Source organism: Erythranthe guttata, chromosome 14 (genome assembly GCF_056151865.1).
Source record: "Erythranthe guttata isolate IM_541 chromosome 14, IM_541, whole genome shotgun sequence".
Classification (NCBI taxonomy): domain Eukaryota; kingdom Viridiplantae; phylum Streptophyta; class Magnoliopsida; order Lamiales; family Phrymaceae; genus Erythranthe; species Erythranthe guttata.
In genome coordinates, this window is record NC_142546.1 from 9,282,200 (window position 1) to 9,564,596 (window position 282,397).

At 35.3% G+C, this 282,397-nt stretch overlaps 39 protein-coding genes, 3 long non-coding RNA genes, 1 other non-coding gene and 1 pseudogene across 51 annotated transcripts in view; 15 read left to right on the forward strand and 29 right to left on the reverse strand.

Annotated features, from left to right (window-relative positions):
- Positions 1-6,270: 6,270 nt before the first annotated feature.
- LOC105954649 (24-methylenesterol C-methyltransferase 2) lies at positions 6,271-7,650 on the reverse strand. The gene has a single exon (XM_012978317.2). The coding sequence runs from the start codon at positions 7,550-7,552 to the stop codon at positions 6,479-6,481; it is 1,074 nt and encodes a 357-aa protein (XP_012833771.1). The 5' UTR covers positions 7,553-7,650; the 3' UTR covers positions 6,271-6,478.
- A 5,967-nt stretch (positions 7,651-13,617) lies between these two features.
- On the forward strand, positions 13,618-17,564 carry LOC105954529 (uncharacterized). The gene is made up of 14 exons (XM_088813529.1): positions 13,618-13,797; positions 14,867-14,978; positions 15,088-15,200; positions 15,278-15,400; positions 15,497-15,687; positions 15,798-15,873; positions 15,989-16,075; positions 16,182-16,262; positions 16,354-16,386; positions 16,500-16,553; positions 16,653-16,694; positions 16,897-16,975; positions 17,060-17,130; positions 17,203-17,564. Exons 1-14 carry the CDS (start codon positions 13,633-13,635, stop codon positions 17,290-17,292), a joined length of 1,317 nt encoding a protein of 438 aa, XP_088669655.1. The 5' UTR covers positions 13,618-13,632; the 3' UTR covers positions 17,293-17,564.
- Positions 17,565-17,582: 18 nt separating this feature from the next.
- LOC105954650 (serine/threonine-protein kinase STY46) lies at positions 17,583-23,141 on the reverse strand. Its single transcript, XM_012978321.2, has 16 exons — positions 22,375-23,141; positions 21,823-21,937; positions 21,305-21,360; positions 21,077-21,196; positions 20,684-20,738; positions 20,333-20,443; positions 20,160-20,210; positions 19,869-20,044; positions 19,677-19,784; positions 19,480-19,553; positions 19,203-19,378; positions 18,706-18,801; positions 18,443-18,523; positions 18,298-18,351; positions 18,028-18,162; positions 17,583-17,920 (listed from the first exon to the last, which is right to left on the reverse strand). Exons 1-16 carry the CDS (start codon positions 22,578-22,580, stop codon positions 17,846-17,848), a joined length of 1,689 nt encoding a protein of 562 aa, XP_012833775.1. The 5' UTR covers positions 22,581-23,141; the 3' UTR covers positions 17,583-17,845.
- A 9,733-nt stretch (positions 23,142-32,874) lies between these two features.
- Positions 32,875-34,333, forward strand: LOC105971129 (uncharacterized). The gene is made up of 2 exons (XR_016029913.1): positions 32,875-33,130; positions 34,044-34,333. It is a non-coding gene; the product is annotated as an uncharacterized LOC105971129 (long non-coding RNA).
- A 2,465-nt stretch (positions 34,334-36,798) lies between these two features.
- Positions 36,799-39,139, reverse strand: GGR (geranylgeranyl reductase). The gene is made up of 2 exons (XM_012978322.2): positions 38,609-39,139; positions 36,799-37,613 (listed from the first exon to the last, which is right to left on the reverse strand). Exons 1-2 carry the CDS (start codon positions 38,939-38,941, stop codon positions 36,957-36,959), a joined length of 990 nt encoding a protein of 329 aa, XP_012833776.2. The 5' UTR covers positions 38,942-39,139; the 3' UTR covers positions 36,799-36,956.
- A 1,198-nt stretch (positions 39,140-40,337) lies between these two features.
- Positions 40,338-45,456, forward strand: LOC105954531 (acetylserotonin O-methyltransferase). Its single transcript, XM_012978202.2, has 4 exons — positions 40,338-40,399; positions 40,769-41,073; positions 44,265-44,743; positions 44,861-45,456. The coding sequence occupies exons 1-4, from the start codon at positions 40,338-40,340 to the stop codon at positions 45,161-45,163; spliced, it is 1,149 nt and encodes a 382-aa protein (XP_012833656.2). The 3' UTR covers positions 45,164-45,456.
- Positions 45,457-45,516: 60 nt separating this feature from the next.
- Positions 45,517-46,880, forward strand: LOC105954652 (putative glycosyltransferase At5g25310). The gene has a single exon (XM_012978323.2). It carries the CDS (start codon positions 45,664-45,666, stop codon positions 46,729-46,731), a length of 1,068 nt encoding a protein of 355 aa, XP_012833777.2. The 5' UTR covers positions 45,517-45,663; the 3' UTR covers positions 46,732-46,880.
- Positions 46,881-46,938: 58 nt separating this feature from the next.
- Positions 46,939-48,792, reverse strand: LOC105954532 (GDSL esterase/lipase At5g55050). The gene is made up of 5 exons (XM_012978203.2): positions 48,358-48,792; positions 48,124-48,266; positions 47,816-48,037; positions 47,454-47,715; positions 46,939-47,336 (listed from the first exon to the last, which is right to left on the reverse strand). Exons 1-5 carry the CDS (start codon positions 48,623-48,625, stop codon positions 47,113-47,115), a joined length of 1,119 nt encoding a protein of 372 aa, XP_012833657.2. The 5' UTR covers positions 48,626-48,792; the 3' UTR covers positions 46,939-47,112.
- Positions 48,793-49,259: 467 nt separating this feature from the next.
- Positions 49,260-49,948, reverse strand: LOC148765138 (auxin-responsive protein SAUR68-like). The gene has a single exon (XM_088813530.1). It carries the CDS (start codon positions 49,802-49,804, stop codon positions 49,373-49,375), a length of 432 nt encoding a protein of 143 aa, XP_088669656.1. The 5' UTR covers positions 49,805-49,948; the 3' UTR covers positions 49,260-49,372.
- Positions 49,949-50,633: 685 nt separating this feature from the next.
- On the reverse strand, positions 50,634-51,417 carry LOC105954590 (auxin-responsive protein SAUR68). The gene has a single exon (XM_012978255.2). The coding sequence runs from the start codon at positions 51,219-51,221 to the stop codon at positions 50,847-50,849; it is 375 nt and encodes a 124-aa protein (XP_012833709.2). The 5' UTR covers positions 51,222-51,417; the 3' UTR covers positions 50,634-50,846.
- Positions 51,418-55,426: 4,009 nt separating this feature from the next.
- LOC105954657 (NAC domain-containing protein 6) lies at positions 55,427-56,649 on the forward strand. 2 transcript variants are annotated; one of them, XM_088813065.1, is made up of 3 exons: positions 55,427-55,673; positions 55,760-56,037; positions 56,136-56,649. In XM_088813065.1, the coding sequence occupies exons 1-3, from the start codon at positions 55,481-55,483 to the stop codon at positions 56,451-56,453; spliced, it is 789 nt and encodes a 262-aa protein (XP_088669191.1). In that variant the 5' UTR covers positions 55,427-55,480; the 3' UTR covers positions 56,454-56,649. The 2 variants fall into 2 exon arrangements, with proteins under 2 accessions (XP_088669191.1, XP_088669192.1); XM_088813066.1 differs by having other exon boundaries at positions 55,427-55,604.
- LOC105954655 (uncharacterized) lies at positions 56,540-57,572 on the reverse strand. Its single transcript, XM_012978326.2, has one exon. The coding sequence runs from the start codon at positions 57,504-57,506 to the stop codon at positions 56,670-56,672; it is 837 nt and encodes a 278-aa protein (XP_012833780.2). The 5' UTR covers positions 57,507-57,572; the 3' UTR covers positions 56,540-56,669.
- An 821-nt stretch (positions 57,573-58,393) lies between these two features.
- Positions 58,394-59,503, reverse strand: LOC105954654 (uncharacterized). Its single transcript, XM_012978325.2, has one exon. It carries the CDS (start codon positions 59,386-59,388, stop codon positions 58,498-58,500), a length of 891 nt encoding a protein of 296 aa, XP_012833779.2. The 5' UTR covers positions 59,389-59,503; the 3' UTR covers positions 58,394-58,497.
- Positions 59,504-59,747: 244 nt separating this feature from the next.
- On the reverse strand, positions 59,748-63,536 carry LOC105954653 (uncharacterized). The gene is made up of 4 exons (XM_012978324.2): positions 61,951-63,536; positions 61,586-61,749; positions 60,778-61,001; positions 59,748-60,691 (listed from the first exon to the last, which is right to left on the reverse strand). Exons 1-4 carry the CDS (start codon positions 63,140-63,142, stop codon positions 59,965-59,967), a joined length of 2,307 nt encoding a protein of 768 aa, XP_012833778.2. The 5' UTR covers positions 63,143-63,536; the 3' UTR covers positions 59,748-59,964.
- Positions 63,537-65,448: 1,912 nt separating this feature from the next.
- LOC105952485 (mitochondrial import inner membrane translocase subunit TIM44-2) lies at positions 65,449-70,945 on the reverse strand. The gene is made up of 14 exons (XM_012976048.2): positions 70,596-70,945; positions 70,391-70,503; positions 69,687-69,770; positions 69,480-69,555; positions 69,098-69,142; positions 68,557-68,994; positions 68,395-68,463; positions 67,792-67,856; positions 67,632-67,700; positions 67,471-67,543; positions 67,080-67,184; positions 66,291-66,362; positions 65,959-66,021; positions 65,449-65,820 (listed from the first exon to the last, which is right to left on the reverse strand). The coding sequence occupies exons 1-14, from the start codon at positions 70,677-70,679 to the stop codon at positions 65,686-65,688; spliced, it is 1,491 nt and encodes a 496-aa protein (XP_012831502.2). The 5' UTR covers positions 70,680-70,945; the 3' UTR covers positions 65,449-65,685.
- An 810-nt stretch (positions 70,946-71,755) lies between these two features.
- On the reverse strand, positions 71,756-74,760 carry LOC105952484 (O-fucosyltransferase 16). The gene is made up of 8 exons (XM_088814049.1): positions 74,319-74,760; positions 73,954-74,030; positions 73,782-73,870; positions 73,492-73,666; positions 73,191-73,372; positions 72,992-73,094; positions 72,553-72,884; positions 71,756-72,452 (listed from the first exon to the last, which is right to left on the reverse strand). Exons 1-8 carry the CDS (start codon positions 74,647-74,649, stop codon positions 72,083-72,085), a joined length of 1,659 nt encoding a protein of 552 aa, XP_088670175.1. The 5' UTR covers positions 74,650-74,760; the 3' UTR covers positions 71,756-72,082.
- Positions 74,761-77,396: 2,636 nt separating this feature from the next.
- Positions 77,397-79,483, forward strand: LOC105951175 (uncharacterized). Its single transcript, XM_088812671.1, has 3 exons — positions 77,397-78,282; positions 78,368-79,391; positions 79,477-79,483. Exons 1-3 carry the CDS (start codon positions 77,397-77,399, stop codon positions 79,481-79,483), a joined length of 1,917 nt encoding a protein of 638 aa, XP_088668797.1.
- Positions 79,484-92,680: 13,197 nt separating this feature from the next.
- GPAT9 (glycerol-3-phosphate acyltransferase 9) lies at positions 92,681-97,588 on the forward strand. Of its 2 annotated transcripts, XM_012978329.2 has the most exons (12): positions 92,681-93,093; positions 93,184-93,241; positions 93,737-93,855; positions 94,528-94,627; positions 95,045-95,140; positions 95,249-95,345; positions 95,781-95,868; positions 95,949-96,045; positions 96,401-96,486; positions 96,745-96,864; positions 96,984-97,082; positions 97,373-97,588. In XM_012978329.2, exons 1-12 carry the CDS (start codon positions 92,987-92,989, stop codon positions 97,416-97,418), a joined length of 1,113 nt encoding a protein of 370 aa, XP_012833783.1. In that variant the 5' UTR covers positions 92,681-92,986; the 3' UTR covers positions 97,419-97,588. The 2 variants fall into 2 exon arrangements, with proteins under 2 accessions (XP_012833783.1, XP_088670775.1); XM_088814649.1 differs by lacking the exon at positions 97,373-97,588 and having other exon boundaries at positions 96,984-97,088.
- Positions 97,589-97,912: 324 nt separating this feature from the next.
- LOC105954660 (isocitrate dehydrogenase [NAD] regulatory subunit 1, mitochondrial) lies at positions 97,913-100,952 on the reverse strand. Its single transcript, XM_012978331.2, has 4 exons — positions 100,255-100,952; positions 99,456-99,695; positions 98,674-98,752; positions 97,913-98,512 (listed from the first exon to the last, which is right to left on the reverse strand). Exons 1-4 carry the CDS (start codon positions 100,759-100,761, stop codon positions 98,238-98,240), a joined length of 1,101 nt encoding a protein of 366 aa, XP_012833785.2. The 5' UTR covers positions 100,762-100,952; the 3' UTR covers positions 97,913-98,237.
- Positions 100,953-102,308: 1,356 nt separating this feature from the next.
- LOC105954661 (ubiquitin domain-containing protein DSK2b) lies at positions 102,309-108,046 on the forward strand. Of its 2 annotated transcripts, none has more exons than XM_012978332.2 (8): positions 102,309-102,944; positions 104,551-105,309; positions 105,770-105,975; positions 106,058-106,171; positions 106,912-106,967; positions 107,229-107,257; positions 107,400-107,492; positions 107,612-108,046. In XM_012978332.2, the coding sequence occupies exons 1-8, from the start codon at positions 102,719-102,721 to the stop codon at positions 107,755-107,757; spliced, it is 1,629 nt and encodes a 542-aa protein (XP_012833786.2). In that variant the 5' UTR covers positions 102,309-102,718; the 3' UTR covers positions 107,758-108,046. The 2 variants fall into 2 exon arrangements, with proteins under 2 accessions (XP_012833786.2, XP_012833787.2); XM_012978333.2 differs by having other exon boundaries at positions 102,483-102,944; positions 104,551-105,300.
- A 702-nt stretch (positions 108,047-108,748) lies between these two features.
- On the forward strand, positions 108,749-109,812 carry LOC105954591 (zinc finger protein ZAT3). Its single transcript, XM_012978256.2, has one exon. The coding sequence runs from the start codon at positions 108,820-108,822 to the stop codon at positions 109,810-109,812; it is 993 nt and encodes a 330-aa protein (XP_012833710.2). The 5' UTR covers positions 108,749-108,819.
- Positions 109,813-113,440: 3,628 nt separating this feature from the next.
- LOC105954662 (protein NLP2) lies at positions 113,441-116,674 on the forward strand. The gene is made up of 4 exons (XM_012978334.2): positions 113,441-113,888; positions 114,191-115,209; positions 115,298-115,628; positions 115,711-116,674. The coding sequence occupies exons 2-4, from the start codon at positions 114,382-114,384 to the stop codon at positions 116,496-116,498; spliced, it is 1,947 nt and encodes a 648-aa protein (XP_012833788.2). The 5' UTR covers positions 113,441-113,888; positions 114,191-114,381; the 3' UTR covers positions 116,499-116,674.
- On the reverse strand, positions 116,649-119,047 carry LOC105954534 (putative serine/threonine-protein kinase PIX13). Its single transcript, XM_012978205.2, has 6 exons — positions 118,618-119,047; positions 118,150-118,517; positions 117,916-118,051; positions 117,676-117,818; positions 117,378-117,501; positions 116,649-117,301 (listed from the first exon to the last, which is right to left on the reverse strand). Exons 1-6 carry the CDS (start codon positions 118,691-118,693, stop codon positions 116,829-116,831), a joined length of 1,320 nt encoding a protein of 439 aa, XP_012833659.2. The 5' UTR covers positions 118,694-119,047; the 3' UTR covers positions 116,649-116,828.
- A 219-nt stretch (positions 119,048-119,266) lies between these two features.
- On the forward strand, positions 119,267-122,255 carry LOC105954667 (transport/golgi organization-like protein (DUF833)). Of its 2 annotated transcripts, none has more exons than XM_088812940.1 (6): positions 119,267-119,648; positions 119,724-119,910; positions 120,112-120,318; positions 120,679-120,873; positions 120,998-121,148; positions 121,746-122,255. In XM_088812940.1, exons 1-5 carry the CDS (start codon positions 119,566-119,568, stop codon positions 121,145-121,147), a joined length of 822 nt encoding a protein of 273 aa, XP_088669066.1. In that variant the 5' UTR covers positions 119,267-119,565; the 3' UTR covers position 121,148; positions 121,746-122,255. The 2 variants fall into 2 exon arrangements, with proteins under 2 accessions (XP_088669066.1, XP_088669065.1); XM_088812939.1 differs by having other exon boundaries at positions 119,483-119,648; positions 121,678-122,255.
- LOC105954665 (uncharacterized) lies at positions 121,628-122,215 on the reverse strand. Its single transcript, XM_012978337.2, has one exon. It carries the CDS (start codon positions 122,213-122,215, stop codon positions 121,811-121,813), a length of 405 nt encoding a protein of 134 aa, XP_012833791.2. The 3' UTR covers positions 121,628-121,810.
- A 530-nt stretch (positions 122,256-122,785) lies between the features above and the next one.
- Positions 122,786-124,308, reverse strand: EXL5 (EXORDIUM like 5). The gene has a single exon (XM_012978336.2). The coding sequence runs from the start codon at positions 124,098-124,100 to the stop codon at positions 123,087-123,089; it is 1,014 nt and encodes a 337-aa protein (XP_012833790.2). The 5' UTR covers positions 124,101-124,308; the 3' UTR covers positions 122,786-123,086.
- Positions 124,309-125,445: 1,137 nt separating this feature from the next.
- Positions 125,446-127,375, reverse strand: LOC105954663 (Transmembrane amino acid transporter family protein). The gene has a single exon (XM_012978335.2). It carries the CDS (start codon positions 126,971-126,973, stop codon positions 125,654-125,656), a length of 1,320 nt encoding a protein of 439 aa, XP_012833789.2. The 5' UTR covers positions 126,974-127,375; the 3' UTR covers positions 125,446-125,653.
- Positions 127,376-127,862: 487 nt separating this feature from the next.
- LOC105954536 (monosaccharide-sensing protein 2) lies at positions 127,863-131,177 on the reverse strand. 2 transcript variants are annotated; one of them, XM_088814563.1, is made up of 6 exons: positions 130,967-131,177; positions 130,665-130,810; positions 129,988-130,554; positions 128,881-129,779; positions 128,558-128,745; positions 127,863-128,480 (listed from the first exon to the last, which is right to left on the reverse strand). In XM_088814563.1, exons 2-6 carry the CDS (start codon positions 130,741-130,743, stop codon positions 127,991-127,993), a joined length of 2,223 nt encoding a protein of 740 aa, XP_088670689.1. In that variant the 5' UTR covers positions 130,744-130,810; positions 130,967-131,177; the 3' UTR covers positions 127,863-127,990. The 2 variants fall into 2 exon arrangements, with proteins under 2 accessions (XP_088670689.1, XP_088670690.1); XM_088814564.1 differs by lacking the exon at positions 130,967-131,177 and having other exon boundaries at positions 130,665-130,854.
- Positions 131,178-133,207: 2,030 nt separating this feature from the next.
- On the forward strand, positions 133,208-135,967 carry PHT3;3 (phosphate transporter 3;3). Of its 2 annotated transcripts, XM_088813913.1 has the most exons (7): positions 133,432-133,624; positions 133,714-133,831; positions 133,988-134,078; positions 134,168-134,211; positions 134,909-135,123; positions 135,224-135,348; positions 135,481-135,967. In XM_088813913.1, the coding sequence occupies exons 1-7, from the start codon at positions 133,493-133,495 to the stop codon at positions 135,542-135,544; spliced, it is 789 nt and encodes a 262-aa protein (XP_088670039.1). In that variant the 5' UTR covers positions 133,432-133,492; the 3' UTR covers positions 135,545-135,967. The 2 variants fall into 2 exon arrangements, with proteins under 2 accessions (XP_012833793.2, XP_088670039.1); XM_012978339.2 differs by having other exon boundaries at positions 133,208-133,624; positions 133,714-134,078.
- A 616-nt stretch (positions 135,968-136,583) lies between these two features.
- Positions 136,584-141,420, forward strand: CPK6 (Calcium-dependent protein kinase family protein). Of its 2 annotated transcripts, none has more exons than XM_012978341.2 (9): positions 136,584-137,143; positions 137,524-138,405; positions 138,524-138,667; positions 138,748-138,900; positions 139,130-139,245; positions 139,402-139,569; positions 139,971-140,195; positions 140,789-140,933; positions 141,063-141,420. In XM_012978341.2, the coding sequence occupies exons 2-8, from the start codon at positions 137,658-137,660 to the stop codon at positions 140,909-140,911; spliced, it is 1,677 nt and encodes a 558-aa protein (XP_012833795.1). In that variant the 5' UTR covers positions 136,584-137,143; positions 137,524-137,657; the 3' UTR covers positions 140,912-140,933; positions 141,063-141,420. The 2 variants fall into 2 exon arrangements, with proteins under 2 accessions (XP_012833795.1, XP_012833794.1); XM_012978340.2 differs by having other exon boundaries at positions 136,722-137,247.
- Positions 141,421-141,452: 32 nt separating this feature from the next.
- LOC105954670 (glycerol kinase) lies at positions 141,453-143,412 on the reverse strand. 2 transcript variants are annotated; one of them, XM_012978343.2, is made up of 4 exons: positions 142,806-143,412; positions 142,040-142,704; positions 141,730-141,939; positions 141,453-141,626 (listed from the first exon to the last, which is right to left on the reverse strand). In XM_012978343.2, exons 1-4 carry the CDS (start codon positions 143,059-143,061, stop codon positions 141,588-141,590), a joined length of 1,170 nt encoding a protein of 389 aa, XP_012833797.2. In that variant the 5' UTR covers positions 143,062-143,412; the 3' UTR covers positions 141,453-141,587. The 2 variants fall into 2 exon arrangements, with proteins under 2 accessions (XP_012833797.2, XP_012833798.2); XM_012978344.2 differs by having other exon boundaries at positions 142,040-142,698; positions 142,806-143,317.
- A 5,055-nt stretch (positions 143,413-148,467) lies between these two features.
- Positions 148,468-148,574, forward strand: LOC148765139 (small nucleolar RNA R71). The gene has a single exon (XR_016029969.1). It is a non-coding gene; the product is annotated as a small nucleolar RNA R71 (small nucleolar RNA).
- Positions 148,575-150,976: 2,402 nt separating this feature from the next.
- LOC105954671 (uncharacterized) lies at positions 150,977-151,913 on the reverse strand. Its single transcript, XM_012978345.2, has one exon. It carries the CDS (start codon positions 151,813-151,815, stop codon positions 151,315-151,317), a length of 501 nt encoding a protein of 166 aa, XP_012833799.2. The 5' UTR covers positions 151,816-151,913; the 3' UTR covers positions 150,977-151,314.
- Positions 151,914-155,582: 3,669 nt separating this feature from the next.
- HMG2 (3-hydroxy-3-methylglutaryl-CoA reductase 2) lies at positions 155,583-157,942 on the reverse strand. The gene has a single exon (XM_012978346.2). It carries the CDS (start codon positions 157,539-157,541, stop codon positions 155,814-155,816), a length of 1,728 nt encoding a protein of 575 aa, XP_012833800.1. The 5' UTR covers positions 157,542-157,942; the 3' UTR covers positions 155,583-155,813.
- A 961-nt stretch (positions 157,943-158,903) lies between these two features.
- On the reverse strand, positions 158,904-169,171 carry LOC105954673 (SEC7-like guanine nucleotide exchange family protein). Its single transcript, XM_088814565.1, has 11 exons — positions 167,739-169,171; positions 167,019-167,336; positions 166,509-166,836; positions 165,866-166,288; positions 164,038-164,327; positions 163,374-163,647; positions 162,696-163,198; positions 162,269-162,590; positions 161,330-161,690; positions 160,322-161,007; positions 158,904-159,640 (listed from the first exon to the last, which is right to left on the reverse strand). The coding sequence occupies exons 1-11, from the start codon at positions 168,764-168,766 to the stop codon at positions 159,047-159,049; spliced, it is 5,127 nt and encodes a 1,708-aa protein (XP_088670691.1). The 5' UTR covers positions 168,767-169,171; the 3' UTR covers positions 158,904-159,046.
- An 8,050-nt stretch (positions 169,172-177,221) lies between these two features.
- On the forward strand, positions 177,222-180,552 carry AQI (Peptidase M20/M25/M40 family protein). The gene is made up of 4 exons (XM_012978348.2): positions 177,222-178,397; positions 178,935-179,072; positions 179,648-179,887; positions 180,163-180,552. The coding sequence occupies exons 1-4, from the start codon at positions 177,498-177,500 to the stop codon at positions 180,274-180,276; spliced, it is 1,392 nt and encodes a 463-aa protein (XP_012833802.2). The 5' UTR covers positions 177,222-177,497; the 3' UTR covers positions 180,277-180,552.
- Positions 180,553-193,097: 12,545 nt separating this feature from the next.
- On the reverse strand, positions 193,098-194,201 carry LOC105954537 (F-box protein CPR1-like). The gene has a single exon (XM_012978207.2). It carries the CDS (start codon positions 194,199-194,201, stop codon positions 193,098-193,100), a length of 1,104 nt encoding a protein of 367 aa, XP_012833661.2.
- An 11,399-nt stretch (positions 194,202-205,600) lies between these two features.
- On the reverse strand, positions 205,601-208,104 carry LOC148765140 (uncharacterized; annotated as a pseudogene).
- Positions 208,105-208,677: 573 nt separating this feature from the next.
- On the reverse strand, positions 208,678-209,629 carry LOC148765141 (uncharacterized). The gene is made up of 3 exons (XR_016029823.1): positions 209,420-209,629; positions 209,302-209,332; positions 208,678-208,796 (listed from the first exon to the last, which is right to left on the reverse strand). It is a non-coding gene; the product is annotated as an uncharacterized LOC148765141 (long non-coding RNA).
- A 1,488-nt stretch (positions 209,630-211,117) lies between these two features.
- Positions 211,118-213,249, reverse strand: LOC148765142 (uncharacterized). Its single transcript, XR_016029719.1, has 2 exons — positions 212,838-213,249; positions 211,118-211,319 (listed from the first exon to the last, which is right to left on the reverse strand). It is a non-coding gene; the product is annotated as an uncharacterized LOC148765142 (long non-coding RNA).
- A 6,435-nt stretch (positions 213,250-219,684) lies between these two features.
- LOC105954538 (KDEL-tailed cysteine endopeptidase CEP1) lies at positions 219,685-221,348 on the reverse strand. Its single transcript, XM_088813715.1, has 4 exons — positions 220,787-221,348; positions 220,372-220,604; positions 220,115-220,255; positions 219,685-220,021 (listed from the first exon to the last, which is right to left on the reverse strand). The coding sequence occupies exons 1-4, from the start codon at positions 221,229-221,231 to the stop codon at positions 219,770-219,772; spliced, it is 1,071 nt and encodes a 356-aa protein (XP_088669841.1). The 5' UTR covers positions 221,232-221,348; the 3' UTR covers positions 219,685-219,769.
- Positions 221,349-238,441: 17,093 nt separating this feature from the next.
- On the reverse strand, positions 238,442-239,665 carry LOC148765143 (multicystatin-like). Its single transcript, XM_088812673.1, has 2 exons — positions 239,335-239,665; positions 238,442-238,743 (listed from the first exon to the last, which is right to left on the reverse strand). The coding sequence occupies exons 1-2, from the start codon at positions 239,663-239,665 to the stop codon at positions 238,442-238,444; spliced, it is 633 nt and encodes a 210-aa protein (XP_088668799.1).
- Positions 239,666-246,319: 6,654 nt separating this feature from the next.
- Positions 246,320-248,102, reverse strand: LOC148765144 (multicystatin-like). Its single transcript, XM_088813109.1, has 2 exons — positions 247,743-248,102; positions 246,320-246,813 (listed from the first exon to the last, which is right to left on the reverse strand). The coding sequence occupies exons 1-2, from the start codon at positions 248,086-248,088 to the stop codon at positions 246,494-246,496; spliced, it is 666 nt and encodes a 221-aa protein (XP_088669235.1). The 5' UTR covers positions 248,089-248,102; the 3' UTR covers positions 246,320-246,493.
- Positions 248,103-279,604: 31,502 nt separating this feature from the next.
- LOC148765145 (uncharacterized) overlaps positions 279,605-282,397 on the reverse strand; it is a 9,384-nt gene continuing 6,591 nt past the window's right edge. Inside the window, exon 12 of the mRNA XM_088812677.1 lies at positions 279,605-279,664. Within this exon, the coding sequence (XP_088668803.1) occupies positions 279,605-279,664 (60 nt within the window). The remainder of the gene's footprint in view (positions 279,665-282,397) is intronic.

The following is a 282,397-nucleotide window of genomic DNA, read 5'->3' on the forward strand; positions in this document are numbered from 1 at the left end:
TAGAATGATTTATTAAGATCTAATTAATTGGCAAGTTCCCGTATTTAGTGGATTGTAATAACAACTAAATATATAATTTGCAAGATATGTAAGGCATGAAATCAATTAGTTAATAATATATCTTATTTATATAAGAATATATTAGGAGTAAATATATTCCTAAATTAGATTTTTAGTGGGACCCATCTTTAAAAGATTGAATACTCCTAAATTAGGAGTATTCATCGTAAATTTTAAATTAGATTTCACATTGTTACTACATCCATAATTTACGTTTGTTCCATTAATACTAAACCATGATTAATTTACTATTCTTAATGTAGACAGTAGTCAGATCACATTAGAATTCCTACTCGTACTTTATGATATGTTAACTATTTTTTATTGCTGATTTTTATTTAGGGTAATAAATTTAGGATTTAAGTATTAAGATATAATTAATTTATTTTTGTTATTAAATTTCAATTCGGACTTATTTTCCGGTTTAATTTTGCTATTATCTTTTTTTCTTATTTTTGTTTTAATTTATTTTTATTATCTTTGCTTTAATTTAATTTTGTTATTAAATTAATGGTAATACATATATTTGCCATTAAATTTTTAGTAGCGTAAATAAAACTGAATTGGGTTAAATAATTAAAAAAAAATATATTGTTTTAGTTTTTTTTAGTAAATTTATTTAACTAAATGTATGCTATTTTATTTGGTTGTTTTCTCTTAAATTATTTGTTTCGAGCACTTCTTTTGATTAATTGTTTAACAGAATTATCCAATTAAAAAAAATATTATTTTATACTATTTAGAATATAATAGTATTTATTATTTTGATAGAACTTTTTATATAAACAACATATAACAGTAGGTAAAAAAACAATTTTTTTACGAAAAAAAAAGGGGAAAAAATTAGAGAGGAGAGATAGCACTTGTATTTTAACGGATTAAATGGAGTAAAAGACACATTAGTGATTTGAGATAAAAACATTCTACGAATTATATAAAAGAAATCTAACAAATAGAATTATTGATTATAATATTAAATGTTAATTCAAATAAATAAATAGTGCAAAATACCCAAAAAAACAAAAAAATAAAAGGTCTTAGTGAATAAAACCACGGACTAAGTTCCACAGAAAAAAAAGTATGTCAAAGGAAACAATAAGTAATGCTTAAAACCAAGGTTGTTATTCCACTTTTTCCTGTTTGATCTTCTTCAAGAGAACAATGGTCGAATGCATTGGGGTATTCTCATCCTCTTGCGAATCAAGACTGAAATCCAAACTTCTCTTTATTGGAGTGATTTCAACTGCCGATGAATCGAAAATTGAATCCTTCGAAACAGTTAAGGACTCGTTTTCCTATATTGAAATGTTACATAATCCATTAATAAAATACAATTGAATGAACTGTAATTAATTAATACTAATGTTTTAGTAAATTGGAATACTACCAACCTTTGATGACAACATACAGACTGAAGAACTATCATCGACACTTGCATGGGGTGAAGTAGTATTAACTTGCTGCATATACACATTAAAATTAAAAATATATTTTAATAGGATATAAGAAATTAAAAATATGTTGGAGAAAACAATATTAAATTTAATACCTCATCCAACTGGTACTTTTTGATGAATGAATCAGTAATAGCACTGTCGTTGCAGACTGTTAGAATACTATAAGTAGAATTTTCAGGGTCATCAATGTTATTGTGCTTGACATTGACTTTGAACAGAAACTTCTTATCAATCAATCCATCGAGTTCAGCAGGATATTCATTAGGATCTTCACCCTAAATAATGGGGCCGAAAAAGTAATACACATCTTAAGAATATATATTTATGGTTCTTTATATATCTCATTAATAGACATGTAAAAATGTGTTATAATTTTTTAGATAGATTTAATTACTTACTCTTTCTTCCATGATACGGATTAAAGCTCCAACATCAACACTGACTAATTTTTCCGCTTGTTTGCCAAAGGCGATGAATGATGCAACATTTGTGTCATCCATCACGATCATCTCGATTTTGTAACTGAATTAAAACTGGTTAATGTACTAATAACCAACAATGTAAAAAACATGTATAAAGAAATGATTTATGAATAAACACATCGACTTGTTAACTTAGTTAAATATGCACTTACGTTTTTTCCGGTATGAATAAACACGTCGACTTGTTAACTTAGTTAAAAAGTGCGGCATTATTTCGATATCAGACTTTTTCATGTCTCCTTGTAGTACCACATCTTGCATTCCTTCATAAATTTCGGAAGATAAATCTTTCCGCAAACGACCTAATTCGAACATCTAATAAAAAATAAAATTAACAATTAAGTATGAAAGATAAAGGAAATTGGTAACTATTAAACGAAAAACCATACAAAATATATATATAGGGTATAAACAATCGAAAATTACGGTATAAACTAATCGAATATTAACTAAAATAATGAAAGAATGGAATTAGAGTATACAACCTTTTTTCTTACCGTGTGCTTTGTTATATGAATGAGAAATAATGGATGTGGAGTGAGGTATTTATACTTACTTTTCTATCAAAAAAAAAAAGAGGTATTTATACTTATGTTTTACGTAATAAAAGGTAAATAGTATACATATTTAAGGAAATCAATTGTATGCATTAAATTGATACAATTAAAATTATTTCATTTTAGAATGTAATAATAATAATTGAATATATTATGGATTGAGAAATATATTGTTACTAAAATAGTGTGATGTTTACAAATTAACCATAGTTAAAGAAATGTCATTTAATGATTATCATAATATATATATATATATATATATATATATATATATATATATATATATATATATATATATAATTACGGAATATGTCATTTATTATAATATATAATTACATATATATTACGGATTTTAATTGGTATTAGATGACAAAATTAATGATTACCATAATAACCTATATAATATTAAGGAAATATGTAATTGTCATAAAAAATGTCATTTATGTATTATATATTTATGGAAATATATACATATATTTTTAATATATTCTTATATCTGATTATGGAAAGTTATAATTAAATGGACATTATATATGTAATATGTAGTGACACATGGAGCATGATTAGGATGCCTACGTGGATGGTGACATGGATGACACATGTCGTAATTCTAGGCTATGAGGGTTTCAATTTATATATTATATAGATTGGTGTAAAGGATTATATAATTCATTGACATTTTGTTTTTGTATTCATGACTGAGATATATATATCATCCAGCTGGCCGGGTGTTGTTACTTAATTATACGTGTGCTGTTGATAAGCTTTCAAACTCATGACCTAGTTTATTATATATATAGCAATATTATTATTATTATTATTATTGCAATAATTAATTGATGTAGTAATACCAATCGTCGTCATGTATGAAAATTTAATCTGCAGATATATATTTCTGATCTTACATTTACAGTACTCATCAGAACACACACAAACTAAACATGGTACAACATTAATTAATTAATTAATGGGGGGTAAGAATGTAATTTAGTAAGATAAATTTTGTAATTTTTATCACACATGCATAAGAATGAGTTAAAATAAATAAATAAATAAATAAATAAATACAATAAATTAGTAGAGAGTAATAATGAAGTTATAGTTGTTCTTCTGGTATGCTTTGAAGAACGGGTCTCCATGAACCCAGTCGGCTTTTACCGGCGGCCTTCATTTGTCTCATAATCTGCCTCCGCCGCATCCAATTCAGCCGCTGCTCCAACGACCCCGCCCCCCCAGACGGCGGCGGCCGTCGGACAACGCCGCACCCGTCTCTAATGGCATCCATCACTTGCTTCAAATCCTCCTTCTTCACCAAAATCTTCATCCGCGTACGCGGCTGCTGCCCACCGCCGCCCTCAGCCGCGCCGCCGCTGAGCTGCGCAATCGCCTCCAAGATGTTGGCGGTTTGATTTCTCCCGCCGCCTCTCAAGTGTCTGGAATATTCCCTTCTACGGTTTAACTTTTCTTCTGCCATCTTCACTTAATTCCGATTTGGTGGTTCCCGATTTTCTAGTTAATTTCTTTCTCTTTTTTTTAATGTACGGTAGGGAGAAGAGAACTGAGAAGTATTTATTTATAGGGAATAAAATGCCAAAAAGAAATAAATAAATTAAGCGAGTTTCACTTAATTAATTACGACTTATAGTTATCAATTAGTATGATTGCAAGCTGATAGTTTACTTAACTAGAGTATTAACATGTACTAATATACAATGAAATTAAAAAGAAGAAAAAAAGGGGTACACACCTGAACTATAAAAGAAAGCATATAAAATGTTAAAGTCGTGACAATGACATTCAGAGCACCCCTTGATTAATCTAATTAAGCAATTAGTAGTTGATTAAATTTTATATATAGATTATTCATTTCATTTTATGAAGTTTTCCGAGGGCTCACATGCTAATGCACAATTTGCGGTGACTGCTGTAACGAACAACGCGTATAACTCTAACTATATTATGTACGAGTACTAAGTCGGTGAGAGGGTTATATATGCGGAAGGTTTTAACTACGAAGTTTGACTCGAGCTCGAGTTTTTTTTTTGTTTTTTTTTTTGTTTTCATAAAGTATGTAAGAAGAATCGAGCCACTCTCGCTCGATTCGTATTAGGTCCAATTAAAACTTGTTGGAGTTCGACTCCATTGTTTATCAAACTAAACGAAATGCAAACAACTTTGAAGAACAAGAGGCATTTAAAACTGCTTGATTGGTTTGCACTCATATTTGGTGGACCAAATATATAGATAGCATTTTGTGAATTGGTGAATATGTATGACTTAATGATATATGCTTACAGCCTGTTCCAATCATTAATTAGTTATAAACAGAGTCATTCTATTTGTTGGTAGATTGAGTAATATATTTTGATTAGCAACCCATAATTAATTAATTAATTGCAATCTTGAAATGAATTTGATAATCATTATTAGGTGCTCAAGATTTGATTCCTCAAAACTCGAGTTACCTGATGACAAGTTCTATTAAGAAATGTTTTCTGTTTTGTTAAATACTAGTATAAATATAAAAATTAAGTTTAAAAGAATAATGTAATATGCTCAGAAAATATGTTAATAGTTTTCCTTGTGAATAAGTACGTCTTATTTTAGTTTAAGAAATCGAATAATGTTGTAAGAATTAGCAGATTGTTATTTCTGTTCATAGGCTCTCTCTCGTCTATGAGATGCTGCTACACATGGTGAAAAGTATCGGGTGATTTTGCACCATAAATTTTATAAAAATAGCTATCCAGTAATTACACATACACATTTGATATGTGTGTTATTTATTATTATCTGTCGTGTCGATTATTGGTGCATGATCACCTAATGTATTTCACCGGGTGTAGTATCTACAAAACCCAATTGGACAAAGCTAAGTTGTAAGTGGGGCGATAGGTATAATAAGCATAGGGCTGAAAGCATTAACAGGCTCATAATTTTCTTCAATGGATCCTCCTAGATTTTATGGATCCAGTAAAGTTAAAAAAAAAAAAAAGAAAAATGGGGGAAAGAATGAAAGTAATTAAGAGAGGAATTAATTAGAAAAGGAAATTCAGAAGAGTAGTGAGACAGGGGTGAATGATGATTAATTAATGTATCAATCATTATTGTAGTGTGAAGGTTAATAAAGACAGATAGATACAAGTAGTGACAAGTACAGAGTTGATAATAATAATAGTGTAGAGTACTAGAAAAACATGTTTTGATGAGAATATATATGATCTGTCACGACACATGAAAATATACTATTATATATAATATACAAACAGTACAACAACGTGAAATTCAGCTTTACCAGCTCACACAATTTACCACTTTACTGATGGATCAAATTTATAATAAAAAAAAAAAATGCACACTGGCCGGTGAGATGGATCTGCTAATACTAAGTAGTTAAATTAAACTGTACAATCTCACAAAAGTAAAGAGCACATGCCATTGCCATTTGCCACCACATATTTATTTCATAAATAATAAAACTATACACTATAGTATATTCAGAAATCTTCCTTAATATTTAGTAGGTTTGAATGAAGTATAAATTTTTAGTGTCACCTACACTACTTCATCATCATCTTAAATGCCAACCCCTCAAATATCACACCAAAACCAAAAGCATCAACAAACATCCTATTTTTCTCATCTTCTTTTTTTAAGGTTAGGCTGTCCTATTCTCCCATTCATCAACTTGTAAAATCAACAACAAAAGACAAGTTCACAAAATTAAATTAATTGATGAAACTTTCTTCCATGATACAGACCAATCTAGCTACTCCAATAAATTAGACAAAAACACAAGTCCACATTTTCGAAAAGCAACCATGCATAAAACACTCTTAACTAAATTAAGTACGAAAAAACAAAAACATAATAACAACCACCAAGGCAACACCAAACTAACCATCTTCAATACTACTATCAATTAATTAGTCTCAGGTTTTCTGCAGAGAATCATATGCATCGGACTGAATATTCCGGTTTCGCCCCCCTTCGAGAGGTGATCCGCCGTCACAAATAGCATCTCGTGCACGTCCACAACACCCTTTGGAGCAATTCCTAGCCACGCGAGTACTGTAACCACAATGTGGTTCCTCCAGTACGCGATCCGACCCATTTTCAGCCGGGTCCACCACGGGTTGGCCGGTGGCTTCGCCAAATCCTTCTCCATAACCACTTCGAACCCGACCCTTTTCGCCACGTCAGCTATGTCGCTGTAGCTCCGGAGCCCCGGCAGTGCGTCCCCCCTCTCGATACCCTGTATGGCCTCCACGTGTTCCGGGTTATTTTCGTCGTACAGTTCGGTTGTGACCCACTCGTAGGACACGTACATGGATCCGGGTTTCATGACCCGGTAGATCTCGCCGTACACGTCCTCCAGTTTGGGGGCGTGACACGTGGCCTCGATCGAGTACGCACCGTCGAATGTGTTGTCCCCGAACGGCATCTCGAGGAAGTTGCCGCACACGACCTCGCAGAGCGCGTCGAGCCCTGCCTTTTTGTTGTGCGCCCGCGCACGCCCCACCTGGTACTCGTTGATTGTGATTCCGACGACGTTGGCCCCCGAGTGGGCGGCGATCGCGCGCATCGGGCCGCCGACGCCGCAGCCGGCGTCGAGGATTTTGGATCCCGGCTTGACATTGAGTAGATCGACGGCCATCTCCTCGTGGAGGCGCGTGGCTTGGTGGTGCGATTTGCCCGGAATCGAGGGGGAGAAGTGGAAGGACTGGCCCCAGCCCCACTCGTAAATGTCGGTGACGAGATTGTAGAATGTGTCGACGAAATCGGGCACCTTTTCCGCCGTTTCGATCTCTTTAGGGCGGCGGAAGAAAGACCAGTACTGATCGTACTTGTCCTGGACGTTGTCTTTTGATATGGAGCCGCCGGATAAGTTGACGGCGCGCTTTCCTTTCTGTTCGGCTGAGCCGAGAATACAGATGAACCAGAACAAGCCGCCGGCTAATAGAGAGCCGGTGCAGAAGAGAGTGAGAGAATCCATTAATGTGGACAGAGAGAGAGAGAGAAGTGAGTAGTGAAAAAGGACTGAGAAGTGAGAGAAGCTTATGAGGGTTTTATTCTTCTGTTGCACCCTTCAACTATACCATATGTATCAAACACCCCCTAAACTTTAAAAAATATCAAATACCCCCTAAAGTATACTCATTGTACCAAATACCCCTCTAAACTATTGAAACCATCAAATACCCCCTTGACTGCAATAAATTCAGTTTTGAAATGAGAAAAAATAATAATTTGGAAACGATTATCTCTTTATAACGTCACGAATTCAAGTAAAACAAAATGAAAGGAAATAAAAAAAAAAATTTAAACTTTATCTCTTAATTCAAAGTTGTAACATATGAAATTCAATTAAATATACAAAGAAAAAAACGCGAAGAGCGCAAAACACGATATAAAGATTAAGTGAAATCATTTAAAACATATGGTATAACTCTATTTCGTGGAATGCAAACTACTACACCATGTCAATCTTCTGCAAAGTAACTAACTTAACAACCAATACGGTAGCAGAGAAGTAACACAATAGATATTCAAATAACCTGCAAGTTTATCACTAACGGCGTTCAATTAGTGATGTACATTACTCAAACAACAATACAACTTATAAATATTGCAAAAGAGATAAGATGCATACGCCATTATTGATAACAATGATGATACCAATATTGATACCTATATTAATACTAATATCAATACTAATACTAATACTAATATTGATACTAATATCGATATTAATATTGATACTCATACTCATACTAATATTAATACTAATACTAATACTAATACTAATACAAATACTATTACTATTACTATTACTAATTGTAATCCCACATATGCTAATACTATTACTAATTGTAATCCTACAAATACTAATATTAATACTGATATTAATACTAATATCAATACTAATACCAATACTAATGTTAATACTGATACAAATACTAATATTAATACTAATGCTAATACTAATACTAATACTAATAGTGATATTAATTCTAATATTGATATTCGTACTGATATTGATACTAATAATAATACAATATTAATACTAATACTAATACTAATATTAATACTAATACTAATACTAATACTAATACTAATACTAATACTAATACTAATACTAATGCTAATACTAATGCTAATGCTAATACTAATACTAATACTAATATTAATAGTAATACTAATACAAATATTAATTATAATAGTAATACTAATATGTTAATATTGGTAATGTTAATGCTAATTTACATGTACTAATGTTAATACTAATTTTATGTTAATGCTAATCTGGATATACTAATGCTAATTATAATTGTAATCCTAATATTATCCAAATCCTTGTCCTATTCATAACACTAATCATGATTCCAATCCTAATCATATTCCTAACACTAATCATAAGTCTAATCCTAACCCTAATAATTCTAATACTAATAATGCTAATGTTTATGAGAATACTAATGCTAATGTTAATTAATCTAATTATAACTCTAATCTTAATTCTAATTATAATCCTAATCCTAATGCTAATCATAATCATAATACTAATACATGTCACTAATTGTAGTACTAATCATAATCATAATCTTAATTGTAAATCCAATACTACTATTAATCATAATCCTTATCCTAATTCTAATACTATATTAATCCGAATCATAATCCTAGTTTTAACTAATTCAAAGAATATTAATTATAATCATAATTCTAATGCTAATACTAATTACAATCCTAATTCTAAGATTTATTATTTTGTATAAAAAATATTGATATTCAATCTGGCAACCTTTATATCAACTTCCTTATGTGTAGCAGCTGAAGCATCCAAAAATACATATTAAATATATTAGAAATTAATATTTAATTATATTATCAAACTGACATTAAAACTATTTAAATTATAAGGGTATAAGCAAACGTTAAGACGTAAAAAGAACAATAATCGTTGTTAATAGGATAAATTGTGAAAATCCTCATGAACTTTGGCTAAATTACGGAAACACCCCCATTTATCGGTAATTACCAAAATTCCCTCATGTTTGTTTCTATCTTACACGACCCCCTTAAGGTGTGATTTTTTACGGAATCTTTTTTATTCCATGTAATATCCAAAAAAAAATGTGGATTCTATCCTTGTAGACGTGACATTTCTTTTATCCTACTTTTTAAATACAAAAATTACCCTAGGGGAGGTAGTTGTAATATTAAAAAGTTGTGAAAGTGTTATTTAAGAAGAATAAATTAAGATTCCGTGTAAAGTCTCCCTTATGGTAATTTTTGTCGCGTGTGCAAGGTAGAATCAACATTTTTCGGGGAATATTTCAGGTAATAATTTTTTTTTTGTGAAAAGTCATACTGTAAGGGGGTTGATGTAAGACGAAAACAAACATCAGGGAAATTTTGGTAATTACGAATATGTGGGTAGTGCTTTTCTTAAATTAGCCTAAGTTCAGGGGGTTTTCGTAATTTATCCACGTTAATATACAACTTAAATTGATTTACACGTATGATCATATGTTAGAAACTAACATAAAGGCTGATGCTAATCAAAATAGATCAAATTTCAAGTAAACAAAAGTTATTACAAAATGCTTATTAAATAATAAATGGAAAAATAAAAATAATTGATTTTTTGTTTAAATCAGTCGAATGTATTGTGATTTCAAAAAAAATAGAGATATAGAATCGATATTAGATTCTTATAAACATTATAAAATAAATAATTTTATTTTATAAATATTTTTAAAATGTAAATTAAAAAAAAAATATATCTTATTATATATGATGGGGAAATAGAAAACTTAAGTATATTTCACTAATTTACATACATAACTTGTAAGTTAGACAAAAAAAATCAATGTATTCCAATATAAAAATATAGTGAGACATATACGGTGTTAAAATATTTTATAATCAATTATTTACGCTATAATACCCTACATTAATATTTTTATTTTCCTATGATTTAAAATTTTAATTTTAGAAATTAGTCAGAATTTTGTAGCTAAACATTTTTTTTACGTGATAGTATGTCTATATCTTTATCCACACTATAATGGATTGTAGTAAATCTCGTATAATTTCAATATGGTACCAATATCCTACCAAATGAAATGATAACCACTAATTTGATATTTGTTAGATAATTTTTTATTGGTGTACTATGATACTTGAAATTTGATAACTTTTTCCATCCATAGCAACAATATTGCATCAAACTTTCTCGATTTGGAAAGACTCAATGACTCACACATAATTATGCAATTACTTCTTATATAATTGTATTCATTCATATAATATATAAATATCTTATTGAGTTTGTAACTAAAAATGGATCGTAGAACTACTGATTTGCCGATTGATATTGTATTTGTTAATGTAAACTATTAAAAGTAACAACACTTCGAGTGGGGTTATTAAATGGGCTATCAAACCCTTTAACCACAATTTTCATACTTAAAAAATAGTAATTTTAAATCCAATAGAGTTATAAACTAAGGAATGTATTTTGATGGAATTTAAAAATACTTTATGCGGAATAAAATATCAAACATGAGTTATGAATTTAACCACCTCAGTGTCCATTTAGATTATGACATGTGCCAGTTAGATATATAAATCAATTTAATTATTATTAATTAACAACCATTTAATACCTATGGTTAGAGCATATTAAATATCACATAAATATTTGCAAAATCATTTTGATACTTTTGAGTTGGAGTTGCTCTAGATATGTACTTAATTATATATATCAAAGTTATAGAGAAATACTTATTAGTAGAATATGGTATATATTTTAAACAAAACAATTGATATTCTTAATGTTTGGTATTAAATAAAGTGAATAAACGAATTTAATACTGAAGATTTAGAATAGTATTGTCATATTTTGAAATATATAAAATAAATTTTTTTTATCAATTGATTAAATTTAACTTATGTTCCTTAATTTATTAGTATAATCATGAGAAAGTTTATATTACAATTAATATATAATTTAAAAAATTAAATAAATTATAAAAATTATTGTCACTGGATCCGGTGAAGAAAAAAGAAAAGTTAAAACAATAACATGAAATTCATGTAGTATAATTTTCAATATGGTAAATAATTGGATAATATTATTATATTACTACACAATGTTAGGAAAAAAAATAGTGTCATTTTCCGTAATATTGTAAATTCGAACATGTATCTTTCTTTTATACATACTAGCATTTTTCCCGGTGCGATGCACCGGGATATTATCTAAATAGTAAAAAAAACAATTTAATACATAATAAGAAAATATAGTACACTAATATAGTAAAGTTTAATAATGTAGTATTATTCATATTTTATATAACATTAGTTTTTTTAAATCTTACATATTAAGATTTATAATCCAAATAAATAGACTAAGATTTAAAAAATCGAATTTCTAGCTTTATCTCTTAAGATTTGAGATATATTGATGAAAAATAGGAGATTAATAATTGTTGAAAATTATAGTTAAAAAATTAGTAGAGAAAAAATATTAAAAATAAATAATTACATAAGTACCAATAAGGTAGGATTCGGGTTAGTTTTAATTTTGATAATTGTTAAAAATTATAGTTAGAAATTAGTAGAGAAAAAATATTAAAAATAAATAATTACAGAAATACCATTAGGGTTTTTTAGGGTTGCCCAGCGTTTCTTTCTTTTATATATAAGATAATATTAATATATATTTTAAATTAGTTAAAAAAATATATTCTCTGGTTATGTTCATGTAAAATGTATAATATATTAATATCAAATGATTTATTCTTCATATTTTTTTAATATAAATCCAAATTTATTAATTAAAATACAAAATTTCAGTAACATCACCAATCATGCAATAATAATAAGAGAAGCCTTTAAATTGAATTTAACTAAATTTAAATAAAATTAATTACTATTAAAATTATATTCAAAAATATATCTATTTTATAGTTTCCAAGAAAGTTGATATATTTAGAGATTTTATAAATGGTAGGATATAAATATATTAATAAAATAATAAAATATATTTAATTACCATTAATTTTGAAAATGATGATATGTTTTTTGATGATTTATTTGCACCAATCAATTTGCCACATGTGATGAAATTAAATACATGTCATCAATTAAAATTGACAAATGTCAATTAATTAGGTGTGGAATTCAATTTTTATATATTATATAGATTTTTAAGGGTGATGAAAGAGAATCAATGGCCCATAATTCGTAGTACATAAAATTGAGACAAAGACACTTCAACAGTAGCTATATATTAATATATGTTTCTCAATGCGTTAAATAATGAAATTATATTGTGGAATCTAATCATTATTAGTAGTTTAATTAGCAAACAAATATATAGTAACTTGCTAATTTATAGAATGTGTTTTATTAATGACAAGATTATTGTCAAATAATGCTGACTAGCTAGTATTCATCATTCATTAAGTGCTTCCTATGAACATTTGTCAAAATTTTCAAAGAATATACACTTAATCGAGACATGTACATTGGATATATCTATACATATAGTCAATTATTAATTAAAAAAAATGGCAAATAATTTGGGAGAAAAGAGTATTAATCTAAATATATGCATTACCTATATATATATATATATATATATATATATATATATATATATATATATATATATATATATATATATATATATATATATATATATATAATTTGCTCTCACCTACCATCACAATTAATCAATTGAAATTTATTTGGTATCAAACACATCATAAATATGTCAACCAAGGTGATCAGTATATATTAACTAATAATTAGTATAATTTCAAAGACTTTGTTTTCCTAAGAAAATGAATGCTAACCCTCTCAATTAATTAATTAAGTGTATAGTAGACGTGAGAAAAAGTACATATGTTGATATTATTAATTAATTTCTGCCTGTGAATGCTATTATCCATAAATCTAACAGAGAGAGATCGAGAGAGAGAGAGAGAGAGAGAGAGAGAGAGAGAGAGAGAGAGAGAGAGAGAGAGAGAGAGAGAGAGAGAGAGAGAGAGAGAGAGAGAGATGGAAAACTGGAATAATTTGATGCACCTGTTTGTGACGGTATTTCTATCGTATTTCGCGTCGTTGTTGGTAAATCCGACGATTGCTGATGTGACAATGGAGTGTGTTTGCCCCGGAAAAGACGAGTGCTCCCTCGCCATTTATCTCACCGGCTTTCAGCAGGCGGTACGTCTACTGTTTGTCTCTGTGTGTGTAAATCTGCACGTACGAGGCGGTGCATGCATTATATATTGAGTTTCATATACTAACTGGTTTGAGTTTAATTTGTTTTTGTTCTTATAAGTTTTGTTTAATTAGACCACCTTGAATATATATTATCGAAATCTAGCTACCTTCATCGATCAAGCTACCTTCATCGATCTTTTTCTCATGTAATTTTCTTTACTATATATAATCTTAAAATTCCTATTTCATAAATTACTCAATATATATATATATGAACAATCATATGTGTTTACAATGCAATTCAAGCTTGCAAGGAGAATCGAACTCCATTATTTGCAAACTATATATTAGGTTAAACAATTATATGCTCAAGTATTTAAAAATAATAACTAAAGCTTTACTTAAGAGCTTAATTAGAAGGTATTATTAAACATCTCATAAGATGTTTGTTGAAGAGCTTATAAGTTATAATATATATAAGATTAAGAAGATGTTTAGCCACCAATTAGATAAAAGTCAATGGGAATATATGTGTGTTGAATTTAATTTCGGATCAGCTTATGTTATTATAATTATCATTATATTTAGCTTTCAACTTCAATGATCTTAGGAAATTAATTATAAAATAAAAAATAGGAGGGATCTAATTAAATTATAAATTTGGTTTAGTTATGCTTACCATGTCCTATTAATAAACAATTATTCTTTCTACCTAAATATTTTGTACAAGTACACACGCCTCCATTAAAACCCCATTTTCTAATCAATGAATCAAATTAATTTGTACACTCAAATGAGACAATTTCATTTATTTATTCCTGAAATATCAACTTTTACAAGTAATTAATAATCAAATTTTAGTTAGTACTTAAAAAAAAAAAAAAAAAAAGTGGATAAATCCGTGAAATTAAAACCAAAATGTAATTGTAAAAGAGCCCAGCCCATATATTTATGGACCTAAGCCCAGACTATAAGGCCCAACTTGATCTAATTATTTGAAGAGCTAAAATTGGCGCCAACTCAACCGTTTTTTGAGTTTCTTAAAACGTTTGTCTGAAAATCATGGCAGGTTGGAGGGTTAGGAGCTGTGGTTATAATGCCACTGATTGGTAATTTATCGGATTCGTATGGTCGAAAAGTTTTGCTCACAATCCCCCTGACATTGTCAATCATTCCATTTGGTATATACGTTTTCAATTTGTTATGTATTTTACTTCACAGTTTAGAAAACAACAAAATGGAATTTCAATTCAAAATATATAAATAAATAAGACTATGGAAATTATGCAGCAATATTGGCGTTGAAGAGGACGACACAATCCTTTTACGTGTACTATGTTTTGAAGACTTTGACTTCAATGGTTAGCGAAGGCGGTGTCATGTGCCTATCCCTCAGTTATCTGGTAATTCGATCAACACTTATTTTTCTCCATTTTATAATGATTTTTCAATAATTCATGATTTTTTATTGTTTGCTTAGGCTGACAATGTATCTGAGGGAAAACGAGTTTCTGCGTTTGGACTGTTGGCCGGTGTAGTATCTGTGGCCACTGTTTGTGGCACAATAGCTGCTCGTTTACTTCCCACTCCGCAAATTTTTCAGGTCTTTTTTTTTTTTTTTTTTTCTCGCAACACTTCGTCTATACATATATACTTTTTTTTTTATTATTTTTGTAATAATTTTGATTTATATTTTTAGGTGGCAGCAGTTGCATCTATAGTTGCAACAGTATACATGAGAGCCTTTCTTGAGGACACAATTCGACACGTTGATGCTTTAGAGCAGCCGATCCTTAAACCAGATATTGGAACCACTGAACAATTGGACAAAACAAATGTCATTAAGAAAATTCCATTACCCAAAGATATAATTCGATTTCTTAAGAGCAGGTAACTGAAATTTCAACGAATCTAATTTTAATTAGTTATTTATATTCCATGATGGAACATATTATGTTTTACTAGTCATTTATAAAATCTACGATTTTTTTTTATTGCAGCGTTACTGTGTCACTAGCATCGTTTGTTGCTTTTTTCAATAGTCTTGCCGAGGCAGGAGTTCAGTCTTTCTTAATGGTATATACTTTCTCTCTCTTTTCTAAGGCGGCTTTAATTTGTCGGAAATACATATATAGGAGTCTAATTTGATCTGTCTGATGTTTGGCATTTCAATAAAAAATAAAAAATGCAGTATTACTTAAAGGCGCGATTTCACTACCAGAAGGACCAATTTGCAGATATATGGCTCATTACCTACATTGGAGCAACCGTATCAAACGTATGCCATAACAACACATTTTCTAATTTTCATCGTTTTTCTTTTGTCACATGTATCGTTTATTTGTTTTCAATTTAATTAATGGAAGTGTTATGAAAATGTGTAGATGGTCCTAATGCCTACATTGGGTCCTCTTCTTGGGGAGGAGACATTGCTTTGTATTGGACTCGTTGCTGGATTCTTGAATGTATGCATCTCTAAAATATTTAAAATCGTCTTCTATGTATATAGCGATGAATTCATTAAACTAACTAATTTTTTTGTTGTTGTTAATGTAGATGCTACTTTACAGCATAGCCTGGACATCTTGGGTGAATCTCTTTAGCCCTTCTCATACAATTATATTTCGCAAAGTGTGTCAGAATTTATTTAATAGTAAAATGTAATTTGCTGTCAATTTTTTTTTTCTTCGTATATTCTGCAGGTGCCTTATGCCTCTGCATCGTTGGCTATCTTTCTTTCACTAGCAAGTCCCAGTGTGAGTTCCACATAATAGTATAATATATTGACTGATCGCGTCCTTACCCCGACCTTAACATTGCTATAGTTATTGACATAAAATTTTCATTGCATATAGATAAGATGCATTATTTCAAAACAAGCCGGCCCCTACGAACAGGTACTCATCATCTGTCATCTCTCTCTCTCTCTCTCTCTCTCTCTCTCTCTCTCTCTCTCTCTCTCTCTCTCTCTCTCTCTCTCTCTCTCTCTCTCTCTCTCTCTCTCTCTCTCTCTCTCTCTCTCTCTCTCTCTCTCTCTCTCTCTCTCTCTCTCTCTCTCTCTCTCTCTCTCTCTCTCTGATGTTTGTTGAGATGTGATAGGGGATTGCTCAAGGATGCATAATGGGAGTATCGTCGTTTGCTAATGTCATCTCTCCATTGATTTATAGTCCTCTCTCAGGTGGGGTGCCCTAAAGCTATTTTTCATTTTAAATATCAACTATATATATTTCAATCTCAAATTTAAAATAATATATTGTTGCAGCTTTATTTTTGTCGGAGGCAGCTCCGTTTAACTTCCCAGGATTCAGTATTCTGTGCGTTGGTCTCGCTTGGGTAAGTTAGACGTATACATTCATAGATATATCAATATAATTGAGAATACTAATACAATGTTGTTAAGTGCAGCTTGCGGGTTTCGTTCTGAGTGCAATGATCAAAATAGTTCCCCTTTTGTCTAGACGCAGACCCAGCGACCACATCTCCACGTTGGCCTAATTCCATGTTAATAATAACTTGTACATACATAATACAGAATATATATGGTCTTTATGTTTTTTTTTTTCTTTTAAAAATTCCTAAGGAGGAAGCATTCAGGCGTTTTATCAATGCTTCTGACCTTCTGGAGAGAAGTGAGATACCTGAAAGTTGTAAATTATGATTCCACTTCTACTTATTGATTGTAAAAAAAAAAAAAAACATGTAATATATGATGCATTTCTTACCAACTCCATTGTTCTATAAGATTTTTTCCGGTTTCAATCGCAAAATGTAACGCACAATTTAAGTATCAGAAGGCAAAAAAAAAAACATTTTATAAACGTTACACTGTTCAGAGAAAGACTGTTTACAAGAAACATTTGACAAAGAAAAGGAGAAAAACAGATGAAGAAATGTTGGAAAAGTAGGCAAAATCTAAAAGTAGACATTAACTCAAATAAAATACAGGAGACAGGTAATGTACAATGCAAACAGCAAAAGGGGGATAAACGAAACAAAATTGGAGCGGAATAAATATGCATGTCGATTTATCGAACAAGTTTTTCTGTCCTTAGTGATGTCCACGTCTCAAGGCAGAAAAAAATCCCCCAGATTTCTCCTTTCTTCCTTCTCCATCATCTCCAACCTTTTAGGAGAGACAAGTTTAATGTAAGCCAAATTACGTCTATGTCTCCCTAAGTCTCAAGTGTAAGAATGAATAAGAAAGAGCAATCTAATTATGAAACCATATACCTCCTTGGATATTTTCTGTAAGATTTCTGTAACTTGAGAAAAGTCGGGTCTCAAAGATGGATCTTTCTGCCAGCATTTCTCAAGCAGATCAGAAAGCTTTGGATGCGTGTTTTTTGGAATAGTTGGCCGGAGACCCTAAAAAATAGTAGACAATGGAAGTGGCTTTAGCACATAAATTCGGAAAATTTGCCCAAATAACTTTCGACAATTGCAAATGAAATAACCAACTACAAAAACGTAGATGATTTTTTTTTTCTTTTCTTTTTTTACCTTTTGGACCACTCCAACAGCTGCTTGTAAAGGGGTCAAGTAGTCGTATGGAAGCTGGCGATCAAGAAATGAAAATGATTTATGGGATATCGAATAATCAGAAGAGTGGCGATTGTAAAATTTTGAGAGATAAAAAAGATAATACCTTTCCCGTCAGTAATTCCCATAAAACCACCCCAAAACTAAAAATGTCAGCCTTGTGATCATAGGGTTTATGCTCTATAACCTTCAAATTAGAGAACAAATACGTGAGTTATTATGTGCTCTTTATCTCACATTGTGCGAACTGCAACAAGCAAGCAAGCATAAGAATGTTCAAGTTGGTTGTGTGGAAGACAGATTACAAGAATGATATAAGTGATTAGTGAATTAGTTAACACTCTTCTAAAAAAGGAAAAAAGAATATACCTCGGGCGCCATCCATCTATATGTTCCAGTTTCGGCTGTCATCACACCTGTTTGTGCTTTCACTCTGGCCACTCCGAAATCACCTACCTTAACAACCTGAATATAAAGTTTTTTTTTTAACCAAATGTGCCGAACTTCTCAAAGCTAAATCGAGAATCCATAGAAGGCATATGTACAAGTGGAGCTGTTATAGCTGTTAAGTTTCGTAGAAGATGGAATATCTAATTGTGCGCAAACTTAGATTACGTGAGGTTCCAGCCTAACAACATCATCTAATTGTTCCTATCAGTGTTAAAATGGTTCTGTCATCACGTCTAGACACAAGAATAATATGCAGTTAGAATTTAGATTGATTTTTCTTCTAAAAAATAAAGTTTCATTTTTACATAGTTAAATCTGCAATGTGAAAATTTGGAAATCCGATAAGTCATGGTCAACAAACTAACAACATTAATTTTAACATGATAATTGACGTACTTGAAGAGGATTAGGCTTACCTCATTTTCATCCATCAAAAGATTTGCAGCCTTCAAGTCTCGGTGAATTATATTATTCTGGTGCAAATAGTTCATTCCCTTTGATATATCAATTGCTACTTTAAGTAAACCCGGAAGCTTAAAACTACCCTTTTGCTTGTGTAAATAGTCGTAAACACTCCCTCCAGACATGAATTCTGCAATTACAGAAACATGCAGAAACCGAGGATTGTTCAAATGTCAAAAGTCAAAACCGTGTCTAATTTTTTTTTTTTTTAAATAAGTTGTATAAGCAAACCTGTCACTATGCACAAGTTTGGAGGTTTGGTGCATGCTCCAATGAATTGGATGACATTTTTGTGCCTGATTTTTCTACATGTAACAAATAAACCCAAGAAGGAAGAAAACAATGCGTTAAATTCAAAATAATACCAACCAAGTATGAACTTGGGTTTACAAAAAAAATCATGGAAAAGCAAATTAATGAAGACGAACCTCATTATATATACTTCTTGGGCAAACTCCTTCTGAAGTTCAGTATTCAAGCGCTCCGTCTTGAGAATTTTAATTGCTACGTCCTGACTACAGTAAGTACCTTTGTACCTAGGTATAAAATAAGTTTGTTAAGTAAAACGAACACTCATCTACAAGAATTAAGCTCCAGAAATAACATCAAGTGATACTCACAAATCACCATATGATCCCGATGCTACTTTGGACTCAAATTTCAAAGATTGAGGATCAATTTCCCAAACATCAGTACCATCATTGGGTATTGCCAAATGATCAAATTCACACTTAATCTCTATTTTCTCTTTTTCACTCAGACGAGGCATGGAATGTTGACTTGGCCATGATTTTTTCTGCACGAGACAAAAATATCATTCATAATTGTTGCTTTAGTGAAAACTGACAGTTGGAAAATCACAGGCATCTCACAATTGAAGAATGGAAAGAAAAAACATCATAAAATAGTACCTCAGCCTTCAAAACTTGTCGTTCAAGTTCAGTCCGAAGTTGGTCAACCTCCTGGAAAATTTTAAAATTTGAGATATTTCTAAAATTCAGTGCATTCCAACAGAACCGTTTCTATAGACAAAAATAATGAATAATTCTACCACAGAGCAACCACAGAAATGAAGAGAAAATACCTCATGTGGCCAACCATCAACAACAAAGACATCAAGGGAATAGCCATCCACAGTGGAAAAGGCGTGTGCTTCTTGGATGTTCAGTCCAACTTCCGATAATAAAGAAGTCAGCTGCAAGTTTCACCGTTGTATAGTTCAGTCAGGGGCTACAACATGTTCCTTTATGGTATATTTAATGATTCCATGCAGTTCATTAATGCACATGCAAACACGCTACAAAAACTTAAGTTAGCATGCAACGAATATTTTCATTAATGGATGAAGAGAAGTATAAGCATTTTTTTGTGCTAGCTAATAACCATTTAATGATCATGACAGACTGATGCATTACAATTAAGCAACACGAGTTACCTGGCTGAGGAGCTTTGGCTTGTCAATTGTTGAGAAAGTAATCTCATGCATTGGCCTGCAATATCGATTAATTAGAGAAGACATTAGGTACGATAGTTATAAAATAAATAGTTCAATATATATGACTGAATATTTTTATGAAACGGTACAACTGTTTCAGGCAAATTACTGACAAGTTAAGAATATTAAGCAACTATCAACCACAAGATTTGCAATTTGTTAGAGATTGACTTCTATATAGTGTAAGTTACATATCAAAACGAAAAGGATAGAAATATTACTAGACCAAACACGAGTATACTGTTACGCCAAAGAGCACAAGTGACAGAATGTATGAACGTAGTAGTCTAGACTTTATCTTACAGCAGTGAATAAGATCTCAATGAAGTCTACCTTGGAAACCTGACACCATCATTTAAATCAATGTCCCCGTCTTCTGCTTCAGACTTGATTGCATTAAGTGCAAGGGCTTCAAGATTAGGAGAAGAACCAAATGCAGGTGGTGGATGGGTGCTGAAAAGAAAATGGTTGTAAAGATTAATGAACTGCCAATAAAGATAAATCAAAACATAATAATGCAATAAATAAAACAATATTCATTAAAAATAATTTTATCAATACCTTCCTCTTCTTGGAGAATACGAATGAACTGAATCTCCATCTGAGATAGGTACAACCTGAACAAACACGTAACTACATCAATTATCTAACATAAGACAACCTCAACCAAGAATGAAGTATAATTTTCACGCATAGGCACAAGTTTGTTGATTCTATTTCCATTTAACTCCATCTCCGGTCATCATATTACCAATATAAGATCCCTCAATATGCATAGCTGAAGACAATACACAAACATTTAATTTTACGATAACTAAAAACTTGGATACAAGCGATATGAATTACTTTGTACTTGAGGTACATGTTATCAATTCAAGATCACAAGTAAAACGCTAAACAATTGATGCATAGAAGGCGTAAATCTCAACGACTAAATAAAAAACCATGCATCGGAATAGAACTTTATGTTAAAAAAGGGACGACTAAACATCAACATCTCACACAAATTTTAAGGAGAAAAGGCACAGACTATCAAATGAAACAGTCCATTTGGCCATACTAAATAACAAGTTAATTACCTGCACAAGCCTGACATCCAATGCCGGCCTATTAGCCGGATCGCACGCCAGATGAAGTAGTCTCTTGTGCTTCAGAACATCTTCTGCCCTCTCCAAGTTCACATCCATCGCATACCTAGATTTTATAAAACCTCAAATTGTTGAGCATAATGTTATTACAAACTGTGAGTTTGTTACTGAAATAAGAAGAATCATAGACATGCAACACATCTATAAACGAGACACCATTGATTTTATGATCTACCCCAATACTCCATTGTGATGTGATTAGATCCATACATGTACATTTACATTGTAATAGCCAAAACAATTAAGGAACGAATAAACATTTTAAAGAAAAAAACAAAAGAAATTAGTAAAAAGGGCATCCAAATCAATCCATTAATCCACAGGATAGGAAATAGAAACCCTATGTTAATTATAAAAAAAAAAAAAAGTAATCAGAGGTTAAAACGGTAGCAAAAACTTTTCCTTTTTCCTTTTTTTATTTTTATTTTGGGGGTTTGGTTAACATAAGATATCAGCATTTATGGGGAAGGTAAAAAAGGTGACCTGGAAGGAAGGCGATTGAAATGCGCCCAAAGCTGATCGTCGAAATCCGCCTCCCGAGCTTCGGCGTGGTCGGCTTCCTTGAGCCGCCGCAAAACCTCATTGTAAACCTCGACTTTCTTCCGCTGCCGCAGGCTCTTCGTCGCCGCCGCCGCCGACGGCGAATCCACTCGTCTACTTCCACAGCTCTCGTTATCTTCCATCGCCATTGAAATTGACGCAGAATTTCCAAAAAAAAATAAAACAATCAGGAGGCGTTTGGGTTGTTCCCAAATTGGACGCAGCGGCTTATTCAGTTTACGTGGAGTGAAACTTTTTCAACTTCAGCGGGCGCGGATTTATACGAAGTAGATGCAGATTTAAGAAGAGTCTGAAACGAAATATTTTATTCTTCATAGTATTACCAATTCCAGAAAATGATACTGGTGGTAGATATACATATATATTTTTATATATATATATACGGATTTCATTGAGGAGCCATGGGGGGTTTATTCCTTCGTATCCTCTTTTCTTTCGCCTCACTCCTCTCTTTCTCTCTCTCTCTCTCTCTCTCTAAAAGTGTTTCTCTCTCTTCACGAAAAAAATAAATAAAAATAATACAGAGTGTTGACCCGTATCCCTAATCAGTGTAATTCTAATTGGCCCCCTTTTTTTATTAATCTTCCATTTTAATTGTTTTTCACCGTCGAGATTCGGTAAATCGGAATTGGGGAAATTGTTTGATTAATGGGGAATTGCGAAATGGGAAAAAGTTTAACAGTAATTATGATTTTTAGTGATTGTTAAACGGATATAATACAATATGAGATGACTGGTGTCCACGTGGAAAACACTCTATCGTGGCAGTGTCTTATCCATTGCATGTGATTCATTTTTTTTGCTTTTATGGCTCTGACTATAAATATGCCACACCCGATTCTGGCGTTTCCCCCGATTTTACCCTACCAAACTATAGTAAGTATATATTTTCAAAATTTTAAATATATTTAAGTCCTAAAATATAGTTTTTGAAGAGGATCATACGGTGCATATATATATGCATGCTAGTATCATTTAGGATAGTATGTAGGAATTGAAAATAAAGAGACATATTTAATTTGTTGGGACATATATATATATATGTATGTATATAGGAAATGAATAAAATAGTGGGCAGGAGTAGTTGGCTGGCTGCAGCGCATGCGGCGCCTTGACGTAGAGAATAGTCCCAGGAATATTCCGTTGTGGCCTTGTATATATTTTAATATATATATATATATACTTTCTGGCCGCGCGCAGTTTACCATAGAGTATGTACTGCTACTACACATCGTTTTATATGGGCCATTTTTTTTTTACAATATTTCGGGATTTTTTTTTGAAAATTGGGGTGATTTTATAAATACAGTAAAGCGTCACTTAAAATGACGTTATTTAAGAACCGCTGGATTGTGTTTGGATCAATGGCCATCTCTTCAATTCTGTCTCCTTAATCTGACGGTCCGAGATTGATCTGGACGATCGGACGGCCCTTAAAAGACGTCATTCAAAACGACGCCCTTTGACATGCCAACAGCATCATTCACATGTACCCCTTTTAACAGCCGTTGGATTGTGTTTATATCAACGGCTGGATTTGAGCTGAGATTTTTTAAATTTTACTTAATTCATTTTATTGTTAAATTCTAATACTTAGTTGAATTTTAGTTTTAAATTAATTATATGTTGTATTTTAAAAAAAAATTCTTCATTTATTTATGCAATTTATTTTATAATTCACTATAAAATAATACAAAGTTAATTAATTATAACCTAACAAAAATTATTATTATTAATAATAATAATAATAATAATAATAATAATAATAATAATAATAATAATAATAATAATAATAATAATAATAATAATAATAATAATAATAATAATAATAATAATAATAATAATAATAATAATAATAATAATAATAATAATAATAATAATAATAATAATAATAATAATAATAATAATAATAATAATAATAATAATAATAATAATAATAATAATAATAATAATAATAATAATAATAATAATAATAATAATAATAATAATAATAATAATAATAATAATAATAATAATAATAATAATAATAATAATAATAATAATAATAATAATAATAATAATAATAATAATAATAATAATAATAATAATAATAATAATAATAATAATAATAATAATAATAATAATAATAATAATAATAATAATAATAATAATAATAATAATAATAATAATAATAATAATAATAATAATAATAATAATAATAATAATAATAATAATAATAATAATAATAATAATAATAATAATAATAATAATAATAATAATAATAATAATAATAATAATAATAATAATAATAATAATAATAATAATAATAATAATAATAATAATAATAATAATAATAATAATAATAATAATAATAATAATAATAATAATAATAATAATAATAATAATAATAATAATAATAATAATAATAATAATAATAATAATAATAATAATAATAATAATAATAATAATAATAATAATAATAATAATAATAATAATAATAATAATAATAATAATAATAATAATAATAATAATAATAATAATAATAATAATAATAATAATAATAATAATAATAATAATAATAATAATAATAATAATAATAATAATAATAATAATAATAATAATAATAATAATAATAAGAAGAAGAAGAAGAAGAAGAAGAAGAAGAAGAACAACAACAACAACAACAACAACAACAATAATAATAATAACAATAAGCTAATATAATTGACAAAATATTTCTTTATTTATAATTTATGCAAAAAAACTTTTTATTTCACAAAAAAGTAATATAATTGATAAAAGAGTTCTTTATTTCTTAATTTTTGTTAGGTTATAATTAATTAACTTTGTATTATTTTATAGTGAATTATAAAATAAATTGCATAAATAAATGAAGAATTTTTTTTTTAAATACAACATATAATCAATTTAAAACTAAAATTCAACTAAGTATTAGAATTTAACAATAAAATGAATTAAGTAAAATTTAAAAAATCTCAGCTCAAATCCAGCCGTTGATATAAATACAATCCAACGGCTGTTAAAAGGGGTACATGTGAATGATGCTGTAATCCAGTGTGGCATGTCAAAGGGCGTCGTTTTGAATGACGCCTTTTAAGGGCCGTCTGATCGTCCAGATCAATCTCGGACCGTCAGATTAAGGAGACAGAAATGAAGAGATGGCCATTGATCCAGACACAATCCAACGGTTCTTAAAGAGCGTCGTTTTAAATGACGCTTTATTGTATTTATGAATCACCCCAGTTTTCAAAAAAAAATCCCAAAATATTGTAAAATAAAAAATGGCCCCGTTTTATATATCACTGGTATGGTATAAATATAATATAATATATTCATACTGCTCAAACTCCATCATTCGACTATTTTATTTTATTATATTATATATGCCTTCATTTACTTTTTCGGTGTTAAATTCATCAAAAATTAAAGTTTACTGTTGAAAAATTCACAAGAATTTGAGTTAGACCAACTCATGATCAATTGTTGGTAGGAGTAGTATTATTATATTATAATCCGACTTATTAGCTAGCGATTAATTTTGACGATATCATAAAATTAGTACTACTAGTATTAATTTAAAAGTAGATCTAAATTAGCATATACTTATATATGACATAGGATATCCTTTGCTAGTAATTTTGATGCTACAGGAAAAATAAAAAAAATATTGATTGTAGGTCGCAGCACGAAATCATGTATGTTTTATTACCAGTTGATGATAGTAATTATTTAATTCATTAAATACAGTCAATATATATATATATATATATATATATATATATATATATATATATATGGATTATTTTGTAGAACCCCTCATTTCCAAATTATATAGAACTAACTAGTAAGTGGATTACACTCTAGTGGTAATCCCCTAATTTCGAAAATATTTTGACATACCCCCTGGGCCCACCCTGAAGTACCTATAATACCCTTTTAAAATTAGTTTTAAACCCTAGCCACTCACATTTCGGTCTCTCTTATTCTCTCAGAATTCAAAATTCCGCCTCCACAAACCTCCCACCAGCGAAATTGCTTCCCGGAGCCATAACTCTCTCTCCGGTGGTCGGAATTCGATGGTTTAGTTACCGTTGGATTCCTCTCGTCGAGCTCTTTCTTTTGGTGGTGATTTCATTCAGTTTGGAGTGCAGATCGATCTGTTTCTGCAATTTTTTTTCATTCGACGACGGTGGTCTTGCCGGAGGTGTATTTTGTGTTCCACCAGTCGTAATTTGACGGGCTACCCACCGTTGGATTCCTCTCGTCGAGATCTATATTTTTATGGTAATTTCGTTGTTTTTATGTTTTCAGATTTGTTTCTATATTTTTTTGCATTTGTGGGCGCGCAAAAATGAGGGTGGTTATTAGCGGCGCCTAGGGTTTTGGTAGGAGGCGAGGGGGTGAGGAGTCACTGTCTGTTTGATTTAAAATATGTAGCATTTTCCAGCAATAACCTCTCTCTCTATTTCTCGATCTCTTAGTGTTTGTTGATTTTTGAGTGTTTTGATGTTTCTTCAATTTTTGTTGATTTGCACTAAAGTAATTTTTTTTTTGTTTTTTATTTTGTAATTGCAGCTTAATGAAAGTCATTGATCCTCTCCTTGAAGGTGTCAAACATTTGGTTGAAGTTGCATGTGAAGCAGTGTTCAACAAACTGTATATACATTACTATACATATAGTAACATGTAGTTACATATGCATATATGTGTGTATTTTCGATTTTGTATTTTTATTGGTTCTGAGGTGATTTATAATAAAAATATTAAAATTTGTAAATTTTTGTTGGGGTTTATGAATTTCTTTTGTATAAACCAGTATTCGTGTGTATATACAATTGATCGACTAAAAATATGGGGAAAAAAAGAACATAACTACGAATTACTATAGGTACTATAGTTATATGTAGTTAATTTCGGTACAGTAAACATACTATTTTGAAAATTAAAAAAATAAAAAAAAAAATTATTTTTTTTAAATAAAAAAATAAATATATATAAATTTAACAAACAGGTTTATTATTATTTATTAAAAAAAATATAATAATAATAAATAAATCAGCGAAAATGATAAATGCAGTACCAGAAATGTTGAATGCAGTTTGGCCGAAAATTGCATGTAAGGGTAGGATAGTACTTTCGTTTCTCCAGGGGAGTATGTCAAATGATAATTTGGGCTTGGGTTTATCCCTAGTTTATTTGATGGCTATGGGTATGTAAAATAACCCCATATATATATATATATATATATATAGTGTTCTAAAAATTGGCCGAGGCGGCCGATTAATCGGTCGCCGAAGCGGAGGCTGTCGAAAACCTTTACGATTTTAGTGTAAAGGTTTGAAAAATCGGTTTTTTGCCTGTGAGGCGGTTTGAGGCGGTCTGAGGCGGTCCGAGGCGGTCAAACCTTTAAGGCGGGTCAAACTTTGTTGGCAAAAATCGCGGTCAAAAATCGTTTTTATTTATTTTTATTTTTTATTTTATTTATATAAATCAAAATAAAAGTTGGGATTTAATTAAAAAAAATATGAGTTTATGCTTTATTTTGTTTATGTTAATTATTATTGTTAAAAAACTAATGATGTATGCCAAGAATGTATGTAAATTCAAAAAAGTTGCCTTTTATTTATATTTAATAAGGATATTTATGTATTATGATCTTATTATTATTAAACTTTTATTATATTATTAGAATATATACATGATAGAGATATAACTATGTTTAAATATTTTTTATCTATGTTTTGAGTATTTATAAATAATATATACAAATATATTATATTAAATTTTAAAAACCGCTTTATTTCCGATTAATCACCGACGCACCGATTAATCGTGAGTCGGTCCTTGACCGCCTCTGACCCGATTACCTTTTTACAACCTTGATATATATATATATATATATATATATATATATATATATATATGTATATATATATATATATATGTATATATGTATATATATATATATATATATATGTATATATATATATATATATATATATATATATATATATATATATATATATATGTATATATATATATATATATATGTATATATATATATATATATATATATATATATTAATCCAATCACAGATGATAGAGTATTAATTGTGAAGCATGAAAAATGTATATGATGCTCCGAGATATACCTATATATATATTATATTAATAATACGCTAGCTATATATAATTATTCAACGACTTCTTCTTTTTTTTTTTTTTTTTTTTTTTTTTTTGTTTGAGTAAATCAACGACTTAATTCACGCACTAAACATGATGTGAAATGCTTATACTTTAATTTATTTGTTTATGTTATCCTTAGCCTTGTGGAGTTATTTAATTGATTAGGGTACCCAATTGGTGGGGAATAAATTATGAATTGAAAATACTCTACATATATATTGGATATAAAATAATTTAGGTTATATACGTACGTACGTAAAACTTCAAAATGAGGTGGCGTCTGTACGTAGGTAGGGTTGTCACTTGTCTGTCTGAACTGAAGTATTATAAATTAGGGTTTCCGACTGCAGAGCTAAATTAAACTTCCTTAAACAATATTCATGTAATGAAAAAAAATAATATATATTATAAAGCTAAAAATGAAAAACAGCTGTCAATTGTGGTGGCTAATTAAAAGGCAAAACGTAAAACATGGAGAGCACCACGTATATGTATACAGTACAGTGTGTATGTATATATATGACAATAATTAATTAGTAAATGGTAGACCAAAATGAAATGAGAGAGAAAGTAAAAAATCCTCCTAGTTTGGAAGAGATCATTGTTATTAATAATTAATTAATTAGGTACAGGTAATTGAGGATTATTAGCAAGAAGATTGGGGTTGATGCATACCGCATACATATATATGGGCAAAAAAGAAAGTGCATGATGCCCTTTGGAGTTGTCCAAGAGCCAGTTTAATACAAATAAAATAAAAAACAATTTACTGTATTAGTAATATATATTTTTAGTTATCTTCTAGGTAAAAGTAACGTCTGATGATCAGCATTTCAAATTAACATACGCATGTGGATAATATATATATATATGGACAAATTAAATATTTTAGCTAGGTATAGAGCATAGAGTGAGAAAAACGTACTAAGTAGTAAGTAGATAGGGCCATATATTATCCAAGGAATTGAGGAAAATTTTAGATAACAAGTGGTTGAAAGGTCATTGTCACAAAGGGCAGTAGTACAAGTACTTCAATCATATAATGGTGAATGAAACCTTATCATTTTGCACTACATACTACTTCTCGTACGTTTAATTTGTTTGTTACAAGATATATATTCACTAATTCATTGCTGTATTTTTAGTACATAATATCATATATAATATTAATTAGTTTGACCTTAGCTTCATCACGGATCGGAATACATTATATTCACTGATCGATGTGCTTCATCAACAATATACTCAAGGAGAAAGATCGATCAGTACATTATATATATTCACTGAACTTAGACATATTCTGACCCAGAGGTTCATTGAATCTGGACACATCAATCTCTAACATTTATTAGTACACCTATATATCAAGTGTGATCTCGTCCTACTCATCAATTTTTTTAAGCTACCTTGGAAGTTAATAGAATACTTAATTAATAAACCAAAATATATATATTATTCTACGTATGTATGTTGTGTTCCTCAAATAAAAAAACATATTGTCCTAATACACAAGTAATAATTCTATATCCCAATCCTTTAGATGAAGAAGGAATTGAATCCATGCATTATTCAGTCTAAGTTCATTAATATTTGGTTTTGAATTAGCAATTTAAACACATACACTACAAGTTGGAAACTAATTGCTAATGCTGAAGTGATGATAATGTCAACCTTTTACTATGATAATTAATCAAGATTATCAGAAATAATAATACATGGCGTTTACATTAATTGAGGGACACAAATATTTAAATGTTTAACTATTAATAGTTGATACTATTGTATGAAATGGTTTGGACTAAGAAATCAAATATATAATACAGGTTCAGTGAGCTTGTTGTGAAATCAATTAAGAGTAGTACAACGTAAGCTGAATATTTTTGCAAGATAATATGGGCTTAAAATAGCAACCCAACTAATTATTCATTAAAGTGGACTTATAATGGCTATATATATGGGCCCAAAAAAGACGGAGGCTCAAAATAATTTTCATCCTACTCCAATATATATATATTATATTTCCAGAAAGAAAACTGGCAGCAAATACATAATAGTCTTATATAAAACCTAAGGGCAATTTTGTCACTTACTGTTTAGGTAGTTTTTATTTTTTTTTGTTTTATTAGATTTTTAGTTAGGCAGTTTTATTTATATTTTTTTTCCTTTTTATTGAAATATTTTTGGGTGCTTTTTCTAAATTTCAAGATTAATAAGCACAAAACAAAAACTTCCCACAATAACGTAACCCACCACTCTCAAATTAACTTCCCACAAATAAACCACCCACTATCATCCCAACTCCGTCATTCCTCATTCTTCCTACTTTTTTGCTCTCATTTTTTCCCCCAATTCATTAATAGTTTTCTTACCATCTTCTGCATTATTTTATTCGACTTAATTTCCCCCCAAAAAAGACTATCTCCCATATACAGTTTTGCTTCAAGACTTTGCATGGAGTTTTGATCTCGACTTTCCTGATTTTCGTCATGGCGTTATATATACATCAAGATTAGGGGGTGTTTGCTATTCGTAGTGGATAAATTCATTTTCTTCTTCTTCATATTGCGATGCAGTTTACAATCAGCAATGACCAATGTGTTTAAACTAAACTTGAAAATGAGTGCGTCATTTCAGTTATATATCTCATTCGTGTTAATGTCGAGAAAATGTTTATCCATATATATATATATTTTCCAAATAATTTTAAATTCCATAGCAATTATTTTTTTACATAATTTATCTTCAATGTTTGCTGTTATTTTTTCAGCAATACCCCCGAAGTTCTAGCAAAAAACTTTAATATACGAGGAGAAGGTATTTTAATCCTAAGGTTATATATTTTTAAGTTAATTATCATTATTTAAGTTATCAATCGTATGAATACATGTTTCGTTAATAGTAGATTTTATTCCAAGATTTTTTTTAAGATTAAGTTTTACGTTGAATGTCGACCATTAACTATATGACATGGGTTATTTTGATTACAAGTGTTTGATGCCATGATTTATCGAACACCTTTAGTATCGGTGTTGATGTACAACCGCAGGTGATGGGCTATGGAAGCCTTGATCTTCGAAGTGATCACTACCAAAAAACAAGGCTTTTGTGACAGAAATTTAGTGACAAACCTAATCCGTCATGATGAGTGACCAAATTAGTGACCAATTTGTGACTGATTTGAAACCAAAAATAATACAATTTATTGTGACGGGTATGTGATGAATTATGTGACTAATTGCGTGACGACGAATATTCGATCACAGATTTTGAGATGGATTTACACTTTAATAAGTATCAGTCTCAGATCGGTCACCAAGTTCTTCTCGTCACAAATGCGTCATATATAATTTGATCACAGATCCGTCATAATTGAAGTCTAGTCACAAATCCATCACAGTATACTTTTCGTCGCTGACGCGTCACATATAATTCAGTCGCAAATTCGTGACATTCTAAATCCCGCCACTAACCCGTCATAAAGTCCATTTTGTCACAAATGCATCACATATAATTCGATCACAAATCGGTCATTTCTAAGTTCCACCATTAATCTGTCACAATATACTTTTCGTCACATATGCGTCATGTATTATTCGGTCGCAAGTCCGTTACATTTTAAAGTTCCGCCATTAATCCGGCACAATATCAGATTCGTCACAATTGTGAATTACACTAATTTATTAAACTCTCTTGTATTAGTGCATAAAAAATATATTGTTTAAATCAATATATATATATATATATATATATATATATATATATATATATATATATATATATATATATATATATATATATATATATATATATATATATATATATATTAGAATACACTCGTACATCAGACTCAAAATCTATTACTTTTTGAACTCTAATTCGTATTAACTAATGTTTAACTTTTTCTTGTATTTAATTTTATAACTTATTAGTTCAAAGATATTAACCAGTAAAAGATATAATTATAACTTTGTTATTTGATTTCTATACAAATACAAATTACTTGGTGTTTTGATTGATTTAACAAAAACAAATTAATAATATATATATATCCTTAATTTGAATCAACTTAAAATAATATATATGTAAATAATAAATATAAACTTACCATAACTTAAAATAGTTGGTACCTAGCCTTTACCAATAGGGTAACGGTCTAGGGTTCGAGTCCCCCCTCCCCTACTTTCCCTTGTAATTGACTTGAATTTTCTCAAAAAAAAAAAAAAAAAAAAAAAATCAAAATAATAACCTATCAAATACACAAACAAACGGAGGTTTCATTATTTTCCCCCAAAACCGCCGCTCACATCTTACGACCTCAATCCCCGGCGAGCAGCTTAACCCCATGGGTAAGAGAGTTTCACTTCACCGGAGAGAGAATCTAATCCACCGAAGATGGAGAAACCACGGCGATAGAGAAGCAGGGACGAAGAAAAGGGGATAGATCTACCCTCTCCTTCAGCGATGACGGTCGTTTTCTTACCCAAAGTTGCAGGTGTAGTTTACCTCTTTATCTTTTTAATCCAATTTCAGAATCAGGTTTGTAGCTGAGATTGATTTCAATGTGCAATTTCTAGTTGAATGGGTTTTATTTTTTATGTACATATTAACCCCTCTAGATGGTTGATTATTAGCCATATCTATTAAATAAGTAGCAATATTATTCTAGATTTTGACTCGCAATTTGGAATCTTATAATTGCTCCCCAAAGTAATGAAGTTCAAACAAGAATTGATCCAAGTTCTCATTATGGGACTTGTAGATGCTGTAGTAATATAGAGACAATAAATAAGAAGATTTGCAGAACAAATTCTCTATTCGTGTAACCTGTGTCCTAATAAATTAATGCATAAATCCTAAATTAAGTGTTGTTCTTGGCAGGAAAAAAAATGTAATAGAGAGGCCTCAGATGATCATCTTCCATTAATAGAAGAAGCCAGCAGGTATATATGCTTATTGTTCCGTTGCACTTCTCACTTTTTAATTTCTTTCTTTCTATTTTGTATCGAAAATTGTGGGACTGCTGTGCAATTCCTTACTGCTAGTAAACTGAAAATTATTATCATGTCGGTGGTTTGAGCATATATATTACCGGACTTTGTATATGATGAGAAATATAGGTTGTGTTCTGTCAAGTGTTCATGTCAAGTGTTCTTCATTTTATTTGTTTTTTATGGTCCGAAAGAATTTAGAATTCAGATTGTTTAGTTTATTATTCTGAAATGGTGGTTTTCACTTCGATCTATGGCTTGTTGAATAGGAGTTGAAATTTCATTTTGTTTTGATTAGAAGTTGTAAATCTGTAATGTCTCTTGAAATCCTTTCTATAATTCTTGTCTAATTTGGTTTCTTCTTTCGCTGATACCTAAAATTCTTAATCGTGATTATTTTTCATGTGGTTATCACAGGATGTCAGCTGTTAGGGGAGCGGTGTACAACGAAAGGTCTAGAGCGATGTGATATGTATGAAGCTACAAATACTTCATTGAAATAAGATCTGTGTCGTTGGTTGTGATGTATTGTGCGTTTTTGGGAGTTATTAAGGTTTATCTGCGTTATGTTTGCAATGACTGTAGATGTGAACATTGAAATATATCTCAAGGGATGTAATGTTGATATTAAGACATATTTATGTGTAATTATTTTTGTTGATATTGTTATGAATGATTTATTTTGGAGATTTATAGAATTTTTGGAATATTTTAATAGCAGGTTAAGAAATTCATATATAAAATTGAATAAAATATAATTTTTACATAATAACTTCTTACGAATTGTTTGTGACAGAGGGTTAGTGACGAAATGCGGACAACAACGATTGTTTGTGACGACATCCGTCACATATATTAGGGAGAATATTTTGTTGATTAATGACGAATTACTGATAAAAAAATATTGTCTGACAGAATCTGTCACATATTTAAGCGACAAATTATTGACATAAAATATTGTTTTGCGACGGAATCCGTCACAAATTTTATGGGAATATTTAGTTCATTAGTGGCGAACTATTGACAAACAAAAAATGTTTTTGACAGAATCCGTCATAGATTTTAGGGACCTTGGATATGGTATTTGTGACGGAATTATTTTTGTTTGTGACCAACTATTCCGTGATAAACAATGTGACGGAATTAAAATATTCGTCACAATTTCAGTTTGTGACGAGGGTTTTTCTGACAGACGTATTTTGTCATGACTCTGTCACTAAAGCTTATTTGTGACAGATTTTGATCAATTTTTTGACCAAATTGGCTGTCACTTAAGCCTTGTTTTTTGGTAGTGGATTTTGGGTAAAGTGATTTTCATTTATCATATTCCAATTTTCAATTATTATGTTAGAATTTTGTTGAAGGACCATTGTTTTCAAAATTAAAATAAGGTGTGAAAGTGGATGTATAGATTGTATGTTTGGTAGTCTTCGTCATTAATATTATTTTTATTTTGAACAATCAAATCTCTGTATTTCAACTGAAATGGACGGGATTTTTGCAACTGCTCAAGAGTTATCCATTCGAGAACTAATCAAACTCATCAATCACTCTTTCCACCAGTGTGAAGAGAAGATGAAAATTGAGTAGAAAAATCTCGACGAGATGGAACTAAAAAACTTGAAACTCGAGAAGAAGTTGCAGCCTGAATGGAACCACATTGTTATGCTTAACTATATATAGTTTACGACTGAGACATTGTGCATAAAGAGTGAAACCACTACAACAAAATTCTATTTGCTTGTGTGGTTTAATGTAATCTTTTGTTTGGTGGAGTTGATTGTGATACTTTTATTTTCGTGGTTCGGAATATCACATAACATGTTCGTCGTATTAGCAGAAGAAACTGAAGTTGAGAATCCCACTACGGTATTAATCTTCTTTTGCGATAAATCTAATTTATGCCCATTATTTTGCTATAGTTCTTCTTAGAACGTGAATATTGTTTGGTGAAATACCAGCAGTAACGTCGTTACATCATGCAAATAGTTGTTTACTACTATTGGATTTTTGTTTCTTGCATACTCTAATATCCATACTTGATGCTCATGAAATAACTTTTCAAAGGTAACATTTATGTCTTACTTTCAGTTTTCAAATTATCTATATGAATTCTCTAAGATTAAATTTTTCAAAGACAATGGAAGGAAAATATTTGAAATATAATGGATTTGATGAAGTTTGCCTATTTGTTTTGTTTTATGTTTTTCTTTTTCTTTTATTTTTGATTTTTTTCAATTTGATTAGAATTGCATATCAAAATGTGCATATTTGTACAGAAGTTGTGGATAATGAAATACATCTCCCTACCGGCCAAATCTTTCGAAGTTGTGTCGTTCTTCTTTTGTTCATTGTGTTTATATACATGATTGACTACCCTTCAACCTTCTACGATTATTGAAAAGTGTTTTGGGATCATCATTTGAGTCTTTTTTTAGGGTTTCACCACCCCTGAAAAAATATTGTAATCCTCACTTTTGTTTTTTTATTTGAAGTATTATTGTGTGTAGATTTATCGGATATTTGAATAAAAGAAGTACAGTTTGTTATAAATTCATTCAATTCAATGGTTTTTTTGTTGATATTGTAATGTATATTTTCGTCTTACATCCTTAGAATAGCAACTTAGCGGAGGTTTAGCTGCCGTATTATTGTAGCATGTAATTGTCTTATTCTTCTTCTTATATATTCTCCTATTTTGCTGCTTCATCTTGACTATTTTATTTTATCTTTATTTTTGTGTTCGTTTCATAATGTTTGTTGCTTATTTGAGATCTATTATTGTCTGCTATGCAACATAATATATGTTGATACTATAAATTATTATTGTATTGACAGATGTACAATACTCTTCTTTCAATCTCTAATATTTTCAATTTATTTTTTGATAACGTTGTTGTACATTTATTTCGCGATTATTAGTTTGTGCTTTGTTAAATGTTTTATTTCTTTATGGAATAAGTGAAATAAGGTAACATAATAGTTTGAATTTTACAACTAAATATTTTAATATTAATCAATAACTTTTTTATTATAATTTTTATTGTCATGTATTTAAATAATTATTTTCTTCCATTTTGCAATGCCACCCGTGCAACGCACGGGTATGGTTACTAGTAATAATAACAATAACACAGAGACAACTCCAGAAAAGAGTTGCAAGTCAGGCTGCTCTATTAAACCTTTCTTCATGGTTTCATTTCATGCTTAAATCAGTGTGTGTGCATATAAAAAGTACAACAATACAAACATGTTTTACTTACTTTTATTTTTACTACAGACATCAATATATAGTACTTGCTCTATAATTAATAGGTGTAACCAAAACCATCATTTAAAGCTAAAACCTCTATCAGCAGCATAATCAACAAAGCTGTACAACGGTAAAACCTTCTCACCGTATTTCTCCAAGCAATCCAGCTCTTTCTTAGCCTCCGCTCTCAATTCCTCAGCCACTTCCATTGCTTTCTCCACTCCATAAATCGATACGTAACTTTTTTTACCCTTTTTATTTTCTCCCTCTTTTTCCTCCGTCTCCAATTTCGCTTCCAAAATATCATCCACCACTTGATACAAAATACCCACTGCCCGCCCGTATTTTCTCAGCCGTTCGATCTCATCATCTGATGCACCTGCAAGTAGGGCCCCACATACAGCAGAGCATTGCCCCATTTCTCCAAACTTTTTTTCTTGGACGAAATCGACCCCATTGGGCCCACCCTCCAGGTCGAGGAACTGGCCGGCCGCCATGCCGGTGGACCCCACTGCCCGTGCGATCTCCGCCACAACGCGGAGGAGTTGGGTTTCTGGGACGAGATTTGTTGGGGTGTGGGAGACTATGTGGCGGAACCCTAGTGGAAATAGTGCGTCTCCGGCTAAGATTGCCATGTCAACACCGAATTTCGTGTGGTTTGAGGGCTGGCCCCTTCTAGAAGGGTCGTCGTCCATGCATGGTAAATCGTCGTGGATTAGTGAAGCCGCGTGGACCTATTTAAAGGGAAACAATGATTATAAAGAATATGAAAAAGTTGGAGTTTCTGAAAATGTGACTACGTGTAAACAAACGACAAGATTTCAGACATGAAAGTCGAAATTGACAAAAGTGCAAAACATGATAGACTTTATGTAGTCTGTCATTCACATGATTTACAGATGCAAATGTTTCTAGTTCAGAGAAATCCCATGTTTGGTTTGTATGAGATCTCGCTTCTTCACTGTAATGTATGAACTTCTTGTCAGTGGAGGTATTGTTCGAATATTTTGTATCATTAAAGTGAATACTTGTTTTTTTTCCAAAGTTACTGATAGAAGACAAACGTATACAAGATCAGTTCACGAGTCTAAAAATCTCTAAAAGATGGACTAGTTTTTCTAAAACTGATTCGGAGAACACTTGAATTGAATATAAGAATCTCAACTAAAACTGGAAAAATTCCATCATATAAAAAAACATTCGGTCCCAATTGATGTTTATGTAATAATTCAAATCCTCCCCATCAAGCACGCCTTCCCCCTTGTCTATACAAATGTGTATTTGCTTTAAATTTGTGCGGCTCAAGACTAGTTTACTGCTACATTTGAAATCTAGAGACTAAACCACATAAGTCAAAGGGAAGCATCCGATTTAACAATGGCAATTAGGCAATAACCATGCCTACACAAGTTGTGTAGCAAGCAATCCTAATAGGTGATTTAAGTCAATGAGCAGATAGATATATTGATATCAACAGCAATTCATCTGAATAGAATTCTGTACTCTGGTCAAGCCTAATTCAAAATTATATACTAATACTTGAGCAATGTTGAGATTCTTTCAAACAGCATAAATATAATCTAAAATTTCTGCAAAATCAAGGTTACCAAAAGCAAAATTATTAAGATTTAGTACTAACGTTAGTAACAAGACAGACGATTAATTCAATGTGGCTTCGAGATTGAGAAGATAAAAAATCCAGAAAACTTAAAAAGGATGGAAAGCGAACCATTTCAAGAGCGCAGGCGGTGGGGTAGGCGGCGAGGCGGTGGCCGCCAAAGAGCTCACAGGCGGCGACGCACATGACAGGCGGGGCTCTCTTAGCGCCTTTGGCGAGAACTGAATAGCGCATGGCTTCATAGATCTGCTGGGGGTACTGCACCGTTATCGCCTCGTCGAGTTTCTGATCGATTTCTCTAATTAGAGTCGTCCAATAAGTTTTGAGATCAAATTTAGACGAAACAGAAGCGGCGGAGCACCGGATTGAGCGTCGAGTGATAGGGCGGTTGGCTTTGGGTAAGCAAATATAGGAGGAGGATGTAATTAATGTCGAGAAAACCATAGCTGGAAAATTCAAGGTTTTTTACCAGTAAATTTTAATTTCTGTAGAGTTGTAATCGAAGAAGATGGGGTTTAGTTAAAGAGTTTTTAGAGTGAGAAGAGCAGAAATGATGGTGGTGATGGGCAAAAGGGATGAGGTGGGTGGGTTGACGAAAGCGGAGAAATAAAGAATCAAATTTTTATTTATGCATATGCGTGTGGCTACGTGGCGATTGATGATTGGTTATTTACCCACAAACAGTGGGATAATTATTTTATATTTTTGTAGGCAATTATCAGGGAATTGCGTTTTGCGGTTTGAAAATTGCTATTTGCGATTTATAACAAAACTCCCAAAAAAACACTTTATTTCATTAAAATCCTAAAATTTTTCAAAAAAATCTAAAAACCCCCCCAAAACGTGTAAAAGTCCAATTTGAATGCTCATTCATGCAGTGCACGCCCAAGATGGGCGTGCAAGCTGCATTTGGGCGCCCGAGTTGGACGTCCAGTGCAATTTTTTTTTTTTTCCTTTAAATGTTTGAACAACCAAGATGGGCGCCCAAGGAGTGTACGAACGCCCCCATCTTGGGTGTTCGAACATTTTTTTGCGAAAAAAAAAGCCCTACAAATCAATTTGTAGGGCTTTTTAACATGAAATTGGTTCCGTGCGTAATCGACCTATCCATTGCATATTACACATAAAATAGTCAAAATTACATCAAGAAAACGAAGCCCAACCCTTCTTCAAGCTTGATTTCGAATTTTTGAATTTTTGTTTTTTTTTTTGCTATTTGCAGTTTTGGGGGGTTTTTAGATATTTATAAAAGTTTTGGGGGTTTTGTTATAAACCGCGTATAGCAATTTTGTGACCGCAAATAACATTTCATATTAAGAATTAGCAATTAGTATGAATGTGTATGATTAAATATAATTTTATAGCTAATGAAGAAAGAATTAAAGTGAGAATTGTAGGTTTAAAACCTAATTAGAGGTTGATGATGCTAGAAATATATCACCTCAGAAAAATTGAGATATGATGAACTAGGAGAGCAAAGTGGATCACTAGCTCACGAGTTAGATGGTCATGAGATACCTGCGAACAGAGAACACGTACTCTAGATCGGGTTGATCCGGCGGAAACCCTCAAACCTTATTTGAAGGTGATTGGACTTTTGAAATATTGAGCTCGTGGCCCAGTAGATAAAGAAATTGTATGCTTATTGGGTGGTCCAATTAGACATATTACAGAAATTGTGGTGGGCACGAGTAAACCCCAGTTCTCGTAGTCAATATTTTCATATTGGGCTGCCCAATATTAAAACCACTGAATATTTCTTATATGGGCTTCCAACTAGCTAATTGTCTCTTTGTGCATCAGCACTTTCGGTTGTCATGTTCGACTCACCAAAAATGATATGAGTGGGAGATTAGGTTTAGGCAGGCTGGTGCATTCTGTATGTACTGACCTTGTGTGCTTGTTTGTCTCTGATTGATTAATTATACATACATGCATGAGGGAATAATTATCTACAATTAATTAATGGTATGGTTGCACAATTAAGAAACACATGCATATTAAAACATCATGCTACTTAGCAATATAATGAGATTAACGTGTTATTAGTTGCCATCATGCAATGAATTAAATTAATTTCAGATACAATACATATATATATATAAATACAAATTAGTTGGTGACATTAATTTACTCTTACTCATTCATCCATATCATCACAGAATCTTCCTTCACCTAATTATATATTCAATTATTCTTTGTTTCCTATAAGTTTGAGTCCAGTGGAGCAAGTCTATATAGACTTCTTAGTTTTTTTATCCATATATCAAGAATTAATAAAAATGGAAGCAAAATCAATGAAGAAGAAGAAGAAGCACAGGCACAAGTGGATATATGGGAGTACGTGTTTGGATTCACTCCAATGGCGGTAGTCAAATGTGCAGTCGAACTCAAAATAGCCGATATTTTGGAAATCAATGGCGGATCAATGACTCATACCGACCTATCAACCGCTCTCAACTGCTCCCCTTCCATCCTCCACCGCATAATGAGGTATTTGATCCACCGTGGCTTTTTCAAGCAAAACCAAGAATCATCGCAAATTTGCTACATCCAAACAGAACGTATATTACGAGGTTCTCGGGGGATATTAACGGAGAGAACGGAAGACAGAAGGGCATATTTTGGATTGGGTTTTAGGATTCCACTTTGTGATCGGGTGATAATGGTTCGTATGGGTGGGAGTGCTGGTTCAGGTGCTAGGTTCTGCTCGGGTTCGTGTTCAGGTGGTGGCGGCAATATGACCTCATCAAGTGGAGGATGAAGTGGAGTTTCTAGCACTGTTGGAGGGTTGCCGAGTGAAAGTGGCAGTGGTACTGTGGGGAGAGAGCTGGAGCACGGCGGCGAGTCTGTTGGTGCAACTGTTTCGACAGTTGGCACAGTTGTTGCCGCAGTTGGTACAACTGTTGCGACAGTTGGTGCAACGGATCCGACAGCAACTGTTCCAACAGTGTGGGTTCCTGCACTAGATGAAGCAGAAGAAATCTTAGAGTCAGATAGCCATGAATCAAAAATACTAACAGTATGCGGTGGAGGTGGTGCAGATTTTGAGGTATCTTTGTAAGGAAAAAATAATTCATCGAACACAACATGACGAGAAATAAGAAATTTGCGACTAGGAGGATGAAAACATTTGTAGCCTTTGTATTTATCGCTGTAACCAACAAAAATGCAAGGGATTGTTTTCGCATCAAATTTACTTTTTCGCGTATCCCAAGTGTAAGGAAAACATTTAGAGCCAAAAACACGAAGGGAGGTGTAGTCAGGGTGGGTATTATGCAATTGAAAGTATGGTGTTTCATTGTTAAGGGAAGACGTAGGTAGGCGATTAATTAGATAAACAGCCGTAGCAAAGGCCTCGACCCATAAAAAAAGAGGGGTACCACTATGAAACAACATGGTCATCCCAAGTTCTCTTATAATTCTATGACGACGTTCAACCATACCTGTTTGTTCTGGAGTATATGGACATGATACCTGATGGATTATTCCAGTGGAGAGAAAGTGGGTAGATAACCTTGTGTTGATAAATTCGCCTCCACCGTCGGAGTGAAAAACCTTGATTTTTTTATTAAACTGACGATAGACATATTGTTCAAAAACAAGAAATGCATCAACAAAATCAGATTTAAATTGCAAGGGAATAAGCCAAGTATATTTGGAATAATCATCGACTAAGCAAGCATAATATTTAAATTTGCCAATGGATAAAATAGGAGCAGGTCCCCATAAATCGCAATGATTTTTTTCAAAACTAGACGAACTTGAATGCTGAGAACTAGAAAAAGGAAATTTACTTAGTTTTCCTAATTGACAACTATCACAGATATGCTTAGGTTTAGTGCTGCCAATTACATCAATGAAACCTTTATTTTTCAAATATTGTAAACTCGAAAATTGAGGATGTCCTAATCGTTGATGCCAAATTTCCGTTGAACCGGATTTGAAACGATGAGAGAAATGAAGTTCTGGAGAGCTACGAATGACATAAAGATCACCCTTGCGCGTCCCTGTGATCATCGCTTGCCCTGATTGTCGGTCCTTAACACAAAAATCTTTGTTAGTAAACTCAAAATTAATCGGATATTGCGACGTTAACTGACTGACCTTAAGTAAATTTTTCTGTAAGTGAGGAACTAACAGAACATTTTTAAGTGGTAAAATTGTACGCTCTTGCTTAATGCTTGAGTCTCCAACACCAATAATTGGTAGGGAAGACCCATCACCGATGAGAACCGAGTCAGCACCAGAGTATTGTCGAATATTAGAGATCATACCTGATTTACCTGTCATGTGATTCGATGCGCCTGTATCCGAAGTCCATTCAGTGTCCGTGACGGTGTTGTCGAGGGTGAGTGCTGCAAGTGCATGGGGTATATCTGCATGTTGAGTTGGTTTTTGTGGCACCCACCAACATATTTTAGCAATATGTCCGACCCCGTCACAATATTGACATTTGTCATCTCGATATCGATCTCTCTCAGCAGGCGTCATACGGCGTTGTCCAGGTGGCGGAGGCCGCTTTTGTTGAGTATTCGAGGTATGGCCGGAGTAGTTGCGATTCCGATCTCTGGGTTGTTGTGCTTGAAATCCTCTTCCATTTGAACTAAACTTTGGTTTCTGATTTTGAAATCCTGAGGACGATTGATGAGACATGCGCTGTTGTTGGCTATAGAATGCCATTTGGGAAGCGAACGGCGTAGTATTTGTTTGGTTGGAAAAACCAACTACGTCACTGATCGAAACTTTGAAGTTGTGAGACTAGCTCAGAGTATGTTGGCCTCGGTGGTTTGAGCATGGTAGTTGTGAAAGTCTCGTATTGAGAACCGAGGCTGGTGAGAAGACAAAACACTTTTTCCTTGTCTGGAATGGCCTTGCCAATTGCAGCGAGGCTATCACATAGGCCTTTGAAGGTTCGAATGTGCTCTCCAATTGTTTTGTCGTCGTCCTTACGGAGGTACGTGATTTGTTGTCGCAATGTGAATTCACGTTCCTGTGAATCTTCGGCGTAGGCATTCTTTAATGCTTCCCAAACCGAATTTGATGTATCAAGGCCAATAACGAGACCAAGTGCTTCTTCAGAGAGCGTACCGATGATCCATCCTCGGAGAAGACGATCGGCCTTTCGCCATGTGACGTAGGCGTCGGATAGTTTTGGTGCAGTAGTTGCTGAACTAGCAGCGGTGGGAGGTTCCGGTGTAGTGTATTGGGGTGGAGCTGGATCGTCGTTGGTAAGATGACCAAGTAGGTCTTGGCTTTCTGCAAGAGACAGGGCTTGTTCGCGCCATAGCGGATAGTTGGTGGGGCTGAGTTTAAGAGTAATGAAATTTCCAACATTGAGGGATAAAGAATTCATGATAGCAGAAGATGGACTGCTACTGTGAATTGCCGAAATCTTTTCCCTTTTTTTTTTTTTTTTTTTTTTTTGTGTGTGTATGTGTGTGTGCTCACTCTGGCTCTGATACCAAGATAAAAACGAGGAGAGAAACTATTTTATTGAATTAAACGTGAGCACAAGATTGTGTTTTTCATATGTTGAGAATGAGACGATACATCTCTATTTAAAGGAGAAGAGTTTGTATCGTAAATTACATAAGATTACTCCAAATCCTAGATAAACTCTATCTTATTGAACTACCATGTTGGGGTTGAACTCGTTGCTACAGGACTCCAAATCACTTGGGATTTCTCGGTCAAGATTTACATGATTTGTAGGACTCTTCATCCTTATCTCTCCAGATATTGTGAGACACCTTATCACTCCAAGAGTCCTCCAAATCACGAACTGTTGGCACAGTTGTTGCCACAGTTGGGGTTCTGCCAATAGAAAGCAGCCATGTGATGCTCTCTCCTTGGCTCAAACTCAGCTCGCGCGTTTCAGGAAACGGAGATTATAACTCTCCGTTCGAGGCAGCGCACGGAAAAGACGTGTGGGCTTATGCGTCTTCGAATCCTGGCCACAGCAGTCTGATCAACGGTGCGATGGCTTCACATGCTAGGATTGCCATGTCAGCGATTGTTGATCGTTGTCCAGAGGCGTTTGAGGGTGTTGGTTGTTTGGTGGATGTTGGTGGAGGTGATGGAACGGCTCTTCGGACTTTGATGAAATCGTGTCCGTCGATTAGTCATGGGATTAACTTTGATCTCCCTCATGTTGCTTCGGTTGCACCGGAGTTTGATGGTGTTGAGAATGTTGGTGGGGATATGTTTGAGGTTGTTCCAAAGGCTGATGCTGCTTTTCTCATGGTATATATGTTTTCTTTTCTTTTCTTTTTTTGGAGTTTGTTGCATTTAATTAGTATACTGTATGATATCGAAATGCTAAAAGAACTCCTTATCTATCTATATATGTGGTACCTGTAGTGGGTGTTGCATGATTGGAGCGATGAGGAGTGCATCGTAATACTGAGGAAATGCCGAGAAGCAATCCCGGAGGGATGGGGGAAAGTGATAATAGCAGAGGCGGTGATTGGAGAAAAGGACGAGGTCGATAAGTATAACGATGTTCGGTTGGCGTTGGATATGGTGATGTTGGCACACACGGAGAAAGGGAAAGAGAGGAGTATTGAAGAATGGGAGTATGTGGTGAAATCTGCTGGTTTTAGCAGCTTCACTGTCAAACATATTCACTCCTCCATTGTTTCTGTTATCCAGGCTTATCCATGAAGGCCCCGTTTGGTTGGCAAGATAAGATTAGCTAAGATAAGACTAAATAATCTAATGAAACTCAATTGTTTTATTGGACCTTGGAAGGTCCAACAAAAAACATGCTTAAAAGGCAAGATAAGCCATGATAACATAATATTTGCGGGTCGACCCGGTAAGTTATTGGGGATACCAAACATCAAACAAAGTCCAACTATTTAGTTAATCATGGCTAATCTCCCCAACCAAACGAGGCCGAAATGTATTCATCTTTTTTTTTTTATTTTTAGTTGTGCTGTGTTTGGTTTGTGAGATATCTTGTGCCAAGTAGTGATGCTATGATTAAATAGTGGAGTAAGAAAGTGACAGAAGTTTGAATTATTGTTGCAACTAACTAAAAGTTATTATTATTGCCAAGTCACACACTTTTTTATAAAACCCAGAAAAGGAAAAAAAGAAAAAAAAAAAAAAAAAAAAAAAAGAAAATTCTTTGATTGACCAACCACCCACCACCACCACCTATGGCGGCAACGACCACCGCTGTATTCTCCATCTTCTTCGTCCTCCTCCCATCTCTCTCCGCCGCCTCATCGTCACCTTACCACTCCGCCGCCACACTTTTCCAGAACTACCACACCATGCTCACGACTTTCAAGATTTTCATTTACACCCCTTCTAAACCCTTTGATTTTCCCAACGCAGCCACCGCTTCTCTCTTCTACACCTCCCTCCGCCGCAGCCCATTTCTCACCCACGACCCCACCGAAGCCCACCTCTTCTTCGTCCCCTTTTCCCCTGACACCTCCACGCGCTCTTTATCGCGCGTTGTTCGAGAACTCAGAAATGACCTCCCCTACTGGAATCGCAGCCTCGGCGCCGATCATTTCTTTCTCTCCCCCGCCGGTATTGACTTTTCCTCCGACAGGAATGTTCTAGAACTCAAGAAAAATTCCGTTCAGATTTCCGTTTTCCCCGTTGTCTCCGGTTATTTCATCCCGCATAAAGACGTCACCTTACCTCCCCTCAGCAAATCCACTCTCACGCTTCTCCACGCGCCGGTGGAAAAGTCAACGGCGACTTCGTTTCTGGGTTACCTGAGATGGGACGGGGAGACGGAGTCACAATTGGTCAACGAGTTGAAATCGGACGCCGATTTCTTCATCGAGGAAAAATCGGAGCCGCCGCCGCCGTTGAATCGCATGCGGGGTTTTACAGAGAGTAAGTTCTGCTTGTTTCTTTACCATGGCGACGTGGCTTCTATGGTGGAGGCGATGGCGTGGGGCTGCGTGCCGGTGGTGATTGTCGACCGTCCGATTCAGGACTTGCCGTTGATGGATATTTTGAGATGGTCTGACCTAGCTTTGCTGGTTGCCACCCCTCCTCACGGCGGCGCCGCCGCGCGGCTGAAGCAGGTGGTGAATGGGCTGAGTGAGGAGAAGTACGGTGAGATGAAGGAATTGGGTGTGGCGGCGAGTAAGCATCTGGTGTGGAACGATGAAGCTCAGCCGTTTGATGCGTTTCATATGGTGATGTATCAGCTCTGGCTGAGAAGGCACGTCATTAGATACTCACGCAGTGAGATTGTTTAGAGAGATAAACAATAAAGAGTTTTAATTTATGTTTGTACTTGTTGTTAATAATCATGTTTGATAATCACACTTTAAACAAAATGTTTTATGTTGTAAAGATTTTACTTTTTTCATGTATGAATAAACTAAGATTACTGAGGTTGTCTGAACTTAGTTCTGTATTGCTTTATCTGTTCTTGATAGAAACCGATTAACGACACGTGAGAATGATTTAAAGAAACTCGAAAGATTATTATTGCATTTGCAGGAATATAAAAACACAGCAACTTATCCACTATTCTCATCTCGGTAGATAATTATGAATCTTGCTAGAGTTTCGCTTATTTTTCGATACAGGACGTGCTTAAGTAGTAAAAGCAGAGTTGTTTCATCGCGAGATTGCTAGTTGTCCTTTGCGAGTTGCGAAAAATTAATCGGTGAAACGTAATATAGAGGACCGGTGTAGAGTGTTAGAGCTGCTAATTCGGAGGCTTTCTGTGTTGGATGGAACATGTCCCAGAATAAATACTTGTCCCGTTTAGGACAAAGTGTTGCTGTTTTATTACAAGGGCCCGCTGCGTTTAAGTATCCGAATCCACAGCAAGCTGAATCCACCTTCTCGAATTCTAAGACAATTCAGACAGAACAAGAAGATGGGTAAAATTTTAGTGCTTCAGTATTTTTTTTTTGTTTGAACATATAATTCAGTTATTTCAATTATAATGTTGAATATATTTTCTTACGGAAGAATTTTGGGTTTTTAATGACATCGAATGTCATTTTGTATGTGTTTCCGAGGGAGTAGTTTATTTCGGGAAGGTGTGAGTCGATTTGAGATAAGAGGGTGTCGAGTGCTGAGTGGAAAGCCAGAGCAAAATCATTCATGGGATTGAAGCAGCCTTCTTTACCGTTAACGACCTTTTGGACAAGTCGCTGACGTGGACAGCAACCGACAGGTGGCACGCTTATGAATCCAAATTTTCTTGCTCCAAGTCTGTACAGTGTCTGATATAACGCCAACATGAAAAGGTATGTAACTGATTAGCTATCTCGGTTTTATTGAAAGTTAAATTCGTAAAAAGAAAAAAGAAAAGATAGCCCTTACTGTAATGTGCTTGGAATATGTTGATATGAGAATGGAAATATACTCGTCTTGAGGCATTCGATTTTTTGTTGAAAAATATTCGAGTATGTCGTTACTTCCGATGCTGATGAAGAATAAAGACTTGCAGAGGAGTTTTCGTGTTGCAGATGGACCTATCATGGCTGTGAAGTTATTACGAACTGATCGGAACTGAGCGATCTGCTCTGATAACGGCACAACTGTCTGTTCAGCAAATACAATACAAATGGACAAGTCATGTAATGAAATATTTATGTATGTATGATTCGGCATTATAAAGAGGTCCTTACTAAGTTTTTGCCAGTTATATCTAAAAGGCCAGCGCCACCTGAGGCGAAATTAACACCTCTGTAGAGATTATCTTGGAAACGGGATCCGAGTGTAAGCAGGTACAGAAACGGCGGTGGGCTTTTTTCTAGCCCGAAAAGTTTGGCTGGATCATCATTTGAGCATTAAAAAAGAAGATATGGTTAATTACATTGGTTAAGAAGTAATCAAGAGTGATTAGAGTAGTAATTAATTACCAAGAGAATCAGCACTGTTGAAGCCATTACTGAACCTCCCAGTCGGCTGAGAGTTGGGGAAATCGATTCCGTTATGTGGAAAATTGGCTATTGCTTTGCTTAGGTTTAAATGATTATTAGTGCCAACATCTGCTGTCGAATCACCGAGAATGAATACGAGTTTAGGTGTATTATTATTATTATTATTAGCAGCAGCAGCTGTACTAGGGATGAAATTGGCAAATATAATTAGTAGGGAAATAATTGAAGGAATGTGTTTTGTAGCCATAATATTGGTCTGTAGCTGTTTTTATTGATTTTCAGGTTTGAAGAAATAATTGATTAGAATTTATAGGACTTTTTGTGGTTTCATTGATCGGTAAAGTTTAAGGAGGTAATGCCAAGAGGGAAATTTTCAGACAGGGATATTTTTTATGAAAACTATGAATTTGTCTTATTAACTAAGATTTCTTGAGATTTATGGTTTCATTGTCGTACGTGTCTTTTCGTGAGTCGTTGGATTATGGAATACCATGTAGTTTTTCTAATGATAGTTTATCGTTGATTATGTGGGAATAAGATGATGCTGCAGCCACCGGAAACAGAAGACAAAATGGACAGTTTGAGAACTTAGTAACAAGACCGCCGAATAAAAGTAAAACTCAGTAGCAGAAGACAAAATGAAAGACACGAGGTAATTGCCATATATCCAAGGACAAAACTATTGAGGCGAGTTTGAAACGACTACAAAGATGTCGAAGATGTAATAAAACAACAACGTTATGCTAAAGATCAGTAGTAAAACAGAATATGAATAACTAACTTGAAACAAATATGGTTCAAGTTGTGCATGTGTTGTTAATTAACCCTTTTGTAATTCTTTTCATGTAATTATGTTTCTTGAGTTTCAAAAAGAAAAAGAATTCCAAAAAATAATCTCTCAGATTCAGATAGGATTTAATTATTTCAATAAAAAAAATTACTTCATTTTTTGATTCAAATTGTATATTTACAAAATTGTATGACCAAAAAAATGTCAGCAGCCACAGAGTGGATTATACTGACTTGTTTGGTGGTGATCTAAATAGTAGTAAGACGAAGAACATCGAAAAGCAGCCATTGACAAAAGCAGAGCTTTCTCGACTTCTTTAGCTGCATTCCTTTCCATCAGGGAGCTGATATACACCATCAGCTGTGAATCACAGGCCAATATGATTGGTCCATCGCTCATCAGTCCAAATTCTTCTTCCGATATTCTCAACAGCTCCCGGAAAATCAAACTGTCGAGATAAGCTATCGGGAATGAGAATCGCACTTTATCGGCCGTGTACACGATGAAATGCCCTTTCTCCGCCACTACTTCGGAGGTGCTGATTTCACCCATTACACGCTTTCTTCCTAAGGCTGCAACACTCTGCCATTTTCTTGCCATGTTCATCATTTTTCTTGCACTAATCATCATCACCATATCGTGGATATTTCTTGAAAGAATTTTTGTTTTGGAGGGTTGTTGATTGTTGTTGTTTGTGTTTTGATGTAATGAAGAAAATGGTGAATGGGGTATCGGTTTATATCTATATATACATATATATATTGGAAGGTGATATAGAATAGACAATGCATTAAAGATTGCTTTTTTATTGTAGGGTTTTTGGGATTGCAAGTCATGTGAGTGTTTGGGGGAAAACAGGGGAATTTGAAATTGCCGAGGTGTCGATTTTTGAGGTGGTTCATTTTAGTTTCTTTTTTTCTTTTTTGCTTGTGCTGAGTTGGTGGATGACAAATCGGGTCCAATTTTCTTAAAATGATCGTTAAGCTAGAAGGGTTAAACTCCTCCAGAGCCACAAGAACAAAAAGGTGACATTATATGATGATTATAGTAATTGTCGGCCTAATTTCCGTAAAAGTTCGTTTCCGAATAGAATGAGAAATGGAAATTTGGCCGGTGCAAGATGAGGCATTTTGGACCCAATCACCAAACAAGGCATAACTTGTGGATGAAAAGCAGCCAGAGTTCCATTGGTAGAGTTATTATTCCCAAGTGCTCAAACATGATCATTACACCTTTTATTCCGTCGTTCGTACATATCTGTCGATTCTTAAATTAATCTTGATAATTACTTAGGAACACAACGGTTACTTAAGTTAAAACGTTGTATGCATAACCTGTCAATACATTAGAAACTGAAATGGAGACATTTGTTAAGTATCCACGTTTCGTTTATCTTTCTGCCCCTGTTTTGTGAGTAGATGTACAAGTTTTTGTACATATTATGCAAGAAATAATTAGTCTGACATGCAGAATAATATTATTTAGTACACCGATAAATATTGAAACATTTCTGCAACTCAATTACTATTTGTATGTATGAATTTCATCAAATTACAAATATAGATTCAAAGCCAGGGGTTAACAGTACTATATTCACCACTCATAGACTTTCGAAATGTTTTTTTTTTTTTTTTTGACTAATTATATATTTTATTGTGTTATTCTATTATAGCAGTGCTCAATGTATAAGCAACTGGTGATTCATCTGCCCTTCGTATAAGCGTGACAAGGAGCATGGGCTTCTAGAAGCTTCTTGGAAATGATCCAGACCTCGGCCTTGTCTGATCAAGCAAATGGCGTAGTCCATGAAGAGTGAATCGCACGGTAATACTATAGGCCCGTCACTTGGAAGCCCGTATTCCTCTTCGGACATCTTCAGAAGCTGTCTGAATATTGAATTTTCAAGATAAGCTAACGGAACCACAAATCTCCTCTGATCAACGGTGTAGATTGCAAAACTACCGTTTCTTGGAAACGGGATTCTCTTGCTTTGGAGGGCCGCAATTTTCCGCCATTTCTTGGCCATATGAACGATTTTTTTCGCGGTGATCATTTTATAAGGTTAAGCGGGGACGGAAAACTGAAATCTTTAAAGATTCGATATTCGGGGTGCGATTTATAGTGAAGGGAGGTGGAGACAAGAAGTTCTGAGTTGTTGATGGAAATATAAGGGATTGAATTACAGCATGTGGGAGTGGGATACATTGGTACCTTAAATTAATTTGATGGGAAAATGTATTTAGGTGTGGTGTGGCATATGTTATTAAAGATAAACCTTACAGTTTGCTAACTGGATTGAGAACAAGATGGTCCCAGTTACTTAGGCTGTCTTATATTACAACCACAGGATAATACATTTATACATTTGTACTGCAGTTTGTCCATCAAACACATATTTTGCATCTACTTGCTGTCCAAAATTAGACCATACATGCATGCATGCACAATAGTACAGATGCATGTACAAGCAAGCACTCCCATTTTTTTTATTTTTTTTTATATAAATAAAACTGAAATGAATTTAATTTAATTAATTAAGAAATAAGAATAACTGACGCAAATTGTCTAAGATGGTCTTAATTGGTTACACTTAAAAAAAAATAGGCTGGCTGGGTCAATTGTTTATTGATTGGGTCTGGGAACATTTCATTAGGGCCCAACCCAAACTACTTTGGTTAAAGCTCGGTCCATATTTCCCAGCAATTGTTAACTACTTTGGTTAATTAATTTACTTTAATACTTTTTTCATACATATAATATAAATATAATTGAACTGCTAATAATTTTGAATTGTAATTATGTGAAGAAAAATTAGTCGCGCCTACATTTGTCCTTGGACTCATTCAAGCCGACAAATTTTATATAGTATTTTGAAATTGAAATAAGATTTACTCACTCCGTTCCTTTATAGTTGTTGTTTTTAGCTTGTGCACAAGGATCAAGGATCTCAATAAATGTTGTTTAATTTTAGAAAAATATATGTTCTTATACTAAAATGCCCTTGCCAATAATTAATGTGAGAGAGTGTTGGAGATAGTTAATAAGGATAAAATTGATAATTACACAATTAATGCAATATTGAAAATATAAAGTGACAGATAATATGGAACAAAAATAATTTAAAAAAGAGACGATTATTGTGGAACAGAGGGAGAACTATTTTTTAATTGTGAAAATATTAATTCATTTATTTTTTAAATGCTACTTTGGATTAAGAAGGTGTTTGGATAAGCTTATAAGATGTTAAAGTAAGCTTATAAGATGTTTTAGAGCTTATAAGCTCTTCCAAAGTGTTTGGTAATTTTTTTTAAAAATCTTAATTTTTTTAAAAAAAATCTTAATTTTTTTTAAATAAGTTGTTTGAGAGCAAATAAGATCTTTAAAAAAAAATACATTTATCCCACATTTTTATTTAAGATTTTATAATGAGTAAAAATAGGAAATAAACTTGATGATGCTAATTACTTAGATCACCTGGGGTAGTATCAAAAAGGAACTGGGAGAGCAAAGCAGATCAGTAGCTTGACAACTTGATGATCCTGAGGTACCTGCGATCATAGAACACATGAACTAAGCCGGGGGTTGATCCGGGGGAAACCCCTCCGACGCTCAAGTCAGACGTGCTGATCATAGAAATAGTCCAGAGAATACGTATTGTAGTATTGCTCAGTTAATAGGACGTACCTTAAGGAATGAGTTCAAACCTTTATTTATAGCTTAGTTGAGATTGTCGGGCCCAAACCTTACTTGAAGGTGATTGGGCCTTGGTGATAATGGTCTTCGATATTGGGCTCGTGGCCCAGTAGGTAAATAATTTGTAGGCCCATTGGGTTGGGCCAATTAGGCATATCATTAAGCCCCCCACTCTCGAGTCGATGTGGGGGTCATGTTGAAATGGGCGACATATCGTGTCGATAGTAAAAATTGTAGTAGTCGATGGTGTGTGATAACGCGTTGGAGCGTGTGTCGGAGGGGCGTGAATGCGCGTTGGCGCGTAGCGCGACCAAGTTGTCGCGATGTAAGTTAATTGAGTCGTCGGTTTTGTCCCGCGACGATGTAGTAGCGAATTATCTCCTCGTGGGAGTTGTCTCGTCGCGGGATAATAGTTTTGATCGAGTTATCTTCTCGTGGGAGTTGTCTCGCGATAATGTAGTAGGCCCCCTGAGAGTCGATGACCCATGGCGAACAAAATATTTTGGGGGCACTATAAACCCCAGGGAGTCGATACCCTTGGCGAACGAAATATTTTGGGGGCAGATGTAAGCTCCCAGGGAGTCGATAACCCTTGGCGAGCGAAATATTTTGGGGGCACTGTATACCCCCAGGGAGTCGATAACCCTTGGCGAGCGAGATATTTTGGGGGCAGATGTAAGCCCCCAGGGAGTCGATAACCCTTGGCGAACGAAATATTTTGGGGGCAGATGTAAGCCCCCAGGGAGTCGATAACCCTTGGCGAGTGAAATATTTTGGGGGCAGATGTAAGCCCCCAGGGAGTCGATGGCGGTGGTGCCATAGGTGGCTCCACATGTGGAGCAGGTGTTGGTATCGCGTTGGGAGCATTTGCTCCCATCGTGGCGATATATTGGGTCACGGCCTCTGTGGCAGCGCGAGTTGAAGCTTCTGCTATCATGCGTTGGAACGCATCCTCGGTTATTTGAACCATTCGAGGAGCAGGGAGTGGTGGATCGGCGAGTGGTGGGTCCCGAGGAGGGATCACCTGAACCTCGCGAGGTGGATCTGCAGCATGTGGAGGAGCTGGCTCCGCGGCACGTGGAGGAAGTGGCTCCGCGGCACGTGGAGGAGGTGGCATGCCAGATCCTCCACGGACTGGGAGGTTATTAGCTGTGTCATTTTCTCTCCGAGCTGACGCCTCAGGAGGATCTTGATTAGCTGTGTCATTTTCTCTCCGAGCTGACGCCTCAGGAGGATCTTGATTAGCTGTGTCATTTTCTCTTCGAGCTGACGCCTCAGGAGGATCTTGATTAGCTGTGTCATTTTCTCTCCGAGCTGACGCCTCAGGAGGATCTTGATTAGATGTGTCATTTTTTCTCCGAGCTGACGCCTCAGAAGGATCTTGATTAGCTGTGTCATTTTCTCTCCGAGCTGACCGAGCTGACGCCTCAGGAGGATCTTGATTAGCTGTGTCATTTTTTCTCCGAGCTGACGCCTCAGAAGGATCTTGATTAGCTGCATGATCTGGTTTGCATCGTTCCCACAGACGGCGCCAAACTGATGATGCTAATTACTTAGATCACATGGGGTAATGTAGAAAAGAAACTGGGAGAGCAAAGCAGATCAGTAGCTTGACAACTTGATGATCCTGAGGTACCTGCGATCATAGAACATATGAACTAAGCCGGGGGTTGATCCGGCGGAAACCCCTCCGACGGTCAAGTCAGACGTGCTGATCATAGAAATAGTCCAGAGAATACGTATTGTAGTATTGCTCAGTTAATAGGACGTACCTTAAGAAATGAGTTCAAACATTTATTTATAGCTTAGTTGAGATTGTCGGGCCCAAACCTTACTTGAAGGTGATTGGGCCTTGGTGATAATGGTCTTCGATATTGGGCTCGTGGCCCAGTAGGTAAATAATTTGTAGGCCCATTGGATTGGGTCAATTAGGCATATCAAAACTCATTATCCAAATACTCTTAAAATTAATCTTAAAAATAAGATGTAACCGTAAAACATCTTATCTATCAGTTTAAAATAAATTTAACCAAACACAGCCTAAATTCTGTGAAATTTTCTACTCATAAAATGGTACTTAGCGCACCTTAATTTCCATTAAGACACATAATCATGCATCATCCGTGATGATCAGTCATGATATGTCTTTATGCGACCAATTCAACCTGTTCATTATTAGAATATATATATATATATATATATATATATATATATATATATTCATGGAAACTCAATGGAAGGGAATATTTGATTCCCTTGGATTGAAAGTTTAGTAAAAGCCAAGAGAAATAAATTAAATGAACCAAAGAAAAAGCGCGTTAACAATAATCTTGGTCTTTGTCCACCATTCACATTTCATAAGACTCTATAGACTTGAGAGTCTAACACTTTCCACTCATTCTTCTTCTTCTCATTACAAATTAAATATATAAATAATAAATAAAGTGTTATGTACTATGTTGCATATATATATATATATATATATACATATATATATATATATTTATATATATATATATATATATATATATATATATATATATATATATATATATATATATATATATATATATATATATATATTGAACTTGCATATATGTTTTCACGTACGCACTTGACATGAAATACAAACGAGCCATGGATCATGAATCAACAACAACATATGATCTTCAATTGCCTGGTTTTCGATTTCACCCCACCGAAGAAGAGCTTCTCAACTTCTACCTCCATGCCTTTGTTTTCGGTAAGAAACTTCGTGGCGATATTATCGGCTTTCTCGATGTTTACAAGCATCACCCTACTCACTTACCAGGTATATACATACATACATTAACAATAACTTCATTATAATTTAGAACCGTAGTTTGGTTATTGATGAATGAATCTTTAATGAAACAGGTATGGCTAAAATTGGAGAGAGAGAATGGTACTTTTTCGTACCTAGAGAGAGAAAACGTGGCAGTGGAGGAAGGCCAAACCGGACTACAGAAAACGGATTCTGGAAGGCGACCGGTTCCGATCGGAAAATACTAAGTTTATCGGATCCGAAAAAGATGTTATTAGGCCTGAGGAAAACACTTGTCTTCTATGAAGGCAGAGCGCCATGTGGAAGAAAAACCGATTGGATCATGAACGAATATCGTTTACCCGACGATACATCCTCCCGATTAGCCAAGGTAATTAATTAATAATCGTAATTATTCATATTTTTTCTTCTTTCCTTACATTATTTTAGCTAATATTGTTATTGCATGTAATTATATTAATAATGCAGGAGATAGTGTTGTGTAAAATATACAGAAAGGCGACGTCGTTGAAGGTTTTGGAGCAGAAGAGGGAGGTACAAATGGAAGATGAAATAAATACGTATCCGATAATCACCCCATCAATGGACTCGATGATCCCGTTTTGCAATCAATTTGAAGAAGATGTGGGGCTGTTGATTAGTAGTAATAATAATAACGGGATAACGCTGCCTAATGAGAGAGAAGGTTTAACAGAGCTACACGTGCCTAAGTTAAGTACGGAGTATTGGGATCAAGAATCTTTCTGGACGTTGGAGAATCTCACCCCTTTCTTGCCGATGTGCTAATCCGATTTTTCTTACTTGTAGTTTTTTTAAGATGTATCTAATTAATAATGAGCATTTCATTGACGATTTTGTTGATGGTGTTAAGATTTTTCTTTTATCAACTGATGTACATTAAATCAGACGAATCATGTAGATGAAACAAACCTCTGTATTATGTTTTCTAGTTAACCATGAATGGAAATTTAATTTACAAGTATATTTTCATTTTAAATATGGCTAGTGATTGAGAATATTGAGGAGGGAAACTCTGCTTCGAATCAACTGTCTGAATAAGGAATCAAGTTCTTGTTCGAGACTTTGAATGCTCGAATCCATCCCTTTTAAGTGAGTCGTAATCTCCTCAACTTGTTCGCTTTCTACGCTCGTTTGCAGTAAGCCATCAATCTTCACAAATTCATTCATATTTGCTACTTCGTCTTCGCTCACGACTTTCTTGGATTGCATCATCTTCGATACAATTGACCAGCCACTGCGTTTTGCTTGAATCTTCGCCCCGTTCAAATAAGACAACAAAGATTCAAACACAGTAACAGCGGCTAACTCTGTCTCTTTTAAGGTACACGCAACACCCGTTGTCTCCGAGGATGCATTAATAATACTTGTGAAATTACTCCTCAAATCTTTCAAACACTTTTGGATAATCTTCTTCGACTTCCTTCTTGAGCTGAGATAACAGCGAACTCCATTAGCTGAATCATTTGATCTCCTTAGAGAAGAAAGTAGCTCTTGCAGATCTTCCTTCGTGTTTGAGACGAGATCTTTAACCGTTGTGCACGCATCCAAGAGGCTAATATAGCCATCCAATATTTGGTCAACCCATTTCTCCTCACATTCTTGTTGAATGTGAGGCAACATAAGCAAATCGTCGGTTTCGGTATACAAGTTTTTGAGGTTGTTTAGTCTGTTGTTGAGTGAAGAAAACGAGGCCTCGGAATCTCTTACTAGAGTGGATAATTTTTCGTTGAAATGAGATATGGATGGATCTGATTTACAAGGCAAGCTAAGAGAGCGGTTATGGTGAAGGGTTTTTGATTGCAAAGGAGAGAATGCCATTTTTTTTTTCCTTAGTTTTCGAAAAAACCGAAGAAGTATGTGATTTGAGAAAGTTTTTTGTTTGTGATGTCTAAGATTATGAATTAGGCAAGTATGTATTTATACAAGGGTGAAGGAGACAAAGGGAATCTTGATTAGTGTAGGAGTGATGTGATATTGATCTGGATTTACGATTATAATGGCGGTGTTTGTGCAATGTCTCCCACCGTTTGGACCGATGGAGCTGTGTCTAACCACATTATTAGTTTGTGCACGAGTCATTTATTATCTGTCTTGCCTAACAAGATTTATCGAGCCATCGTGTAATATTTAAACATGCTAAATATTATTGGCATAACTGCACATGGTAATGTATTATTTAAACTGTAATGCACGAGGCGGGGGTGGGGGGATTTTAATTAGTGTATTTATTATATATAACAGAGGAAGACAAATTATGTTCTTTCGTGGCATTATAGAGTCGGGTAGGATTTGCGAATCTTGTACAGCCGTGCACACGAGTGGATTTTTCAAATTGTTTACAAGCACAAACGACAAAAACGAAGAGCTCTTTTTATTATTGAAAGCGTGTGAGATTTAGGATTAATAATTAGTTTCGAATCTGGTTAACGATTTGGTCAGTCATTGTGCTCTTTTTAACAGGCAAACGGAATCTGGACAGCTCTGTTATATCATTAAACCTCGCAAAAAATGCCCTCGTGTGGCCTTAATTGTTGTCATTACCTGAAAATCATTGTTTAAGTTGGATCAAGGGCCCCTTAATGAAACTGAAAGGAAACAAGCTGTCTTGTAGATGAGTTTAAGCTGTTTCATTATGTCTTAATTTGAGTTTATGTAACTTGTTGATAAAATTAAGGATCTTTAGGCAATAAACAGTAAAACAAGGGTGTATGAACTGATATATATATACATGAATATTTTACAGCATATCTGAATAAAAGTGTACAAGATATTATGTACATTACTTTTGTTCCTATTATTACAAACTACTCTAGTGCTGACTGTGCATGTTGAGCAGTGAAACTCTTGTTCTGATCAAACGTTTGAACAAGCGTTCGAGCGTTTCTTCAACGACTCGTACGCTAGCATCAATATCTCTCAGCTGCTGCTGTAGCTCATCGATCTTCCCGCCATTGTCACATTTTGATGATGTCATAAAACCAGCAGTAACAACCTTGTACAAATTAGCATCCATCTCTGCAAATTCAACGCCCTGCCGTGCCTCCTTGTCCGAAAATTTGATCAGCCTGGAAACAAGGGACCACCTGCTGCCACGTGTCATTGAAGAATGCCCACAAATACTCAACAGCAAAGCCTCGAACACGTCCAGAGTAGCCATCTCAGCCTCCTTGAGCATGCTTATAATAGCAATGGTTTCTTGATCTTTTTCCAAAGCCAAAACAGAGGGCTTGTTTTTCAAACCGCTGATATTTTTCAACGACTTGTTAATCATCTTCTTCGCCGACTTTCTCGAAATCAAGAACCCGGAAAGATTTTCTGAACTCATATCTCGTCTTCGCCTGAGAAACGAGAGAAGATCTAATACATACTCCTTTGCTTGAAAGACGGAATCTTTGGCCGTGGAGCAAGCATCCACGAGGCAGAGATATCCGTCCAATATTTCTTCGACCCATTTTTCGCCGCATTCTTCGGCGAAAACTTTGTGGGTGTGCGGCAAAAGCAGCAAATCGTCGATACAATTATAGAGATGTTCGAGAATGTGTAGTTTTTCGGTGATGGATGATAAGGAAGAAGTGGTGGAAGTGGAATTTCCATTTTTGAGCCTATGTAAATGGTGGTTGAATAGGGGTGTAAGGGGGTGTGATAATCTTGAAGGCAAGCTTGAAGAGCGAGTGTGGCTTAGGATTTTAGCAGAAATCATATTTGTTTTTTAGTGGTGTGTTTGTTTAGGACAAGGGCTTTGGCAATTAGTCCTATTTATATATGATGAAGTTAGAGAGGAGACAAAGAGAATCACAGATGAGTTTAATTAATGTTGATTTGGGTGTACGATGCTGTCTGATGCATGTTTCTCCCACCACATCGATCTCCAAACTCACCTGCAAAATATTATAATTGATGCACGAGTGTCACCGACTGTCTCTCGTTCCAAGAAAGGGCGACTCCGTTGTTTTTCTAGTGTCTTGGTGTTCTCAATTGTCAATGCTCCAATCTCAAATATATCTTTTTTAATTCATTCTACTCGTATTTCCAGCGAACATACGAGCGACACTCAAGTCCTAAAAATAACAGCCGAAAAGCTCGTATACAAAAATGTCAATGTAACAAAGTACATAAAAACTAGTGCACTAGTAACTTTACATGGCCTAACATTACTCTCAAAACTTACATGACTTGTGTCATAAAGCAGCATCCTTTATTTTATTATTCTCTATTCATATATCATCACCAAAAAAGAAAAAAGAAAAATTAATGGTACGTAAAACAAAATCGAAAACTAAGAAACTTTGTCATTCTCGTGTCTAATATGATGATCCTCTTCAATAACTTGCAATAACTCCTCGTAAACTTTCAGCGAATTAGCAGTAAATTTCCCCATTTCTTCAAGAACACGTTGAAGACTACCCTGTAAACTCCCTCCTTTAGTTGTTGTTGTCTCGCTCTGGTACACAACCGAAGAAGACATTGTTACCATTCTCTTGTCTAATGTCTGAATCTCCTTTTGCATCTTGTGGTCGTCCTTATCCAAACTCTTTATTTTTCTCTCGTCTTTATTCGACAACATTCTCTGACGCATCTCCGCCTTATCCCGGTCCCACAGCTGAAGCACATTCGAAGCAAAGTCTCTCATGGAATCGACCGCCTCCTTTTCAGACATTCTGTCCAATGATTGTGACCAATGATTACAGACAACAAACACTTGAGGAGCACCGATTCTACTAGGAGAGAATGGAACTATCCCGTCTGATGTTTCTTCCGGAACATAGAGAAGACACTTCATAAGCCAGTTGTTCAATGCTCGTACGTAACTCTTTTGTGCGGAAATCCAATACGAGAATTTTAGTGTCCAATTAACGAGATCATGTTCCAGCTGGCGTGTGGCTTCGAAATGGGAATCACTAAAATGCTTTCGGAATGCTATTGTGTCTAAAAGTTTGGCTTCTCCGATTGCTTGGCATTGATTGTGATGGCACTCGAGCATCGATTTCCACATTCTAGTTAACCTTGAATGAAACCAAAAAAAAATATGAAGAAATGTATGTAATATTAACAATCGTAAGAGACAATATGGTATTGAGTATTAACATACCCTTGAATGAATTCGTTTAGCTGTGGCCATAATTCGTCATCCCTCAAGTTATTTATCTTGACTGAGATCTTATCGACTACTTGAATTGCGATATTCATTTTCGTGGAAAGACTTCTGACTAATGTTCTGGTTGCATTGACTTTGTTAGCCTCGGCGCCCCTTTCATCCATATTCTTGATTTTTTTGGACTTCCTTTCATGGAGAACTCTCATTTTCTCCTCTGCCTGCAAATGGGAAGAGCATAAGAAGACTTTAACTAAAGACGATAATTAAAGCTTAACTGTAGTGCGATAAAAAGTTTACATTACGTAAATGTGGACATTTGTGGATTCCTTCTTTTTAGTATCAAGAATACTTTACACTTGGATTGAGAAACGAGAAATTTCGAGTGAAATCCAATAAAACACAATCGAAGCTCTAACAATTTCGACAGAGTTGCAAATTTATGGAAAGTATGAAAAAAAAACTCCCGCAAAATACAATTTTGATGACAAAATTTTGAGGTTAATATACCCTACTTCATGCAAGGCAGTTGAAACATACTGCAAAGAAATACATCCATCATCAATATTCCATCTGAAAATATGGGTGAGGAATTAAATGTGAAGGTTGTGTAGGACCGAACGAAGCTTCAAATTTAATTCTTGAATACGGGACCACATAAATAAAGTAGACAAAATGAATCAACTACACTTTTCCAATAGGTTTAGAAACAGGGTATATTGAAACAGGGGAAGAAAAAGATAGACAGAAAGGAAAAAAAAAAACATGGGATGGTGAAGTTAATGTAGGGAATTATCAGTTGTACCTTAACTTCTTCGTACAGTTTTTTCTCCCAGAGATAGAGCTTATGTAGAGTGGACGAAAGATTTTTAGACCGCAGCTCAACATCGTAATCGACATCTAAGATGACATGATCACCATTACCGGAGCTTTTAGATAAAGAAGGCAAATGGAATATCTTTGAAGGAACTGCCACAAGATACCATAAAGTTAAAATCATTAAAAAAGAAAAGAACTCTTAATCTTACAGAACAATCATTTAAAACATCCGAAAAGATGGGACCATGAATTAATTAATTCTTACAGACAAATAGGTGGCAAACTACAACATAAAAAACAAATCTTGATGGTAATGACTAATGTTTAAAAAAATAAAAATCAAATCTTTACCATGATGGCTGCTGTGTTTCCATTTATATGGAAGTTTCCCAACTTCAAGAAACTTAGCAAGCTCGGTTCCAGATTCCGAAGCGCGGTCGAATTGAACTTGAATCTCTTTCACAACTTCAATATCTCCCTTTAATCCACCACGGGCCTTAAATCCACGCTCTTTCGGCCTCTCCTCAACATCCACCACATTATTATACACCATGTGCTGCAATTCAGAATCATTTTTTGCCACCTCAGCAACCTCTTCCGATGCTGCGGCCTTTGGGTGACTGCTTCTTCCACCCGCACCATCGGTAAACTTCCGATCGCCGTGAACTTCTTTTTTCACCACCTCGTTGCCGCCGTCATCCTCCAAATCGGGTATACCTTCTTCCTCTCTCACCTCCCTCGAGTCTTGGGTTGGAGTGTAAGCAGGGTAATACTTCTCAAAGGTCTCGAATGGGTTCAGAAACTCCCACGTGGAGCTTCTTGGCGGAGAGGGCGGAGCTGGAGGCAGTTTCGAACTTGACACGACCGCCGGTGGTGGTGGATAAGAAGAACCATATCCACCTCCGGCACCGTAGCTTTGATAACCGTTATTCTGATTAGTGTTAGTGAGGTAATTGGGATAATTAGGATAATAGGAAGAAGAGGAAGCGGAAGATTCACCCATATGCATAGTTTCTTGACTCATCGGCCGTTGTGTGTACACTACAGACGCCGTCGTTTGTTTCTTCATATAACTCATATTCATAAACCCCCCTCCTCCGCCGCCGCCGCCAGGGAAATTGAGATTGGGATTCCCGTAATCAGGCATGTAGCCGCCGCCGTAGGGGTGCTGGTGATGAACCGGCGAGCTGTCGTGATGATGATGATGCAAGGAATCAGAACCGGAGTCGTCGTCGTCGGAGCCGGAATGAAAGTGGAGATGAGAACCGGAGTTGGAGTGGGAGTGGAGATGGTGCTGAATTTTGGGCGGAGACGAAGCCCCCTTCCCCTGCGGCGGGGGGAGGTTGAGGGATGAAGAAGGGTCGAGATCTTGGTTGAAAAAGCGGTCCAAGGAAACGCCGACGGACTTGAGAGAGAGAAGATAAGCAGCATGGGCTTCGGCGAAGGCGAAACGGTGCCGTACGGCTTCATCGAGAAAAGAGCAGCGGTCGCGGCAGAGAGCGACGGCGGGTAAGTCATCGAGCTTGGAGGTGGCGCAACCCATCGGAAATTGATATGGGTTAAGGCATGGTGGAGGTGGAAAAAAGGAATATGAGGGTTTGGGGAAAAGGGCGAAAAGGAAGATGGTGGAGAAGAGGGAATCTTCTCTTTTCTTTATTTTTTTGTTTTTATGTTATGGGTTTTTGACAGCAGGCGCACAGTCGTCGTCGGATAGTAGCAGAGAGAGAGAGAGAGAGAGAGAGGAGAGAGAAAGAGTGGTGTTATTACATATCAAATGTATGTGTTGTTGGAAAAAAGGAAGATCATTCTTTTCGTAAAACAAAGAAACAGTAAACTGTAATAATACTAAAAATGAGGGTAGTGGTAGGGTTTGACTCTTGTATAGCACCATATTGCTTTCTCTGATTTTTCCTTCGCAACTAAATTATGATGTTTGACCTTGACCTTTTTCTTACTATTTTTTTTTATTTCTGCGGAACCACTAATACTATTAATATATACTATGATTTCACTAATTTTGATTTACAACTCTACTGTGTTTGACTTTATATATATATATATATATATATATATGCTATTTCATTTTATATTCGATATCAATCAAACTATGTTTAAAATTATATTTCAAGTGATTAATAATACAGGTGGAAGGTTGGTGGCAAGAAAAATTGATGCAGTAATAATAGGTGAAATTTGATAATTTTTTTAAAAAGAAAGGAGTATTCAGCATTAATAAGACGAAGATTTGGCAATCAAATACACCATAAATAGTATTCATGCCTCAATTACTCACCTACACATAAATCAATTCAAATTTGCAAAACTCATTTTATTTTAATTTGGTCGTAAAGTGGAAATTATATGGGAAGAAAGACTGTATGTAATCAAAGTCGAGAATATATGAATAATAATAATATAGTAATACAAAAAGTATTACTTGAAGTCAAATTAAAGGATCAATGAGAATATCCATATCTTACCAATTTTTAAATGAATATTCTTTTTTTTTTAAATTAATTTTGCAAACTTTAAGACCAAAAAGAGTAATATAATGTGAAGCTTTAGGGGAGGGATCTTCTGCTTTACTTGTCAATCCAATTCTCACAACTTTTAATCATAATGTTCATTTAGGAATATGGGAAAGTTGAATAAATTAAAGTAGCTAGCTAGCATTACATTTTTTTATATTATTTATTTATATTTTCTTTAGATAAAGAATGATGAGATATTTTCATGCAAGTTCGATCAGTAGCAAATTAAAAGGGCAAAGGGTCATTGATTGATTCCCATGCAAACATACCACAATTTTTAGTTTTATTCTCATTCACAGTTTATACTTTATTCAAGTGTGCAATATAATATATTATATTATATTCCTGGTGTAGAAAAACAATGCATATATGCAGTGTGTCCCGGTTTGCCCTTTTTTACGCAATAATATCATATTTATAAATATTATCAAATTCAGCACACACACTTGGCTAATTAATGGTACTTAAAAAATGCATGTGAATATTGTGTACATACAAGTACATATAATTTACATATCTGCCAAAAATAAAGGGGATCCCAATTATATTATTTAATTTGGGACTTCTTAATTGGTCAATTTTCTTTTTTTCTTTAAAAAAATAGATCATTTTTAATCTTTAATTATTTATTTGAGTACTGTTTCTCATAATTGATAACAGTACAATGATGTTGTTGGTTGAGGGTACGTACCCTACGATGGTAAATGAATCTCCAAATTGTAAGAAAATTCATGACAAATTATATATAACTATTCAAATATAGTATAATTAGGTAATTTCTCCAATATATTAATTAATCACTTGCACCAATTTTAACATACTCTAAAAAAAACAATGGATGGTGTAGATGAGTGTGATGAGGTAATAATTGAAATGAAAGTGGAGAGTGATGAGGCAATGAGTGTAAAAGGATACAAATCCAAAATGGACGGCCCGTTTCAGGTAGGCCCGCCCGCCCGCCCACTGCATGTATCCAGATTTATAACCCGATTTGCGGATCCAGTACAAACATTTGTCCTTGTCTTCTTTATCATCTTAATTATATACAAACATTTACAATTTCGTCAATTTCTTTATTCATTTACCTATCATCATGCCTTCCATCACTTCAATTTCTTTGCACATGAATTTTCACCTCCGCCCGGCCTAGTTTCCATACAAATTTGATCAAATAAGTAAACACAACAATCAAATAATGTCATCAGAATTTTTTTTTTTCCATTGTTTCGTTCATAATTTTGAATTAAATAATATTTTTTACAGTACTCAATAAAAATTATTTTCTGCTCAAAAAAATAAAAAAAAAACGGAAATCTCATTGAAACATTACCTTGGAATCATTCCAATAGATATTCTGAGATCCATACATGTTTATTAATAATTGTTAATTACCCTGCATTCCAGGCCACAATGCAAAATTGTACCAATTTGTTTGACACAAATTGCGCTCGAAATTTCCTCAGTTGCCAGATATTAGACAGAACAAAATCCTCATCTGGTAAAACATTTTATCATAGATTGAACATATTGGGTAAAAAAACAAAAAAAAAAAAAATCAAATCAAGGCCCGAACACCGAGTTGCTGCATTTCTCTAAGCTTCCATATGGAGTGAGTAGGAGCACCCTCTCCGAGTTCTTCTGGATCTAACTGTTGCATTGCCCATGCATAATACACTGTATGGATAGTATCCTGCTCACCCACAAGTTTTTAATTAGACCAACGTAACAGAAGATTGCAAAACGTAATACGAGATGAACAATTCAGAATATGTCCTCTTCTTTTTTTAAACAGAAATCTCAAAAGTATGGAAAAGCAGTGGTAGCTCACCTGGCCACCTTCTGTTATTGAGCCGAGTTTATCGCGTATGCAATATATTTGCTGTGTCTGGAACTGTGATAAATTTCGAGGAAGATGGTGTCAATTAACGACATTGTTGTGTGAGAGCTTGTTCGTACATGAGGTTTTGTTGTTTCTATAATTATTTTATACAAACATTGAATACTTGATAGGGAAGATGCGCAAACTGATTTTTACAAGGGTTTAAAGATAAATAAATACTAAAACAAATCCGAGGATTAAATAAAATTATCCGTGTTTTACTTTTACTTTATTTGGTGGGGGAAAGGGAGTATAAAGATAGCAAAAAGGCGAGTCCTTACATTAACAATGATTATGGGAGTTTCTCCCATCATTTTGGTCTCTTTGACTTCGGCTTCTGATATATGTAAAATCTGCACCAAGGACAAAAAAAAATATTTCACTACAGTCGAGTAAATTTAGTAACGAGTATACACCAAACAAGCACTACCTCAAATGAAACTGACTGTTAGGTTAAAGAACAAACTTTGTGAAAGCCGCCACCGAAATAAATCAGTTACGCAACTGAATAGAAACCTTATGGATCTTAAGTAATTCCAATCAATTCAAGCCATCTTAATGATTTGGTAGTTGGAAAAGCGCTTAGCTACTCACTAGGGGAGCAAACCAGTCATATACTGAATTACATAAACCTTCCTCACAGTTACATACAGAACAACTCACGTACAACCATTTGGGAATGTTCTCTACTCTTCGTAAGCCAAAATAATCTAAGAACTGAAAACACCAGCCCAGAAGGAGAGTGTGCCATACACAAAACAACCAAAAACATAAATGTGGAAAAGCAAAAAGGACCGCACATAATAAAGGCTGTCTAAGCTTGTGAGCTAAATAGAATCCAAGCAGTCTAATCACTTGAATTGAACGGATTAATGCATATTTTGAATTATGGTTTCCCTCGACCTTAAAACATTATGGCTTATATTTCTTCAAAGAAAGTCTATTACAAGGACCGTGCAAGTAAAAAGTGATAAATGCACAGTTTTTGAGCTACCGGAAGTCAACAAAATGTGAAAGAAGATTACAGTGCCTGCACATGAAAAGAAAGCAATATAATTATGAAAACTTACCTTGTTATCAAAGAAGATCCCTTGGGTTTCATAAGCATTACGCTCTGCTTTACATCGCTCAATTACATTAGGGCTACAGTACTTCTCTAGAACTGCAGTATCTCCCTGAAGACAGAAGACACATAAAATGCATCATGGTACAGAAGAAAAAATATCTGATGGCATGATACCCTCTAATAGCGGCAACAAAAAACTATACTCAAGTAGACACTTTCTGGAAATAAAAAAATCTAAAAATATAATTTTGTTTGTTAAAGACTCCAGGAGCCCAGAAAGAAGAATGACAAAAGGACATCCACGGAATAACTACAAGTTTCACAACATCTGACCCATTGACCAGCTAATTATGCATCAAGTTTTCCACCGTAGTACAATAAAGTTGAAGACTTACTTTGAAATAAGCATTGAGAACTGGTTTAACCACCTCTTGAACCTCAGATAGAAATTCTGGTAAAGAGAAGGTCCTACACAAGCCAAATTTTATATCAAATATGTAATACTTTGGAAGCATCGCTGTTTTACAAGGATGAAATTAGGACATGTAATTCTTACGGATCTCTGCGACGAATTTCTTTAAATGACATGGCAGCATCTGATTCTCCAAGGACAGTTTCACTGATACTGTAACATAGTAAATGAGGATTATTACTTTTGCAGTCTCCATTTATTAGCATTGTAATATCGATTAGACAGAGAGAGGAAACCAACGTACTCTTGAATTTTGTGAACAACTGGATGATCACTGGTCTCCCATCTCTCCCGCATATCTTCTGCAATCTGCAGACCAGGCAAAAAGATAAAACCTATGACAAAATTATCTTATCTTCACATGGACTAGACAATTCAAGCAATAATGTCTCTCTTACAAAATAGCATACATAATATATGAGAAAGGACATATCAGGATCCTCCTAACCTAACTAAGCCTTGAGAGCTAACAGCAAGTACAGGTATAAAAGTCTAATAGACAGAGATGTCATGGAAGTACAATAACAAAAAGTATGCCTAGGAAGATGGAGCTGACATCGTCTAATTGCAAGTATTAGCATTGTAGCATATTCATGTATCAGCAACCCAGAATTGGTTTACAAGAAAGATGAAATCACCCTGAGATGCTCGTAACCTAAATAAGTAAGTCATGGCTATTCAATATCAAGGAGAAGAATCATTGTTCATTCATAACATATTATACCTGCAATACGGGATGAATAACATAAAGTGCATCGAGCTGTTTAAGTTAGAACAAATGTGCAGCAACATATATTTTTAAAGCAGCAATATGTAAATTACGAGATAGAATTTATATTCCAAATACCTCTTGGCTCTTCTCAATGACAGGCTCACTAAAGCCACTAACACGCTTGAATATAGGATTTCCTTGCATCTGAGGCACAAGACAATAATATCAGGTACAAGGGTGGGAAGAAAATCTACAATTAGCTAGGAGAAGAAAGATTGGATGCAAAGAGCATATTACCTTACTCTTCAAAGCCTCCCATTTCTTACTCCATCGGGACTGCTTTGTAGGTAAAATAACGATATCAGTGCGCGTACTTCTTTCAATGTTTGGCGAGGGAGCAGCCGAAGAATTATCATACTCAAGGTGTTTTTTCCTGTTTGGATTACCTTTTAATTCATCTTTCACAATGTCATAGCCCTTCTTCACCAAGTCAATGGGTTTTGCTTCCTTCAATTTCTGGAATGCTAACGAGACCTTCGGAGAGATGTAAGAAACACCAAACTTGAGCTTGTCAAATGGTGTTTGGGCATGATCACTAGATTCAGATTGCTGCTTCCCCTGCTTCTTTTCTTCATCAAATGCAGTCTTGCTTTCATTTTTGTCATTTGTGCCATGACTATCTGAAGTTCCATTGCTTCCAGTAGACTCTTGCTTAATACCAAAACTTTCTTTGACCTGAATCAAATTGATGAGTTCTTAACATCCATCAGTCAACAATGTTGCAGTAGAAATGATAGAGCACATTATTCTTATTTCTTGGAAAAGAACTTTTACGAACCTCCTCTTTAGCAGCCGAAATTTTTTCTTCCACACCAGCATAAACCTTCAGGAAAGAAAACAAAACCCAAGATTCACCTTCAGTAATATAGAAAACCGAACCTACAACAGTTACTTGCTCATACTCTTAGTTTATTTGCATTGTACATTCAAATACCCAACTTTGCAGCCACCCTCTCATCACCAAGAAGAGTAACTAACTATCCAATCCCTGCATCTTTCTTGAGCACAAGAACTCTACCAGTGTATATAGAAATATCTAGATTTCTCAAGTCCAAGCCCCAAGGAAATTGGGACAAACACTATTTGCCAGGAAATAGTTAACAGAAATTATTACATGTTTTTAAACCATCTATGCATTGCAGACCAATAGAGGATTATACCTTCTTCGCCTGGGCCTCAGCCTCTGTCCACACACCATCTACATGCTTGTACAGCTTCTCAGTTGTCTGCTTCGTTCTGCATTTCGCGATTTCAGCATCTCAGAGTCCCCAATGGAAGTGTCTGCCAGCTTTGACATACAACAGTATGTCTCAGCCTCTCCATAATTAAGTAAGTGCTCTACAAATGAAATATTGAGAAAATAATACCTAATCTTAAGATCCTCTTTTACTCCTTTCAATTCCTCTGCTTTCTCCTTGATTTGCTTAATGGATTGTTTAAGTTCCTCGTTACTGCATATAAAGTAGTCAGGATGTTGTCTTGAAAATACATTGAAAATAAATGTATTTGAAAGATTATCCACCACAAAGAAGTTTGCATATAAGAATCAAGGATAGAAAAGAGATAACTTCAACATGAAGAATAACTTCCGATTTTTAGCTACTGTTCAGTACTTAAGCATTACCACAATTAACACCACTTTTCAGAACATTAAAATTCTCAGCTCAAAGAAAGCTTTAAGGCGATCATACCAGAAAAAAATGTGCACTGCATTCAATTGAAAAGATCGACCACGATTCACTATGATAGAGCTAGTCATAAGTCCACAACGGGAACAGCATTTATAAACACACAGAGCGAAAAAAATATAACCACTTAACTATTGATAAATCAAACATAAGAAAGAAGAATGTCTTCATTATTTTATTTTTTCTTATCCCTTTTTTGGGGAGTCAGGCTTCAAGTAACTGACCACGAAGAGTTATCTTCGCAAATCCATCATGGTGACTGAATGTAAGGAAAACCAACATAAAGTCATAACATTCACACGAGGAAATCACAAACTAATCCTAGCACCAAGCGAAAGCAAACGGAACCAAAAAAATCCCGAGTTGAACATACAAAAGAATACCTGTCGACTTCACCTTTCATCTTCTTGGAGAACTCATTGAACACACTGAATTCACGTCTAAACAATTGACTGTTGGGCGAAACTAATTGCGGCATCGGCCATCTACCCGTGACCTAAACAGAAACAATCAACACATGAAAGAATATTCAAAAAAATATTCAAAAACACAAAAAAGTAACATGAAAAAAATTGAGGAAACACAGACCTGTTGAGATGCTAACAATTGCTGATGGCGAAGAAAAAGGTGTTTAGATTGATATAAATTTCTGGCGAGCATTCTGCTGGCCATGACAAATTACAGAAATTGTAGTTTTAAATAAATTCCAAGAAAATGATTGAAGAATTTAGGGTTTAGGGTTTTATAACGCTCGATAGTGTGATAGCTTTCTGGTGGAGCAGAAGGAAAAACAGAGTGTGGGGGAAACTTGGGAAAAGGGACTCGCTTTTTTTGCCCTAGTGCAAATTATCAGATTTGTTAAGGTCTGTTTGGGTCGCACGTCGCAGGGCCTCATTTTTTCACAAAATTATATAAAATATTTAAATGGAAATTCTTGTAACTTTTAAATTGAATAAACAATCATACAAATAACAAAATAGATTTGCATGGTTTTACTTTATCATAATGTGTCATGAATTAAATCACATTTGTTTCAAATAGTTTCTCATTGAATTCTCAATAATATAAATATACAAAATGGTAAATATTTTTTTGGTTTCAAACATAATCAAACGAACAAATGGAATCGAGTCAAACGAATGTTTTTCAAACTTATTGGAATTTTTATCGATCTTTCAAAGTTGTATTTAACTTAGATTTGATAATCAATCAAGCCAAACATGAATCAAGCTCGACTAACTTGATTTAAATGTACATGCTTCATCATTTTTTCTTTTTTGTAATTGAGTTCGAGTTCGAGCCGAGTTTCATTGTTTACCGGATGAAAATATATCACCAAATTTGGTTTATTACCGATCACGCAAGATTCTCCGCGGTCAAATTTTTCTCGACGACAGACTGTCTCTTTTTACACCGGAGATAAATCTTCGACTATTCGTATGGGCTTTAGACTGGGCCTTGATCCTTCAAGGATCCAGTCCAACTCATTGGATTTGGCCCATTATGCCAAATTCACCCCATTAATTATGTTACATACAACCTTTTAACGAACAATCCCAAAATGAATATCCAATAGTTAAATTTGATTTTCAGTCCAGTAAATCTACCAATGAATAATTTCCTAATAACGCATTAAAATACGAAAAAACCTTTTATTCAATTGTCAATAGTCTGTAATCTAACAAGAAACAAATTTCGGACTACATTTTTTCTCATATGTATGTATGTTATGTTATCATCAATTGACATTTCAATAACAAAATGAAAATAGCAATTGAGAAACATTCAAACAATTCAAGAATATTAGTGGCACTTACAAACTCTTTGACAAGTTGAATTATACAGAAGCAAACAAAAATCTTAGGGGTACAAAAATATTGAACCCCTTAAAGAATCAACTCTCATTTGGCAACAACAATTGAGGGCGTATTCGGGAAGAAAAAAAGAAAAAAAAAAAACAAAGGAACAACCATACAAAAAACCGACCAAATTGTTAAGCAGATCGATGATGAAGAATATGTTAGTCGTTTGAGCAGATTGTAGACCAATCATGTATATGTATGTACGTATATACACTAGAATCTCCCCTGCAGAATTCCATTTTCATCATCTGGATATTCTGTTTCTGATAAATCTGTCTCGTATTCAGACAACACCTCATCGTTACTTATATCTACATCTTCTTTACTACTACTACGACTACTACTACTACTTCTACTTGTTCTTTTTTCAGAATTTTCACATATGCAAGACCAAGGATTTTCGTGAAACTCACCCTTCCTCGTATTATTTACCTCGTTTATTATTGGTTCTCCCATGAACCCCGTTTGGAATTTCCGTACATTTGATGAAAACTCTTCCCATGTCGTATTGTCTCGATTAAGGAACAACTTTTGTAGTTTCTTTGTGTTCGGTCGGATTGTTGGTTTGTGACCAAAGTATCTCCTGTAATATATTAATAACAACAAGCACAACTACTACTCAATATCAACATTTTAAATCTTCCCAATTTAGTATTTAAACATGCATGTATTAATATATATACCTTCTTCCAGAGAGTATCTTGGCCATATTCCCGTTGTTATTGGTGACAAAAACGTCACTTTCATCGCAAACGATGAAGTCCAATGCAGCCATACGAGATGAATATGGCGAAAATTGTGCTAGCTCTTCTTTAATGGCAATACTCTCTTTAGTATGGATATTTGGGAAAAGGGATTTAAGTGGTGCAAGTGCTTCTTCACCTCCATATATTTCACCCGATGCTACATATATATGAATTTCTTCCCCAAATCCCAATGCTCTCAGCATTATCCCAACTTCTTCGGGGCTCAGCGGGCATTTCCCATGCCTTCTTTCCCTCTCTGGATCCTTTGTCTGAAAAAACAAAAATACCATGCCAATTCAGACAAATATATTATATATGTTAATCAAGAAATTGGGATTTCATGCTACTTTTTTGTATGTAACTATGTAGGACTCACGTGTAACGTTTTCCACCTCCTACGTATTGCACTTAGTTCTTTCGTTTCTTTCTCTCCTCCACCATAGTAGCATCCAGAGAAGGCCAGCATATCCGGTTCGTATCTGTTTTTTTTTTCAATAAAACTATTTTTCTCAGAAACAAGAATCCCCTTTTACATGAATCACTTATCAATACAAGCAAGTTTCAAGAAGATTAACCTCAAATGCAGTGCAATAAAATGCTTGCTTTTGATTCTCATTCTCTCGACTAATTTCCGGCCCATATCCCGAATCGGATCATTAAACCTCAACCCATGGTAGTTAACTCTGCATCGCAGTTTCTGCAAATCGTCTTCGAGCAAATTAGACAGCCTGTAATCGAACTTTGTAAGCTCAACAGCCTGCGCATAACGAAAAAAGTACAGTTCATTTAATGTATTTCAAATTATCCTACAACATGATATTTGTACAGCTTAATTCTCTCGTTAGAAAGAATATAATAAAAAAACATAACACATACATGTTTCTTATTAAAGATGGGAAGAATACGAGTCTCGTAGCATTTCGGATTGCATTTCCTTGGTACACGAGTGCTTAATACTTTCGTTGCGTTTTGAGGGAGCTCTTTTACAATCTTCACATCTTTCGACATGAACGTCATAAACCAGTCCACATCAAATATCTCTGAGAAATTACTGCAAATTAATTCAAATGAGTTGAATGAAATTTAGGAATTTTAATAACATGATATGATCTTGATCTTGATTAAGGTTTGTATACATATACACTAATGATGATTAGCAAATAAACCTGGGATCCTTCCAGAAAGATTCTTGGTCAAGCTTGGGCACGACTAACGTAGCTTTCAAGATATAGGCAGCAACAACGGCATCTACTATCTGTGTTAATCGAACAATTACTCTAAAGAAGATGATCGACGAATTTAATTTAATTTAATTACGGTGGGTTAATTAGTAATTACCCCTGTTCTTTGTTGATTTAAGCCTCCACTAGCTGCTATCAACAAGTATCTATTTGGTTCTGTATTTATTTCTGCAGCTGCAATATATATGTGATTCATAACACGTGTCAGAACAATCATGTACCTGATATACATATCCAATTAACACGAGAAAAGAGTAGTGATTTTTCGATCTTCCTATATTATTTAAGTGGTTTTGTTTGTGTGCATTGTTATCTATATATATATATATATATATATATATATATATATATATATATATATATATATATATATATATATATATATATATATATATATATATATATATATATATATATATATGATTTAATGACAGAAGGAATGGGAGATAATGGAGTAGTTACTTGTAAAGGTGTCGCTTGGTTTGCTGCAGCCGTGAAATAAATTGGATTGATTTGAAGTCCAGAGTTGACGGCGGCGTGATATTGATCTTTCTCCGATCATCACTTGTTGGTGGTTGGCGGTGGTGATGGGCGGAGGAGAGAGAAATGAAAGAGCTGCGAAGAGGAGAAGCAAACAACCGCAGACGGCGGAGAGGAGATGGAGGAGGTGGTGGTGGTGGTGGTGGCGGTGACTCTGGCGGCGGTGGCGGCGGGGGCGGAAGATAAGACCCTCTAAAATCTGCAGACCGATCAGTTCATCCATGTGTTTGTTCTTCTTATTCTTCGACGTCATTTCTTTTTAGAGAGAGAAACTAGTATGATGGACGATGGGAATCAGAGAGAGAAACTCCGGCGAACATGTCGACAACGTACGATACACAACTATATATATATATATATATATATATATATATATATATAAATATATATAAATAAATATAGAGAGAGACACAGCAACAGCACAACAACTAGTTCTCAAAACACACCTACATACAGTAGTACTGCTTAATTCACCTGGAATTAAGATCTTCAATTGTACTTAATCGTGTCTGTTTAATGACAGTGACAGTGTTTATTTCCCTAATTACATTTGATTTATTCTTCCGATTTGAAACAATTAAACGCCACTCTCTCTTTCTCATTAATTTTATTCATAATCCCCCACTAACCCTCGGGATTTAATTTTCATCTCATCTCAATATTATATTCAAACTAATTTACTTTTTACTTTTTATATTATTTTGGCAAAATATCTCTTACATTTTTACTTTTTTTTTTTAAATAGTAATTACTACTCCACTAACTAAATAATTAATATAGAAAGCATTAACTAGAAAATCCGTTTCCGGGGATATGTTATTGGATTAAAATTAAGTTTAAACTTTTATAACTTTGACGTTGAATTTAAAGGTTATTTCACTTTAAGACATACTACTAATTAATTATCAAAATATATAACTGATCGTACCCAGAGGTTTTATCAAAAATAAACTACGGTAAAATAAATTATTATTATTAAAATTTTGTGCGGGTTTGCTTTTACAGCAGATTGGGTTTTTCCGTACGATCTTTTTCATTGTGTGCATGATAATTAATTAATTATGTTTGATTAATGAGAGTCAAACATATATATATTATTAATGACATTTTGAATTATTGTTCAAGTAGGAGAAAAAAGACGTGCATGCCAATAAGCTAACAAGATAAATAAAAGTGTTGATTTGAATTGTCTTGGTATGTATGTATATGTATGTTTATTAAAGGGAAGGTGGTATCGCACTCCCAGAAAAATGCAGCTTAATCATGGTTAGTTGGTTGATTGGAATCAAAGTTTGGAACTCGTTTGTTAATTCATTATTGATAATAATATTATTTTGGTCAAATCATCATCCGAATAAATTGCTCTTAAGACCGGTTCAATAGACATTGTACATCTACTCAAATTCAACTCCTTACTTCTTCTTCACTATTATTAATTTACACCTGGTTATTGTATGTAAGGATATATGTTTTCTTTTTTTGGAGAATGAATATATGTATATTGTACCATTTAAATAGATTTAGACATTTAGTTCACTAAACTGGTTCAATGTATCCAATTATTTGATTTCATGTAGTATTATCTCACAATCACCAAATTAAAGAGATAGACTAAATATGTTATTTTAGAACAAAAAATTAATAAAAGTTTAGCAAGAACCAACATTACTAATTGATGGTTATTAATTCTTATGGGCCAAACCCCACCATGAATGTCTTTATTATTTCTGGGCTCCGGACAAGGCCCAACTGTGGGCCCATTTGATTGTAGCCTTCTTTTTAATATTTTGATTCCTTTTTATGCTATTGGATCCAATTTTATTATGAAAAAACTTTCTTTTTGAAGGAATTATGAAAGGGGAAATGTGGGATAACCCCCTACTTTTGAAAATATATATGAGAAGGCTCAATGTTTTTTTCTCTCTAAGGCAAAAGCCCATATTCTGAACTTAATTAGGTAGACCCCCCTGAGGAGATAGGATATGACTATTTTACCCTTATTTTATGTTTTATTGGGCAAGGAAATTTCCTAACGGTATAGAAGGAAGCAGCTTATTTTTCTCCCTCTCTCTCGGCCCAGTTTCTCACGGTGAATTCTCTCTCTCGCTTTCTCCATCTCAATGGCTTCCTTATACGATTAGGTAGGGTTTCAGATTTTTGGGTGTTTTAGCATGATGTGCGATCGAGGTTCAGCTTTCTCCATCTCAATCGCTTCCTTAAGGTTCGTTTTTTTTAATTTTTTTTACAGAGATTTCATGGCTCGTTTTTGTTTATGATCATGATGCGCGACTGGGTGTTCGTTGATTTTTCAATTGTGATTTTGCGTTTTCCTGTGTTTTTGTACAGTTTGGGGTTTTTATTGGTCAATTGTATTTGTGTTGATGCATTTCGATATTATATTGTTTTTTGATTTTTTTAGAGATTTGTAATTATATATACCATAGTAGTCATGTTTAGCATCGTAGACCTGTTGCATATACAGAATTGTGTCGTTTTGATTTTTTCAGAAATTTGTATTTGATATATACCAGAGTAGTCATGTTTAGCATCATACACCTGTTTTATACCAGAGTAGTCATGTTTAGCATCATACACCTGTTTTATATCAGAGTAGTCATATACAGAATTGCTTTTTTGAATTTGTTTGTGTATATTTTTTTGTTTGTATTGGTATACACAAGAGTAGTCATGTTTAGCATCATAGATCTGTTGCATGTCAGGGTAGTTAAATATATGTTACAGTAGTCATATACAGTACTTTTTGTTTACTGGTCCAGAATGTCTACAAATATTATAGTAATAATGAGGTTTGGAGAATTATTTGGTGTGAGAAAATATATTACTTCCTTTGGATTTCAAGAGTAGGTTGGATACGTAAGGGCCAAATGGGGCTTGTTGCACCAGAACACCATGTATGTCACGTATATGGTTGTTGGTCATAGGGAGGGTGTGTTGTGTGATGATGACGATGTGTTTTAGATGCTGTCGTTAGCGCGCGAGATGTCTCTTGATCGTGTTGAAGTGAGTGTTAAACAAAGAGAGGGAGTTGTTCCTGATGTGGTATCAAGTGTATCATGTTTGTCTAATCGGGCACAGCTGCTTGATGAGGTTGCGTTCGAATTTGGTCAAGGTAGTGGAATCAATCACTTGCAAAATGCTGGAATGTGTGGTCAAACTCAGTTGATGAGTGCTAACTGGGTTGATTTGATCAAGGATGTTGGTCAAGTTTTTCGTGGAGGTGCTGTGGAGTTTAGGAAAGCTTTATGCATGTATTCGGTGGAAACTGGATTTGAGTTTACATACGTTAAGAATGAGCGTGTACGTGTCACATCTGAATGCAGACACATGACAATAAAGAACTGTATGTGGAGGATACACGCATCAGTTGAGAAGGCCAATGGTTATTTTTATATAAAGAAATTTGAGAAGCATCACACTTGTGGATCTTCTTTTGGGTCGTCAAGGCAGAATCGAATGACGTCTGACATTATTGCTAGTATGATAGTTAATTTGGTACGAGTGAAGCCAGACATGGTTGCTAATGATGTTGTTGTGGAAATGAAGCTGAATTATGGAGTCGACATTAGCTATTATGTGGCTTGGAGGTCTGTCACGGCAGGGAAGCAACATGTTTTTGGTGATGATACTAGTTCATACTCACACTTACCGTCGTACTTCGAAGAACTTGGTCGTACCAATCCGGATAGCGTTTATAATCTTGACATCGATGCAGATACGATGAAGTTTCGACGTTGTTTTTTTGCTTTTGGTGCATGCTTGTCGGGTTTTAAGTCATGTCGACCAACACTCTCCCTGGATGGAACATTTCTGCACAACAAACACAAGGGCATTTTGTTAACTGCAATTGGGCAAGATGGTCATAATAGTAAGTTTCTGTATCTTTTAATGTGATTTATGACTATATATGGCAATATGTTACTAAGGCTGTTGTTGTTTCTTTTTGTACACAGAATTGTACCCAGTTGCATTTGGCATAGTTAGTGAAGAATCTGATAGCAATTGGGCTTACTTTCTTACTCATTTGAGGGTTTGCATTGGCACGGATCGTGTGGTGACGTTTTTCTCGGATTGCAATCACGGTATTTTGGATGGGGTGAAAAATATATTCGCTGATTGTCTTTATATATATTGCTTGTATCACTTGCATTTAAATTTGTCAAGTAAATGTAGAGGTTGTCCATCTGGTTTTCGAAAGAAGATGGCTCATTTGTTTAATGCTTGTGCCTACGCTCCAACGAAATCTGAGTTTGATGTGCATATAAAGGAGTTTATAGAAACTGGAGGTACAAGGATTAGAAATTTTCTAGCAGACCTTCCGTATACCAACTGGACTTGTGCACATTTTGAGGGGAATAGATATGGGCAGATGGCATCTAGTGTTGCAGAATCGTGGAATATGAAGATTGGCGGCATTCGTGGCCTGCCTGTAACAAATGTGGTTGATGGTCTTAGGAGTATTATGATGGTGGAAATGTGTGTAAGGGCAGAGGAGGCTGCGGTTATGTCAGTTGTACTTTGCACTCCCATTCAGGGTGCTGTTGATAAACTAGTACATGACAGTAGATTTTTGATAGCAAAGAGGGCATCGGAGTACATTTACGAGGTGCTTAGTACTCCAACAGCTGTTGTTGACATTCGCAACAGGTCGTGCACGTGTAGAGTGTGGCAAGTCAACGGTCTGCCGTGTATACATGTTGCGTGTGTTCTGTTCCATAACAATAATGATGGTTATGCATATGTTGACTATTATTACACTGTTGAGTGTTATAAAACCACGTATTCGCACAGTATTTATCCATTTGTCAAGCCAAATTTTGATGGTGATTTGCCTTTGGTTGGACCTCCAGATTATCATATTCGGCGTGGCAGGCCGAAGGTGAAGATAATTCCTTCGAGAGGTGAGAAGGTTAAGAGGAAGATAAAATGCAGCTCATGCAACCGTATGGGCAATCACAACAAGAAAACGTGCAGGAGGTATGTATGAGACTTGAGTGGAACAAAAATGTATTTCAATTTCTTTTTTTCTTTTTCTACCGCATTGAATTTGTGTGGAACATAGGTTGTGAATTTTTTTCTTGAGTTTCCAAGTACATGATCTGTTTTTTTAAGTAATGAATTTTGCTATTACTGATACATGTAAGTACAGTTTTCTGTGTTTGGATTCTAACACCTGCAGTCACTTAGTCATATGAGTATTTACAACTACGGGGTCTTAAATAGTCATGTGACTATGTGACTATAGGTGACTATGTAGTCACAGGTAGTCATATTGTCATCGACCTAAAAATATAGATTATTAATAAATAGTCATTGATAGTCATACGACTTTGTGACTATACGTGACTACGTAGTCACAGATAGTCATATTGTAATCTCACCAAAATATGTAGATCATAAAGAAGTAGTCAACGATAGTCATAAGACAATGTGACTATATGTGACTATGTAGTCACATGTAGTCACATTGTCATCTGACTTGATATGACTTTATGTAGTTGTTCATAGCTGTATGTAGTAGTGTCATACAAAAGTACTACAAAATGACATTTGAAGAATGGTAATGCATATAATAGCCATAAGAAAAGATGTTTTTCAGTACTGCAAAAATATCATACAAAAGTACTACAAAATAGTCATATAAAAGTACAACTACATAAGATTCTGTTTTGGTGCAAGTAGTTTACAGAAATAAAAGATTCACTTAATAGGAATAATAATTGTCCAATATCAATTAATCTTGTAGTGGAGCAATGATTCAACAACGGACCTCCTCATGCAATCGACACCGGTCTCAGCGTCGTTGGTAACTAGTGGAATTTGGCGGAATGTGTTCCTTGTAACAAACAGGACAAAAATACCACAATCGCTTGAATCATCTGCTTGTTGGGGTGAGTCATTTACCTCATGCAGCGGTGCGTTTATGGGAATGGCGGAGATGTTAAACTTCCTTGCTGTGTTTTCGACATACATTTTCTTTGTACATGAATGAATTAGATATTTGTTTATTAAATAGGTAGTTGCTGGAAATAAATAGTCAGTAGATTTTTACCATGTCGGTGGCGTCAATCAGGTATGGGTCCTTAAGACCTTTGCGAGGATGTAATGAGTTGTAGAAACGCCACTCATTTGAATTTCTGTCCAATATTAACAGTGTCCAGTGGTTAGCCCCGGTTTGAGGATTACCGTCGGAGTGTAATGGGAAGATGAGGTATCTATGTTTGCTAACTTCTGCTGGTATGCGGAATGTTTTATTTCTGGACTGCCTCAACGATGTCTGTTAGAACTACTGATTAGTTACCACGGGAAAACATATACTTCTTTTCAAAAAAACAATTACAAATATATTATCGACTTTGTACCAGTAGCATGCTGGTGAACGTCATGCTTGTTCCTTTAAGCGACTCATAAGCGCTACCTTCAAACAACCCTGCAGCTTGCTGATGTCCCAATATCTCGCAGTAAGCATCTATAACCTGTGATTGTACAGTGTTATTAAATTTGTTTACATAATGTGGGCAGGATAGTTTGTACATTGTTATTAAATTTGTTTTTACCTCGCCCGAAATATCTTCCTTTCTGAGGATGATAAAGATTTCAGCCATCCGAACATGAATATTGCCATCTGGATTCTTCCACACTGTTCTACTGCATTTATAAACATTTTTGAAGTATGAATAAGACATATGATTGTGCAGTCATGGGTAGTCATATGACTATATGACTACTCTTGACTACATTTATAAATAGTCATAGAGAACTAGTCACTGATAGTCATGCAGTCATATGACTATATATGACTGTATGAAGTAGTATAATATTTCATATAGATGACTGGATATATGACTGTAGTTAGAGTTTACTTACTTCCCATGCACTATTTCATCTGCCATTGTGTTTATTATTGCCTTGTCTCTCGCACTCATGCCGATGAATGGATTGAATTTTTTGTATCTGAAATCTCTACGTGCTTTCTTGGTGCTACGTGGTGTTACTTCATGCTTTTTTGACCTAGTACGTTTCCCCACTGCAGATTTTGGGTCGTTTAGCTTGGCCTCGATATCTTCCTCACATATCTCAAAGTCGCTGTCCGAATGAATTGGTGGGCGCTCATCAAGTGCCTTTGCATATTCTGCACAATTAACTTCCAACTCGGCAATCTTTTCATCCCTCTCTCTAATTTTATCAAGATGAGTTTTCTCAGTTGATTTTAGGAGGGTGATTTCAGCTTCCAAGAAGATTTGGGCTGCTGTGTGCTCAGGCATGTTTGTCAATGAGATATTTTATGCTTCAAACTCTTGTGTCAACGATAGAGGTTTTTCGGTTTGTACAGTTGTTGTAGCATTTGTCACCTCTTCAGAACGTTTGATGAGGGATTCATTCATTGCCTTTAGTTCTGCATTTTCTTTGATTTTTTCTTCCAGCGCACTCTGGTTGGTCTGTGTTTGGCTCAAGATATTGAAAGACGGCCCATCAGCATTGCTAAGCGTGACCTCGTCCTGCAGTTTTGCAAGTTGAAGAGCGACATGTGCCTTTTCGTCAACAAGCACCTGCTTGTCGTTTTTTAGCATGTCTATCTAGGGTTGTTCATGGGTCGGTTTTACCCGACAACCGACCCATTATCTGCCCGACTATTCTGGCCGATAATTGCCCACCAACCGACCCGTTTTGGTCGGGCCGATAATTTTAACCGACCCATGCATGGTTGGGTCGGGTATAGTTTCTAATTTGTTGAAAAGTCGGTTGGCCGATATTACCCGACCAACCGACATTTTTTTTTTTTTTTTTTTTTTTAATTTTCTCTTTATGTTTTTACCGACTATTAGTTTCAATATTTAATTTTTGACCTTTCGGTGAAATGAATAAAAATACACAACCAAAAAAACTATACTCTTCATTTTCTCAAATTAAAATTAAAAGTTTCAGAATTTTGTGTTGTGAAAGTGTGAATGGCTAAAGTGATTCGTTTTAGTTTTTATATTGTTTTTGAAAATTTAATTTGTAACATGTGATATCGTTGAAATTGATTTTGGGCATGAAATATTGGAATGTTTGTTGTTGAATTTTGATAGAGGAATAGCATAATTTTTTTTCATATTTTATTTTTTATTTTAATTAATGTGGCCGATATTGGCCGATAATTTCAACCGACCCGTTTTGGCAACCGACAAAGTCGGTTGCCAACCATTACCCGACTCACAATAGTCGGGCCGATAATGGTTTTACATATTTGTAAGAGTCGGTTGGTCGGGTCGGGCCGATAATCGGCCGATAATCAACCGACCCGACCCATGAACAACCCTATGTCTATCTCCATCTGAAGTTCTTCTACGACAGCTTGCAGTTGCGACATTTGGGCCTCCTGTTCTGTCCTTCGTTTTGTTTCTACCTTCAATAGCCTCTTTGTTTCATTCAGCTCAGTAGTGATCTTGACTTCGTCTGACGACTGCCGCTTTTTGTACCAGTTTTTTATTGGGACATTCTCGTCAGAATCAGAAGGAGTGGCAGAATGAACACTAGCGTTGCTGTTGTTGTCATCGTTGTTATGTTCATTGTTTGCATCATCGCTGATATCGTCCAGGACCAAAATTCCATCTAAGATTTGTTGTTCTTGCTCTGTTGGGATCAGCGGATTCTCGTTGACGAGTTGTGGATCGATATCGTTCATGTCCTTGCTGCTCAATGTAGATGCAAGCTCGAATATATCCCACCGCCGAAATCTTGGAAAAGCAAAATCAGCCACTGAAGGCACGATTGCTACACACTCACACATCCAATACTGCGCAAATAAACATAAACAATTAGTCATATTTGTGAATGTATATGACATCAAGTGACTATAAGTGAATATACATGATATCAAGTGACTATAAGTGACTATTTGTACTTACCAGCACAAGTGGTATGCAACCATGGAGTTTGTCGTGTTTTTTTGATGTGTGGATTTGTTTAACCAAGAAATCAGTTATCCCCCTGGCCCACTTGAAGTCATTTGTTTGATCAATATCATCGTAGTACTTGAACATCCACCAAGCTACGATTTCAGCTGAAGTGTTGAAAAGGACAGTTGACATAAGGTGTAGGATTATTAATCTGACCACATCTTCAATATCTTCATTGTTATCGCTATCTACACACTGAAGTAGCTGGTGTTTCAAAGTTTTTTGGTGGAGCGATGGGTGTGCGGCAAATCTTCGTGTTGCGGCTTCCTTGACCAGTCAAAAGTCATCCGTGTGTTGCCAGATTCGATGCCAAAGATTAACTTGCAATCTTGTGGTGTGATTGTAATATTTTTGCCTCCTATACGGAATGCCCTTTCTGTTTTGCTGTATGACGTCATCATTTTGAAAGTTCCATTCTGTGTGCCTGCGACGTCATCTTTACTGAGTTTGTGTTTTGCGAATGGTAGAACGAGATGGTAGAATGGGCTACGGCGAAGACATGCATAGTGAGGTGGTCGTAGGTTTATATCTTCGAAGAAAGTCACGATTGATGGCATGTTGGCTCGGTATTGTGTCCGTCTATTAATTTGTTCATTTGTTTCAGTATCTGCATAAAGATGTTTATATATATGTTAGGGTGTGAACATGACTGCTAATAAGTACTCTTGAAAACAACACTCACACACAAAACACACATGAGGTAGTAAACAGGATGTAGTAAGAATGAATGTGACTACATATGCAAATATGACTATGCAGTACTACCCATGACAACAACACCCACACACAGGAAAAACACACAAAAGCTGAAGCATGTATGTGACTACACATATGAATATGACTATCCAGAACTAGCCATGACAACAACACTCACAACAACAAAAAACAGCACAATTGCTTCAGCAAAGGATGGATGTGACTATATATGAAAACAACACCCACACACAGAAACAACACAAATGCTGAAGCAGAGGATGGATGTGACTATATATGAAAACATGACTATGCATTACTACCAGTGACAGCAACACCCACAAACAAAAACAGCACAAACAAAACAGCATCCATGAATGTGACCACATATGACAATATGACTACGAAGTACTACCCATGAAAACAACACCCATACACAAAAAAGCATAAAATCTGTGGCATGCATGAATGTAACCACATATGCAAATATGACTACGAATTACTACTAATGGAAACAACAATCAGACACCAAAATTGGATACATGACTACGGTTTTTTCACAAATTTGTGTATTTGAAGTAGTGAAATGGTTGAAGTAGGGTAGTACCTGTTGATAGGTTTTCGGTCTGTGCCATTTTTTCCTTTCGATTACGGCCTGGAAAAAAAATGTTTGAAGGGGGTTTTAGGTACCAACGGAGGGGGAAAACAAAGTATATTGTTGTAATGTAGCCATAAACTTACGTTTTGCCGGTGTCTTTGTTAAGTGTATATTTATACACTTAACTATACCTTTTAATTGGAGCTTTTGGTGTGTTTTTACGATAATTGGTGCTTAATATGGTTATTAATTGTATTTTAGGTGCAAATTGAAGAATTGGCAACTTTTGGGGTGAAAACTGCAATTTCGGAGAAAAAGTGGGCCAAAAGTGAAAAAAGCAGAATTCTGGAGAATTAAAGGACCGCGCGGCCGTGCGGATTTTAGGCATAAATCTCACACGGCCGTCCGGATGGTCGAATTGGCGCAGTGAAGGAATCCTAATTACACAAGGAAACCCGCCCTATTATAGTTTTGCACCCTATTTAAAGGCCACAAGCACACAATTAGATATATCTTTTACCTTTTATCCTTGTTATTAGTTTTTAGTTTTTTTATCTTTTTTTTTACACGCAATCAAGGAGCAAGAACGAAGACGAAGACTTGACGACTCTTCATCATAGTTTTCCTCCTTTATTAGCTTTTATGGTTTTTCGTATTTTTATTATGCTTTCCGTAGAGAACATGCGTAGCTAAGTTTTTAATCTAGGATTTTGTTGGAACCCTATGTAGGGATTGCGAACCCTTTTTCTTGAGATTATGCAATTATGATTTTATGATTATTTCTTCTACTTGTTATGATTGTTAGTGCATGAACTTGATCAATTTATGTGCTTTATCTGTGATTATTGGGATTGACTCGACAGAGCTATTTTGATAATTAGACGGTAAGTAGAAGAGCCTTCGAGTAGTTTTCACCGGATGAGTGTGTCAATTGCATGTGGTGTCGTAGACATACAGATATCACCTTAGGTAGCCATTTACGAGACTTGTTAGTTAATGCTTTATTTATAATTGGTTTGCATAGACATATAGTGAATCGTTTATGAATAATAGACTCATAATACACGCGACAGCGGGTTATGAGTAAATTAGTGTCTCGGGTTAATAATCATGAATCATATATTTCATAATTGAGGGGTTTTGGGTGAGCAATTCTTGCATAGGGGGAAGATAAAATCCTAGGTCCGTTTTAATTGATATTTTCCCGTGTTATTTGCTTTCTTAATTAGTTTAGTTGTTTAATTGATTTAATTTGACAAACTTGCGTAGGCTGGATAAAAATCATAATTGTTAGAATTTGGTACTTAGGATTAGGTAATTTGCGTATTCCCTGTGGGATCGACATCCGACTCTCACGAGTCCACTTTATTACTTGTTTGCGATACGTGCACTTGCGTGTTGGTATTTAGCACCCAACAAGTTTTTGGCGCCGTTGCCGGGGAATACGGCTAAATTATCTATTTATCATAATATTAAATTTGAGCAATTTTTCTTACTTCAGCCGTTTTATTTATTTTATTTAATTATTTTCTTTGCTTATTTTATTTTTATTATTTTTGTTTAGGTACTGTTTATGCGAATGGAAGAAGAGAATAATCGTAGGGAAGATGACCAAGGGCGCATACCGATTGCGGTTGGGGAAGTCGTCAACGAGCAAGAGCAACGCCAGCTAATTAATCCACCACCGCGTCAACGAGCACTGCATGAGTACACCGTTCCAACGCTTAATGGGTTCCAATCAAGCATTCAGCAGCCCCCCATTGAAGCCAACAATTTTGAGATTCGAGCGGGACTCCTCATGATGCTCCAAAATAATGGTCTTTTCAGCGGATTGGCTCATGAAGATCCACATCTTCACTTGGTCAACTTTCTCGAAACGTGTGACTCGCACAAGATGAACGGAGTAACACCCGAAGCACTGCAACTCCGCCTGTTCAAGCACTCCCTACAAGGAGCAGCCCGAGAATGGTTGCAAACTCGTGCACCGCACTCCATCTCGTCTTGGGCCCAGCTAGCGCAACTCTTTATGAACACATACAACTCCCCAGCAAAAACTGAGAGAATCCGGCGAGAAATTCAAAACTTCATTCAAGAAGCCGGTGAAGCATTATTCGAGACGTGGGAGCGGTTCAAACAGTTAGTAAGGAGGTGCCCGAATCACGGACTACAAGAGTGGCGCCAACTGCAAATATTTTACGATGGACTGCAAGACAACTCGAGGACAGTGCTCGACTCTGCAGCTGGAGGCATGTTCATGAGTTTGACTTACGACGAAGCATACGAACTCTTGGAGCGGATCGCTAGAAACAAATACATGCGGGCATCGGACCGGTTGAATAGCGGAGCAGTCAAGACGGGAGGAATTTTGGAGTTAGACGGAGTCACTGCAATCACGGCCCAATTGGAGAAGCTATCGAAGCAAGTAGCGGCTTTGCAGACTCAGCAAGTCCACGCAGTCCAAGTTCCCGACCAGCGCGTAGACGAAACGGAGTCGATAAATTATGTGCATGACACTAATCGACAACAGAGGAACCCGTACTCCAACACCTATAATCCGGGATGGAAAGATCACCCCAACTTTGGATGGGGAGGAAATCAGCAAGGACAAAGGCAAGCACCACCTCAAGCTCCACCCCAAGGAGTTGACCTCGCTGACATCTTAGCAAAATTCATGACGGCGACTCAAGCATCCATTCGGAACCTTGAGACACAAATGGGGCAACTTGCAACCCAACTAAACGCGAGGCCGTCGGGAGCACTGCCGTCGAATACGGAAGATCCTCGAAAGAGCAACATCGAGCAGTGCAATGCTGTGAGTTTGCGAAATGGGAGGCAATTAGAAGAAGTTCCTAAAAAGTCCGTTGCACCACCGCCTACTGTAGAGGAGCCCAAGGAAAAAACCGAGGTCGGGCCAAGCAACACAAAGATCACAGTAAGTGAACCTACTCCCAAGGTACCTTTCCCTCAACGTTTTCAAAACTCTAAGCTTGATATGCAATTTCAGTCATTTTTGGATTATCTTAAAAAATTGCATGTTAATATTCCTTTTGTTGAGGCACTTAAGCATATGCCGAATTGGGTTAAGTTTATAAAGGAACTTGTATCGAAGAAGATGAGGCTTCCGGAGTGTGCAACAATCATAGACCTCAATGAGCAAAGTAGTGCTATCCTTGCAAATAAAATTCCACCGAAGCTTAGAGATCCGGGCAGTTGTACCATTCCATGCACAATAGGTACTAGGTATTTTGGGCGGGCGTTGTGTGATCAAGGGGCGAGCGTAAATTTAATGCCTTTATCAATTTATGAGAAATTGAATTTAGGAGAAATTAAGCCTACTTCCGTGACCTTGCAGCTAGCCGATAGATCTTTTACTCACCCTTTAGGTATAGTGGAGGATGTATTGGTCAAGGTAGATAAGTTCATACTCCCGGCCGATTTTCTAGTACTAGACATAGAGGAAGATGAAAATATTCCCCTTATCTTAGGACGCCCCTTCTTAGCAACCGGTAGGTCAATTATTGATGTAGGAAAGAGAGAGCTAAGAATGAGTGTGGGGGAAGAAACAGTGATCTTCAAGGTGTACCGGGTGGATGAAAAGCCTATTACGGCTAATGGATGTTATCTTCTTGATGAGGTAAGTGATTCTAAACTTTTTCCTGTTAAATTACATGATTTAAATTTTTTTGTGGATACTAATGTGCATGTAGGAGAACATAAGAAAAAGGTTGAGTTGGTTACAACACCTACTCAAAACACCGTGATAAAAGACGATGTTGGCAAGCCTCATGACATCAAGAAAAATAAATTCAAGGGCAGTCCTAAGCGAACCAGTCGAAAGAAGAATCGGATCAACCCATTTATTCAAGACTTTCTCCAAAAGGAAGTTAGGAGATGGGTTCAAAAGCTAAGGAATTGAAGAAGAGGAACAACGTCTGGCTGAAGACTATAAACTTAGCGCTTCTCGGGAGGCAACCCGAGCTTTCGTTTTTCGTTCTTTTATTTTATTTTCTTTTAATTTTTGTTTTTATTTATTTATCTTGTTAGTGTTAGTTTTTTTTTATTTAAAAAAAAAAAAAAAAAAAAAAAAAAGTTTCAGGGGCACTAATAAGAAGTTTTTATTTTGCAGGGACCGAAACGCAATTATTGACACGGCCGTGCAAGAAAGAGGGCGAAATCTCACACGGCCGTGTGAAACTTCGGGGAGGCTACTGCCCAAAACCAGCTTTTGGCACGGCCGTGCGGATTTTAGGCCAAAATCTCGCACGGCCGTCTGCGATTCGAAGGGGCTACTGCCCAAATCCGGCTTTTGGCACGGCCGTGCGGATTGCAGGCCTAAATTCCGCACGGCCGTCCGAAAAAAAAAAAAAAAAAAAAAAAAAAAAAAGGAAAAAAAATGGCGCCGTTCGAGAATTCAAGAGCTTCTGCCCAATTTCGTGAATTGGTGCGGCCGTGCGGATTCCTTCACAAAATCCCGCACGGCCGTGAGAATAAGGAGAACGGGCAGATTTAAAGAGGGGTTTCCAACCCCAATTTTCACAACTCCAATCCCCACTTCTCCCCTAATTCGAACCCTAACACCCTATTTCCAAATTCTTTCGATTTTCTTGAACAATTTCACCATCAATTCACCAATTACACACACACAATACTTAAACTTGGTTGTTTATTGCTGATTTGCACAGGAAGGATTCAAGAACAAAGCAATTGTCTCCAAAAACCCATTCCACCAAGAACGCCCACAAGGTGTTCGACGAATTGCCCAAGTCAAGTTTGGGGGGGAATTTTGCACATCAATTCACGTATAATCCCGACGATGGTCCCTACGCTTAAAAACAGGTGTTTTCTATCCTTAAACTCCGGGCGAATCACATTGAGGGCAATGTGAATTTTAAGTTTGGGGGTGGTTAACTACTTGTTTTCGTTTATGTGCGTTTTATGTGTGTTTTATTTCTTTATTTATTTTGCATGCGTTAGTTTTTGTTTTAATTGTCGTTTTATTATTTTCGTTTTAAAAAAAAAAAAAAAAAAAAAAAAAAAATAAAAAAAAAAATTGTGTTCGATGCATCGATGAATTATGATGATGAGAGATGGTCAATGTTTGATGATGAAATTGCTTGTTTTATGTTGATAAGGAATTAGTATTTGTTTAGCTTCGATTCAACGGAACGTAGAAGTGAATTATTGCTAGGAATCACACCTTATGCATTGCTTTGGTTGAATGTTTTGCATTTTAAATTTGGAATTTATTTGTGCTCAATCATGCTTTGTTCGGTTTTAAATCTCACCTTAAGACATTTATGATACGAAGTGTTGGGTAGTAAGCGATTTGGGATGTGATTTGGGCCTTCTTTGAACCGTTTGAGCCTTTCAAGCCTACCTTTAAATTTTTATCCTTAGAACCTTGATTTGAGCCTCGGTGAGAAAATGTGTTCTTTCTTTTAGCCAATATGTGGAAGGTAGAAAAGTGGAGATTTTTGAATAATTATCCCTTGGAGTCGGTCGAAATGTTTTATAAGATCTTTCTTCTTCGAAAAAAAAAAAAAAAAAAAAAAAAAAAAAAAAAAATAGATATATATGTGCATCTTCATATATATCTATATATCTAAATTCTTCAATAAAAAAAAAAAAAAAAAAAAAAAAAAAAAAAAAAAAAAAAAAAAAAGAAAAAAAGAAAAAAAAGAAAAAAGAAGAAGAAGAATAGATTAGAAGGGAGAAATAAGGACTAGTTGTTGAATTGTGTTGAAAATTCGATCCATTGCCTAAAAGGCAAAAGTGTTGACGTGTGAATTTTGGAGAATCGAGTTTATTTAAGTCCCTAGAGGTGAATTCATTGATTCAAACGCCTATCTTTCAAATTTTGGCGTAATCACCTCAATTCAAGACAATTAGCCACACATACCCATATTACCTACCTCGGACCAAAGAGCCTAACAATTGAAAGCCACAAAGTCCCAATGATCCTAATAGCTTATTGTTCAATATTAGTTGAGTAAAATAATTTGGTGAGTATTTGGAGTCAAATATATGCATGTAAGTATAAATTTTCTCTATTTTTAACTTGCAAATATTGGATACTTGAAGCAATTGTATGATTTGTGGTTTTTGGTAATAGTAAGTGACTAAGTGCCGTTGAATGTTAAGTTTGCGAATACCTATGAATTGTCATCATAATTGCAAGTTCTGAAAACGCGAAGTTGACCCATCGATCTATGTAATGAGATGTAAAGTTTTGTTTTGTGCTATTAATTTGATTTTACTTGAGGACAAGCAAAAGTTCAAGTTTGGGGGTGTGTTAAGTGTATATTTATACACTTAACTATACCTTTTAATTGGAGCTTTTGGTGTGTTTTTACGATAATTGGTGCTTAATATGGTTATTAATTGTATTTTAGGTGCAAATTGAAGAATTGACAACTTTTGGGGTGAAAACTGCAATTTCGGAGAAAAAGTGGGCCAAAAGTGAAAAAAGCAGAATTCTGGAGAATTAAAGGACCGCGCGGCCGTGCGGATTTTAGGCATAAATCTCACACGGCCGTCCGGATGGTCGAATTGGCGCAGTGAAGGAATCCTAATTACACAAGGAAACCCGCCCTATTATAGTTTTGCACCCTATTTAAAGGCCACAAGCACACAATTAGATATATCTTTTACCTTTTATCCTTGTTATTAGTTTTTAGTTTTTTTATCTTTTTTTTTACACGCAATCAAGGAGCAAGAACGAAGACGAAGACTTGACGACTCTTCATCATAGTTTTCCTCCTTTATTAGCTTTTATGGTTTTTCGTATTTTTATTATGCTTTCCGTAGAGAACATGCGTAGCTAAGTTTTTAATCTAGGATTTTGTTGGAACCCTATGTAGGGATTGCGAACCCTTTTTCTTGAGATTATGCAATTATGATTTTATGATTATTTCTTCTACTTGTTATGATTGTTAGTGCATGAACTTGATCAATTTATGTGCTTTATCTGTGATTATTGGGATTGACTCGACAGAGCTATTTTGATAATTAGACGGTAAGTAGAAGAGCCTTCGAGTAGTTTTCACCGGATGAGTGTGTCAATTGCATGTGGTGTCGTAGACATACAGATATCACCTTAGGTAGCCATTTACGAGACTTGTTAGTTAATGCTTTATTTATAATTGGTTTGCATAGACATATAGTGAATCGTTTATGAATAATAGACTCATAATACACGCGACAGCGGGTTATGAGTAAATTAGTGTCTCGGGTTAATAATCATGAATCATATATTTCATAATTGAGGGGTTTTGGGTGAGCAATTCTTGCATAGGGGGAAGATAAAATCCTAGGTCCGTTTTAATTGATATTTTCCCGTGTTATTTGCTTTCTTAATTAGTTTAGTTGTTTAATTGATTTAATTTGACAAACTTGCGTAGGCTGGATAAAAATCATAATTGTTAGAATTTGGTACTTAGCATTAGGTAATTTGCGTATTCCCTGTGGGATCGACATCCGACTCTCACGAGTCCACTTTATTACTTGTTTGCGATACGTGCACTTGCGTGTTGGTATTTAGCACCCAACAGTCTTCTTCGCCATTGGTGGAAGGTGACTACTGTTGGTGGTATACGATTTTGACGAGCGGAAGTTGACTAGAATTGCGGTTGTTTGGGTTGCTATCGACGAAGATGCCTAGCCTTCCTCGGTTGGGTTGCCGTTTCCGGTGAATCTCCGTAACGAGAAGATGGGTGCGATTTTTGCAGAGAGGAGGTTGATTTTTCGGGTGTTTTTTTGGTAGGTTTTGATAGTGGAGGGACGGTTGATTTGGAAATTGATTTTGAATTTTGTGTAATTCCGTATATGGGCTGGGTTTGGGGTTCAGATGTAATTTCGGGTTTTTTTGGGCTAGAGGTGTATCTCAAAGAAAGATTTTTAGGGGTGGACTTATGCCTATATATTTTAGATTCTAGTGGTGTATATCTAATGGACCCATTATGAAAATATTTTGTATAATTATATAAAAAAAGTTTGTCCAGAAAAATGAAAATGTTGAAGAACTCAAACATTTCGTTCCAATTTTGAAGATACTCTATAAAATTGGTTTGAAGAATTACGCTTTTATTAACGTTTCAGGCTGAAATCAGAGCCAAAAACCACGTGGCTTTGGATTGGGTGGGGACTTAATAGTTTTCTTGAACCAACCAACGCAAACACACACACACGCACTCTCTCTCTCCTTTCTTAATGTGCGCGCGTGGTGATACGAATATATGAGGAGTTGAACAGAGGAGGGCAAAACAATCACACGCACATCACACACACTCAGCGTATGTTTAAGCTTCACACTAGGTAGGTAACATTCGGGTAAAAGGAAGATGAGTAAGCTAAACACATCGAGCTCTGAATTGGATTTCGATCGCCCCAATATCGAAGACTATCTTCCTTCCGGATCCATTCAAGAGCCTCACGGCCAGCTCCGCCTGTAATTTTTTTCCCTTTTTCATTCCTCTCTCAATCTGCATGTCTAATTTTGTTTAAGCGTTTGAGGAGCTGTAATTTTTTTGGTTATTAGGCATGATTTGCTCGATATTTCACCGACTCTAACTGAGGCAGCTGGTGCAATTGTTGATGTAAGTCCCCATCCACCTCCCACCTCAATCGATTTTTGATGTTTTGTGTCTGATTTCAATTTGAGGATGTCATTTCTGCCTCTAGGATCGTTACAGTGCGAATGCAGATATAGTGAATTAGGGCAAGCAATTTTGTTATTCATATTAAACCAATTTTATGTCTTCTTTTTTTTTTTTTGTTTGCTGATTTGTCTCATGAATAGAAATTATAAACTTGAAGCATTATAATATTTTGATTTTCGGTGAATTGCTTTCCTAAACTTGAAATTTATGCATACACATATGTTAGACTAACAGTGAAATTTTGTTTGTGGGTGTGTGCATATCTCTTAATTTGTTTTCTACTAGTGTAGTAATATACTCTTTTTGTTGCATCTTTACAATTCCATATTCTCATTCCCTGTGGTTTAGTGGTATTTGTCAGTGTTGGCGCCCCTTGAAGAAAATGTCCTTGTAATTTTTATTCTTCTCTTCCTCATTCTTGCTGCATGACAGGACTCTTTCACAAGATGCTTCAAGTCAAATCCTCCAGAACCCTGGAACTGGAACATATACTTGTTTCCTTTGTGGTGCTTGGGTGTTGTTGTCAGATATGGGTTTCTTTTCCCATTAAGGTCGGTTTTTGTCCAATGCATACATGGATCGTTTTACAGATAGAAACTATTATGCATCTTTTGGCTTTATTCAGAGAGGATAGACCCGAATAGTCCTCCTTTCGTCAAGGATCAACAGCTTCTTGGCCTTTTTTTTTTCTAATTATGCAGCCACTAATTTTCCCCTCTTCTAAAATCTCTACAATATATGCAGAAATTTTTTTGCCTGTGACTTGTGGGTGCATGATATGACTCATAAAGGCTCTTAATCACTAGCTCGTGTATAATAAGAACTTTAGTTGTATATTTGTGCTTTCTACTCTCAGCTGAAAAGCATCAATTGGTCTGTGTTTATTCCATTTTTGTTTGGTGCCAGTAGTTCATTCTCTAAATTTAAGAATTTAGGTTATAGGGTTTTCTGGAATATTGTGCAAACCGCTGCTTGTGTGTTTGCATACCCATGTTTTTTTAATGTATCTTTATCTGCATATGCATCTCAATTTTGTTTATACCCTGGTATACATAGAGCTGCAGAAGTCTAACCATTCATTGAGCTCCATAAACATAAAGTACAAACATGAATCATGATGAGATCTTGCATATCTCTAGGATCTACTGGTGGAAGTAATTTAAATCTAGCATTGCCACTTATACCTTCCATACAAATATTGACTCATTTCAGTTCAAATTCAGGGTAATAGTATTGACAATAGGATGGATCGTATTTCTCTCATGCTATTTTCCTGTGCATTTCCTGTTAAAAGGGCATGACAAACTGAGAAAGAAATTAGAGGTATGATTGCTTAACTTTCTCCTTCAACCCAATTTATTGCATTATTATTTTCATGAAAAAGATATATGCTTCTCCCTTTCATTGGATGTAAGCCTCATCATTCATTTGCCTTCTATTCGTTAGTATTTTCTTAGTAACTTATGAGTTGTGGAGAGAGTAGCCTCATTTTCCAATATGGATCTAGGCAACATGACACACTGAGAAAAGTTACTCCAGGTAGCTGGATAGAGATTAGAATTCATATTTGAGGAAAAAAAAAAGGATTGAATATGGAGAGTATGTACTGCCCTTATGAGAGAAATATGAAATTGTTAGTTGTGGGTGTTATTATTAATTAGTTGTTCTCTGCAGAAGATAAATCATACATGCCATAGGCTGCCTTTTGTGACTGTCTGATATTGTTTATTTTCTCATCAGAGAGGTCTAGTGGAGTTGATTTGCAGTTTTTTCGTTGCATCATGGACTGGGGTTGTCAAGTACCACGGTCCACGTCCCAGCATGCGGCCTAAGCAGGTTGGACTGTGTGTATGGGTTATAACAATTTAGTTTTATGTACAATTCACTGGGATAGCTCCTATATTCGTACGTTTACATTTACTTTTTCTGAAATGGAATGTGCAGGTTTTTGTGGCTAATCACACATCCATGATTGATTTCATTGTTTTGGAACAAATGTGTGCATTTGCAGTGATTATGCAGAAGCATCCTGGGTGGGTTGGTGAGTGCTTTTTGTACCATACATCAAACAGTGGCTGTTAAAGCATTTCTGGACTTCTGGACTGAATTATTGTCATTTTGAATGCATAATCCTTTAGATTATTTATTGTTTAGAAACTTTGACAGAACAAATCTCTCTCTTTTAGGGACTCTAAATGTTAAGCTATCTTATTTTCTATCTTCACGAGACAGAAACTATGGGACTAAATGGGGTTGTATTTCTTTTTCATGAAGTAATTATTGGATTAATAGGATTTGAAAAGAAAAGTTTTTTGCTCATATTTTGTGGAAGTTTAATAATCTTGTTTGATTCAGTGCTAGTGAGAAATTTTAGATGGAATTTGATGGCTATAATTGAATTGGAATTTCTTTAGGTGCCAGTTGTTTGTTTCTCTAGTATTTGGTTTGCTGATCTTATTTTGTCATTCATGTAAAGGATTACTGCAGAGCACTATTTTGGAAAGTCTAGGATGTATCTGGTTCAACCGCTCAGAGTCCAAGGATCGTGAAATTGTTGCAAGAAAGTATGTTTTACTCTAAATGGCTTAAGTTTTTCCAAATCTATCCTTTTCTTTACTCTGGTTTTTTTGGTGATCTTTTCCAGGCTACGAGAACATGTCCATGGGGTTGATAATAATCCTCTTCTTATATTCCCTGAAGGAACTTGTGTAAATAACCACTACACTGTGATGTTTAAGAAGGTATCCGCTTATTCACATGCATTGTAAAGTTAAAATTTGTGAGTTTTGTTTCCCGACAATGGACAAATCTGTTATGTCATCCTTTCTCATATAACAACGAACATTTTGACCTTGCGTATGCTAATTGCACCATACCATAGTAGTGGACTCTCCTTAAACATATCCAATGTTGAATAGAATTTTTTTTAGTAAAAGTTTATGTTACAGTAGAGAAGTTGGTAACAGTGGACATTTAATTTATGCAAATTACTTTGAAACGTCGATGCTTGATGATTGTGTAATTGTTGGTTTTTTTCCTTTCACTATCAGATCAATTTTGTTTTGTTATCTTATCTTATTCTCCTATGGTGAGTAGGGTGCATTTGAACTTGGCTGTACCGTATGTCCAATTGCAATCAAGTATAACAAGATTTTTGTCGATGCCTTCTGGAACAGCCGAAAGTAAGTTTTGTCATTGTTCTGCTTCTATGCCGATAATACTTGTTCCATTTTCACTATAAATATATATACCAATTTGGTTACTCAGCAGCGTTTTGAAGTGCTTTTGATATGGCTGAACTTGGTTTCTGTGGAATATTCTTCTGTTGATTGCTTTGTGTTGTGGGTTAATGAAAATGTACCTTGCAAATCGGTGCCAAGAAAAACTCTTTTCATCTGTCAAGGACCCATTAAAAGTCATGCTTAAAACCTTGTTTGCAGGCAATCCTTCACAACACATTTGTTGCAGCTTATGACATCATGGGCTGTTGTTTGTGATGTTTGGTACTTGGAGCCTCAGAATCTGAAACCTGGGGAAACTGCAATCGAATTTGCTGAGAGGTATTTACCGTTTTGTCAATACATGAATGCTAGTGGGTGTTCCTAAACCAAATTTGGAAATGGACTTTTTTTTTTTTAAACTAAAATAAAAGGAGCACTCAATGTGATGTTTCTTTCAGGGTGAGGGACATTATTTCTGTGCGAGCAGGTCTTAAGAAGGTGCCATGGGATGGGTATTTGAAGTACTCTCGCCCCAGTCCAAAGCATCGTGAACGCAAGTAAGCTTTTTGTCTGCCCGATCTTTTTCGTTTTCCCATCATAATCTTCCATGTACCGCGCAGAATTTGACTAATGTTTTGTAGTAATTGCCAAATTTTTGTTTTCTTGATGTTTGAACTTTGAATCTGTTGATTTTACTTTCTGGTATCAAACTTCCCCATTTGGCTATGCTTTGATGGTAGAATTTCTGGCAAGTTGTCTGTTTAATTAGTCGATTTTCATACCCAATAAATTGAGTAATTGACCACACACAACCTCTCTCATATGTCTCTATTGTATGCATTTGCAGGCAAGAAAGCTTTGCGGAATCAGTTCTACGTCGCCTGGAAGAGTAATAGATTGAGATACATAATAGTAATAATAATATATTTTGTTGTTTATTGTCCTTCGTTTGTTAGCTGTTTCATATTTCAACATACTGCTACGAAGAACATTTCATTTCCTCATTTCTTTACCTCGTTATGGAGGAAAACATTTCATAAAGTGTTTCAAATTAGTTTGTCAACTAACTTTGTCAATATTAAAGCTGAACATTCCAGACCTTTTGAATTTGAAGAAAATAAACATAATGGTTGTTTATATTTTGAGGGGAAAAATACTATTACATCGAATCAAGAAAAGGTATTTCAGAAAAATAATTGGAAAACCAAATTGATGTTTTTCTGGTGTGTTGCAGTGAAGACATGATACCTCGACGTGTTGAACATTTTTTTTTATTCAAACTGCTATAAAAAAAACCCGAAGCCGTTAATATTTTATATGCAAAGCTAACTTGATTAAGGTAGTGCAGTTATGATGATGTGTATTGACAAGCAACAAAAACCAAGGATACCAGTCAGAAGTGTCCTGTCTATTTTCAATTCATAAGTTCCAGAAACTGTCTGACAAATTCATCATAAATTAAAAAAAAAAATGAATGGCATCAGTATGCAAATCCAAATTTTGGACATTACACAAAACCAAAGTCTTCCAATGAACTCCAAATTTTCCTTGATTCTTATTCTACTGTACCGTAAGTGAGAAGACTCACCATCATTATTTGACCTAGGATATAGTATTCCGTGGTCGGCACAAAAATCAACTGGTGAAATAAAGAATCATTACAAAAAGGATGCTTTCAAATGTACTATGTCGTCCAGAAATCACACAGAATCTCAGTCAAGATTTGCAATGACAGCATCCACAACTTCTTGGGTTGTACTTTCTCCACCGAGATCTTTTGTTCGGTATTTACCATCTGCTATGACACGTTTTACCGCAGTTTCTAGTCGATCCGCAAACGAAGGAAATTGCAAGTGTCTGAGCATCATAGCTGAAGAAAGAAGCAAAGCCACTGGATTTGCTGTCTTTTGCTCCAGTAATTTCTCATTTCCTACATTACCAGCAGAAGCACCTTGCTCGAAAATGGCATGATCAGCCCCCACATTCCCTGAAAGTCAGAAGATATGAGCATCAAAATATGACGTAATTGAAAAAAATGAGAGTTATGAAAATGGTATCTCAACTTATGAGATGAGGCGACATAGTCTCTTTCATATCCACAAATGGAAAAAAAGAAGAAATTGTAAAAACTATTGACGATATATATACCTCCAGGCATGACACCAGTTCCCCCAGCAATACCAGCAGCTGTATTTGCAACCAGATTCCCATAAAGATTGGGCGTCACCTGCAAATTAAGTAGGCACAAGGAAAAGAAACTTAATGGACAAAACCGATAGGATCGTGCCCAAAAAAAAAAAAAAAAAACAAATTAGAGAGGCAAGGAAGTCTTATAGCATTTATGAAGCCTTCATTTGATTTGTATGGTTAACCCAAATATTCATTCTTTTTATTTAACAGAGAAACTAAGGAAACAGATGATCACGGTACAAAGATTCATGGCCAGTACTTACATAAGAGAACTGTAGGGGAAACATCAAATATGATGATAAAGTAGATGGGATCTTTGTTTGATTGATAATGAATAATGGGCATGGATTGGCTGTTTTGTGCTTCATCATATCATCGATATACCTATAGCTCCACGAATTGGTTGCCAAGGATAGAAGCTGAAGCAATCAATACAAAGGACCAACTTCTATTTGGAAGCATCTCAGTATAATGTGCCTAAAGACTTTCAGATAATACTTAATCCTCACTTAATCATATGTGGAACTTTTGAGCCATAAATGAAGGATAGAGAAAATTTCCTCATTTTGCAAGAAAAAAGATCTCATCTTTTCCAGTCCTAAATCCTAATAATAGGAGTTAATGTTTTTTATCCTCTACATCATTAGTGTGACAACAAGAAGGTTATATTACCATCAGGAAGACAGAAAATTAATACAGTGCCCATAAAATGAAAAACACAAGCTACTTTGGTCCCTTACCATAACATCAAACTGTTCTGGCTTAGAAACAAGTTGCATCGAGCAGTTATCCACGATCATCTCATTGTACTGGATACTGGGGTACTTGCTAGCAATTTCACGACATGATTCTAAAAATAAACCATCTGCAAGCTTCATAATATTTGCTTTATGCACAGCAGTCACCTTCTTCCGGTTGTTGAGATAGGCATACTCAAAAGCATATTTTGCAATTCGTTCAGAACAGAACTTTGTTATAACCTATCAAAAAATGGGATACATTAGAACATAATCACCATAGAAGTCTCTGATAGTCTAAGTACGGATTAAAAGGAAAAAAAAAAGATGAAGGTTTCAAAGGCAGCAACAGTGTAAGGTTGAGAACCATAGAGGTTTTCAAATAAAAACATAAGCAGAATTCACCAATAAGATATTATTCATCTCCAACCTTATACAATTGGATAGGATCAGGAGGGATGACATACTTGAATATTTGTTCTAACGCATCTATCTACTTTCACAAGTACATGCAAGAGTATGAAACAACATATAAAAACATGTTATTGAATGTTCATTTAGTTTACGAAGTAAGAGGGAAGCAAAAATATGAAAGGGGATAAATGTAAGCATTTCCAATGTTTCTGCAGCTCCCATCAATTCCGCTGTTAACATCTTGCATCACACAATAGAGGAATGCATCTAATACTTGTATAAATGCACTCTAAAAAACCAAAACATAAATAAAAAACATAAGAAATCTAGAAATCAACACTAGCACATAGCAAAAGAAAACATAAATATAAAACGAAATACAAAACACCTTGAGGCTTTCTACAACTCCAGGAACAACCTCGTGCTCGAGGCCAGAGTATTCGCCCTCGGTATTCTCCCGAATCACAACAATATCAACGTTATCGTGGCGAGTGGGGAGTCCTTGGAGGTTAAAGCAATGAACGAGGGATGCATAAAGATCGAGCTCCTTCCTCAACATCACATTCAGCGAGCTCACACCTCCTCCCATGGGTGTTTTCAGCCCGCCCTTGAGACAAACCTTATTATTCTTAATCGAATCGATCACCTCCTGAGGGACGGCCTTCATATCACCATAGACATCGTATTTCTCGAAGAAGACAGGCGCGTGCATAGCCTCCATAACCTGCACCACCGCGCCCGTGACGAGTGGTCCGACGCCGTCTCCGGGTATAAGGGTGACCGCGCGTGGGGTGCCATCGCCGGGTCGAGGCATGTAGGTTACAGATCGGGTCGTGGTTGTTTGTCGGACGCCGGAGAGGACCTGCTTAAGGATCGGAATTGTTCGTCGCGACATTTTGACTTGGGAAACAAATCCCCGTTGGAAATTAGGGTTAGATGGAAATTAGGGTTGGATTGATTGGGCTGTGATTGCAACGGTGGCGGTGGAATTTCAAGGAGAAAGAAGAAGAAGAAGGGAAGGAGAAAAGAAATACAATAAAAGGGGATTTTAAAAGGCGGGTATCCCTTATTTCCTATTATTGCAATGATGCCTCTATACTTTATTAATATTATATTTTGACTTCAATAATAATGATGTAGAATGTGTAGTAGATGGGCCACTTGGTTTTGGCCCTTAGGCTATATAAAAATAAGTCTTGACCAAAACTCAGTGCCTCAATCATCAATCAAAGCGTTATGTTTCAATAATGCTCAAAATATTATATTGACTGTTTAATCTTTAATTTTAGGGGATTTAAGATATACGTCCCTGGTGAGAAAACATATTAGAACTAAATGACAAGTCTAACTAAACATTAGCTTCACATCCTTTATAAAATCCATTCCAATAATGCCCCCACATACAAAAAATAAATATGCACCTAGCAATATTTAAACTGTATTTATCATTTTTTTTCGCATCTAGCATTTTTGTTATTATTTTTTTTCGTGGAACAATTTTTTTTTTTTTTTGCATTTTCGTATATTTTCCTTTTTTTCTATATAATATTGAAAATTATAATTTTATTTTTATTTTTTCGGCCGTGGTCTTCTATAGAAAACCGTAGTAGTCTGTAGTCATGTATATAGACACGCGTAAGAAACTGTAGTAATCCGTAGTCACGTATTTTTAAAACCCTAATTCCTCCTTCGAACCCTAGCCGTCATACACCATAGACACCATAGATACTCATAGACATATATAGACATGAAATCGAAAAATCTTAGATCCGCCCCACCAAACCGTAGATCTCCTCCACCAAACCCTTGATCTGCGACACCAACATCACCACGCCACGCACCCACGCTGCCATAACCCCCCCAACGGCGAGCGCCACCGACACCATCCCCTCAACCCTGAATAGTGGCGTGAATTGTTTTATGGGATAAATTAGTCAAATAGCCATTCAGCTCGTCCTCTGATTGAATAAGATATATGTTTTAAACTGAATCATTAAGCACTTAACCATTTGATTCAGATGTCCAAACCAAACGTGCTGAACACAAAAAACGCTGGCCGAATCAGGAACTGCTGCCATTCAGAGATCATTCGGACCAATCAAATAATGCCTAACTCTTGAGTCGGAGTATTGGCTCTAATGGGCCATATTAAATAGATTAAGCCCATTAAGTAATTTTCTAATAGATATGTTATGACTTGGGCTTAATGGGGTAACACAAATTAACAGAACAATAATTAATTCACCTATTGAATCGGCCCAATAGGTATTATATTCATTAACAAAATAATGCGATTCATTAATTATTATCACAATTCAAATCCAATACACCAAAACCCGAGACATCGTGTAGCACACGCGAGTGACATGGGAACCAATTGTGGATGAGGTGGCGCCCGTGGCGGGTCTTTATTAGTCGGATGTTAATTTGTGAGCTGGTTTGTTTCTATGAAATTACATTTTTATCCTGAAGGAGGAGGTGGCCACGTGGCGGTGTCCCATTTGTTACTGGAAACAAGTAGGGAGTTGCAATAAAACAACCGACTCTTTAATTTTAATTTTAATTTTAATTTTAATTTTTCTTGTATAAAAAGTTATGTCGAGGATGAAGAGGACTGACAATACGGTATTCTCATTCCCCATTTTGACCTTACCTCAAAATTTCTGTAAAACTAAATTGTATTATTCTTCCTCCCCTCCCGTATAGTAAGTAATATCTAATATATTATATTAACCTGTATCATTCATCATAATTTGTATAGAATCTGCATCTGTTTTTCCCTTTACCAATTCTCTAGGGCAAGGGTTTTTGATTGATTGATTGATTGATTGTATTTATCGAGATAATAATCAATGGGTGCGGAAGGTGAGTCTAGCGTGAATCTCGGTGGGGCTGAGCCGGTGAATGTAAATATTCGATGCTCCAACGGCTCTAAATTTTCCGTCAATACGAGCCTCGAATTGACGGTGGCGGATTTCAAAGGTTTGTTGGCGCAGAATTGCGATGTCCCAGCTGAACAGCAGCGTTTGATTTACAAAGGCCGGATCCTCAAGGACGACCAAACCCTAGTCAGCTATGGTACACTATTTCCCGTTGAACTTTTCTTTTTTGATTTTTCGTCTGTTTATTTGTGGGGTTTCAAAATTCGGATTTTTTTGCTAATGCATTGTCTATTTTATCTCGAAGACTCTGAAATAATTGATACTGCAAGTTTTTGAATGTTTATGATGATTCCTATGCTTGGGGCATACTTTGTGCTTTTTTGTTTGCTGACCAGATTCTAATCTGGTTATCTGCCCTTATTTTTACAACGACTAGCTGGTATATGTCACTGGAATCTGGAGAAGTTTTCTTTTAATAGCAGTTAGCAAACTGCTTTTTTGTTCAAAGCATTATAGAAAAATCAAGTACCGTAAGTTGGACAATTAAATAAATCTGACTGTTGGCTGCAATCATGGAGAAAATTGAACGACATGGTTAAGTTATTTTCTATTTCTGCGTTCGTGTCTCTAAAGACTGACAAGAAGCATATAGATATCATATCATATCATTTTGTCTGTTTTAAGAAAATATGTGTTATTTTTTGGATGTGCGATCGTTCGATTTTCCTGGAAACTGTGAAATTGAATTTTTGTGCCACGTGGCAGCATTTAAATGTATCGCGTGATGTTTCATCTATAAGTTGATACCATATATGTTCTCTCTAATCCGCGTAGAACACATGTATGATTGAGACACTACGTGGACAGAATCATTAACTTCTTTGAGTAATCAAAAGTCAAAACAATATCAAATTACGAGGGCTCCTCTCTGGTATATACTTGTCAATGTTGTTGGACACGTCTGTAAACAACGTAAGATGAACATTATTTTTATTGTTATTGTTGTTAGTATTATTTCGCTATGTTGTAAAGACACTTCTTATGAGGCAATATCTAATATTATTGATTTCATGTGTTTGCATGTGCTATTAGGATGGCAAAATAAGACGTATCATTAAATGTGTTGCCATGTGAAGAGCTATATATAAAGAACCGAAATCAGATTTCAGTGTTAAGACATATGTAATTTTAAGCCTTGCTATAATGTACATTTAATTTCTGCGTCAATGTGATCGACTCTTCTATTGCATTGCACATAGCAAGCGGGCATTCGAATCTGCAACCGCATGAAGTCATTATGTATAAAGTTTACAAGAATATTTATTGGTTACTCTTTATAATCATCTGGTCCATCTATCTTCTTATTGAGGATTCTTTATCCTGTACAATTATTGATGGAATGCAAATGATGCAATTGTTATTAACGATTCATTTAAAATTCACAGCATTCATCATCAATGACGGATTGATATAATTGCTGTGTAGTAATAACTAGCAAGATCATGGGCTGTTTTCTCATTAATTGTGGTCCGTTGGTTTTAGAAACTCATTGCAATGAACATGCCTTTCTACTTGAGATCAAGACTAGTAGATTAAATTTTCTTGCTCAAAGTTTTGCTTCTTTTAGTGTCTATTTTATATTGTTTCTGTACTTGAGTTCAACTATGTGAGTGTATATATTGGTAAATTTGGAACTTACAGTATGAGAAAGTGTCATAGTTGTCGATGGTCCTAAATAATTGTTAAACTCCCTTCCTCAGCTTCCTTTCCTTTGATTATGGTTTTTTTCTTTTCTTAAATAGGTTTGCAGGCAGATCACACGGTTCACATGGTTCGTGGTTTTACTTCAGCGGCAACTCCTCCTTCTGCTGCTCCTGCAAGTGCTGGGAACACCAACAGTGTCCCTGCTGTTACACCAGGTGGGAGTCCTGGAGTGGCTGGAGTGGCTGGAGCAGGTGCATCCCTATTTCCGGGTCTCAATTTAGGAGCACTTGGTGGCGCTGGGGCGTCTGGACTATTTGGAGCTGGACTTCCCGAGTTTGATCAAATGCAGCAACAACTAACTCAGAACCCTAACATGATGAGAGATATAATGAACATGCCTGCGATTCAGAGCCTAATGAACAATCCTGAGATCATGCGTAGCTTGATTATGAGTAATCCTCAGATGCGTGAAGTTATTGAACGGAACCCAGAACTTGGTCATATTCTAAATGATCCCAGCATCCTCCGCCAGACACTAGAAGCCACAAGGAACCCGGAGCTAATGCGTGAGATGATGCGGAACACTGACAGGGCAATGAGCAACATTGAATCTTCTCCTGAAGGATTTAACATGCTTAGGCGTATGTATGAAAATGTCCAAGAACCCCTTTTGAATGCAACAAATATGGGTGGTGGCGCTGCCACTGATGCAGGATCAAATCCATTTGCAGCTCTGTTGGGAAATCAGGGTGGTACCCAAACCAGAGATGGATCTAATGTTTCTGGTGGACCTGAAATGACCAATGAGACCACTGTCCCAAACAGTAATCCACTTCCCAACCCATGGGGTAATACTGGTGAGATTAGAACTGTTTAAAAGGCTTCATACTGTTTACTCTCATGTGTGGCCCAATTATAGAATTGTATATTCTATTCTTTGACTAGTTTCTTCGAGATGCATTTATAATCAAGGCCAACTTCTGATTGCAATTCGTGATTTTTTTCTTTTTTTTTTGTTTCAATCTGCCATTCCCCTTTTTTGGTGTTAGGTATTGGATAAATTCATCTTAATACTCCCCTTTACATTTTCTGGTCCTGGGGTCTGCTAATACTGAACAAAATGTCTTAGTCTCGCCAGAGAGGCGACTGGTTATTTATTTATACAATTGAATCCTTCAAGTTGATGTATGCTCATTTTAGATTCATTTTTCTTAAGAAGTCTAGTTTTTGCAACTTTGTCTTGTTATTTATGAAACTCATTTTCAATTCTTATCCGTTTTGGTTCTGAAACACTTTCCGTTCATTTCTGGTATTTAGGAGGTTCTCAAACAAATAATGCTACAAGATCTATCCCAACTGGCGATGCAAGAATACCATCTGTTGCCGGATTAGGAGGACTCGGTCTTCCTGAATTAGAGCGTATGGGCATGCCAGATTCCTCTGCTTTTAGTCAGTTATTGCAAAATCCAGCCATAGCACAGATGACGCAAAGCTTGCTTTCTGATCCTCAATACATGGAACAAGTAATAGTTAAATTGCAGGGGTAACTTATTTTGTATTGTTGCTTTGACTATATTTTATACTGAGATTACAATTTCATCGTAGATCATGGGCCTTAATCCTCAATATCGAAGCATGCTTGATTCGAATCCTCAATTAAGAGAAATGATGCAAAATCCAGAAATTCTTAGAGAGTTGACCTCACCATCTACTATGCAGGTACCCACTCTGCAGGTCTACTTTTTTCTGTCAAGTTCTCTGAAATATGTGTTTCTGTGGTAGCATCATGATTTTTTTACAAACCAAATTCTCTATTTACTGAGTTAGCTTATTTCATAATGTTGTTTCTTGCGTTGATAAGACCTACTTGGAAAATCTATCAGATTTTTATGTTAATCTATTTCAATTGAGCCTCAATATTAAGGAGGGTCATTCCACAACTGCATGGTGTAGGTATTTTTTCTTACATACAAATATGCTCATCGGGATATTATACATTTGTTGTAGTATATGACAATTAAAACTGCCTTTACAAAAAAATATCTTGCCCGGAAATATTTGTTAGTAATATGACATGCGAGTAGTGTAAGCCAGAAATTTTACACTATGATTGGCAATTATATTGACACCACCACAGTTTGAATTTTTCTACATAGAATTAATGATTCAGTTACATCATGAACAATTTCCAGAATAAGAAACGACTTGATTCACCAGAATCAATCCAGGAATTTTTTTATATCGGTGTCTCTTGTTGAGTAGTGACTGTTTTTAGAACTTGCTAAGACATCGCTAATGTCACCATTCACATTTCAGCTTATTAAATGGCTGTGGTAACATAGGATTTGCACTATAATAGTCCTAACTGTTCAGGGATGCCTTTTTCTTTGAATACATCATATAAACCCATGACATACATTAACCTTTTTCTTACCAACTTGTCAAATTTTTTTTGTCAGCAAATGATGGCTTTGCAGCAACAACTTTCGCAACTTGGTGGACAGCAACCAACCCTGTGAGTGAGAATGCGTTTGATATTGTAAATATTTTACATGGCAGTAACCTACTTGATATTTAAATTTATATTTTTAAATATGATACATTTGCTGGTGCAATATTCTAGACCACCTATCTGTAAATGCCCTTTCATCGGACTTTGAACTGCTATTTATACTTTCGGTACATAGATAGATTATTCCCAGCAACTCTTTTTTACGATTTGTTAGAATCTATAATGCATTTTATGACCCTTTGTCTTAATCTGCTGCTGTTGCAGGGATGGATCTCAGACTGGTCAGGGAAGAGGTATGAGTCAACATAAAGTGGGAGATAAAAAAGAAAAGGGAAAATTTAATCCGACACAAATACATTATGATTTCTTGTTAGTTTGAATAACCTAGATTATGGCATCATCACATTCCCCATTGCTATATTTTGATGTTTGCAGGTACCCAAAATAATGCAGGATTGAGCATGTTGATGAATATGTTTGGTGGACTTGGAGCTGGTGGCGGTTTGAATGTTCCAAACGCTTCTAATGGTTATAACTTGAAACTCTAGCAACTAATTTCTTTTATTCTTTAAAAAACAGTATTATTCCGGTTTGTGTGATAGTATATAATATTAATGTGTGGAACTTTGTTTGGTATGTTGATGCAGTGGCACCAGAGGAACTGTATGCAACTCAGCTGTCACAACTGCGGGAGATGGGTTTCTTTGACACACAAGAGAACATCAGAGCATTGAGAGCTACATCAGGAAATGTTCATGCAGCTGTTGAACGACTCTTGGGAGGAAACCCTTGACCGTAAAAAAAAATAAAAGAAAAAAAAACTAGTCATTAAGAGCCCTTATTTATATATTTACAACGTACGTACATTAGACTGCCTTCACCTATCAACTCAACCGGCGTGATAATAAAACATTGTGGTGCATTAATTCACTTAGCTTGTTCTTTCTCTATGTTAAAGGCTGTCGTCTGTCTGTCTATTTAAACTTGCTCGGATTAAGAATGGGGTTTCTTTAAGATGAGAAAATGTATACAAAAAATCTTTTAATTTACTTTTGTGGAAATGTGTTGGTATTTATTTTCCATTGGAGATGCCCAGACACTGATTTGTCAAAGCACATATGTATGTATTATTACTAGTTCCATATTTGTTGATGCACATGAATCATGATGTATATATATGCTGTGGCAGTAGTTTTTGAGGAGGTACTACAAGTTGGAGAAAAGATTAATGGTTCGATGATGATACATTTTGACATGTCCATACAATTGAATTTGAATTACGGCCAAAATTATTCTGCCATTGAGATACATTATTTGTTACAACTAACACATAAAAACTCGGGACTTGGACCTAACTGATTATTTTTTATAGCAATTAACACCCTTTTTTTTACACACAAAAAAAAAAGCATGAATATTCGTTAACTTATTCACCAAGTCTTGCACTTGAAATTACTGTAATGCTGATAAAGCGGAGAAGAATATGATATGAAATGACACGATGAAACGGGGTTAGTGGAAGTAAGCAGCTGTTTGATGAATTTCAACACGTGCCAAATGGCAATGCCAATGCATTACGTAATAGTTCCCACTTCCTCCATTAACCGCCTCACCAGTAATTAGAGGGAGTAATTAGTAAATGGACCCTTAATAATATATAAATTATATTTGATAGAGAGAGAGAGAGACACAGAAAACTGAAAAGGATAGAGTTTGATAACTGAAATACAACTACTGCAAATTAAACTCTCTCTTCCCTGAATAACCGCCGCCCCCACGCCGCATTTGATAAGTAGACTACTTACAGCACATTCTTCCATTTCTCTTTCTCTTACACTTTTTTCTAGGTTTTGAAATGGAGACCAACCACAGCAGCAGCATCCCCTCCGATTTCCGACCTCCAACGTTGTCTTCTGGTCATGTCATCGGAGAACCTAGTAGTAGCTCCTCCCCTTTCCATCCAACAACCCTAATTTTCAACCCCAGACACCAGACCAAGAAGAAGCGCTCCAAGTTCATCAGAATCGACGCCACCGCCGCCGGGCTACACAGTACTAAACCCACCAGAAAGCCTGACCCCTCCGCCCCCAAAATAACTCCCCCCTGCACCGAGTGCGGCCGAAAGTTCTGGTCATCGAAAGCCCTCTTCGGCCACATGCGCTGCCACCCCGAGCGCCAGTGGCGTGGGATTAACCCCCCGCCCAACTTCCGACGCACGGCGGCGGAAACAATTTCCGACGAAAGAGACTACTTGTATTCTTCTTCTTTGTTGACCGAGGAGGATCACGAAGTGGCCGCTTGTCTGTTGATGCTGGCTCATTCCGCCGCCGCTCCTCCTCCGGAATATTCTGATTCGGCCGGTCAGCACATAGTTGATGGGAATTGCGGGAGGTTTGAGTGCGCAAGTTGCAAGAAAGTGTTTGGTTCGCACCAGGCTCTTGGGGGCCATAGGGCAAGCCACAAGAATGTCAAGGGCTGTTATGCAATTACCAGGAATAATAATTCAACCGCTGCAGGTGGAGGAGATCATCATCAGGAACAAGAAGAAGGAGAAGAAGAATTAGGGTGGTACTCAGAAGATAATAACAATAATGGGGGCCATAAATGCAACATATGTTTTAGGGTTTTCTCAAGTGGTCAAGCATTGGGTGGGCATATGAGGTGTCACTGGGATAAGGAGGAAGCTAGGGTTTTTGGTGGTTTCGATTTGAATTTGTCCGGTACTGCTGGTGGTGCCACCACCACACCTCCTCCTCCTCCTCCACTTCCACCAGTTGTTGATGATGATGGTGATGCTTCTTCCCCTTATTGTTCAGGCATGGCTTTGGATTTAAGGTTAGGGCTTTGATATATATATATATATATATATATATATATATATATATATATATATATATATATATATATATATATATATATATATATATATATATATATATATATATATATATATATATGGTGAAACTTATGTTGCTGTACAGTTTGTACTTACTGATACTATTACAAGTATATGTTGATCTAGCTAGTATACTAGCGTGTGTATAATATGCATGTGTGTAGCTACTACGTACTACGTACTAATAGCCATATATAGTTAGCTAGGGTTTGTTGCTCCCACAATTTGGGAGTTGATTATCCATCATAACTTCTGTGTATCATGAATTAGGATGATTCTTTATCATAAATATCATCATGCATCTATAAATCACTTTTCTTGTAAATCTGTAATATTTTGGGTTTTCATTCCTTTTATCATTTCTTGTTAATTCAAATCATCTTCAACAATTGCCCACTTCATTTTAATTTGTTTTGGTGGTCACATATTTTCTATATTACCGAGGATTAAATGTTTAGATCGGTTTTTAATTTAGTGGAATGCGGCCGAATTATATTCTTCTTTAGGTCGTCTTATTTGAACGTAAAGATCGATCAAACCTATGTAATCGATCTTATGAGATCAAATCAATTGTGTCATTGAAAAAAAGATTCATATTTCTCTACAATATACGGTCCTATATACACAAATAAAAGAAGCTAATTTTACCAACAAAATAATGTTTTTTTTCTTTTTCATTTTTGATTGAGAAATTAGATAGGGCTGAAGCTCTTTGTGTGAAAGATGAACTTTTGAATGTTAGAAAATAATAAATTAGCCTTAATTGTTTACCTTTTTAATTATATTTGCCTGAAAGAAGTCCTTTTTATATTAGCAGATGGATTAGATTTAAGTAATTGGATAACAAGTAGAAGTAAGAAAGCATATATATATATATATATATATATATATATATATATATATTGATAATTGATTTATGTGAAAATGAAATAATAGAAGCATTAATTAAAATATTGTGTGGTGTGGTGTGGTGTGGTGGTGGAGTGGATTAGTGGTGCAGTTTCCTCTTTGTTCACTCACTGCACCTTTTTCAGTTTATATTGAAACACACACCGGATTAATAGATCGATCACTACTGTTTTTGTTTTACGATTCATACTTCAAAGTTTATTATATACTATATAATTAACTGGTGTGTTAACATTCATTAATGTGGTATTAATATCAAATCTACTCTCCAATATTTATTTTATACTAGAAATCAACAGTAGAATAGAAAGAAAAAAATAATATCAGCCAACTTTATTTTGAATCTTGGTTCAACTATCATCAAATGAAGTAGAAATATAATTTTTAATTTTCAATAGTTAATGTGATTCAATCCATTTTGTTTGTAAGGGGCATAAGGCCATTTAAAAGAACAAAAGCACTACTCATTATTCTGTGAATTTTAATTTTAATTTTTTTTGTCAAATAAAATTCATCTCCATATATATTCTGTTTGTTAATGTCAAAAGTCCCACTAGTTATTAAATGATGATTTTCTTTTTAATAGGTGCCGGTCATGAACTAATCTATCAAATCACAACTCTAATTAATATCAATGACTAATCATTTTGTTAAACTAGTATATATTTGTTCTTTTTAATTTCCAAACACAATTAATTAGTGATGGAGTGGTGGCCTTTTAATACATAACGAATTGTACAAAAATATATTTGACTTAATCAATATATATATAATCCCCATATTAATTGCATCAAATCCTTGATCATCAACTGAATAAATTAAATTATAATGATATCTACACCATTATATATGTACATATGTATCAAGAAAATAAAATCTTAGTTAGTATTTGCAAGAGAATTGTTTCGAAATAGAGCAATTAATTAAGTGGCCTGTTAATAATATGGTCTTAATGTAAGGCTCCTGGAAACTCGATTTGACTATAGTTATATAAGTTTGAAAAAGAAAAGGTTATTACTTTGAAACACACAAATACACAATGTATGTAGTATATGATATTTAGGATCATGGATCATGAAGTTGTGTGTAGTAGTTATATAATTAATAATAGTAGAATAATAAACAAAATTAGACAATATATATGGTGATGATGAGCAAGTAGGTAGTGATACAGCCTGAGAATGAATGGACTAATTATTATTATTAATAATAATAATTGAATAATTAAAAATAAAAAAATGAGAAGGTTTGGTGTTTCCCTGTAAGCAACAAGCTAGGTAAGGAGGATGATTGGATAGAAAAAGGGAGTAGTCAGTCTTTTCTTCTGTTTCACTTTCATATATATATATATATATAAATGGCCTTAGCTAATTGATTAGTTTGATGGATTCACATAATTATAATTAATTTGGAATTAATAATAATATAAATATAAGGTTTGGGTGTGGAGGGGCAAGTTATAAGTGGAGATGCGGCGAAGTGAAGACGCATGCAGAAGAGGGCATGTATCATATTGAATGGCCCTCTGTGATTCTGAGAGCCATTTAATCAATTTCATATATATATGCTTACTTCATTTTCACCTTTTTCTTCTTCACACACACACACACACACACACATGAACTGTTGCAATCTGACCTTCAACAAAAAGTTAATCTGACCACATGAGTTACCACTTATAGCTCGCTCGTGTGCACTAGTAAATCTAATTATTCCAACTTTTCATATATTCTGAGGATATAATGATTCAAGGTCAAACCTCGCTCTTTATTAATAAATAAATGAATAATAACCACGTACCACCTTTTCCTATATATATATATATCAATCAGGAAAACATTATATATAGGGCATTTATATTTAAAATTAGTAAATAAACATATGCTGATTTAGATGTCAGATCATGAGAGCTCAATTAAAGATTCTATTTATTACATCAAAACACACAAAAAAAAAATATTAATAAAGTAGAGGGTTTAGAAGGAAGGGGGCAGAAAAAGGAGTAGGGGCCGGGTAAGTAATTAGTAGCAGAGCAATAATATAATAATATTAATATTAATAATAATATGTTTGTGCAGCCTCCCGGAGCTAAAGAGGACACCTAAACGCACTCACTGGTTTCCGCATATACACAAACACAACTCATTTACTATTAATTACCTCATTAACTACAAACTCACCTAATTCTTATTATTATTATTATTATTAATAATAATATTAATAAATGATGAAATCATCATATCATGCCATAGTCAGACTATAGTACTACTCCATCTGTTTCAAAATAATTGTCTCTTTTTTCAAAATATTTTTGTTTCATATTATATGTCATCTTAGATTTTCAATACTGTATTAAATGCATTTTTTCCTGTTTTAACCTTATTAATTCAACTATAAGTATTAACTTTCTCTTATCACATCATTAAATAATCAAGGTTATTTTAGTTTTTCTAATATATTTTACCTAAAGAAAAGACACATTTATTGAGTTTCTTAATACTTGTGCAAAGATAAAAACGACACTTAATAGGAAACGGAGGGAGTAATTAAATAAATTGAATTGAATGGCCAAACTTTTGGGGAGCCCCTCAACTCTCAACTATTGCAGAATGATGTCACCTTAAAAACATTAATTTAATTTATAAACCTTAAAAACAGGAAAACATGACACACCACTCACTGATTAACCTGTATTCTAGTGTTATATTATTATGGAGTACTTATTAACTTGGTTAAAAAGTAATTAAAAGCAGCCCCTAATATAAATATGTTTGATTTTATTAGTAGTAATTTGAATTGGGAAAGAGGAGAGAATTTCTAATGGTGGGGCCCACCCAACCCAAACACATTGCATCGGTATCTGCCCAGCATAAAAGAGATTCTTCCCTCACATTCGGCCATTCTTTCATTTCATTTCATTCCCCACTCTCTTCTCATATCAAATACCCTGGAAAATAATACATACATACAGGCATACAGCCAAGAAAGGAAGAAACACAGGAAAAAAAAAACTGCTTTCTCCTTTCCTTGATAGTTAGTTTGTTTCAGACTTGAGAGAAATGACTTTCTAATTAGCCATGACCATGATTCTATTGTGGATGGGGTTCTTCGAATGACAGGTAACTTAATTACAAACCCCATTCATCTCAATTCTCTCTCTCTCTCGCTTGTAAGGAGTTTCGTTGACGTTGCCTTTTTCAATGTTTGTATTTTTCTTTCTTCTTCTATATATGTTGGTTTGTTGTCTCCTTTTTAGATGCTCTCTGTTAATGTATATTTGCTGTTGAATGTGATTTATCACTTGTTAGTTGTAACAAGGTTCGGTTATTCTGTGTTATGGATCTAATGGTTCCATTCTTCTAAAGATTCCTTTTTTTTTTTTCTCAAGTTTGATGTTTTTTTCCTTTTCCCCTGATTGCAGTTTCATATATATAAGTATTCATGCATTGAAGATGTTAGTGACACTAGTACTGATTGGATTTTGGAACACAAAGGAAAAGAACCCTTGTTGGAGGTTCCTCTTCTTGTTTTTCATTTTCAGGCTTCTCCTCTGTTTCGGCTCGTGATCTCTTACTTTACATTTTTCGAATAATATATAAATGTTTTCTACTGATGGAAGATGGTCCCTTCATACCTCTTTCATCACACACCGCCATTGATTTCAATTACATGGATGAACTCTTGTATGATGGTTTCTGGCTAGAGACCACCACCTCCACCCATGAATCCAACTTTAATTGGCCGAATCCTTCGACTCCGCTTACACTCCTTACCGATGATTTAAATCCCACTTCCTTCTATTTTCCCACTTCAGACCCTAACATTAATAATCCAAATCAGCCGCGTTTCTTGCACGAAGAAACAGCAATATCAACTACTTTCGGTGAGCCTGCTCTTACTCACCTAGAGATGGATGAATTTTCTGAAAATGAGAACAGAAGGTTGTGGGTTGGTCCCAACAGAAATCCCATCTCGGTTAAGAATAGGTTACTGCAGGCTATCAACGGCCTCGACGCGTCTACAAGGGACAAGGATGTCCTTATTCAGATTTGGATTCCTGTTAAGAGAGGAACCAGACAAGTCCTCACTACCAACAACCAGCCATTTTCCATGAATCCAAACTCCAAGAATCTTGCAGACTACCGTGATGTTTCTCAGAGCTATCAGTTTGCGGCTGACGAGGACTCTAAGGAATTCGTCGGATTGCCTGGCCGTGTTTTCTTGAACAAGTTGCCTGAGTGGGCCCCCGATGTTCGTTTTTTCAGGAGAGAGGACTATCAACGTGTTAGCCACGCACAGCAGTACGATGTTAGAGGGTCCCTCGCTCTTCCGGTTTTCGAACAGGGCAGCGGTGTTTGCTTGGGTGTGGTTGAGATTGTCACGACTAGCCAGAAAGTCGATTTTAGCCCTGAACTCGAGAGCATCTGCAAAGCTCTAGAGGTGTCTTGTCTTGTCTTGTTCATTTTTATCAGTTTGTGTTTCTATTTTTTAATTCTGTGATTGTATAATCATCCTCTTTTTTTTGCAGTCTGTTGATTTGAAGAGTTCCAACATTCAGAATCGTAACAATGGTGACGACGATCAGACGATGCTGCTCAACTCATTATCATCTTTTACACAACAAAATTGCGGGAGTTCACGAGTTATCACGGAAACTTGTGACAAGGGCAAAGCAGTTGCAGCTTCTTCGACTAATGATGAGTGTAGTGGAAACTTTTCATTGACAATCGGTGATGCTTCATTTGGTACTAAAACAAGCAGCGAAAAGAGACGAACAAAGACTGAGAAGACTATTAGCTTGCGAGACCTTAGGCAGCACTTCTCTGGGAGCCTCAAAGAAGCTGCCAAGAGCATTGGAGGTATGAATGTTTTAATGTTTTTTTTAATTCTCGCAATTATAATGAGAATTAATACTAAATGTTCATTGAATATGTATATCAGTGTGCCCAACTACATTGAAAAGAATATGCAGACAGCACGGGATAACGAGGTGGCCCTCACGAAAGATCAAGAAAGTTAGTCACTCGTTGAGGAAGCTTCAACTTGTGATTGATTCAGTACAGGGTGCTGAGGGTTCTATTAAGCTCAGTTCTTTCTATAACAACTACCCAAATCTCGTCTCTCCAAACCTTGTACAAGGAAGCAACCACTTGCAACCGTCGGAAAATCAGTCAGATGGTAATAACTTGTCAAGTCCGTCAAAATCACCTCCCTCCTCTGGCGGCAGTCACAGCTCCAGCTCAAGTTTATCTTGTTCTACCGGGGCAAAGCAATCATCGTCTATTCCTATCAACGGAGATGCTTTATCAGCAGAAAAGAATGGAGCGATGATGCTAAAGAGAGCACAGAGTGATGCAGAATTGCACGAGAAATGCCAAGAAAAGGAGACAAAGCTTTTGATGCGGTCTTACAGCCATAAGATTGTGCCTAGTTTAAGAGTAAAAGTTGCTTTTGGGGAAGAAAAGATTCGATTCGGTCTGCAACCACAGTGGGGTTTTAGAGAATTGCAAGAAGAGGTGTTGAGGCGTTTTAACATAAGCAATATTGGCAGTTGCGTTAGTTTAAAATATCTTGACGATGATGATGAGTGGGTGCTTTTGACTTGTGATGATGATCTTGAAGAGTGTACTTATGTACACAGGTCATCCAAGAACCGAATAATCAAATTGGCAGTGAATCAAGCTTCTTATCCCAATCTTGGAAGTTCATTTGGCAGTAACGGGCCATAGTACTAAACATTACTAGTTGTGTAATATAATCTATGTAGTGTGTTGTAAAGTGTTCCTCAGGGCTTTCTGCATGTATTATGGCTCTGTTTTCTTGTCTTCCCTTTTTCACTTGTATGGAAATTTTGTTGTTTGTAATATAAAATACAGCTCTGATAAAAAAAGAATTGTTCCGAGTATTCCTTTGAGATATAGCCAGCATTCAACAAATTTACCTACCAAACACTAATGAAGGATATTTTTTACTGACACTTTTGAGCTCGTAATCAGAATCTCCTTCATTTACAAAACAAACTAACCTTTACATCTACCACATGATAATGTAGATAAAAATTACGTGCGTGGTGGGAGAGGATATGCTCGATGTGGTTCTTGCCTAGGATGATGATGTGGAGAACGATGATGATGATGATGTTGATGCTGCCCCAGTGATCTGTTATTATTATAAGCTGGTGTCTGATTATTAGTAGAATGGAGTGATGCAGGCGGCCTGTCCTTGGCAGCAGAGTCGATTCTTTCAAGTGTGTCAACAAGCTCTTGCATTGAAGGTCGATTCTTCTGTTCGTTTTCAAGACAAGTGAGAGTGAGTTGAGCAATTCGGAAAGCGGATCTTGATGGATATCTTCCTTCCAAACGAGAATCCATAACTGTCTTCAACTTCCTCCTGTCCGATAGATATGGCTTTATCCAATCTACCAGATTCTGCTGTCCAGATGGCCGGTTTGTGTCCATTGCACCCAAACCAGTCAGCATTTCTACTAACACCACACCAAAACCGTACACGTCACTCTTCACGTACAAGTGCCCTGTCAATTATTACATGCAAATTATTACAATACACACGAGAATTATTAATTAATTAATGAGCGTATTATGACGTACCTGTGGCGACGTACTCTGGTGCAGCATAGCCTTGGGTTCCCATAACCTGTGTGGTGATGTGAGATTTACTAGCCGTTGGACCCATTTTAGCCAGACCGAAATCAGATATCTTAGCATTGTATGACTGGGACACAAGAAAATAGTATATATGTTAGAGCAATGTCCGAAAATCAGAAGATCACTCAGTCATATATATGATTAATAAGCCAATCAACCAAAAGACAAAGTTGTAAAATGTAACAACATAAGAAGCAAGTGGAAGAACGACTAAGAAAAGAAATGATGGTAGGTACGGTACCCCATCGAGCAATATGTTGGAGGCCTTGAAATCTCGATAGATAACGTTTCTGTCTAAAGCATGCAAGAATGCAATACCACGAGCTGCTCCGATGAGTATCTTAAGCCTAATATCCCATGAAAGTGGCTGAACAGCAGCACCCCCTAAAGTAATTAATTAATGCAAATAATATCAATTATTAGATCAGTAGTAATAATTGATAAATAAAAATCAAGATCATGAATAATATTGATGACTTACTTCCAAAAAGATGGTTCTCTAAGCTGCCCTTTTGCATGAATTCATAGACAAGCAAAAGCTCTTTATCCTCCAAACAGTACCCCAATAGCTTAACAAGATTCGGATGAGAAAGTCTTCCCAGAAAATGCACCTCAGACTGCAACACATATATATACATTAGTTTAATTAATTAGTACTAATTAATCTCAAAGTAATTAGTAGTAGAATGAATGAATGAATGAAGAATTACAATACCTGCCATTCTTGAAAGCCCTGCGTGCTTTCATGATTCAACTTCTTGACAGCAACGACGGATGATGATGATGATGAAGAAGCGGTAGTACTAGTTTTCGAAGAGTCGAGCCAGCCTTTGTAAACCTTACCAAAACCACCTTCACCAATAACAGTATCACTCCGGAAGTTTCTAGTGGCAGCCTTCAATTCCCAATAACTGAATATTCTCAAATTAGGAAGGGGCAACATATGCCCTCGGGGGGGCGCATTCGAGTACTCATCGCTCCCACTTCCCGATAATCTGCTGTCACCAGAAACAGCTGCTGTGCTCCCGCTCGATGAACATGTTGTGTTGCTGTTACTCGTTTGCTGCGATTGCGATACTACCCCTGCCAATAACATATCATCATATCATTTATTTATACAAACATGATCATCTATAAATAATCAATAATACTATAAGAAATAAGATCATCTTTAAATTCAAACCTGAACTGAATTGAGCAGTGGTGGATGGGGTACTACTTTGTTCATCAACAGAAGCACAACTAAAGCAAATTCCCATCGATCTTCGATTATTAATTAATATGAATGAATCAGAAAATATATATAGAGATATGGTTGATCATCACCACCAATCCTTCTTTCACACATACATATGATGAAATTTGTCTTCTTATCCTAACACAACTTATATATATAAGTAGCAATTAGCAACTACTTTAATTTGTTGCGTTTCCACACAAGAATTATTTTAATGACTGGGTTCCAATATTTCGATCTGTAGTGGGAAAGCTTTATTATATAAATATATATTCAGCTTTGATTAATTATTTTAATGATGGCTGTTTGTTTACGAAAGAAAATAAAAAACAGAGTCAAGTCAAGCAGCGTGTACTTGGAACATTTATTTCTCACCGGCCGGTCACAGTCAACTGCTCATATCTTCTTCAACCTTTTTATTACTACAATTATTATTTATTCAAAAAAATACCTTAGCTTGCACATTTTTTCCCATGTCAATTAATTAATTAATTAATTAATACCTGCACTTTTATAAAGTCAACTCTTTTTTATTACAAACAAATGTTTTAGTAGATGGGAATATATAATATGAATCAGCAACTTGAATTTTGTTGCGTGCTTCATGGTTCTAACAGAAAATATGGAAAGCAATATTTACATTTATTAATTCAACTAATTAATTGTCGGGTTCCAGCAAAGTCACGTCTCCATTTTAAATGTTATGGACTTGACTTTTTCTTCACACATTTTCAACTTGCATGTAATTTGTTTCAATCAAAGTGGTCTAACTGTAATTACACCCTTGCTATTTTGAGAGGGGACAGGTGTAAATATACCAGCCTTGTCAGCAATCTCAAACTCATTATTACCTTGTTGATTCAATCTCAAGGCTGGTTATTTCTGAAATAAAACATGTGTATATCTGTATTCATATGGAAATCTCACCCAATATACCCCCTTCTTCTCTTCCTCAACAGAGACGAATACCACTCTCGGTACGTACGCTATCTCCTCCTCCCTCCTCATCTTCAATTCTTCTTATTCTACTCCTATTTTTTTTTTTATCACAGTCCGACGACGCCTCTGGGGTGGTGGCACGACGGCGAAATACTCGGCGGAAGAGATGAGGTCGCCGGCGGTACCTGGTTGGCTTGCGGCAGGGACGGGAAGCTTGCCTTTGTTACCAATGTCAGGGAAATCCGATCCTATTCTCAACAACTCAAAAGCAGAGGAGATCTCCCTGTTCGCTTCCTCACTGTAATTATTCACTTGTAACCCTAATCTCTCTCTCCTTTTTTTTTTTGGTTAATTCGATCGATTAAACCCAGATTCTCATGAACTGAATTAATTTCTACGCGTTGGTGATTTATTAGTTTATGTGTTGTTTGTTTGGGTGATAAACATTGTAAGGTTCATGTATCTATGAATTATTTGTACATGATGGATGATGTCGTGTAGAGCAAGAAGAATCCGCAAGAATTTGCAGAGGAAGTGATGGGTGAAATAGATGAGTTCAGTGGGTTCAATCTAATAGTAGCTGATCTATGCTCCATGAATATGGTTTACATAACAAACAGGCCCAAACATGGTGCTCCATTTGTAGCACAAGTCTCCCCTGGTATTCACGTCTTGTCAAATGCTAATCTCGACACACCATGGCCTAAGGTAAAACATAATGTACTTACTATCTGCTTTAAGTATGAAATCTTGGGAAGAATTTGAATCACTTGTTGTCATTCAACTATATATTTGAATATGCAAGCATCTTTTTACGCGAGATCAGAGGAGAGGGATGTTAACATTGAAGGATTGACTACAGAACACTTAAAAAGAGTGGAGTATTTCTTATTTTTATTGTCTCCCACACATTTTGTTCTCACGAAGGGATCATCATGATTTAGTTAATTGGTCCATCATTTTTCCTTTTACGAGTTCCACTCTGCGATACTTTTGATATGAATTACCATACATATTGCAAAATAATTGGACATGCTTTCAAGTTGAGTAATTCTTGTATTATTGCAGGCTGAAAGGTTGAGGCATAGTTTCGAAGATGTAGTTAGAAAGCGTTTAGAAGGTGAAATATCATTGAAAGAGATGAGCGGAACCCTGATGAATGACACCACCAAGGATGAGGACGAAAGCAAGCTGCCTCGCATTTACCCCTCTGAATTTGAATACCGTTTGAGTGCCATTTTCGTTGAAGCAGATACACCTTCTGTAACTCTTCGTCCAAATTTTAATTTTCTCACGCCAATGCAAATATATATACATATAATTCAAATTAAAAATCTGTAATAAATCATCTTTTCCTGATTCTGTTTATTATGTGTGTTTGCAAAAGGGGCGATACGGGACAAGAAGCAGCTCTGGAGTGGCTGTGAACACAAGGGGAGCAGTATCCTTTTACGAAAGGAGTTTGGAAACAAATGTATGGAAGGAGCTCACTGTAAACTACCATATTCAATCCAACAAAGCTGCTGCTACATATTGAGGTACTGTCTGTCTGTACTTAACACAAAATAGTTTCACTGTTTTGTATCAGTTGTAATGTTCTCAGGAATAAATAAAGCCAAGTGTTTCCTAAGGTTTGTAGCAAGATATGTCTCTTAAGAAACATCACTTTATTTTTCTTAAGAAACATCACTTTATTTTTCAAATATAGTCGAAATTATTTTGTTTCAAACAAACATTACTTCCATTTTCAAATTCTTCCGCAAAACATATTTCTCGTAGAATAGAAACAAGCCCCGCAAATACTTAGGCTAACGGTCTGTGGCTTCCCCTCCCCCAGTCATTAGACACTTGCTTAGCAATAGAAGAAATTCGTCATTCGCCTTGAGAAACAATAAATCACTTTATTTTCTAAATTATTCTTGTTTCTGTTAATTTAGATCTGGCATTCAAAGTTGGGAACGTTTTCCAATTGAGAAATAGTGTAGCCTGATGATATGATATGATATGATATGATATATAAAACAGAGCAAATTAAAGGTGCTTTAATTTGCTAATTCATTATTGGAGGCGTAGAAAACGAAAAGCCTAATAAAAGCAGCAGCAGCAGCAGCAGCATAACTAACTAACTACTCTAGGACAAGCATCTAGGCAGACATTATTTTGTACAGCAGTAGAGCTGAGAGTTGTGGAGGTCGGTGGATCAAGCAGCGCAGGTGGGACAGGTGCAACCAGCACCGCACTTGCAGAAGGCTTTTCCGGTGGTGGTCTGCTCCGTCTTGGAACAGTTGCAGGGGTTGCAGCCGCAGTGTTCGCCGCAAGGGCACTGCTTGTGTTCCATATCTCCACCGCTTGCCGCCATCTCACCCGAAGCACACCTGCAACCGATGCCACCAGGGCACGGCGATGGGCAGCCGCACCTGTCGTCGCACACCACAGCACTTCCTCTCATATCAGACATTATAATTAAAAAGTATATTATATGAAAATTGTTGAAGTTGGATGAATGGATTGGATCAAGTTTGTATGTATTATATAGTTGAGAGGAATGCAGGAAATAGGGTAAAACGTGGCATAGAGAAGAACAGATGTCACAGTGAGGTTTCATGATTCAGCTCAATCTTGAACACGTGCAATATTTGTCCCTTCTTACTCGCTCAAATGTTACTACTACATTACATTACAAGCATCTTGTTTCAAACTAATCTAATAAAAAGGGTAACCTAAAGAATAATTCTTCTATGGGCCGGGCCGACTGCTGCTCCTTGGATATTTATATATGGGTCCCACCGCTTAGCTGTTGTGCTCATAACAAAGTCAAAACACTCTTTCGGTTTTTCTTCATCATTTTTGTCTCCCACACCTTTTTCATCCCCATCATTTCTTTCTTTTTTATATTTATTAATAATTCAAAATACTGAAATATAGTCGAGAGTTCAATTCATAATAACAAAAGATGGCTCAAACAATCAACCCTCATTTGGAGAGTTGTACTTAGTTTTACCAATAGGATAAAATGTACATGGCTCGAGTCCCCCTCCCCTACTTCCTATTGTAATGACTTGAATTACTCCAAAAAAAAAAAAAAAAATAGCTCAAACAAATCGAGATATATATGCAAGTACAAGAATCAACAAATGCTTGGATTAAATTATGCCCTTTATACACAGACAAGTAATAAAACCAAAATGAACTGTTCTATAGTACACAACAACTCTTGTAAATTGTATCTACAAACAAATCAAATTACACCTAATCGTCTCTCTTAATATAAAATCATGCAAAAACTATACTAGTATATTTATAATTTACACTGATAATTTCAAAAGGACAAAAAAGAGAGAAATAATATCCTTTCCACCAACTCTTTTTTTTTTTTATTATTATTATTATTATAATATTCTTTTTGAATATTATGGGGAATAACAAATAAATAAATAAATAAAGAAATAATAATAATAAAAAAAAAGAAGAGGAAATCAGTCAAGAGCATTGGGACCTGCACATGCATTGAGAATAGGATTCCAAATCCACTGAACCAAAAACTTCCTTCCTCTCCGGCCGTTCAAATTGTATGTCCTCCCTCCTCCGTCCTTCATCACCTGCCCTATGTACCCTCCTCCTCCTCCCGTCCCGTACAATCCTTCACACAGATCTCCTATCTCCGTCGGCGCCGTCGGATCCTCTCCGGCGTACCACGCGTTCACCAGTGGATTCGACGACACTTCTGCCAGCTCGTGCCCTATTACACTTATCATCCCGTCCACTCCTACGTCCCCGTTCGGCGCCCTCAGCGCCGCCGGACCCCCTCCTCCCATGTACCCCGGCACCGCAAATGGGTATGCGCACACCTCCGGGCACTGCGTACCTGAATTCCCCACCCACGCGTACGGCAGTGTGTACCCGACCATCGACGGAAATGTGAAGTAGTGGAAGCCGCATACGGCGCGGCAGAAGTCCTGTACGGTGACGTCGGTGGCGGTGAGGACGAGGTAGATCCCGTTCTTGTGGTCGACGGCGAAAGGCTTTGATTTGACGGCGGTAGCGATGACCTGTTGAATGGTGAGGCGGGTGAGGTGGGTGCCGTGGGAGTAGAGATGATCGGAGTACTCTCCGGCGATGAGGATGTTGCGGGAGATGTTGGCGCCGGTCTGGTCGGCGTAGAGGGAGACGGTGCGCCACCAGTCGGAAACAGATGGGGAGGGGGCGGCGCGGTGGTTGAAGGTGGAGATGGAGAGAAGGAAGTCTTTGATGAGGAGCTGGTGGGAGGGAGACCAGTTGCCGTACCAGATGAGATAGATGTTAATCGGGGAAGAGAGGACTGGGCCCATGTGGTAACGGAGGTTTACGAGGTTAGATGAGCCCTCAAATCTCTTGGAGGCGGAGAATACTGATGTTTCATTATCTGATATAGCATTGTTGTGGTGAGTTAGAGAGTGAGATAATGAGGCGAAGATGAAGATGAAGATGAAGAAGAAGAGATTCATCAACATATTGGAAGGAGGAGAATGGGAGTGACAGTGTGATAAATAATGGAGGAGGACCTGCTGAGATTGTTTATTATAAAGGAGTGAGAGAGAATGAGAGAGAATGAGAGAGAGAGAGAGAGAAATTAGGTTTTGGGAGGGAAATGAAGATGGGGCTGGCGACAGCTGCCATTGTTTATGTGTACTGGTTGGTGGGCACAAATTTTGTTTTCTTCTTTTCCCACAAAAATCTTGAAATTTGGGAACTGCACTGTACTTTGTGTAAAATATCTAGGGGTCTAGTTTGAAAAATTACCGCAAAATTAATTATCAACAAATAGGACTCCTTGGAGTGTAGTTGCGGTCGAATAAAAAATGGGCAAAATTGAGTTTGTATTTATCTAGGGTTTTGATGATAATTAGGAATAGGAGAGTAGCCTTTTAATTTTGTTATAATTTGAATTTGAATTTGAATTGTTAGTAATAAATAATGATTGGGATGGTCCTACTCCTATCCAAACGAAGAGGAATGTGGGGGGCTGGCAACTTGCAAACATCATCACCATTTAATAATTTATTCATTAGTCTTTGTTTGTTTGTTTGGTGCAACATATAAAATTATAAATAATATCCAAACAAACAAACCCTCAAAAAAGAAAGAAAACAGAGGAACAAACAAACTACCTGCTAAGTTTCTTCAACATATATAATTCTGGAGGATGAGAGAGAGCATAGCATAGCATGTCTTCATCTTATGCCTACAAACCAATTATTGTACAATACAATCTTCATATTCCCCCATTCATTCATCCATCCATCCATTCATTCATTCATTCATTCATTCATTCATTCAGTCTCGATAAACCAAAACCAGTTAAATCACAGTCCGCACCATCAGACTTAGTAACCGTTTTTTCGATTCAACAGATTATCCAAACTCTGAAAATATATATATATATATATCCACCTTATAAAATGGCCTGCCCTTCATTGTTCTCTAAAATCTTCAAGCTATTTATTTAACATCCAAACTAGTACACATACCTTCTTCTGCCAATTCCAATAACTAAGCAAAACTCTCTCTATATCCTCTCCATTTATTGCCAAATTACAAATGACAAATTACTCTTTTGCACACATCTCTCACTCACTCTATTCAAATTTTACTTTTCAAACCCATCACTCTCATAAAGATACATATATAAACACGCACTAAAAAAGCATAACAATCTTATTTTAGGCGACCAAAACGAGATTTATGTTGACTTAAATATACAAGGATCGAACCATAGTGCATCATACGTCTTATAGAATCGTCAACTGATAATTGATAATGACTTTCAGGATAAAATAAAAGCACATGCATGAGTGATAAAAGTAGAAAAGAAGAGAGATTTCCATTAAATCCTTGGATCATAGTATTTATTGACCGACCACCCTGAAATATGACGAACCAACCAACACTAAAGAAAACTGTCTGGTTTGGGAAGAAAAAAAATAAATATAATATATTGCATAAGATCCATTAAGAAAATCTCCATAGAGAACATCGACGACTCGACTCAAAGTAATGTCATCATTCATACCTTTACAGAGAAAATCTCGATGAGAGAGTACCAAGTTCCTGAAACCCCAAGTATAACACCCAATACAACTATGCTGATATCAGCACTAGCTCTTCTCCAGCTCATCTCTTCCTTGAATGTTAGATAATGAAACAGTGCTGGGAATACAAACCCTAGTACACAGCAAGTGCTGCTTCCAACCAATGACAAGAAATCTGCAAAATTTGGTACAAACAATGCTACCAAACTCACTGCAAGTACAAGCATCCACCTCATCCACAAGCAGTACCTTCCATTTGAAAACCTCCTCTCAAACACTTCGTAAACCGGGTTCATCATCAATGGCAACGTAAAGAACAAATTTATACACAGCCCCAGCTGTACTACAGTACTCAAAAGTCCCTTCCCCATGTTCGCCGTGATAATATCTCTCGTGTTCTCACCGAAGGCAAAGTAACCCATTGCTCCAAATGCAGCGTACATGGATGCAATAAAGAACATTGTCAGCCCCAATATCTTCCCAAACTTCGACTTGTCTTTCATCTCCGTTTCCAAAGGCAAAGCCATTCCAATCCCTTCGAACGAGTAAACAGCAACACCTAATCCGTAAAAAAATGTGGAAAGAGTGCCAAAAGCCTCAACGGCTGGCATTTGCTTGGTGAATATGATGGCATCCTGAACCATCACAACCCCCATTGCACCCAAGTCTACAATATCTGCGAAAATGCTCAGAGGGGCCAAAAGGGTTAGTGATGGGATTGAGTTCAAGCCCAATTGAAATGGGAAGCAACTCCAAACGTAAAGACTCTTGGCAGAAATCCCCAAAAAATTAGGGCTGGAAGCAGCAGCAGCAGAGGAGGAGGAGGAAGTGGAAGAAAGATTGGCGAGAGTGTTGCCAATGAAAATGAGATAGCCGACGCAGAAGCCAGCCTGAGATAGAACAATCATGGAATCAACGGCGAATCGGCCAATAGAACCACAGACGGCGAAACCCAAATCACCGAAAGATGCAATCTTTGGGAAGGCAGAGAGGGGGGAATCCTCAAGCTTCTTGCGGGTGTGGATGAGGAGCATCATACCGTGAAAAGTGAGGGCGGCGACGAAGGAAATCATGAGGAGGCTGGTGAGCCAGCCAGTACGCATGAATGTGTAAGGGAGGCCGAGAACGCCGGCGCCGACGATTGAAATAAAGACGTTGGCGAATGTTTTGGGTTGAGAAGAAAGGGTGTGGGGTTTGCCATTGACGGACAACAAAGGGGTGTCTTCTCTGGGCAGTATGCGGAGGGTGTTGCTGGATGACCCAGCTTCATTAGTTTTATCGTCGTCGAACCCCATATTCTTTGATATGTATATATAATCGATTAGCAGCAGCCCCTCCCTCCTCAACGAATCCTGTTTGGAATTATGTGAATTGGGAATCGAATTCCAATCCAATTCCTTTGAGGTGGGCAAATTAATGGGTGGAAAAAAGAAAAAAATCTGTGAAATGAGTTGCAGCGATTCTAAAGGAGGAAAATGGTAGGGGGTTGAGATATTTTAGAAGAATTGAAAATGAAAGCTGTTAATTTTGATCATTTTATTATTATAATATTATTATTACGTAATACTAATAGATAAGAAAGAAAAGAATAATTATAATTTATAATTAGTGTATAACAAAATGAGAGAGAGAGAAAGAAGAAGGCGTGTGCCATGTGGGTCGCCGGTCCACGAAATCGGCTAAGGAAGTTAGAGGCGTCTCCCTGCTCGGCTGGGCTGCTTGCAACTCCGTATCTGGATTATCTATTTATTTATTTATCATATTTAATTCATTTTATTTACCATAAACTGACCCAATTATGACAAACAACTAGTTTAAAATAAATTTAAAGGAAACACGAGTTTGCAGGATATATATATCAAGTTGTTTTACTATATTTATCAAAAAATGGCACATCAGACAAATAACCTGATCCTGCCCAGCAGATGCACTAGTAGTACTACTACATTTACTATTTTCAGGATAAAATATATAATAAGAATGTCTTTATTTTTCTGTTTATTTAAAAATAATAATTTTAGGGAATTATTTGGTTACATTTTTATTTTTCTTTCCCACTCTTCTCCAACATGTATTAACATTTTTTTTTTAAATTCAAAAGCAAATATCAAAATAATTATAAATTCACATGTACCTTTGGAATAGTATATATAGAGGATTGGTTTACAGAATGATACAGCTACCTTTTCTCATAAATAATAAATAATTAAAATGATCAAAAAATTAGAGTTTCCGTTATACAAGCATTTCATGAAATAAAAATCAAACAGAATGTGACAAGTACAAGATGGGATGATGTATGCTATAGCTAGCTACTTATAATTGTTATTATTAGTATCATCAGCATTAATAATAATTTGGGGGGGCTGCTGCTGCTGCTGCTTAGCACCTAGGGAGAAGAACTCAGTGATGACCTCAAGAGGCATCCCTTTAGTTTCCGGAACCTTTAAGTATACGAATCCCCATGAAACTAAACTCGCCACCGCAAATATGCTGAATACACCACCCAGCCCTATCCATGACAGCATCGTCGGCAAACTGTACGTAATCATAATATTGCATATCCAAAATGTGATTCCGCATATTCCTATGCATACCCCGCGTACTCTTGTAGGAAATATCTCTGCGCACAGAATGTTTGGAATGGGACCGAACCCCATCGCAAAGAAACAGCTGTACGTAATCACACTCACTGTTGAAACAGCCGCCTTCCCAATATTGCTCCCCACCTCAATATATCTTGTCATCACTAGAATCACCAGGCTCACTGTCAGCACTGGATTCGTGTTCAGCAGCAAACTCCTGCCACCATACGTACCCCAATGCAACATTATATATTTATTACTAAAAAGAAAAGGAAAGATAAAATGAAATAATACCTTCGTCCGGAAACATCCATAAGGCGCATGGCAATAACAACGCAAGGGAGCATCAACAATGTCATGACAGCGCTGATAAGCAGAGACGAAGATGTTGAGCTTAATCCCATGTCGGCTAATAGCACTTGAACCCCTGCTTGCTCCAGTATTTGTGGTGTGTAATACAGAACCGCATTTATGCCCAGGAACTGTAATATTTATACATGGATCACAATCTATATATATTCAGTTACTTACTACCTAACTAATATAATTAGTATATATACATACAGTAGTGGATCATGTTGTAAGAAGATTATTGAATGGAATAGAGAATGAATGACCTGCTGAACCATCTGGATGCCCATGCCTACAATCAAGGCATGTTTGACACCGGGTTCGAATAGATCCTTCCAGTTAGGGCCTTTAGTAACAGCAGCTGCACAAGGGTGAATCATGGCTGCCCCAAGTGCTGGGTGGTGATCATCCGTTAGCAGTTTCGCTGTACATGATGATAATGCAGATTGACTCACCAGAGCTCCTGCTTTAACCAACTGATTATTACTATTTTGATCCCCATCTCCATCTTTATGCAAATAAACCCTTTTTAAATCTCCATTATTAACATTATTATTATTATGATCTGCTGACGATGATGAGCCTTCTCCGCCCTCCTTCCATTTCCATGCCAGCTGCCAGCCACCGCCAATGCTAGCTGGTGTGCTTTGATGATGATCGCATTGGCTTGTAGTCTTGAAGCTACTTCCACCGGAAAGTGATGACGTCATCATTGTGTTCCCCTGGCCGGTAGTCTGACGTGATATTAGAGGACTGCGTAGATCATCTGATGCGTATCCTCCTTCGTTATGATCTGCATGCTGCCTCGGTTGGTGGTGGTGTTCATTATATGATGATGTGGCGAACACGCTGCTGCTTGTGGTTCCTACTAATTTATCATCATCAGACTTGTCGTGCAAGGTGTCGAAAAGTGAGACAACGGGGTCTATGGAGAGAACACTAGTCTGCTTGCTCAGAGATGCTGCCGAAAGAAAACTAGTGTTTCCAGGTGGGAGGCGTAGGGCAACCATTGAGGAGATTCCTTCGGCCCTCAACACTTTAATTTCCTCCTTTTCGTTACTCTGTTTCTCTTCGTCCACCACTTCGTTTGGAGGGCCGATCACGTATTCCTCGACAGCTGTTTCATGCCCAACTTCTAGTCCTTCAACTAGCAATGCCAGTTCACCTGATGCATAAATCCATATATATGCAGATGATCATTAATTACAACAAAGTATATATATAGTAGTTGTATTCAACATATGATCGATCGATCATAACTAATATCAGATAACCCCGGCCCCTTGATTATATATTATGTTACTTCATCTGATCTTCTCATAAATATTTTTGAAAAAGAAGAAGCTAAGAAGAAGAAGAAGAAGTGAGCTGACTTGAGACATCTTGGGTCCCACGAAGTCTCTGCAGAACCTGCCTGGCCTCAAGCACCCTCCCTTTACTCATGAGCCATCTCGGAGACTCGGGCAAGTAAAATAGGGTTAATGCAAAGTAAATAAGTGATGGGGCAAATAGAACACCGAGCATCAATCTCCAGCTGGAAGATTCCGTCAATGACATACAGAACACAAAGCTATAAGACAAGAATATCCCGGTTGAGTAGGTGAACTGAGGCAGAGTGCTCAGCAAACCTCTTATCTCCGGCGGTGACATCTCAGATATATATAACGGAACAAATGTAACTGCCAACCCTATTCCAAATCCATCCAACAGCCTCGCAAAAAGCAGCGAATATACGTTTGGAGACCATAGCATTAGAACACCGCTCACAAAATAAAACATAGACGAGACAATCAACATTGGACGACGGCCTAGCCAGTCCGATATTCCGCCAGAGCACAAGGTGATTAAGGTGGCTCCTATTAGTGACATGGCCACACTTAGCCCTTCCATTGTCGGCTCATTTTCCCATTCGAATTCCTTCTTTATATAGATAATTGCACCTGCATGCATACATATATATATGTGTGGATATAAATGACAGAATAATGTAATTAATTAGGAGTAATTAAGGTTGAAATTGGAGAATATATATATATTATAATACAAGTACCAGCCATGGTAGCGTTATCCCATCCTTGTAATAAATTGCCGACTGCAGCGACAATAGCCACAAGCACAGCCGCACTCATCCCCTTTTATATATATGTATGATTATTAATCCGCACCCACCCACCTAATTTCTTCACAATTGATATGCTGAACAAAAATCATAAAGAAAAAAAAAACCTAATTAACATGATTAATGATTACATCAATATAATACATGTCTGATGTATATTGATATATATAGAGATGTACAAAAGAAATATGTATTGTTGCCAAAATGAAGATGCATATGTGAAAGAAATGGACCTCGAATGAATTCGCCCAACCCAATATAAATAAATGACTAGTAACCAAGATATTTTGTATTCAACCCAGATTTAAAAAAGAAAAATTATTAGCAAGAGATGATCGAGTTATGAAGATTAAGATTAAGAGAGAGAGAGAGAGATGAAGAAAAGGAAGTCGATGAGATGTTAATGAGCTGGGAAGCGCCACCTTGCATGCCCAGCATTAAATTAGGTACCCCTTATATCCATAATAATAATAATAATAATAATAATAATAATAATAATAATAATAATAATAATAATAATAATAATAATAATAATAATAATAATAATAATAAATAATAATAATAATAATAATAATAATAATAATAATAATAATAATAATAATAATAATAATAATAATAATAATAATAATAATAATAATAATAATAATAATAATAATAATAATAATAATAATAATAATAATAATAATAATAATAATAATAATAATAATAATAATCCAGTTAATTACTATTTGGCCTAATTCAATTCTAAGGATTTGGATGAAATGTGGGAATACATTACAACTAGCTGGATTTAATTTGTTTCCTAGCAATCAATTTAATTAGTGGTCAAAAATCAAAATCATAGACAATGCAGCAGCTAACCATTTAAAAAAATATATTAGTTACTATAAATTATCCTGTAGAACCAAAGAAACTCGAAATCCACCGAAAATAAACATATTATTTTTTTTTTCTAAAAATGATGAAATCCTGACTATTACACACTTATTTACAAGGATAATTAGCAAGAACCCCCTCATCTAGAAAAATGAATTAAGGAAACACCCCTCCCAAAAATAATAAGAGAAAACTCCCTTAGCTAATATTCTACCCATATGATATTTTCATAATTCTAAAACTACCCTTAATTGTCTATTATAATTTATAGTCTTTCAAAACCCTAATCTTATTTTTATTCTTTCATCCGCCGTTTTCACGGTCCATCGTTTCTCTTCTTCTCTCTTTTTCTCTTCTCTTCTTCTCTGTTTTTCTCTTCTTCTTTGTTTTTTTTCCTCTGTTTTCTTCGACAATCTTCCGCCACTGCCGCCGTCGTCGCCGGGAGATGGAGAAAGAAAGAAGAGAAAGCACCCATCAAACATTATACATGATTTTGATAGCGATTATGAATTCGAATGCCATGATTGCTACATCGGAGGCTATTAGAGATAAGATTGTCGATTTGTCGCCGGAATCGGATTTTGATGGGTGGTGGTTCTACTTTGGTTGGTGGTGCGAGTTGTGATTTTATTTATTTATTTGTAATAAAAAACCGTCATAATGTTAAAGTAAGGTGGTGATGATGTGTTGTGGCGGCGGTGTGGTGAGGATGGGGAGGCAGATTTAGGGTTTATTGGTGGACCGGGCGGAGGACGGCGCCTTTAGAGAATTTCGCGCAGGCTGAAACCTTAATCGACTATGTACATGTTCATAGTCGATTAAGCTAATCGACTATACTCTGGCAGTCAATTAAGGTTGATCGACTCCAATTTTTTTTATTTTTTTAAAATTTTTTGTTTATTGATTCCAACTGTATAAATCATTTATAATATTTGTATATTTTTTGTTTTTGTAAAATATAGTTGATTTTGCATTTTTTTCGCAATTGTGATTTATTATGTTTAGTAGCAGATTCTTAATCGACTATGCTTCATCATAGTCGATTAATATACCTGATATAGAAAAACAAAATTAAAAACAAAAAAAAAATATTAAAAAATTAAAGATTTTCCTTAATCAACTACGCTTCATAGTCGATTAAGGCTAATCGACTATGTTTCGTAGTCGATTAAGGAAGTCGATTAAGGCTAATCGACTATGTTTCGTAGTCGATTAAGGAAACTGATACAGAAAAGAACGGGAGAAAAAAAAAATTCGCTCAGCGCGTGATCCAGTGATGATGTGGCGGGCGGGGGCAAAGTTGGAAAACATAATGACTCAAAATGGATGTGGGATTTCTCAAATGGACTGAAATAGTTTGAACCTCTCTTTATTAAAAAAAAAGAGAAGGTTTCCTCAAATAGCCCCTAATTACAATACTGCAAAATAATTTTTTTTTATTATATATATATATATATATATATATATATATATATATATATATATATATATATATATATATATATATATATATATAATATATATTCATATATTTGAGTAGTCCGTCCGTGTATGAATGGACATATGTATTATTGGGTGTATTTGTGGAGCGGGCCAATGGATGGTTTGTTTGGTTAGAATGAAAGCGGCCCAACAACAGAAATTATGTTAATAAAGGGTTAGGGCTTGGTTCATGGGTGATCTAGCTACTAGTAAAAGAGTAAACTTTGAATATTATTACTATTTTAATTTTGGTGTAGAATTAGCGGGTCTAACCATGGAAACGTGGACGAATATGAGATGAAGACAAAGCTGTCTGATTCTTTGATTTATTTCCCTTTTCCTAAAATGTTGGAACATCATCATCAGCTGAGCTAAAATAAAATAAATCTTGGAACATCAAGATGAAGAAAGGAGAGAGAGTGGAGGAGTTCACGGCAGGGTATTACGGTTTGTGTGCGGCGGCTGGAATGCTCAGCGCTGGTGCCACCCATCTCGCAATCACCCCTCTCGACGTCTTGAAGGTTAATATGCAGGTCACCACCACCTCTCAATTAATCTTCATTATTTCAGAGGAGTCAGATTATTATTATTATTCTAAATAATTATAATATGTGCACTGCAGGTGAATCCAGTGAAATATAAGGGGATCATGTCAGGGTTTAGTACCCTGTGCAGAGAAGAAGGGGCTCGTGGTGTTTGGAAGGGTTGGTCTAGCAAACTATTGGGATATGGTGTACAAGGTGGATGTAAATTTGGTCTTTATGAATATTTCAAGAACATTTATGGTGATTTATTGGCTGCTGACCGGAGGAGCAGCAATAAAAAGGGTTTGGTATTTTTCATGAGCAGTGCTTCTGCTCAAATATTTGCTGATGTTGCTCTTTGCCCCTTTGAAGCTGTCAAGGTTCGTGTTCAAACCGATTCCTCTTTTGCCAAGGGCTTGTCTTCTGGTTTCCCCAAACTTTATGCCAATGAAGGCTTTTTTGGGTATTTCATTCCTTCCTTCCTTCCTTCCTTTTACATATTCATTCATTCATTCATTCATTCATTTGTATATCTCATTCATTCAATTGCAGATTCTACAAGGGTCTTCTTCCGCTTTGGGGCCGTAACCTGCCATGTAACTTCTTTACCCAAACGTGCTTGCTTTCTTGTTTATATTCACCATTCTCATCTTAAAAAATTGGATTACCTATGAGACTCTGTTTAGTTTATATGTTGAACTGAGTTCGTCCCATACAAGAGTGCCACTTCCTTCTTACATAATTAAGTTGTTGTTATCTCGTTTTTAGGAATATCTGCCAACAATTAATTTTTGGCTTCGTGTCATTGTTTCAAGCTGTCATCTTTAGTATCATATACTAAATTGGACGATTCTCCTCTTCCTCACTGTACGGTATACCTTATGTTTGGAAAAATCGAGCTTAGCAAGGATGGATTGATGGCAGATACAAGTGCTTAAAGACCTTTCTTTTCGGCTACTACCCAGAAAACCCAATACCAATAATTCCTATTGTAATTGGCTTTACTTTGAACTTGTTCCTATGTGCTAGATTCTTATGGACTCTGGCCGCATATTTTTATATTTGTATGTTTTTCTGCATTTATAGATTTATATTTGTATGCTAACTATGGTTTGTCAATTTCGTATAAATGCCCATTTTGGATGAATATTGGAAGAGATTTGCAATTCCGTCATACTGATATGATGTTAGCTTTCGACAATGCTTTTGTTAGTTATTAATCATATAACATCACCATATACCTTTTCTTTGTATGTCTTCATTTAAAAGTTGCTTTCTTACATGTTTTGGCAGTCTCGATGATTATGTTTACAACATTTGAGCATTCTGTGGAAGTGATGCATCGAAAAGTAATCAAAAGAAAGAGGGAAGATTGCTCGAGAGCCCAACAACTGACGGTGACATGTTTAGCTGGTTATGCAGCTGGAGCTGTTGGTACTGTTATCTCTAATCCTGCAGACAATATTGTTTCATCCCTTTACAATAAAAAGGCTGCTAATATAATGCAGGTAGGTATATATATATATATTGTGCCCGGGTTTTTAAGTTAGTTATTCACGTAGTCAATGGAGTTTGTTTTTCTTATTTCTTTTCTTCTCTTCTTCTCAGGCAGTAAAGAATATCGGAGTTAGGAATTTGTTCACTAGAAGCCTTCCTATTCGAATTGCAATTGTGGGGCCTGTTGTAACTCTGCAGTGGTTTTTGTATGACAGCATCAAACTGTTTAATGGACTGTAAGTGTAACTTTTTTCAAGCTAATTAAGTAGTAATTAACCATCATCTTCGGTGTCACGAGTACCAATTAAGTGTATCAGTTTATTGCTTGCTTATAAATGTTAATATGTATTATGGATTGTGCTGTGCAGGCCTACTAGTGGAGGGCTGAGAAGGCATAATATTCTGAAAGATGCTGAATTAGTAACACCTTAGTCAATAATGTCAACCTAACAAAACAATTTATTTGTTTTCATGGATATAAATATTATAATATTTTTTAGCAGAAACAAATTAAGATGGTGGAGTTTCGAGTTCTCGTTTAACAATCTACAAAGGTTTGCTTGCTGGTAATGAAGAGATCGATCACCCACCGCCTTCTTTCGAGTTGATATAATCAAACTTGTTTCGGCAAATGCAACCAGTTTTTGTTTGGTGTCCAGAGAAAGATTGCAGCAGCTGTTGTTGTGTGTTTTGTGTAATGTGAATGAATGTAAATATGCTGTGTTAAACAGCAGCAGTTACAATAATTAGAAATTAGGATTGGTGTCTCGCTTTTTCATAATTAGAATGGACTACTACTGAAGAAGCTATGTTGTATTTGTATTTGTAGTTAGTAATAACCAAGTTATTGGTCTACCCACGTTTTCAGTTTTTCTTTGACCTGGTCAACTTTGTTTCTTCTTGTGCCTAACATTTTAATTTCACTAATCTTTTACTATTTTTCTCTATTCAACTCAATTCTCAAATTTATTTTCATTTGGTTGATTTTTTCTATATAGCAAATATGTGAACGAAAATAATGTGATTTTGTTCTTGGACAAAGAATCTAATAAACTAAACATTCTTACAAATAATCCGCAAGGGTGGCCTAGCGGTTGGAGCAAGGGAGCTTGGGTCAATTGACCCAAGTTCGAATCCCCTTGTCAACGGTCGCTAGGTCGAGCTTGTCACACATGGTTAGCCTAGTGTGGTTTACATCTCTCGTATGGTTTGCTAGGTCGAGCTTGTCACACATGGTTAGCCTAGTGTGGTTTACATCTCTCGTATGGTTTGCAAGCTATTATACGAGAGTGTTAGGTCGAGCTTGTCACACATGGTTAGCCTAGTGTGGTTTACATCTCTCGTCACGAGAGTGTAGGTTTACCCAGTGCACCTATATGGTTGGCTGCGGGTTCCTGCATTACCAAAAAAAAAAAAAAAAAAAAAAAAAAAAAAAAAATAATAATAATAAACATTCTTACAAATAAATAGTAATTATTTTGGTCAAATCAATCAACCAATCAGCTGTACATTGATTGGTACTTGGTATGATGATTTATTTATTTATTTTGTTTTGTTTTGAATTAAAAAAGAAAAAGAAAAAGAAATGAAAAAAAGAAAAGGAGAAAGCAGATGGAAAGAGCTGGTCAGCACTCACCCGCCAATACAAATCCACCCTGTCTCATCTTTCTCGGCCATCCCCCATTTCTTCTTACTACTATTTTATTTTTATTATTATATCATCATCATTAATAATTAATTAATTAATTAATATTATCATATTATATAGTTAGTTAATGGGAAAAGAAAAGGAGTTCATTTATTTAAGTAATTTAAGGAAGAAGAGAGAGAAAGAGAAATGGATGATGAGCCCCTTTGCCTGAGGTGGTGTTCCTCCAGACTATCCGATCGCCTTCCTCAAACGTGATCCACACCACCACATATAGATTTATACACACGCGCGTATTCCACGCACAGCTGACACACACATACTCGTATACGTGCGAAGACCTTTGACTCTGTCTCCTCTCCTGTTGTTTTTTCTTTTTCCTGGTAATCTCAAGATCCGGTTTTCCCTTTTCTTCTTCTTTCTCTTAAAAGTAGTGTTTCTCTTTTTTCCTTTTTCAAATCTATATCTACATATGTATGTATGATCGGTACGTACGCATCTTTATCCCGTTTGTTAAACGAATGTATTCATGTTTATTTCTTCTTATATTATTATTATTATTGTGTTTGATTTGCTACTGTAACCGAAATCCATTCTGGGTCCGACCTGATTCCACAGTTTTGTTTTATTTTCTTTTCTTTCTGAGCTGTTTATTCGTTAGCTGAGATTTGGAAGAAAATGTTAATCTTTAGTCTTTATTTAATCCATCTTTTGAAACTTTGTTAATGATATCAGTTTGATCTTTTATTATTCCTCCTTTCAGAACTCCGTTTGGATTGATGTGAACAATAACAATTAGACGCAGATAAATTATTTATTGAGGAGGTGAGAGTAGAAGAGAGAGAGAGAGAGAGAGAGAGAGAGAGAGAGAGAGAGAAGGGGAACTCAGGTTGTTTCATGGGCAATACATGCCGTGGATCATTCGGAGGCAAACCTTTTCAGGGCTACAACGAGCCCGAAGATAACTCCAGGCCGAAATCATCATCAGCTCGTTCAAATTCTTCAGACAGTTTGTCCCCCACCAGCTTGACCTCCCAACAACTTGTTGCTCAAGAATTCTCTAAAGACAAAAAGGACCCTAATCACATCAGTCCCAAGAAAGATAACATCATGAGCCGCGGCATCACTAACCAAGCTTACCTTGTCTTGGGTCACAAGACTGCTAATATCCTTGACTTTTATACCCTTGGCCATAAACTAGGACAGGGTCAATTTGGCACAACTTACTTGTGCACTGAGATCTCGACTGGGAGTGAGTATGCTTGTAAATCTATATCCAAGAGGAAGTTGATTTCCAAAGAGGACATTGAGGATGTGAGAAGGGAGATTCAGATAATGCACCATTTGGCCGGTCACAAGAATATAGTCACCATCAAGGGGGCTTATGAGGACTCTCAGTATGTTCACATTGTTATGGAACTTTGTGCTGGTGGTGAATTGTTCGACCGTATCATACAAAGAGGTCACTACAGTGAGCGTAAGGCAGCTGACCTCACTAAGATCATTGTTGGAGTTGTTGAGGCATGCCATTCTCTTGGTGTTATGCATAGAGATCTTAAACCTGAGAATTTCTTGTTGGTTAACAAGGACGATGATTTCTCTCTTAAAGCTATTGATTTTGGACTTTCCATTTTCTTTAAGCCAGGTATACTTACTTCCTCAACGTCTTTATTTTTTCTCTATTCACTTAGGATATGGTGTAAAATGTAAATACATGTTTGGGATGTTGTTTTTATAACTTTATACATGATTTGTTTTGTCAGGTCAGATATTCACGGATGTGGTCGGAAGCCCATATTACGTCGCACCTGAGGTTCTTCTGAAGCATTACGGACCAGAAGCAGATGTGTGGACAGCCGGTGTCATTCTCTATATATTGCTAAGTGGTGTGCCCCCCTTTTGGGCTGGTAAGTTTTTTTACTAGATAAGTTCAGATTCATTTCTTTGCGCCGTGAACTGAGATGATCTTGGGTAACTGTGCGTGCAGAAACTCAGCAAGGGATATTTGATGCTGTTTTAAAAGGGCACATTGATTTTGATTCTGACCCATGGCCGCTGATATCAGAAAGTGCTAAAGATCTTATTCGGAAGATGTTATGCATGCGACCTTCAGAGCGTTTGACTGCTCATGGAGTACTATGTATGTTCACTTTCTTACTATTTCTAGCTGCCAGTACTGTAGTACCTTTTGTTTTGGATTATTAAGATTTCTTTTGTGGGGCTTGACTAATTTAATCATTATTTTCTGGTAGATATCTTGAGTTTATATTTTTCATGTCCCTCTTGAGTTTATATATTCTTCAGTTACATCTTTTTTTCTGTGTGCTGATGATGTAACAGTCTAGATCTTGAATTTCAAAACCATACAGGTCATCCTTGGATATGCGAAAATGGTGTTGCACCTGACAGAGTCTTGGATACAGCTGTACTTTCTCGTCTTAAACAATTTTCTGCAATGAACAAGTTGAAGAAAATGGCATTACGGGTATGTGCTAAGCAAAAATGTTAGTTCTTCAGATGATTTCTGAATATTGAGTTTGTTGTCATGCGAGAAATATTATTTTTAACCGAGTATTATTTTTATCCATCAATTTACACATACATATAATATTCAGGAAATGATATTAAATTCTTCCTCCAGGTAATTGCTGAAAGCTTGTCAGAGGAGGAGATTGCCGGCCTAAAAGAAATGTTCAAGGCCATGGACACTGATAATAGTGGTGCAATCACATTTGATGAACTCAAAGCTGGTTTGAGAAAATATGGTTCCACTTTAAAAGATATAGAAATTCGCGATCTTATGGATGCGGTATGTATGCAAACTTTTTCTCGATAGGATATTCTTGGCCTTTTATCTATACACATTGCACATGCAGTTGGTTAAAAAAAAACTCTAATCTTGTATCCATTGTTAAAAACTTCAAGTTCGTTTCAATATTCTTTTTTTTGTACGAGAAAATGATTAACTATAAGGAAGAGAACCTTTTAATCGATATTTACATCATGTTGCTAAAGTTCGCAGTCTATATAGAATACTGTTCCATCTTCAGTGATCTAGAAAATATAGTTGCGGTAGTGGCCCGTAACTAAATTAACAATTAAAATTCACATCTGCAGTGTTAGTTTCATCTCTGCACGTTTACTGAAAAATTCCTATCGATAATCAGATAAGATTCTTCCACATTTGTTGAATTCTTGTTATGTTTGCAGGCTGATGTAGACAACAGTGGGACCATTGACTATGGAGAGTTCATAGCAGCAACCATTCACTTGAATAAACTTGAACGTGAGGAACATCTTTGGGCAGCATTCCAATATTTTGACAAGGATGGAAGTGGTTATATTACAGTTGATGAACTTCAACAAGCTTGTGCCGAACACGGCATGACAGATGCTTTCCTTGAAGATATTATCAGAGAAGTTGATCAAGATAATGTAAGTCATTCTGCATATCGATGTGTCTTATTTAAGTTGACTTTGTATGTGGCTATATTTTTAGAAATAAGCATTTGGTTTAACCTTTAATCACAATCACCAACTTCTAATTTTTCCAAAAGATTTTGCAAAACATCATCTTAGAGTCGTAGATTCTATAATAACTTGAATATACTTTGGGCGCTGATGTGAACAAGCTTCTTCCAAACCATTATTCCAACAATATATATACAAATTAGGAGATTTTTTGCATGAAATATCAAATCATCTGATTGAAACAAATAGCATATTATTACACGAAAAATCATCTTATTCTTAATATATTCCAGTACAGCTCTACTTTGCTCACTTGAACAAATTCAAAAAGTTTGTTTTGTTGATATATGTTCAAATGACTTGCAATTTACAAGTTACAAGTAATCTTCAATGTAAATCATTGAAACTTTTATGTTATTTAGAGCTGGGAAAAAAAATGAGCTGCTACATCATCTTCTCATTTTTGTACTGTCGAGAAAATTTTGTGTTTGATTACTTCTGGATGGGAAGTAGATGGATAATATATTGCTGACTCGTTAAAAAAACATGTTATTTAGGATGGGAGGATTGATTATGGAGAATTTGTTGCTATGATGACAAAAGGCAATGCTGGCGTTGGAAGGCGAACAATGCGTAACAGCTTGAATATAAGCATGAGAGATGCTCCAGGGTCTCTTTAGATTTTCAATTTCAACGTGACAGGTAGTTACCAGCTTTCTGTTATAACAACTATACAAACATTCCCTTTGTTCTTCTTTTAACCATACAAAAAATTATTTGATCTCTCCTCAGTCAAAAATGGATTGTTGAACTTGAGTTTGATATTATCAGGTATACCTGGGATGCGACATCAAGCTCTTAAAACTGTATTGTATGCATGACAGATGGAAGAGCATGTTCTGCAAATAGTGGTATGCCTAAAATGTTGAGATCGACATTTGTTTCCCCGTTGACTCTGTCAAATTCAAAACAGAGGACAATAATTTACTTGTTGGAGTTGGTGTTGCTTTCTTTGTAACTAGAGTTGTGTGTAGTAAACTCCATCATGATGACAATGTGTTATTTGATACATATAAGTATGTTGTAATTTTTCTGTTTTGGAGAGTGAATAGTTGCAGCTGTGAATTGTGATGATGACTTTGGTTTACACTAACATTATTTTGTTATTCTTATTTGTTCTTCCATTCCAGGATTTGTGCATATTAATTAAAAGAGAGCATATATCAATATCAAATATATTTCTATATATGTATCTGTATACATTTTGTTTTGTCCTTGTTAGATCTTCCAATCCAATCCAGTATCAGTCGAGTACACTTGAGAAAATAAAGCTAGGCTGCACCTGCATGCATGCATCTACACTCGGGTTGCAGTTTCTCTTGCTATTGCTATCTCCTGCAAGTACAGATATATACACGACCCTTTTTAGCAAGTAGCAAGTGGAGACTTTTCACTGTCCGCGTGTATTTTAAAATCGACAATGAAAGAGCACGTTTACCTTAAGGTCTCCTGTGCTTGAAAAGGTGCATTTAGAAGTGATAGCTCGTCCCTCGTCTAACAACCATCCCACCTCACACCAAGTTTCCATCTTGTCCTCGCTGCTTTTCTTCAATGAACACCAAAGTTGCTTGGGAAGTAATATAAGGCCGCCATCATCCTCATATCTGATTGACTTGCACTCGCATTCATCCCCAACTTGTTGGATCATCTTTCACCACCAACACAAACAAACAAACAAACAATTCCATTATGTATAAAAGAAATTAAGCAGTACCTAGTTATTATAGTTAGTGATGATGATATCATACATTGTTAGTTGAAGTATGAAAGGTGGCAACAGCAGTGAGGCCTTCCCAAACACCGGAAAGTTGTGAAGCTTTGAGGGGTTGAGTGGCTGCAAATGCAGAATCACGTATGGCACATCCCCCCAGCTGATCCCCATTCCTAAAGGGACCGTACCATTGCTCAACAAACACACTTATGCTCTTCATTTTCATCTCAGAAGATTGTTCCAATACTTGAATTATCCTAACACGCGACTCTTTGTCACTAGGATTGATCAAGCAGTGCTCCACCTCAATTGATTTTGATTTTGAATTATTCAACTTATTAGTGGCAATGGAGGAGGGCCATAGTGCTACATAACATCCTGTAGATTGATATGCAAAGGCGGAATTGTGGGGTTGAGTGACACTCACACTCCTCTCATGGATGCTGTACCTGGTGGCGGCATCTGCTTCACATCCAACTGTGGGAAGGAGCTTAATGGTTTTGTAGATGAGAGATGATTCATTTTGATCCGCCAGAGTGGGGCACTGTGTTTGCCAATCGAATACCTTCACCTCCCATTCCCTATATGCCTCCGGGACCACCATTTCCGGCAGCTCTATCGGCTTCCCCTCCACCGTGAAATCAGCCCCAAATCCGTCCCATTCACCCGACACCTTTTCACCAAATTCTGCCCACCCTGCCTCTTTTTTTTTTTTTTTTTTTCAGTTGATGAAATGAAATTAAAAATAATTAAATGCATAAATTAATGAATCGGTTGATTCCGATTAGAGAAATGATGAGTACCGGTGGAAGTAGATGTTGAAGCAAAATCGTCCATTCCGGTGGTGGTGACGGCGGCAGAGGCGTGCGGAGGAGCGGCGAAAATTGGGGAAGTAGCAGTGGTGGTGTCAGGAGAATTGAGGTTGTTATTGTAAAGAGGGAAAAAATGGAGGGAAGAATGAGTTTTGAGAAAGTTGGAGGAGGAGAAGCGGTGAGGAAGGTGGCGGCGCTGTTGGGAGTGGGAAGAGAGGATATTGGTATTGGTGGAGAAGGCGGCCATTGTTAGCAACAAATACTAGAATCTATGAGTGGTGCTTCTGCTAACAAATTTGACTTTGGGATAAGACCATAAGAATAGAGATCCATTCCTTCCATCAAAAAAAACATAGGGGTACAATTGATATTTCACTACCTGTCCTTTTAAGGAATTGTTTTTTCTTATTTGAAGTGGACAAAAGCTATAAAGAGGACGCTTAATTTTGTAACGAAATTAGGCAGGACACACACATGGATCTTCATAATTTAACCAAACATTAGGTAATTAATTTACCACCTTCCACAACCTCAACAAAATGCATGTTTGTTAACAGCTCAATTAAGCAAATAATTGGTATCTCGAAAATTGGTGAATAGGTCCAAATCCAGGGTCTCATTGTGAATATAATAGAGGTCAAATTAAAGAACTATAAATTGTGACGTTGTCATTAGCCATGGGCCATGAGATGTAATATTAAATAGCATGGACATAATTCATTTCCACGTCACCCTCAATGCGGATGTCCTGTCCACATTCTCCATTTCTAATTTTTCAAACATTAATAATATATATTATAAATTGTTGAACATTGTTGGGTGCTAAATACCAACACGCAAGTGTACGTATCGCAAACAAGTAGTAAAGTAGACTCGTGAGAGTCGGATGTCGATCCCACAGGGAATACGCAAATTACCTAATCCTAAGTACCAAATCCTAACAATTATGATTTTTATTCAGCCTACGCAGAGTTGTCAATTTAATTAACTAAATAAAAGAAACTAATTAAGAAAACATTTAAACACGAGAAAATATCAATATAAAACGGATCTAGGATTTTATCTTCCCCCTATGCAAGAATTGCTCACCCGAAACCCCTCAATTATGCAATATATGATTCATGATTATTAACCCGAGACACTAATTTACTCATAACCCGCTGTCGCGTGTATTATGAGTCTATTATTCATAAACGATTCACTATATGTCTATGCAAACCAATTATGAATAAAGCATTAACTAACAAGTCTCGTAAATGGCTACCTAAGGTGATATCTGTATGTCTACGACACCACATGCAATTGACACACTCATCCGGTGAAAACTACTCGAAGGTTCTTCTACTTACCGTCTAATTATCAAAATAGCTCTGTCGAGTCAATCCCAATAATCACAGATAAAGCACATAAATTGATCAAGTTCATGCACTAACAATCATAACAAGTAGAAGAAATAATCATAAAATCATAATTGCATAATCTCAAGAAAAAGGGTTCACAATCCCTACATAGGGTTCCAACAAAATCCTAGATTAAAAACTTAGCTACGCATGTTCGTTACGAAAAACATAATAAAAACATAAAAGAATAGATTAAGAAAAGATAGATAAAAGAAGAATTGTGATGAAGAGTTGTCAATTCTCCGTCTTCGATTCTTCGTTCTCTCGCTCCTCTCGCTCCAAGGTTGTGTCCAAAAATCCTTTGATTCTTGCTTGGTTTGGGCTTAAATAGATGTCCCAACTTGGTAGATGATTCTAGGTTTCCTTGTGTGTTTAAAAGTCCAAAATTGTCTCCAGCGTGATTTGGCACGGCCGCGCGAAAATCAGTGCAATTCTCGCATGGCCGTGCGAGAATCGCCAAACGTTCTGCCCAAATTCAGCATTTGGCACGGCCGTGCCAAAAATAGGCTAATTTTGGCACGGTCGTGCGGGCCTGTTTTCAGCCAATTTCAGCATATTTTTGATTATTTCACTTTTGGCCCATATTTTCTCCAAATTTGCAGTTTTGACCCCAAACTTTTCCAATTCTTCGATTTATACATAAAATACAATAAATCAACTTTTTAAGCACCAAATATCGTTAAATCACACCAAAAGCTCAAATAAAAAGGTACGATAAAGTATAAAAATATATACTTAACACACCCCCAAACTTGATCTTTTGTTTGTCCTCAAGCAAAAACTAGCAACTTTCACAGCAACACTCTCAACAAATGCCTCTCATCACATAGATTAATGGTCAACTTTCATTTTTTCTGAACTTGCAATTATCATGACAATTCTCAAAAATTTACAAGCTCGTAATTCAAAGATACGTATTCACTCACCATTGCTAAAAACCACAAACCATGCTATCGCTTCAAGTATCCCATATTTGTACATTACAATTGGAGAAAATTTATACTTACATAATAATATTCAACTCCAAAGACTCACCAAATTTCTTTACTCGGCTAGTATAAAAAAATTGAGCTATTGGGATCATTGGGACTTTTTGGCTTTCAAATGTTGGGCTTTTTGGTTCGAGGTAGGAGATATGGGTATAGGTGGCTATGCTTCTTGAATTGAGGTGATTACGCCAAATTTTGAAAGATAGGCGTTTGAAACAATGAATTCACCTCTAAGGACTTTAATTAACTCGATTCTTAAGAGTTCAAAAGTCTCCACTTTTGCTCTTAAGACAATGGATCGAGCTTTCAAAACAATTCAACAACTAGTCCTTACTTCCCCTTCTAGTCTCTTCTTCTTCTTTTTCTTTCTCTTTTTTTTATTATATTTTTTTTTTCTCTTTTTTTTTCTCTCTCTCTTTTTTTTTTCTTTTTTTTTTTTTTTTTTTTTTTTTTTTTTGTAGAGGAAGAAGAAGGACCTTATAAAATTTTCCAACCGAACTCCAAAGGGTAATTTTTCAAGAATCTCCATTTATTCTACCTTATACACATTGGCTAAAAGAAAGAACACCGTTTCTCCAAGGCTCAATCAAGGTTCGAATGATAAAAATTTAAAGGTAGGCTTGAAAGGCTCAAACGGTTCAAAGATGGCCCAAACCACTTCCCAATTTACTCAACAATTTAATATTTCACTTTGTAAATTCACAAGACAAGTTCTAAAACCGAATAGCATATGATATAACATAAATTAACTCAAATTTTAAAACACAAAACTTTCAACCAAAGCAACGCATAATTCGAGATTCCTAACAATGACTCCTTCTTACGACACTTTGAATCAAAAGCTCACCAAAATTCGAACAAAATCAAGATAAAACAAGCAATTTCATCATTAAACATCGACTATCTTTCATCATCATGATTCATCGAAGCATTTATCTCAAGCAAATTTTTTTTTTTTTTCGAAAGAAAAAACTAAAATAAACTAAAATAAAATAACTCAAATAAAAAAAACTTAAGGCATGCAAACTAAAAAATTAAAGCACATAAAAACAAGTAATTTTCCACCCCCTAACTTAAAATTTACATTGCCCTCAATGTAATTAACACGAAGTTTAAGGATAGAATACACCTGAATAAGTCGTTTTGGCCATGTCCGGGCTGCTCTTCCACCCTCGCCTTTATTATGCTTCAGTTGAGGTTCGCACGGCTGTGCGAATTGCCGAAATTGGGCAGTAGCTTTTTCCGATTTCCAAACGGCCGTATGAGATTTTGGCTTTGTTTTGGGACGGCCGTGTGGTACTCCAAATTGCACTTTTACTCCTGAAAAAAAATAAAAAATAATAAAAAAAATATGCTTAAATTGTTAGCTTGCATGCTTATAAAATAAATAAATAAAATAAAACAAGAAAAAATAAATAAATAAATAAAAACGAAAATCTCGGGTTGCCTCCCGAGAAGCGCTAAGTTTACAGTCTTCAGCCAGACTTTGTTCTTGCTCTTCAATTCCTTAGCTTTTGAACCCATCTCCTTACTTCCTTTTTGAGAAAGTCTTGAATAAATGGGTTGATCCGATTCTTCTTTCGACTGGTTCGCTTAGGAATGCCCTTGAATTTATTCTTCTTGACGTCATGAGGCGTGCCAACATCGTCTTTTATCACGGTGTTTTGAGTAGGTGTTGTAACCAACTCAACCTTTTTCTTTTGTTCTCCTACATGCACATTAGTATCCACAAAAAAATTTAAATCATGTAATTTAACAGGAAAAAGTTTAGAATCACTTACCTCGTCAAGTAGATAACACCCATTAGCCGTAGTAGGCTTTTCATCCACCCGGTACACCTTGAAGATCACTGTTTCTTCCCCCACACTCATTCTTAGCTCTCTCTTTCCTACATCAATAATTGACCTACCGGTTGCTAAGAAGGGGCGTCCTAAGATAAGGGGAATATTTTCATCTTCCTCTATGTCTAGTACTAGAAAATCGGCCGGGAGTATAAACTTATCTACCTTGACCAATACATCCTCCACTATACGTAAAGGGTGAGTAAAAGATCTATCGGCTAGCTGCAAGGTCACGGAAGTGGGCTTAATTTCTCCTAAATTCAATTTTTCATAAATTGACAAAGGCATTAAATTTACGCTCGCCCCTTGATCACACAATGCCCGCCCAAAATACCTAGTACCTATTGTGCATGGAATGGTACAACTCCCCGGATCTCTAAGCTTCGGTGGAATTTTATTTGCAAGGATCGCACTACTTTGCTCATTGAGGTCTATAATTGCTGCACACTCCGGAAGCCTCATCTTCTTCGACACAAGTTCTTTTATAAACTTAACTCAATTCGGCATATTCTTAAGTGCCTCAACAAAAGGAATATTAACATGCAACTTTTTAAGATAATCCAAAAATAACTGAAATTGCATATCAAGCTTGGAGTTTTGAAAACGTTGAGGGAAATGTACCTTGGGAGTAGATTCACTTACTGCGATCTTTGTGTTGCTTGGCCCGACCTCGGTCTTTTCTTTGGGCTCCTCTACAATAGGCGGTGGTGCAACAGACTTTTTAGGACCTTCCTCTAATTGCCTCCCATTTCGCAAAGTTACTGCATTGCACTGCTCGATGTTGCTCTTTCGAGGATCTTCCGTATTCGACGGCAGTGCTCCCGACGACCTCGCGTTTAGTTGGGTTACAAGTTGACCCATTTGTGTCTCAAGGTTTCGAATGGATGCTTGGGTTGACGTCATGAATTTCGCTAAGATATCAGCGAGGTCTACTTCTTGTGCTGAAGCTTGAGGTGGATTTTGGAATCCGGGAGCTGGCCTTTGTCCTTGCTGATTTCCTCCCCATCCAAAGTTGGGGTGATCTTTCCATCCCGGATTATAAGTGTTGGAGTACGGGTTCCTCTGTTGTCGATTAGTGTCATGTACATAATTTAGAGACTCCGTTTCTTCTACGCACTGGTTGGGAATTTGGACTGCATGGACTTGCTGAGTTTGCAATGCTGCTACTTGCTTTGATAGCTTCTCTAATTGGACAGTGATTGCGGTGACCCCGTCTAACTTCAAAATTCCTCCCGTCTTTATGGCTCCGCTATTTGACCGGTCCGATGCCCGCATGTATTTATTCCTAGCGATTCGCTCCAAAAGTTCGTATGCTTCGTCATAGGTCAAGCTCATGAACATACCGCCAGCTGCTGAATCGAGCACCGTCCTCGAATTATCTTGCAATCCATCATAAAATATTTGAAGTTGCCGCCACTCTTGAAGACCATGATTGGGGCATCTCCGAATTAATTGTTTGAACCGCTCCCACGTCTCGAATAATGCTTCATCGGCTTCTTGTATGAAGTTTTGAATTTCTCTCCGGATTCTCTCAGTTTTTGTTGGGGAGTTGTATGTGTTCATGAAAAGTTGTGCTAGCTGGTCCCAAGACGAGATGGAATGCGGTGCACGAGTTTGTAGCCATTCTCTTGCGGCTCCTTGGAGAGAGTGCTTGAAGAGGCGGAGCTGCAGTGCTTCCGGCGACACTCCGTTCATCTTATGCGAATCACACGTTTCGAGGAAGTTGACCAAGTGGAGATGCGGATCTTCATGAGCTAATCCGCTGAATAACCCATTGTTTTGGAGCATAGTAAGTAGTCCCGCTCGAATTTCGAAAAACTTGTTGGCTTCAATGGGGGGCTGCTGGATGCTTGATTGAAACCCATTGAGTGTTGGAACGGTGTACTCATGCAATGCTCGTTGACGAGGTGGTGGATTAATTAGCTGACGTTGCTCTTGCTCGTTGACGATCTCTCCTGCCGCATTCGGTAAGCGCCCTTGGTCATCTCCCCTACGATTATCCTCTTCTTCCATTCGCATAAAAAGTACCTAAACAAAAATAATAAAAATAAACTAATTAAATAAAATAAATAAAATGGCTGAAGTAAGAAAAATTGCTCAAATTTAATATTAGGATAAATAAATAATTTAGCCGTATTCCCCGGCAACGGCGCCAAAAACTTGTTGGGTGCTAAATACCAACACGCAAGTGTACGTATCGCAAACAAGTAGTAAAGTAGACTCGTGAGAGTCGGATGTCAATCCCACAGGGAATACGCAAATTACCTAATCCTAAGTACCAAATCCTAACAATTATGATTTTTATTCAGCCTACGCAGGGTTGTCAATTTAATTAACTAAATAAAAGAAACTAATTAAGAAAACATTTAAACACGAGAAAATATCAATATAAAACGGATCTAGGATTTTATCTTCCCCCTATGCAAGAATTGCTCACCCGAAACCCCTCAATTATGCAATATATGATTCATGATTATTAACCCGAGACACTAATTTACTCATAACCCGCTGTCGCGTGTATTATGAGTCTATTATTCATAAACGATTCACTATATGTCTATGCAAACCAATTATGAATAAAGCATTAACTAACAAGTCTCGTAAATGGCTACCTAAGGTGATATCTGTATGTCTACGACACCACATGCAATTGACACACTCATCCGGTGAAAACTACTCGAAGGTTCTTCTACTTACCGTCTAATTATCAAAATAGCTCTGTCGAGTCAATCCCAATAATCACAGATAAAGCACATAAATTGATCAAGTTCATGCACTAACAATCATAACAAGTAGAAGAAATAATCATAAAATCATAATTGCATAATCTCAAGAAAAAGGGTTCACAATCCCTACATAGGGTTCCAACAAAATCCTAGATTAAAAACTTAGCTACGCATGTTCGTTACGAAAAACATAATAAAAACATAAAAAGAATAGATTAAGAAAAGATAGATAAAAGAAGAATTGTGATGAAGAGTTGTCAATTCTCCGTCTTCGATTCTTCGTTCTCTCGCTCCTCTCGCTCCAAGGTTGTGTCCAAAAATCCTTTGATTCTTGCTTGGTTTGGGCTTAAATAGATGTCCCAACTTGGTAGATGATTCTAGGTTTCCTTGTGTGTTTAAAAGTCCAAAATTGTCTCCAGCGTGATTTGGCACGGCCGCGCGAAAATCAGTGCAATTCTCGCACGGCCGTGCGAGAATCGCCAAACGTTCTGCCCAAATTCAGCATTTGGCACGGCCGTGCCAAAAATAGGCTAATTTTGGCACGGCCGTGCGGGCCTGTTTTCAGCCAATTTCAGCATATTTTTGATTATTTCACTTTTGGCCCATATTTTCTCCAAATTTGCAGTTTTGACCCCAAACTTTTCCAATTCTTCGATTTATACCTAAAATACAATAAATCAACTTTTTAAGCACCAAATATCGTTAAATCACACCAAAAGCTCAAATAAAAAGGTACGATAAAGTATAAAAATATATACTTAACAAACATTAATTAATTACTACTACCCAATACCCAATTATGAAAACCATGTGCTGAAATACTCACTCATTTTATGAATCCAAACTTTTGTTATTCCATACCATCTTACTATTTGATTGCATTAATATAAAATATCATTCTATCAAATATATATTTATATATACTAATATATTTGCACACCGACCTCAATTATTATTTGACCGACGTGTGTAGTGTTTTCAACCGACGTCAGAGTAAAAGGCCACGCAGTATCATTGCCGACACATTAAAAAAACGTTTCATTTTACTGCTAAATCCAAAATAACTAATTATCAAAAAAAAAAAAATCCAAAATAACTATTCCGCAGAATACAATACACAATTTTTTTACATAAATGAACCAAATTTACTAGTAGAAATGAATCAGCAAATCACAAATTATGAAATTAATGTACTTGTCCAGCAAATTGAAAATAATAAGCAACAACACCATTGTACAATTCCCTGTCGTGCAGTGTTTTTTTGTTACAAAAAGAATTAAGAAATTACAAACCGATTACTAAAAACAATTGAAACATTCATCATAAGATAAGAGTATCATACAAATTGATTCTATATGCATATTATATATTTATATATATCAAAAAATCACACGTACGCGTAAAGACTTTGATCCATTGTATCCTTGATCGATCTGCGTAATTAATCCATCTACTGCTCTGACGAAAGATCGATGATTTATTGGGGGACTAGAATAGAATGTAAGTTTAACACGGATCGGAACGGAGGATCATGATTGGCTTTTTTATAATCGGCGGCGGGCATCAGGCCTGGCACCGGTGCCGTCGTCGAAGTTTTTGGAGTAGTTGAAGGAATCGTAGCGGAATGTCTGGGGGAGACCGACATTGTCGGAGCCGACGAGCTTGCGGCGGAGCTGGGAAGTGACCTTGTAAAAGACGTGGCGCCAGCTGCCCTTGCTGTGGGTACCTAGGACGGCGGTTTCTTCCTCATTCATCTCCAGATCCGTGGCGAATGTTGGTTTTCGAGACAGGATCCAGCCGCATCCCCATTCCCACCACTTCCTGATCGAACCGCCGGCGTACTCCCCCATTGATGATATAGACTTGGAGCGGCGGAATGCCCATGCGGCGGCGGGGGAAGAGGACGACTGGATCTTCAGGTTTAGTGAGAGAGACGAGAGCCTCCGGCGGATTCCAGGAGTAATACTACTACTGCGCTCTTCTTTCGTTTGTGATTGTGAAAGCGGAAGCGATTGCTTTCGCTGCAGCTGGAACACGGAGCTCATTATCGATTATTATATATTCGAATAATATTAATTGAATTGATCGGAATGAATATCAAACTCTTAGCTTGTTGTGCCGAAAACTAGATACCTAATTAATTGGCCGGATCGGAAGAGAGAGAGAGAGAAGGGAGAAGAATTGAGAGATCTAGAGAGAGAGAGAAGGGAATAATGGTTGAATGTCTCAATCATTAACAGAGGAGAGAAAATGAAACAAAAAGGAGGTGAGATGTAATGCTCACAGCTGCGTTACAGCCTGTTTTATTCCAGGTTACAACACACACAACCATATGCGCTAGCTGTTACCTCCAATTTCTACTTTTTTTTTTATCCTTAATTTATTCATCCTAATTTAATCAACTACACTATTCTAATTCTTTCTTCCCCCTATCTTAGGAAAATTAAACATGACAATAATAATTTTATTGATTTTTTTTTTATAAACTTTTCAAAATATCTTTTCAAATAATTTGCTCTAAATATCATCAACATTTCTCACCGACTTTTTGGGTACCTGATTAAGTGCTTCAATTTGAATTATCCTAATTATTAATCACAAATTCGATTTAGATATTATGTTGAACGACCATCACTACGAAAACTTTAAACTTTTAATGAAATGTATCATCTAATATTAATATTTTGGGTTAGATACAAAAACACTCATGTACTATGAACTTTGTATCATATACCCCTTGTACTACACATAAATACAAAACCCCCCTCACATTACATTTTTGCCAAAATATGACAAAAATACCCGTACTCAAGCATATATATATATATATATATATATATATATATATATATATATATATATATATATATATATATATATATATATATATCCATTTTCCATTGTATATTTTACCATTTTCAGTCAATTCTACGTGGAAAATTTTGGTATTTATATTTTTTTTCTCCAGAACATCTAATTGCTTAGATTTTTTTAATTTTCTGAATAAAACTTTTTATTTTTGTCATTTTGAGTTTCTTCATTTTTTTTCTTCTTAAATATCTTCCGGTAGTTCAAACATCCTAATATTACAAACATCTTTACAATCCTATGATTGTTGAGAATTTGAACTACCGGAAGACATTTAAGAAAAAAAAATGAAGAAATTCAAAATAACAAAAATAAAATGTTTTATTCAGAAAATAAAAAAAAATCTAAGTAATTAAATGTTTTGAAAAAAAAAATCAAAATTTTCCAAGTAAAATGGACCGAAAATGTTAAAAAATATAGTGGAAAATGGCTCAAAAAAACTCTTATATTCATAAGTTTAGCAGGGGTATTTTCGTCATATTTGAAAAAATATAACAATAAGGGGGTTTTTGTATTTATGTGTAATACAAATGATATATGATACAAAGTCCATAGCACATGGTGTTTTTTTTTATTTAACCCTAATATTTTCAGTGAAATGAGCAAGTGTCGACGCGTGGAAGTTTGGGTTGTACATATTGTTTGCCGACACCTCCTAAACCGTGTCAAACTTATGCAATTATTATTTTATTATTATAAAAGGCTGCAGATATTTGCAAGACGAAAATTACTAAGTGCAAGACCTTACTTCATGCAAGACCAAAATATAAATAAATTTACTAAGATCAAGACTGGAAATTACAAATATAACCCCAATAATAATTTAGATATTATTAATTTAAATTAAGTTAATTGCTATTGCAAGACCAAAAAAAAATACAAAAAACAGAATAAAAAAAAAAAAGAAAAAAGAGAGGGAACTCACTCACCCAACAAAACACCAACATCTTCTTCTTCACCCTCATTTTACACATTTTTTTCCACAAAAAAATCTTCCATATTCTCCAAAACCCTTATCACATAAAACCCTCAAATCTTACTAAAACTTGAAAAGAAGGAGATTATGGATACACAAGACATAAATATGGAGGATTCTAATGTCGAAAAACACAAAGAGGTAAGAAATATTGTACTTTGTGATCGTTTTTCTCGTTTTTCGCACCTCATTTCACGTACAAAAAAATCGACATGTACAGGTCGAAATATCAGCTTTATATCGACACTGCAGTGTCGAAAATGTCAAAATAATTCGACACCCATTAACTGTCGAATTATATTGAAATTATCGACATTCTGGTGTCGATATTAAGCGGATATTTCGACGCTAGTGTGTCGAATTATCACTGTTACAATTGTGTAACCAATTTTCCGATTTTTCTTGCAGAGTTTTGTACCAGAAATTTGTTTAAACAATCGACACCAGTGTGTCGAAAATTTTCCAAAAAACCGACAAGTACAGGTCGATTTTTGTAAAACCGCAACTCCTTCAACATTAGTGCTACAATCGAACCCTAGAATCATCAACTATGTTCTAAAACGACTTGAATTCATTATTCTAACAATAAAATCATGTTTATCACATTTATTTCTCAAAAAAAAGTTAATTCAAAAAGTAATTTTTACTTGTTTTTCGTGAGATTGTTGCGGTGGGGTTGGGGCAACAACGGAGTTCAACGGCGACGGGCGACGGCGGTGGACTTCAACGGCGACGGCGACGACGACGGGGCGACGGCGACGGGGCGGTGGGCGACGGGGCGACGAACGGTTTTTTGCTGCAATTGATTTTTTTTGTTTTCTTCAATCTTCCCTCCTCGTTTTGATTTTGTCAATTCAATTTCTTTTTTCTTTTTGTTTTATTAATTTTTTTTTTAAATTGGTCTTGCAAAAGAAAATTAATAAAATAATTTTTTTTTGTTTGTATTTTATTAAGGTTATTATAGTCTTTTTATACTGAATTTAATAAAAAAAATTAAATTGGTCTTGCACTAAGTAAATTTCGTCTTGCAAATAGTCGCTGCCATTATAAAATTCTACTCGCAAAAAAAAAAATTCTGCTCATTTTGTTAAGCCTATCTATGTTGGGTCGTCTTAACTGGGCATATTTCAATGATTCAGATGTGGGCTTATGCCCAAAACGAGGATCTATTTACGTAAGATTTTGAGCTCGATTAAAAAATGATAAAATATGTACAAAAAATTAAGCTACTCAAGCTCATTTCGTGTTCGATTTGATTAAAATTTGTTTGAGTTCGAATCACTTGCTTATTAAACCAAACTCTAACACAATTTTAAAAACTCAATAAAAATTCAAACAAGTTTTGACAATCATGTGTGTTTGGTTCGATTCGACTATGAATTTTGTTACATGTCCATCCTTGTGGGGTAAATTCAATATAAATCTTCTAGATTATGAGAGATATTCTCTAATTTGTACTTGTTTTGTGCAAAAATACAGTTTTAGATGCACTACAATCTGATATTTGCAAGCCTAGAGACACATTTTATGATCACCTGTCTCAAAATGTAGAGCTCGAATGATGTAAAATTCGTACAAATTGGATATATTTTATATATAATCTAGAAGATTCTACTAAATTTAGTTCTGCAAGGATGGACGTGTAAGAAGATCCATATTTGATGGGTGATTGTAATTTCCAATTATGAAGATTTTTTTTTTCTTAATTTGACTTTACCTCAGGGAATGACCGTAATTTACTATTTTTTTTACTCATATCACTAATTTCTATTTATTTAAAAAAAAAAATAATCTTAGGCCATAATAATATTTGTTGAAATATGCCCCAATTGAATGGACCTGGAGTGACAATTTCCGGCGCAATAAAATTCAATAATGTTTTTAGGCCAAATTTGGTGGTCTTTCAAACATTTGTGCGTGTCTATATCGCCTTCTAGGCGGAGAGCACAAAATTACATTGAATAAGAATTAATGGAAACTTAGACAAATTTATTCAAATACAACACAGTGATACATTCTTTATTTCTCTTTAAAATAGTAAAGGCAGCAGAATATAAATAAATTGTACAAAAGAATAGACGACAAAGAAGAAATAAAAACATTATTATTAATCCCCTTTATTTACACGATTTGTATAATTTGAGTTCGTGTTTTAAAGTATGAGAGAGTAGTAAAACAGAAACAATGATCTCCCAGGATTTATATAGAGGGGATATCTTTGGTTGACCTGTTGTACTTCATATGGCTCTTGACAAGCTGGCCAGCTGCAATTGCTGAGAGCAGAGACAGCTCTCCAGCCAGAACTGAACCAGCAACAATGCACGCCAACTGCCTTGCGTTCGATCCTGGAGCCTCCATACACGCTCCCTTCACTCCAAGCAGGTTCAAACATGCCGACTGCGAAGCCAATTGGGTCCCACCTCCAACTGTCCCAACCTCAATCGAAGGCATCGTCACCGACACGTGAAGATCCTTCCCATCATTAACAGCTTCCATCATTGTTATGCAGTGGGAACTCTCAATATTTTGTGCAGGATCTTGTCCCGTCGCTATGAACACTGCTGACACAATATTGCTAGCATGAGCATTGAACCCACCCAGAGCTCCTGCCATGGCCGAACCCGTCAGGTTCTTGAGCATGTTCAGCTCCACCAATGAAGCTACATCAGTCTTGAGCACCTTCTTCACAATCTCCTCCTTGATGATGGCCTCGCACACAACCGATTTTCCCCTCCCTTCAATCCAGTTCACTGCAGCAGGTTTCTTGTCCGAACAGTAGTTGCCAGAAATTCCGATAACGTCCATGTCAGGGAACTGGTTGTTGAGGAAGTCTATGACATTCTGGACACCTTTAGAGACCATGTTCATCCCCATGGCATCCCCTGTGCTGCAAGTGAACCTCATATACAGGTTCTTACCCGCGATGGCACACCTGATGCTCTGAAGCCTGCCGAATCGGCTGGAACTGTTGAATACAAGGGACAAGGCCTCGAAATTGAGAGGATTCTCAAGGAAGAACTTCAATTCTGCAGCCCTCTTTGCCGTGCCGAATCTGACAACAGGAGCCCTTGTCATTCCATCCTTGAGGAGGACGCTGGTGGCTCCTCCAGAGGCATAGATGGCCTTGCAACCTCTGTTTGTGCTTGCCACCAGGCAACCCTCCGTCGTGGCCATGGGAACCGAGTACTCCCTTCCATCCAACAATAGCGGTCCTGCAATCCCAACCGGTATCTGAACGTAACCCACGGGCATTTCACAACACTGTCCCAGTATGGCCTCGTAATTGAAGCCTTCCAGTGGCAATCCGGTGAGGGATTTGCCGGTGATACGCTGCAAGGCCTCACGGCGGATGACGGCGGCGCGGCGGCAATCTCCGAGCTTCGATTCTAGGGAATATGAGGGGGTCTTGCCCTCCACCACCGACTTGACTATCTCCTCGTCCTCCTCGGAGGAAAGGGGAATGGCATCATCATCAATGATTTTTTTGTTGAGTCTGGGGGATGAAAGAAGCTTACAATCGTCGGATTGAGCGGCGCAGGGGACGGCACGTGTATCCTCCTTGAGCATCAATCTGTCGTAATCGATAATTTCGTCTTCATCCATAAGATCTTCTTCATCGGAAGAGCGGGGAATAACGAGGGATTGGACAAATCCGATACCGAAGAAGCCGAGGAGATAGATGAAGGAGGCAACGAAGGTGACGATGGCGGCGATCTCAGAGAGGGTGACGACGTGGAGGGGGGTGGAGTTACGGATCTTCTCTCGCCATCGGAGGAGCAAATAATAAACGACGGAGAAGAAGAGAGTGAAGAATACCGCATTGGTGAGGTATAGAGGGAGGGGGAGTGCGTCGGAGGCCTTGACGGAGTCGGAATCCTTGCGTTGGTCAACGGAGGCACCTTTCATCGATCGGCGGCGGGCTTCCATCCTGTCAATATCACTGGTGAAATTGATAATGAAAGAAAGGGGGATGGAGTGTGGGGGTGAACTGTAACTTGGATTCACCCTTTCCCGGCGGCGGATCGAGAAAAGGGGAAGAAGGAAGAGGAGATGAATGTATGTATGTATAGCTCTATTAATAATGTTAATTGGGAAATTTTGGAGGGGTGAAGGATAAGTGAGGAGGTATTAGTTATTATATAGAAGGAATAAATAATGTAAAATAATAAATGAGTTTGAATTATTTGGTTTGTACGTAGAAAATGAGATGCGTAGGCTGTTTCCTTTGAATTCCGGTTTTTGGCTCCACTCATGACTCCTAATTTTCATTTATTAATTAAAAAAGTAAAAAGAAAACGTTTTTTCCCCCACTCCAATTTTGACTACTTTACCACATCCAATTCCATTCTAATTTTATTATTATATATTTGCTGCCAAAACGCCGTGTTCCAAAAAAACATGTCTCAGGTACAATTCCACTATTATAAATAATTCTATTAAAAAAGAAATTCAAAATGAAAGTGATTGGATTGGATTTAAGCAATGCATCTTCTGTATCAATTTTAATTTCCAATCAAATATAATTCAGTAATGGTGGGAACCAAACTTAAAATGTGATCATTTTTCTGTGGTGAGATTTGGACTGCCGTAATAATAAATAGGGAGATTTGTTAATGGAGCTGTCCGTTGCCGCTGATTTCAACGTGGAAAATATTATTGGTATTGAAATTATTGTTACAAAATTAACTTTATTGGACTAGAGAAATACTTGCAATAATTTATCTATTTGGAAATTAGTTTTTTTGACTCTGGTTCATGGCGTTCACAGTATGCTTAATTAATTATTCACAGACCACAATACCTGACTTTTTTGGTTGTTAATATTTGGTCTCAGTTGGCCGGCGCCAGTTTTCTTCAATTTATTTATTTTTTATATGAAAATTATGATATACTCCCTACTTTCTAAAAAATATATTTGATTAGATGTAAGATCTAACAGTAATTAATAATATTAAAATATCTGGTAAGCTAGCTATAACTGACCTGAATAAACTTAACGGCGAATGAAGACCGCCATCATTAAAATTTCTTGTCTTTTGAACCCACACGACTTTATTTCTTTCCTCATCACGTGATGTTTACTGCTGAAACTTCTCTCATAACATCCACTTCATACTTTTAAGTTTTGATAATAAGGTAAAAACTTAAATGAACTTTAAAAAATATGTGTTTTCTTTTTTCATAAGAAAAATTGATTTTTACAAGAATCGTACAGAAAATTAACAAGTTAGAAAGAACATTTACAGCAAAACTATGCATCAATATAATCAAGAACAGAAAATCAAGTGCTGAAATAAATGTTTTCTACTCCAATGTAATTAAATAAAATAAAAAACATTTTGCCTTTAGATCCAGTGTACCTTGTATCGTATGATGCAAAAATGAGGGTTTGGTTAAAACTCAAAGTTATTTACTGTATATTGAACAAAACGTCACTTCATTACTATTGGACCTATACATGACCGAAATACGCTGCTTAGAAGTCGCTGCACTTCAAGTGAACAATGCTCACTTCGAACAAGATCTGTCAACAAAGGAAATAACTGCGACACATACTTTGTAAAACAATCAGTTTCTAGACTAGATAAGATCCTCATCACTGTTAGAACTAAAGGCGTGCGTGCTGCCAACTCCTCCTTCTTGGCTGAGCCTAATGGCAGAAAACAGTGTACCTCAGCCTTTTTTATGCATCCAAATCCACTACATTCAAGGTATCTCCGCAACACTATCTTACATACAGACACAAGCTCTGCTTCAACATTCTTCTCCTCCGGCAAAGATGGACTGTTCATGAGTAAATCGTGCAGAAAGTTCAAGTAGTTGTTGTAAGCCTCGTTTTCAAAGTGAACCAGGGGTGGATCGGAAATCTCCAGGATAGTGCATATTTTATCTAACTTAACCAGTAATGCTGTTTGAGAGTTCAATTCATGGGAGTGAGATGACATTGATGAATATATTTCAACAAGGATACTGACAATGTTTACAGATAAGAACTTCCAATGCATCTTGTAAAGATCACTCACCACCTGTGAGCAAGGAGAATAATATAAGTCAGGAATGAAATTTCTAGCAAAATATTCAAAATCAACCAATTTGAGACAAGTAGGATTATGTTTTTCTTTTTGGTGGGATAACTAGCATTCAGCTACCCTTGCGTCTCTCATATTCTAATATCTATTTAGCAAACAGGTATGAATACATCACCCAAAGTTGACAAGGTTATTCACAATGATATTTTGGAAATGGACAGAACTTCTCCGATCATAACTTCTACTATTGGTTACTGCTATGGATGATATGATAATACATGATTTTAGATGACATGGTCAATCAACACAATATCTAACAAGTAGCTGGTCCGTATTAAAGGATTCTCCTTTGTAGTTAGGAGATGGTCATTCAACACAAGATCCATGTTATGTCGTCAGTCCTTATAGTCATAAAAATTCTTAAAGAACTAAAACAAGAATAAAGATCGTCATCTTAGTCCTCCAAACATGTATATGAAGAAATCAAAGGTGTTGTGAAGTGGAATAGGCTGTGTTTAACATGTTGAGCTCGTCATACTGTGAATAACATAGTTATAGCAGAGTCTTTGCAACTGAGAACATGTCGGACAACTATAGATGTGTCGGCATAGTTAGTATTAATCATACAAATTATACACATACATATGAGAGAGAGAGAGAGAGAGAGGTAAGGAGAACCTGTATAATAAGTAGCTGAAGAGCTATATGTACTTTCATCCTTGAAATAATATAAGCGGCAGTTTGCAGGTTGTCATCCTCAGAACCATCTTTAATTACTCCACGGCCAGAAGAGGATTCTATTTCATCATTGGGACGAGTAACATCAGGTATCTCAATGGTGTCCATGGTTTTCAAAAGCTTTACAAAACCAGGCAAACTGGATCCAGCAGCTTCTCTCAAACATAGAAAGATATCTCGCCAATCATCTTCTGAAAGTTTACCTCTCAAATCAGCAGCCAAACGCATCAAAGCAGCCACCCCTGCACTCGAGGGACCTTGACCTTGACTTCTTATGAAACCCACCAATATGGATACCACTTGATGCAGTTGGGCCCTCACCAAATCAAAGAACTGGACAAACAAATCGATGAGACACTCCGCTGCCACTACAGACGACTCAGAGTCCCATATACTCCCACCATCAGGATGTAAGGGTCCAGAAACTGGGGAAAAGCAACCCTCCTCCTTATAAGCCTCTTTACTATCCAACGGGAAACCGAATATTGGAAAGATCTCACATTTGAAAATATTTGCCCAAAATGACTGGGTGAAAAGGTGACCGTGGTCCTTCAAAATATTAAAGAGAACTTCCAAAGCACTTTTTCTGATGGCTGCTCTAGGATCTGATGTCAATTTAGATAACCCTGAAATATTATTGAAAAATATGTTCAGACGCTAAACTGCACAAGTACTAATGAATTGAATTTGTTCCCCACCAAGGGAGTGAGGTGCAGATGGGAAAATGATGTCACTTATTTAAGAGAAACAAACAACCCATACAAATGTTCATATCTGGATATTTTTTATGGTCTGCATCTGTATTCAAGTCAAACAAACCCATGAGAATTTTATGGACACTCAGATTGTAGGAGTTATGCTGAAGATACAAACATCTAGATCAGATAAATACAAGAGTGTGCTCTAGCTCCACACTGATTTTAGTAATTCTCAGTTCAAATTCAATACCTGAGAGTAAAGGAACCCAGAAAGACATATTGTCATCCTTTTCTACACATGTTTCACCATCCAAAGCACTGTCCTTCACTATTGGAACGCATGAATCATCCCCCTTACTTTTATCATTGGAAGCAAGTCCACCATCTGCAAGTTTGACAGCACAGAACCGGAGAAAAGCAATAGCATTGAGGCTGACATCACTGTTGAATCTACTATTTGTGAATGTGATGAGGCATTTAACACAATCAGTAAAAGTCAACGCTTCTGTCTCAGTTATGTAGGGAAAATATTCTCTCACTATTTTTTCCATTGTTTCAAAAGCCAATAAAACTATGCTCTTCCTTTCATCAGCTGCAGCTGCTGTGAACACCTGCAAATGTAGAACAGTATATCTGATAGGCAAACTTTCAAGTATGAGGAGTATAACAGTGTAAAGTCTTCAGAAGAATGTTTTAAAGATTATGATCTGAAAAGAAGTTGCAATCTTAAAGAATTTTTTTAAACATTTACGACACTTATTCATTGGGCTGTCGCTACAATCCACACCTTCTAATACAATCAGCTATAATCACACAGAATTTCAAGATAAAGCCACACTGGAGGCTGACAAGTGACTAAAACAAAAACTTTTGTGGCATTCCAGTGGAGGTATTTGAAGAATAAAATATCAGCTGTGAGAAAAGACCAAGTTATAGAGTCAGCTGGTCCTGTTACAGTATAAAGAAAGCCAGAAGTATCCAAACTCCAACCATACCAACACCATATACAGTTAAAAACAACCCACACCATATACCCACCACCACCATGTGCACAAAACAAAACTAAGTGAAGAACTTGAACTGTGGAAAAAAGAATGACATAATTAAGTGCTCACTTGAATACAGAAAATGTGGACTCTACTGATCAGAAAATTAAGTAAAATCTATGTACATGTAAAGGAAACATTACCATGAAAACACTTTTCCATCCAGATTTTATGTTATTGACCCGGCTGAGGACCATTTGCGAGATACATCGAACTATTAACTCTTTGATCTCTGTCGAACAACTTTTTTGCATCACAACGGCAAATGGTCTCAAAAATTCATTTTGGAAGTTATAGTTTGCCAGTTCTTCTCGCTCCAGGAATTTCGAAGCGAGCTGCCGCAGCGAATCCATAACAAAGATTGCAACAGAGAGATTTTCTGACAGACCAACTGCCACAAAAAAATCTGACAGGACACTCCATATCCGAGACCATACAAGCCTTATGCGATTCATGTTGTAGTGCCTACAAAACAGAAGCATCAAATGGTTTTTTGAACTCCAATCTCGAATTTCTCGAGCATATTAGTAAAGACTGAAGCATCACTTCAAAATCGGGAAAGAATCTTACGCAACTTCCACGATTTTGGTGAGGCTAAACACACGTGGATCGGTTGGAGACTGCAGTTCCGACATTGAGACTTTGCAGAGGGCCTTTACAAAAGCTACTATAGCCTCACTGTTTAACCTCTGGCTATGAGCAAAAATGTGGTTTAATTCAAAATTTCCTATTTGATCAAGCAAATACAAGTTTGAAATGAAGTTATTGATCTGCTCTGAAGAAACAAGACCGGGGGATTTTACTCCGGCAGAGGTGCTATCATAAGAGCCACCTCGAACAACTGCCATTACAGCTGGATTCTGGAGTGTTCCTTTCTTCTTCAACGACGGATAATTCGCATTATTTTTTGTTCTATCTTCAGATTCAGAATTACTTGTATTAAGAAAGGATGCATCAGAAGGTGCTCCCTCTCCCAAGAGCTGCAGATGCTCAAATCGGGATAAGCATGTCAAAATATGTTCCCATGCTTCCTGGAGGTTATTTCCATCTTCGATAGCAATTGATATGATAGCCTGCCAAAACAACAGAGTTTTCTGCAGTCACTTCTATAGCAAGGGGAAACAGCATTATTTTTCAAAGTAAAATGATGAACTCATACAAGCAAGCACTAACTGCACAAAATTTCTTGAGCATACATGAGACACTAATCATCAATAGTTTAACCCCAAGGGTGAAATGGACAAATACCTTGACAGCATCTACATTTTTCTGCTTCATATCTGCAGCACAATGGAGGTAGGTAAACTTAGCCACAGTGGTAACGAAAGCATCTCTCTGGGTCTGCATACCCATCATAGAAGTAACATGCACAGCATGTCGAATTCCCTGCAAACACTGAGAAGTAGCTTCCTTGTCATCACTCTGGTCCAGAGTAACACTAAATGCAGCAAGCATTGGGCCCCAGCAAACTTCAACCATGAACCTCAATATTGTAGGATCTAGTACAGCATAGTAAACAATCCTGCATCCGGAAAAAAAAAAAAAAGATTGAAAGCATATGCGTAGTGGGTGGCATACCAGAAAACTAACAGAAAAAGAAACAAGCATCATAACCTAGCAAAATTATCATGCTTAGAGGAGATTATCCCTCTCAAACTGCATGTAGTAACCACTTTCCACTGATAGACATCCATATAGGCATTTCAATTTCATATTCCAGGTAGGTCCTAACTAGTCTACAATAAACAGAGGAAGGATCATCCTGCTCAAACTACCGCTCTCCAGTCTCCACTGACAAACACTGATAGAGGTATTTTCTTATTCCAGGTCTAAGGTTCTAATTAGTCTAAGCAAAAATAATCAAATAGAGGCAAAAAGAAAGTGAGCCTATTATGTGGAAGCATGATCTTACTCTGATTTGGAAGATTTTGCTTTAAACTGCTCTTGGATATGCTTTAGTAAATTTCTGTTTGCACTCAATGGTTTTTCTTCTGTCTGCTTCCATACCAGATTGAGAATGCCATCCAAGCCCAGCAGCTTATTCAGGCTGTTTCCTTGTTTGCTTTGGGGAACAGAAGACTCAGCTTTCATCTTAATCTCATTTTTCACGATTTGATCGTACAGCGCCCCCAAATAATCTTCAGGTAGATCTTTGCCATCATCAATCCCTCGGTTATTCCGGATGAAATCAGCTTTGGTCATCTTAACAAGCCAAATTCAATCTCAATAGTCAGAAATAAGATCGTACTTAATGCGGCGGTAATAAACTAATATCTATGGATAAAGGATAAACCAATCCAGTATGAGCATAACATTGAACAGTTTTAAGTTCCAAATGTTCCCAACTTCCTACGAAACCAGTTAAAAACTAGAATGTATGAGATCCACCTATATTATTTGGTATAGGATCCCAAGATAAGGATACTTGAACATTGTCGGATATCATAATTCTTGCTGCCCTTTCTATTTTTAAGGTTGAACCAATATCAAATGTAATTGGAGTTTTCAAAATTTTAGACGCACAGAAGACTACTGACTTCATAACTTTGTCATTATATTAGTGAATCACTCAATGTATTGTATTGCAGAATGAAGAAGTTGAAAAAATACTAAATCCTAAATAATCAATTGAAATTTATGCCCTGGGATTGATTTTAGTTTAAATGTCAAGAAAGCTAATGGCGTGCAGGATTGTCATTGATTAAAAAGGGCATAAGATAAGGGTGAACTACCACAAGGGGGAGATTTACCATTACTAAAGGCTAAAGCTGCATAATGACTCAGCTTTCGTTGGCCTTTATTTGGTTTATAGTCCATGGTTTTAGCAGATAAAATTGGCTTGGAGTTGAAATGCGGAGAAGAATCATACCCAAGATACAGTTCTAGAAAGTTTATTTCGAAACAAAAGGATTTAAGATTTAGTCGAATAAGACTGAATACATTGAGTGTAATTCTAATATAATTTGGACTACATGCGTAGGAATAGCGGAAATCAAGAAATATATTCAATGTCTATGGTTAAGAACCACTTTTTATATTATCTTGCTATTTAACACCAACTAAAGAAAAAAAAAGGAGATATCAGTACAACGGTTATAAACCTATCATTTTTGTTGTATAAGGCTGATCTGTTGCATAGTCAATCAGTTATATAGGAATACTGCAGAAAGAAAGAAACTAAGACGAGAATAGCAACATATACGCGGCTATTAAAACTAGCCAAAATAAGGATGAAGGCATTTGATTTAAAAAATATTAATCCCAAATTACATTGTATGAAATTTAACCCTTGGAGATTGCACTGGGACACAGTGAAAAGGGATATGTAATCCATGTAACCTAGGTTTTATTGAATTTATATGAGTAAATTGATGAGAAAATCTCATGCAAATAAGGAAAGATTCTCTGGAAGAGTTTAAAATATCAACAGTTTATAAACTGATGAAGATGATAATTTATGCAAAACCTTTTGAAGTTAAACTTAAAGGAAAGCAGGGTATTAGTGACGCTTTCACCCTCAATATTTATAAAATTTACTTTTAACTGTGTAAGAAACTAACAATATCCAGTTGTTGGCATAACGGGAAATACTTAAATTAATCTAAGAATTTTTATTAGGTAGCACGACATATGGACTATCAAGTAAAGGAAGTGGAGTAAAACTAATTTGATACTTTAAGGAATAATTGCAGAACAGAAGAGAAAACTCAAAATTTTAGAGCAAGGTATCTGAAACACACCTTATCCTTTACCATACTATTATGGGCATCAGTATTGAGCATTATAACCGAGTAAGCAAGCACGTAGGCCGTATCTGCACTTGTGAATGAGTTCGGATTGCATTTACAATAGCGTTCAGCAAATTTTTCCATGATGCGGTCAATCTTTTGTGCTTCTCCAGGTAACCTAAATCCTCTTAGAAAGAATCTGATTGCATCACCAAAGCCCATGTTTTCAAAGTTGAAGGAATCTACATATGCATGCATAACTTTTATAGAAAACTCCTCTCTTTCACCAAAATAATCGCCAATCATACTTTCATTCAGGCCAGATGCACTTTTGAGAAAAGAAGCCACTTCTTCAGGAGAGCTGCCAATTTTTTTGGTGCTTATTAAGAACTCGATCCCCTTGGAAGGTTTTCTATTGAACAGTGCAACACCTTTCTGCATTGATCCCATTGACAAAAATATCAGAGTAAACCATGACATTCTAATATTGTTACCTAAATGAAAGACTACAAAATTGTAGTATTAGTAATTAATACACATAAAACCATTTTATGACACTCAGCACGCTAAATCGCCAGTCAATAAAAACTTATTCTGCAAAAGAATTCATGAGGATATAGATGAATTCGCTTGGAAGTATAATTGATAAGCAAACCTGAATTTCTATCTTATAAGCTCTACGCTGCTCCAATGTTGCAGCATTGCTAAATTCAGAATTTGCTTCTGGGTGCAGCTCATAATCAGCACTGTTTGCATCTTCGAGGTAAGTGTGATTCTCAGTCAAATTTTCACTGTCAAAAGATTTTGGTGGGTTAAGTTCTCCAACTTTCAGCTGCTGGTCCATCCATGATCCCATTGACTTGATAATTCTAACCAGGCATTTTACTGATTCGTGACGAAACGTCATATCTTGGCCAGGAGACAAAGAAGTAACTGAGCCAGGTGGTGGACCTAGTGCAGTTTTCAGAAGCCCATTGACAGTCCTGCAATTATCATAAGAAATTAATGGGGTTGGCAATCATATTTACTACAACATTAAGCTGCTAGAACAACAGAAAAACAACTAAACAAAAACTGGTGCAGCTAAATCTACATAGGATGGGAAGATAAATAATTTCAGGACAAAGGAAAAGCAAAAGGAAAATCTAAACCTAATCTTCTGTACCTTTCAAATATGTTTGGAGCGTCCACATCACAGTCATAGTTGACAAAAGCATCAACAATAACCTGTGAATCCTGAGAGATTTTATCCAGTAAACTCAAAACAGTCATCTTCTGTAGGAAACTAGGTTGAAGGACATTCTCCAGTACACGAAGAATCAGCATGGGAAAAAAAACTCCAATCTCTGATTTCAATCCAGACCTAAATTTCGATAGTAGGTTCCAAAATATTGAACAAAGAAGTTGAAAAACAGTCATAACAGACAGTGCACTGTTCTTCAACAGTGACATGCATAGATATTGCTTGACCGCATTAAGAAACCTGTTAAGAAAAGAACATATTAGCTATCTCTACAAAACATCATGCTCCTCGTTTACAGGAAAGAAAAATCATATTCAATATTCCTGAGAACGATTTAAGAAATTAAGATTATCCATCTTCAAATTCATTTTACAGTCCAGCTACATCATTATATGTTTTCTCCTGACCTTAATAGTTGAGATTTCATCCTCTTCACAGGAGCATTAGTCTTATATTGATCTAATGTATTTGAAACTACTAGAAGTTGTCCTTTTTTGCAGGCAATTCCTCCGGTTTAACATGGTTAATAGTGGTTATTCAAGACATTCGACTTAATTGAATATTCGAGACATATATGTTGTACAACTTGATTCAATAGCAGGTATCTAGAGAATAAGAAACTTTCTACAAGTTAGCACTTGCCTCTCATTGGTACACCAGATTGGACCTGCATTGCCAGTGATGACGTTCAAAAGCTCTAGAGAGAGAATTTTTCCTCTCAAAAGGATCTGATCATCGGGATTCTCCTGTGACGAAAATTTCATAGATAATTTGCATAAATTCTTGTAGAGCATAAAACCATCCTCTCTAATCTTACTGTACCCGTCGAGTTCGGCAGCCTCCTCAGCAGATTTACCATACTCTTCACCAGCACCGGCTTTTTCTTGCAGATCCAAGGACAACTTTACATTAGGAGGGTTATCCTTGGCCTCGACAATTTCACTGATGAAGTTCTGGGCAAACTGTATAGAACTTCCTTCGTTAAGATTCCTATCAGCAAACTCCAGCAATTCGAATACAGAGACAGTCTTGAAATCAACTAGCATTGAGTTATGTTCGACCCTGGTGAAAACAATAATCATCATCTGAGCAAGAACAGCCTTGGCACAGATCTGGTTGGTGCCACTATGACCACCTAGGTACACATTGTAGCAGGACCTAACGACATATACAAGGCAATCACCGCGGATATAGATGCACGGGGATCGGACAGCAGATAGCAGGACCTTGAGCACGGCAAGCTCAATGGACTCATCATCTAGGGAAGCACATTTGCAGACGGAGTCAATGAGACGGAAAATAATCGAGGAATTATTATTATTATTATTATTATCATTGATTTCGCAGCCACGGATGAGACCGAAGGAAAAAAGTCGGAAGGCGCAATCGAGAGCAGGCTCGAGAACCTTGGGGTAGGCCGACTCAAGGGCCATGATGAGAGGCTGAAGCAGAAGATCAGCATCGGAAGAAGATAGGCCGTAGAGCGGGGAGCATGAGGTGGGATCGGAGGGATCATCGGACAGAGAGTCGAGCTTGTCTAGGACAGATTTACAGGTAGATACGAGTTGAGAATGTTTCCTCCATGCCACATTCTTGATGATCTTGTCCAATGAAGGACCAAGCACCCACCCACACCGGGACGCACCACCTAGGGTTTGCGACGCAGACATCGCTCCACCTTACATTCAGCGCTAGCTAGCTGCCTGGCGAATCAATTCCTCGCCGGCGATGTGGAATAACATACGGCCTGAATTATTATAATAAGCAAAAGAAAGAAGAAGAAGAAATTTTCAAATGGTGTATAAGCTGCATCAGCATCTGTGACAGTGCGGATCGATACATGCGATAATCGGGGTTCGGATCCGCCTTTTCTTACCTTTCTTCTCTCTTCCTTGCTCGAATCAATTTATTTTTCTTTCTTTGCTAACCGGTCAACAGGAAATGAAATCTAAATATTTTTATTTTATTTATTTCATTGATTACATTTTTTGGAAATTACATTTACTGTAGGATCAAATTATATTTTGGAAATCTTTTTTAAAAAATAATTTAAAATTAAATACGCAATTTGAATTGTAACAGCGTCAAAAATAATACACTCTTTAGTATTCAAATCTGAAATACTATTCATAGAACAATTTTTACCGTCTTGCAGTGCGACTTTATTTCATTTGTAACTTTTCTTTAAAAAATTCAAAATCCTCTCAAATTCTATCTAAGGTCCTTCGAGTTCTTGCGTATTAAACGAGCAATTCAACAACGATTTAAGGTAAAATTCGAACTCGAAATTATTAACCCAATGTTTTATAGTAGTATATTAACAAATTTCGTCGAAAATCTATACGTTTTCAGTATTTTGAAAACATTCGAAACTTTTCGGAAAAAAATTACGTTTCGTGTAAGAACTCACGAAATTAAGGGGCTAATTTCGTGATTTTTTCCACGAAATTAGCTTAATTGTTTGTTTTTCTTACGTTTCGTGCACAATCATACGAAACAAAAGCTTACATTTCGTGAGATTTCTCACGAAATGTAAGCTTGTGTTTCGTATAATTGTGCACGAAACGTATGTGTTTTGGCAGTTTTACTGTCATTTCGTGGAAAAAAACACGAAATTAGTTCTTGTATTTCGTGTGTTCTTAACGAAATGTAAGCACTAATTTCGTGTGTGTTTTCCACGAAATAGCTGCATTCAGTTTTTTTTTTAAGATTTGTTTTATTTATTATTATTATTTAGACTGACGTTAATAGTGTTTTATTTAACAGATGGCAGGCAAAGGGAAATCAAAGGCAATTATGCGAGCAGTTTGTGAAGAGGCTGAACATCAAGAGCGCGAGCGCATGACTATGTCTACACGACGTAGGCGAGAGGCTGAGAGAGCTGGTGAAGCCAGATCATCAGTTCCACATCCCGTTGTTGGGTCTTCTCGTGCTATGGAGGAGGAGGAAGAGGAGGATGCTGTGGACCCCGTTCACGAGACGAGGTTGTAGCTCGTGGAGATCGTGTAGGCCGAGGACGGGGCCGTGGAGGTCGTGGTGGTCGAACTCATACTCGAGTCAATCCGGATGTGCTAGATGGTCCATTTCCCGGTGGCCCGCGGGATTCGTCTTTGATACCGAGTTTCAAGTCGCACGTAGCGGCATATATTTGGAGGGGAGAAGTAAGTTAATTACTCGTTTTAATTTTAATATTATAACTTTTGTATCTTATATTAAAATACTTTTATAGTTAATTAATATGTTTTCTAAATAAATGATTGCAGGAACATCCGGTTGGACGAGTGGAGTCCCGTATCAGTTCCCTGAACCAATTCAACTACGAGAAGATAGCAGCTGCCCTAGAAGACATAGATGTATCCGTAGACAAGCATTTTCTGCGGATGACCGGTTTGTATCCCCTAGCCCGATGTTATTTACCGGGCCTAGATACTCTGTTGTTGTTTGCATTCGTGGAGCGGTGGCAGCCGGAGACGAACAACTTCCATATGCCGTGGGGAGAGATACCTATCACTCTCCACGATGTCCATATGATTCTAGGTGCCAATGTGGAGGGACGGGTGGTCGCGCCTAGGTATGACGAGGTCATCGAGCGGACAAACTGCGTGTATTTGCTGTCCGAGGTATTAAACCTCGAGTTTGAGGAGATTGACGAGTCATGGAAGCATGGGGGCCCCACATGAAGGATGATACAGGGACAGTTGTTGATGCCCGACACGCCCATGAGACGACGAGTTCAGATATACCTGGTGTTTCTCCTCGGATCAATTTTATTCCCCGACAAGACATGTGATCGGGTGAAGCCGTGGTATATGCACGTGCTCGAGGATTCAGTGCTTGATCAGGTCGGCACGTATTCGTAGGGTTCGGCATGTTTGGCCAATCTATATAGATAGTTGGGTATATGCAGCCGAGCACAGTCGAGGGGCTTGGCGGGTTGCACCACCCTTCTTCAGGTAAATTTTAATATATTTTGTACTTATTTTGTTCATTTTAATGTATTTTAATAAATTTTAATATATTTTGTAAATTTTAATATATTTTAATAATTTTTAATGTCTTTAAATAAAATATTGCAGTGCTGGATATACAAGTATTTCTCGAGATTCCAGCCGCCGGAGGAGAGCGAGCGCTACCGCGAGTTTCAGCCTCGATGCAAGAGGTGGAACGCGCCGCCAAAAGCGGGCACGCTCAAGTATATTCGAGGGTTACTCGACAATATGACAGCGGATGATGTAAGTCTTTTATATTTATGAATTTATATTTTTTTAAATATGAATTTTTCGGTATATGTTTGTAGTTTGTTTAAATATGAATTTTTTGATTTATGTATTTATATTGTTTTCTGTTTAGGTCGAGTGGCTACCGTATGGTCGGGATATACACGAGAGTATCCCTCGTACGTTGTATCATGGCACGATCTAGTACATGTGGGTCGTAGAGCCGTATATGCCTGATCGTTGCGTCCGACAGTTCGGGTGGGTTCAGGATATTCCGCGCGGCTTGATTCTATCGATGGAGCCATGTTCACGCGGTCCCAAAGGAGGTACGTCGTACAAAGTCAACTACCCATTTCCGGGTGAGATGTGGGACATGGTCCAGGCTCATTCCATTCATGCCAACGCAGACAAGACGGTACGACAACGGAGGGAAGTTGACGAGCACTACATGGAGTGGTACACCGATCGGACTCATCTGAAGATCAACAACCCCGACGTAGGCCCGGCTCCAGTGCATCGAGAAAATGTGAGGCCACCAGATCAGCCGGCTTATTACCAAATAGTACGTGCATTGTACCCGATCACCAGGAGCACTGGACAGGACTGGATGCAGCAATTTGCCGATCTACGTGCCGATCTTGGAGATATTATGCAGTCTGCCGCCCGATATATTGGCATCGACCATGGCAACGACAACGACGACGATCATGAGGTGCAGCCACCGAGGAGAGCGAAGCGGTTGTTTATCGGTTTTTTTTGCCAGTTATGTATTTTTATGAACTATTTAATTTTAAAGTTTATTTTTATTATTATTAGGACTGTGCATTTTTATTATTGTTATGACTTATTTAATTTAATAATTTGTTTTTATTTTTATTAGGAACTAATTATTTACTAATCTTGTTTATTATTATTACGAACTATTTAAATTACTAGTTTGTTGTTTTGTATATTAATTCACTAGTTTTATGATTTGAATTTAGAAACTACGTACAATTGAAGCAATTAAAGTATATATTTAGGCTGTGTTTAATAGCCTCTGAATTACCTCTGAATGAATAATTCATCTTATTCGGTAAGCATCACCCAATTTAGCGTGTTTGGCATTCAGCTATGAACTGAACCTCTCACCTGTTATTGATTCGATCAAAATTGTCTGTCTTATTCGTTCAGACATGTCACTGAACATATTCTAGACAAATTTATCCTCATTAAAATTTCATAAATCCAAAAAATCTTCCAAAGCTTTGTATTCAATTGATGATGGGGTCCTCAAGTGTGAACTCATTTATTATCTTCTTTTATTCACCCAATATATTGACACGTATCAATACAATGGAAAAATAATAAAAAGTAAATGAAAATGTGAAATCATTTTTATTATTTTATGATTTTAATTGAATCAATTTATATATTGTATTTTTTTATGATTTTGATTAAATTATTATTTATAAGAAATATACGGTTCTAACATTTAACTATAAGTGCATCTATTATTTTTAGTTGATTAAATTCCATGATTTATTATATGATGTTTTATTGTAAGAAGAAATATTTAATGGTATTAATAATTCATCTAGTCAATTATAAATTTATATATAAGGCTAATACAGTAAAATTACATTATTCAGATGCTAAGTTATCAAACAAATTTGATACTTTAGTATTCAGTACTCGGACAAACTCTTAACTATTCAGAGTTGTATTCAGCATTCAACATTCAGTGTTTAATTCTATCAAACATAGCCAAACAACCTTACAAACAACCTTACAAATTTAATCATTCCAAAAACATAGGTTAAACATATAAAATGCAAAACACAACGCTACAAATTAAAATATTCCAAAACATAAATTAAACATTTAAATGCAAAATTAAAACAAATACAAATTTAAACATAAGTTAAACTTTCAAATACCCGGCAGATGGTTATGATTACCATTACTCACACTCAATCGCCATAAACCATCCTCCGTTGATTTTTTGCCAATTAACCTGAACGGACAAGAACGTTTCTTCAATAGTACGTGTCGTCCAGATTGATATCTTGCACACGTTAAAACATGATATTTTTCTGGTTTACAATGATTAATCAGTCGATGATTATGACTAATTGTTGTGTCTTTTGCCCACATAATTTACGCTTCTCTACTATCACACACAATACCACGTTCAAAGAAGTGACTATGATCGTGAGATTGTTCTCTTAGTTCCTGCATAAATATTTAAAATTAAAAGACAATATTTAAGGGATTTCGTAGAAAAACATACGAAATGTAAACTACAATTCCGTGTAAAAACACACGAAATAAGAGCTTCCATTTCGTAGGTTTTACTATGAAATGTAAGCTTTAATTTCGTATGCTGGTCTACGAAACAAACAACAAACGATTTTAAGATATATTTCGTATAGTATTACACAAAATGAGAGCATATATTTCGTGTGTTATATAACACGAAATGTCTAAAAACGTTAGAAATGAACAAAAAACGCATATTTTCACCTCAAAATCGAAGCCGTTGTCATCCATGTCGATAATACTTGTGCTCTAACTGATATTGGTCGAAAAATTACTCAAATTGAAAAATTTCAAGAATTAAAGGTTGAGAGTGTTTGGGAGGAGTTTTGGATAAGATTTGGAAAAGAAAAAAAAAATGAATTATTTTGCACTGCGAGTGGTAAAAACCGCACTGATAATAGCAAACCCCTTTAAGAAATACTTTAAAATTAGTGGTTTTTGTGCATAAGTCCCCAACCAAGCATCTTTATTATTCTAGGTTTAGGGGATATATATCTTTCACCAATGAGCGAATCTCTTTAATATTTATTATAAATAAAAAAAACATTTATATATATGCCAATATTACCCCCAACCTTTTTATACCCAATTCTTAATTGTAACCCCAATTTAATCAATTTTGTCCACAAAAATTCAATTTTGACCACAAAAATACATTTTTGACTTTTTTTTTTTCAAAAACTTTTTTTTTTCAATTTTTTTTGTTGCCGGAGACCGGCGTTGGATTCCGGTGGTCAACGCCGGTCTCCGGCGTTGACTTTTCGAATTATTTTTATTTTTTTTCTTCCGGATTTTTTTCGCCGGTTTCCGGCGATGATTTTTTTTTTCTTTTCTTTAAGTTTTTTTTTTTTTTTTTTACGTCCGCCGCTAAACGTTGACTGCAATTGTGCTGTCACTGACAGTAAACTAACGTAACTATACTGTCAATGACAGTTAATTAATGTAATTGTACTGCCGTTGACAATAAATTAACGTAATATCATTATTATTTATTTTTTGTTATTTTTTTTCTTTATGATTTGTTGACAAGTCAATGTAATTATATTACTATCGTTGACAGTAAAATAACTGTAAACACAATAATATTACTGTCAACAACATCATTATTATTATTTTTTTTGGGTTTTTTGTTTTGTTTGAGTTATTCACGGAGTAACGTAATAATATTACTGTCTATTATTGTAATATTACTGTAAGCAAAATAATATTACTGTGGTTGACGGTAATTTTACTATTATTATAGTAATATTACTGTCAACTACATCCTGTAAGCAAAATAATATTACTGTGGTTGACGGTAATTTTACTATTATTATAGTAATATTACTGTCAACTACATCAATATTATTATTTTGTTTGCATTTTTTTGTTTGTTTGAGTTATTCACGGAGTAAATAATATTACAGTCTATTATTGTAATATTACTGTGGTTGACGGTAATATTACTGTTGTTGTAGTAATATTACTGTCACTCACGGTAATATTAATTCTTTTGGTTTTTATTATGTTTACATTTGTTGAACGGTTAACATGTAATATTACTCTATTACACAATAATAATGAGTTTTGTTGTGTTAATATTACTGTGCTAGAGATTAATATAACAATACTACTGTGTTAAACTGTAGTTTAGTTAATTTTACTGTGTTTAACAGTAATATAGTTAATATTACTGTCAATCACAGCAATGTTGTTGTTTAAACGAGAAAAAAAATGTTACAGAAAGAAAGGAAAAAAAAATGAAAAAAGTCAACGCCGGAGACCGGCGAAAAAGAAAAATAAAAAAAATTGAAAAGTCAATGCCGGAATCCGGCAGGAAAAAAAAAGTTTTTCAAACAAAAAACTTTTTTGAAAAAAAAAACTTTGGGTCAAAATTGAATAATTTATGAAATTTGGGGTCAAATTGAGGTTAAATTAAGTTAATGATGAAATTAGAGCATATTAAAGTATGATGAACTATTTTAGTCTTTAACAAAAATCTGGATCTTGTATTGACTTATTCGTAAATGAATTTTTTGTGTAGATCTCTTTATGAATAAGTACCCATTAATGGACTTATTTGTAATCACCGCTTAAAATTAAATACGAGACAATTTGAATTGTAACACCATAAAAAGGAATAAAATCTTTAATATTGTAGTATTCAATAACAATATTTTTTAGGGGTAATATGCTATAAGTCCCTCCTAGCAAACCCAATTTGAACTAAATGACAAGTCTAAATCTAATTTTTTAATTAAATCCCTATATTGAAATAATATATGATTCACATCCTTAATTTTTTTTTTAATTCCTATCTTGCCCTTAACCCTAAATATTATAACCCACATATTCACGTTTCTCTCTCAGATCTATTTTTCCTCTTTATTTTTCTGCTCTCTCTTTCTCCGCTCTCTCTGTATCTCGCTCTCTTTCTTCTTTATTTTTCTTCTCTCCCTTTCTTTGCCTCTCTCTGTATCTCGCTCTCTCGGTCTCACTCTCTCTATCTCACTCTCTCAAATTGTTTCTCTCGATCTCAAGCTATGACAATGGAATCGACTATGGTGCTGGATGCGGTGGCATGGGGGGAGAGACGGCGATGGCGGCGGCTGCTGCTCGGGGGAAGCGCTCATGGTGACCCGGTTTTTAGCCATGAGGATGGGGTCGTTGGGCGGCGGTGCTCGGGGTTGGGGAATTGTGTAGGTGGCGCTCGACGTTGGGGGTGGGGATGGGGGACAACGGCAACACAGGTGGGGTTTGTGGCATCTTTAGCGGTGTGGTGATGTTGGCGTCGCAGATCTAGGGTTTGGTGGAGGAGATCTACAATTTGGTGGGGCGGATCTAAGATTTTTCGATTTCATGATCTTCAAGAGATTTTGGTTGATTTGGGTTCAAAATTGTAAATCTAGGTTTTCCAACAGTTACCGGAGCGACGGCTGCAGATCTTGGCCGCTTGGGTTTGAAGGTTGCTGCGTTGACGGCTATGGTTGTGTGTTGTTGGCTGCTAGGGTTTGATAGTATACCGTAGTAGACCATAGAATACCGTAGTATACGTACCATAGTCTACTCTAGTATTACAATAAATAAAAAAAAAAAATATATATATATATATATATATATATATATATATATATATATATATATATATATATATATATATATATATATATATATATATATATATATATATATATATATATTGAATTAACAAAAACGAAAAACAAGTTTAGTTTTGTAATTTTTAATAATATTGTAGAATTGTTTTTTAGTAATAGTGTAAAAACGATAGTACACCATAGAACAACATAGTACACCATAGTGTACTATAGTATTTTTAAAATCTGCTGAATTATTTAACGAAAAGAAGAAAAAAAATCGTAATTTTCAAAAAAAATGTTATAAATGAGGAAAAAAATTATGTATAATAATGTAAAAAATGCATAGTGAAAATTGAAAAAATAAACATGAGTGAAAGGGCATTTTTGGAATGAATTTACTAAAAGATGTGAAGCAAATGTTGAGTTGAGCTTGTCATTTGGTTCTAATTAGTTTTGTCACTAAGGACCTATATCTGAAGACCCCTATTTTTTAAATATAACTTACATTGTACATTTTGTAGGTGGCTAACTGGCTATAGTCTATGCCTAAATCGAGTGGCGTATATTAGAAGAAAATTGGGGATTATTTGAAGAAAATAAACATGATAAAAAACTAAGGGCAAAATAATACACAGTCATCAGTCGACCGATTACGCCGCCCCTCTCTGATCTCCCTCACCACCCACCACTTTTCACTTACAGTAGCAAACGAACGATATTATTTTGGGAATCTCATACTCGATCGGTGATTTGTCTCTGTGAAAGACAAATTTTGCAAGAGTTTCAGTTGGTTGACGATTTAGAAAATGATGAGAGTATATCAATGGCTTCAATCCCATCATCATCATCATCTTTCTGCTGCACTTATGGCAGTAGCAATAGTCGTACTATTACTGTCACCGGCGGCGATAGTTGCGGTGGAAGATGAGAATTCGAATTCTAGGTCAATTATATCTAGATTCCAGGAATACCTGAGAATCAATACTGCTCACCCAAACCCCAGCTACAACGAAGCAGCCGATTTCATCACCTCCGAAGCCAAGTCCCTCTCATTGGACTCCCAAATTTTGGAGTTGGTAAAGGGCAAGCCACTTGTTCTCCTCAAGTGGGCCGGCGAGAACCCTTCTCTCCCATCTATCCTCCTCAATTCCCACACCGACGTCGTGCCTGCTGAGTTCCACAAGTGGGACCACCCCCCTTTCGATGCCCACCTCGATCCCTCCTCCGGCCACATCTACGCCCGTGGCTCTCAAGACATGAAATGCGTTGGCCTTCAGTATCTCGAGGCCATTCGCAACCTCCAGTCTTCCGGCTACCGCCCCCTCCGCACTGTCTACCTCTCCTTTGTCCCCGACGAGGAAATCGGCGGGCACGACGGCGCTGAGCAGTTTGCCGGTTCAGACACTTTCAAGAGTATGAATGTTGGTGTTGTGCTGGACGAGGGGTTGGCTTCGCCCACTGGAAATTACAGGCTGTTCTACGGAGAGAGGTGCCCGTGGTGGCTTGTATTGAAAGCTACAGGGGCCCCCGGTCACGGTGCTAAACTCTACGACAACACTGCCATGGAGAATTTACTCAAGAGCATCGAGACTGTTCGGAGATTCAGGGCCGCTCAATTTGATTTGGTCAAGGCTGGACACAAGGCTGAAGGAGAGGTCATTTCTGTTAATATGGTCTTCTTGAAAGCTGGAACTCCTTCTCCTACTGTGAGTCCCCCCTCTCCATCTAATGCTTTAACTGCCTGCTCCATAACCCATTTATTGCACGATGCTTTTAGTATACATATGATCATTTTCATCCATGGATCGCTTTTTGTTCATTTCATGGCTAACCTTGAGACACGATTTTCATTTCTGCAAGGAGCTACGTACTCATTTAGATGCCAACCCAACCCCCAAAGATGTATTATGATACATAAATTGTGTCTTAGATGCATCTATCTCTAGTTGCATTTCTCATGTCCACAGAATTAGGACTAGAACCTTGCCATTTTCGATCACAATGTTCTTCATTCCTTATTTTCCTTGTGCTCATTTTGAAATTGAAAAATATCACAATATATGTTTCTTACTCGTAGGCCAGTTCTTTTAGTTCTCTGCATTTGATACAGACATACCATTTATTTCATTATTTGGTATGATAAATGGGATGATATATTAATATATTTTAAAAATAAAGCAACACAAGTATGTCAACTAACAATGATCTATTACTTCTTTTTAATTAGTTTTCATGTGTGGCAGGGTTTTGTCATGAATTTGCAACCATCAGAAGCTCAAGCAGGTTTTGATATCCGGGTCCCACCAACCGCAGATGTAGTCTCCTTGGAGAGACGAATTGCAGAGGAATGGGCACCTGCTACACGTAATATGACCTTTGAGGTGATAAAATATACAAAATCATGTTATAATGCATTTTCAGAAAGTATCACCGTTGCTATATTTATTTCCGTATTTATACTTTTCTGTTAATTGTTTTTTTAGCTGCTGAAGTATGTATGCAAGTTAACTTCCTCGCATTCCATGCCTTTGGCTGGCCTAATCACGAAATATTCCTAAAATTTTAAATTTAGTCCTTGAATTTATTTAAACATTTGAATGACTATTGTTCTGATTTTGATCATTAAATTTTCTTCCCCTTAAATTCAATTTTTGTGTGGACAAAAAGGAGTTATATTGTGTAAAAGGTCCTCCATACTTTGATTACTTCTTTCACATGTTGATCACTTGTATTTGATGCAACTATGTAAGTTCAGTCATTCTTTAGGCAATTAAGCAGAAAGGGCCAAATAGTGAAATATCAAAAGATCAAGTATTATGTATAAGATTGGTGTTCAACTGCTTTAAATTTATGGTTGACCATCTCCGTATTTATGATTTGGTATTAACAGTTTTAAGAAATTTCTATGTTTGGATGATCAGCTACCGTTCCTAACAATTTTGTGGAGTTGTGACAGTTCAAGCAGAAGGGATCTATATATGACAAGTTTGGGAAGCAAATTCTTACAGCCTTTGACAGTTCAAACCCTTGGTGGGTACTTTTAGAAGATGCAATAAAAAGTGCCAATGGTGAACTTGGAAAACCTGAGATATTTCCTGCTTCAACAGATGCTCGCTATTTCAGGGAACTTGGGTTACCAGCAATTGGCTTTTCTCCTATGGCAAACACACCAATTCTACTTCATGACCACAACGAGGTGAACATTTTCTTCTTATCTGCTTTGCATGAAGTTAAAGGATCGTGTTAGATATGTTGATATCGTGAATACAGAAAGATAATAGTCTAATCTCCTTTTGGCCTGTGCACACACTATTTGTTGAATTAACCTCAAAATTGTATTTTAGATTTATCCATTTATGTTTCTTCTATTACATTGCTCTGCCCGTGGCAAAATTGTCAATGGTTTTCCTAACTGAACTGGTATTCAATTGAAAGAATTGAAACAAATTATGTAATCGTTTGCTTGCGCAGTTCCTGAACAAGAATGAGTACTTGCGGGGGATTCACATTTACGAGTCAATAATCAAAGCTTATGCATCGTATGTTGAACCTACGAAAGATGAAGATTCCAGGGCGGAGTTGTAAGAAAGGCAAGAAGCTGGATCAGTAAAGACACCACTGTCACTTAATTATATGAAGACCAGCAATACTTTTCCCAGTGAAATTCCAATTAGGCCCTAATCAATTTGTATAGCTTGTTGGCTGACTACCATTTGGACTCTCAAAGTCTCCTTATAATACAGTGGCCGCCTAGTTTTATTAAATTATTATTAGAATTTGGATATTTTCCCCACATTTCAATAATTTAGTGTATTTGATCGTGAAAAAGTTTTTTGGACTTTTCACCAATTTTATTCAAAATGTGTATACTATATAGTATACAGCTTTTGGTGATTTTAATCGTAATTTTTTTTTGGATGTTCCACCAATTTTACCCAAAATCTGTGTACTGTATATATAATATACAGTTTTTTGTGATATTGATCGTGAAAAGGTTTTTTGGGACGATCCACCAATTTTATCAAGAATTTGTGTACTATAGCATACAGTTTTTGGTAATTTTGATTGTGAAATAGTTTTTTTTGACGTTCCCCTAATTTTATCCAAAATCTGTGTACTTATAAGTTATAGTACACCGTCTTTGGTGATTTTGATAGTGAAATAGTTTTCCGGACATTCCATCAATTTTATCCCAAACCTGTGTACAATATAGTATACAACTTTTGGTGATTTTGATCGAGAAATAATTTTTTGGACGTTGCACCAATTTTAACTAAAATCAATGTACTAATAGTATTGATCGTGAAAAAGTCTTTGGTAAGTTCCACCAATTTTACCCAAAATTTGTGTACTATAGCATACAACTTTTGTTGATTTTGATCGTGAAAAGGTTTCTTGGACGTTCCACCAATTTTACTCAAAATTTGTGACTATATAACATACAAATTTTGGTAATTTTGATTGTGAAATAGTTTTTTGGACGTTCCTCCAATTTTACCCAAAATGTGTGTACTATAACGTATATTCTTTAGTGATTTTGTCGTGAAATAGTTTTTTGGACGTTCCACCAAATTTACCCAAAACTTGTGTACTACGGTTTTTGCTGATTATGATCGTGAAATAGTTTTTGGACGTTCTACCAATTTTAACTAAAATATATGTACTATAATATTCAAAGTTTTGGTGATTTTGATTGTGCAATAGTTTTTTGGACGTTGCACCAATTTTAACGAAAATCTGTGTACTATATAGTATACAATATTTGGTGATTTGATCGTAAAAATTTTTTTACACACAGTAAACCGAAAACACACACTAAAAAAATTACACACACTACACCGAAAATACACATTAAAAAATATACACACACTACACCGAAAAACACACACTAAAAAATACATACACAACCGAAAATACACACTAAAAAGAATTACACACACTACACCGAAAACACACACTAAAAAAATATACCGAAAATACACACTAACAAATACACTCACACTACACCGAAAACACACACTAAAAAATACACACACTACACCGAAAACACACACTAGAAAAAATACACACACTACACCAATAGGAAAGAAAAAATAATGCTTAACTCGAAGTTAATGGCGAAAGGAAAGTAAGAATGCTTAGCTTGAGGCTAATGCCAAACGGAAAGTAAGAATACTTAGCACAATCTCATTCCACAAAAAATAAAATAAAAGTAAAAATTAAAATTAAAATTAAAATTAACATAAAAGTTTAAATTAAAAAAATAAAAAAAAAAGTTAAAAAAAATTAAAAAAATATATAAAATAAATAAATATATAAATAAATAATACAAAAAAAAAGCTAATTCCAAAAGAAAAGGTATAATGCTTAGCTCAAAACTCATTCTTAAACGAAAGTAAGAATGCTTGCGAAGCTAAATCCATAAGGAGATGAACAATGCTTAGCTCGAAGCTAATGCGTAAAAGAAAGTAAGAATGCTTAGAAAAAGAAAATTCCATAGGGAAAGGAATAATGCTTAGCTCGAAGCTAATGCCAAAAGAAAAGTAAGAACTCTTAGAACAAGCTAATTCCATAAGGAGAGGAATAATGCATGGCTAAAAGCAAATGGCAAAAGGCGAGTAAGAGTGCTTAGCTCGAAGCGAAGGTAAGAATGCTTAGCACAAGGTAATTCCATAAGGAGTGGAATAATACTTAGCTTTAAGCTAATTCCAAAACGGAAGTAGGATTACTTAGCTAAAAGCTAATGTCAAAAGGAAAGTTAGAATGCTTAGCACAAGCTAATTCCATAAGATGTGGAATAAGGCTTATCTCGAAGATAATGCCAAAATGAATGTAAGAATGTTTAGCACAAGCTAATTCCATAATAAGATGAATAATGCTTAGCTCGAAGCTAATGCCAAAAGGAAAGTAAGAATGCTTAGTTCGAAGCTAATGCAAAAACGAAATTAAGAATGCTTAGCACAAGCTAATTCCATAAGGAGAGGAATGGTTCTTACCTTGAAGCTAATGCGCAAAAGGAAAGTAAGAATGCCTAACACAAGCTAATTCCATAAGGAGCGGAATAATGCATAGTATTAAGCTAATGGCAAAAGGAAAGTATGAATGATTAGCAAAAAGCTAATTCTAAAAGAAAAGTTAGAATGCTGAGCATAAGCTAATTCCATAAGAAAAGGAATAATGCTTAGCTCGACGCTAATGCCAAAAGGAAAGTAAGCATGCTTAGCACAAGCTAATTACACAAGAAGATGAATAATGCTTAGCTCGATGCTAATGCTAAAAGGAAAGTAAGAATGCTTAGCACATGCTAATTCCATAAGAAATGGAATAATGCTTAGCTCGAAGCTAATGCCAAAGGTAAATTAAGAATGCTTAGCTCAAAGGTAATGCCAAAAAGGAAAGTAAGAATGCTTTGCAGAAGAAAATTCTAGAAGGACAAGAAAAATGCATAGCTCGAAACTAGTGCCAAAAGGAAAGTAACGATGCATAGCACAAGCTAATTCCATAAGGAGCGGAATTATACTTAGCTCGAAGCTAATACCAAAAGGAAAGTAGAATGTTTATCTAAAAGCTAATGTCAAAAGGAAAGTAAGAATGCTTAGCAAAAGCTAATTCCCCAAGAATAGGAATAATGATTGGAGAGGAATAATGCTTAGGTTGAAGCTAATGCCAAAAGGAAAGTAAGAATGCATAACACTAGCAAATTTCCATAAGAGAGGAATAATGCTTAGCTCGAACCTAATGCCAAAAGGAAAGTAGGAATGCTGTGCACAAGCTAATTCCTTAAGGAGATGAACAATGTTTAGCTCAAAGCAAATAATGTTGGTTGTAATACCTACACGCAAGTGCACGTATCGTACAAGTACTATAGTGGACAATTAAGTCCGGATATCGATCCCACAAAGAATATTTAACTACTTAATCCTAGACGCTAAATCCTAGCAATTATTATCAAGCCCACCATACACAGTCGAAAGATGAATAATAAACTAAATTAACTAAAGCAAATTAAAACAATAAAAACAACGAAAGCAATTAACTCGAAGATTAATCAGAGAAAACAAGCCTAGGATTTTATTCTCCCCCCTATGTGATTATTAATTCCCCAATTCCTTCAATTATGCAAGTTATTAACTCGGATTATTAACCTGAGATGTTAAATTAATCATAACCTAATAGGAATCAATTTTCGCCACTTTCCCCCATCAGGATTTGTTCTTCGATTGGCCATGTTGGAGTCCGAATTTTGGAATGTTGCGTGAATAAGAATTGTAGCCCTTGAAATTAGTTTTCCAATGCCGCCAAAATCAGCTGATTTTGAGTTCGTATGAGAGAGATATGCTCGAAATGGTGGACAATGCCAAAGCTGTAGCGAGATTCCTTCTTCGAATTTGATTTATTTCCTTATTTGCAATTTTTTCCTTTCTTTTTGATCTTTTTTCCTTCATGGACACCTAATTCTCGTTTTTCACCTATAAGACACAAAATTAATCAATTAAAGCACAAATTTAATTAAATCTAAACAAAAAATACACGCAAAGTAAACGTATTGAGCGTAAAATCTATACTCAACAAATACCAATAGGAAAGTAATAATGCTTAGCTCGAAGCTAATGGCAAAAGGAAAGTGAGAATGCTTAGCCAAGCTAATGCCAAACGGAAAGTAAGAATACTTAGCACAATCAAATTCCATAAGAAAATAAAAGAAAAATGAAAATAAAAATAAAAATAAAAATAAAAATAAAATAAAATAAATAAATATATAAATATATAAAATAAATAAAAATATAAATAAATAATAAAAGAAAAAGCTAATTCCATAAGAAAATGTATAAATCTTAACTCGAAGCTCATGCCAAAACGAAAGTAGGAATGCTTAGCTTGAAGTTCATAACAAAAGCAAAGTAAGAATGTTTAGATCGAAGCTAATGCAAAAGAAAATTAAGAATGTTTAGGTCGAAGCTAATGCCTAACGGAAAGTAAGAATGCTTAGCACATTTTCGTTCCACAAGAAAAAAAAAAAATTAAAAGTTAAAATTAAAACTAAAATAGAAATAAAAGTTAACATAAAAATTTAAATTAAAAAAATACAATAAATTTGAAAATAAATAAATAAATATATAAATAAAAAAAAAAAAAACTAATTCCATAAGAAAATGTATAATGCTTAGCTCCAAGCTCATGCATAAACGAAAGTAGGAATGCTTAGAACAATAGAAGTTCATAAGGCGAGGAATAATGCTTAGCTGGAAGTTAATGCCAAAAGGAAAGTAAGAATTCTAAGCAAAAGCTAATTGCATAAGGAGAGGAATAATGCTTAGCTCAAAACTAATGCAAAAAAGAAAGTAAGAATCCATAGCACAAGCTAATTCCATAAGGAGAGGAATAATGCTTAGCTCGAAGCTAATGCCAAACGGAAAATAAGAATGCTTAGCACAAGGAAATTGCATAAGGACACAAATAATGCTTAGCTCGAAGGTAATGTCAAAAGAAAAGTTAGAATGCTTAGTACAAGCTAATTCCATTAGGAGAGGAAATGCTTAGCTCGAAGCTAATGCTAAAAGGAAAGTATGAATGGTTAGCTCAAAGCTAATGAAAAAGGAAAATAAGAATGCTTAGCACAAGCTAATTCCATTAGGAGGGGAACAATGCTTAGCTCAAAGCTAATGCCAATAGGAAAGTAATAATGCTTAGCTCGAAGCTAATGGCGAATAGAAAGTAAGAATGCTTAGCTCAAAGCTAATGCAAAACGGAAGTAAGAATGCTTAGCACAATCTAATTCCATGAGAAAATAAAATAAAAATAAAAATAAAAATAGAAAAAAATAAATAAAAAATATATAAAATAAATAAATATATAATAAATAATAAAATAAAAGTCTAATTCCATAAGGAAGGGTATAATGCTTAGCTGGAAGCTAATGCCAAAACAAAAGTAGGAATGGTTAGCACATGCTAATTCCAAAAGGAGATGAACAATGCTTAGCTCAAAGCTAATGCGAAAAGGAAAGTAAGAATGCTTAGCTCGAAGCTACTGCCAAAAGGAAAGTAAGAATGCTTAGCACAAGCTAATTCCATAAGCAGAGGAACAATCCTTAGCTCAAAGCTAATGCCAATAGGAAACTAATAATGCTTAGCTCGAAGCTAATGGCAAAATGAATGTAAGAATGCTTAACTCGAAGCTAATGTCATACGGAAAGTAAGAATGCTTAGCACAATCTCATTCCATAAGAAATTAAAATAAAAATTAAAATTAAAATTAGAATGAAAATAAAAAAAATTAATAAATAAATAAATAAAATAAATATATAAACAATATAAATATATAAATATATAAATAAAAAAGCTAAATCCATAAGAAAAATGTATAATGCTTAGCTCGAAACTAATGATAAAATGAAAGTAATAATGCTTAGCACACGCTAATTGCATAAGGAGAGGAACAATGCTTAGCTCGAAGCTAATGCCAAAAGGAAAATAAGAATGCACTGCACAAACAAATTCCATAAGGAGAGGAAGAATGCTTAGCACAAGCTAATTACAAAAGAGAATAAAATAAAATTAGCAAACCAATAACATAAATAAAAAAACTAAAACTGAAAATATATAAAATAAATAAATATAAAATTAATAATAAAAAAAGCTAATTCCATAAGAAGAGGAATAATGCTTAGCTCAATGCTAATGCGAAGCTAATTCTATATGGAGAGGAAGAATGCTTAGCACAAACTAATTTCATAAGAAAAAAAAATAAAAAAAAATAAAACAAATAAAAACACTAAAAATACAAATATATAAAATAAATAAATATAAAATAAGTAATAACAAAGCTAATTCCATAGAAAGAGGAATAATGCTTAGCTCGAAGCTAATGCTAAAAGGAAAGTATGAATGCTTAGCACAAGATAATTCCATAAGGAGAGGAACAATGCTTAGCTCAAAGCTAATGCTAAAAGCAAATAAGACTGCTTACCACAAGCTAATTCCATTAGGAAAAAAAAAAAAAAACTAAAATATATAAAATAAATAATAAAAAAAAGCTAATTCCATAAGAAGATGAAGAATGCTTAGCTCGAAGCTAATGCCAAAAGGAAAGTAAGAATGCGTAGTACAACCTAATTCCATAAGGAGCGGGACATTGCTTAGCTCGAAGCTAATGCCAAAAGGAAATAAGAATGCTTAGCACAAGCTAATCCCATAAGAAAAAAAATAAAAAATAAAAAATAAAAATAAAAATAAAAATAAAACAAATAAAACAAATAATTAAACAAAAAATAAAATATATAAAATAAATAAATATAAAACTAAATAATAAAAAAAGCTAATTCCATAAGAAGTGGAATAATGCTTAGCTCGAAGCTAATGCTAAAAGGAAAGTAAGAATGCTTAGCACAAGCTAATTCCATAAGAAGATGAATAATGCTTAGCTCGAAGCTAATATTAAAAGGAAAGTAAGAATGCTTAGCTCGAAGCTAATGCCAAAACCAAATTAAGAATGCGTAACACAAGCTAATTCCGAAAGGATAGGAATAATGCTTAGCTCGAAGCTAATGCCCAAAAAGAAAGTAAGAATGCATAACAGAAGCTAGTCAGGTATTTTCTATCCTTAAACTTTTCTCTAATTTTGTTGAGGTCAACGAAAATATTAAGTTTGGGGGTGGAAAATATTTATTTTATTTGTCATTTATTTGCGTTTAATTGGCATGCATTAGGTTTTATTTTATTTTAGTTGTTATTATTGCTTTAAAAAAATATTGCTGGAGTCAAATGCATCGCTGAGTTGTAATGATGAGATATGACCAATGTTTGATGATGAGATTGCTTGTTTTGTTGTGATGATGACTAGATGTTTGGTTAGCTTTCGATGCAACGGAACTTTGAAGCGAATTATTGCTAGGAATCACGATTTGTGCATTACTTTTGTTCAGCGCTTTGTCTTTTAAATTTGGAATTAATTTATGCTAGATCATGCTATGTTTAGTTTTAAATTATCTCAATGTGGCTTTTTTGTAATTTCAAAGCTTAGACCAAATTGGTTTAAGGTCAAATATCTAACAACTAACAGCGAGAGCCACATTGAGATAGTTTTTCAAGTGCAGGAAGGCAAATCAATGCAATCGTGAGTAGAAGAGGGTAAAGTGATACCGAACCAAAGTACATGGGGAAAAGTGGAATTTGCCATTTTTTTTCCTTTATTTTTTGTTTCCGGCGGCGGGTCTTCAGAGCTTCGGTTAGCTGACTCGGCATTAGTTAACTTCAATTAGTTGACATTTATTTTTATTTATCTTTTTTTTTTAATTTTGTTTTTCCGGCGGTTGGTCGTCGGAGCTCTGGTAGCTTGACTCGACATTAGTAAATTTCAAAATTAGTTCGACATTTGATTTCTTTGTCTTTTTTTTTTTCCCGACGGCAGGTCGTCGGAACTCTGGTTAGCTGACTCAACATTAGTTAACTTCAACATAAATTGACATTTGACATTCCATTTTTTTTCCTTTATCTTTTTTTTTTTTCTTTTAATTTGTTTCCTGTGGTGGGCTGTTGGAGCTCCGGTAAGCTAATTCAACCTTAGTTAACTTCAACATTAGTTAACTTTAACATTAGTTGACATCTTTTTGTCTTCCAACTGATGTTCGTCGGAGCACTGGTTAGCTGACTCAGAATTAGTTAACTTCAACATTAGTTGAAATATTATTATGTTTTTCTTTTGTTTTTTTTGCAGTGGCGGGTTGTCAAAACTCTGATAAGTTGATTTGCATTACCAAATTACATATTAGCTAACTTCAATATTAGCAGACGTCCAACTTTTTTTCTTTTAACTTATTTTTTCGGTAATGGAACGTTGAAGCTCTGATTAGCTGACTATGCGTTAGTTCACTTTGCATTAGCTAACATCCGACCATCTTTTTTTTTCCGGCGATGGGTATTTAGGGCTCGATTAGCTGAAGCATTAGCTGGCCCCCGACACTTTTAATTTTAATGTTTAAGTTAAGTAATACTAAGTGAACTAATTAATCGGAGATCTAACGATCCGCCGCCGATAAAAAAAAAAAAAATGTCTACCAGTGTAAAAGTTAACTAATGTTGAGTCAGCTAATCAGAGCTCCAACAACCCACCACCGGAGAAAAAAATAAAAGAAAAAAAAATAAAGGAAAAAAAAATGTAATGTCAAATGTCAACTAATGTTGAAGTTAACTAATCACTGGGATGGAGTGACAACTATTAGAATACTTGAAAAAGTATCAGGATTAATTTGATTTGTATATTATTCCGTGATATAAGTCTAGATACAATCTAACTAGAACTTCTAATCTAAATATAATTCTACAATAATCATCTTAATTATATTAACACCACCAAAAATAGATGGAAGATGGTTTGAAGTCCAACAATCTATATGTTGGAACCACGACTGCACTTTGACGAACGATCACGAAACTTGTGGATTGAAGCTCGTACTCTATTTGCTCTCTCTTTCTATAGTTGATGATTAGTTGCAATAATATACACAATAATATGGAGATAGGCAAGGTGAGGCGCGGACTAGGTCGCTCTCTTAAGACGAATTTCACGACCCCTTCTCTAATGAGGTGCAAAAAGGTTCCGATCGTGTCGTCTATGGGATACAACAGCCCAGCCTATCTCTCCGCTGTAACTTCACCGAAATTGCACGTTCGAGTGAAGTAGAAGCTTACACCCGACACACAACAAGAGCTCAAAATATATGTATATAGTATAGATGAAAAGTGTTTCTTTTTCTCTTCACCCATCTCTTGCAAAACCACAAAGTCCCCTTTTTATAGTATAAAACATGACCACCATAAAACCTCTATTTAATATATAATTAAAGGAAAATATTGAGGTTTTATGAGACAAAATAAAGTCTATGGAGGTTTCAAAATATTGTTCTAAATGACCTCATAAATTGGTCAAATAAAATATTTAATAAAATGTTATTTTTATTAAAAAATCCCAACACTATATATATGTCAACTTAAAAGCATGAATGTTTTTTGTTTCTTAACATTTCCGTGCTTCTTGTTATGTCTCTTATAACAAAGTTACACCATGAATTAGCTAGGGTCAACTGCGTAATAACAAAAATGAAAATAATAAATTAACATAGCTTAATAACGTCGTTTAAATATCAAACATATTTTCATGTTCTATATTTATACTAAGGTGAGAGTTTATTTTCTTCTTATTGTAATTTTTTCTACATATTGAAAATTTTAATGTAATTTAATTTGTATAAAACTACATTTGAAGAGCTTTCCAATGGTATATATATATATATATATATATATATATATATATATATATATATATATATATATATATATATATATATATATATATATATATATATATATATATATATATATATAATTTATTTTAAAATAAATAATTTCATTTTAAGTTAAGCATTAGATACCTAAAGTAGTTTCAAATTTTATATTAGTTGGTATAATTTTTATAACGTAAATTCCACTAATTAATAATGTGAACTCAAACTAATTATTACTTACTAATACCAGTAATAATATTTATATTATGTTATATAAAAGTATGATACTATTTTCATTTATTATAATTTATTTCGAAAGTCGAAGTTTATTTTCTTAAATTATTAAATAAAATGTATCTCATAAAACTCATAATAGAGTTTGACATATTATAAACATGTAATATCAAGTTAATTAAGGATTATTTAGATATAAAAAAATAAAATAAAATAAATTACTGATAATCAATATACAAGAAATTTGTCTAGAAATAAGATGAGATAATTGTGAATGACTAAGATTGATTTTAAAATATCGAGGTTAAATAAATTATTAAATTTTATTTACTATCGTTATTTATGCAGTTTATTAGTATAAGTGATAACAGGTTTTAATAATAGTCATGTGGGAACAAAAAAAAAACAAAAAAAAACATAGAAACATAATAAGTTAATAAATGATAATGTATGGTACTTACTTTTTATTAATATAATTTTCATTTCAAGGACCTGTTAATATACTGCAAATTATATATGTTAAATTTTCTTTTTTTCTGGTATCTCAAGTATTCATATAAATAAGTAATCAGGTAAGAATGATTTTCTATTTTTAAATTGAGGGCTCCACGTTTAATGTATTTTTAATATTTTAGATGTAATATATATATATATATATATATATATATATATATATATATATATATATATATATATATATTGATAATGTATTAGATATAATAATTACTCTTATTATATACTCCCTCGTTCCATATTCAGAAACTCATTAAATATGCATAGATTATACTAAACACAAAAATACCCTTGTCATTAGTTATTTTTCAATTAACTAATTAAGGGTGATCATGGACAAAAATTGATAAATTAAAAAAAAAAAGAGGCAATTAATTGAAAAACGGTTTATGAAAATAAAGACAAAGTTAAGTATTAGATGTGGATGATCAAAACTATTTTAAATTTTAGGTCAAAGAAAGAAAGTAAATATAAGGTTGTATACGTATAATTAGACCGAAGGAGGTCAATATAGTTTACTCAACATTTGGTCAGGGATAAAAATATAATTTAAAAAAATAAATAATAAAAAATGAGTTAAGTCTTAGCTACTAACCAAATTCAAGTGATATATGCATAATTTTTCAAATAAGAGGCAGCCTAGCTGTTAATACACCAAATATCGGGCCCTGGTATAGTAAATTTACACTTTCTTTAAGGAACTTGTTAGTAAATTTGACCAGAGCGATAATAACATATGAATAACACGAAAAAAGATTTAATTGTTTCAAACAATATTTATGCAGAGAAATTCAAAATAATGAAAATTATAACTATCACAACAACATAAAAGAAATTCAAGATAACGACAATTATCAACTATCACAACAACATAAAAGAAATTTTAATGTGAGCATTTTCCATACATGAATTAATATATAATAATTTATTTTAGTTATTTTCTTATCGTTTTATATTCTTATTGATTTCAATTTTAGAATAATTTTATTAATTAATCTTAAGTTATATATTAACTATTAAGTAAAATCATACATAATCACGTGTAACACACGTGGTGCTTTCTAGTTCCTACAAAACTTCAAATTTTATTTGGCTTTTTCTGAGGTTGGATTATCTTTCTCGGGCAAACACTCACCAAAGAGCTATGTCCTGTTTGATTTTAAAAATATTACAAATAAGTGATGCTTCAAACAAAGATAGAAACCTAAGAAGTAGAGCCGGAAATTAACATTTTTGAAAATTTCTAATTTGTTTCGACAAGAATACACTTATTACTGATCCGAAGAATTCCAGAATATAATCAGAACTTGAAAATGGATTTGAATCAACATAAAGATTTACAATTCAGTATCTTGTACCAAAAGGTGAAATCTCTCACCCCAGAGTCTCCATCCATTGGTCCGACAAGTATTTGATGAATAATGTAAATCATGGTAACTCGAAATCTCTCACCCCCAGAGTCTCCATCCATTGGCCCGACAAGTATTTGATGAATAATGTAAATCATGGTAACTCAACGACCCGTTAGGGTAGCGGACTCGGACTTGGTGTCCATAAGGAACCAATCCTCATTGGAGTTGAAATTCCCACACTGCGGCTTCCAGGAGTTGATCCTAGGACCTTGTACCAACTTACTACCCCGAAACCAGTTGCACTATAGTTACACCCATCCGGGCTACAATTCAGTATCTTATTTACATTGAACATGTTTTTAGAACAATTTTGAAAGAAAAACTGAACAAATGCTCGTGTCGAATTCTATTTTATCAAAACAAAATCTCGGTTTAATTAGAACCACACTGGATAAAGGTTTTGTTAAGGTTTAACAAAATTTAAAAAGTATAATCTTACTTCCTTTTCATATTTTTTTTTCAAATATTCAGGCCACAAAAACAAGGTTGTCACATTCACTCAATAAAAGAATGGAAGATAATTATGAGGAATTAAGTTCTATTTATCCTTTCTTTTTGGGATGCATAGAGTCTCATAAGTGATCGGTAAATCGAGCATTAAATTAGAATCTTTATATTTCGAGAAGGTTTTATCGCATTTAGCATCCTTGCATTACCTCTACTAGTTACAAACAAAACATCCCATATATAATGAGTATATGCTTTCATTGCAATCTAACGATATCGTTCATCATATCGCGGGAAACAACTTTCAAAAACATTGATGGCGAACAATCAATTAATAACCAACTATCCAAGGTCCAACTTACCATACAAAATCATGGTAATTCAAAATTAAATAAACGAACAAAATACAAAGAACGATAATTCAAAACTAAGCACGCGAAAAGAGAAAAAAAAAGTCTTTGAGAGGATTACGAATAGACTTTCTTCCTCGTTTAAAAAACTGATCAAATGCCATTTTTTTAGTCCTCCAACATAACAAGGCTACCGTTGTACGTCACGAAATTAAGGTAACCTTGATCTTCAACTCCAAGGTACGAAATCGCGTTACTTTCGAAGTGGCATACGGTCAAATCACACTCACCGTCTTCAAATATAATCTCGCCGTTGTTAGTAAACATAATCGGAGTAACGACTTCAGCATCTATTACCACTGTGTATAGTTTCGTCCAAGAACTCACCACTCCGTACTCGTTCATTACCCACAAGTGGCAGTTTTTGTGCCAAGAAAAGTGATCCGACTGATGAAATACAAACATAGCAAGATTCCCTTTATACACTCCAATGTGTTCGACCAAGTCTTCCCCATCGGCTTTATAATTAGGCAATCCTACCTGTCGGAACACCTCTTCTCCCATATGGTACGCCAAAATTACTGGAATACCCTCGTCCCCATCTTTGTGATCCGTCTTCCAATGAACCGAATCACGCATCACAGCTTCCGATTTTAATTCGATCATTTCCCATGGAAAGTGATCCACTTCTATATTCTTCCAAGAATTTGCGACCATTGAATAAACCTCGATTTTATTAGTTGCCTCACCTTCCTCGTCACTTAGGATAACAATCCTAATAATCAAGTAATCGTTTGTCTGTTCGTAATACCCAAACCCTAAAGCAAAATCAACATCACCTCGGGACGATAATTCAACACCATCAAACATTGGGTTAATTACGGTCCTGTATTTTCTAATCGAGGGGTTACACAAATATACAGTGCTACCGAAGCTATTCGCATCAGTGAAGCAGAACACACCGTTACAAGAACCGATTATAATGAAGCTCATATCACGAAACTCGGAAGGAATTTCGAATTCTAGGGCCTGATCGAACGTTTCATCACAAAGTAATGTGAAAGCATGCTCGATGGTACGGTCCAACGGCACATAAAGAAGATAGTCTTTCCCTTTAGCAGCCTGGATTTTAGAATGCTCTTTTACGAACTTTGGGTCGCGGATTATGTTCTTCCACGCTTTGCAGACGCACTGGAACTTGGCTAGGGCTTCGACCGGAAGCATCGACAGGATAACTATCATGATATGAAATGGGAGATCAATTGATTCCATTTTGGCGCGAAAGAATTACAAAAACGGAGAAAGAAAGAACGAACAAAAATCGATTTAACACTGTTCTATTTGTTTATGGAATGGCTATGACTGTTGTTCAATTTGCACAAAAACGAGATATATATAGCACTAGGGTTTGATTGAACAACGATTCTGAATATCGTAAAATGCACTCAACTAGGAATGTAACGATATTTGAAATGCTCGAAAAAAAATGTAATGTTGGCTGCAAATTGTAAGGTAACAACTAATTGGATTACGCCATAATTCTTTTTCCATTCGGAGTTATAATGAATCTGGACACGATTAGCAAGTTTATAACTGCATTTAAGAGGTTTCTGCCATTTGTAATAAAATCCTATCTGGCAATGTATGAAGTTGGATACAACTAATTTATTACACGAACCGATACCAAAAAAAATTCAAATTTGATGTTTTTAACATAAATTTGAATGATTTTAAGGTTTATAATTACCATATACAGTTATTCCATTTGATACATACTAAATTTGAAAAAAAAATTAAAATAAAGATAGTTTACGATGTAGGAATTATCGTCAAGTGATGAAGAATGGATTCAGATAATAGATTCTCTAATGCAAAATCTAGGTTAAATTCATCTATTTTACGGTAAATACTCGAAGGAAACACGTGTGAACATATAGAAACATATGGGTAGGAATTATTCAGTAAATACAACCGATCTCATACATACATGGTTTAGTTATTAAATTGTTTCCGTATTCGATTAAAACTTATCAAAAGGGCTACGTGAATTATTAGGTCGAGATGAATGTACTTTAGTAGTACATTAATTGTTTAACTTAAATTTAGAATATCTTAATTTATGAAAACACGATTGCTAACCCTACTTTTCTTGTTCGATATATAATCATACGATTTTCTCTATAGTAAAGATCATTTAGCTTTCCCGTTTCCAGTTTAAATACTTTTAGTATAATTGACTTTTCTTCGTGGTATTATCCTAGACAATGCAAATATTTGGTATTAATAGTTTTAAGGTTAAAATATAAGGTAGCTAAAAAGGAAATCGTGATTGCTATATTGCTACCTGGTTCGAATATGCATAAACCAACGCACACTCCCATCTCGGAGCAGCTTCTTGCCTATTATGAATATGTGCTTCAATCTGCTCTTTAGAATGTGTGTTGTTGTCACAATTCTCACCCATCTGTTAGTCATAATTCAATTTTTCTTAGTTCAAAGCATACAAGAGTTATTGAAATGAAACAAAACTCAGAAATAAATTTAGAGAGCGAAAAACATCTGAAAATATAGAATGCATTATTTTTTCATCCATAAATAGTGTCGCCTAATGCAAGATAATGAGATGCATATACGAGTTGAAAAGGAAATATATAAGACCAGGTGAATTACAGGTATTATTCTCGATTTCTCGAGTTCTCTCCAGTTTTCTGATTGAACACGAGCCCCAGTTTCTGCATGCACTTCGATCAACGATGTGAGCCTTCATTGCTCGTGTTTCCTATAAAAACAAATTACATCCAAAAAGTGTAATTACCTTATTTTCTTCACAGTCATGTGTTGAGGCCTTGTTTGGTTGCAAAAACAAGATAATACTTGAAAATTGCAATCTCATTATGCCAATTCCTCGGATTCCATTCCGACATTGGATTTTACCCTAAATGAAACGGACATGGTTGGAATTTTACCATAATGACTAATTGTGCTTTTCGAGATGAGAATTTATCATAATTACCATTTAATCAATCTGTGGCCAAGCTTAATATTTGTATGTTTCTTTCACTTAATTTACGTAAAATGTATTGCGTATTTCTTCTCGGCCACTTGCTACTGTGATCACCGCATCCGAAGTGCTGGAGCTTATTGAAACCAGAGCATCGCTCTCCCTGTACGACGTCATACTGCCGGAAACTCTCAAGCTCTCTGCTCTCCGGCGTCTCGGATTTCCCTATGCCGCCGCATTCCGTGCCAAGGATCTCGATTGCTCTAATGCCCAGTCGACTTTTCTAAATTACATCTCTGCCATCGCCGATGAACTCAAATGTGAGTCTCTCTCTCTCTCTCTCTCTCTCTCTCTCTCTCTCTCTCTCTCTCTCTCTCTCTCTCTCTCTCTCTCTCTCTCTCTCTCTCTCTCTCTCTCTCCTTCAACCCTTGAATTGTTAGATGCAGAGATGTAAGTACTTCAAACTTATACAATGAATAGTAGAATTCGTTGTTAAAAAAATTTGAAGCGGATTTGTTATGATATTGTTGCTCGTTTTGTTGATTTCATATATATATTTTATATAATACATGGATATATATATATTTTATCAATACATGTTAGCATATTTAATGGAATATTCTGCTGGAAAATGGGATGAGCGAGTGCTTGAGTATGTTGAACAACTGTTTAAGAAAACTCGGTAACCGCTTTTGAATAAGTTATCTTAAGTTTGATCTGGTTAGGCCTATTTATATTGGCAGATTTGGTCAGATTTACCCAAATCACGATATATATTTTCTTTAACTTATCTTTGGTTATTTCCTTTCTTACGGCAAAGCTGTAGAACTAGGGTTTATTTCTCTCAGCCGCATATAAATACATGATGTAACGTGAAGTTAAGAACACACAGGTACAGAGAAATACATAAGCTTTTCTCGAGACTTTATCATGGCATCAGAGCCATACTATTGAGGCAATTATTTTCTCTTTTTAATTCGCTGCCATGGGCGATACAAAGAATAAAGTTGAAGGCGGTATCACACCGTACACCTTGACCTCGGCAGATCACCCTGGAAGCCTCATAACTCATGTTCAGTTGAAGGGTTCGAATTATGAGGAGTGGGCAAAAGCCATGAGAGTTGCGTTGCGGGCAAAGAAGAAATTAGGTTTTGTCGATGGGACCGTTATTCAACCTACTGAGAAAGACCCTAAACTTGACGATTGGTGGATGATTAATTCCATGCTTATTGCTTGGTTCTTTAATACCATTGAACCAACGCTTCGATCAACAATTACTTATCGGAAAACCGCTCAAGAACTTTGGGAAGACTTGCAGTTGAGATTTGCGGTCGCAAATGGACCGAAAATCAATCACTTGAAGACTGAGTTGGGAAACTGCAAACAGAGAGGACACTCAGTTGCTGAATATTTCGGAAAAATGAAGATGTTGTGGGATGAGATCAATGACTACGAACCTATTTTGACGTGTAATTGTGGTGGCTGCAAATGTCAGATAACACAGCAATTGCGGGCACGACGAGATGACGAACAAGTCCATCAATTTTTGATGGGACTTGAGGATTCCATGTTTGGAACATTGCGTTCTACTATCTTGAATTTAGATCCACTGCCAAACTTGAATCGGGTTTATGCAATGATTATGACCGAAGAGCAACACCGTACAGTTGCTCGAAATAAAGATGATAGGAGTGATGTAGTCGCCTACCTCGCCCAAAGCAAAGTTCGGGCTGGCCCAAATGTTACGCGAGACAAATCAGAACTGTGCAACCACTGTGGTCGAGCGGGACATGAAGAAACTCGTTGCTTCCAAGTCGTCGGGTATCCGGACTGGTGGGCAGATCGTCCGAAAGGGTTGGGGCGTGGAGGCAGTAAAGGCTCGGTCAGAGGGGGAGGCCGCGGTCGTGGGATTGCTCGTGCACATGCAGCGCAAACGACACTCGCCAAAGGTTCTATTCTTCATTGACTGATGCAGATAAAGCCGACTTGTCTATCTTGACAAGTGAACAATGGGCCACTTTGAGGAATTTACTCAATGACCAGAAATTGACGTTCACAGACAAACAAACCGGTAAGATTTGCGATCAATGGATTATCGATTCCGGCGCATCACATCATATGACCGGCTGTGATGATCTTCTCACTAAGTCACATGATGTCCATAACTGTCCTGTTGGACTTCCCAATGGCGCAGAAATAGTGGCAACAAAAGAAGGGACAGCGGTTATTGGAGAACAAATTAAATTGAATAATGTGTTATTTGTTCCTAACTTAAACTGCAATTTGCTATCTGTTGGACAGATTCTAAATGAGACAAATTCTGTAATCACTCTTACTAAAAAATTGTGTGTAATACAGGATTGCACTATGAGGACGGTGATTGGAGTGGGTGACTATCGTGACGGGATCTACGTATTGCGTGGTGTGACAAAGGTACGGGCTCACAAGATTGGCTGCAAAGATAACGAGGAGCTTTGGCATAAACGTCTCGGGCATCCCTCATTTCGTCTAGTCGGGTCTTCTCCCAATTTTACTTTTGACACCAATAGTGGAATATTTAAGCATTGTGAAATTTGTCTTCGTGCCAAACAAACAAGAGATGTTTTTCCTTTAAGTGATAATAAAGCTATCGAGTTATTTTCATTGATTCATTGTGACTTGTGGGGGCCTTATCGTACTCCTTCTACTTGTGGAGCAGTATATTTTTTGACCATTGTTGATGATTTTTCTCGGTCTGTTTGGATTTATTTGTTAATTGAGAAACGAGAAGTCTCTGCTATTTTGCAAAAATTTTGTGCTATGGTGAATCGACAATTTGGCAAAGTCGTTAAAACAGTGAGAAGTGATAATGGAACAGAGTTTACATGTCTAAAAGAATATTTTGAAACCAATGGTATTTTACACCAAACGTCTTGTGTTGGTACTCCGCAACAGAATGGTCGTGTTGAACGAAAGCATCGACACATACTCAATGTAGCTCGTGCCTTAAGGTTTCAAGCCAAACTTCCTATTCGATTTTGGGGGGAGTGCATCTTAACTGCCGGATTTTTGATTAATCGTGTTCCATCTTCTGCTTTGGGTGGTAAGACTCCATATGAATTAATTTTTGGGCGTCCTCTTTCTTATGATTTATTTCGGACTTTTGGTTGTTTGTGTTTCGCTAGAAAGCGAGACTCCGATAAATTTGCTTCTCGCAGTCGGAAATGCATTTTCGTGGGATATCCTTATGGGAAGAAGGGTTGGCGTTTGTTCGATTTGGAGACTAAGGAGTTGTTCGTCTCTAGGGATGTTGTTTTTAGCGAAAATGAATTTCCTTTTGCAAGTACAACGAATAATTCTGATGATAAGGAAATTGAGTTGCAAAATGAGGAATTGGGTAGTCCGGAATTTTTTGACTCTACTTTGATATCTACATCTGAGCCATCAGATGATAGGGAGAAAATTGATGACACTGTTGACAGGGGGAGTTCAAGTGACGAGGGTAATGCAGCAACAACAACCCAGGAAACACGCCCTACTTCGAATGACGAGGGTGATGCAGCAACAACAACCCAGGAAACACGTCCTACTCGTACTCGCAAAGCACCCAGTCACTTAACAGATTATATTTGTCACACCACACGCCTTCTTGATCCCGTCTCGGTGCCACCGCCTATTCACAGTTCCTCAGGTACTCCGTATCCCATAGCTAATTATGCTTGTTGTGATAAGTTCACTGTGCAACACAGAAAATTTCTTGCAGCCGTGAGTGCAGGTTTCGAGCCAACGCATTTTTCCGAGGCAGTGAAAGATGAAAAATGGCGTCAGGCTATGAAAGAAGAGATTCAAGCTCTTGAAGACAATGGAACTTGGTATGTTGTGACTTTGCCACAGGGTAAGAAACCCATTGGTTGCAAATGGGTGTATAAGATAAAATATAATTCCGATGGCACGGTTGAACGCTACAAAGCTCGCCTGGTGATTTTAGGGAACAGGCAGAATGAAGGGATTGATTATCATGAAACCTTTGCACCGGTAGCCAAGATGGGAACCGTTCGGGTATTATTAGCTTTGGCAGCTATACATGACTGGGAACTCCATCAAATGGACGTCCGAAATGCTTTTCTCCATGGTGACTTGGCTGAGGAAGTATACATGCGACCGCCACCTGGCTTTGTCAGTTCTTCTCCTCATAAGGTATGCCGTTTGCGCAAATCGCTATATGGTTTACGCCAGGCACCAAGAAATTGGTTCGCAAAATTATCTAGCGCATTGTTGTCTTATGGATTTTCCCAATCTTATTCGGATTATTCTTTATTCACAATGCGACGTGATGGGGTATTCTTGGTCATACTTGTATATGTGGATGATTTAATTATAGCAGGGGATAATCGGGAGTCTATAGATCGTTTCAAGAGTTATCTCAATCGGTGTTTCCATATGAAGGATCTTGGGCGACTGAAATATTTTTTAGGTCTTGAAGTGGCTCGCGGCAAAGAAGGTATTTTTTTGTCTCAACGCAAATATGCATTGGATATTATTTCCGAGGCCGGGTTGCTCGGTGCAAAGCCTGCCAATATCCCGTTAGAGCAAAACCATGGCCTTGCTCTCGATAATAGTGAATTTGTGCATGACCCCGAGGCGTATCGGCGACTGGTTGGTCGATTGATTTACTTAACTATTACTCGACGAGAGTTGTGTTATTCGGTACATATTTTGGCTCAATTCATGCAATCTCCCTGAACTCGTCACTGGGAGGCTGCGCTTCGTGTTGTTCGATATTTGAAAGGTCGGCCTGGTCTAGGCATCATGCTCCGCGCGGATAGTGATCTTCAGTTGTTTGCCTATTGCGATTCCGACTGGGCGAGTTGTCCCATTACTCGTCGTTCATTAACGGGGTATTTTGTACTCCTTGGTTCATCTCCGGTATCTTGGAAGACCAAGAAACAACATACTGTATCGAGGTCATCTGCAGAAGCAGAGTATCGGTCCATGGTAACGACAACTTGTGAGTTGAAGTGGTTAAAGGGGTTGCTAAACTCGTTCGGTGTTTCACATACATTACCCATACGGCTTCATTGTGATAGCCAGGCGGCGATGCACATCGCATCTAATCCGGTGTTTCACGAACGAACAAAACATATAGAGATTGATTGTCATTCGGTTCGAAATGCTCTACGAGATGGCATTATCTCGACACACTACGTACGTACAGATGCACAGTTAGCCGATATTTTCACCAAGGCTGTTGGAAAGCCACAGTTCGACTACTTTCTTTGCAAGTTGGGCACTCGTAATCCTCATGCACCCACTTGAGGGGGAGTATTGGCAGATTTGGTCAGATTTACCCAAATCACGATATATATTTTCTTTAACTTATCTTTGGTTATTTCCTTTCTTACGGCAAAGCTGTAGAACTAGGGTTTATTTCTCTCAGCCGCATATAAATACATGATGTAACGTGAAGTTAAGAACACACAGGTACAGAGAAATACATAAGCTTTTCTCGAGACTTTATCAATTTATCCAAATCGAATATGTTTTGATCATATAATTAAGAAAAGCCGTTAATTTGTGTAAGTTTTCGCGGTTGATAGATTATTGGCTAAGTTGTTTGTTAGCTATCACAAAGTGCTCGATTTTTATTTTTTTTCATTTGTAAATATGAAGATGTTCTTCAAGATGTGAATTGACATCTATTGTTCATCTATTTTGTATTGTTTGTTCTATGTGATAACAGGTTTTGATTTTTTCTATATGGACCAAGATCTTGGACATAATAGATTACTATTTCAGTGAATAATATAAATATTATATAACAAATTATACATTTGTTATATGGATTCATGGTATGTTTCCTCTTGAAGAAGGTTCATGCTTTGTTTCCTCTTGAAACCTTTTCCATCGTGTGCTAATTTGATACATTTGCAGTCTAGGAGGATTAATGTATTCATTACACACTACGATTGTTCATAGCCTTAATATTCTATCAAAATGAATGAGATTTTGAATAAAGCAAACTGATAAAACCTCGAAGCTCTTAATCTCTTGATCTTCTGAAAAACCAAGTTGCTCCAAATCCTCCATTTGTAATTCACTGTCATTTACAGGTTCTTATGGAGAATCTTTGGTGTCTGCACTTGTTGATCAGATGTTCTTTCATTCTCTTTAGTAAGCTTTATAGTGTGTTAATCATTTTTATTTGTTATTCTTGCATAATGATGTTGATGGCGCCATGTTACATGCTTTTGAAGACTAAAGTTGGTTGGTATCGTGTTTTTATGAAGGTTAATGATCATGTTTTTATTTACCTTTTGAATAGGTAAGTAATATTTTGAATCATATCTTGCAGGTATGTTCTAAAGAAAATTCGTCTCTCTAAGGAGACAGAATTTCAAGAACAAAGAGTCCCACGAGGTTATTTTTAAATACATGCGTTTTTGAGTGTTCCGGAATTACGTATTTTTTTTCGAGTGTGAACTATTTTGTTAGTGGACAAATATACTGTTCAATGAATAATGATTGTTCGAGAGTTAGTTCTAATGTATGTCTGTCTATGTTTGCAGATGAGGTTAATTCCAATACTGCGCCATCCGTATATAGTTGAATATAAAGATGTTTGGGTCGACAAGGTATTATGTTGTTTCGTTAATCTTAATTTTCGTGTTTGAAAGATTTTCTAAATTTCTGATATATTTTCTGCAGGGAAATAATATTTTTCAATTTCGGCTAAATAGCAATAGTTTATATTTGTTGATCTTTTTATTTTCAATTTGCAGATTCTAAAGTACTAATAAGGTTGTGAGGAGGAAGGATATCGCTCGACCGAACGAAGGACGGTGTCTATATATTATGTAGTTTATTTTTTAATGTAAGTTTCAATTTGATTTTATTGACTCATGTATTTTGTATGTGTAGTTGTGCGATATATTTCAATATAATTTTATTTCTGAAATTATTGTTTAGTTTTGTGCAATTGTATTATTAGTTTATTTAATTTAAGTATGAATAATATAAATATTATATAACAAATTATATATTTGTTATTTTTTTTGTGACGAAATAATTGTCTCAATAGATATTATGTTTCATGTGACAAAATAATTTGTCACAAGAAGTAATTGAAAAGATTACTTCTTGTGACGACAAATGTTTTTAGTGACGAACAAATTTTGTTTATGCGACGACCACTTCGTCACAACAATAAAACTTCCTTTGTCACAATATTTTGTGACGAAAACTTCAGTTTGTCACATAACACCTTTCGCGACAGGGCCTACGCGACGACCCTGTGATGAAAATATATGTCACCTAATTTTTTTTGCGACGAAATAATGAGTTTTTGCGATGAGTTTTTGCGTCACATAAAACAGTTTTTTTTGTAGTGGTAACCACAAATTTTGTGAGAGCAATTCTAAGGTACGCGATTCGGTTTTGGGTCAAACATCAACTTAGAAAATTTTGCTAAAACAATTGGGGTGCAATGTGAATGATTAGTTGCCTTTTGAGAGTGCAAAGTGCTATTAATATTTTCCGGGAGTGAAAAGTGCCGAATGCTATATTTGGAATGCCAAGTGAAATAATTAAGTCATTTCGAAAAGATAAAAAATGAAACGAAGTTGTAAAATCGTCACAAAAATTCAATTATTTTGGCTAACATGTTTAGGGTTTAGGGTTAACATATACCTCACTGCAAATATTGTTAATTTACTCATTTTCTTGAGTTATAATTTCAATTTTGTCTTTCTCGATTATGAATATGATCGCATGTGTTGGTAATAGATGTTTCGTTGTGTTATATTATATTACAAAAAAATTGAAGAAAATTTGTATAACAATTAATCACGTCAGTGAAAAGCGCAATGATATTGATGACCCACAAAAACTGTTATTTCACTCACTCGAAATTAACCAAGAAAAAAAATGAAAAGGAAATTTTTTTTCAGGGAAATGGATCAATGAAATCCATGTTCTTGCAAACTTTTGAGAAATTTTCTTGCTTACCATGTGATGAGAAGTCTTTTTTGACCTATAAATTAGGAAAATCAGTGTATTTGACTATGTTCTTTTTCCAATTCCACATTATTTCGGTGGAGCACTTGAACAACCAACTTTGTTTCATATCTTTTAAAAAGAATCAACTCAGTCCCCAAATTGTAAGGTTATTAATTAGTGAAATAAGGAGATATATCCATAACTTACACTTTCACCCCTCAATTAGGATTTTCGTTATCGTTTCATCATTCTGCAATTTTAAAGGGGTTTTTAGGTATTGTTGCAAAATTATTGTAATGTAATTTTTGGGGTTTGCTTCAAAATTTGAAAACAAAAATTAGATACAGAAAATAAAAAAATAATTAGTGGGATCATGAATACAAATATAAATAGAAATTATATGAATCTAAAAAAATGTTATATTATAATATTAAACAAAGTTGAATTATAAATACCTTAGTTTTTAACGTCAATGAATTTTATTTAAAAAAAAAATAATGACAATAATAATCCTTCTATTCAAGAAAATATGATAGTGTTCCAAGAAGAAGTTGTAAGAAAAAATCAATACATATAAGAAGAAACGAGTAAATAACATTTTCCAATGATGATCGATGTACAAATAAAAAAGTATTAAATGGAATAAAAATATACGTAGAAATTATGAATCTATACATATTGTAATATTAGACCAAGTTTGACTAATGAATAATATCAATATACTCTAAATAACTTCGATATTTTAATTTGTATTATTATTTTGATCGAATATATGCCAAAAAAAACAAAAAAAACCCCGATTAAATTGATTTATTAATAAAAGCGTATAGTGCCTTTTATCTGATATAGCAATATTAACTCGTTAGTTAGATTGGTATATATGGGTGTTTACACAGCTCATTCTGTAACAATTTTGATTCAGCTGAATATTCAAGATTCAATATGAAATTCTCTACTTCATGTACTTCCATGGAACCAGATCTCGAGTTCTAATATGGTATCAGATGAATAAATTCCGCGTTTATTTGTTTCTATGTTTCCGGTGATCAGTTCCGATCATCTTCTTCGTTCATTCTGCTATATTCGATCAATCTTCTTCCATCAGTTTTATATCTGGTCTTCGATTCGTTTCAGATCGGAAAACGGATACCCCTCCGTTTTTCTTCTTTCTAGTTTTTCTTTCAATCTTCAATTTACGGTTCAACGCAATCCTATCAATGATCCCGCCACTCCCTATTTCATACATCCAACCGAGGGCCCAGGCCTCACGCTTGTTACACAATTGCTCACCGGCAACAATTATTTCTCATGGAGTCGTGCTATTATCATCATTTCATTAATTGTGAAGAATAAGCTGAGATTTCTCAATGGGGTGATTCCTTGCCCAAGCAAAATTGATGATCCATTGACCTGTAGTGCTTGGCTTCGCAATAACCATATTGTTTTTTCTTGGTTAATGAATTCAAAGGCCAAGGAAATTCAGCCTAGTGTCATTTATTCAGCCTACTGACGTATAGTGATCACTTATCATTTTTTTCTTCCCAACATCCATTTTTTGTTCATTCACTATTTTGTGAGTTATTGTCATTCTAATTATATCCAAAATATTATCTTCACATATATATATATATATATATATATATATATATATATATATATGTGATATACACCCCTCGTATGGAAAATTATAGGGATAGGTTCATATCTCTACAATTGTTTCTACTAATCCGATTAAGTCATGTTTCAATATTTTCCTCAAAGTATAAAGAGCTTAATACTAAACATTCTTCTGCCAGATACCCTTCAACAATTGATCCTTCTGGTCGGCTCCGATTGCGTACATAAGATTTTATTGAACTCAAATACCTAAGAATCAGAATATTAAAAATAAGTATGATATAAAAATATTAAAAATAATGATTAAATAACATTCATTAAAAGACTTGCCTTTCAACAAGATACATCCAACGGTAATGAACAGGCCCTGCTAATTTTGCCTCTGTGACCAAATGAATGGTCAAATGTACCATGATATCAAAAAATGATGGAGGAAATATCTTTTCAAGCTGGCATAGTATGATAGCAATATCCTTTTCGAGGCGAACCAAATCAGAATGATGGAGTGTTTTAAAACACAATTCTCTAAAGTAACGACTCAAATGAATCAAAGGGGAACGCATGACTTCGGCAAAAGTTTACGTAAAGAAAGTTGTAGCAATTGTTGCATTAATATGTGACTATCATGACTTTTGAGACCAAATATCTTAGTTGGCTTCAAATACACACACCTTGATATATTTGCAGCGTAACCATCAGGCAGCTTAATGTTTTTAGAACCCTACAAAAATATTTCTTTCTCCTTCTTATTTAATGTGAAAGAAGATGCAGGTATCCATTTTTTTCCAAATTCATCAACAAAGGGATGGAGTCATGGTCTTATTCCCATCTTTTTCATATCAAGTCGGGCTTTGTAATTGTCTTTTGACTTATCAGAATCCAATAATGTATACAGAACCTTGTCGCATACATTCTTCTCAATGTGCATAACATCGAGATTATGGCGTACTAAATTATTTTCCCAATATGGCAAATCAAATAAAATACTTCTTTTTTTCCAACTATACGGAAAATTCTGATCACCCACATTTTTTCCGAACATGTTATCAATGTCCTTAATATCACCAAATATCGTAGATCCCCTCAAATAGGCAGGTGTCGTTCGATACTCTTGTGTGCCATCAAATGATCCCTTCTCAATTCGATAAGGATGATCTTCGGGTAAGAAAATGCGATGACACATATAACAATACTTGTGAGAATTATCCAACCATTTAGAGTTGGTAAACTTATAGCATATCGGACATGCGTACTTCTCTTTAGTATTCCATCCAGATATAGCTGCAAGGCCCGGAAAATCAATGATTGTCCACAATATTGCTGCATGCATTTGAAAATTTTCTTTTGACGAAGCATCATAAGTGTTTATTCCAGACTCAAATAACTCCTTTAATTCGGCAATTATCCAGATTGTTTTCGGGCTCTGTTGGACCAGGTACAAGTAGAGATAGAATAAAGTGTGATTTTTTCATGCAATCTCCAGGTGGAAGATTGTAAGGTATTAGGATTACTGGCCATGTACTATGAGATACATTCATAGTTTTATAAGGATTAAAACCATCTGTTGCCATACCTAATCTTACATTGGGGGAATCTTTAGCAAAGTCTGGATTATGATAGTCAAAAGTATGCCAAGCAGGAGAATCTGCGGGGTGCCTCATGAAACCATCTTTGATTCGTTTCTCGTCATGCCACTTCATAAGGGATGCAGTTTTTGAATTCCTAAATAATCGCTGCAACCTTGGTTTCAGTGGGAAGTGCCACATTACTTTTGCCGAAACTTTCTTTTCTTTCTTTGATTTTTCTGAAGAAACGCCTTGATCAGCTTGACTAAGTTCTGGTATTATCCACTGTGGCTCATCACAGATGCGATCTGATCTTACTCTCATTGACACCCCAATATAGCATGCAATCATTTTTACATGCATCAATCTTCGTATAATTCAAACCCAAATCCTTTAGTATTTTTTTGGTCTCGTGTTAATTTTTGGGTAATTGGACACCTTCTTGAAATGATTCTCTCAACAAATTAAGTATCAAAGTAAAAAACTATCGTCCAATTTCCAATACACTTAATTTGGAGCAATCGAATAATGAAAGAAAGTCTAGAAAACCTTTGACATCCAGGATAAAGCCCTTTTTCTGCATCTGCCATAAGCTTATAAAATTTCTCAGCTTCTTTGCACGGTCTCTCCACCTCTTCTATTGGCCGTTGTTTCAAATTCATCTTGCATTCCAAATATATCACGTTACATTCCTTGAACATTGTAATCATTATTTGTCACATCATCATCTTGCAATACAAGTTCTTCTTCATCAGTAAACAACTCTCCATGAAGAATCCATTTTGTGTACCCACTTAAAAAACCATGCCAAAGAAGATGTTCTACTACTACTTTCCGTGTTTTGCAAAAACCGTTTCTACATTTCTTACTGGGGCACAAGATTAGGCCATCGTTTGAATTTGAGAAGGCAAAGTTAAGAAAACTATACAATCCTGTTTGATACTCTGTGCTTAACCTTGGGGAATCCATCCATTTTCTATCCATGCTAATAGTTTCGACTGCAAAGGCAAGTATTACAATAGACATGCTGAGTAAACTGCAAAAACTACCCCTGTGTTATCTCGAAATAGCAAAAACCCCCCTGTGATAAATAAACTAGCAAAAACCCCCCTGTGAAATTTAGTCAAAGGCAGAATCCCCCCTAGCTGATTTTTTAGACTTGAAATGACAAAATTGACCCTCAAAATGTATTTATATATATACATATTATATGTATATTTATTCTTTTTAATTTATTTGTTTAGAAATTAAAAAAAATAGTAAACAACTAAATTGATTATTTTTTAAATAAAATAATTAAAATATTTATAAAATATAAGAATTTATTAATTGCAAGACTCCAGGGGTATTTGTGTCTTTTTATATCAAGTCAACCCTCAAATAGTTCCATAGGGGGGTTTTTGCTATTTAAATAATTTCACAGGGGGGGTTTTTGCTAGTTTATTTATCACAGGGGGGTTTTTGCTATTTTGGGATTACACAGGGGTAGTTTTTGCAGTTTACTCATAAGAAATATATATATATATATATATATATATATATATATATATATATATATATATATATATATATATATAGGTGGAGACAAACTGCTATTACAAAGTTAAGTAATAGAATTTTTCTGGTATTTCTTATTCAAACCTGTATAACACATTCTGTCTTCGAGTAAAATAGCTTCAAGATAGAGAAATTAATATCTCACAAATTAGCCTGTATGAGAATTCCAAACACAATATTTAATTTATGAAGTTAATATCCAAATAATAAATTTCAGAAATCACAGTATGATAATCCCAAATCTTCATCAGACAACAACAAAAAAATGAAACAATAATTGAATGAATTTTTCGAAGAAATACAAAAAATAAAAAATAATATTAAGAAACTTTTAATAAGTGCACCTTAATAATAATTGAATGAATTTATATTCTATTACTTTATGAATTTATTCCAAACTTTTAATAAGTGCACCCCTTAAGCTTTCTTTCAGTTTCCACATAATTTTCCACTGTAATCAGATTTTTCTTACATCACCATACTAAATCTCATCCAATCCCCACGTTGAACCAAATCTCACCCAATCCACTCTAATTTCGTTTAAGGTGCACCAAATTCATGAATTAGACGAAAGATCATACAATTTTGTTCGAGAAAAAAAAATATTAAATAATTTTGAAACAAAATATTTAGGTCATGAAACAAACACTTGTATTACCTGCCAGAGTTCTTCGGTAATTTTAGTATACCTGTCGAGAAATCATCACATAGTTTGATTGTTAGGAATCGAAGCAAATAACGGGGAAATTCTCAAACTAAATTAAATTCACAGGCACCTTTACCGCCGTTTGCACGAAAGGAAGAAGAAATCGGGCTGGAGTGCACCGCCGATTGGACAAAAAGGAAGAATGAAACGGGGAATGAAATGGTTAGGAATTTGGTGAAAAGCGAGAAGAAAACGGGATATGAAAGGGTTAGGGATTTGGCAGAAATCTGTTTTTTTTCCTTTGTAAGTGGAATGTGCATTAATTTAACAGCAATTTCAATTATTTTAGGGAAATAAAATAGAAATTTTCGCGGTATTTTTTTGCTCCAATTATAATAACGCCATTATTCCTGTATGTTATGACGGTATATGAAATCGTCTCATTATATCTGTATATATCGAGACGACTAACTCAAAAGCGTCATAATATAGGGTTCTTGAAAATTAAATAAAGCAAAAAAAAAAAAGTATATTTACTCATACGCCTATCTATTAGCATTTAGCCGTCTTAATAGATATCCTATAACTACGGCTTTAAAATACCGTCACAATAGAGTGTCACAAAAACTCAATTTTCTAGTAGTGGGTCTATCCCTAAAAATCTTTCTTTGAGATACCCCGGTCTGGAAATGCGCCCAACTGCATTCCGTATTTTCACCAACTGCATTTATATTTTGGACCTGCATTTAGTATTTCTATACTGCATATATCATGATTTTTAATTTAATATTTTTTTTATTATTCTATATATATTGTAACTTTTTTATTATTACTATATTTTTTTATAAAATATATTTTTCTAATAATTCGATTTGTTTTAATTTTTAAAATTTTTAAATTTTGTAATTTTGTAAATATTTAATTTTTAATTTTTTTATTAATTTAAATTGTGGTAATAAACTGAAAGTATACTACACATGACTACAGTGTACTAAAACCAAAGTTCAATAGTCATGTGTAGTTATATGTAGTCATGTGCTGTCTTTTTACCCCAAAATTCATCTACACCAACAAATAAAATTCACAATTTAGATCTTGATATTATAAATCAACTAACAAGCAAAAAATGAAAAAAATACAATCACATGCATATATTCTTCAAACATTAACAAGTATTACTGTACATTAAAAAACCTATAACATACATATAACTGTATGTTACTACATGTGACTATAGTTATCTATAATTATATATAGTGACATAAAGTCTAGACTGAATCCAACTTCACAAAGCACTTCATCGCATCTTATTCTGTGCATATCATTTTTTTATAATAAAAGCAAAACCTGCGACAAAAAAATACGAGTTAAAAGAGCAAAATGGAACATGCGAGATAGATTACATGAAAAATACAAAAAAAGTATGATTTTTTTTTTTGCTAATAAATTTACTAAACTGAAATGGACTACAAATGACTATAGTATACTACAAGTGTAGCACCCGCCTCCTAATCGGGCGATAAATCGAACCGATTTATCGGAATATTTATTAAACTAGCAGAAGCCAAGGATCTATTTGTAATTTTTGAAACTTTAAAATGGGACCAAAATCCAATTATTAAAACTTTGCATTTTTCGAAATCTTTCTTTAGGTTACTTTAGCCGAATAAATGTTTCGTTTGGAAACAAGTTCCGAGAGGAGGTTTTTTGTTCGAGTGCTACACTATCACTATCGGTTTTTGGTTCGAGAAGAAATCAGAGTTTGGAAAGGTTAATTTGGGTGAATAATTCGGAAATTGCTAACGGAGGCATGAAAATAGATAAATTACGAAACAATTTATATTATAATAGGGGTTGAGTACGATTCATACCGGTAACGAGTTTAAAAGGTACGAAAAGGAAATAGTTAGGTTTAATATTACATCACCAAAAGAAAATAACCAAAAGACTTCAGCATCGTTCATAGGTCCTCGTACAACTTCCAAAAACCCCATGCAAGACCTCGATCCGTGAAAGATTAATTTTTGTACCTGGATAATAAACCTGTTACGAGCCCGTTTTCACTAAGTGGAATCAAACCACAACACATCATCCTAGTTGGATACCGGCCCTCTATATCCGAGTTGTTTATTACCCGGTATTCCATTAATCTTTCAATTTAAAAACATGCAACTTTTCGAAATCATGCTTATGACCCACACATAAACATCACAGATATCAATCAAGTGCCACAAAATCACACAAAAATCACAATTCACCACATATTTATACCTTGGGGCAAAAATTCCCCAAATTCACACACATAAACACACAACCACACACGGCACACACCACATACACATTCAACACACACACTCACACATATTGAACACACACACACACGCAGTCACACATTAACATCACCATTTAATATTAAACCATGCTTGTAAAGCAAGCACCCCTTTTTCACCTTTCATTTAATCAACTTATTACCACATCTAGGTAATAATCCATTCCAATAAATTCCAGCAGTAATCAACACATCCATGCAGCCATTTAAGGTACAAAATCCCAAATCTCATCACTCATAGTTATTAAATCAAAGACATGACAATAAAAGCACAAAACATAATAAATTACATGCACAATGTCCAATTTCCGAAATAATAGCAAACTATAATTCCAAAAAATTCCCAAATTAAATACTAGGACTCCTAACTGATCCAAGTTCTAATTTCAGAAATCATTTCAAATTTTCACAAAGTTTCGAATTTTCTTGAAATTAGAAACTAGAAAATCCCCTTTTTCTTTTAAAAAATCAAAACCTCTAATATAACTTTAACTACTTTGAAAACCTTTGTAAAGAAAACTTTTCCCCATTTAATACTTGCTAGAAAAAAAGATTCAAATTTTAGAAATGAGAAATTTTTCGGGAATTGCAGTTTTGACCCCAAAGTTTTAAGATTTACACATGCAACCAGACTAAAAGTTCAAAATTCACTTTTTCATGAAAAACCCCTGACAATCTGAAATTTTACTTTAATAAATGCAGAAAACAAAGTTAAAAAGTTACTTTATGCAGAAATTACATATTTCGAAAATTACATATTTCACCCCAAAATCTCTAGATCTATACATGCAAGGCCACTAGAAGTTCAAAAATCACTTTTTCTTGCAAAACCTTTTTAAATCCGAAATTTTTGTTCAATAAATGCTGGAAAACAGTTTTGAAAACACATTTAGGGCTGACTTCTCAAAAATTACAGATTTGACCCAAAACTTCTTAAGATCTACACATGCAACCCATAAAAGTTCAAAATTTATTTTTCTTGAAACCCCTTTTTGAAATCCGAAATTTTTAATGCTTTTGGCCAATAAAAGTTGTATCTACCCACTACCAACTTAGATGGTGCATGCAAGAGCAAGAAATCAACATTAAACACTTCTTTTCCATTTTTCCCCAAAAAGCCCTAATTTTCGATATCACTCCCAATCTTTTAAAAAAATTTGAAAACCATTTTAATACTATTGATGCCATCTAATTGCAGCAAGAAATCGGAATTTCTTACCTTAAAATCGAAGAGAAGAAAACAACCGAAGGAAGAGAGGCTTTCAAGCACCGAAATCTAACCAAACTACTTTGATTGTGAACGAAATGGTGTGAGCTTCAAGGAGGGATGAGTTATTATCTCCCGTAAGGAGGCAAGTAGTTTTGATGGTGTTTTTGGTGTAGTCTATAGCAAGGGTTAAATAGGGGACCTTCATTTTTATTTTTGATTTTCTTGAAAATTTGGGGGTTGAGGTGGAAGAAGGAGAAGGCCGATGGTGGTGGTGATGGCTTCGGTGGAGAGAAATGGAGAAGACAAGTAAGGTGTTGAGGTGTTGAAAGGAAAAAGATGAAGGGTGTCTTTTGGGTTACTTTGAGTGTGGGATTAGAGAAATGATTAGGGGGCGCCAAGTGTAAAGACATGCATACTTAACACTAATTATTCTATTTAAATAAATACAACTACTAACTACACACACAAAATCCGGACACACACACATTCGGTCATATATATATATATATATATATATATATATATATATATATATATATATATATATATATATATATATATATGTACGTATATGTATATATAATATACTATATTTATATTTCACATAAGTTACCACATTTCAAAAACAATCCACCAAATAATTAAGATATGGAATTATTCACGAAATTCACGAAATTCTTAGAATCTCAATTTCCGGGAATTTAAATGATACTAAATCACATAAATCACACATATATATATTTACTCACGAAATCACCATATTAAATAACGCATGTAATTATTCACGTAAGTCACATAATTAGATTCACGTAATTCACATAATTAATATCACATAATAATATTACCTAAAGATTCTCGAGTTAGGAATATTAGTTTCGAGTTTTAGGGTTTTTGGGTTTTGGAAAGGTGGGGTATTACAACAAGTCCTATAGTCATGTAGATTTATATGTAGCCATGACTATACATGACTACATATGACTGTGTATGACTAAATATAACTGTATATTCACCTGACTCAAATCACCCATCTAAATAGCTACTACTAATTAAATTTCTTCTACAGACAAACAAAGCTCTCACACTTGAGCCATTTCGAATCATCTTCAAATAAATACAAAAAACAAATTACATAAGATTTATTATTAAAAAAATAAATTAATCCAAAGAAAAAGATTTTAATATTAATTATTCATAGATCTTCAAAAACATATTAGATCTGTTTTTTTTTTTTTAATAAATGCAGTAAATATATACAAATCAAGCACACCGGTTCCAGATCTGAAATTCACCATTAGATCTGACTATACGTCATCGGATCACGATTCGAAATTTTCGAATTCAGTTGGTTTTCATTAAAAAAAACAATAAAAAAAGGTGAAAATAGTGATAAGAATTCAGAACATAAAAAAATAAATTAAAAATGGATGGGCATTCATAAATTAAAAAAATAACTTAAAAAAGTCAAGTGGATGGTTTAATACAGGGTTTAAGGAGGTGGAAAGAGCAACGACGGCCAGCACAAGGCCGTGGCGGAGCAGCGGCGCAAGGGGATGGTGGAGCAGCGGCGGTGGGAGGTGAGAGAGAGAAGAGAACGAGAGTTTTGAGAAGAGAATAAAAAACGACCGTGGGAGGAGGGGGGGAGAAGAGAAAACGACGGGGGGAGGAAGGAGAGAGAAAAGAACGAGAGTTGGGAGAGAGAGAGGGTTAGGGTTTTAAATTGTAACTAAAATGGCAAAACGGGTATTTCAATTTTTCTAGGGAGGTCTATCAAATTAAGATTAAAATTTAGGTTTGTGACTAGAAAAGAAAAATCCATAGGACCTATCCCTATATATTTTCAAAATTAGGGATATTCCACATTTCCCATATATATATATATATTGCAATCGGTGGAATTTTTACTTTTTTTTTTATTGTATTTATTTTGAACATGACCTTTATTAATATTTTTTTATGTTGTTATTATTATTATTTAGTTACCTTTATTTATTTTAGCGCAAAGTTCAGTTTGCACCCCTAAATTATATGGTGTATCGGAAGCACAATCCTCAATTACAAATTAAATGTACAAAATACCCCCTCACCTTTTGCATTGTGTTTAAATATGCTATGTTTTTTGTTGATTTTCTTGTTACCATCACTTATTATAGTATTGTCTTTTTTCTTTTCTCACATTTTTACCCCTCTGTTGGTCATATAGCAAGAACTCAAAGCTTAAGTGTGCCTCAATTTTACCTTTATTTTTCCTCATTTTTTATTTAAAATTAGTTCTTTGTTGCTCATTTTTCTTCTTAATTTCACGATGATGTTTAGTGACAGCTTTAGTTGTCATCAACAAGTAGTCTGAGCTCAATTTCAAATGACATTCTAAACCAAACAGGATTAGTAATCGGATACCTAATTTTCCTAATTAAACCAAGTATCTCAATGTAAGACACTAAACCAGGGTAAACATTTCTCAATGTAAATCAAAGCCCCAACATATTCAAACTCCATCAGGTTTCCATGATAAATTTTAATCACAGAAAATTCACCTGCTATTATAACCTACAAACATATATTCTCAAGTTAATTAAATATGAAAATAAGCTAAACAATTGCTTAACAAATCATGCAAATACTATTTGCGAGATGAATTATGTTGGAAAAAAATAAATAAATGAGAAAGTAACTTTTTATTTTTTTTATTTTGGCTAAAACATTTTTAAGTACAAAGTTCAAATATAGTTCTCATAGACTAAAGTTGGGGTTGAGATTTTAGTTGCACAACAAAACATTACAAAACTAGTGTCTTTAATTTTTTTTTTAAATTTGACCAAAAAACATAGGTATGTACTTGGTTCGTTTCGTAGTTGAGGGGTGTGTGTGAGACACATTCTATAATTCAGGGGTGTAAAGTGAACATTGCCCTTTATTTTATTAATATACGATCTTGCCACGCACGGGGAAAAGTAATACTTTTATAATATATGGTTGCAATTTGTATTTAACCCTAGGAAAGAAGATAAAAGTTTTAAGTTTTCAGGAAAACAATTCAAAATAAAACACTTCGGGGATGAATTGAAGATTGTGAGAATCAACCACCATTTATTCCTTCAGATATCAGAGACAATGACGGCAGCGATGATGGCGGCGAGGTAATCCGGAAATGAAGGGCCAATTTCAGTAAGCATAATATAATACATTCTCAATAACACAGTTTAATATACGAAAATTATCTATCTTTTTATTCATGAGATATTTTCTTGGATTCAATGCGATCTTATTTTGATGCTTGTATATATTATGTCTTATTGAGGCAGAGAGAAAGCCTATGATTATCCATGATTAAAGTATTCCGGAATAAGCAATGTTCTTCCAAAATCGAAAATATTCGAATCTGAATCGGATGAATTCAAATTATATATACAAGTATTTGTTGATGAGAGAAAGTTGAATACAGTAGTAAATAATATTTGTATAACTAACAAATATCATTTTATAATTGGTGCAAATGATCCAATCATAATATTACAAAATAAAATCCAAACTGCGGTCGTAAGAAATAAAAATAAACCAATATATCATTTTTTATAACAAGGAAAAAAAAACTACTTAAAATTTTGGTCATTGAACAAGAAAAGTAGGGTTAGCAATCGACCTATATTACGTGCATGTCGACCTAATAATTCACGTAGCCTATTACAACTCCCTTTTGATAAATTCAAATCAAATACGGAAACAAATTAATAACTAAACCACGTACGTAGCCTACCCATATGTTTATATACGTTTACACGTGTTTCCTTCGAGTATTTCCCGTAAAATGTTAGGCTCTGATTGGTTCTAATAAAATGCAAAGTAAAAAGATGAAATGTCTAAGTAATCCATTTTTCTTGTTTGATTAAAATATAAATTAGTGAGTAAAGTAAAATTGAGAAAAATGGGAAAACTTTTTTAACTAAAAACGAGGAAAATACATTTTCGTAAAAAATAGTGAGGAAAACTGGGAAAAGCAATTAGTCCTTTCTTCTCCAACTGTGTGTTCAATTCCTGACTCTCCTTCACCACCTCCATTCCGAACGCTAACAACCGCCGCCTCCACCACCTCTCCGGCACAGCCGGCAACCACCGCCGACAATCTCTTCGGCGCCGCCAGAACCATCCCAGCCATTGCCACTGGTCAATTCACCGGTGAAAGTAAACAAGACGGTAATAAGCGTATCCTTTCCCTAACCACCATCCCCGCACCACTTCACCTTCCACCCTCACTACGCCGTCGCTTCCCCTCACACCTGCAGTCCCTTGATCGACGGCGACAAAGTCAGCAACTGCGTCAATCCGCTGCCGCCACCGCGTTTCTCTCCCCATTCATGCATCTCTTTCTTCTTCCATAACCATATCAATTTCGTTTTTGTTGGCGAGTGAGTGAGTTGGTGGGTGTTAAATAATTTTGTTTGTTTATTTATTTATTTATTTATTTTTATAATTTTTTTATCGTACAAAATTAATTTTGGTTTATCAAACAAATGAAAAAGAAGAGAACATAATTTTGGTTGAATTTTTTTACAGAAAAAAAGGGTTCAGTTATTTAATATGTAATATTTTAGTGTTTACTTCAAATTGCCAAAATAAAAATTAAAGAAAAGTGATTTTTCTCAAATAATTTTCATTACCTTTTTTTTCTTAGGAACCAAACACAATTAGAATTTCCAAAGTCCCTGATTTCCTTTCTCAACTTTATTAATACTGCAAGTAGGTAGGTGCAAATTGTAATAAATTTGCCTTGATTTTGCCCTTCAATTTTATTTAAGAATTAGGGGGAATGGCAAATAGGCCCATGACAAGCTTAGGGGGAATGGCAAATAGGCCCATGACAAGGGCATTTAATTAAAAGAGAGACATTCAACTTTTTTGTCTTTCAAATAAATACAGTCCATTCAAACTTATTTGCAAATAAGGAAATTTTTTTTATATATACCAAAATTACCCCCAATTCATTGAAATCCAATTCAACTCCAATTTCATGATTTACACCCCATTTAGCCCAATTTCATCAATTAACCAATTTTAACCCTAATTTCAATTTTGACCCCAATTTTGACCTCAATTTTGACCCCAATTTTAACCCTAATTCTTATCAATTCCACCCATTATGCTCTAACTTCCTTAATATTACACATTGACCCCGGATTTAAACAAATATATCACATTAACCCCCCGGCGTTGACCTTTTTTTTTCTTCCAGATTTTTTCGCTGATTTCCGGCATTGGGTTTTTCGAAAAAAAAAATCTCCGTCAACAACTTAAACAAAACAAGAAATAAAAAAAAAATATTGATGTGACCGACAATAATTATTGCAATTCCGCAAATAAATTTATTCTCATGTTTTTTGTCTAAATATCCCTTATAACATAATTTTTATCAATTCAATCCATTCTAGTTTAACTTCATCAATATTACACATTGACCTCGGATTTGAACAAATATATCACATTAACCCCATTTTCATAATTGTTTGAAAAAAGAATTTTTTTTAGAATATTTTTTTTTTCAGAATATTTTTTCCGGCTAGATTCCGGTGTTAGAATTTTGTTTTTGAAAACTTTTTCCCGGCCGGTCAGCCGCTGGTTTCTGGCGTTGACTTTTTTTTATCCTTCCTTTTTTTTGAAACTTTTTTTAACTACATAAATAATATTGAATGCCAAAATAGTAATATTATTTATGGTTATCTGCACTTTGCCCCCCATACTTTGCCTGATTTAGTGATTTGCCCCCATACAAAAAAAATTGCACGACCATTCATACCTGGACTTATTAATTTGTTGCACTGATGGCTAAAATGTATACTTTTGGCCAAAAAGCTCCCGGAATTGCACACGTGCGATACACGCATGAGACACACGTGCGATACATGCATGAGAATTAAGGGGCAGTTTCACCGACCCACAGTGTTTTTAGTATGAAAAAAAAAGAAAAACAAAAAACGTTTTCACAAATTATGAGACGATTTCAATTCTACAAAACACGTGTCATTTGATGTTGCGCTTCTTTTTTTAAGAAACCACAACTTGGCAGCTTGTTATTGACTTTGTTTCGTTTGTTTATCAAAGTTGTGCAAGAAGAAAAGGTTAGACTCAGGTGTCATGGACCATCATTTTCCTTCTTCTTTCCCCTGTTAATAGTGCATTTCATTTTCTTTATTTAATTTGTTGTTTTTAGTAGCTAGCTCAAAATAGTTAAATTTACTTAATTAAAAAAAAAACATATTTTCTTTACAAGTTTTACTATATATGCTTATTTTATTTTTATTTTCAACAAATAACTAGTAAAAGTTTTAATTAATTAATGGTTGCAAATCTCTTTTATTTAATCTTTTATATTTGAAAATGAAAAAATAATAAACAGTTTACTTAATATTATAATTTGTGTTTATTTATGTGTTCAATAATAAATATAAATTGATCAAAGAAAATCATAATCAAGACAATAACAAGAATATCTATATTTTAATAATATTTTTGGCGATGCACCTTAATTACCAACAACTCCTTCATTCACATATGACAAAGGATAAATTTAAGTAAATTTTTTATTATATTATATTTACTTTCAAATCAACAAAAAATAAATAAACATTTTATATTACTTTTAGTAATTAGTACTTAGTAATTAGTAATTGAAAAGAAAATAATTAAAGAGAAAATAAAAAAAAGAGTGATTATATATATATATATATATTATATATATATATATATATATATATATATATATATATATATATATATATATATATATATATATATATATATATATATATATCATGAATTAATTATAACAGTAAATAATGAATTATGCATAAACAGATCATCTGTAGTCAAATTAGAAACCAAGTTGATTATTAAATTGCAGTTAATTATTGAGAGACAGATTGAGGTAGTTTATTAATGAGTCTAATACACTAGAGTTCATCCTTTTGTGGGGAAATAATCTTGAAAGGATAGTACACTCTGGCTGCAATCCCACAAACTCCCGGTGTGTGTTTGTCGTTAACATTACTCCGACGCAGCATCTTAATATAGCCATCCTCTCCCCAGTTAGACCCCCATGAGTTCTTCACAAGCCAATACTTAGTTCCGTCCACGTGTGTTCCGTAGCCAACAATAGTAACAATGTGATCGAACTTTGTCCCGCAATTCCCGGTGAACACCCCCTGCATGTAATAAATAATAAATAATAAACAAAAACAGGGGAAACAAACATATTAATTATTTTTTTTTGAATTAAACTTTTAATTATAACTTACGTTTGAGTAATGGCGAAAGTCGAAACAACTTGAATCAATCTCAGCTGTTACCGGCTGCTTAGCGACTACCTTCATCATTAAATCTTCGCGGTTAGGATGAACTCTATAGTACCCATCTATCCATGCCGCGGGCGATTTTTTCTGCAATATAATATATATAATCGAAGAAAAAGTTCAAATTAAATACAAATAAACTTATTAGACATGCATTAATTAATATATATATTATTTGTACGTGTACGTATGCATACGTATACCTTGTTGAAGTTACATTTTTGCTTGTCATCATCTCTATAAGGATAACTCTTGTCCGTTGCGATCCCGTTTTCCTTGATGAACCTAAAAGCTTTCCATGCATATCCTCCTTTGCATTTCCAGTTTCCGGTGTCGCAGTCAACCAATTCTTGCGCAGATAAGGACATCAATTTATTTGTCCTTATATATGTTATGCCTTCAACTGCGGCCACAGTTGCAAAGGCCCAGCAGCTACCTGGAGGAAGGAATTACACGAGTTATACAAAAAAAAAAAAAAAAAAAAAAAAATACAGAAAAAAAGAAGACGAATTAAAATCTTATTAATTAAATTTATTCGATGTTGAATCACGTACGGAAACAGATTATAAATTATATATATATTAATATGTCTACTAATTATTAATTAAGAAAAGTTACTGCATTTATAATTAAGCTTCACGCTGGTGACTGCCCCATTTTTCCTCCAGTCAACCTCGTTTGGAAGTGAAACATCGGTTGCTGCTTCCGCGTGATCATAGCCGATGCTCGTGTCTTCAACCTCGTCGTCTGGACCTAAGCAACAATGAGTGTCGCTCAACTCGGAGGCTGTCCAATCCGAAAATTGGTTAAGTCCCATTTTGTACGGTTGGTCATCCTTCTGGTTAAAGTTGTGAACGTAGTGTGCCGTATCCTTGAAAGCACCGAACCGCTCTTCTTTCTCTTCTGGATTCCTCACGACTCCGTGCTCGGACGCCCATCTTTCGAACATGTTTTTCAACGACTCGTCGTCTTGCAGTTCTTTCACATCGTATGTAAAACCCTTGGCCGGCCCCGTAAGCATAACCATAATCATAATAAATGCTATCATGATTACAACTTTCATATGTATGTATTAATTGTAAGAGAACCTTAATTAATGTAAGTGAATGAATGTGAGTATAATTGCAAGTATGAAGTAACACTATTAAATAGAAGAACAATGTATGTATACTACCAACACAAGTTAACACACACTTTTCAAATTAGTTTTAGTTTCCAAAACTATACTCCTACTTCAATAACACTCTTCTTATCATATCATATCTCCAATATATGCAATTATATATTATTCCTGCCGTGTGCTCATAACAATTTTCCTTCCCAGGCAATAATTATAGTGACATTTTTTTTTAAGTGTTAAATACAGTTTACACCCCTAAACTACATCATATGTCACATTTACCCCCCTTAAAGTATCATTTATAACTGCCTCAAAAAAAAAAAAGTATCATTTATAACACTTACCCCTCAACCACCATTTAATTTTTATCTTATTTTTTTCTCTTTTATATTTAAATCAATAACTAAAAAAGAATAACTATTTTATATTTTTAAAATTTAAAAATATTATCTTGCTCTATAGGAGAAATATATTTGGAGAAAAGAGAGAATGATATCTCTTACGTATATTAATTATATATATAGGTACATGTAGGAAACCCTAACCTACTACACAAGGTAACCTAATATACAAGGTAACCTAATAAATAAGAATAATAATAGGTATAATATAGATAGATACGCTAATACACCCCCGCAGTCGAAACGGGAAAGGAGAGGATGTGGAGACTGAAGACAAACTGTTGGAACAGTTGAGTAGGGAGTCCTTTCGTGAAGATATCGGCAAACTGGTAGGCGGATGGGACGTGAAGGACTCGAACGTGGCCCAAAGCAACTTTGTCTCGGACAAAATGGATATCGATCTCCACATGTTTCGTACGAGAGTGTTGAATAGGATTGCTCGATAGGTAGACGGCACTGACGTTGTCACAGTAGACAATAGTGGCTTTCGAAAGTGGGCAGAGCAACTCAGAAAGTAGGTTGCGTAACCAAGTCGTTTCGGCGACGGCATTTGCGACAGCTCGGTATTCGGCCTCCGCACTCGATCGAGAGGTAGTGACCTGTCGTTTGGAGGACCAAGAGATGAGGTTGTTGCTGAGGAAAACACAATAGCCCGATGTCGAACGACGAGTGTCAGGGCAGCCACCCCAATCGGCGTCGGAGTAAGCGATAAGGGAGAGGTCCGGATTGGGGGAGAGCTGAAGGCCGTGATCGAGAGTCCCACGAATGTAGCGAATGATACGCTTGAGAGCAGCCATATGAGGTTCCCTCGGATCATGCATGAATAGACATATTTGTTGCACGACATAGCAGATGTCAGGACGAGTAAACGTGAGGTATTGCAGTGCACCGGCAAGGCTGCGATAAAGAGTAGGGTCAGCAACGGGGGGTCCAGTGGTCGAAGACAACTTGCTCTTTGTGTCAGCCGGCGTAAGACAAGGGTTGCATGAAGCCATGTGTGCATGCTCTAGGATCTCGTCCGCGTACCATTCGACGAGCGAGTGACTGAGATGCCGAGAAAATAGTGAAGATCGCCAAGATCCTTCATTGCGAACTCTTGATTAAGGGCAGCGATGATAGAGCGGAGCAATTCAGGTGTGGAGGCCGTAAGTACAATGTCATCGACATACAGCAGAAGGTAGGCGCATGAACTATTGTGACAGTCGCGTGAACTGCTGCAACAGTCGCGTGAACTGTTGCGACAGTACACAAAGAGTGAAGTGTCGGACTTGCATTCTCTGAACCCCATGGTAGTAATGTGAGATGCAAAACGCTTGTACCAAGCACGTGGTGCCTGCTTGAGGCCGTAGAGTGCTTTGTTGAGACGACACACGTGAGTGGGGCGAGATGGATCGACGAATCCGGGAGGTTGCTCGCAGTAGACAGTTTCAGAGAGATTGCCATGTAAGAAGGCATTTTTCACGTCAAGCTGGTGGATTGGCCATGATCGCGAGAGAGCAATACTGAGGACTGTTCGAACAGTGGCTGGTTTGACAACTGGGCTGAAAGTCTCGTCAAAGTCGATGCCAGCCTGCTGGTGAAACCCACGAACAACCCACCGTGCTTTGTATCGCTCAAGGGAGCCATCGGACTTGAGTTTCTGTTTGTATATCCACTTACCAGAAATAACATTAGTAGACGGGGGGCGGGGCACAACATTCCAAGTATTGTTTTTAATTAAAGCAGTATATTCCTCAATCATGGCGTTTCGCCAGTTTTGGTCAAGAAGAGCTTGGCGATAGTTGGTGGGAATGGGAGAGGTTGAGGATGCAACGAGAGAGAAAGGGACTTTGGGTTTGTGGATGCCCACTTTACTGCGAGTCACCATAGGGTGAGCAATGGGAGGTGGGGGAGGTGGGGGAGTAGAAGAAGGGGTTGTGAGCTGGTTGTGGTCGACAGGTGGTGCTGCAGGAGAAATAGGTGTTGGCTGTGTTATAGGACTGTTGGACGGACTGTTGGAACATGGTGGTTCACTATTGGAACAGTTGGGGGAACTGTTGCAACAGTTAGACGAAGTCTGAGGGAGGAGGAACAAGGAGGGTGTGTTTTCGTCCAAGGCAGAAGGGGGAAGTGTGTTTTTGGGGGGAGTGGACTCAGCAAAAGGAAAGTTAGTTTCGTCGAAGATAACATGACGAGAAATTATGATTCGGCCAGTGGATCTATCAAGGCAACGATAGCCTTTGTGAGAGGAAGGGTGACCGAGATAGACACAATGAGTAGAACGGGGGGCGAGTTTATGTGGTGTGGTGGCGGTGAGGTTGGGATAACAGAGACAACCGAATACTCGAAGATGAGAGTATGTAGGTTTGATGAGGTAAAGAGCTTCGTGAGGAGTCCGATTTTGTGTGGTTTTGGTAGGTAAGATATTGAGTAGGTGTGTGGCCATATGAAGGGCTTCGACCCAATAAGTAGGAGGAAGATGGGCTTGAAAGATGAGGGATCGAATCATGTTAGTTATAGTGCGGATCATTCGTTCTGCGTGTCCGTTTTGAGGGGAGGTGTGGGGACACAAAAAACGATTTAGGATGCCGTGTTTAGTGAAGTAGTTTTGAAAATCCGTATTTTTTAATTCACGACCATTATCACTTTGTAAGGCTTTCAGGGGAAGTTGGAATTGAGTTTTGAGAAGTGTATGAAAATTGACAAAGGTTGTAAAAGCATCAGATTTATTTCGAAGGGGAAAAGTCCATAAATAATGGGTAAAATCATCAACTAACACAAGCATGGTTATCGGATCGTAACAATATCTCGTATCGTTTTGCTCCACGTCTCGTATCGTATCGTTATCGTACCGTATCGTAAGATATTTAACCAACTATTAAAATAGTAAAAAATATATCTACATTATAAAAATATTATAAATATGTAAAATTTAATATAACTACTTACTTCAAAATAGGTATAAATTCAAGTTTTAACATCATATTATAAAATATGACAAAAATCATATATGTTCATCAAATAATATCACGTAAGAGGGTGTTTGGCTAGGCATATAAGATGTTAAATCAAGCTTATAATATGTTTAAAAGCTATTATAGTGTGTTACGTAATTTTTTTCGAAAGATCTTAAAAAATCAAAATATTATAGGCTAATGGAGAGCAAATAAGATATTTTTTTAAAGTACCTTTACCCCCACGTATTTATTTAAGATCTTATAATGAGTAAGATAGCTTGTAAGTTCACGATCCAAACACTTGAAAAAAATAATTTTGAAAGTAAGACGTAACAACTTATCAGCTCTTAAAACAGCTTATCAAATGTAAGAGCTTATCAACTGTTTAAAATAAGCTTAGCCAAATTGTCCCCAAGTTCAAATCCGAATACAATTTCTAAAATATTCGATATCTCATAATTTTGAAGATCAATGTCACTTAAATCGTCCTCATCTACCAATTTTAAACAATTCCATTCATCATCATCAATCGCAAAATCCAGCAAAAAAAACACCTTGAATTGGTCTTGAATCGCAAGAATCTATAGAAATTGAATTAGGGTTGTAATATTGTGAGGATTGGTGAAGAAATTAAAGAGAAAAGTGTGAATTAGGGTTTGGATATTGAAGAAATTTGTTATACACCGTTTTTCAGAGCAGTTGACTGCATTTTTTTTTTTTTTCATTTTTTTTTAATTGTCGACTAATATCGTAAATATCGTATCGTATCGTGATACATCGATACGATACGATATCTCGCGATATTTAACGGTATTTATCAATAGGCGATACATAACCCGAGTTGTATCGTTTTGATTGGTACCACATACCGTATCGCGATATATATCGTGGTATATCGCGAGATTAACTACCATGAACACAAGATAATATTTGAAACCCGTAAAACTAGAAACCGGAGAAGTCCATAAATCAGCATGAATAATTTGAAATGGAGCAACAGTAGTAGATTTTTGAGAAAAAAATGGTAGACGAAAATGCTTGCCTAATTGACAGGCATTACAAAGAGACTCCCTAGGGTCTTTATTATGGGAAAGAAAAGTGCTAGAAAATAAACGAGACATGACGTGTTTGCCGGGATGGCCTAGACGCCGATGCCAAAGAGTGCGAGACGAAGGTGTTGCGACAGTGAGGAAAGCAGCGGGAAGTGAGGTGAGGGGAGGGACGCTAAATGGATATAGGTCACCGGAGCTATTGCATCTGAAAATCTCGACTCGACTCCGAAGATCCTTCACAGAAAAACCAAACGGATCAAATTCAACCGAACATGAGGTATCACGGGTGAACTTTCGAACAGATATAAGGTGTTTGACGATATTGGGTGTGACATAGACATTTGTGAGGCGGAAAGGAGTGGTGGGAAGAATTGTGTGGCCTATGTGGGTTATGGGGAGGGTGGAACCATTACCGACGACGACATGTTTGGGGAATTTACTGCCAGGATTAAAAACAAAGTTGAAATTACCTGAGTGTGGTGCCATATGAGAGGTCGTCTCGCTGTCCTTGAACCACTGTGACTCGGTAGGCTGCTGAAGTGTCAGCGTATTCAAACGGTTTGCGAGATCCACCACGCTGGCACTGTTGCAGGAACTGTTGCAACTGTTCATGGAACTGTTAGAGCTGTGGCATGGTTGCTGCTGCGGATGAACCTGAGTATGAGCCGAGTGGCCGTTGTAGGGTTCAGGTGGTCCAGTAAAGTAGGCTTGAGCCACTGGGTGGCCCGATGTATTTTGAGCGGATCCCAGAATTGACTGTTGTCGGTAAGGTGCGCGCCAAAGTTGAGATGCGCCATGAGCACTATGATAGCCGTAGTGCTGCATGGGGTGACGGTTAGTGCTGCGACCTCCGCGACTGTTGGATCGGCCACCCCCGCGCTGATAGCGCGAAGAACTACCTCCACGGGAACTGTTGCAGTAACTGTTGCAACTGTTGGATGGACAGTTCGCGTTGGAGGCGTAGAAAACAGCAGCGGTCTGCTCCGGTTCAGAAATTCTTGTTTCTTCCATCTGAAGGAGCGAACGAGTCTGTAGAAAGGTGGGAAGGGGATTTTGAAAGGAGATGAGATTGGCGGCGGTCCCGTAATTTTTCGGAAGGCCGTGTAGGGTTTGTAGAACGAGTTGTTTGTCGGAGATTGGATTTCTGACATCGGCCAAGCTGTCCGCCGTGGTCTTGATTATTTGGCAATAATCGTGAATGGAGAGAGCGCCTTTCTTGAGGGACTTGAATTTTTCTTCGAGTTGAATGGCTCGATAGTCTTTGTTATCGGTGAAGAGAGAAGATATGGCGTTCCATAGATCACTGGCGGTGGAGGTTTTTGAGAGAACCATGCTGGATAGATCGTCGGAGATGGTGCCGTAGATCCAAGATTGGAGGAGATAGTCGGCGCGCTGCCATTCGTCGGCGGAAATCGAATCCGGTCGGGGTTTGCCATGGAGAAGATCGGAGAGGCAGAAACGACCGACGGTACTCGTGAAAAAGTGGCTCCACTTTTGATAATTAGGATTTTTTAGATCTAGAGTAACGGGGATAAGGGATTTTATATTAGAGATGGCGTGAGCAGGGTGAAAAGGATTGAGAGGGGCGGTGGAGGGAGAAGAAGATGAAGATTCGTCGGCCATGGAGAAGAAGGGGGTAGGGCACGGCTATGCAGAAAAAGAGAAGAAGAGGTGGTGACGGCTAGGTTAACCTAGTCTCTGATACCATATAGGAGAAATATATTTTGAGAAAAGAGAGAATGATATCTCTTACGTATATTAATTATATATATAGGTACATGTAGGAAACCCTAACCTACTACACAAGGTAACCTAATATACAAGGAAACCTAATATACAAGGTAACCTAATAAATAAGAATAATAATAGGTATAATATAGATAGATACGCTAATATGCTCTACTTGTTCTTGGACCGAATAAACCTAATATACAAGGAAACCTAATAAATAAGAATAATAATAGGTATAATATAGATAGATACGCTAATATGCTCTACTTGTTCTTGGACCAATTATTCATATCCATAAACTCTATGAAATCAATACATACATAATAGTAATCTTAAGTATTTTATTTTATTTTACTTCACTAATTTTATAATTCACTAATTATCAAATTATATATCAAAACTTTAATCAAATCAGCAAGCTAGGAATAAAAAGTCGAACTTTCTCTTAAGATTAAAGATAGAATTAAATACTTTGAAATATTGAAGGGATTTACAAAATATATTCAGAATATTAAAATTTAGAAATTATTCCCTATAGGAGAATATTAATATGAGTCTTAACTCTTAAGTAAGGAGAATATATGTTTTGACTTTTGGAAAACCAAAGGTTTTGTGAAAGGAATTTGAAACCAATAAGTTCACTCAAATAGTCATGGCATCCGTGAATACTCAAACGCAAATTAACTAACAAAATTGATTATAATATTATTGACAAAATGCATTTCACCTTCTATGAATTTTCCTTTTTGCACTTTGACCCCTACAAATTAATAAAACGGTATAACCCCCCTTTATAGTATTATTTTGGTTGCATTTTGCCCCAAAAGCCAATTTTTGATGGCATCGTGCAATAAAAATAATATTTTAAAGATGCAATTTGCAGAAAAATAATGTTTTTGACGGACAAGGTGCAAGAAAAATAATAACATTTAAAAAGGCAACGTGCAACAAAAACACTCAATCCCAGTAAATAATTCATCAAAAATTTTCTATCGGGGTTATGCGAGACAAGAATAATATTTTATAAGGGGACATCCATATTTTCAAATTTTGAAGGGGTAAGTGCGAAAATTAGAAATTTATAGGGGTCACATGCAAACCAATGTTTTTAATTGAAATATGAAATTAACTCTAATGACTGATAATGGATGATTTTAATCCAAACCAATGTTTTTAATTGAAGTCGATTAAGATTTTTCACTTTTAAATTATTTCTTAAATCCAATTCTTTTTTTTTTTTTTTTTTTTTTTTTTTTTTTGTTTTGTTTTGTTTTCTTTTTTTTAAAAATCCAATTCTTTCAATGTAAAGAAAACTATCCGAGAATATGGCCTTATAACTAGGGCTATTATCTAGTGGGCCTTCTCGTCCACATTAATTTGCAACAAAGTATGGCTAAAAGTTAAAACATTCAAAACACCAAATGTAACGCTCTTATCCATCGGAAAAATGTGAGATTCATTGAGTTTAAAAGGAAGGCCCTTTTAACTACTGGGCACCAATATCTTTCATGAACTTTTGAGGTGGAATTGTGGTAGGTCCGTTGTTGCCCCGATTTCTGGTGGGTTATAGTTGGTTGGCTAACGGGTCGGGCTGACAAGTCTGGGGCGTTAAACCAATTACGAAGTTGTATGAACCTCTATAAATTAATACAGTCGGGATTAGGAAAATTCTATTAATATAGCAAAATATTAAATTATCGAGTTAATAATTTAGGGATTAAATTATTATTTAAGCAAAATTATTAATATACCGATTATTAACTTATCGATGTTCTACTGTATCAACAATGCACATAGACCAACATTACATTTACCACAAATAAAGGTTTATCAAAACCTCCTAATTAAAAATGGATTATTAGTGAGAACCCCCAACACATTATGATATATTAAGATGGATCTACACCCATTTACAATATTAGTGAGAACCCCCTTAATTATTTAATTAAATTAATATTATTACGATTATTAAATATTTAATATTATAATTTATACCTATATTATCCCTAATTACCAAATCTTATATTTTCAAAACCTAGCTACATCGCCCATCATAAACCGCCGTTCTCTAATCCCCTTATCTTTTCTCTTCTTTTCTGGAACCGATCAGTAGTATCGGCGGCGGCGGTGAAGGTGGCGTCACATCTCAACAACGACGAGGAAGACCCGGGCCCCTTCTCTTCTTTCTCGAATTGGGAATCCGATGGCGGCGGAGGCAAGGACGAAGGAGAGGACGAAGGCGGCACCATATCTCAACAACGACAAGGCGCCGCCGCCAAAACGAGGACGGACAGATGCCTTTTTCGGTCCCTCCCCTTTCCTTTCGGAGGGATGAAGAGATCTGGTACTTTTTTTTTTCTTTGTTCTTCAATTTTTGGAAGCATTCTTGCAATCCTCGTCGGAAGACCACTCCACCACCGTTGTAATGGAATCGATCGACCTCGAGGAGGATGACGAAACCTCGGGCTGCATTTTCATGTGAGAATCGCAACCACCGACGCCCAACCGTAACCTCGGATGCCGTTAGCATAAGCGGATCTGCTTCGTCCGTTATGTTCGGTATTATTTGGGAGGCTGATTATCGTTCAATTAATTGTAGAATGTATATTCCTTCCTTGAAATTGTGTTCATGTTAGTAAAAAAGATATAGTTGTTTTCATTACGGTTGTAGTTGGTTTCGATAATAGTCGTTTTTGTTGGAGTTCTAGTGTTTTTTTTTTTTTTTTTTGCTTTTGTTTTAGTTGATTTGTTCGTTACGGCAAGGGTTGTTTTGTCGCATTTCAGAGTACAAGGGATATATGCGACAATGATGACAGCATAGGGGCCCAAACTAGAATTTAGGGCAAAATATTTTGCGCCCTTGTACTATGAAAAATGTCGCATTAACCCACCTATACTATCGAAAACTACAAAACCCCCCCTCTATTTTTTATAGTCAATGGTCAAAGTACTAACACCGTAAGACAACATAGGCATAGTTACTATTTCACCCTCATCACCACAACCTCTCTGTCAAGAGCTTTTTGGTGAAACATCGACTTTATCTTTTGTTTTCGAAACTCTAGAAAATCTGGCACCAAACATAACTGATGTGCATATTTCTTATTACTTATTATTTGTTCAATTAATTGAAGGGATGAGATAATTGTAAAATTGGAGGGTGTGAGGATATTGTTATGCTATTTGCGTAGGGGGCCTGGGGGAGTGGATGCGGAGGTAATATGTCATAATACCGTGGAGTTCTTGAAAAAAAATCGAAGCGGTTGAGAAATGACGGCAAAGTGAACTCGGTTTTTGCCTCTCCAAGGTATCTTAAAGGAAGATTTTAGGGGTAGATCTATCCCTATTTATTTTCAATATTAGGAGTGTATATCAAATAGCCCCTTACTGTAATTATTATACCAACACTTACTTAGAGAGTTAATACCGAACTCCTATTATTTGAGTAGAGGTTTAGGGTTCGACCCCTATTTTTCCAATTTGTAACGGCATTTAAATTTCTCATAAGAAACCAAAAAGTTGATGTAATTATGAAATTGTAAAAAGTTCTAATAAATCAAAGACAAAATGTCTTTACTAGTCCACAAAATATATAGTTTGTCCCACTTTTAGTCCATCATCTTTAAAATACATCAAATTATAATTGTATATAGCGATAGTAAAATCATACATGTATATAAGGATATATATATATATATATATATATATATATATATATATATATATATATATATATATATATATATATATATATATATATATATCCATACTCTACAAACTCTAACATTGTCAATACCTTGTATTAAAAGGTGAAATCTCTCGCCTCCCGGGTTTCTATCCCTTGGCCCGACCAGCATTTGATGGAGGAATGTAAATCATGGTGACTCAACAGCCCGTTAGGGTAGCTGATCCGGATCAGGTGCCCACAAGGAACCAACCCTTATTGGAGTTGAAATTCTCATACTGCGGCTGCCAGGATCCTAAAAGATGATGACTGATATATTTTGGAAGAAAATGGGAAAACAATTATATTAATATAAAAGAATTGATATTTTACATTAAAAAAATGCATTAATTAAAATTTGAAATTTCCAAGTTGTAATTTTTGTTAAAATTTATATATTATATATTATACTGAATCTCTATAATAAAGTTTTCTTTTATTCATTATTTAGTATTTTATTTTCTTGTAATAAATATAACATATATAAATTAATTTACATTTTTGACATCAAGAATTGCTATTAGAATTTCTAATATTTATGCATTTTACATTTGAAGTAATTTTTAAAATATATTATTGTTTATATTTTGGAACTATTAACGAAAACCATTATGAAATTAACGTAAAATTAACTATGAAATTAACGTATCCACTTTAAATATCAATTTTAAAAGTGAATTTAATAAATGGAATGTCAAAATCCACTATGGGCATAGTGGATCTAAATAAATGGAAATGACAAAAATCACTCTGCGCAATAGTGGATTTAATAATGAAAGGTTGGGGGATCGTCTTCGAGTAGGTTAAACCGAACTCGTGGAAGATGATGATGGGGAACCTTTACCGGATTTCCATGGATCTCGTTGGTCGTCTGTCGGATAACCAACATCTATAAATTCAGTTATCGTGTGAAAGTATGATAGGTACAATCGCTATAGGTACTGGAATCGAAATATACACAAATCACAAAAATCACTTTGTATAATTGAAAAGTCGCCTTCCTACCCATGATACATTATCGTGGAACCGTTTTAAGAATTAAAATTCCCACTAAGATGAAACGGTAGTCTAAAACCAAGGAGCGAGGTTTGAAAATTGATTGAGAATGTGATATATATGGAAAAAATATTACGTATAATGTATTTTCAACCCTAAGTTACACTAGAAATAAAGTAATGGTATAATGGTTATACTTAATTAATTTTTGGGGAAAGTACAGTTTGCACCGCTGAACTATGAAAGTTGTCCCAAATACCCTCTTGAACTATAAACATACCAAAAAGACCCATGTTATTTATGGTCAACGTCAAATGAACTAACACCGTCAGTTATAATGTGAATTTACTTATTTGGCCATCAATTTTGCCCTTCTCTCCTCCTCCTCTCTATTTTCTTCAACTTTTCGTCATTTTTAACGGGACTTCACCTCTCTCTCTCCCCTCTCATCTCCTTTCTCTCTTCTTACCATTCTCATTTTTCTCTAGTCTTACCTTTAAATCCCAACTTCATATGTGTTGGGCATTTCCGAAAATGGTTCATAGTATTAGCGTATATATTATATATATTACGTATACTATTATTATTCTTATTTATTATAGTTACCTTGTATAATATGTTACCTTGTGTAATAGGTTAGGGTTTCCTACATGTAACTATATATACGATTAATATACATAAGAGAATTTATTCTCTTTTCTCCAAAACCTATTTCTCCTATATGGTATCAGACACTAGGTTAACCTAGCCGTCACCATCCCTTCTTCTCTTCTTCTCCATAGCCGTCACCCCCCCCCCTCTTCTCCATGGCCGGTGAAGCTTCTTCTCCCTCCACCGCCCCTCTCAATCCTTTTCACCTTGCTCATGCCATCTCTAATATCAAATCTCTTATCCACGTTACTCTAGATCTGAAAAATCCTAATTATCAAAAGTGGAGCCACTTTTTCACGATTACCGTCGGTCGTTTCTGCCTCTCCGATCTTCTACAGGGCAAAACCCGTCCAGATTCAATTTCCGCCGATGAATGGCAGCGCGCCGACTATCTCCTCCAATCTTGGATCTACGACACCATCTCCGACGATCTGTCCGGCATGGTTCTCTCAAAAACCTCCACCGCCAGTGATCTATGGACCGCCATCTCTTCTCTCTTCACCGATAACAAAGATTATCGACCCATTCAACTTGAAGAAAAATTCAAGTCCCTCAAGAAAGGCACTCTCTCCATTCACGATTATTGCCAAATAATCCAAACCACGGCGGACAACTTGGCCGATGTCGGAAATCCAATCTCCGACAAACAACTCGTCCTGCAAACACTACACGGCCTTCCGAAAAATTACGGGACCGTCGCCAACCTCATCTCCTTTCAGAATCCCCTCCCAAGCTTTCTACAGACTCGATCGCTTCTTCAGATGGAAGAAACAAGAATTGTTGAACCGGAGCAGACCGCTGCTGTTTTCTACGCCTCCAACGCAAACTGTTCATCCAACAGTTGCAACGGTTCATGCAACAGTTTCCGCGGAGGTTGTTCTTCATGCTATCAGCGTGGGGGTGGCCGATCCAACCGTCGCGGAGGTCGCACACCGTCATCCCATGCAGCACTACGGCTACCACAGCGCCCATGGCGCATCTCAACTCTGGCGCGCACCTTACCGACAACCGTCAGTTCTGGGATCCGCTCCAAATACATCGGGCCACCCATCCACTCCAGCGGCTCAAGCCTACTTTACTGGACCACCTGAACCCTACAACGGCCACTCGGCTCATACTCAGGTTCATCCGCAGCAGCAACCATGCCTTAGCTCTAACAGTTCCAACAACAGTTGCAACAGTTCCTGCAACAGTACCAACGTGGTGGATCTCGCAAACCGTTTGAATACGGTGACACTTCAGCAGCCTACCGAGTCACAGTGGTTCATGGACAGCGGGGCGACCTCTCATATGGCAGCACACTCAGGTAATTTCAACTTTGTTTTTATTCCTGGCAGTAATTTCCCCAAACATGTCGTCGTCGGTAATGGTTCCACCCTCCCCATAACCCACATAGGCCACACAATTCTTCCCACCACTCCTTTCCGCCTCACAAATGTCTGTGTCATACCCAATATTGTCAAACACCTTATCTCTGTTCGAAAGTTCACCCGCGATAACCCATGTTCGGTTGAATTTGACCCGTTTGGTTTTTCTGTGAAGGATCTTCGGAGTCGAGTCGAGATTTTCAGGTGCAATAGCTCCGGTGACCTATATCGATTTGGCGTCCCTCCCCCCACCTCACCTTCCGTTGCTTTCCTCATTGTCGCAACACCTTCGTCTCGCACTCTTTGGCATCAGCGTCCAGGCCATCCCGGCAAACATGTCATGTCCCGTTTATTTTCTTGCACTTTTCTTTCCCATAATAAAGACCATATAGAGTCTCTTTGTAATGCCTGTCAATTAGGCAAACATTTTCGTCTACCATTTTTTTCTCAAAAATCTACTATTGTTGCTCCATTTCAAATTATTCATGCTGATTTATGGACTTCTCCTATCTCTAGTCTTACGGGTTTCAAATATTATCTTGTCTTAGTTGATGATTTTACCCATTATTGATGGACTTTTCCTCTTCGAAATAAATTTGACGTTTTTACAACCTTTGTCAATTTTCATACACTTCTCAAAACTCAATTCCAACATCCCCTGAAAGCCTTACAAAGTGATAATGGTCGTGAATTAAAAAATGTGGATTTTCAAAACTACTTCACTAAATACGTACGGCATCCTAAATCGTTTTTCGTGTCCCCACACCTCCCCTCAAAACGGACACGCAGAACGAATGATCTGCACCATAACCAACATGATTCGATCCCTCATCTTTCAAGCTCATCTTCCTCCTACTTATTGGGTCGAAGCTCTTGATATGGCCACCCACCTACTCAATATCTTACCTACCAAAACCACACAAAACCGGACCCCTCACGAAGGTCTTTACCAAATCAAACCTACATACTCTCATCTTCGAGTATTTGGCTGTCTCTGCTATCCCAACCTCACCGCCACCACACCACATAAACTCGCCCCCTATTCTACTCCTTGTGTCTATCTGGGTCACCCTTCCTCTCACAAAGGCTATCGTTGCCTTGATAGATCCACTGGCCGTATCATAATTTCTCGTCATGTTACCTTCGACGAAACACACTTTCCCTTTGCTGAGTCCACTCCCCCCACAAACACACTTCCTACCTCTGCCTTGGACGAAAACACACCGTCCCTCTTCCTCCTCCCTCAGACTACGTCTAACTGTTGTAACAGTTCATCCAACTGTTGCAACAGTGAACCACCCCGTTCCAACAGTTCGTCCAACAGTCCAATATCACAGCCAACACTTGTTCCACCTGCAGCTCCACCTCTCGACCACGACCAGCTCACAACTCCTACTTCTACTCCCACACCTCCCCCACCCCCCCCTGCTCACCCTATGGTGACTCGTAGTAAAGTGGGCATCCACAAACCCAAAGTCCCTTTCTCTCTCGTTGCGTCCTCTACCTCTTCCATTCCCACCAATTATCGCCAAGCTCTTCTTGACCAAAATTGGCGAAACGCCATGATTGAGGAATATACTGCTTTAATTAAAAACAATACTTGGAATGTTGTGCCCCGCCCACCGTTCACTAATGTTATTTCTGGTAAGTGGATATACAAACATAAACTCAAGTCTGATGGCTCCCTTGAGCGATACAAAGCACGGTGGGTTGTTCGTGGGTTTCACCAGCAGGCTAGCATCGATTTTGACGAGACTTTTAGCCCAGTTGTCAAACCAGCAACTGTTCGAACAGTTCTCAGTATTGCTCTCTCCCGATCCTGGCCAATCCACCACCTTGATGTAAAAAATGCCTTCTTACATGGCAATCTCTCTGAAACTGTCTACTGCGAGCAACCTCCCGGATTCGTCGACCCATCTCGCCCCACTCACGTGTGTCGTCTCAACAAAGCACTCTACGGTCTCAAGCAGGCACCACGTGCTTGGTACAAGCATTTTGCATCTCACATTACTACCATGGGGTTCAGAGAATGCAAGTCCGACACTTCACTCTTTGTGTACTGTCGCAACAGTTCACGCGACTGTCGCAACAGTTCATGCGCCTACCTTCTGCTGTATGTCGATGACATTGTACTTACGGCCTCCACACCTAAATTGCTCCGCTCTATCATCGCTACCCTTAATCAAGAGTTCGCAATGAAGGACCTTGGCGATCTTCACTACTTTCTTGGCATCTCAGTTACTCGCTCGTCGAATGGGCTATTTCTCTCTCAACGCAAGTACGCCGACGAGATACTAGAGCGTGCACACATGGATTCCTGCAACCCTTGTCTTACGTCGGCTGACACAAAGAGCAAGTTGTCTTCGACCACTGGACCCCCCGTGGCTGACCCTACTCTTTATCGCAGCCTTGCCGGTGCACTGCAATACCTCACGTTTACTCGTCCCGACATCTGCTATGCTGTGCAACAAGTATGTCTATTCATGCATGATCCGAGGGAACCTCATATGGCGGCTCTTAAGCGTATCCTTCGCTACATTCGTGGCACTCTCGATCACGGCCTTCAGCTCTCCCCCAATCCGGACCTCTCCCTTATCGCTTACTTCGACGCCGATTGGGGTGGCTGCCCCGACACTCGTCGTTCGACATCGGGCTATTGTGTTTTCCTCGTCAACAACCTCATTTCTTGGTCCTCCAAACGACAGGTCACTACTTCTCGATCGAGTGCGGAAGTCGAATATCGGGCTGTCGCAAATGCCGTCGCCGAAACGACTTGGTTATGCAACCTACTCTCTGAGTTGCTCTGCCCACTTTCGAAAGCCACTATTGTGTACTGTGACAACGTCAGAATGCCGTCTACCTATCCAGCAATCCTATTCAACACTCTCGTACGTAACATGTGGAGATCGATATCCACTTTGTCCGAGACAAAGTTGCTTTGGGACACGTTCGAGTTCTTCACGTCCCATCCGCCTGCCAGTTTGCCGATATCTTCACGAAAGGACTCCCTACTCAACTGTTCCAACAGTTTGTCTTCAGTCTCCACGTCCTCTCCTTTCCCGTTTCGACTGCGGGTGTGTATTAGCGTATATATTATATATATTACGTATACTATTATTATTCTTATTTATTATAGTTACCTTGTATAATAGGTTACCTTGTGTAATAGGTTAGGGTTTCCTACATGTAACTATATATACAATTAATATACGTAAGAGAATTTATTCTCTTTTTTCTCCAAAACCTATTTCTCCTATACATAGCTATTTCATTGTCAACCAACAAATCCCAAGTAGCTCATAAAATCATCGTCCCATATGCTAATAATCCTCAAAAGTCGGCGAAAATTGCACATCTTCGCTCTCGTTTGAAGAGCACCCGCCGCCACCGGTACAAGAATTGGAGGAAGATGAAGATTATGAGGGGTCGGGGTTGATGAATTTTCATCGGGGGAGCATAATTTATGGGGATCAATCACATGAATTTCGTCCATGTAGTCAGTGCTGGAATCAAATGGGCTCTCAATTTTGTGTTCCGCTGACTCGCTAACAATGGTTGAGTGGGCTCCACCTTATCCTCCATTATATTTGGTTCCACTGCTGCTTCCGGTGGTGGTTCGTCGGCGTTGGTGGGTGGTGGCAGAGGCTTATGGATAAGAGGATCGATTCCCAATTTCTTTAGCTTCTTCTTCACGAGGAGGAATCTTCTTCTTTCCAATGACACCTGTCAAATTTGAGGTGAATTTGGAGGCTTTGTTCTATGCACATGTCGAGCGAGAGAGAGTGTGTGTTGAGAGCAGTATAGATTTTCCCTTTCTTTTAATAATTTATTTGTATTTAATAAAAAACAATTTTGTATTTTGATTGTTTAATAATTTAATAATTTAAATATTATTGAATACTTAGTAAGGAACAACCAAAATATTTATAACATTTAATAATAAATATAAGAATTTTAAGAATTATTTATATTTAAAATATATATGCAAGGGTAAAAGCGTCCGAAAAAGTGGAACAATAAAAAAATCAGATATAAATGAGAAAGTCAACATGCCACATTATCATCCACTAACAGATTCGAAATGGAAAGGCCATTTGGTTACGTTTTGTTGTTCAGAGGGGTGTTTGTGACAGACCCCATAGTTTAAGGGTACAAACTGTAGTTTCCCCTTATTGTTTTATTAATAAAAGACATTTTGGATTTATCTTGAAACTGCGAAATAAATTTGAGCTTATTGTAATTGCACATATCTGATGGGTTTTTTTTGCCAAATAATTCCTTATTATTTAAACCATCTATCCAAATAACTTTGATAGTTTTCTAAATGATTCAAGCTCCAAACCACCCTTTATCTTCCACGGTCTATCTGAAACCGCTACTTCATACTTTTCGGGATATGCAGCAGGTTTATGTTTAGCTAAGATCAATAGATGGTAGAAAGAGCCTGCAACCATATGTTTTTTTCCCTTGATTATAGTTACAAACTGTAAGGTTGTATTAGCCTTGTTATTGTATTCTTTCACTGCAAATTTTGCGGCAGACACCACACTTGGATCTTCCAGGTCCTTGATCGGCCACATACCACCAGGTTTATAACCTGTTTCATTTTGAATAATAATAATAAAAATCAAGAAATATAAGGATAAAAACGAGTGTGATATAGGTATTATTTTTGTTGGGTGAATATTTTGTATGCCCCTTCATTATATACAATGATGTCAAAATTCGAAACTTGTAATTATTTAATTTAAATTAGTAAAATATTATAGATAACTTAAATGAATATTTATTATTTTTTAGCTAAAGAATATGAAATCTTGGTGCACATGCGGCACTAGCAGAGTCAGGAATTTAAATAAATTTGGAAGGGGTGCACTCTTGGGCAATAACCTGTACTAATTCTATAATCTTATTTATTAATTAAAGAATAAAAATATATAAATAAAACTAAGATTTTTTGCTCTACAACCCTAATATTATCAATGCTATTGAGATTTCAGGGAAAAAAGTTTAATCCTCTAACCAACTATAAAGAAATGCAACACATATCCAAATTACCAAAAGCCATAAATTTTATATTTAATTTCATTCTATAAACTAGCACATCGTAGTACAAATGTATGTATGTACATAAAATTTAATATTCATAAGATATTTTTAATTATCATAAATTCTAAATCGGCCGTACCTTCAAATATGCTGAAGCCATCGAGTTTCATAGAATTATTTTTCTGTCGCGGTTTGTACAAAACAGATGATGAATATTTTTTGGGATTGATGGCCTTGTTATCTATAGCTGAGAAATCTATATAGACTTGATAGTTGTGTTTTTCGCTATACACTGAATAATCTCCATTGAAAACAGACACAAAGCGCAATGTTTTATTAGCTTTCTTATTATGCTCTGCGACTGCAAATTTTGCGATAGATACAACTTTCGGATCTTTTAGGTCCCATATCGGCGACACACTATTAATAGGACAACCAAAATCAAGAGGAATGTGAGTAAGATTGAGCATGAGGTAGGTGCCATGTTGATGGTGAATTCATGTGATAGAGTCATTCTCTATGTATAGTGGTGTCAAAAATTGAAATGAATGGCTATCGAAGAAAAAAAAAAAAAGAGTTTATAGATAGCGATAACTTAAATTGATAGTTATCATGTAGTCAAAAGTTTTGGGATTTTGGATGCACAAGTGTCATGTACAAACTACATGTACCACTCACAGTTTAAAACAAAATTAAAACTAGAAAATTAAGTTTAATTATAAGGTTAATAGCATTTTGCATCCTTAGGAAAAGAAATAGCATTTTGTCAATTATACTAGCATTTTGCCAATTATATTTTGCGCTTTTTTTCACTCTGCCACCTTAACAAAATAAAATTGTGCGGCCACACCTGAACCCGTTATTTTGACTCATATTGTTCAAAGGTTTGTAAAAAACTAAAAGACCTCATCATATTTTAACATTTTAATATACTCCAATTTCATTCTTTAATTTAATTTAATTTCAATTTGACTCCAAATTTCACAAATTATTCAATTTTGACCGAAAACTCAATTTTGAGTACAAATTCACCCATCGCTGATGTTGACTTTTTTTTTCTTTAACATATTTTTGCCCCGTTTATTGATGTGGTTGACAATCATATTAACTATATTACTGCTAAACACCGTAATATTAACTATACTACTGTTTAACACAATAATATTGCTATATTAGTCTCTAACACGGTAATATTAACACAACAAAAATCATTATTATTGTGTAACAGAGTAATATTAATATGTTGACCCTTAAACAAATGCAAACATAATAAAAAGGCAAAAGAATTAATATTGATATGGTTGACAGTAATATTATAGTTATCCACAATAATATTACTATCATCCACAGTAATATTACTGTAACAACAGTAATATTACCGTCAACCACAATAATATTATTGTGTTTACAATAATATTATAATAGTAGATAGTAATATTATTACGTTAATTGGTCAACAACACAAACAAAACAAAAAAGTAAAAATACAAAAAAGTATTGATGTGATTGACAGTAATATTATTGTGTTTACAGTAATTTTGCCGTCAATGACAGTAATATAATTACGTTGACTTGTCAACATAAAAAAATAAAAATAAAAAAAACCAAAATAATAATAATATTGTCGTTGACAGTACAATTACTGCCAGCGACAATATAATTACTGTTAATGACAGTACATTACGTCAACGTTCAGTGACTGACATAAATAAAATGATGAAAATTTTAGGGAAAATGAAATACTACAAAAAGTCAATACCAGAAACCAGCGGCGGAGAAAGTAGACATAAAAAAAAATATTGGATCAATTTTATTTAACAATCATATTAAATAATCATTTCGTCAAAAAAATCTAGCAATAAAATATTAATATAACCTACTTATTTTTTCAAATTGGAACGGAAAATCCAATTTCCGCTTGTGATGCGAAAAGTTTCGATCTTGGACCAACCTTTTTCATTTCGACTTTCAAAATTTCGATTTTTCCGATTTTTTGGATTCGAATTGTAATTATATAAAAAAATGGGAATTTTCGATCCTATTTAAGTTCCGAAATTAATTCCGAAAATTCCTATTGTTTCCGACAAATACACCGATAAATAATGTCTTATAAAATACTTATTTTAAGTTTTATTTTTTTTTCTTATACAGTGATTTGATTTAAGTTTTGTTTAAGGATTTTGACATATTGAATTATTGTTAGAAGTTTTATTAAATATTATGATATGGTTTATTTTTACTTAGTTTTTTGAACAAAAAATTAGTAGTTATTAGTTTAACTTTTATCAACGTGAATATTCTTATTTTTGGAAAAGGCGGCGGATATATGCAAGCCCATTTTTTTATTAGTTCAAGACCTCCAACATAAAAATACTAATTTACTCTTAATGAAATACAAAACCAAATAAAAGACATAAATCATAAAAAATAAAAAATAAATAAAAATCGGCGTTACAACGCCGATTTTGACTTGTAAAGTCGGTGTTGTGTCGTCGATTTGGTTAACAAAAATCGGCATTGTGAAACCAATTTTCGTGAACAAAATCGGTTTGGATAAACCGATTTTGGAAACTAACGAAAGCACACAAAAAATCAATTTTAATCTCAATTTTTTTTTTCTCCAAAATCGACTAAAACATTGCAACCCAACAAGAAGTAAGCATAGATTAATGTTCATCCACGCATATTTATCAAGAATCGATGCTCGATTAATGTTTTTGAATTGACAAACACAAGTTTAGTAAAAAGGACTTGTTGGTGGTGGTGGGGTGGTGGTGATTGTGCGGTGGAGGTGGTGGGGTGGTAGTGATGGTGCGGGGAGGTGGTGCGGTGGGTGGGTCGCTCGTTGTCGTCGGCGCGGTGGAAGTCTCGCTGGTCGGTGTCTCGGCGGTCTGGTGGCGGCAGTTGTGAGTTTTTTTCTATTTTCTATTTTCTATTTTTGTTTTTTTTACTCTTTTTTTTTTTTGTTCTTGAACAAATTAAAATTAGAGTTTGTTTGTATTTGACTATTATTTATTGATAACAGTATATTCGTCATGTTTGGTCTTGATGTAATAAAATTAAATTAATTTACAGGCTTGAACTAATAAACTCCTTTATATGGGTTTGAACTAATAAAAAAATGTGTTTGCATATATCGCCGCCTTTGGAAAATTATAAAATTTTCAGAAAAATTTCCCCTAAGTCTTGAAATTTTGAAACTTATGTGGTTTCCAAATTTTTTTTTTTCGAAATTCCGAAATGTCTTAGCCTTTTGGAATTGGAATGAGTTTTTAGATTCCAATAATTTTGAAATTGGAATATAAATTGATTTTGGAGTTCCAAATTTTTTTAGAAATTTTCTAAAAAATCTAATTTTAATCCAGTCCATCTAATTTTGACCCCTATTAAATATTAGAATAAGTATTACACTTTTTTTATTTTAAAAAGGATGTATGAAACTGAAATACGAATTTAATAAAAGAATCAAGGATAAATTATGGGTATCAATTTAAAAGAGCGAATTGCATAGAACCCCAGTGAAATCTTGAATGGCTAAGACTTCTCATGTTAAAAATATTAGCATAGACCCCTCTGTATTATTTTTCACAAAGCACACTGCCCCTCATTTCGAAATTAGCAGTGGACTTATATGAAATGACTAAACTAACCTCATATTTTTTAGGGTAAATTACAACCACCCCTGAGGTATGGTCAATTTACGAAAAAATCCATCTTGTTTGGATAATTACATCTACCTCTCAATTATGATTTTTTCTTATACCTCCACCCTTATGGAATCAAATTCAACATAATCATCTAGATTTTGTTGAATGTGTTCTAGTTTGTACTCGTTTTGTGTAAAAATACAGTTTCTGATGCACCACTATCTGTATATACAAGCTAAAAAACACATATTACGATCTTGCTACAAAATGTGGAGTTCGAATGAGATAAAACCGATAAAAAAATTGATAATATTTCAAGGGTTGTTGTAATTACCTATTTTTTATTAATTTATGTTTCCATTAAATAAATAAAATGCAAAAAAAAAAAAAATTATCACCCACGACCATCACCTTCCTCCCCCAACCCAATTCTTCCCCCCGCCGTCGCATCACCACCACCACACCACCACGGCCACACCACCACCGCCTCACCACCTGCCTTCCCACCCCAAAAACAGATTATGCTTTATGTTTGATGGGTTCTTAATCTCTTGTAAATCAAGGTTTTGGATAGAGTTACGTTTTGAGCATGTGTATGTTGTGTTGGTCCTGTGTTTTTTGTGCGTGAAGTGCCTTTGTCTTCCGACGCCTTTAGATGGAGAAAGCAACTTCTTGCAATTGTCTGCCGGCGCGTTTAGATGGAGAAAGCAACTTTTGTTTTTTTTTTCTTCTTTTGCAAACTAGCTGGTTATGAAGATGAACTGTTGGATATTGTTTCTTTTTTCTTTTTTCCTTTTTTTTTGGCAAGGAGGAGATCTGGAGAAGGAGAGGGAGAAAGAAGATATGAAGTTTTGAGAAATTATGAAAATTGCTATTTGGTACTATGCAATTTGGAGAGAGAGAGCTTTTTTGAAATTATTAGGGATTAAACTGAAAATTTTGAAAACATCATTTTGAGCTTATGAAAAATATGCAATAAATTTATAAATTTCAAGAAAATTGATTTAAAGGGTATTTAGGTATTTCTAGTTTCAAAATTAGATGCCCAATCGCATAAAGCGCGAGTGTATAACACATCGAGCTCATAGGGTTCTTTTTGGCTTTCACTATTTTTCACAGGGGGTTATGTGCTAATATTTATAACACAAGGGGTTTTTTAGCTATTCGAGATTACACAGGTGGTTTTTGCAAAAAACCCATTTAAAAATGATAAATAAAGCATCTCAAAACGCAAAAATAAGCTTCATATATTCATGGACTAACTTTCGCAATAACAAAGAAAAACGAAGAACGTCGAAGATCGAAAAACACATATTTCCATTGAATCTAAACTAGATAACATGGGGCAGCAAAAATACAAAGTGACCGGTTGTTTTTTGTTTTTTCCTCCGAAGAACAAACCCATGATTCATAGAACACGAGTCGTCTCCTTTTTCCCCGTCTTGATTTCTAGCTGTTCATTCACAATCAATGGAGACCCGAAAAACACTCTGGCCGAGCCATAATTACGTATTTCTCCTCAGCCAAATCAAGAGCAACAATATCCCAACCACAACCAAGTTCGCCGACCGGGCGCCAGCCAATTCAATGTAGCCTTCCGTCGTATTTTTTCCAATACTCGATTTCTTTCCAAGAATCGGTCTTGGAACTATACATCCGTGTTCGCGTCGGTGTCTTGTGTTGTTGACTATGTTGACCGTCTTTAATGATGACAACCTTGTAATCCTTGTATTATTTGGTTTTTCTAGTTGAAGGATTCCACATAATCTAATCTCCCGTACAAATAGTGATCCCACGATCCGATTTTTTTTCACGGGTCGAATTTGAATATCCATATTAGTTGTCACAACGGGTTCATCACGAAACAAACATGATCCGAGACTCAAGAAATGCGTTTAAGATGTTCGAAGCCGAAGACGTGCTTACTTCCGTCGGCGCATGATTTGTTGAGATGACAAAACGCCATCGTTTCGAAACACACTTGAATCTCAACAGAGATTTCTTCGATTATTTCTTCAGGAATTACATGCTTCAAGCTGATTTCTTCGAACCCCTTTATCCCTGCCCCGACATTTTCTGCAATTGGAATCTGCGGTGGAGAAGCGGCTTCTGAAGGTGGAAACTGCTGCGGTCACACTTCACAGGGTTCTTTTTGCAAATGATTTCAAAACATGGACAATTTATGTAACAGGGGTACCATTTGCAATTAACATTTTGTTCTTTTTGTGCAAAATTTTAGGAATTAATTAAAATTGGGGCTAAATCATAAATATTTTTAAGAAAGTGGTTGAAATAGCATGGTCACATGCCTTTACACGTGCTTTTTCCATCCAAACTAACTCTAAAATCAAACGGTGGACCGTAAGTGTAAACAAATCGATTATTTGAGGACCATTTCGTAGCAAAAAAAATTTAAGGACCAAAATTGACAAAAGTGTATAATATAGGGACCAAAAATATAATTATCCCTTGTTTCCATTTTTTATTTTTAAATTTTTTTCCAAAAAAAAATGTTTTTTTTTTTTTTTTTTTTTTTTAATTTCGTTGTAAAATAAAACAATTGGGTAGTTTTTTTTTTCTAGCAAATTTATCAAGAATTGAAATCTACTATTTGCTGAAATTTATTGAAAACCATTATGAAATTAACGTAATCCACTTTAAATATCAAAGTTAATAGTGAATTTTAATCGAAATCCAACAAATAGTGAATTTAAATAAATGAAAATGACATAAACCACTTTGTGCAATAGTGGATTTAATAATGAAAGGTCGGGATCGTTTTCGAGTAGGTGAAACCGAACTCGTGGAAGAGGATGATGGGGGACCGTCCATCGGATTTCCATGGATCTCGTTGGTCGTCTGTCGGATAACCAACAAAAAAGCAGTTATCAAATTTATCAGTTATCGTTTGAAAATATGATAGGTGGAATCGCTGTAGGTACTGGAATCGAAACAGACACAAATCACCAAAATCACTCTATATAATCGAAATGTCGCCTTCCTACTCATGCTACACTATCGTGGAACCGTTTTAGAATTAAAATTCCCACTACAATGAAACGGTAGTCTAATATTAAGAAGCGAGATTTGTGGATCGATTGAGAATGTGATATAAATAGAAAATATATTAAATATAATGCATTTTCAACCCTAATTTGTTAGAATAAAGTAAGGATATAATGGTCATACTTAATTATTTTTTATTAATAAAAGACCTTTTGGATTCATCTTAAAAATACCAAATAAATTGGGGCTACATGTCTGATGGAGGGTTTCGTCAAATTTCCCTAATAGCAACTCCAATGGGATTATCAAACATGCTATTCAAACCTTTAACCACCATTTTCGCATTAAAATATATAAATTTTTAATTCCAATGGAGTTATCAAATGAGGGTTCTATTTTGATAATTCACTTGTTGGGATGTAAATATACTTGCTGGAAATTTATAAAAAAAATGTAACGATCTAAAGATTCAATCACAAATTGACATGTGGCAATTACAAACAAAATCACCCATAAACTTCCAATTAATAATTAATTTGATAACCATAGTTGGAGTAGAAGAATTTTAATCAATATCAAAATATTATCTCAAATATCAAATCAATAATTGATAATTCAATTTTGATATTTAACATTGGAATTTCTTTAATTATTTAAACTATCTATCCAATTTAACTTTGATAGTTTTTTAAATGATTCAAGCTCGAAACCGCCCTTTATCTCCCACGGTCTATCTGAAACCGCTACTTCGTACTTTTGGGTATATGCAGCGGTTTTATCTTTAGCTAAGATCAATAGATAATATATAGAGCCTGCAACCATAAGTTGTTTTCCCTTGATTACAGTTACAAGCTGTAAGGGTGTATTAGCCTTCTTATTATACTCTTTCACCGCAAATTTTGCGACAGATACCACACCTGGATCTTTTAGGTCTTCGATCGGCCACATACCACCAGGCTTATAATCTGTTTCATTTCGAATAATAACATTAAAAGTCAAGAAGTATACGAATAAAAATGAGTTTGGTATATGTATTATTTTTGTCGGCAAATATTTTTTAAGCCCCACTTTCTTATATATATTAATATAATGATATGACAAAATTTGACAATTCTATATATTTTTTTTAATTTAAATTAGTAAAATATTAAAGACAACTTGAATGGATAGTTGTTAATTTATTACTTAGCTAAAGTATAAGAAATCTTGGTGCACATTCGTCACTAGCAGAGTCATGAATTTAAATAAATCCGAAAGGGATGCAGTATTGGGCAATCACCCGTACAAATTCTCAAATAAAATAATATAATATCATTTATTAATGGAAAAATAAAAATATATTTAGATAAAAAAAAAAAAGAAAAACTAGGAAATGCTAAGACAATCTAAGAAATTCTAATGAAAAAAAAAAAAGAAAAGAAATTAAAAATTATTTATTATTATTTTTCATTTACTATTTTCCATTTTTTTTCTCTAATGACTATCATTGCAAATCAGATTTGCAAATCCACTAATAAAATTCAAATCTATTCAGATAGTGTTTTCTTTTTTCCGAAAATAAAATTTTTCCTCTCTTTTACACAAATTAATGTGGATTTATTTGTTGATACAATTTAATTATCATATATTTAAATTTTCTTTCTTTCTCTGCAACCCTAATACTATCAATGCTATTGAGATTTTTTTTTGGGGGGGGGGGAGGGGGCGGAATTTAATCCTTTAACCAATTATAAAGAAATGCAACACATATCCAAATTACCAAAACCATAAACTTTATATTTTATTTCATTCTACAAACTAGCACATCGTGGTATAAATGTACGTTTGTATATATAATTTAATATTCATAATCATAAGATATTATTAATTATCATAAATTCTAAATTAACCGTACCTTCGAATATGCTGAAGTCATCAAGTTTCATAGAATCACTTTTCTGTAGCGGTCTGTACAAAACAGATGCTGAATATTTTTTGGTATTGGTGACCTTTTTATCTATAGCTGATAAATCTATATAGACTTGATAGTTGTGTTTTTCACTATACACTGAATAATCTCCATTGAAAACAGACACAAAGCGCAATGTTTTATTAGCTTTCTTATTATGCTCTGCCACTGCAAATTCTGCGATAGATACAACTTTTGGATCTTTTAAGTCCCATATCGGCGACACACTATTAATAGGAACAACCAAAATCAAGAGAAATGTAAGTAAGATTGAGCATGAGGTAGGTGCCATGTTTGATGGTGAACTAGTGTGATAGAGTCATTCTCTACCTTTATAGTGGTGTCAAAAATCGAAATTAATTGTTATCGATGAAAAAAAAAGTTCCAGATCTTGATAACTTAAATTGGTAGTTATCATGTAGTCAAAAGTATTGGGATTTTGAATGCACAAGTGTCATGTACCACTCACAATTTAAAACAAAAATAAAACTAGAAAATTACGTTTAATTATAGGGTTAATAGCATTTTGCCTGATTATATTTTGGGAATTTTTGCGCTTTGTTTCGACTCATTTAACCACCTAATTCGTCAAGATTCCGACATTTCACATGCCTAAAGTTAGGGATTTTTCGTCTTTACAACACAAAATAACTTGTGGGCCTGTTTTTTTCCCCTTAATTTCTTCTCTCTTGAGCACACGCATCAAACAAAATAGTAAACCCTCTTCGTCAAACGGCTGGAGAACAACTTCCGATCAAGACGAAGTGGTGGATATGGTGTTATGGAGGAGAGCCCTCGATTCAAGAAGCTCCACCAATATTATCTCTTCTTCAAAGACCGCCGCCGGAAAACCTTCACCGTACAACTCCTCTACTTACTCTAATATCATTTAATTCACCAGGGTTTCATGTTTTTTTGCCATATATTGTTGGCATGGTTTTCGTTTGATGATGTGGAAAAGTATTTTTAAGAACATGAGTAGAAATCAACAAACAACAAAAAAATGTTTGTATACAACAAAGCAAATATGAAATATCAAAGACGGTCTTATTCAAACTTATTTGCAAATAAGGAAAACCCTCTTATATATACCAAAATTACCGTGAATTCTTTAAAACTCATTTGCAAATAAGGAAAACTCTCTTATATATACCAAAATTACCCTGAATTCTTTAAAACTCAATTCAACTCTAATTTCATCATTTACAACCCAATTTAACACCAATTAACCAATTTTGACTATTATTTCAATTTTGACACCAATTTTGACCCGCCAACACCGTAGACCCCGGTCAGCCGCCGTTGACCACCGGTCTCCCAAGTTGACTTTTTTTTTTCTTTCTAAAAAGAAGTATTTTAATAAATATTACTGTTTTGGCTGCTAAATTACTGTCTCCAACAGTAATTTAACTATCGGAGACAATAATTTAACTGTTACTTGACTTTTTTTTTTCCTTAAAAAAATATTTTAATTAATATGACTGTCTTGGCTGCTAAATTACTGTCTCCAACAGTAATTGAATTGTCGGAGACAGTAACTTAACTGTTAATTGACTTTTTCTTTTTTGAATTTTTTTTCTTAAAAGACATTATTTTAATTAATATTATTGTCTTGACTGCTAAATTACTGTCTCCAATAGTTATTTAACTGTCTGAAACTGTAATTTAACTGTCTAAGACAGTAATTTTACTGTATAAATGAATTTTATCGTCTTGGCCTACAATTATGTTGTGTTGGACAATAATAATACTGTCTCCGGCCGTAATATTAATGTCTCATGCAATAATATTACTGTTTGGGACAGTAATATTAGTAATATTACTGTCCGGGAAAGTAATATTCATAATATTACTGTCCCAAACAGTAATATTTATGTCCAAAAAAAAAAATCAACAAAATGAAAACAAATAAAAAAATATTGCAGCTGACTTTAATTGTACTGTCAACGAGAGTACAATTACATAAATATACTATCAACGATAGTACAATTACGTTAATGTACTGTTAACGACAGTATAATTAGGGATGGCAATGGGTACGGGTTTGGCGGGTCTTGAACCCGGAACCGACCCGTTTGGGGCGGGTTTGGGTCAGCTAAATGGTTCTGGGTCGGGTAATAAGTTTAAGTTTCTAGAACCGAATTGATTATGGGTCGGGTTACGGGTCTTGTTGGAACCGACCCGGAACCGACCCGTATATATATATATATATATATATATATATATATATATATATATATATATATAATTTCGAGTTTCATTTATCCAACTATCAATTTCCATCTTGTTTATTCTCATTTACCTATTTTTACTGTTTTATTTTTCGATTCTCATTTCTCGTGAGTAATATTTATCACTTGTGGACCACCGCTAATTGTCTTGCATTATGAATTTTACTTATTATCGAAGTTAAATATAATTAATTGTAATTTTGTTGTTCATGTTATGTCACTTGTAGAGATTTTTTAAAATATTGTATTTTAGTATTGAAATTATTTCGTAAAAGTATACAAGCAAAATGTTATAAAAGTTAAAAAATATTAAAGTTTTTGTATGTTAATGGGTCTAGCGGGTCTGACGAGTCGGAACCGTTTAGTTAGGGATTGCGTTGGGGTGGGTCTGGGTCTACGCTAAAACGGGTTGGGACGGGTCTTGGGTTTATATATTCGTGGGTTGGGTCTTGGGTTTAGGTAAACCCGGCCCAGAACCGACCCGTTGCCATCCCTAAGTATAATTACGTTAATTTACTGTCAGTGACAATATAATTACTATTAATGACAGTACTACGGTCAACGTTAATGACGGGCGTGACAAGACGGGAGAAAAAAAATCAACGTCAGAGATCGGCGTCGGAAAAAACAGACCAGAAAAAATAAAAAAAAATAAATAAAAATTGAAAAAGTCAACGCCGGAAACGGCATAAAAACTGACAATAAAAAAAATAGAAAAAAATAAATCGAATAGTCAACGCCGAAGACCGGAGGAAAAAAATAATTTCTAAAAAAAGAAGAAGTTAAAATTCGATTTTTGTGGTCATAATTGATTAAATTGGTTTACAATTAAGAATTGAGTGTAAAGGGTAGGAGGTAATTTTGTCATATACGTTTTTCATTTATTTATAATACGTATTAAAGGAATGGGCTTATTGGCGAAAGAGATATATCCCTTGAACCTAGAATAATAAAGATGATTGGTTAGAGACTTATGCACAAAAAATCCATTTATCAAAACCTCCTAATTAAAAAAATACATTACGTCCATAAATTCTCTTAAATATAGTTTGCACCACTGTACTATCATCACTGTCACATAAACCCTCTGTACTATGAAATGCGACAAAACAACCCCTCGCCTTACCAGACAACTTTAACGGTATTAGTTTTTGCAGCGTAGTTACCTTTTTACCCTTACTCTTATTTGATAGAAGATGAATGTAACTTAGGCAAAAAAAATTCGAACACGTACATTAAAACAAAAGTGATTCCAGAATCGGACCTAAAAAATGAATTTTCAAAATTTAAAAGCATATAAAAAATAATTTCTAGAATATAAAATTTGTTCAGAAATTTTGGTTAATAAATGGGCTCGGAACGGAAATTGGGAAGAAATTGGGAAGAAATTGAGTACAAATGAATGAAGAATGATGCACACCTTTTATACACAATCAAAGGGGTATTTTGGTCTGGAATTTTCTAACAGCTATTGAAAATGACAACTTTTGTAACAGATATGGACGGCAATGGTTGTTTTGTCGCATTTCATAGTACAAGGGGTTATATGCGACAATGGTGATAGTACATGGGTGCAAACTGTATTTAACCTAAATATTTTTAGGGTAAAATACACTTTGTACTATGAAAAATGTCGCATTCACCCACCTATACTATCGAGAACTACAAAAAAAACCCTATGAAAAACGAATGGTCTATTTTTTGGTGTAATCTGGATGCAAATCATACCGTGACGCGAGAATTTTGTTCAAACTAAAACTTTTAATCAAATACATTTTGGGTCAAAGAAATAATAGTTATGAATAGTGTGGAAATTGGAGGGATTGGATCGAATTTAACACTTTTAACAAAGTTATTTTTTCGAAAATGTAAAACTAATTCCAATAATGTTCTAATAGAAAATATATAAATAAAGAAAAAATAAAGAAAAAAATTGAACAAAAGATATTGTTTCAAAATTAATATCATATTATTTTCAAGATAACATCATATTATAAAGGGGAAAGTATAGTTTGCACCCTTGAAGTATGCGTTTTGTCACAAACACCCCTCGAACTGCAAAACGTAACAAAATAGCCCCTCCGTTTCATATCCGTTTGTGTATGATGACGTGGCAAGTTGAATTTGTCCTTTTTTTAATTACTTTTGTAGCTGCAACAGTTTTTGACCTTTTTACCCTTATAATGCTAGATCTGTATATCGAGTCTGTATACATACACGTTCTTGTATGTACACACACATGTTCTTATAATAAATAAGGGAAAGTACAGTTTGCACCCCTGAACTATAGAGTTTGTCACAAACACCCCCCTGAACTATAAAACGTAACAAAATAGCCCGTGCGATTTGTGGTCAATGTTAAAAAAAATTAACACCGCTAGTTTTATGTGCAAATTACTTCTTTACCCACAATTTTGCCCTATCTCCTCTTTCTTCTTCTTCATTTTCTTCTGCCATGTTTTTTTCTCTTTTTCTTTAAACATGGCTTCTCTCCTCTCCTCTCCTGTCCTGTGTTATAATAGCTTCTACATAAATATGAAATTATCAAGGTAGAAATTTCAAGCTTCAACTCATTTTTTCTTCTTCTTTTAAACAACGGGAATTGCTTTTTGCGGTTTGAAAATTGCTAATTGCGGTTTTTGACAAAACCCCCCAAAAAAACACTTTATTTCACTAAAACCCCAAAACTTTCCAAAAAAATCAGAAAACCCCCCAAAACGCCTAAAAGCCCAATTTGGGCGCCCATTTATGCAGTGCACGCCCAAGTTGGGCGTGCAAGCTGCATTTGGGCGCCCGAGTTGGGCGTCCAGTGCAAATTTTTTTTTTTTTTTTTTTTTTTTTTTTTTTTGAATTGTCGAACGCCCAAGATTGGCGCCCAAGGCGTGTACGAACGCCCGGAACGGGCGTTCGTACACGCCTTGGGCGCCCATCTTGGGCGTCCGACCATTTTTTTGCGAAAAAAAAAGCCCTACAAATCGATTTGTAGGGCTTTTTAACATGAAATTGGTTCCGTAATCGACCTACCCAATACATATTACACATAAAAGAGTCGAAATTACATCAAAAAATCGAAGCCCAACCCTTCTTCAAGCTTGATTTCGAATTTTCGAATTTTTTTTTCTTTTTTTTTGCTATTTGCAGTTTTGGGGGGTTTTTTGATATTTTTAAAAGTTTTGGGGGGTTTTGTTAGAAACCGCGAATAGCAATTTTGTGACCGCAAATAGCATTTTCTTAAACAAAACCTGGATTAAGCCCATGTTTGTCTCCCTGCAAAAACTCGTCGGGTTTTCAAGTTTTCCAGGAAAACCCAATCAAATCTCATAAATCATCTTCTGTATTAGTCATGTTCCAGAAAAAAAAAAAAAAAGTAGAAGAGGAAAAAAATCAAAATCTGAACCTGCTCGTTTCTAAAATCCTCGAAATCTCTGAATTTCAGTGCAAACTTTGTTGTGGTGGTGCTTCGTCCTCGCTATCAATCTCTCTCTAGTCCTTGTCGACTTCTTCGTTTGTGTGGATCCGGTGGTCCGCAAGCCTTCCAAGCGATTTTTTGGTGTTTGGTTTGTGTTTGTTTGGCCTTCTTGCCGTGCAACGTCGTTTTGTTGCGGTTGTTGTGTGTTTTAGATTTTTGTCAACCTTGTTTTGCTCAATTTCTCGTTCCGGCGATCCCAACCTCAACTAGTGTAAGCATGGTGCAAGATTCCCCTATAAATGTATATATTATTTATACATACTAGTAACCATGGCCCGTGCGTTGCACGGGGTTAAATTCAAAATAGAGGAAAGTAATTATTTAATAGTTGACATACATCTAATTATTGTTATGAGCTTTATTATTTTATGTTCAATATTTGTCTTAAGGAATATTATTTAGTTAAAGTAATTGGTCCATTAAAAGTTATGAGCGAAAATGTATCAATTAATGAAAAACTATAAGGAGACAATAAAACTTTAAAGATTCATAATATTCGTCTATTATTAAAAGATAATGATTTTGTAAGCAACACCCCCTATGATTGTGCTACTTATACCATGCAAATAGTTTTACAAAATAATTGATCGAGTTATACATAAAAACGTAAACTGTCAAATCAGTAAATTAAAGAGGAGGATCATGAAACTCTAAAAATTCATACCAATAGTCTATTCATAAAAAAATTGTAAAAGTTGGCAGGAAATTTTATGTGTCAGTCTAATTTCAAATAGAAGTGGAATGCATAATATTTGAAAAGTATAGAAAATAATAAAAGAACCAATTCGCATCTAATGTCAAAACATGGCATTGAATTTTAATATAATTCAAACAATTTGTTGATGAGGCAAAATCACACGATCATCCTGTTAAGAGAACCTTGAATAAAGCTTTGTTAAAGAAAACAAATAAACATACAGTTCATAGAATATATTATACATTCACAAACCAAAATGAACTTGTGATAAGTTCAAGAAACTATCTCGTGTATTTTCTGTATTATGGCCAAAACAATTCGATGTATGATTAAGTTTAAATATCTCTATCAAATAAACTTTTAATGGAGAAACCTTACAAATCCATTTTTCTCAAAACATGATTATAATACTTATAACCAACTATTCCCAATGAAATGTACCAATGTACTTGCAGTAATTTCTCTCCGTGTGTATGACTTGGCTTGGAGTTTTCAAAATTTTAAAACAACAATAGAGGTTTTACCTAACTTTTGTTTCCTGCATAAATACAACCATTAGTGCAGAACTACTTGGGTAACCTAGTATCTTTCAAAAAAGTTGAGGCAAAAAAGTTGGTTACATTCTTAGCTCGGGCTTCAGTTTTCCTTTACTTTTGCATGAATTTCTTTTTCTAAGGAGGCTACTTTGACATCTTTGCTTCTTGTTTTGGGGAAGCACGGAGGAGAATTCTACAACTTCAAATAGCATTTGCGTATCAAATTGTGTCATAAATACAATGGATAAGAATAGAAGTAATCTACAATTCTAATTGATTGATAAGCATGCCTCTATTAAAATTAGTACACGATCTCAAGTCCCATAAAACAAATTTCTTACAATGACGACAACAAAATTGAGTCTAAAATGACAAAAATCTCATAGTAGAGCAACAATATAGTAATACTCATGGCCCCAGCAACTGCATTGCAGAAATAAGAATCAGTCATGAAATTTAGACATAAGTTCTATGAATCATTTTTCTTAAGTTGTTGAGTGGAAGTCATTTAGGTCATGTCCAAGGTCCCCTTGCGATGCACGCGACATATACGAAATGCAAGAATCTTGTAACTCAATTTATGGAGACACGAAAATAAAAGAAGAAATCACAAAAAAAAAACTCACCCCTGAGTCATGAGGTACCCGGGATCACGAAAGAGGACTTCGGCTATTCAGCCCGACCCCAGATTTCTTTGTATCACATCTCATTTTTCTTATGATTTGAGGGGTTAACATATGAGAGAATTGTTTCTAATCTCTTAGAAAAATTTTAACTGTTGAGTAGACTTGCGTTGCTAAGTGGGAGATTATGTTTCTCCGAGAAAGTGAAAAAACGCTGCTACAACAAAAAACACAGAAATAGTGAGGTAATTTAAATAAACATCTACAGACTTGTTTAATAATAATAACTGAAACACCACCATATGAGGGTAAAAGCAGTTCGATGGGTTCAAACATTTCTACCTAAATCTATATGCACAGCTAACCCCGCTAAATGAATTAGAACTACAGTGCAAATTTGTGAGGAAAAAGAAATACATTTACAGAGACGGGTACATTTTTTTGGCCGGTTACATAAAGATGAAAATACAGGGAAAAAAGGAAATTCAAGAGAGTGAGAATAAATTGTATGAATTTCGGACAGAGAAATTGTGAGAATCTCTTCTTACTTTTTATTCTCGGATGTTTTTTCGTACTCTTCTGCCAAATGGTTGCTCTTTTAATTCAAGATATACCAAATGCCATAAATCTGCAATTTGTTTTTCGAAATGATAATATATGAAATTAGATTACCTCTTTCGACGGATTCCAGATGTGGTTCCGTAGCTAAACAAATTTATTCAAGACAATTGTTGGAGATGCCTGGATTACTACAAACAACAATGATCATAAATATTATTAATTAAAAAAAAAAAGTTGAAAACGCCACCCATTGTATTGAATATGGAGACCAAATTTAAGAAGTTGTTACCTTGAGCCTTTACTTTATGATTTGTGAGGAGGAGTTTTTTCTTCTAGTATATGATGGCGGAATCTTCCAAAAACCTGAAAATTATGGACAAAGGGAAAAAATAAACACCGAATATAATCATACAAAATTACGTACATAATGAAGAAAAGTATTCCAAAATTGAACCGAGATTCAACTGTTTTCACCTTTGATAAAAAATGTGTGATATGTAATTTTCTTCCTAATTTTCACCTTCAACCGCCTCTGTCATCTTCTTCTTTTTCTCTAGTTTACTCACAACTGTAAATTATTTGTAAGAGGATGTTTTTTTTCTTTTTTATGTGAGTTTTTTTATGATAAACCAAATGATTAGTGGAGGATGGTAGTGGTAGATGTGGAAGTATATATGGAATAATCACAAATAATTTATTTATATCGTCGGCGGTTTTATTTTAATTAATTTATTTATTATTTATTAACTTAATTTATGAGACAACTGGTTAAGAAAACAAAAAACACGAATATTAAATATAATAATGGAATCAATTTTTATTACCGTAATTTATGAGACAATTAAATAAGAAAAAATAAAACACCAAAATTAAAGATAATTATGGAATCAATTTAATCCCTTATTAATAGGAATCCACTAATCACTAAAAACTTCACCCGTTTAAAATTCCTTATCTATAGGCAACCACTTTCATTAAAAATTTAAAATAAAAGAAACCTTTAAATTAAAAAAACAAAAAGAGAAAAAAAAAAGACTTTCATTACAATAGAGAAAACCAAAATCACCGAGAAAAGAAAAATTGAAAGTACGAAAAAAAATAAAAAAAATAAACAATTAATATAAGTAAAAGGAAAAAAAACTGTCAAAATAAAAATGTCTAAAATACCCCTAGGTTTAGGTTTAGGGTTATAGTTCAAAATATCTTCTTTTTATATATAAGATAGATAGATATAGAAAATTGAAGGATAAAAATGTCAAAACAATTTAATTGGAGAAAGTCAACTTGCAACGGTAGCACACCACAAACGAAATTGGAACGGAGGGGTCATTTTGTTACGTTTTGTAGTTCAGGGGGTGTTTGGGACTAGCCCTATAGTTCAGGGGTGCAAACTGTACTTTCCCCTATTATAAATAGGGAACTGCAACTGTTAACCATTAATATCATGGGCGAACAGTAAACATGCTCATGACAAAGAACTTAAATGCACATATATCCAGATAAAAAGCAGTTTCGCAAATAAATATATTCTTTTTTTTTGTCTAAATATCCCTTATAACATATTTTTTTATCAATTTCATCCATTGTAGTTTAACTTCATCAATATTACATACTGACCCTAAATTTGAACAAATATATCACATTAACCCCATTTTCATAATTTTTTGAAAAAAGAATTTTTTTTAGAATATTTTTTTTTCAGAATATTTTTTCTCCGCCAGATTCCAGTGTTAGAATTTTGTTTTTGAAAACTTTTTTGTTTTGAAATATTTTTCCGGCCGGTCAGCCGCCGGTCTCCGGCGTTGGCTTTTTTTATCCTTCCCTTTTTTTGAAACTTTTTTAACTACATAAATAATATTGAATGCCAAAACAGTAATTATACTTATGGTTATCTACACTTTGCCCCCCGTACTTTGCCTGATTTTGCGATTTGCCCCCATACAAAAAAATTTGCACGACCATTCATACCTGGACTTATTAATTTGTTGCACTGATGGCTAAAATGTATACTTTTGGCCAAAAAGATCCTGGAATTGCACACGTGCAATACACGCATGAGACACACGTGCGATACACACGTGAGAATTAAGGGGCAATTTCACCGACTCACAGTGGTTTTAGTATGAAAAAAAAAGAAAAACAAAAAACAAAAGAAAAAGAAAAAAAGAAAAGGAAAAAAGAATAAAAGAAAACAATTTGCATCTTCTGACTTCTCTTTCCAAATCAGACCACCACCATCACCCTCGCTCCACCACCTCACCACATTTACGTGATTTCTTTAGCCACATTTCTTCTCTTTATGTAACTCCGTAGATCACTATCTAAATTGTTTGTTATCGATGTGGGATAATACTCTTGTTTTTTTTTTTTTTACTTATTCCAATTAAATCTACATTAGCACTTGCAGAAATCATGTCAAAGATAGAATATATGAAGAACTTTTAAGTATGTAATTACATATCAAAATGGCTCAAGAGTGTGCAAATCTTTTCAATGTAAATACAAACTATGTATCTTCTCTATGTTGAGAAACTAGCTAACATAAATTGTATTGCTCTAAGACCTATTATCATATGTGTATCATGCTTTTCTCCAATGAGAAGTGACATCAATGAAAAACTCTTATGTGCAAGGAATAGTAAGGCCACCCATCGGATGATAGAATCCAAATTCTTCTTCACCTTGGCATAGCAATTCTTGAAACGAAAGGTGATTCAAATACGACAATGAAATAACGAAAGAACTTCTTTTCACTTTCTCCGCTATAAAACGCTAAATGCCCCTTTGGAATTCCAGTTGATCTCTTTTTCAGCCGATAAAGACCATCTAAGAATTTTGTGACTAGTCATCATTTTTTCGTTGAAGTAATCTTGGTGAAGTTGAAGACGAAAAATGAGGGAATGTATATGAGATTCTGTGAAGCAATTGAAATATGAGAATTACGTTTTGAAATTTTTGTCACGAATAAACATATATATATATATATATATATATATATATATATATATATATATATATATATATATATATATATATATATATATATATATATATATATATATATATATGAGAAAGAGAGAGAGACACGAAGCCGTATTTGTAAATGGCGTAAGTACACATGATAATCAAGTTGGATTGAGCACTGAATAATTCCTATACGTAAAATGTTGATGGAAATGACAAGTTTAACCTAACTTTGAATGAGTATGTGGCTTAAACATTGTTGAGAATCTATTATCCGAATCCATTCTTCATCACTCGACGATAATTCATACATCGTAAACTTTCTTTATTTAAATGTTTATATTATATTTAGGATGTATCAAATGGAAGAACTGTATATGGTAATTATATTAGAGCAACCTCTACCTCTCATAAAAATAATAAACCTTAAAATCATTCAAACTTATGTTAAAACATCAAAATTTGAATTTTTTTGCCCTATCGGTTCATGTAATGAATTAGTTGTATCCAACTCCATATACTGCCAGATAGGATTTTATTACAAATGGCAGAAACCTCTTAAATGCAGTTATAAACTTGCTAATCGTGTCCTGAATCATTATAACTCCGAATGGAAAAAAGAATTATGAGTCATCCAATTAGTTTTTCTTTGCATTTTGCAGCCAACATTATAATTTTTCGAGCCTTACAAATATCGTTATATTCTTAATTGAGGGCCTTTTACGATATTCAGAATCGTTGTTCAATCAAAACCCTAGTGCTATATATTTCATATTTTGTGCAGATAGAACAGTCATGGCCATTACATAAACAAATAGAACAGGGTTAAATAGATTTTTCTTTTTATTTCTTTCTCTGTTTGAGTAATTCTTTCGCGCCAAAATTGATACAACTGATCTTCCGTTTCATATCATAATAGTTATCCTCTCGATGCTTCCAGCCGAAGCCGTAGCCAAGTTCCATTGCGTCTGCAAAGCCTAGAAGAACATAATCCGCGATCCGCAGTTCGTTAAAGAGCACATTCAAATCCAGGCTGCTAAAGGTAAAGACTATATTCTTTATGTGCCATTGAACCGTACAAACGAGCGTGCTTTCACATTACTTTGTGATGAAACGTTCGATCGGACCCTAGAATTCGAAATTCCTTATGAGTTTCGTGATATGAGCTTCATCATAATCGGTTCTTGTAATGGTGTGACGTGCTTCACTGATGCGAATAGCTTTGGTAGCACCGTGTATTTGTGTAACCCCTCCATTAGAAAATACAAGACCGTAATTAACCCAATATTTGATGGTGTTGAATTATCGTACCAAGGTGATGATGATTTTGCTTTAGGGATTGGGTATTATGAACAAACGAACGGTTACAAGATTATTAGGATTGCTATCATAAGTGATGAAAAAGATGAGACAACTAGTAAAATTTTGTACCCCGAACAAAATATTAAATGAAGACATTACGATATTCGAAAATTTTACTTAAACAGCAAATGTACTACTATAGTACGTTCATGTCGACCTAATAATTTATGTAGCCTATTACATCTCCCTTTTGATAAGTTTTAATCGAATATGGAAACAATTTAATAACTAAACGATCTATGTATGATATCGGTCATATTAAATGAATAATTTGTACCCATATGTTTCTATACGTCCGCACGTGTTTTCTTCGAGTATTTCCCGTAATTTGTTAATGGAAATGATAAATTTAACCTAGATTTTGCATTAGTATGTATATAACTTAGAATGCGTATGTAGCTTAAAGAATGCTGAGAATCTATTATCTGAATCGATTCTTCATCACTTGATGATAATTCCTACATCGTAACCTATCTTTATTTAAATTTTTATATCAAATTTAGTATGTATGAAATGGAAGAACTGTATATGGTAATAATAAACCTTAAAATCATTCAAATTTATGTTAAAACATCTAAATTTGAATTTTTTTAGACTATCGGTTCATGTAATAAATTAGTTGCATCCAACTTCATACATTGCTAGATAGGATTTTATTACAAATGGCAGAAACCTCTTAAATGCAGCTATAAACTTGTTAATCATGTCCAGATACATTATATTTCCAAATGGAAAAACAATTATGACGTAATTCAATTAGTTTTACCTTACATTTTGCAACCAACATTACAATTTTCGATCAATTCAAATATTGTTACATTCTTATTTGAGGGTCTTTTACGATATTCATAATCATTGTTCAATCAAAACCCTAGTGCTATATTTTCTTGTTTTTGTGCAAATAGAACAACAGTCCTAACCATTCCATAAACAAATATAACAGTGTTAAATCGATTTTTGTTCGTTTTTTTTTTCTCCATTTTTCGTAATTATTTCGCGCCCAAATGGATACAACTGATCTTCCGTTACATATCATAATAGTTCTCCTCTCGATGCTTCCAGCCGAAGCCCTAGCTAAGTTTCAGGGCATCTGCAAAGACTGGAAGAACATAATCCGCGAACCGCAGTTCGTAAAAGAGCCCTTTCAAATCCAGACTTCGAAAGGTAAAGACTATCTTCTTTATGTGCCATTAGACCGTACAAACGAGAGTGCCTTCACATTACTTTGTGATGAAACGTTCGATCAGGCCCTAGAATTCGAAATTCCTTCTGAGTTTCGTGATATGAGCTTCATCATAATTAGTTCTTGTAATGGCGTGATGTGCTTCACTGATGCGAATAGTTTTGGTAGCACCTTGAATTTGTGTAACCCCTCCATTAGAAAATACAAGACCGTAACTAACCCAATATTTGATGGTGTTGAATTATCGTACCAAGGTGATGTTGATTTTGCTTTAGGATTTGGGTATTAAGAAAAAATGAACGATTAGTTCATTATTAGGATTGCTATCCTAAGTGATGAGGAAGATGAGGCAACTAGTAAAATCGAGGTTTGTTCAATGGTCGCAAGTTCGTGGAAGAATCTAGAAGTGGATTACTTTCCATGGGAAATCATTGAATTAAAATTGGAAGTTTTGATGCGCGATTTGGTTCATTGGAAGGGGAATTACAGAAATGGGGACGAGCGTATCTCGATAATTTTGGCGTACCATATGGGAGAAGACGTGTTCCGACAGATAGGATTACCTAATTATAAAGTCGATGGGGAAAACTTGGTCGAACACATTAGAGTGTATAAAGGGTATCTTTCTATGCTTGTATTTCATCTGTCGGATCACTATTTTTGGCTCAAAAACTGTCACTTGTGTGTAATGAACGAGTATGGAGTGGTGAGTTCTTGGACAAATCTATACACTTGTAATAGATGTTGGAGTCGTTATGCCGGATATGTTTACTAATAACGACGAGATTGTATTTGAAGACGGTGAGTGTGATTTGACCATATGCGACTTCGAGAACACTATTTCGTACCTTGGAGTTGAAGATCAAGATTACCTTAATTTTGTGACCTATAACAGTAGCCTTGTATGTTGGAGGACTAAAAATTTGCATTTGGTCAGTTTGTTATCTTAAGACTTTCTTTTTTCTTGGTGTGTTTAGTTACGGATTATCGTTGTTTGTAATTGTATGGTGTTAGAGGATTGTATCCGCTCGTTATTTTTCTTTTGAGGTGGGAGTATTTTGTTGTTTTGTTTAATTTTGAATTATCATGGTTTGTATTTTGTATGGTATTTGAGGATTTCTTGTACGCTTAACATTTGTTGTGCACATTTGTACACTTAACATTTTTGCACATAGATAAAGCCTAGCAACTTTAATGCACTAAACACACACAACATGAGCATATTTCACATGAGCATAGTTGATACTCCGAATCGGGTGCTCCATAATGCACGTGAGATGAACAAATGGACACAATTAATGCACTAAACACACACAACACGAGCATATTTCTAATGAAAGACTGATGAATTTCAGTGTGTTTATTACACTCAACACTCACCTAATAAATTATCTCCAAAATCTCTAGGCATATTGCACATTCTTCTGTATTCTAAATTATTTAGTTGTTATTTATTACCTTTGGTGGGAATTTATATAACCTAGATGTTAACATTGCATTTAATACATGACTTCTATATAAAAATTTGGTAATGAAAAATATTTTAATTGTAGACACAATTTTTTCGGCATGGGTGTTGCCTAGAACAAGCTCTTTATGATTTTAGCTTCTCGACGATCACACATGATTTTACTTACATTCCTACGGATTGTTTTTCTTTGTCTCACTACTCACTTGAAACAGTTTACCTCATTTATTATGTGAAATGTGAAAGATATGGTGATTATTAGAGCATCTTGAACAGTTTTGTCTTAACCTATAATTTATATTTTATGCACAACTATGTTGAAACCAAGAACATAATGTTAATAAAACAACTTGCTAAATTCTATCTTTTGCTTCTCAAATTTGTGAAGCCACTTATTAAATTTAACAAACGTTTTATAATATTAAATAAAATTATGTTGTACTCATTATTTATTATTAAAATATTTTTATTATTAGGTGGGGAAGGTGTGGTGGGTTAAATAAATTTTAAGATTTGTGGGTTATTTCTTTCTCTTTTGTGCAAGTTTTTTAGCACTAAAATGAATCGAACTGAACTTCAATTTGAGCGCAAGGTCAACACGGGGAGGTGCTCCAAAGGTGGTCAAGAAAGATGCTACAAGCCATAGTACGGCACTTGGGTTGTGGGACGCCCGATTGTGTGGAGCCGGGACCTTTACCGGCACCGGTTCTTGAGCCCGTGCTAGAGCTTTCCGATGACGAGAAGCGTGAGAGAGATGGAGAGGAGCACCCCGATCACGTCGACTCCTATTAGTCAGGTGCTTCTATCCTTCAACGTTTCTCTAATTTTGTTGAGGGCAACGAAATTCTAAGTTTGGGGGTGGAAAAATATTTATTTTATTAGTCATTTATTTGCGTTTAGTTTGCATGCATTAGGTTTTATTTTCTTTTTGTTGTTTTTATTGCTTTAAAAAAAATATTGTTGGAGTCCAATGCATCGGTGAGTTGTAATGATGAGAGATGACCAATGTTTGATGATGAGATTGCTTGTTTTGTTGTGATGAGGACTAGATGTTTGGTTAGCTTTCGTTTCAACGGAACTTAGAAGCGAATTATTGCTAGGAATCACAATTTGTGCATTACTTTTGCTGAATATTTTGTATTTAAAATTTGCAATTAATTTATGCTAGATCATGCTAAGTTTGGTTTTAAATTAACTCAATGTGGCATTTTTGTAATTTCAAAGCTTAGATCAAATTGGTTTAAGGTCAAATATTAGACAACTAACAGCGAGGCCACATTGAGAAAAAATTTCAAGTGCAGGGAGACAAATCGATGCAATCATGAGTAGAAGGAGGTAAAGTGATACCGAACCAAAGTATGGGGGCAAACTGGAATTTGCCCTTTTTTCCTTTTGTTTTTTGTTTTTTTTTCTTTTGTTTTTTGTTTTTTATTTCCCGGCGGCGGGTCGTCAAAGCTCTGGTTAACTGACTCAGCATTAGTTAATTTCATCATTAGTTGACATTCGATTTTTTTGTGGGTTTTTTTACGACGGATATGATAGGAGATTGAAGAATGATCATGTCACTAATAACATTGTTGAGTCTTTTAATAATTGGATAGTTGAACTTAGGCTTAAGAATTTCTTTCATTTGTTAGATGAACTTAGAGCAAAGTTCATGAACAGGCTGATAATAAGGAGGAAAAAAAGAATTAGGTGGAAAACTGATCTTCCTAAAAATGTAGTGATAAGGTTGAACAATGAGAGATTAGAGGCTAGGAAATTTCGTTTCTTTGTTGCAGGTGACAATGAATTCCAAGTTCAGGAAGATAACCAACTTTTCATTGTTAAGTTATCTAACAGAACTTGTGAGTGTCAGGTGGATCTGAGTGGAATCCCTTGTAAGCATGCAATTTTGGGGATTCTGTACAGAAGGGAAAACATAGAGGATTATGTTCACAACAATTTGTCTAAACTACAGTACCTCACCACTTACAGTCACCACATTCATGCCATTGCAAGTTCTGAATTGTGGCCAGAAGACACCACTGTTGCTCTACAATATTTGTTGCGTCAACTTATAGGAGGCCACCTGGCAGGCCAAAGAAAAACAGAAGAAGAGCACCAAATGAGGGGGAAACTACAAAGAGGTCTTATGTTGTAAGATGCAAAAGGTATAATGGCTTGGGGCACAATATCAGAACTTGCAAAGGATCTCCAAGGTCTTCTACTGTTGAGGTAAATGTGTTATTAGACTTTTCATTTTTTTTAGTTTTATGTTACTGTTTAGTTGATTTGCGATGTTGTTTGTATTTTAAGACTGTTTAGTTGATTTGCATTTGGTGATGTTGTTTGTATTGCAAGCAAATGTTGAAGATGACAGCCAGTTCCAAGCATCCAATAATCCTGAAGCTGAAATTCCATTGTCACAAGTTGCTGAGTCAAGCATAGTTGGCAAGAGAAAATCATCAAATACTGCCATTAACCACAAAAGAAAGAAAGTACACAAGGTGTATTTACAAGATAAGAGTTATTTTTTGAATATGATGTATATATTTTGAACAGTAATTTCTCGTTATTGTCAGTTAAATATTCAGGGTGATCTACAAGCTGAAGGCACGTCCATCAAAGTTCAAGCAAGCTCATATATTAAGTTGATTTCCCCACTGTTCAATTTGATGGCCCCACTGTCTAAGTTCAAGCTCATTTTAAGGCAACTTCAAAAGCAACTTCAATGGCAACAACTTTCAATACATCATCAACATCTTCTAAGCCACCTTCCAAGGCAACAGCTGTAAGGCCACCTTCCATGACAAAAACAGCTTCCAAGCCACCACCTTCCAAGGGAACAACTTCCAAGACACCACCTTCCAAGGGAACAACAACTAAAACAGCTTCTAAGGCATCTTCGCAACTAGTTTGGAAGCCACCTTCCAAGGCAACAACATCAACTTCCAGGACAGCTCCAACATCTAAACTTGATGATGAATTTGAAGGGAGAATGAGGCAGAGAGTAGGATAGCTATTGGCAACCCCATGACCACTAAATATGATCATCTTCTTCCCGAGATGAGTGCAGATAACCTTTCTTTGATGAGGTTTTACTGTTGATTAGGCATGTTTGAATGACATTAAGTGTATAATGAGATATGTTTTGTTAAGTACTTGATTAGGCATGTTTTTGGAAGCGTAAGAGGCCTGTTTTGTTATTATTTAGGCCAACTGATGTCATTATTCTGTTTGTGAACAAGTTTGTAAGTCACTTTGAATTAGAATATTGTGGTTTTTTGTGTAGTTGGGAATCTTTGTTTATATTCTGTTTGTGAACAAGTTTGTAAGTCAGTTTGGATTAGAATATTGTGGTTTTCTTGTGGAGTTGGAAATTTGTGTTTATTGAAAATATAAGTTTCCTTTATGTTGATTGTTACACTAGTGAAATATAAGCACAAATTTTTGGCATAATACATAAAATGCAAATATTGCTAGGTTTAAAACAATTAGTCTATGAATTACTCCATTGGCAGGTTCCTCAAATTTCACTTCAGATTCTTTTTTTGCACTAGTTGCTTCACTTTCATCATGAAAGTCCTTCGTGGTGTTGTGTGAACAGTTTTGCTGGCCGTCAAAGGGGTCACACCAGTGAGAGAAACCGTGCTCGGAACAACAATAAAATAACCTTCCCGCATTTAAACTTGTTTCCGAGATCATGATAGTAGTTTTTTTTCCACAATTCGACCGCTTGCATTTCTACTTCTTGTAACGCACGCCACTGATTTGAAAATTATTACTTGAGGAGACCATATAATTACAAAAATGAAATGACTTTGAGTTAACAAAAAGATTGAACACATGGTGACACTTATATAAGGGGTGATGGAAAACGGCAATTTTTTTTTTTTTTTTGTACAGACATTACAATTCCCCCCTCTGGAATGTTTTGAATTTCAATTAACCCCTCATGGTACACGGCTATAAAAAAACGGTCAGAATTTTAATTTTTTTTATTATTAAAATTTGAAATTTTTTGTAATTATAAAATTAAACATATTACAATTAGCCCCTTCTGGGGTATAATAGTCTTACAAAAACAATTGCTCACTGGGACACGTGTACAGAGGCATATCTAGAATTTGAAAACGAATATTCCGTAGAATCTTGAAGATTCTGTTAGTCCGAGGGACGTAAGGGGGTAACTGTTAGACGGAGCAATACATCAGGGGGTTTATAGTAATTCCGAAAACAACAAGGGTGTGTGAGTTATTTGATGATACTTCAGGGGGGCCTGGAATTTACCCTATTTTTTATTATTTTTTCTAGAATTACGAAACTAATTTCAATTTCGTTTTTTTTTAATCTTAAATTGGCTTCTCAAAAATTGGAATGAAATTTTTTTTTCTAAAATCAAAAATTTTGTGACGAAGGCGGATATATGCAAGCCCAGTATTTTCATTGTTCAAACACATAAAAAAGGGTTCATTAGTTCAAGCCCATAAATTTATGTAATTTTCTTATATCAAGACCAAAGAGGACAAATATGCCCTCATCCATATATACTAACAAAATACAAACACAAACCCCATATTCCTATTTTTAATTTGTTCAAAACCAACCAAGAAAGAAATTAAAAAAAAATATATTCGACCCGCCTCCGCCGTTGCACGACCATCGCCGCGACGCCGACCAGAGAGATCGCCACCGCGCCGACGCCGACATACAACCCACCACTTGCGCACCACCACCACCGCCCCACCAACAAGTTTTTTATACTAAACTTGTTAGTAAATTCGAAAACATGACTCGATCATCGATTCCTTGATAAATATGTGTGGTGAACATTAATCTATATTTATTTCTTGTTGGGTTGCAATGATTCGGTCGGTTTAGGATTAAATTTTGAGATTGAAATCGGATTTGGGGAAACGGCATTTCATACCGATTTTTTTTGGAAAAATCAGCACTATAATACTGATTACGCGCCGATTAGTTTTGAAAAAGTCTGCATATTCAGACCTATTTTTTTTTTGGAAAAAACGGCACTATAATACCGATTTTTGTTTGTAAAATCGGCACGTTTATACTGATTATTTTTGAAAAACTCGGACTGTGAATACAAATTTCTGATATCGGCGATTTTTAAAATAAAAAGATAAACATAAAAGACACACAAGCTAAAATAAACGGTTGACACATATCTTATTACGATCTCCATCCTTATAAACCACCATCTCCTTGTTTTCCGCCTCCATTGTCAATGTTTGGTGTTTATTTGTTGCTTTGGTGTTTAGGGTTCTTGGAAGGAGGAGGAGACTTTTAAATTGTGAAATAATGGGTGTGTTTGTACGTTTATTTTATTTAGTCTTGCACAAAGAAAATGATTTTTTTTCTTTTTTATGTTTTGTGTTTTTAATTTGGTCTATAATTTCACCAAGGGTAAATTACTATTTTTATGTTGGTGGTCTTGAACAAAGAAATTTGTGGGTTTGCATATATTCGCCGCCTGGGCGGAATTCATAATCTCTAATCTTTTAGTCCGCTATAATAAAAATACATAGTATACTTATAAGTGTGATTTTATGGAAATAAATTAGAATTTTCATAATTATTTTTGAAAACTAAAATTGAAATAAAAATCGGAATCTAATATGTAATCCAATTATGGTAAAAAAAATCGAAATTAAAAAGTTCGGAAATTTGGAAGCAAAATGTTTTTCCACATTCAGAAATACTGGAATTTGAATCGGTAAAGTTTGTATATTCGGTTCTAATTATCACCCCTACTTGTAAATATATTTATAGTTTATGTAATTTATTATTAGGTTATCACACCTAATTTGTTACCGGTAAAATACATTTTCTTTATGCATTTATGTAATATTTTTTATCACTCGTACTTTATAAAGAAAATTAGCTAAAGGTTTGTACTATTTTGTATAACTATTTGGTGTATCCCGACCACATTCCTACTGGATATGACACTAACTCTTTTACAGTCTGCTACGAACATGTATTTTGGGACTGATTTGTTGGATCTCAATAATTTGGGACACTTACATGGTGACAACTGCAAGTCTCCGTATATGCATTTTAATGTTTCTCACATTTCCTGTCACTTCTCCATCACCTCAAGATCATTACAGGAGAACTTTGTTGCCGACTCTACTGGAGATGACATTCAGCAAGAACCAATGGGTAGAAAACGTAGAAACTGGCGTCCCGCGTGGATGTGGGACCACTGAACATCTTTGATGCATTTTATTTGAAGTGTTTGGCATTGATGTATTTGACATATTTTGTTCTATTTGTTTGACATGGATAGTAGTGTTTGCATGTTTTGTAGTGTTTGACATTTGTGTGTCTGACTTTTATGTATTCTTACATTTATGTATTTTTTCAAAAATATTCTCAATTAAAAAACAAAAAAGTTTAAACAAGTAAAAATAACAAATTTGGATTTAAAAATAAACAATTAATAAAATCGCACTTGGAAGTGGCGATTTCAGTTAAAAAAAAAAAAAAAAAGGATGAATGATAAAATCTCACTTGGGAGTGGCGCTTTTTGACTCTAGGTGAAATCACCACTCCCAGAGACGATTTTAGGTATCAGAATCATTCAGAAATTGCCTCTCTCAAAGGAGATTTAAACCATTTGTGTAAACAAAAAAAAAAAACAAAAAACAAACACACCATTTGCGTAAAAAGGTGACATTGTTATACCATTTGTGATACGAACCCCGTAGAACTCGTTACGAGACCCTAATACTTTACGCGGAAGCAAGATCGAAAACATCCAAAAACAAAGATTCAAAGGGTGGAACCGCGACCCGTTGCCTATAAAGAGGCAAGAACCTTGGTATGTGAAGACGCCACAATCGATTGTGAAAGATCGATTAGTAAGTCGGGGTGAACAAACGGAATCCACCGATATGTTCGAAGAGTTCTTAAAGAACCAAAGAGAATATTCTCAATTAAATCATCAAAATTCGTCCTCTAAAATAAGCCAAATTGGCAACCTATTTATAAGGTCTAAAAAGACTCCTTTTTCACAAGGAAAATGACTCCTACCTATACTATAATAAGGAAACTTGTAAATAAGCAAATCCTAACCATAAAAGACTCTAAAATAATAAAAACATAATAAATACTAAATTAAAAACGTGCATAAATAAATTAGATAACTTGATCTTCAAGTCGACTTCTCGGTCACCCTTCTTAACTCGCGACATTGGGCTGTGCACGTGCATGCAATTAAAGCTCAATTTCGACACTGTTCCACTTCGAATATCTCTTCGCTCAAAACATGAAAGTTGTATATCTTTCAGTTAGCTTTCCGAATCATTTTCAATCGGATTAAATTGACTTCAGATGCGAGAGTTATAGATCGAATGGTAAACTCTGCCAGAATAGGCGAGAATCTCGGATGCATGGAATTCGACTTGTCCAACGAATTCTTCTCTTTCTTTTCTTCCAATTCCAAACCACGGACTCTTGAAAGGCCTGATTCAAGCCTTTATTCTTCAATCCCAACACGAACGGCTCCATTAATCTCACTCGCTTTCTCTTCTTCCAATCATTTGTCTTGTACCTTGTGCGGATCGTATCATTCTCCCCCTCTTTAAAAGGATTCGTCCTCGAATTCGGACAAATATCACAAGGAGTATAAACAAGATCGATCTCTCTGTTTGGTACCGAACTTACACATCTCTGCACCACATCGCCAAACACACTATCTAGCATCCATTGAAGTGGATATGAACGCGAGTATTTTGTAGCTTGAAGTTCCAATGCGTTCAACCTCTGTGTAGAGAATGATTGAAGCATCTCTCTAGGCACCGCCATCTCATCAACATTCACACTGAGAGTTTGCACTTTGCTTAGCTCGGCATTAACTTCGATGCATGGCTGGCTCATATCAATTTGTGTAGATAACGTGGGTTATTTACACAATTGGTGTAACAGTGGAAATGAATAAAAGAAATGGTGTGGTTTTTCCGTAATTTACAAAAATGGTGTAAATTTTCTATGCAAGAGGCGCTTTCTGGCCAAAACTGACACATCGGGAATTGTGCAAAAATAAAACAGCTTATTTTCTTTTTTGTTTGGTAGTGATCAACGGCTGCGATGTGGAGGAGGAAAAGGAATGGTCGAGATCGGTGCTGAGAAGTCACGGGGCCTAGATTGTACTCTGCAGAGGCGATTTATGCAAAAGCAGAAAACACCTCTGGCAGAGGCGATTTGTACATGTAGGTAGTAACGAGCTGTTGCCTTTATTTCACCAGGTGAGATGGAGGTTGGCTTAATAAGTCGCATTCTTCTCCATTTCTCCACACTCCTTCCAAACAGGTTAGTCTCGAGCCCCCCACTTTTTTATGTTCTTAGCAAAAGAAAATTTTAATAACTTTTTTTTTTTTTTTTAAAACATCTGGTTATTATTATATTGTCATATTAACTTAATCTATTTATTTATATATTTTCAGTTATGCATAAAAAAATTATAAAATACATGTATATTTAATTAGTGTTTTAATTTTTGTTTTTAATTTTTTTTTGAAAAACTTTTACCAATTTTAGTATGAATTATTTTAATTTTTTTTTGCAGAAGGTAAAAGTAAATATACGAAGGTATGTTCTAATATGTTTTAGTATATTTAATTTTTTTCATTTTAATATGTAAAAATTTGAATGCATTTTTTCGTTTTGTATTTGTGGAGTTATCTTATAGTGCGTGGGTTGAAAAAACATACCAATTTAATGACAGTGGTTGCTTAATTTTAAATTGTAATTAAAATTTAATTAAATTTATGTTTAGCAATTTAATTCGTGAGTTGATATATATATATATATATATATATATATATATATATATATATATATATATATATATATATATATATATATATATATATATATATATATATATATATATATATATATATATATATATATATATATATATATATATATATATATTAAACACGGGAACTTATATATAGTTATTTATTTATATAAAAACCCATTTTTATTATATTTATTTATAATTAAATTGATTAAATTGCTTAATATATTTCGGTTTTGACATTTCATTTATTGCTATATTTATTTTATTTAACATAGTTCTTAATATAGTAATAAATAAATTGAACCTATTTATTACTAAATATATTCTTATTTATTTAGTTATTGCTTATATATAGTTATTTTTTTATAAATAAATAAATTTTCTTTCATTTATTATATTTAATGAAATATTTGTAGGTAATTTACTTTCGTAGTTCCGTTTCTATAAAATTAGTTAGTTTTCAACCTCTTTTTTTTTTTTTTTGTTGGAACATTATTGCTACAATAAGATATAATAGTATGTGTTTTCGAATTTATTTGTGTGAAAATTAAGAAGTTGTACTATTTTTTTTTGTTAGATTGCAATTGAACGGGAGGATAGAGTAGTGTCCGAAAAGTCGTGGGATTGTTCAAGATCAATCATATATTAATTTCACGTATTTTATAATGCTTTTTAAAAACTAATTTCGTGTTATTCATTGTGTAAAATGTGATACTAATATAATTATTATGATAATATAATTATGTTGTTTGGTTTTTAGATTTGTATATAGTTAAAAGAATTTTAATAACATTGTTTGATAATAATTTTTTTAATTATTTATATTTTCTTTACCAAAACAAATAGCTGAATTTAATGGCACCTAATAAGTAATCGTGTATATTGAGGGTAATATATTCAAGATGATTGGTCGGTGGAATACGCTTACAAAGCAGTTTTTCGAATTAAAAGGAATATTTCTTTCCAACTAATATTATCGAATTTGTATGAACGATTCGAAATAGAAAATACTAGGTTCATTTTATAAGTTCGGGAAAAACATTTTCGCTTAATGGGGATAGGGTTAAATCAATGCTTTGTGAAATTAGTATGGATCAAGATTTAGAAATGTTTCTTGATCGGGAAGAATGGAATGATTCAATGGACATTTTTGTTCAAATCGTACCATTATACAATAATGCACCGCCTCCACAATTAACTTTCGATCTGAATGAGTCATACAACACAGTCTCACACTTGAGTCCGGAAGTGGTTGCTGCCACACAAGAATTTTCTAGCATGGAATTTACGAATTTTGGTGTTGGAACTTCTACACCTGCGATAAATTTTGGTGGTGGAAATTTTGGGGACACGAGCACAATGAGAGAAGTCCCACACCTCAATACATATGAGCTAACAGGAGATTTTACAGACATGTCGGGATATTTCGTTGGGGCCGATCCTCCTGTTGACTCAAAACCATCCGATCAAGAAGATGACGACAACGTCGACTAGGACCATAATCATGATGATGACGAGAATGTTGCCAATGTTCCTCCTAATATGCCATTAGTGGCACCAGCCGAAAGCCAGCCTCACTTGTACGAGCCAATGCCTTTCTACTCAATTGATTTTGAAGAAATTATGGCGGACTCATTTGATGTCCCAGACGGGCGATTGTCAAAGTTTTACGATACTGATGTTATTATAATATATGTTTATTGTATGTCTAATATGTATTTATAATATATGTTTATTATATGTCTAATATATTTTTATATTATATGTTTATTGTATGCCTAGTATGTTTTTATAGTATATGTTTATTACATGTCTAATATATGTATGTGTAATATTGATACGATCCTAGCAAGCTCATAGATGAAGAATTGGAAGAAGCGCAAGCGTACGAGTTTAAAGAGGCTATTCAAGTTTTTCTTGGAGAAGAAAGGCTTGAATCGAATATTTGAGATGTCAATGGTTTGGAATTGGAAGAAAAGAAAGAGAAGAATTCGTTGGACAAGTCAAATTACATGCATCCGAGATTCTCGCCTATTCTGGCAGAGTTTACCATTCTCGTTATAAATATTGCATCTAAAGTCCATTTAAGTTGATTCAAAATGATTCAAGAAGATAACTGAAAGATCTACAACTTTCATGTTTTGAGTGAAGAGATATTCAAAGTCGAACAGTGTCGAAATTGAGCTTTAAGTGCATGTACGTGCACAGCCCAATGTCTACGCGAGTTTAGAAGGGTGATCGGGAAGTCGACTTGAAGATCAAGTTACTTAATTTAATGATGCACTTTTTTAATTTAGGATTTATTATGTTCTTATTATTTTAAATTATTTTATGGTTATGATTTGCTTATTTATAAGTTCCCTTATTATAGATTAGGTAGGAGTCATTTTCCTTGTGAAAAATGAGTATTTTTAGCACTTATAAATAGGTTGCCAATTTGGCTTATTTTAACAGACGAATTTTAATGATTATTTGAGTATATTGAGAGTTATTTCACCTTCGTTGTTCTACAACAACTTCGGGATTTTACAAGTGGATTCTTGTAACTTTCTTAGCGAGGTAATATTGGTTCATGGTTCTTTATAACCACGGGGTCAATATTCCACCTTGATAATAATGGTTTCTAGTTCTTTATAGCTATGTAGTCATTATTCCGTGTTACCGCCAAACTTGAATCTTTGTGTTTTGGTGTTTTCGATCTTGCTTCCGCGTAAGGTATTGGGTCTCGTAACGAGTTCTACGGGTTCGTATCAGTTCGTAACTAGAGCCAACATCCAAAACAGGTTTTACCTATCTTTATTTATTGTTGAGTCTTCTAGTATATCTCATCTTTTCTTGAGTTGTGTTATTTAGAGTCTTCGTAAAAAAAATATTCAAAAAAATTCGAATTTTATTTTTTATTTAGATCTTTCCAGCCAAGTTAGGGTATGTTCTTGTCTAAAAAAAGAAAAAAAGAAAAAAAGAAAAAAAATCGAATTTTGTTCTTGTTTAGAGTTCCTTCCAGCCCAAGTTAGGGTTTATTAGTGTCAAAAAAAAGAAAAAAAATTGTTTTGATCATGTCCGAGAAGGCCGGTTATAAAGGTGCAAGAATTGAGCAACGTAGGATGTCGTCAATGGAAAAACGCTTCCAGGAACTCCAAGATCGGATGGAAGGAATTGTTACCCAACTAACGGAACTACGCAAAGATCAACATGTTCGAGGGCCATACGTGTGACGTGATGTTCACCAACCAGTTATACATTAGCTCGTGATGGAAATTTTAGTGTGAACGCTACAAAATCAAGGAGAGAGTATGGGACGAGGGTCAGATTGGAAACATCTAGCCGAGGATATATTGGTCAAGAAAGAGATGGCAAAGATCGAAACCTTAGCTCAATGAAATTGACTATACCATCTTTTCAAGGTAAGAGTGATTCCGAGGCGTACATTCAATGGGAAAAAAATGTTGAGCACGTATTCGATTGTGATTACTCTTCCGAAAAGAAGAAGGTGAAGGTTGCCATCGAAGCGTTCATTGACTATGCAGTTACTTGGTGGGACCAATTTGTCTTAACTAGGCGATGTTGTGGCGAACCACCAATTGACGATTGGGAGTCCATGAAGGCAGTTATGAGAAAGTGGTTCGTTCCTGCCCATTATTATAGGGAATTGAAGATCCAAAGCTTGAGGCAAGTTACTAAGTCAGAAGAACGGAGTTCGATGAGGTGGGAATCGCAAAGGAGTTCTCCAGCGAGCATGGTGAGAGAATCGTTGCAAAGCCTAAAAGAGAGAAATCAAAAACCGAGCAGCAATTCAAGACTAAGAGAGGAGAGTGTCCGAGCAAGCAATTCGTGAACTTGTGGTCCGAAATTGAGGATGATTCTACAAAGGAGAAAAAGATTATTTATTTGTCACCACCTCAGAGGAATGATAACATTGAAATTCCCATGGAGGAAAATGTTCTAGACATCGTGGAAAGCATTGGTGTAAAAATTAAAGGGATGCAAGACGATATTTTTGAGTTGCAGCCCAAGGAGGATGAAAGTGCAAAACCGCCCCACCACTTGAAGAAGAAATTGAAGGTTCGAATTCGATGACGAATCCTTTTGAAGAGGTGGAGAATGATATGATCCAGCCATGCATCGAAGTTGATGCCGAGGTAACCGGAGAGAAAACGTCCATTGTGCATTATGATGAGATGGTGGTGTTGAGGTTTGACGCATTGGGGCTTCGAGCTACAAAATACCCACGTGCGTTTACACTTCAATGGCTGCAAGATGGTATGTTCTGCGATATGGTGCAGAGATGTGTAAGTTTGCTACTAAATAGAGAGATCGATCATGAGTAGGACTGGCAATCGGGCCATGTGAGCCGAGCTTAGGTTGGCTCAAGCTCATATACCATCGGGCCTCATTAGTATAGGCTCAAGCTCAAATACCATCGGGCCTTATCCCTATAGGCTCAAACTCGGCTCATTAATTTTTTCGGGCTTCGGGTTTATATCGGGCTTATATCAAACGATAGAAAAATGACTATTTTTACAGCTTTGCACTCAAACATGTTCATAAAACTAAAGAAAAAAAGAAAAAAGAAAACCTCCGCAACATAAGAGCGAAATTTAAAGTACTCAAAACGACATAAATTCTAGTTTTAATGTTTTATATGAATTAAGAAAAAGGTTATGATACGGTTAATATCTTTGATGTAGGAAACTTTTTATATTCTTTGATTAAATTTATAAATTAATTACTACTAATTAAGTATGTTGACTTGTTTCCATCCGTGTCGTGCATATTACTTATTTGCTAAACTATTTTGCAGTATATATATATATAAAAGTATCAACTTAGTCGGGCTTTATTCGGGTTGAGCCATACTAAGCTCAAACTCGGCCCATAGTTTAATCGGTTCTAATTAAAAGGCTCAAACTCGACCCGTCTTACAATTAATTCGGCTCGGCTCAAATAAAATCGAGCCGAGCCATCGGGCTTCGGGTAGGCCCGGCTCAATTGCCGGTCCTAATCATGAGATCGATTTTGTTTATACTCCTTGTTATATTTGTCCGGATTCGAGGACGAATCCTTTTAAAAATGGGGAGTAGTGTGATACGATCCTATCAAGCTCAAAGAGAATTGGAAGAAGCGCAAGCGTACGAGTTTAAAGAGGCTATTCAAGTTTTCCTTGGAGAAGAAAGGCTTGAATCGAATATTTGAGATGTCAATGGTTTGGAATTGGAAGAAAAGAAAGAGATGAGTTCGTTGAACAAGTCGAGTTCCATGCATCCGAGATTGTCGCCTATTTAGGCAGAGTTTACCATTCTCGTTATAAATCTCGCATCTAAAGTCCATTTAAGCTGACTCAAAATGATTCAGAAAGATAACTGAAAGATCTACAACTTTCATGTTTTGAGCGAAGAGATATTAAAAGTGGAACAGTGTCGAAATTGAGCTTTAAGTTCATGCACGTGCACAACCCAATGTCTACGCGGGTTTAGAAGGGTAATCGAGAAGTCGACTTGAAGATCAAGTTACTTAATTTAATAATGCACGTTTTTAATTTAGGATTTATTATGTTAGATTCTTTTATGGTTAGGATTTGCTTATTTATAAGTTCCCTTATTATAAATTAGGAGGAGTCCCATTCTTTGTGACAAAAATAGTATATTTAGCATTTATAAATGGGTTGCCAATTTGGCTTATTTTAATAGACGAATTTTAATGAATATTTGAGTATATTGAGAGTTATTTCTCATTCGTTGTTCTACATAAACTTTGGGATTTTACAAGTGGATTCTTGTAACTTTCTTAGCGACATAATATTGGTTTCTGGTTCTTTATAACCATGGGGTCAATATTCCACATTGATAATAATGGTTTCTAGCTCTTTATAGCTATGGGGTTATTATTTCGTGCTTCCGTCAAACCTGAATCTTTGTTTTTTGGTGTTTTCAATCTTGCTTCCGCGTAAGGTATTGGGTCTCGTAACGAGTTCTACGGGTTTTTATAATATATGTTTTTATTATATGTCTAATATATTTTTATATTATATGTTGATTGTATGTCTAATATGTTTTTATAATATATGTTTATTACATGTCTAGTATATTTATGTGTAATATGTTTATATAATATATGTTTATTGTATTTCTAATATATTTTTTTAATTATTTTGTTAGATGGATGCACTGATGAAGGAGGTATATGGCCCTCGCAATACTTCATTGTAACGTCTACAAGGTCGACATAGATCAAATGGTCTTGGCGAGGCAACTATCGACGATATTGTGCGTGCTAGAAGCGCCGATAATGGCGTTTGGACCTTATTCCCGGCGGGTGTGCATCCTCATCCTCAAGTGATGCAATTGATATATACAATGGGATTTTATGGCGTATATCGGTGTAGACGCATGAAGGTTGATTTTCACCTCATAATTGCTTTGATCGAGAGATGGCGAGAGGAAACACACACCTTTCATTGTCGCGTCGGTGAGGCGACAATTACACTGCAAGACATGTTATGGGTACTGATTACATATATTCTACAACTGTTTGGATCGACTATTGTGGGGCCTTATTAGGTTCTTACGAAGCTAATGATCTTAGGGGAGGGAAGTTAACGGTTTTGGCCCTTACAAACTATTTGGTTGACAATTATGTCAATGATCACAGTTCAGATGTACGTGTTGCTCAGTTTACTCGAGCATTATCATTTATGCTATTTGGTGGGATTATGATTCCGGGTAATACCGGCAATGCTATACCTTCGATGTATTTGAAGCATTTTGAGGACCTCGATGCAGTTCGTTCTTATAGTTAGGGTAGTGCCACATTGGCGGTATTGTATCACGAGCTATGCAAGGCGACAGTACGAGGAGAACATAAGGATGTCGTTGGAGGTACAATGCATCTTCTACAGTAGTGGGCATGGATGAGAATTCCCCATATAGCACCTATACCATAACAACTTAGAGATTACGATCCCATTACGGTGCTTCAACTAAACGCGGATGATGTATTTCCAGTACCTCCATATAGTGCACGATAACACTCTAACTATAATTAATTCTGAAGATTTATATGCCTATAGAAATCTATTAACCTAAGTTGTAAAGTTACGTTGTGGAAACAGTATTCAGTTACAATTACAATACTTGTGATCACACATTTACAATTCTTGTGATCACACAAGAATATAATGTGGTTCAGACACAAATGTGCCCTACATCCACGTGGACCTGCAAACACGTTTTTCACTAGTTCAAATTTACAGTGTACATTAATAGGACTTATTAAAAATAATAAAGACTCCCTCTTTAATTTTTACGCCGTTCATGTACACAACTCGAACTCAGTGTTTCTCTACCGAAGCTCCACTCCGCGTGCCTTGAACTTTCTTCAAGCCTGAACTCCCTTCAGAAACGCGACTGATCTCCCTTGAGATCTATACAACAGATATGTATATGTTGGCACAACCAATGACGGCACAACCAGTGATGGCACAGTCCTGCTCCGCAGAACGCCTTTGCAAACCTTCGATGCTATGAAGTGGTTTTTCTTCAAATAAAATGCACACGGTTCTTGTATGCCTTGGAGGCTTATACAGCCATGAAAATAAGCCCTAAAACCTTACTTGAACCCAAGAAATCTTTTTAACTAGGTAATAGAATCCTAGTTGATTTCAACTTCTATTCTAGATAAGTACAAGAGATACCTAACTAGAATAAAATACATGGAAATAAATCTAAGTCCTAATAGAAGTATTATAAAATAGCACTCTAATAAATTATAAAAAGAAACATGGAAAACAAATCTTTGTCAATCTTTCAATTGCAAAACTCGACGGATTTCCTCCATCTTCAATAGTCGGAAATCTGGCGCCAACAATCGCCCCATTTGGCATAGATTTGTCAGAATCCATGTTTAACAAGAACTCCCCCTGCAGACGAGATTTTCTCCCCCTGCAGACGAGATTTTCTCCCCCTGCAACAAAGAGTGTTAACATCACAGAAGTTTCAATATCTAGATGTTGTAACACAAACAATTCCCTGCATCACAAGGTTATCCAAAAACAGGCGCAAGACACAAAATAGAGATAACCGTTCAAAAAAAACCAAAATGCAAGAAATAGGCTTAACTATTACCGACCCAAATAAAATGCAAATAAAATGCAAGTAGTCTAAGGAAAAAATGGAATAGTTCAAAGGAGAACAAAATAACAGAAAGCTAGTAAATGCAATCTCCCCTCAATAGTAGTAGTCAGAGAACAGTCTCTTTTTTTTTTCTTTTGTCTGTTGTTCCCTTGAAAGAGACCACTTTGGCAGAGGGCTCTGGAGTTGTTGCTACTCCCCCTTTCTGACCATACTGTGCCAAAGTTGTGATCAATTAGTCCTGAATAGAAGCTAATCCTTGAGAGAGCTAGACCTGGATGAGAGTTTAGAAATGAGTGAAATCAGCTTTGGTGACAATAGCTTCAGAAGTTACAGCTGGAGTGGAGTCAGGAGTAGGTCACTTGGCCATATAGAAAAAAAAAAAACTATTCAATTTCCTTTTGAAAACATTCGAATATTTAAAAAGATACAAGAAAGTCCCACTAAAAGCGCGTTAAAACAGAAGGATATTCACACACGTTTCTTCATAGTGTTTCATAGAGCACGTGCCAATATGTCCACGTGTCAACAGCCAGGCATCGCCCAGATTTCCAGAGAAAATGAAATAATAAAGAAAATTGAAAACAAAACAAGGTGTAGAAACCAAGTTTTACAAGGAAAGAAATTCAAGAGAGATAACAAGAGCAAAAGGTAGAGTGCCTTGTTTTCAAAGATTAACCAAAGGAACTTAAAGCAAGACACCGATATGTTAGAGTAGGTGACCGAAGAGCCAACTAATTGTTGTGTTTTCTCACGCTACTCGTAAATAATCTATTTCGTATTAATGATAAATACCCCCTTTGGCATTCTATATCTTTGTCCCGTGCATAACCATAGATATAGTCCTTAGAGTTATTGAATTACTATAAATATATTTAGTAGAATCGTGAGATTATTTAGTTAAGTATAGTAACTGTTAAACATAGTTCCTAGTCAACGGGTTACGCCACTAATGAGGATATCGGCATTTCCCATTCGAGACTAACACTTAGTGTATGTGTACTGCGTCTCATCAGTCAACGGTGTTGTGACATTGGCATACATAAGTGGGTGCTCATAAGTTGATGAGTTCACTGAACTCCCTCAATCTAGACATCTATAAGTGGTTCCCAATAATCGAGTAGAGGTTTCTATGATATAGTTGTACACCATTAATCCTTAAGACCCAGACATCACCGTGACTTCACTAGAGGACCAGCTGTATCGTGACATGTCCCTGAGTTCCACCGAGGACCACCCTAAGGGCCAGTGATCGTGCAGTCTGAAATCTAGTGGGAGGTATGTGCATTGTAGTAGGAGATTCGATCGCTTGATTAGTCATGGATATCCTGTGTGTTCTTGCGATTTATAATCCATGAAGTCTGTGGCCACAGCTAAAAGTGTCGTGATTAGAGAAATGTGTTTCTCTAAGTCAAACACGAACGGATTATGTAATCCAGAACGTCCACACAATTATTGAACTCATAAAGAGGTCTCGACGAACCAATGCCTCTTGTTCAATCGGGATATATGTATCGAATGGATCGTACTATACGTTAACTATATCACAAGGTTCTTGCAGACACTTCATTTGTATCTAGGGAATCATGACGCGTAGTTGCTAGACGTCAATCTTGATTCTTTGGGTAGTTGAGTTGAAACTAGATTCAACTTAATTGTAAATCTAGGGACGAGTTTAAACCACAATGGGTTGTGGGCCCACGGCTAGCTTACACCTGAACCATCGAGGATCACACTGCTCGTGTACTTGAGATCCTTAATGCAACGAGCTAAGATTAATTAGTTAATCTTAGTGTAATTAGAAGTCAATGTGATTGAGTCCAACATTCGTAATTGTTAATTACAGATGAGAATGAGTAGAGGAAAAGAATCCAACGGAAATTTAGTGAACTTTCTATATTGGGAAGTTTCCCAATTTGGCAAGTCCTAAATTAGGGTTTCCAATTTCGGAAATTGGTAAATTGCAAAGTGGTAATCGTATCGGCGAGAATTTGTGCTCGTTGTCAAAATATAATTGTTATATTTTTGTGAGCATTCGTTTGTTAGAAACGAGCCGAGAAAGAGAGTGGACTTAAGCTGTTGGGTCTAGCCCAACTTAAGACCTGTTAGGGTTTTCATAAGGAGCATATAAATAGGATTTATATGTCTTCTGAAAAAAACAAGACACACAAAAAAAACGACATAACACAAGTTTGAAACCCTAGCTTCTCTCCCCACGGCCGTCCACCTTGCAGCCGAAATCCTACCTCCGCCACTAGCCGTCGCGCCGCCGCCAGTCGCCGCCGCATCGGCATCTTCATTTTCCCTTCGTTCTTCTTCATTGTACTTAGCCTATCACGTATCTAGTGTTGCGTGGATAGTGGATTGAATATACGATGTGAAACCTAAGAGGAGGACGATTATTCTGCCGCCAACACCGCCACCAAGGTCGTCCCCACGCGCCCCCACGCGCCGCCACAAGCCGGTGATACGAGAAGGCAATTCTGAAAAACTAGTCTCGGATTTTCTGCGCATTCGAGCTAGAAAATTCGTCATAAATCAACCGGTGATCAGTTGGACGTGAAAT

What these genes read in the sequence shown, in the direction of transcription:
- LOC105954531 (XM_012978202.2), top strand. Translation starts at nt 40,338, where the DNA reads ATGAGTGGGAGATTAGGTTTAGGCAGGCTGGTGCATTCTGTATGTACT. An exon ending in AACAGAACGTATATTACGAG is followed by an intron (nt 41,074 to 44,264) that starts GTTCTCGGGGGA and finishes TATCACTCCAAG; the next exon opens with AGTCCTCCAAATCACGAACT. An exon ending in CTGATGCTGCTTTTCTCATG is followed by an intron (nt 44,744 to 44,860) that starts GTATATATGTTT and finishes TGGTACCTGTAG; the next exon opens with TGGGTGTTGCATGATTGGAG.
- LOC148765144 (XM_088813109.1), bottom strand. Translation starts at nt 248,088, where the DNA reads ATGGCACCTACCTCATGCTCAATCTTACTTACATTTCTCTTGATTTTG. An exon ending in TGACTTCAGCATATTCGAAG is followed by an intron (nt 246,814 to 247,742) that starts GTACGGTTAATT and finishes GAAATGAAACAG; the next exon opens with ATTATAAGCCTGGTGGTATG.
- LOC105951175 (XM_088812671.1), top strand. Translation starts at nt 77,397, where the DNA reads ATGTCTCTTGATCGTGTTGAAGTGAGTGTTAAACAAAGAGAGGGAGTT. An exon ending in TGGGCAAGATGGTCATAATA is followed by an intron (nt 78,283 to 78,367) that starts GTAAGTTTCTGT and finishes TTTTGTACACAG; the next exon opens with AATTGTACCCAGTTGCATTT.
- LOC105954671 (XM_012978345.2), bottom strand. Translation starts at nt 151,815, where the DNA reads ATGAGCTCCGTGTTCCAGCTGCAGCGAAAGCAATCGCTTCCGCTTTCA.
- LOC105954663 (XM_012978335.2), bottom strand. Translation starts at nt 126,973, where the DNA reads ATGGGGTTCGACGACGATAAAACTAATGAAGCTGGGTCATCCAGCAAC.
- LOC105954661 (XM_012978332.2), top strand. Translation starts at nt 102,719, where the DNA reads ATGGGTGCGGAAGGTGAGTCTAGCGTGAATCTCGGTGGGGCTGAGCCG. An exon ending in CCAAACCCTAGTCAGCTATG is followed by an intron (nt 102,945 to 104,550) that starts GTACACTATTTC and finishes TTTCTTAAATAG; the next exon opens with GTTTGCAGGCAGATCACACG. An exon ending in GGTGGACAGCAACCAACCCT is followed by an intron (nt 106,968 to 107,228) that starts GTGAGTGAGAAT and finishes CTGCTGTTGCAG; the next exon opens with GGATGGATCTCAGACTGGTC.
- LOC105954655 (XM_012978326.2), bottom strand. Translation starts at nt 57,506, where the DNA reads ATGGCATTCTCTCCTTTGCAATCAAAAACCCTTCACCATAACCGCTCT.
- LOC105954650 (XM_012978321.2), bottom strand. Translation starts at nt 22,580, where the DNA reads ATGGCGATGGAAGATAACGAGAGCTGTGGAAGTAGACGAGTGGATTCG. An exon ending in TATTCTCCAAGAAGAGGAAG is followed by an intron (nt 21,197 to 21,304) that starts GTATTGATAAAA and finishes TTTTCTTTTCAG; the next exon opens with CACCCATCCACCACCTGCAT. An exon ending in AGCCAAAGCTCCTCAGCCAG is followed by an intron (nt 20,444 to 20,683) that starts GTAACTCGTGTT and finishes TGAAACTTGCAG; the next exon opens with CTGACTTCTTTATTATCGGA.
- GPAT9 (XM_012978329.2), top strand. Translation starts at nt 92,987, where the DNA reads ATGAGTAAGCTAAACACATCGAGCTCTGAATTGGATTTCGATCGCCCC. An exon ending in CCAGCATGCGGCCTAAGCAG is followed by an intron (nt 95,141 to 95,248) that starts GTTGGACTGTGT and finishes TGGAATGTGCAG; the next exon opens with GTTTTTGTGGCTAATCACAC. An exon ending in GAAGCATCCTGGGTGGGTTG is followed by an intron (nt 95,346 to 95,780) that starts GTGAGTGCTTTT and finishes ATTCATGTAAAG; the next exon opens with GATTACTGCAGAGCACTATT.
- LOC105952484 (XM_088814049.1), bottom strand. Translation starts at nt 74,649, where the DNA reads ATGACGTCGAAGAATAAGAAGAACAAACACATGGATGAACTGATCGGT. An exon ending in TTTATTGCACTGCATTTGAG is followed by an intron (nt 73,095 to 73,190) that starts GTTAATCTTCTT and finishes AAAAAAAAACAG; the next exon opens with ATACGAACCGGATATGCTGG. An exon ending in GGAGGTGGAAAACGTTACAC is followed by an intron (nt 72,885 to 72,991) that starts GTGAGTCCTACA and finishes TTGTTTTTTCAG; the next exon opens with ACAAAGGATCCAGAGAGGGA.
- LOC105954652 (XM_012978323.2), top strand. Translation starts at nt 45,664, where the DNA reads ATGGCGGCAACGACCACCGCTGTATTCTCCATCTTCTTCGTCCTCCTC.
- LOC105954591 (XM_012978256.2), top strand. Translation starts at nt 108,820, where the DNA reads ATGGAGACCAACCACAGCAGCAGCATCCCCTCCGATTTCCGACCTCCA.
- HMG2 (XM_012978346.2), bottom strand. Translation starts at nt 157,541, where the DNA reads ATGGAAGCCCGCCGCCGATCGATGAAAGGTGCCTCCGTTGACCAACGC.
- CPK6 (XM_012978341.2), top strand. Translation starts at nt 137,658, where the DNA reads ATGGGCAATACATGCCGTGGATCATTCGGAGGCAAACCTTTTCAGGGC. An exon ending in TGTGCCCCCCTTTTGGGCTG is followed by an intron (nt 138,668 to 138,747) that starts GTAAGTTTTTTT and finishes CTGTGCGTGCAG; the next exon opens with AAACTCAGCAAGGGATATTT. An exon ending in TGAAGAAAATGGCATTACGG is followed by an intron (nt 139,246 to 139,401) that starts GTATGTGCTAAG and finishes TTCTTCCTCCAG; the next exon opens with GTAATTGCTGAAAGCTTGTC.
- GGR (XM_012978322.2), bottom strand. Translation starts at nt 38,941, where the DNA reads ATGGTTTTCTCGACATTAATTACATCCTCCTCCTATATTTGCTTACCC. An exon ending in CCGCCTGCGCTCTTGAAATG is followed by an intron (nt 37,614 to 38,608) that starts GTTCGCTTTCCA and finishes CCCTTTAAATAG; the next exon opens with GTCCACGCGGCTTCACTAAT.
- LOC105954653 (XM_012978324.2), bottom strand. Translation starts at nt 63,142, where the DNA reads ATGGGTTGCGCCACCTCCAAGCTCGATGACTTACCCGCCGTCGCTCTC. An exon ending in GAAACACAGCAGCCATCATG is followed by an intron (nt 61,750 to 61,950) that starts GTAAAGATTTGA and finishes ATCTTGTGGCAG; the next exon opens with TTCCTTCAAAGATATTCCAT. An exon ending in CTAAACGAATTCATTCAAGG is followed by an intron (nt 60,692 to 60,777) that starts GTATGTTAATAC and finishes GTTTCATTCAAG; the next exon opens with GTTAACTAGAATGTGGAAAT.
- LOC105954529 (XM_088813529.1), top strand. Translation starts at nt 13,633, where the DNA reads ATGGAAAACTGGAATAATTTGATGCACCTGTTTGTGACGGTATTTCTA. An exon ending in TCACCGGCTTTCAGCAGGCG is followed by an intron (nt 13,798 to 14,866) that starts GTACGTCTACTG and finishes AAATCATGGCAG; the next exon opens with GTTGGAGGGTTAGGAGCTGT. An exon ending in TTTCACTAGCAAGTCCCAGT is followed by an intron (nt 16,554 to 16,652) that starts GTGAGTTCCACA and finishes CATTGCATATAG; the next exon opens with ATAAGATGCATTATTTCAAA.
- EXL5 (XM_012978336.2), bottom strand. Translation starts at nt 124,100, where the DNA reads ATGTTGATGAATCTCTTCTTCTTCATCTTCATCTTCATCTTCGCCTCA.
- LOC105954662 (XM_012978334.2), top strand. Translation starts at nt 114,382, where the DNA reads ATGGAAGATGGTCCCTTCATACCTCTTTCATCACACACCGCCATTGAT. An exon ending in GCATCTGCAAAGCTCTAGAG is followed by an intron (nt 115,210 to 115,297) that starts GTGTCTTGTCTT and finishes TTTTTTTTGCAG; the next exon opens with TCTGTTGATTTGAAGAGTTC. An exon ending in AGCTGCCAAGAGCATTGGAG is followed by an intron (nt 115,629 to 115,710) that starts GTATGAATGTTT and finishes TATGTATATCAG; the next exon opens with TGTGCCCAACTACATTGAAA.
- LOC105954537 (XM_012978207.2), bottom strand. Translation starts at nt 194,201, where the DNA reads ATGGAATCAATTGATCTCCCATTTCATATCATGATAGTTATCCTGTCG.
- AQI (XM_012978348.2), top strand. Translation starts at nt 177,498, where the DNA reads ATGATGAGAGTATATCAATGGCTTCAATCCCATCATCATCATCATCTT. An exon ending in CTGGAACTCCTTCTCCTACT is followed by an intron (nt 178,398 to 178,934) that starts GTGAGTCCCCCC and finishes CATGTGTGGCAG; the next exon opens with GGTTTTGTCATGAATTTGCA. An exon ending in CACGTAATATGACCTTTGAG is followed by an intron (nt 179,073 to 179,647) that starts GTGATAAAATAT and finishes GAGTTGTGACAG; the next exon opens with TTCAAGCAGAAGGGATCTAT.
- LOC105954538 (XM_088813715.1), bottom strand. Translation starts at nt 221,231, where the DNA reads ATGAAAGTTGTAATCATGATAGCATTTATTATGATTATGGTTATGCTT. An exon ending in GAAGCTTAATTATAAATGCA is followed by an intron (nt 220,605 to 220,786) that starts GTAACTTTTCTT and finishes TCCTTCCTCCAG; the next exon opens with GTAGCTGCTGGGCCTTTGCA. An exon ending in ACTTTCGCCATTACTCAAAC is followed by an intron (nt 220,022 to 220,114) that starts GTAAGTTATAAT and finishes TATTACATGCAG; the next exon opens with GGGGTGTTCACCGGGAATTG.
- LOC105954532 (XM_012978203.2), bottom strand. Translation starts at nt 48,625, where the DNA reads ATGGCTACAAAACACATTCCTTCAATTATTTCCCTACTAATTATATTT. An exon ending in CAACAGTGCTGATTCTCTTG is followed by an intron (nt 48,267 to 48,357) that starts GTAATTAATTAC and finishes ATGATGATCCAG; the next exon opens with CCAAACTTTTCGGGCTAGAA. An exon ending in ATATAACTGGCAAAAACTTA is followed by an intron (nt 48,038 to 48,123) that starts GTAAGGACCTCT and finishes TTTGCTGAACAG; the next exon opens with ACAGTTGTGCCGTTATCAGA.
- LOC105954649 (XM_012978317.2), bottom strand. Translation starts at nt 7,552, where the DNA reads ATGGATTCTCTCACTCTCTTCTGCACCGGCTCTCTATTAGCCGGCGGC.
- LOC105954660 (XM_012978331.2), bottom strand. Translation starts at nt 100,761, where the DNA reads ATGTCGCGACGAACAATTCCGATCCTTAAGCAGGTCCTCTCCGGCGTC. An exon ending in GAGTTGTAGAAAGCCTCAAG is followed by an intron (nt 99,696 to 100,254) that starts GTGTTTTGTATT and finishes ATTTTTTGATAG; the next exon opens with GTTATAACAAAGTTCTGTTC. An exon ending in CAGAACAGTTTGATGTTATG is followed by an intron (nt 98,753 to 99,455) that starts GTAAGGGACCAA and finishes CTTAATTTGCAG; the next exon opens with GTGACGCCCAATCTTTATGG.
- LOC105954590 (XM_012978255.2), bottom strand. Translation starts at nt 51,221, where the DNA reads ATGATCACCGCGAAAAAAATCGTTCATATGGCCAAGAAATGGCGGAAA.
- LOC105954673 (XM_088814565.1), bottom strand. Translation starts at nt 168,766, where the DNA reads ATGTCTGCGTCGCAAACCCTAGGTGGTGCGTCCCGGTGTGGGTGGGTG. An exon ending in GATGGAAAAGTGTTTTCATG is followed by an intron (nt 161,691 to 162,268) that starts GTAATGTTTCCT and finishes CTACATTTGCAG; the next exon opens with GTGTTCACAGCAGCTGCAGC. An exon ending in CTGGGTTCCTTTACTCTCAG is followed by an intron (nt 161,008 to 161,329) that starts GTATTGAATTTG and finishes ATAATATTTCAG; the next exon opens with GGTTATCTAAATTGACATCA.
- LOC105952485 (XM_012976048.2), bottom strand. Translation starts at nt 70,679, where the DNA reads ATGGCCAGCAGAATGCTCGCCAGAAATTTATATCAATCTAAACACCTT. An exon ending in ATGAAAGGTGAAGTCGACAG is followed by an intron (nt 69,771 to 70,390) that starts GTATTCTTTTGT and finishes CTTTATATGCAG; the next exon opens with TAACGAGGAACTTAAACAAT. An exon ending in GGGAGGCTTTGAAGAGTAAG is followed by an intron (nt 68,464 to 68,556) that starts GTAATATGCTCT and finishes CTTGTGCCTCAG; the next exon opens with ATGCAAGGAAATCCTATATT.
- LOC148765143 (XM_088812673.1), bottom strand. Translation starts at nt 239,665, where the DNA reads ATGCTCAATCTTACTCACATTCCTCTTGATTTTGGTTGTCCTATTAAT. An exon ending in TGGCTTCAGCATATTTGAAG is followed by an intron (nt 238,744 to 239,334) that starts GTACGGCCGATT and finishes AAAATGAAACAG; the next exon opens with GTTATAAACCTGGTGGTATG.
- LOC105954534 (XM_012978205.2), bottom strand. Translation starts at nt 118,693, where the DNA reads ATGGGAATTTGCTTTAGTTGTGCTTCTGTTGATGAACAAAGTAGTACC. An exon ending in AGGGCTTTCAAGAATGGCAG is followed by an intron (nt 118,052 to 118,149) that starts GTATTGTAATTC and finishes TATGTGTTGCAG; the next exon opens with TCTGAGGTGCATTTTCTGGG. An exon ending in CCAACATATTGCTCGATGGG is followed by an intron (nt 117,502 to 117,675) that starts GTACCGTACCTA and finishes CTTGTGTCCCAG; the next exon opens with TCATACAATGCTAAGATATC.
- LOC148765138 (XM_088813530.1), bottom strand. Translation starts at nt 49,804, where the DNA reads ATGGTGATGATGATTAGTGCAAGAAAAATGATGAACATGGCAAGAAAA.
- LOC105954657 (XM_088813065.1), top strand. Translation starts at nt 55,481, where the DNA reads ATGAAATACAAACGAGCCATGGATCATGAATCAACAACAACATATGAT. An exon ending in TCACCCTACTCACTTACCAG is followed by an intron (nt 55,674 to 55,759) that starts GTATATACATAC and finishes TTAATGAAACAG; the next exon opens with GTATGGCTAAAATTGGAGAG. An exon ending in CATCCTCCCGATTAGCCAAG is followed by an intron (nt 56,038 to 56,135) that starts GTAATTAATTAA and finishes TTAATAATGCAG; the next exon opens with GAGATAGTGTTGTGTAAAAT.
- LOC105954670 (XM_012978343.2), bottom strand. Translation starts at nt 143,061, where the DNA reads ATGGCCGCCTTCTCCACCAATACCAATATCCTCTCTTCCCACTCCCAA. An exon ending in TTCAACATCTACTTCCACCG is followed by an intron (nt 142,705 to 142,805) that starts GTACTCATCATT and finishes AAAAAAAAAAAG; the next exon opens with AGGCAGGGTGGGCAGAATTT. An exon ending in TTCATACTTCAACTAACAAT is followed by an intron (nt 141,940 to 142,039) that starts GTATGATATCAT and finishes TGGTGGTGAAAG; the next exon opens with ATGATCCAACAAGTTGGGGA.
- LOC105954667 (XM_088812940.1), top strand. Translation starts at nt 119,566, where the DNA reads ATGTGTATATCTGTATTCATATGGAAATCTCACCCAATATACCCCCTT. An exon ending in AGAGACGAATACCACTCTCG is followed by an intron (nt 119,649 to 119,723) that starts GTACGTACGCTA and finishes TTTTTATCACAG; the next exon opens with TCCGACGACGCCTCTGGGGT. An exon ending in TCCCTGTTCGCTTCCTCACT is followed by an intron (nt 119,911 to 120,111) that starts GTAATTATTCAC and finishes GATGTCGTGTAG; the next exon opens with AGCAAGAAGAATCCGCAAGA.
- LOC105954665 (XM_012978337.2), bottom strand. Translation starts at nt 122,215, where the DNA reads ATGAAACCTCACTGTGACATCTGTTCTTCTCTATGCCACGTTTTACCC.
- LOC105954654 (XM_012978325.2), bottom strand. Translation starts at nt 59,388, where the DNA reads ATGATTTCTGCTAAAATCCTAAGCCACACTCGCTCTTCAAGCTTGCCT.
- LOC105954536 (XM_088814563.1), bottom strand. Translation starts at nt 130,743, where the DNA reads ATGAGTGCGGCTGTGCTTGTGGCTATTGTCGCTGCAGTCGGCAATTTA. An exon ending in TGGGACCCAAGATGTCTCAA is followed by an intron (nt 129,780 to 129,987) that starts GTCAGCTCACTT and finishes TTTATGCATCAG; the next exon opens with GTGAACTGGCATTGCTAGTT. An exon ending in GCATCCAGATGGTTCAGCAG is followed by an intron (nt 128,746 to 128,880) that starts GTCATTCATTCT and finishes TAAATATTACAG; the next exon opens with TTCCTGGGCATAAATGCGGT.